Source organism: Coturnix japonica, chromosome Z (genome assembly GCF_054131305.1).
Source record: "Coturnix japonica strain WE chromosome Z, WE-NBRP24, whole genome shotgun sequence".
Lineage (NCBI taxonomy): Eukaryota > Metazoa > Chordata > Aves > Galliformes > Phasianidae > Coturnix > Coturnix japonica.
The window spans coordinates 72600927-72887402 of record NC_140702.1 but is presented as its reverse complement, the minus strand read 5'-3'; the positions used below and the strand labels follow the sequence as shown (position 1 = coordinate 72887402).

Genomic DNA, 286476 nt, shown 5'->3' with positions numbered 1-286476 from the left:
GGATAATGAGAAATTGAAATGTTGGAAATGAAAAGAAACGCTGGTAACTGATAAACCACCGGGAAGACAAGGTGCAGGGAGCTTGGAAATAGGATGCAAATAGGGATTTGCAGTGTATGTAAAGGATCTCATGCTTCAAGGGGAAAAAAGTTTGGAGAGGAATGAGAGATCACTTTGTGTGGCTTGTATGTAGATTTATATGTAGCCAACACAAAGCAGCGCAGCACAGATGTGAAGATGGGCATAATTGTCACAGATTGTGACTGTATATTGTCATTACAATACTAAACATTGTGGAATAGAATCACTGTATTTAAAAATACAAGTTATACCAAACAAGGAAGTACAGTGAGGATAATAAGATTTTAAACAGTCCTGTAAAATTATTTCACTCTTCATTCTGAGCAAAAACATATAAAACAAATGGTTCTTTTCAGTGATTTCCATAAATCTGAATACAGCAGAGCAGGGGAAGGCTGGAAGTAGATGTTTCTACTGTGAAATGTCTGTGGGTTTTTTTTAATGGGCTCCCGCACTGAGGCTGAGCTAATGAAAAATAATGGGAAATCTTGGTGAATTAGACGAGCAAAGCCCTCCAGGCTGCTGTCACAAGGTGAGCTGCCCTTTGCAGAGCTCCATGACTCTGCAACTAAACCGATGTTGTCTCTGGAGCGAGGTCATTTAAAGCTCACTTCAAAATGCCATCATCACTTTGAAGCCACAGTAGGAACATCAGTTTAGCATATCCTACAAGAGAAAGCTCCTGCATGTGGTAGATTGCTTCTCAGAGGCTTTGCAGGAGGATGATCGGGGCTGAATCCTAATACATTAACTGTTCTGGTGCATGCTTTGATTTCATATTAGAGCTGCACAAAACAGGACTGAACTTTGTGATCTGTGGGCTGGATGGGAGAAGAAGTGTCGCGTTCCTTACAGGAGGTGCACCAGGCAGTGAATGGGGATAATGGAATATTCAGCAGAGCAAATGCTCATTTCCTTTTCCTTGTGTTATTCCTCCTCGGGTAGCAGCAATAATCTCTGCTTCTAAAGAGTGTGGTTTTAGAGAGCTCTTCTGAGACTATCAAAACGCTGACCCAGGGTCACACCAACCTCTCAGCATCCCTGCTGCCTCTATTGATGTGCTTAAAGGCTCCTCAGCATTCCTCCCTGCTGACACTCAGCTGGTTGGGTGCTGATGGCCAAAAGCACTGCAAACACCCAAAAGTATGCACTTCAAACCTGCATGTAGTCTGAATTTACAGTTGAAGAAGCTGCTCACCACCACTGAACTGCTGGACTGGGGGAAAAAAATCATCCTTATCTGTGTGTGGTCATTTTGTCTAACAGTGGGACATGATGTGGGACAACGTAATGCTTGGTGAGCATCTCTGCACCCTGCGATTCAGGGACGGCTTTAGGTTCTCACAGTGCTTTGTTCTGTGCCATTATTTCTTGGGACCCTATTTATGTTGTAGAGAGGTAAAGGCTGGGGCTGAGTGTGTTTTCTTGTCTGTGATGTTCATATGGAGACAGCACTGTAGGATATGTAATGTTAAAACGCTGATCCACTCAAAGGTAGTCCACAAGAAGAGGTGGTTTGTCCTGGTGCAGGTGGGCTCTCTCCCACATCAGAAGAGAAATAAAACCAAATTCTTGCTCTGAACAAAGCAGGCTGGGAGGCCACAGGCTGAGCACCTAACCACAGCCTGACCTTCCAAGCTTGTCACCCAGGAACACGCTATCAGCAGTGGTACAAAGGAGCTCCCACTTTGACAAGTCAGTGCTTTCCACCAAGAAGTGGTTTTGTCAGACCGTTTGTGTGGGCTGGAGCGACTGACTTGAGCTGACAGCAAAGAACTGAGGCATATGGGATGTTCAACCTCTTTCCTGAGCTCGTGCAAAAAGATTGTGGCAGGCTCAAGTTGAAACTGCATGCCCTCTAGCAGCAGTTCTTCTTGCTTTTTGTGCTATCCACTAATAAATCTCTTTGGTAGAAGCAAGACAGGGACAGCAGAGTTGCTTCTTCCCTACCTGTTCCCTCTGAAGTCGGTGTGCTCAATGCTGCATGGTACAGGGTGGATCTTAAACATTGCCACTCTGGGGAGTGCTGTGAAAACAGAAGGATAATTGCTAGAAGTTGCCTTATGAGAAGAATCCATCACTGCCCATGACTTGTTTTGCTGCTTTTGACCCTGTGTGTCTTACATCTGAGGGCTGTAACATTTCTTGGTTGTTGGATGCTCACCTGCTCCGTGATGGGTCATGAAAAGGGAAGGAACAAATAGCAGAGAGTTTCCTGTGCCCTGCAGGAGGTGATAACTCCAGGTAATGAAGCGCTGTCTGGTTTGTTTCTCTGCCTAAATCTGATTTTCCTGCTGCTACAAATTCATCAGCTTACGCATCAGTGCCCTGTCTAGTGCCCCTGGCAATTTTAGCCACAAGATTTCCTTAGGCAACTGCGTCCTATGGTGCTTTCTGAGACTATGATACTCTATTGCTAAATAAACAACATAACAGCTGAATACCCCATAGCTGAACAGTCAGCTGCAGCTTGCACTTTGAAGGGTTTGGCTGAGATGTCTCATTGAATGGCTTATGATGGAAGGGACCTTAAAGGCCACCTAGTTCCAACCCCCTCTGTCCATTCACAGGCAGGGAAGAGAATGAGTGACAGCACTTGGAAGTGACAGGGCTGGATAAGAAGATTCTGGGTGCAGTGCTGCATCCTTGGGATGGAGGGGGCAGTGGGACCAGCCTGGGTACATCAGATGGGCTGAGTCTCCATGCCCTTCCTCCCATAGGAGCACTGCTAGGGGTATGACACAGCTCCAGTCTTCTTTACAAAAATTAAACCCCACAGATCCGACTGGAAACAGCCCAGATCCAGCCCACAGTGCAGCATTCATCTCCCCCTTAGCTGCTGTAAGCTGTGTCTGAGTTGATTAGTAACAGACAAGCTGCTTGACTATCACACCTCTGCTAAATTAATGTGTCGAAGTCATATCATTGCCACCCCATTGCTTCCCAGAGATGGCAGCCTGGAAACTCTTCCAAACACTCTGTCTGTGCCTGCATGTTAGATGGGAGGTGTCAGGGGAGCAGGACCATCCATAACTGGGCAGAGACCCCACAGCAGAGATAAGGCATGTGCTGTAACCATACAGGACATCACAATTATGTGTTGCAATGGGAAGAGGAAGCATAACGCATCTGCTGGTCTTGCTTCTAAATGTTTGCTTTTTTTTCCTCTTGGCATATTGCAGTTCGTATCTCTAAAGCTGCTAATTTTGTTCCAGGAAAGCTCCTTCTCTGTGCTGTGCTGCAGTGAGCATGCACTGCTAGATGGAGTCTCAGCTTCAGCAGCCATACATCAGCATTTTGCATGTTCCCAGTGCTAGGAGAAGCATTCGGAATATATATATTTATATATATATATATATCTAGGCAACATCTTGATCTCCGTTTTGCGGATGAACTCAGAGCTATGTATTGAGATTAAAAAAAGCCAAGTAGGTATTTTTGAAAAGATGATGTTACTGTTTTAAATAATTCATGATGAAGGGCTTGCAGAGTAGGGAGCGACATCCACCTATGCTTGAAATGAAGGGTGCTTGACTTCAGCCAGAGCTCTGCCAGGCTGCAATGAGAGCCTTTTTTCAGCATACTGCCAGCCACTGAATCCTTCCTGTCTCTGTGAGATAGAGCACCCCTTCCCATTTAAATCTGTACCTCCACCATGCAATTCTGCAAGATGTGCTAATGCACAAAGCACAGAAGGACCCCCGAGCAGGATGAAGTGCTGCTCTCTGCTGTTGCTGAGCCTCGAATTGCTGAGAGATGGAGAGAGTGGTGGCAAAAATTCAGCATGGCTCAGCACAATCCTGCTTGTGTTCTGCTGATGAAGGAACTAAAACTGGTCCAGCACATGGAGCTGCATGGGGCAGGGATGGGGACTGGTGTGAGTGCAATGTCTACACTGGGAACATATGTTATATGATGACACTGTGTGTCTCAGATTTGAAACACAGCAATATTGGAAGGCTTCTCGAGGCACTGGATGTGGCCAAGGACTTTATCAGGCTTTTTCTTGCTGATCTTCTGTATTTTTGCAGAAACTGCACAAAGTGCCCTTTGTACCACGCTTTTGGGCACTGTTACTGATTGATCTTCATTGCTTTGCTCTCTACCTGTCCCCCTTGATGCTCTGCATGTGTTTCAATATCCTTTTGGCCTCTTCTTAAGAAGCTTAAAGACTAATCCTGCAAGTTGTCCTAACGTCGGCCACTGTGCTTGCCCTTCTGTCGCTCCCTTTATCCCATAGGGCTCTTCTGTCTGGAAAGCTGTGGAAAATTAATCACTAACATAAAATTACATAGTATAGAGAGTGGAGCAAAGCTTCTTGGAAAAAAATGCTGTCTATGATTGAAGATCCCAGTGTACAATGGGTGACTTTTCATGGGAGCCATTTAGTGGCCAAATGGGAGCTGTAAATTGCATCTCTATCCTCGGTTAATGTAAATTAACTCCTTTGTGCTGGCATATTTCTAGCAGGTTGTCAGAGCTCTGTGAACTGAGGAAGAAGAGTTAAAGAGAAATATTAAGGCATTTTTCCCTTGTCTGGGGCGGTTCTCTCCTCCTCCTTCTTGTTATTTAGTATTTATTGCACTTCTATCACAATTGTTCTATTTGTAACGTCAGCTCAATTTTTGCCCTTTTCAGAGAGCATTCATTAAAACATAGCAGGTGATTTTGTCTTCTGCCTGTGCTCTGTCCTGCTTTTCCAGTAAATGGAAAAGGATGGGGTTTTTATTTTCAAGCTGCATGGAGTAACAGGGCGGTCCCCTTCAGGTGTTAGTGCTCATGCAATATGACCAGCCTTTTCTCTTAATACTGGGTGTCACCCACTGGGCTAAGCTGCAAAAATAGCTGTAGGACAGCCCTTGGAGCAGAGGGTTCAGCTCTGAGCTTGGGCAGATGGCTGGCTGCATAACTCATCGATGCTCTGAAAAAGCAAGGATGGTTTGTCATCCTGGGGTCACCTAATGGCCATGTATCAACATCAGAATGTGCACCTTTCTCACACCTTCCTCTCACCCATTTCAGCCTTTGGTGCTGGGTTCAGGAGTTGAGTGATCTCTGCATCTTGCCCTGCACAATGGACACAGAAAATGTTAGAGCTCTGCATCTCTATCCATGGGCATTGCCATAGACAGGGTCTCTGCCTATGTATTTTATGTCTCTCAAGGAGAAGAGGAAAACATTTTGAGGCTCTGCTCAGGATCCAGGAGCAGAGATTCAAGTGTACTTTCAAAACAGCGCAGCATAGCCTGAATTTTTTTGTACTCTTGTGGTTTTTGACTATTTTGTTATTAATATGTCAGGATTTCCTCCTCTCTCCACACAGTCAACAAATATGTGGTCCGAGTTTTCACGGGTGAAGTCAGCGGCAGTGGAACAGATGCAGATGTCTTCATTAATATCTTCGGAGAGAAAGGAGACACAGGTATTCAAATGCAAATCGTTTCCTAAAATACTCTCTTCCTGCTCTGCAGGCCTGCGATCTGCACAACGCACAGCAGCAATCTGGCAAATGCAGAATGATTTGGCTGAGTGAAAAGCGCAGCACATGGCCTTGTGAGCACTGCGGCTCTTCACATCCACATCTCCTGGAAGCTGCTGTGGCTGGGCTGTGTGCATGGCTGTGGTTCCTACCACCAAAAAAAACAAAACAACAACACAACCCAAAAACCCAAACCCTGGGAAAACACAACACCATTATAAACCAGTATGATGGGCACCAGTCTGCTGAGGGACCCTGCATCAATCAGTGTGCTATTGATAAAGCATGCATTGCACAGTGTCGCTGGTTGGAGTAGGCAGGGACCTCTGGGTCTATTTGTTCCTACCCAGAGATGGGGTTTGGGGTCACTTTTCCAGGTCACTTCTGAAGATCTACAAGAAAGAGATTTCACAGCCTCTCTGTGCCTGTGTCCCATCCTTCCTCTGACCCCAGGAGGAGAATATTGCCCTTTTTCATGTAGCACAGCTTGTGAACTTGTAGAGACATTTAGAAATGCAGTTTAACCAAGGTTTGTATTAGCTGGTTTTAAATTATTGGTGGTAGTTTTTTGTTTGGTTATATGCTTTTAATGTAGACTGCATTACAACAGTGGCCCAGGAAATTGAATTCAGTTTTTTTTTTTTTCAAAGTCTTTTAAATTGAATAGTAATAAGAGAGGTGACCAGACCAAACTCTGTCTCACATGATGGAGAAGAACAGGTGGAAACTCCTGGAGACTCAGCTAACAAACATTCTCTCTTCTGTATGTCACATATCCCGTCAAAGACAAGAAGTAATGATGTGATGCCTGACAAGTGTCCTTGAGCAGATTATGAAACCTGGTGGAGAGGGCTCACTCCTGATTCACTCTCCATACAGTTACAAGGAGATCCATCTGATCTCACCAGAGACATCTGAAAGTGGGTGTGTAAATCTCAGACAGTTGTCCAGGCACCCTGTAAAACCTGCACAGAGGGGCAACACATCCCAAAAATGATTCATCCCCTCCCCAGGTGAGTGGGATGCACAGATTTAGCAGAGTGTCTTGGGGCGGACCCAATCCTCACACCGTAGCATGGGAACAGTGCTGGCTGCAATCTGGGTCAGTGCTTTAATTCTTTTCATACAAGGAAGCTCCTATGAGATCTGGAAACGCCAGTACCCACAGTCAGGTCCTAATGTGAAAATAAATCCTTCCTGAGTGATGCAGCAAAAAATCCCATGCCCTGAAATGTATAAATCTGCAGCTAATGGCCAAACCTGTTTTAAACACTGTGGTGGTTAGGAAAAGAAGATACAACAGCCATCTAGATATATATTTCCAAAAACTCTGAATGCTCTACATAGCTGTGACACTAGGGTGAAAATCCTGGTCTTTTGTGTGCTCAATACACGGTGTCTTTTTGTTGGAATAGAAAGCTCTCTGCCTTTGCCTTGCATCCTGGCTGCAGGGAGCAGTTACCTGGAGAGCATTTGATTCACTCCTATGCATTCCTTCAGTTAACAATTGTTATTGTTTTTAATCATTTCAGGAGTGAGGAAACTGGACAACGACAAAGACAACTTTGAAAAGGGAGCAGAGGACAAGTTCACTCTTGATGCTCCAAATTTGGGCAGGTTAAGAAAAATTAATATAGGTCACAATAACAAGGGTGGCTCTGCTGGCTGGTTTCTTGCAAAGGTGGGTTACTCCTCTGATCTTTAACACAAGCCTGCTGTGGGATCAAAATATCTCACTTCTCACCCTCCCAGCAGTGCCATGAAGACACCAGAGCCTAAGAAATCTATATAGAGTCTGTTCACACTGGAAATTTGCAGAGACTTATAGTTTGGGCAAATTAAAGTGATTCTTCTCTGCACAGCAAGAAATATATGCCTGTCACAAAGATCCCTTTCTTCCTTTCCTTCTTTCCTCTATTTGTTAATATCCTGCTCTAAGACTTGAAGGTATGGCAGCTTTTACAGAATACACAAGGAGAAATCAGTGATTTTCCTCTAATCTCTTTCTTCCCCCCTTAATGGAGTAGTTTAACACAGCTGCCTGTAATCCACTGATCTGACCTAGATAAGACCTGGATAACTAGATAACAATTGATGTAACACCAATGCAAATATTAGCACATGCATTTCCTCCATCATGACACTCTGCACTAAAAGTCATTGTGTTGGTTGTCTATTAGAAACATAGAATCTGTGCTCCTTGTAATAGCTTTGGGGAGGGATGCAGAAGAAAGAAAAGAAACCTTCTCACAGCACAGATGTGGTGTGCATGGCATGCTTGTTGATGCTGGTTAGGTAGATTAACCCCCAAAGCCCATAGCAGGGACTGGTTGCAGCCAACACCTTACCTCTGTGTTCTGCCTCAGAATGCTGAGATTTGTGTAATTAAGTAAGAAGCAGGTTGGCCTGTAAGTTCAGATGGAAGAGCTAAACCACCGTCCAGTTATTTCCTACTGCTAATTGATGCTTTGTTTCTAATACTCTCGAAAACCTGGGGACTTTGTCATTCACACTGCTGAATGAACTTACTAAGCAGCACTGGAAGTTCTTCTCATTTTTTCTTGTGTTTTTAATGAAGCATACATTTAGTGCTGATTTTCTAAATATAGGAATAAATACATTGACAGGAAACCAAAGAGGACGAGCTGGTAGAGGGTGAGCTGAGCACTGATGCTTCTCTTGAACCTCAAATGTTTTAGTCTCTAATGTTCCAGCACTGCACTGCTCTCCCATAATGATAATCCCAGCCCTAATATCCAACATGATTTTTTCCTTTCTTGTTTTCTGGCTGAAAATCTTAAATTCTCTTTACTGCATATTCAGAATACATCAGTAACTCTTATGGCAAACTTCAGGAATGGTGGTAAGAAAATATTGCAGCAGGAGCTGCAAGAACCTCCAGGTGGATAACACTGGCTTAATTTGACATTAATTTGACATTAAAAGTGAAGGTTGTTCCCTGGTTTGTTTCAGAAGAATATGTCTCCTGAATAGAGCACAGAGGCAAATTCTTCCAAAATAGAAACTATTCCTACCCCAGGGTTTCTAGGCTGTCTTTGCAAGTGTTTCCATCCTGTAGTAACTGAATGGGATAAGAAAGTATTGCTGGGCCACACAAGCTGATCCAACGGTCTTGATTTGTCCTAAAATTCCTTGCTATTATTTCATAACAAGGCTCTAAAACAGAAAGAAGAAGACAGCCTGTTCCCAGCGCAGAACAAAGGGCTGCCATTCAGCTGATGGAGAAAAGTAGCCAGCAATGGGCTCTGGAGGAAAGGAAGACAGGCCAGCCAGCTGGTCCTGCTAGCAGAGACATCTGCTCTCATACGCTGCGAGAGATGCAGATTGAGTTCAATGGAGGAAAAAATAAAAGAAAAAAGCCTGGTTTTCGCTCACTGATTGTCTGAAATCCTGTCAGTGCTAATTAGGGAGTGGAGAGGGAACTGCCTGAGAGTTGAATATATTGAATATCAGGTGAGAGTGTGTGCATTCAGCTTCTGCGCTTCTGTCACCTCCTTGTCTAACACCTTCACCTCTTCCACATGTACTTCTCAGTGTGCTGTTTCTTTCTCCCAGGTGATCATTGAAGACATCGGTAATAAATGTGTGTACCAGTTCCCAGTTGGACGCTGGTTTGCTTTAGATGAAGACGATGGCAAAATCCAGAGGGACATTCTTGTTGGGGGCACTGAAGCCACAGGTAAAGTTGTGTTGAATCTATGGTGGGAAAAGCAGAGACACAAAGGTCTAGTTGCTACTTCTAGTCCTATTTTCCCTACAAGAGCAAATGCCAGAACTCCTGCAGTGGGCCAGATGTTGGTGGCACACAGTTCTGTGCCTGAACTGTCATCCCATGTCCCACCTGCACATATACCTGGTGAATCCATGCAGGACCTACTCTCTGATCTGTCAGATGTCATGATGGGCAGAGAATGAAAGATTCACCACGTGCTTCTGCGAGTCGTTCACCAGCATTCAGAAAGCAGACAGCTATTCCCACAGCCACTCTGGTGCCTCACAGTGATGCATATTTATTGATGTATAGGGAGAAGTGCATCCTTTTACAGAACAAGTGTTGTGGGTGCAGAATCCCAACTTCAGGGCACAGGCTGGGAAGAACAGCAAGAGAGGTGTATGACATCTTCCAACCAAAATTCATTTACCAGAATCTCCCCTTAATATCTTACCATTCCCGAATGTGCTGTCATGAGTTCAGTTGAACACATTCCACATGCGCTGTAAAAGATACGCAAACACAATTTTTAGTGTAAACTTTAAAGAGAGGGAAGGTTGTTCTGTAAAGAGTGAGCTCTGATGTTTTCACTTAGTCCAAAGGCCCTGTTGACATTTCTGGCTGATGTAAGAAAAGGAGGGACTTAGCTTGAATCCCAGTTGTCTTATACACAGTTCCTAAAACACAAAACACATAGAAAGGTGTCTCCTTCAACAGCATGACAAAGGCCTATGATATGCTTGCCAGGGAGCCTTCTGAGAAGTAAAGCATGTATGAGGAAACATCTTTCCAGTCTTCAAGCACTCCCTGACGTATTGGATATTTGGGACCTTTCAAAATCAAGCAATTTAATTGTCAATTCATTTTTTTTCCCTTTTCTTTACCCAACTGTCATTATATTCCTCCAGGTATTGTGTACAATGTTGCTGTAGTGACGGGAGATATCAGAGGCGCTGGCACAAACTCCAAGATCCATGTAATCCTGCATGGCTCCAAAGGTTTAAAGAACAGCGGGACAATTTTCCTGGAAGGAGGTGAATTTGAGCGTGCCAGGACAGATCTCTTTAATGTGGAGATAGCATCTCTTCTCAGTCCTCTCAGCAGGGTCACCATTGGGCATGATAACTGTGGCGTCAGCTCTGGCTGGTATTGTGAGAAGGTGAGACTACGACGTTGGCAGGCAGCTCAGGCTGCTTCCTATTCATAACCCGACCCCAGTGATAAAAAAGGCTGCCTTTGTTTGGATGACAATATCCCCAGTTTAGCAAGTCAATACTATATATGATGCATGGTAGTAGCTGATTGCCTCAAAGGCACATTAGATGTATAAATCTATCAACTGCTAATTGGGTTGGCTGTCTCTTTGCAGTCAAAAAAACCAAAATAGAGATTATTTTTTGCTTAGCCCCTTCAGATGTTTGCCCAAGGTTCCAGCCAGAAACCTGGTCTTGGATTGCACTGAACATTTCAAAGCTGCTATCTATATCCAAACTTCCCTGAAGTTTTCAGTGCTCTTTGGAGCCCAGAAAAAAGGTGGTTGACCACCTCTGTTACTGGGAGGAGTTATGGCGTTTGCACTACATACACCAGCAGCAGGAGTTAATGGGAGGGAGAGCAGGGAGGCATCAGCCTGCACAGAAGCCGTGAGGAAGTTTAAGTTTTCCTGGTAAACAAAACCAGCCTAGGATGCATTTAAAGGCTTTTTGTACCTTGTATTTTCTATATGGACCAGTGTGGTGGAGGGTCTGTGCTGCAGGCTGACATGACTGCAGCTAAACCGCCTGTTAGTGCTCCTGTTCCCTCTCCCTGGTGCTATTTTGCCTCTTCTTGATGACCCACTTGGTCTTACTTTGGAAAAGAGGGAATAACAAGATGGAAAGGTCTTGGATATGCTGCAGGTTGCTGGAACTGATAAATGCTGGTGCACAAAGCCTGGCTTTGAAAGCAGGACCAAGAATTTCAGGTCTGTTTTTGCATAAGTTGCTTAGGCTGTCAATAACATGGTCTTGTGGTCTGCCAGTAATGGAATATTCAGACTCACCTTGCCAGTCTCTTTTCCAGGTGGTGGTTTACTGCCCATTCACTGGTATTGAACAAACCTTTCCATGTGGGAAATGGCTTGATGAAGATGAAGGAGATGGTCTCATAGAGAGGGAGCTCTATGAAATGGTCTCCCTGCGCCAGAGAAGACTCAAAAGTAGGTCCAAGTGCCCCATAGGTTCCTGAGACACCACCTGCCCCCATCTGACAGTACCCAGCATGGGATATACCCAATGCAACACAGACAGGCTTATAGTCAGGTGGATGCTGAAGTGAATTGAGTCCAGCGTTATTTTCATAGAATCATAATTTTGAGCATTCTGCTTTGGGAAGTTTTAAGAAAAGTAAAAGAAAAGAAGTAAAGCAGCTTCAGAAAAATACTTAAAATGATTTGAAGAAGTGCACTCATTTCCTTACAGGAAGGAACCCATCAACCTCCCTATAGTCACTGGGCTTTGGGTACTGCAGCCACCAACTCACCTTTGCAAATAAGCTAGGCTACTTTCACACTGCTATAGAGGAAAAAGCTACCTGTTCCAGATGGAAACAAAACCTAAATATACTAAAAAGAGAAACCTGTGGGAAAACAGGAAAAAAAAAGCCCAAGCTGGGAATCGTGCAGTCAGTCTTGTTCACGATTCCTGCTAACTTCAACATTTCCACTTTTGGTCATTGAAGAAAAAAACAACTTTCAGTCCTGTCCAGCTGCCAAATGTTCATCTCATGGTATGTGTGTTCTGTTTGAAGCCTTTTCTCTAGAGGGAGGCAAGCACACATGTTTGTGCAGAGCAGCAGCTCTGGAATCAGCATTGCTCTTTCATCCATACGCTGCCCCAGCGCTCAGCCATGATGAGTGGTTTAGCACCAAAGCTGGGTTGCTGCTGCCTCACCTGTGTGCAAGCAAAACATTTTAATTAAGATAATAGACATGATTTAGTCCGGGTGCTTCAGGGTGGGCTCCTGCCTAGACAGCAGTTCATTTAAATAAGCTTTATCTAAATGTTAGTCGGTGTTACAACCACATCACGCCTGCACTCGGTCCATTTAACTGAGGCATCTGCAACCTTTAACCCTCTATTATCAGCTCTGATTGTTATTGACAGACTAATTCCCCTGCTGCCGCAGTGCAGGAGATAGACAGAGAGCATTAGCCCTGAGAAATCGGTGACCTTTAGCTGCCAGATTACAGGAGCGTAAGACTTGGGAGTCAGACAAGACCCACTCTGTCATCTCTCCTCTCTCCCCGTGAGTGCGGGACTGTCCCTTTCTGTGAGCTGATCAATGCTGGGTTCATCTTTGCCTTGGGTATCCATGGTGAAGTCGGTCCCTGAGCAACATCTGCACGTTGCTCCCCAGCAGGAGGAAGCTTTATCAGCATTTAATCCTGGTGCAAACCCCCTCGCCCCTCCCTGCATACATTGCTGCTGCTTCCCCTCAGCAAGAGGTCAAGAGGGCCAAGCCCAGCAGACAGAGAAGTCCCTGCTGTCTCCATTCCCCTTGTCTCTTCCCCAGGAGACCAGGCTGCTCTATCATGAGGTACTCACTAACTTGCCTCTGCCTTATTTTTGCTCAAATAAAGCTTTCTGGTGATTTTCACAGGAGACACTTTGTGAATACTATTCCAATGGGGGTGAGACTTCTTTTTAAAGAAAGTTTGATCTTCCTCTTCATTTTTTTGGGGGGGTGGCAGTCACCTCCCTTTTTACAACCAAATGCTGAGTGGATCAGTAAAAATGTAATTTATATGCACGTCATCATACTTTTATATTCTATTCCGGGCTCTGAAGGTCAATCCATGCTCATGTGGTCTGAGATATACCAAAAGGGTTAGCAACACTTTCATTAGGATTTTTTAATAATTCAGCTGATGTCTGAGTTGGGAAGGATATCTGCTCCTTCTTCTGTAGGTGCAGCAAGGCCTGCAGACATGAAGCATTACCAACACAGATGAGGGGCTCTTAAGAAAATAATGTCAATTCCTCATACATAATACCGTCCTCTGACATGGAAATGAATGTGAAGCTGCTGATGATAATGGTCTTGCAGTTGTAGGTGCTGGAGAAGTATAAAAAAGCTACACAGGTAGAGCACGTCCTTCATCTGCCCTATTAGTAGTGTGTGATACAGAAGAATATGGCCCAGCTGCAAATTGGTCATTTATGTGTTTTCCCATTTTATTTGAAGTTGAAAAATAGAATTATAATTCCAGGTAATCCCATTCCCAGGTGTTATGCTGGAGCTGATTTTCCTTCGCGCCATCCAGCTATCTCTGTAACACAGAGACTGAAAGAATTTATGTTTTTAAACAAAATGCCTTTAAAATTCCTTTTTTTAATCTAAATTTTTTTTTTTTTTAAATGATTCAATTTGTGGTTGGTTTCTGTTTTTGTTTTTGTTTTTGTTTTTGTTTTTTTTTAGAAAATCCCTGGTCTCTGTGGATCTGGACGAGTGACATTAAGAACGCAGGGACAGATGCCACCATCTTCTTCCAGATTTACGGAGACAAAGGAAAGTCAGATGAGATGAAGTTGGACAACAATTCAGACAACTTTGAAGCTGGACAAACTGACAAATTCATGGTATGGATCACTGGACAGTGATAAATTTGGCCAAGTGTAGTTTCTCCGGGCATTGGCTTCAGTCTCATAGAGAAAATCAGCAGCATGCAGTGCATACCTCTATGTTTTTTTCTTTTGATTTGTCTCTCAAGAGATCCTCAGTGGTGTCTTCCGTGCAGATGCTTCATTGACTTATAGAAATGGATAATACTCATTTCCTGTTTTGTTTTGTTTTTATGCTCTATAGATTGAGCTCCCTGATCTGGGCACATTTTATAAGCTTCGGATTTGGCATGAGAAAAGAAATCCTTTTGCTGGCTGGCACCTGGATAAGGTGAGAAGACAGAAATGAAAGGCACAGCTGAAAAACCACATTGGTCAGGGGAACGTGTGCTGTCAGTGCAGGGTTGCTGTGTTCCTCAGCTGATCATTGACTTTGATGAGTTTCAACCCTTTACAAGAGTCGATCATCTCTTTACAAGGGTAGATAATGGCAGGACAAGGGGAAATGGTTTTAAATTGAAGGAGAGAAGATTTAGGTTGGATATCAGAGGGACGTTCTTTACTATGAGAGTGGTGAGGTGCTGGAACAGCTGCCCAGAGAAGCTGTGGATGCCCCTTTCCTGGAGGTGTTCAAAACCAGAGTGGATGGGGCTGTGGCCAGCCTGGTCTGGTATTGAATACGGAGGTTGGTGGCCCTGCATGCAGCAGGGGGATTGGAGCTTCATGATCCTTGAGGTCACTTCCAACTCAAGCCAATTCTACGATTCTGTGGTTCTATGTGCAGTGCTTAAAGGTCCCTCCAATCACAGACTCTTCTGGCTGAGGGTTGAAGGTGTAAATCCTACACAAAAATAGGAATTGAAGGGCAGCCCACTGTAGCCTGTGCAAGAACATGCACAGAGCGATGGATTCATTGCATATTTTTGGAGGAAATTCCTTGTCCCTCCCATCCCACTCAGTAGTTTGATCAGTTTGACCTTCCATCACATTTCCTTTGCTCCACCTGCAGTGATTACTGTGCCATCAGCCCTCATGTAAGTCTGCTAGGGCAGCAAATTCATCTCTAAGCTTCACCACTTCTTCTCTAGCACTTGGAAGACTTTTTCTGCACTTAAGAAAATAAACGCTTTGCTTTGCAGCCATAAATATCTGTGATGATAAATCACAATTTACCACTTAGGGATTTTTCTTCCGTGGCTCTAATGTGCTTTGACAGATTCTACTCTCTTGCATAGTCAGAGAGCTGTGAAAGCATATGCAGCCAACCACAGCAACAGTGTTGAGAGAGCATCAAGTACTGCTGTGTCTTCCATATGGTGGGAGAGGATGTCTGAATGGGGTCTTTATCAAAGGGAAAGTTGCAGTTAGACTTTGGGCCTGTACCATTTTCAGTTAGTGATGAGCAAGAGTGCTTAGACCTTCCACAGACCTGCATTTCTGTGAGTGTTTTTCTACACAGAAATTGTGTGAGTGGAGGCAAGAAGGACCTAATAGTCTGTGTGAGACTCATTCTGGGCCAAGCTGTCTGAGCAAACATGGTGATGATGCCAAAGTCAGCCTCCTGTGGACAGCAAGTCTGACACTTTCAACACTGAGCTGGCTGCACATAAATCCCACCACTCATGCATCCATTTGAGAACCAAGGAACTTCCAGCTGAACATTGAACAATGCTTTCTTGCAGTCCTCACACATTTCATGCTGAAATTACTCCATCTCTGTGTAGCCATTCATTTTCAACAACAGAAAGAACCATACTGATCAGACCAAAAGTCCACCTAGTTCCTGTGTAATATAAATGCATCATTACAGAAAGTAAGGACAAGCATTTATGCTACTTTCCCCTTGTTCTCCCCCATCTTTTGACTATTCCCAGTGGAATGCTTCCTTCCTGAGCAGATCTACGAAATGCAAAGAGTTTAACATTTCTCTTCCATTTATTTGTTCAGACATTTCTTTCTCCCTTTGAACACTGAAGCTTGCCTTCAGCTTTGCTTTACCAGGGTCATCTGATGACTGCTATTTCTTGTAGCAAAGAGAAGGAATCCCCCTGCCTTTTCCATTCTGCCTTTGACTTTAGAGACCTTCATCCTTTCCTCTCTTTACCTGCTCTTCGGTCCTTAAGCATATTCCTACCTTATTTGCTCATTTGGAAGCCACTCCAGAGCTTTGTCCATCCCTGTTTGCTGGTTTTTTGGGTGTTTCCTAGTTGTGCTGCCTACTGGTTCTGGCTTGAGAGAACCAGAAATGCTAGCACTACCCAGGGTTTGCTCTATGAATTTGTACAGTGGTATAACAATATTTTCTGCTCTGTTCTTTGCTATTCTCTCTCCCCCCCCCCACCCCCCAATAATTGCTAATATTTGAATTATTGTTGTCATTTTTCTTTTCTATTGTGTTTTGCTCTCATTCAGTTTATTTTTATTCTTAACTCAATACTAAGTTGGTATTTCCAGTCTGTGACTCGACCTCATGGCTGAAGATTAAAGCCAGGCTCCTGGGTTTGTCATTGCTACAGAAACAGGATCACAATGCTGCAAAGAAGCCCAGAAAAAAGAATAAATAAACGTATTTTACAAGTCATTTATTTATTATTTTTCCCTCTAGTTTGGATAGGGTAAAAGTTAGAACCCAGTCTGGCAGTGGCAAATGGCCGTCATGGCCTACTCAAAAGCTAGAAGATTCCTCCCTACAAAATTAACTCCCCCTGATGATGAATGACACGATGACTGTGCTTTAAAAGGACATGCCTGCTCTGCATCCTGCTGTCCCCAGCTGAAGATATGCATTTCTTTTGTTTGCGCTGGACATGATGTGGCATATGATGAGCAATTACTCTGAGCCACAGTACCCATAAAATCCATCACAAGCTGGCAGAGCAACTGGGGAAAAGAGCAACAAAAAGATGACAAGAGACTGTGATAGCCTGCACTTGTTTTGGAGGGCGCACACTGTAGCACATAGCTCTGGAAGATGATTTCCTTATTAATGCCTGTTATTTTTTTCCTGTGACCCACTCCTGCTTCTTGGACAGAAGCCTGCTGGGAGCTGGTTGCTTTCTGTCTCTAAGCTCTGAACTCATGCAGTGTTTTGGTTTAATGAAGGTAACTCTGCTGAAAACGCTGACAAAAGACAAATACTCGTTCAACTGTGGTCGCTGGCTAGATATAAATGAAGATGACAACGAGGTGGTGCGGGAGCTCCCTGCAGAGGGGTCTCTGGTGACTGAAGTCATGCCAGGTGAGAGCCATGGGTTCAGTGTTTGGGGCCTGAATAGAAAGAAACCCTCTTTGTTGAGGGATGCATGAGCAGAGCAGTGCCATTCAACTAGCTCCTCTTTCTGGCACTTTCTCTCTGCAGCCTTTTCTGTGTACATCATTAGCTGCATCAGGCATCAGAAATCCCAGGCTCTGGCTCTGAGCAGATTTCTCTCTGCTGGGAGGTGGGGGAGCTCTGCCCATCACACTGATCTTTCCAGAGCTATATCTTTTTCCAACTTGCATTCTTCCCAGTCACTCTTCAAACACGAAAAGCCAGGTTTGAAGGGAAGCTCGTATAAATCATGTTTAGTTGGAAAGCATCCTAAAATTTAAGGTTAGAATTTTATTTAGCTATATCCACCTCTCTACCTATCTATTAATTTATTTACTCAGCTATATGTATTGATGTACAGATGCACAGAAGAGTTGTGCAAGAGCATAGGCACCTTTAAGAGCACACAAGAAAACAGCAATTCTTATTGGGCTGATTATGCTCCAACTAGAAGTTTAATTAAGGAAAGTCACAGAACTTTGTGTTGTTCTTCTGAAGTGGTCACTTCTGTTTGACCTTGGGTCACAAGAATTAAATGTGCTTGGAAGGAGAGTTTTGGAAAGCAGAACAGCTCAAGGTGGCCATTGGGTTTTCTTTTATTTCCACTAAATTACACAGTGGGTGTCCACACTCCATAGACCACGATTCCCCTCTTTGCTGAGATTTCCAATAAACTCAGTGATCTGCATGCAGCTGAGCTGCTCCTCAAAAGAGGAAGGGTAATTGTAATTGCAGATGTTATTAAAATGTAAATAAACTTGTTTTTAAAATGTATTTTTAATCAGCATGTAGAGAGGGCTGCTTGAGCTCAAATGCAGGCACTTTCCCATAAGGAGCAATTGTGCTGAGCAGAGCCAAAATGCAGCACTTGTGTACTGGGAGGAAGGGACGGACTTCTAGTCCCACCTGGAGGAATGGATGGAACACCAAAAACCCTCCCAAGTCATCAAGAAGTTAGAATAGTCTAGGGCCGCTGTCTGTCTCCTTTCCATGAATGTAGGTCTATGGGCTGAATTTTCATGCTGAAATTCCATCTGGGAATGTTTTCTTGTATGGCATAGGAGGCATTAGTTGTGGCTTCAGCCTGTGGACATGGCCTTAGAGGCGACAAGGAGAAAAGACATGACCCAGTCAGTCATACTGCAAGAGACCCAAGGAGATTTGGCCAGCTGGGCTTGTCCACCGCTATGCAGTCAACATAAATCACCCATTCCTTATGTGCCAGACCATGTGGCTCTTTTTAACTCTTTCCTTCTGCCATGCTCTTGCATATCAAAACAGAGGTTTTTCCCCAGAGAGGCTGTTACGTGGTCCCTAGGCATGGCAGGAGAACCATGGCCAGATTCCAGTATAGCCCCACATCCCAGACTGTGAGGTTTACCAAAGGAGGGTGTACCTGTGTACCTACATATGGTACTCCTGAGGGATTTTATGGGTTTTCTTAATATTTCAGGGCTTCCTTTTTTTTTTTTTTTTTTTTCCTTTCTTGTTTTCTTAGCAATAAAGTGAAACTGTTAAGAGCCAATGCAGATACAAATCTACCAGTTGGAAGAGTGAATTCTTAAAGATCAATCGCAAGCTTCTGAAATCTTTGTAAACTGAAGTGGCAATTTAATTGTGTTGTTGAAACTGCTTTATTAATTTCTGCCTCCACAGTGATAAAATACCGAGTGACGGTTTGCACGGGGATGGTAAGTGGCAGCGGCACAGATGCCAACGTCTTTGTCTGCCTCATCGGTGACCAGGGGGACACGGGAGACCGCGTCCTCTACAAATGCATAAACAACGTCAATAAGTTTGAAAAAGGCAACGTAAGTTCAAATAGCATCTCCTTAAGATGGGGCTGGAAAGTGCCGATTAAAACTTGTGATGGTTTGTAGGTGTTTACTGAGGGGTTGCAAACTTGGGTGATTTCCCTACTGGTTTGACCAGGAGCAGAAGGAGGGAAAAAAAATCACGGCCAGGTAGTATCAGAACTGGTTGTGTTTCGAGGTCAAGGGCAGTGTTCCATTCCATGGCAATGCTATTTTCATACATAAATGTCCTAGTTTGCTCTTGAGTTGAGTGCTGAGCATTGAAGTTGTGTCTTCAGACTGGGGAAGCCTCCTGGTAATATTTCCATCTTCCAGGAAAGTTGAGCCTGTTCTGAAAGCTGGAAATAATAGTGAAGAGGTCAACCTGAAGCTGAAGTCCTTGCTGCATTAACAAGCAGATAATATGCAGATTTGATTTATGAGGTCAACCTATTTAATAGGTTCCATTATGAGGAATGCTTTGGATGCTGCGGGTTGGATTTAAATAAGTAAAATACGATCAGCAGTTTGAAAATCTGACCACAAAACATTGCAAATTTTCTGTCTTCTGCATCATCATTTGTCTGAAAATCAGGAAAGAAAAAATGAAGATAAAATGAGGTCAGATCTTCAAAACTGACCATTGGATTTAGGCTTCTTAAATATACATTAATGCTTCAAATTTGCCTTTGAGTGTTCAGAATTTCCAGTTCTTCCCTGAGGTCTCTGCGTTTTGTAGACTTGAGAAGAATTTTCATTAGGTTTATCTTGTGCTGGTTAAACCTGTCTGGAGACACATGGCATTTACGCAGTCATAAAGTTCATTCTGCTTCTGATACAAAGGCTTGTGGGCAAAGACATTGCAAACATTGTATTTTTGCCTGTGCATTTGTATAAATACTCACACGGGTCCAAACTGTAAAGGAGAGTCGTTATGTCACATGGGAAAGTCTTATTCTGTCAAAACGTTAGCACAATGAGTCGTGTTTTGATATTGAAGACTTCTGGTGGAGTTTCAGAGGGGCGTTTGGCTCACAGAAGACAAAAGATATTTTAACACGGATGATCAATCTTTTTCCTTACTCCCACTGAGATGAGCTAAAGGGTAACTTGAATGAAGTAAACCAAGGAAGATAGGAAGAATATTTCGGGAAAGCTGTTCAATGTGATTAATAGTATCCAGGCAATATAAAGCAAACTGGAATCTGATAATGAATAAGTGCTCTTTTGGCACGCGGAGCTGGAAGCTGGTGGGTGAGTTGGAAGTTATTTAAAGATTGATCCTGACAAACTTAGAGCTCGTATGTTTAAGAGACTGAATATCTACCATGATTAACTCAAATGCTCTGCTGAGAAGAAACGTGGCTTAGTCAAGGTGGTCTCTGATTTACAACTCCTTAAATCCAATAGCACCTTGATTACCAGTTTAGCTTGAAAAGCTCGCTTGCAGATGCAAATTAACAGCCTGGATAGAAGGTAAAATTTAAAGATGCCTTTAAATTAGATGTTTGCCCTGCTGCAGTTCCTCCCACTTACTTCTCATTAATTTCTATCAGCAATTAATAAGTAAGACAAACATCAGACTGTACTGACTAAAACTAACACAGTGAGCTTTTGATAACTTAAATTCCCATGCAGCAGTTTTGAGTTTGTAGCCAGCACTTACTCATTTATGGATGCCCATCATTAACAATGAAAACTGTGTCTGTATTTTCAGTTGTCTTAATTTTGAGTCCTGAATAATGGAAGCAATGAGGGTTGCGTTTATAATTACTCTTCCACAGTTGAACACCATCATCCTCCTCCATGGCAGTGGTCTAGAGTGACATGCCCAGGCTCTCCCAGAGAGCTCATGAGCAAGAGTTTGAAACAGGATTTCCTGCCTCTGTGAACTCCACAATAATCAGTTTTCTTTTTTTGCACAGTTCAGGAGGGCAAACAGTGACATGGGAGATTTAAAATGCTGGGAGATCATACATTTATGAATCTAATATTCTACTTCTATCACAATATTCCAGCTTTCATTCTTGGTAGATTAATTTGCACTTACTCCTCCATCTTGCAGCATGCTCATGATATTGGTTTGACTGCAGTAATAAACTTGAGTTCCCTATTTGTTTTTAGGGAGAAATACTACCTCACCTGTTTGTTTTTCTTCTCAAAGGCTGATGAATTCTTCGTTGAAGCAGTAACACTGAAGCAGGTGAGGAGGGTGAGGATAGGGCATGATGGCAAAGGAGGAAGCAGTGGCTGGTACCTTGCCAAAGTGATAGTGAGGGAAGAAGGACAGCCAGAAAGCGAGGCTGTGGAATTCCCCTGCTACAGGTACTGGAAACAATGCTTGTGCTTGCTAATCATGCCTCCCGCTAAGCATTTGCCAGACTTTGAAGATCCTAGCTATCATTCCAAGACTGGAATTTTCCAAGCACAGCTTAATCCTTATTTATTTATTTTTGCTAAGCCTGAAAGCAAAGGGTGTGGATTGGGAGGTTTAAGATGCTGTTAGCTCCCCTTAACCAAGTGAGCAGCAATCTGAACTGTGAACTTTTCATCAATTAGCTCAGCATTACTGAAAATTTTCAAAAGGCAAAACACAACCTTCCAGTCCCATATCCAGCATCACTGCAATTTCCTGCTGCAGAAACATGCTCTGCAATCTGCTGCAGATTGTTGGCTGTATAGCATGTGTGGAACAAAGTTCTGTTCCCTCGCATGCACATCCCATCTTTCCAGGAGTGGTGGGATGGGTTTGTTTGTTGTTTTTTTTCATATTGGGAAAATGTAAAATTGTTCTACTAACATCTTGAAAGCTCCTTGAATGAAGGGAAATGCACATCGAGCTTAGAGAGTCATAGAGGAAAGGGTTGTAAGTCAGCCTTATGGATGAGTTATAACTGTATTCTTCTCTTTCTCAGACAACCAAGTGGCCAAAGGAAATGTGTTGTAGTGAGGCTGCCCACGGGTAGCCAGACCTACATCAACATCTGTCCTGGTATTGACTGAGGTCTGCCTCCACATCCTGGTACAAACCAGAGATAACTGGCTGAAAATAAAACAGGGATAGTTCAGGATAGTTCAGTGCACTGTGCAGTTCCACTTGCCTTTGAAGAAAGTCCACCCAGTAGAATGGAAATCCACTGAGCTTCACCTAACAGCAGCAAGTAGCTGTTCTAAAAATCCTTCTCTGGGGGGACATGTGAAATTGTGAAATTCAAACACAATTATTCTTAAATTGCAAACAAGGGTAAAATCACTAAGCTGATTACTTGCCTCTTGCCTCTATAAATCACAAAGAACACCGCTGTAATCTGGGGAGTCAGCGTAATATAAACCAGAACCCAGCCCCAATACTTGGAGTGCTGACCTCATATCCTCCAGGTTAACTAATGTGGTTCAGAAGAAGCAGAGTCCATGGGGTGTTCCTCTCAGGCCAGGGACAAAAAAGGGAGGGAGAAAAAAAAACACAACAAAACCCAAGATCATAACTCCAAAATATATTCACCCCAATATGGGGTGCATTCAGGCTTCAAGTCACAAGTGATGGAATTCCACTCTTCCTGCCTTTCTCACAGTCCCTTTTTCCGAGTGAGATCAGTACCATTCATGTGGCTTCATTTGCTGTCCTTGTGCCAGCATTATCTCTTCCCCTCAGATTGAGAAGGTAACATGACTGATCGCCTCCAAACACAGGGAAAGCTGCTCCCTATCTCTATCTTTGGTGCCCGTGTCTCTTCAGAGACAGGGGCATCATCGCAGTATACGGGTGTCGTCATGGAGTCGAGACATCTGAGGGAGAAGGTGCTCACCCACTGCATCCTCCGTGTGAAGGACAAGTATCTCCATGACCTGCAGCATTTGGAAGTTTCCCTCCAGTCCTGTGGGCCAAGGACAGCTTGTATCCCCACTGCTTTGGCAGATCCTTGGAAGGAACTTCTTGGTTGCTTCTTCAGAGCCAAGGTATTGTAGAGGACTTGGCCAAGAAGAGCAGCCTTCTCTTAGTGAGCCAATGCAGTGAGGTTTGTTAGCCAGTGTAAGCCAGACTCCATCCCAGGGAAGCTTCCATTTCTGCTTGGCTAGTCTGAGGCCAGCCAGTGGACATGCTGATGTTTTCACCGCCCCCATCTCCAAGATGTGATTAACTTCAACTCCTGCAACCTCCTGTTGCTGTGTCCTTTCTGAAAGATACTTCACTCATTTTTGCAGCTTAATTGCTGCTGGAACTCAGCTAAAGGACAAAATACCTTCCAGCAGGAACACATCTCACCTGTGCAGAGATCACCTGATACTCCTTACCTCTGTAAAAACTAAGCTGTACTGGCACGTTGAGAGCAGATCTTATGACAGAGAGCTGGCTAAGCAGTTTCCACTGCATCTGATGCCCATATGACATTCATATACATCTTCATTGCATATAACTCACTGAAATCTCTGTTCTAGTTTTATATATATTCATACACGTGGTTATGCTTTGTCTTTTGATTTGAAAGCTTTTTTTTTACGACTCTATAGGAAGATCTATAACTTAATAGTCACAACAGCTCTTGGAGAAGAACTTTGTCTTAAAGGGAGCCAACAGAGATGAAGAGAAGATAAGTGGATTAATTGTGAATCTGTGTCAGGCTCAAGATGAGCAGCCAGAAATGATGACTCCCAGGCCTGTGCTTTCAAACTCTTAAAGTAGCTGGCTCCAAAGAGAATGGCTTGTAGCTCTTTTTAGAGTCAGTGATATTTAAAACAGTCATTTGATATTTGCATGTATGGAGAAAATACAACTTCTCCAAGTGTTATTTGTGGAATTACTAGTACCTCACTTGGGTGCATTGCAGAATTATTCCTCCTTTGTGACCTCATGAGATTGTAATATTCATGATTGTTGGAGCTGAATCCCAAATCCTCTACAGAAGTCCAAGAATGGACTAGCTGACATTCTCTAAAATAACCTATTTTTCATAATATTTATATCCCAGACCAAAATGAATTTTCGATCAGGTAGTCATGAGTTCATGATAGCATACAGTTTCACATGCTGTAAATTATTACGGTTCTGCTGAATTCTTCAGTAATACTTAGTTGCAATTTTTTCTAAGCATATGGACTGCAATGTCCCATTTCTTTCTCCAGTAAAAAAAGGGCATAATTAATTCCCTAAAGAACAGTGAGCAGACCATGAATAGATGATGCACCAGGAAACCCCTGTGAAAGAACATTTATTCAATCAGATGCCAAAGTGCTCATCATACCAAGGATCCAGAGAAAATTCCTTGAGTTTCACTGAATACGCTACAATATCTAATTTGTACACACCCATATGCGTATGTTGTATTTGAAGACACACACAGATATGCATGTATGTCTGAATTTGTCATACTGAGTGACAGTATTTCATGGGCATGACAGTGATGGGTTGACAGTTGGACCTGATGGTCTTAGTGGTCTTTTCCAGCTTTAAAGATTCTACGATTCTAAGAAGTTGGCTGGATGCACTAATCACTCTGGCTGCACACAGGCTACCATCTGAAGGATTTCAAATGTTATTTGATACCATTCTCATTTTTCTATTGCTTCTTTGACTCTCTGGTCCTCTAGACATTCATGCTAGAGTGCCTTCCATGCAACATTTCTGCCCACTTTGGGTTACTGGACATATAATATCTCTTTAAAACTAAGTTCTTGATACACCCTTGCAGAAGCTGTAGTGGCATGTGAATTAGTTGCTCTGAAGCTGTATAGAAACTAAGCAGACTATGGCAGAATGAAAGAATATTTTGACAGGTCTTTTGTACTAGGAATATGATAGAACTATGCTGAAAAAATCCATTTTCTGTTGCCTGAAGTATTTATAATGTGTCAATCCACTTGAGTTCAGAGGAAGACTGACTATAAACCCCTGGTTGCCGTCTGCTGCTCAGTGATATGCTATTAGAAATACGTTGGAGTAAATTTAGCATATTGCAGCACATGTGCTGAAGAGAAGGAATACAGTAGCATTGTTCATCTGAATATTCCTCTGCCACTACTTAAAGTCACCTTCTTGAGAAAATAATGCTATTCTCATTACTGAAACAGCCTAAAAAGCCACAGCGTTAAGCCAGTTCTGCTGATAATCCTCCATTTCCAGTCCAAAGCAAACTCCTTTCCTTGCCATCAGTAACTGCCAATGTTGGTAGAGGGAAATTATCTATGTAGGGGCACATCCTCCCTTATTGGATGCACTTTTCTTGTCCTTCCTCGCTGCTGACACCATACTGCACACAGAGATCTGTCTCTCATGGAACGTATTTGCATTCTGCCAACTTAGTGGAGAAGGGTGATTCTCCCCTCTCCATCCTTAAAACATCAGCAGTGGTGAAGGTGAAAAAAACCAACAGCATGTACACTGGCAGCAGAAACTGCAGCTTTCAAGGCACAAAGAACAACATCAAGAGAGCAGAATTTTATTCTAGCTTGTGGCTTCTGCTTTCCTGGGAGCCATGATGAATTCATTGATCCTGGGATGACTGAGTTTGGTTTAGTTGGTCCTCCCAGTATAGAGAAGAACCTTGTCTTTTGGGATTATGTGATCCCATAACATTTGGATACGTGTCCAAGGATGTGAATCCTTAGCCAGCAGAAAGAACTACATGACAGAAGGGTATTAAGGACCAGTTCTATCAGGTAAAATGCATCCTCCAACCCCAAACTATCAATTCATGCAATGTCTTCCTCTTTCAGGACTTGATGTCTCAGCATGCTCCTCTTCTGCTCTCCTTGTACTTCATCCTACACAATTTTCTATTCTTCTATCCCTACTGCACCTCTCAACCACCATCAAAGCACAGCACCACAATGAGGACCACTCCTGGTGTTAAATCTTACTGCTGAACCCCCTTAGCTCTTAGCCATTCTCAAGCCATATGCACATGGCCACCTGCTTTGCAGTGTGAAAGGGAAGAATACGGGGTAGGCTGCATACCCGACAACCTGCAAAAGCTTCTAGGGGGGGCTGTGGATATGCATGTCTGTGTGGGGGGTGTGTGCTTCTCTCTTTTGCATGGGGACTTAGCTGCTGCTGCTGCTGCTGCTGCGAGTGGCCATCTCCAGTTTGTGTTTGGACTTCTTTCCTGGTGATGGTTTCTGCATGGTTTCACTGGGTATATTGTTTTCCTCTGTGTGGAGAGGGAGAGGAGGACACTAAAAAGATAACATTCCTTCAGGTGGATGAAATGGAGGTCCATCATCCTGGGTCTTACTGAATACTTGCTTGCCTACTACCAAGCCCTACTGGCCATGACTGAAATCTGTGTTGTTTCTTTACCAATGAGATAGCACAAAAGTGTTTCCTCCAGCTACCAGCATCAGTTGTTCATGTCCCCAGCCCCCAGTTACAAGTGCCACTCACTGCTTTCATTTCATGTTGGTTCATCAGCAGAATCAAAGGTAGAAACCTAACTGGGAAGCTGGCTTCTTTCCGTGGTCTGCTGTCACCCATGTAGCTGTGTGGCCTTCTTTAAAAAGAAGCAGATTCTGAAAACATGTTTTTCTGTCTCTAGTTCTTGGAATTATGACTTTATGCAATTTAAATACTCTGCATGGCCTGCCAGAGCTTGCTCCATTGTTCTTCATTCACCCCCAATGGTTTTAAGCTGTGTTTTTGTTTGCAAAGGATGCTGCTGCCAATAGCTGTGTACCTGGAAACAGAAGGCGTTCTGAGAACTGCTCCTGCTCTCACAGTCTAATATTTGGGGACTGACATCAGTGGGGGAAATCTGACCTTAGGTGGATGCTTTTGGGAATATCTTGTGTGGGTAAAAGTGCTTTTGGAAGTGTGAAAAGTGAGAGACTTCCACCAGAGCTCCTTCTATATGCCATACAATGATTACCATACAGAGTACAGTGCATTTGGGCTGTAATTCCTCCAGGGGCAGCCTTGGAGGTACCAGGTTTGAAATCGGTTCCCCTCCATTTCAGATTTCTTCCATGGGGACTGTGGCTTTCAGATGGTTCTTCTTAACTAGTCTAGTTGGATTGTTAGGTTATTGCTGAGGAAAAGGGAAATCCTGCTTCTGGTACCAGTTACCACCTCATATAACATCCTGAAAATGGGAACAATAAAATTCAGATGCTCCTTGCTGGAGTGAGAAGGGAAGAGAGATGATAGCACAGACTAAGCAAACACTAACAAGAAAGAAAAGACAAAAAAGGTTTCTAGTAGCTGATGTAATAAAGATGGCAATCAAGACAGCTGGTAATGAAGGCTGCAGGTAATTCTGATCAATGAAAGTCACAGCTTTTGAGAGGCAGAGACTGCCCATTTACAGGAATAAGTCATGTCTGCAGAGCTGGTGTTTGCCCAACAGATGGAAAGCACAGAGACACTTACCCGCTGTGCTGAGAGGGACTCTGGTGGTTTCTCTTCTCGGAAATCTATAGGTTAGAAGGTCCAGTCAGGCTCCTGCAGATCTAAGGGAGATCATTTTGACATTTGGAGTTTTACTGTGTATGGAGCCAGACTGGATTAGAAGAGGTCTCATAGGTCCTAATCATTCCAAGATAACTCACTTCTGTTTGTAACCCAGATGGCTTGACAAAAATGAGGATGATGGTCAGATTGTCCGAGAATTAGTGCCTGCTGGAGAGTCACCGTTGCTAAAAAGTGAGTTTAGCCTGGAAAAATAGGACTGGATTGTGCTGTGTGTGCACCTAATTACTTGCTTTACTCAGTAATCCATGTTAGTTCACAGCAAATCTGTGAAATGGGCTTTTTTTTTCCCACTCTTTTACCGGGATGTTTTTACATAGAAGAAAGTTTTTTATTTAAATTGATGAATTAAAGCTATTGAATTAAATTGCAAGTATAAATATATATATATATATGCAGTGAAATCACCCCACTTTCCTGAGCTCATTTTTATTACTTGGCAATTATCTAACAGTGAGTGGAAGGGAAATATTTTTCTGTTTGTTAACCTGACTGCTGCCTCTGTTGTGTGTTGGTGTATATGCAGTTGGACTTGATGATCTCTGAGGTCTTTTCCAACCTGACTAATTCTATGATTCTATATATCTCAGGTGTGACAACTACCTTTACATGTTTATTTTGTACATTAATCTTACTTTAGATGTCAGTTATCACATCAGTGTGAAGACGGGAGATATCCCTGGGGCCAGCTCAGACTCCAAAGTTTTCATCAAACTCTATGGTGAAAAATCTGACACCAGCAAGGAGACTCTCTTGGTCTCTGACAACGACCTAGGCAATTATTTTGAACGTGGCCGAGTGGATGAGTTTACTATAGATACGATGGATATTGGGAAGGTAAGCATTAATCACAGATGTGCTGTGTGCAAGTGGCTGAATTCAGGTTCAATATATAGCAAAGGGTTGTAAGAAGTTCTAACATTAAGAAATATATTCGGTTTAGACTGTTGCATTGGCAGTCTATGTGCTGGTGTGTGAAGTGGCTATTTCAAGTTTATTCAAATATATACAGAAATGACTTGGCTGTAACTAAACTTCATTTTGCTTCTTTTTGATCTCATGTTTTATTGTTTGTTTTGTTTGTTTGTTTGTTTTTTAAGATCAATCGAATACTAATTGGACATGATAATGTGGGTCTCCGGTCTGGATGGTTCCTGGCCAGTGTTCAGATCACAGTTCCAGTCCAGGGAAAGCAGTATATGTTCCCCTGCAATCGATGGCTTGACAAAGACGAGGCTGATGGCAGGGTGGAGGTGGAGGTCTACCCAAGTGAGATTTTGCCCATTGAGAAATGTGAGAGAAGACACATTGAGAAATGCATGCTTTTTTTTTACGTAGATAGGATTAAATTTGTATTAGTAGTGTTGTTGAAGACCAGGAAAGGCATCAAAAAGTTCCTGTCCCAGACATTGCCAGGTGCTCAATCCACAGTTTCTGACCATTTGCATTCCAGTACCAGCGGTCTTTGCCTTTTTCACTGTTACATGCTTTGCTGCCCAAATCCTGCACAAACACATCCTATCCTGCCTGTAGTACCCCACAGTTTAATACACGTGAAACAAATCCCTGCTGTCCATTTGACTCTTAGCAGAAAATCTGCTTTCTTTTAAAACTTGAAACTTGCCTAGAAATCATGAGAAAACATGTTTTTTCCTCTGCTCTGTGAAACTCACCCTCTGTTATTATATACTCGGCATTAGTTAACCACTCAATAGTTAATACTGAAATGGAATTCTCTTTTAAAGCTCTGTCTTGCACCTCCCTGACACTACTTAACACTATAGAAGTGAAAACTAAGAGTAAGGATGGTCACCTCAGCTAAGTGAGCATTTCTTTGTACGAGGTAATTTGATTTTGAACCTGAGCTCTCAGAAGTGTTGTGTCTGAGCTTCTTGGCTGATGTAACTCATTTATTTTTGGACTAGTGATAAACTACGAAGTGTCTGTAGTTACTGGAGATGTGAGAGCTGCAGGCACCAACGCCAAAGTCTTCATGCAGATTTATGGCGAGACTGGCAAAACTGAATTGATCATCTTGGAAAACAGATCGAACAACTTTGAACGGGGAGCCACAGACATCTTCAAGGTATGATGAATACAGTCCTTTCTGCTTCTGTGAGGAGAAAGAAATGACCAGCCAACATTCAAATATCAAAAGAATGATCGGCCCAGTCATCAAGATAATTGGCCTCAACAAAATTGCCAACTCTTTTTGCCTCTTTTGACCCTCACTCGCCTTTCTGTGGGGTTTTGTATCTCATGAAGTGATTTTTTTATTCTCAGGAGCTGATAGCAAATGTTTAATTGAAGGACATAGCCCAGTAGCTCCTTTTGCTTACCTTTACTTTCAAAAGGAGATAGATAATTACATTATACTTCAAAAGATCATGAACTCCTATTTTGTGCTTGAACTGGTGTTATTGTCCCTATTCAGTTGGAATAAAGAAAATAAAGTATAAACAATTTAATCCCTACTTCTAACCACCCATGCCCTTTATAATAGGTATGTTTCTTGATCTGATCCTACAAAGATCTGCTTTGAAAGTTATGCAAATGTACAACTGCCCCACAAATTTCACTACCTGTAGCACTTGCTTGACATGCACTGTACATTCATGACGCCCAAGGTGCTCAGCTTGCTCCACCATCTATTGGTCTGGAAAATATTTAGGTCTATACATCAATGTCCATACCAGATGGAAGGAGTATGAAGACTCATCCGCTGTTATGTGCTAACAGAGCGGGGCTCAGCACCACAATGCCTTGGGGTCTCTCAATTTGCAATCCCACAAAACTGGGTTCCATTTCATCACTAAAGTTAAGCACTTTCTCTACTTCCATAAGCTGCTTGGAACCATATGGACTGGGGTGTTCTTCCCATTGCTACAGCTTAATGGGGTACCTTTATTGCAATCTTTTCCCACAGTTTTGTGATGGGTGTTTTTGAGTTCGGTTCAACTCCTCCTGCTCCAGTTCCTTGTTTATAGTATGGAATTAGTGATGTTAATCAAATTTTATTGAGTTCTTTAGGACTTAAGAAGAAGAACCCCTCATAAACTCCTAATTTCTTAATACTCTGTATAACTTTAAGGTTAAGTTTCTCTGATTTTAAAGGAAATTATGAGGAATAAAGCTAACAACTTCATGAGTAATCGCTATTAGCCAGTATCAGGTGTAGATTAAAGCCATATGTACAGTCTTCTGTTTACATAGCCCTGTTTATGTCCTCCCTTGGATGTTTATTGCTAATCTTTAAAGTTCTGCCCATTTTCTGTGTTGGTTTTTTGTTGTTGTTGTTTTTTTATTTTTTTTTCTTCTGTGAATGCAAGGCAGAAGCAGTTAAGCAATATTCAACAAACCTGTCTCATAATATGAATATTTACAGACAGATGTAGACAAGAATAAGATAGTGTGAGCCAAATGCTGATAGGAAATGTCATCAGTTATAGACAGAGTGTGCAGGATGATTATTGCAAATCTAAGAGTAAAGCAGAAAAAATAAAGAGACACATTCTTTATGCCCAGACAGCTGGATCAGTTTTAGTTTTCTGATAAGCATCTTGCATGCAATTGATTTTGTTTAAATCTACTAGAGAAAAAAAAAATGCCCCTGGACTGAAACTTTATACGCCGAGTCACCAGATTTTAGACTGAAGCAAATGTTTGCAAGTCTTATAACATATACACTGTCTATCAGTAAAAGTAGTCATCAGAAACAGGCCATTGGTTATTGAAGGATTGCATGGAGTAAAAACCTTCAATCCAGCTTCATTAGGTAATAGTACAGACACATAATATGAACCAGCATGATTTTTTATCTGCTGTATTGATGGCAGAGATGGAAATCTTCCTTTTTATGCAGCCTCCTGCTACTGATGTATTGTAGTCGTGAATGGATTGCATCCTCTTGGCAATAAAAAAAAATCTGAGAAGATATTCTTCTCATTTTCCAGATCAGATATAAGTAGAATAGTCCGTGTTCTTCCAGAGTTCAGGCCATCTGAGCACAGTTTATTGCTTATTCACATTGTTGCTATTGCTCCTGGCTTGGTTCACGTCTCATGCCAGTTAGTGAATATTTCTTATTTATTTCAGACACCAAGAAGCCCACGAGCTAGTATGACATTTGACATATTCACTTTTAATGCCAACATGGAAACAATTTTGGTGAAAAGATAAATGAAGTAAAGAGCCCAGTAAATACAAATTCAACTCCTATCTCTGTCATGTTGTTCTGGATGTCTTCAGATTAGTCTGTTCAAGTGAGATTTGGTAACAGGAAGTATGAAAACATACAACAGGAAGGGGAAATTAATGGTAAACTTGTTTTCTAAAGTGACCTTCTCACTTTTCCAGTCAAACATCTGTTTTGGGTGACATTTTTAAGGGTCCATTTTCTGAAACGAAGGTGTCTTATATTCTATTGGGCACTGACTTTTCCTTCTTGGCAGGTAGAGGCTGCAGATGTTGGCAAGATTTATAAGATTCGGATAGGCCACGATGGGACAGGCATTGGGGATGGCTGGTTTCTGGAAAGTGTCACACTGAAGCGCCTTGCCACAAAGATGGATGAGTCTGATGGGAAAAAAAAGAAGAAAAAGAAGAAGTCTGAGGAGGAGGAAGAAGAGGAGACAAAGGTGGAAGAAGAAATGGATGTCTATAACTTTGTGGCACACCGCTGGCTAGCTAAAGATGAAGGGGACAAGGAGCTTGTGGTTGAACTGGTGCCTGATGGAGAATCTGAACTGGAAGGTAAATATCAGGCAGAATGTGCATGTGTGTGGGTAGAGCTGGGAGTTTAGCAGGCCTTGACTGTTTAAACAGCTAATGACAAGGGCCAGAGAAAGGTGGTGCATCTCGTGTTTTAAGACAAGCGCAAATGTTTCGTCATGCTCCAGCCAAGGATCTGATAGTACATATCTATTTCTAGGCTTCTTTCATTTCCCTTTGCAATTTCACTTGCAGAGAATACATACGAAGTCCATGTTCTCACTGGCACTGTGTGGGGATCTGGGACAGATGCTAATGTCTTCCTGAGCATCTATGGCATAGGAAGAGGAGACACGGGTGAGCGCCAGCTGAAAAGGTCCAGTAACCTCAACAAGTTTGAAAAGGGCCAGGTAATGCATGAACTCAACTCACTTAAGCAAGATGAAGGCTGTCAGAGTTCTCTCAGATATCATTCTAGACATACCTTACCATTTCTTCCTTATAAGGCTCTGTAGGTTTCTTCTTTCAGCTTAATGCTCAGATGTATTTTATTTCTGAACAGGATTATTAATGTAAAATAACCTCAAAACACTTTCCAGGGAAAATTAATTTGGATATTAGGCTGGATAGTCTTCTGCGTTGGATCTGCCTTTCTCATCTGCTTCCTGTAAGCATTCTGGTAATAACATTCCCACTGGGAATACCTGAAAACCACAAAATTTATATTGATACTGGAGAGCATTTGTGTGGCAGTTCAAGCACATCGGTATTTAGATTGCAAATACGCTTCCAAATGCTCTACTGGATGACTCAGGGAATAAAAACAATATCACACAGCATGCTATAATTAGGTTATGATCCAATCCAATTAAACAACATCATTGCAGACTATATATTTGCCATAAAAATGCTTGTGAACAAATATCAAGGACATATTATAGCCAGAAATCATTCAAGGAATAATTTGGAGTAACAAAGAATCACAGAGACAATAAGCAGCAGTGGAAAACTTGCAATTAGGAAAAAAAAGGGAAAAAAAAATAAGAGTCTAAGGTTGTTAAATAAGCTGTTAGCTGTGATTTATGAGCTTGGCACGGGTGAAACTGCAACCTGCACACCGTTCTTCATTCAGTGGGAAGAGCTCCAGGCTGCAAATGTAACGTTCTCTACTCCTGGGAGTAGAAACCCAATGTCTACTAACAAGTTAATCACGTTAAGATGTTTAAAGTGTTATGACAACAGGGCCCATCCTGTCACGCTAATTCTGCTAATAAATGAGCCTCATGGTTGTGGCAAATGACAAAAATCTGCAGATTGAAATAAAGCACATGGAGGCACAGGGGGTGGGGTGGGGAGCTAATGTGTTTATGTCCAGTTCCAGATTCAGACTAAGGGAAATGCTAACCCTGCAAGTAATGAGATTTAGGAGAGTTAGACCTGTGTGGATGATGGGATGAAGTAAAGAAGGGAGGGAAGGGCTCTGCAGTTCTGTGGCTGTCTCTGCCTTGTAGAAGTCAAGCATGAGTATTAAAGGGAGACCAAAGCTCTCTTGTGATTTTAATACATCCATCCTAGGAATATAGGGAAACCTAAAAACATCTTACAAGCAAATTACGTTGTCCAAGCTAACGCCTCTCTTTTCCCCATTCTGGAAAAAGAGTTATTTTCCTCTTGCCTCCTGCACAGGTGGATGTGTTCACCATCAAAGCCATTGATCTGGGTGAGCTGAAGAAGCTGCGGATCCGCCATGATAACTCTGGTAGTAGTCCAAGCTGGTTCCTGGAGAGAGTAGAGATTGTTGACCTCAAGGAGAGCACCACGTGAGCAGCCCAGAGCACCCTTTTCATATGGTTGGAAAAGGGGCCATGTTCTCCCAGATAGCTTGGTGAATGTGGAATGTATTTAAGAAACCATAAATACAGGCTTGTTATCGAGAGGGAACTTGTTTATAAGCTGCACAGTGTGTTGGTGGGTGGGACTGTTCATAAGGACCTCAAGATGGGTCCACTCTTTCTAAGTATAAAACGCCTGAGAGGCTCTAGGTTTCCTTGAGTTATTTAAATTCTTCTGGGTGTGAAAAGTAAAAGGATTTGGTCATACAGGGCTGACAGCTCCACCCCAAAACAGCACTTTTCAGTAAGTGCTCAATAGCCAGTTTATGGATTAAGTTTTCACAAACAATGCCAAAGCTCAAGGATGGAAACAGATGTATTGTTCAGCTTTGGGCAACGCTCATGGTATTTTTGTTTGTTTGTTTGCTTGTTTTTGTTTCGTCATAAAGCAGCTTCTGATTTGTGCTTATTTGTGTCGTTAAAGCCTGTGAAGCCCTGTGTAAGTGCTGGGTGCTGCTGTCATTCTTGTAGGTATTACTTCCCATGCCAGCGGTGGTTAGCAGTTGAGGAGGATGACGGTCAAATTGTCAGGGAGCTGGTCCCAGTGGATGAAGCATTTGTAAAGAAAGATTCGGAAAATGATGGCCAGTCTCTTGCAACGCTGGGCCTGGAACAGAAAGGTTGATGTTAGCCTTGTGTTGCTTCCAGTGTGGGGTTGAAAAGGAACCATATTATGAGCAGTGCTATGGGGCAATACCTGTTAACATTCATTGGGCTGTAAGTCGGCCCCAGCTGTGAAGTTTTCAGGAGTGAATGAAGTGTGAAGTACATGCCAGCAGTTAAGAGTGGACTCTCCTCTCTTTTAGGTGGCTTAATAATCTTGTAAGATTAGCCTAAAAAGCCAAGACAGATAATATGTTTAATCATCATCTCTCAGCTGAAATGTAGATTGGTTATTAAAATGTAAAGTGTAAATCTCAGCCAGTTCGCATCATGGAGTGGAATGTTTAAATATTTCTATGTGTAATCAAGCAGAGATTAAATATGATCAGGGAAACGGAAGAGACCTAAATTTGTCATGGTTTCCATCTTGATTCTTATGACTGTTGTCCTACAGAATACCCTAATCTCTAATGCTGTATGATTTTGCACAGAACAGTGATATCCTCTGATGCGGTGAGGTGCTGAGTGCTCAGAACTTCTGCTGGCTTTACTGCCTGCAATAGGTCATTGTCTCCCCCTTAGTTCTCCCTCTGTAAGCTATACAGTACATGAATATTTTCCACAAATTGAGTAATCCTTCAGTTCAGGATCAGCTGGTTGAGCAGCATCTTGGAAACCACGTATCTGTCTACAGCAGAAGCTGCTATTTCAGAAACCTGAAGTAGGTTTTTGTAGCTCATTGAAGGTTATGTGAGACTTACCCGGTTTTTTTATGAGTTTACTGCAGCTGCTAGATGATGGTGCAATAGGAACCCCTCTAATGATGCTATTGAGAAAGGAGTGTCTGTGAACATAACTTCTGATATGCATAAAATGCATTTCTATTATATGGTGATATCAGAATAAAGAGACTTTTTTTTTTCCCAAGAGATTGTAGAGTAGATGATAGAAACATCTCTGAGGAGCCTTAGAGATGTCCAAGAAGCAAACAGGAAACATTTCTTGTCTTTAAGTATGCAGGCAATGTAGTGAATGAGTGGAGGAGTAGAGGGACGTGCAACCAGATAGCCCTGCTCACAGCATATGGCAGGAACTGGAGATTGCAGTATGGTTGTAATCAGTCAAAATATAACTCAAACCAAACACACACATGCAGTGAAAAGTGGAATTCATTCTTATTCAGACTTCACACTTATCTGACAGCTAAATCCACAACATACATTGTGAAAGTGAAAACTGGGGACAAGAAGAATGCTGGAACAGATGCCAACGTCTTCATCACTCTCTATGGAAGTAAAGATGATACGGGTATGGATCCATGTGATGGAAAGAGATAGCACCTCGTTGGTGGATATAACTGTCTGAAAAGACAGGTCGTAGTTTCTTTTTGCTTCCTCAAAACCAACTCCTCAATCCTTTTTAGGACAACTGCATGTTCTTGCTGTCTATGCATACTCAGTGTTCGCTGGGAGCATACCACCAGCTGCTGTAAATCATTGCCAAACTCTGAGACACTGATTTGCACCAGCTGCTGGTCTAAAGGCTTTAATTTCAATTACAGAAAGAACACACTTGCCTGGGACTACATTGCTGAGCAGTGAATGTGGTGAATGATTTGCTTTCCTCAGCAGTGAATCAGAATGCTCCTGAAATCCAACCCTGCTCTGTCTTGTTGAGTGGAACTGAAGTATTTCATAAGCTGATGGGCTGTGTGTGGGGACTGATGTGTGTCAGAGTGGCAGGGAGCTGATAGGTAGGACCCATCTTTCTAGCCATAAACACAGCCCAACAGCGCTGTCCCAGTGGCATTGCCAGCGGATCCCTCAAGAAAGGGGCTTTTTGGGGTGGTGATGTGGACACAGGTTTGGGTTCAGAGGGTGGGAGGACAAAGCTCAGATCTCAAGATGAAAAGCTGTTTTTCACATTTTATTCATTTCCATTGTTCCACTATTGACATTCCCAGAGGATTTGTTTCACATGCTGAACAATGTCCCTTTTGCATTGCCACAACAGGGATAGTCAGCCTGAAGGCCTCAAAGCTTAACAAGAACAAATTTGAGCGTGGGAAGATAGATGAGTTTACAGTCGAGTCTGTTGACATTGGAGACCTGAAAAAAATCAAGATAGGCCATGACAACGCAGGTAAGATAACATGCTTTGTAGTTTAGTATTTCTGCTTGATCTGGCATATTATTGTATGAAATAACCTTCCACCTAGTCCCCAGGTTTACCTTTTGTTGATGAATTCTTCCTGCCACTTCAGCTGTTGCTGTCACTATTTTTCTGTTAATGCTAAAAAAAGAAGTCGAAACAACAACAGAAAACCTGGAAGTGTTTTTTTTTTGTTCCACATGGTACCTGCAGGTATCTCTAATCTATCAATATTTTTGTGGTTGTTTTTTGTTTTTATTTTCCCCCTGTTATCAAGTGCGAGCTGCTTTTCAAACATAGATGGGTCTCCAACACAAACAAGAGAAGCTCTGATAGGATACATGGATTCCTTCCAAGGGATAAATTGCAAACTTCCCTCTTAATTCAAATTGATCCAAGCAATGGAGTAATTAGCACTTTCATAAACGTGTCTTTAACTTGTTGCAATACAGAGATATAAAGTGCGTTGTCTCAAGCCTGGCCAATCACTTGCAGTGATCTTTTATGATCTCTATTCCATTGGCAAAAGAGAGGCAGATTAAATTATCTGAGGCCTGGAAGGTAATGATTCACTTGCTGTTTTCTGTAAAGGATTTGTTATTCCCTGTATCTCTCCAACCACAGGCAATTCAAATGGCTGGTTTCTGGAATGGGTGGAAATCGATGCCCCATCTCTAGGACAGTGCCTCAAGTTTCCTTGTGGCCGTTGGCTGGATAAGTCAGAAGATGATGGAGCCATTGAGAGATTCATCTTCCCTGCAGAACTGCAAACGAAAGAATATATCCCATGTGAGCAAAATGCTATTTCCCCAGTGTATACCCATCATTACAGAAGATAAGATCTCACCAGCTCATGTAGTTGTGTAGTCTATTTCTGACTCAGTTTCCTTCTTTGTAAGTGATTGTAAGTATAACTGCATGGAAGACTGTCAACTGCTTCAATTTCATTTTGACTTCAAACACTATGGTAGATGCTGAAGGTCTTTTTCACTGTGCTGGCTTCCTTCCAGCCTCCATATGCATATATTCTGCAGTCTAGATGTTAAAATCTTCTTTCTTTTCTGAAGATCTAAGCCTCCCCCATTATCTGACAGAGATGTTTCTCATGTCTTTCTCTCCCTAAACTGTCTGAAATGGAAGAATGGACACTCCTTGTTTCCTTTCTCACTTCTATCAGACTTATAGAAGATACTGTAGTCTTTATGTTTGAAGGAATTGGTAGATTCCTTCCTATTGTGAATCATAGAATTGCTCAGCTTGGAAAAAGCCTTAAAGATCATCAAATCCAACCATAACCCAACTATACCACCCAACCCTAACAGCCCTCTTCTAAATCATGTCCCTGAGCACCACATCCAAATGGTTTTTAAACACATCCAGGGATGGTGAGTCAACCACTTCCTTTCTGTGAAGTTGTTTTGTGTTCATATGTAATATGTTCATACAAATTAATATTACCCAGAGACCTTGCATGTGCTTCTCAGCAGTTTTTTTCCACATTATCCCAGTCGATGTGCATTTGGATGCAGATGTTGACTATATAATTCATTAATGTCCCAGCTTATAACAGTCAGAGTTTCTGGAATGACATGCTGTTGAGTATACTGTGTGTAAACCTGATTTTTGTCAGCTGTCCACATCCAGCATTTGAAAACGTGTGGCCAAAAGTCACACCAAAGTGAGCATGAGTTCAGACAGTTTCACCATCTAAACCATTTCTACCACACTATTTTACTACATTCTGGTTCCCTAAATACTAACCTGGCAGTTCCAGTCTGCCAGAGGTGTCTAAAATAACTGTTTTAGATTTGGGTGACTCGTGCCAGAGTGTTTTCTTGAAGAACAAATGATGAAAACATGTCATCAGCAGCCCAATTAAAACCATGCCTGTGGGGATACAGTTTTAAAAGCATAGTGTAAATGGAATGGGAGTCTGACAGCTGAAAGTTGTGCTGCCAGTGACCTTGTTACAGTGCCACTTTGCTGATTCAGTTCTAAGCTGATATTAATATTCAAGCTGCAAGAACAAGCAGCACAGACTTCAGTAGCGAAAGTCATTTCTAATTCATAATGCATAGCATGTGACTTTTGGTCTCCAGGATTATTCCCCCCCCCCCCCCTTATGCACTGGAGAAATGATGCTAGTTTACCTGGAGGAAAGCAGAGCAGATTTCATTGAGTTGGGCAGAAGGAATATTAAGTACCTCCAGGCTGACTCTGTTGAAGAAAACTTCTTCATCTCCGTTCTCCTGAGATCTGTGGTTAGAGAGCCTGATTTTTAATGAATGATTGGCCTCTGATATGCTTAATCAGAGTTACTCCAGCGTTAACTGATATGGTGCCAGGAGTGTCCCCTCTACCTGAGTAGAATTTCTGGATCTGAAATGCAGCACAAAACGCTGCTGTGTAACGAAGAGCAGAGATGACTGAAGCCACTGCAGCATGGGAGGGTGGAGATGACAGCAACTGAAAAGATTGTGGAAAGTGGTGGGCGGTGTATGAAGGAGAGTCTTGGTGGTAGCATCAGGTGTTAAGAGCTGTGTGTGTGGGTAATGAGATGGAGCGCAGATATCGTGCCTGCCTGAAGCAAGGAGGGGTTCCTGTAGCTAACAGCGTGTGGTCACAGCATAGATTCACCCATAGATTTCAGAGAGGATTTAAAGAGTAAGAGAGAGATGGGCTGAGTGTTTGGATGACTGTGAAGAGGAAGGGGACCTGGTGGTGTTGGTTGATGGGAGGCCCAGGGGAGACCTCATTGCTGTCTACAAGTTCCTGAAAGAAGGTTGTGATGAGGAGGGGCTTGGCTTCTTCTGCCAGGCAACAAACAAGACCTGAGGGGATGGCTGCAAGTTGTACCAGAGGAGGTTTAGGTTAGACATAAAGAAAAACTTTTCTCTCAGACTGGCACTGGAATGGCTCCCAGGGATTTGGTGGAGTCACCATCCCTGGTGGTGTTCAAGAGGCGTCTGTGTGAGGAGCTATGAGATGTGGTTTAGTGGTTTGCTGTAGCTATGGTGATGGGAGGACAGTTTGACTAGGTGATTTTGTAGATCCTTTCCAACCTTGTGATTCTATGATTCAGTCTATGGTACAGCTGGACTCAGGACTGAGAAGCTGTGAAGACAGAGAAGGACAAGTGTGGGGTTATTTCTGTAACAGAGTGTTGTGTAGAAACTGAGGGAACAGAGAAAGAAAGTATGTAGAGGCTTGATCCATACTGTCCTGCATTCACCATTCATCTGCTGGAGTTTTGCCTTGTTTCCTAGGTGTTAAGGGCCATATGCTATCAGAGAAAAAAAGTGATACTGTTAGAAAACCAGAGCAGAGCAGAAAGCAAAAGGTTTTATTTATTTTTCCTTCTCATTGACTTTTCTCACTCATTTAGAAGTGAAAGCAACAGGACATTTTCTACAAAGCTATCCTGAATATTTATCTACTTCCTCCAATTGGTTTACCTTCATCCATCTGCCGAGTTGCTCAGAATTTTGTCAGCTCATGGTTTGCTTGAAGACATGAGCTGTTGAAGTAAATCCTTTCTCACCATCTTCATGTAGCCAGTATAAACATACTGGCATTTTCTGATCATATGATTAGTTTCAAAATCTCAGTCAGTTGAGATGAAGGAAGGTCAATTGGCTTTGTAGGAATAAAGGAAATTCCTCTGGATGCTCACAATACTGATCAGCTTCTATGTGAGCAGGAGTGTAATTCCTACCCTGTCCTCTTCAGCTGTTGGATTTTCTAATCCAGATTTTGAAATACTCTTAGGAACAATATTATGCTGTTTGCTAACTTTTTTTTTATTATTATTACTATTTTTGGCCATTTCCTACATTAGTTGTTCCTTATGAGATTACAGTCTACACCAGCGATATCTTTGGAGCTGGCACCGATGCAGATGTCTTCATTGTTCTCTATGGAAGTGATGGGATCTGCACTCAGCAAAAATCCCTGTGCCTCAACAAGAGGGAGCAACGGATGTACTTTGAGAGGAACTCGGTGAACCAGTTCATTGTGGAGGTAAAATGAAATACATTTGCTCTCATCTCAGATTGCCTTGGAGGGATTAGGAAGAGAAAACATAGTGAAGTGGGATTTTTTTATCTTATTGGGAAAGGTACTTGGCTTTTTTACTCTATTCTACAACACACCTACCATGTATTGTAGCATTTCTCATTGAGGTCCAGTTAGTAGCTACTCAAAGTTATCAACACACAGTGTACCTGTGGCCTAGTGCCATATTATAACCTGTAAGGGCTGGTGTAATTTTATCTTGTAGTTGAGGTGTACCAAGACTTGGACACAGAAGCTTGCCTCTCCTTATGAAGTCGAGAGGCAATTTGGAAGGTCAGTGCATAGGTACATGTACATCTTCCACTTCCTAGAACATGACTGGTATCAGTCTCTGAAATGAGGTACTCCATATTGAAGTTCACTTTTCATCCTTTCATGCTCCTGTTTCACCAGAAGGTATTGAAGAAGCTGATCCATAGTCCTCACTGCTTATGTGTGGCTTCATTTGGGTTGGACAGGTTTGCTGCGTGGTTTTCTGAATACCTCAGACTAACTCCTTGAAAGCTCTCATCTACAGTTTCCTGAAGAATTTGCACGTGTGCAAGCAAATAATAAACCAAAGCGTGCAAATCACTCTGTTCATTTACATTGTCAGTATGCAATGATTCCTATTTGTCATATATTCCTATTGCTGAGAAGCTGTGAGAGGCGAAATCACAAGCGTTCTTGCTCTGATCTGCTCTTCCGATATAACTTGATATACTCACCTTCGCTCCCTGGGTACAAAGACAACACTGACCTCATGGAGTGCTTTATAACTTCTGTGTGCTTTGAGTTTTGTTTCTGTAGAATAATTGAAGTCAAATCTTAAAACAAAGCTTTTAAACAAGTTAAAATGATTCCAGATGGTATTGTTGTAATATGGAGTGAATCATAGCATAAATCCCCATTGTGATTCCTTAAATAATATTACTCATTTTGGTGGTCTTTCCACAGAGTTTTTCGAGGCAGGGGTGGCATTAATACATAGGTGTACACCTTAAACTGAATGTTATTTTTATTTCCTTATTCCATAACATTTCTTTTAGGTTTGGTGGATCATGAGATCTCAGTAATTTTCTTCAATGAAACAATGAAAATGCACTTTGTTCTCCAGATTCATAGCATATTATTAACCTGTCCCCAGACTTAGAATCACGGAATCATAGAATAAATGCAACGTAATTATTTTGCAATTTATGCTTTCTGAGCTGATTGCTGATGTCTTTGCTTCAGTGTGAGACAGTTTTGTTAGCTGAGAAGGGAGTGATCTCCAGTGGTGTAAATTGAGAAGTTTGGGGGTTTTTTTAATGTTTCAAAGAACAAAACATTTCAAGTCCCTGTGGAAACCTCAGTGTGTTTTTACTGAGCACAAAAGAGTTCTGCAGCCAGCTTTGTTTCTTCAAAGGCCAACTGCACAAAAGCTTGAACAAAAAAATAAGCAAAGGTGTTGCTTTGGAGCAGATATGTTTTCTCCCACTCAGACTTCTGGAAGAAAGTGGCCTAAAGGTAATATAGGTGTGACAAATTACTCCAGTAATAAAACCAAAACAGCTGCTTCATCAGATAGTGATCCTGTTAACTTTCTCACTATGGCATATGGATTCTGTGCAAGAACAAGGAAGGGAATGTGAAATGCCAGGCTGTTAACACTGTGCTTTGATCTCAAGGCTGTTTTCCCCATGTTATAAGACTGCTCAGCTGTCTAATCACCTAAGCACAGAACTATTCCTATTTCTAAAAGCATACTTTAATTCACAGTAATACAAAGAAGCTTGACTGGAGAAATGAGTTTTAAGTATTGTTTTAAAAGTCATCTGTTGTTCATGCAGTAATCTCTCACACAGTCATAGAATGGCTTGGGTTGCAAGTAACCTCAAGGATCAACACATCTAATTCCCCTGCCACAGGCAGGGCTGCCAGCTGCTAGACTAAACTGCCCAGGACTCATCCAATCTGGCCTTGAACATCTCCAGGGATGTGACATCCACAACCATTCTGGGCAACTTGTTCCAGCACCTCACTCCCTCTGGTTGGTTCCTCTTTCTTACATCTTTCTTTTTCTATTTATTTTTTAATTATTTATTGTTTCAGCTGGAGGATGTTGGTGACATCATTGAAAAGATTCGCATAGGCCATAATGGTGGAGGGCTGAACTCCGGATGGCACTTGGATCGTGTGGCAATTCGGAGACTGCTACCAAATGGGAAGGTAGGCTGGGAATCACATCGTTCTGGAATAGGTTTCTACTGGATGCTGCTTCTGTTTTCCAATGAGGAACCTCAGTACACAAAGTGTGATTAATAGTGAAAAATGACTCCCTGGAGAGCAATGCATGTTAATGAACTCGCTAGAGCTTGGGAATTTGGAGGGCAACAAACATTTATTATCATGTTTTATTCTGCAAGTGTTGGTTATACGACTCTGCAATCATTGTTTTTTGAAAGGGTGCTGCTTCCCTTGTAAATTCTAATTGGGATGGAGGTATTTTCTCCTGGCAGTGGATGAACGGGAAGCAGTGAAGTTACTCCTCATCCTTTTAGGGGGGTTTATCCCCCTAAAGTGTTCATTCCAAAGTATCCCTAAGTGTTGTCCATCTTTAGTGTGAAGGAGCAATCATCCTGCTGGATTTGAAGGCAATGTTACACTGTGCTGCTGCACTGAGAGAGGAGATTCTGAAATCTGGGGGAGGTGATGTGAAAAGGTGTGGAAACCAAAGGAAAGAGAGATACCTAGGCTGCCTCTTTATACAACTGGGACTGACTGAACATGTGTTCAGTGCTGAGTGCTCAGCCATCAACCCAGGAATGGGCTCTGGGGGCTGTGCCATCAATGCAGAGGTTTTAAAGGGCAGACAGTGAGAAGTCTGGGGAAGTGTTGAAACGGAGGAGGAAAACCATGAACACCTCAAAAACCAAGAGATTTACAATTCTGCTGATCTTTTGATTATGGTATGGGGAGGGGGAAAGAAAAAAGAAAAAAGCAGAGCACTGCATGATGCTGCTGATCAGCAGCAGAATATTATGACCTGCCACAGGATAGCAATATGCTGCCAATGCTTCTAAAAGCCGTGCTACCTGATTAGACTGCTAAGATGCATCTAGGTCTATCTGTAATGCTGCAAAAGAAAAATGGGGTCAGTAACTTTTCAGATTAAATTGAAAACACTTGGGTAGGAAAGTAGAATTGTTGTGTGCCAATAAACTGTGTTGGCTTGCCAATTATATCTGATAATTGTATTTTATTTGTTCCAGCTTGGAGAAGGGCACAGCACTGAATTCTAGCACACTATCACACCCTACCTCTATCTTAGGGTCAGGCTCATACTCTGTTTAAACAAATTCTGTTTGTAGCTGAAAGAGGATTTTATCATGGGTAACATGAAACAGTGCACTTAGTGTCACTTAAATATTAATGCAGTCGCTAACAAGGAAACTCCAGTGAAAACTATGACAGTGGCATGGTGATTAACAATAATGATGCAATTAACTCTTGCAGTAACTGTGCATTATGCCCCATTGTACAGGCACTCAAGTCCCTGGATGTCGTATTACCAAACAAGCAGCATTCATATCAATAGCAAGTACTACCAACATTATCAGCTTTAGGGAGAAGTTAAAAGCTTCAGCAAAAGAAGTGACTGAAGTGGGCTCTCCATGGGGAGAGCTTCAGCTCTGAAACACTGCTCTGGAAAGAGCTCTCTTCACAGACCAGTAGGGAGATGGGCGCTGAAATTGCTGTTCATTGGCTCAGCATGCATGAGATGACAGAAGTTGTGTGGCCAGACAGCCCATGCGGAGCTAGGGATGCAGAAGTAATGGTGTGGCCAGATGTTAAGCACTGAATTTAGTTATGCAGCACTTGAAAGTAAATTATTTGAATCATCTTATGTACTGATTTGTTTTGTTTGACATTGTTTTGTACAAGTTATGCTCCAAACTACCTTCTAGACTTAAACACTGCAAATCTGGGGTTAAACAGAAGCATCACATGAAGCAGCAGAATGGAGAAGCTGTGTCGTATTTACAGATTTGGGTTATCTGGGCTCAAAGTATGGTTCTGAGTAAGAAACCCTATGACTTTCTCACACAGGCTTGGAGGCATTCAGCTCCAGCAGTTCAGCTTTTCTGGAACCTGCTCATACCAGGATAGTAGCACTGTTGTGTGGTGCACAACCCATTCCTCCCCTCTTTTATTTTATATTAACTTATTACTATTTAAATATTAAAAAGAGTGAAGAAGTTTCCCTCCTTTGATTTGCTGCTAAAGGAGAGACATGTTGAAGTGGTCTATAGGAAAATGGCTCAACTTCTTCCTTCACTCTACTACTTTAAGCTGAAAATTAACTTTTCTCTGTTCAGACTTGTGGGCTCTGCAAGTTGTGTGATGGCTCATGCCCATTTCTTTATGAAGACATTGCCTGGGGTGCCCAGTACACAAAAATCCTGCTTTCACCATCTTGGAGGCCTTACACCAGTCTGCTCTTGATGAGTAGCCTGGGATTGGTTTCTATTGTTTTTGTTTCTTTGATGATAGAAATCATATTTATTTCCATCAAAGTGAGTCAAAACAAAGGATCAAAAATTAAATCAGTGTTTTTGTCCTCTTATTGCAAGTATGAGAACTGTCTGGAAGCCAGCCTTAGTCACAGAATTACAGGGCAAAATCTTGAGCCATTAACTGAGAAAAAAAAGCCCTACTGACTTCAAAGAGAATGCTGACTGAATAGGGATTGAAGAGGGATTGCAGGGTCTCAATAAAACATGGCTTCAGTGGAGAGGGCGCAGTCCTGATAAGGAGTTTGCAAGATCAAAAACTGGAGCCTGCTGGTAACAGGGGGAATCTACTGGATCATGTACCAACCTCACACAGCCATTGGGAATACTGTGCTCTGCTACAGTGTTCTCTGAGAAGAAGCACGTGCGGTGCTAGGCATCCTCATGCATCTTCTTTATGTGGTCTGAATGACTGGAATAATTTGTCATATAAAAATACACTTCTGAAAGAGTGTTCAGGTGCAGGAATGGGCTGCCCATGGTGGTGGTGGAGTCACTGACCCTGGAGATGTGCAAGTAACATTTAGACCTTGTGTTGAGGGACATGGATTAGTGAGAACTATTGGTGATAGGTGGATAGTTGGACTGGATGATCTTGTATATCTATTCCAGCCTTGATGATTCTATGATTCTACATATATACGTGAATTGAAAGTTCTTGCTTGCACAACAGAGCATTTTCGAAGGAGGAATGTTAACAATTCTTCCCTTTGCACTGACGAGATTCTCTGTCCTGTTTACCTCAGGGTTCAGAAACTATCACATTTCCATGTGAAAGATGGCTTGCAAAGTCTGAAGATGATGGTGAGATTATCCGAGAACTGGTACCTTCTGATATTTTTACTGAAAAGCTCATGAAGGATGGGACACTTAAGCAGATAGAAGAAGAGGTTGAAGACCCATTGGAAGGTAATACGATGGTGGGAGTTAGAAGGGATCTATTTGACTGGGTGGGTGTTTTTGTTGTGTTTTTTTTTAAAGCTTTGGACATGTGGTTCAAGCAGAACTCTGGCACTACCTGTCCACATTTCATTTTCTTCCCATCCTCTGGCATCTGCTATATATGAAGCACTTTTGTTCAATAATACTATTTCTCCAAACAAGTTATCAGGCACTGGAACAGTCAGCCCAGGGAGATGGCTGAGTTATTGTCCCTGGAAGTATTCAAAAAACTTTTAGATACTAAGGGACATGGTTTAGGACATGGCTTCCTTAATTATATTGGTGCTAAGGTGAACAGTTGGACTGGATGATCTTGGAGGTCTGATTAAGAACAGAAGTTTTGTCCCAAACTGCTTTCTGCTTTGTGTACCTCGTTGTCCCAACACTAGCATCTCCTTTTCTCTTACTGAGCTCTTCTGCTCTTGAGAGAAGCTGTGGACCTTCATACATTCTGAGTAGAGGAAATTGAATGCAGCTGCCATCTTTTTTCCTTGTTCTTCCATCTGGTAACATGATGATTCAACAGAGGAAATCATTCCTCTTTCTGTGTCTTTTCTCTGTCTGATTTGCATTTACAGTACACCATTGTCAAGGTGGAATTTGTTTGAACATTAAGTGTTTCTCCAGCTGCCACAGGGGAAGTGAAGAGATGTTTTGTGTGGAGTTTTTAGAAATGCTTTGCATGGAGTGGAACTTTTGCACTGTTCCTTGAGAGGAAAAAGGTGTGCTCTTTTCTCCTGTTATCTCACGTGAGATTTGTTTTTCTGTTGGAGAAAAAAGACAGTTTTACTCTCAGTTTGTAAGCAACCTGCTTGCTAGATGCCTTTATGACATTATTTAACCTACTAACTCACATCACTTTGTCTTGCATTCATTATCTTGTGCTGTCTAACACAGGTGGTTCATTTTCTTCCCCTAAACGCAAAGCCTTAATGCAAGCTTTACAGCCTATAGAACAAGTTGTTTTAATTAAATGTTTCTTTGAGGTGCAAAGGACAAGTACTAGCAGCTAAAGCTAGAACTAAGTCTGGGAAACTCTGTATAAAATAAAAGAATGTGACAGATGGTGTTTATGTCTCTGCATCTCTGAGTCCTCACATATTTGGGGCACTAATGCAGTAGTAATGACAGCAAAGGAAAATCTAATTTATGCTTTTCTGAAGATGGCTTCTTACGTAGTAGACTGTGTTTCAGTCCTGAAGATGTCCAGCAACGTCAAGCAATGAACAAGAGTAGATGTACTGACTGATCAGTCTGTGTGCATTGTGTCCTTCATTACCATTGAGGCAGTCATCTCTCAAACACAAAACTGTAGCTCTGTACAAGAATTAAGGACACAGTGTGAAGAGAAAACATGGAATTGCACCTGGCCCAATGAATTGTCTCACATGACACTCCTGATACATTTCTTAGAGAAACCAATGGAAATAATTTATGTACTAGAAATCAGAACAGGCCCTGTTCTACTGGGGAAGGTGGGAACAGAAAGAAAAGACACAATAGGTATTTTTTAATGCTCTCTTTGAATAAGGAAGAGTATTAACAACCTATGAAGCAAATCTCCATAGCTGAAACTTTGTCCTTCTTTCTTGTCTGTATTGCACTGAGATTTGCAATAAGGCATTCTCTAGAGCTTGCTATGCCACCAGGGTAATTAGAGACTTGCATCGTTCCTAATTGTTTTCCTAGAGAGGATGTTCTCAGTTTGTTTTCCCCATGTAATTTGGAAAAGAGCAGCAAAATAGAAACAGGAGTATTTAACACATTTATTAAAGCACGTTGTTAAAGATTTGATGAAACTTTATTGGATAAGCATTGAGTAAGCTAAAGAGAAAGGATATTTAATACATCTCCAGCTCTTCCTTAATTAAATACTGCCTGTTCTCTTTCTGTTTGGGGAATTTACAGAGATTCATGCCATTAACTCTGGTAGTAATTGCGCATCTGAATCCCTAGGGTTTATTTATGGAAGATGGGAAATTAAGGGCTCACAACACTGAACCACTTGTTCTCAGACTTAGGTCCCTGGAGCCTCACTACCAAAAAAGTGTCAGGTTCCCTCAACTCGAGTTCACATCTGTAGTGCAAAAGTGCTGTGTAAGGTTTGCCAGTCCCAAAGAAAGCATGTAGGGGTGGCTTAACATTCACCTGTTTAGTAGAGGGGTACTTAGTGTTACCAGGGTTGGTGAGCTGGCCATTCTCTGACAAGGTCTTGGTACCAGTGGTGACCTACCAGTGTAGTGTCCATGCTGTGAATATTCCCTGCAGATACTAAGGGTGGCTGGCAGGCATGATGTCCATGCCATCCCTTAGTACCATGGCCATATATATAAACATTGGAGATGGTAAAGCACTGCAGAACACGATAAGCAAGGTCATTCTTAGAAAGCAAGGGGACTTGGTTACAACTATGGATTGGCTTCTCACTAATGCATTTCTTCTACTTGCAGAAATAGAAGCAGTTTACTCAAGTTCCCAAGCTAGCATGTGCCCTTTCTGATGAGCTAGTCACCCGTTCAGCTGTGATCTGTATTTTTCCACGCTACATCCAGTAATAACCATGATGATTCTTCACATTTTCTAACTATGTACTGTGTGATCAAAGCAATATGCAGGCGCTGATTGCAGGGAGAAAAGTCAGCATATTTCAGTCAAGTGATTCCCAACCTTGGGATCACTATCAAATGCCTGGAAGGATAAAGCACATAGGATTTTAACACCTCAGGAGCTGAGGAACAAGCAGAAGGTTTGGAACCATCTTCATAGGCAAATTCAGTGACTATGGTAGACTTTGAGAGTTCATCTGGCCAGAAATCATATCTCCATTTCCTTTTGCAGTTCACACATACAAAATCAGCGTGTTCACTGGAGATATTTATGGTGCTGGAACAGATGCTAATGTTTTCCTAAATATCTTTGGAGATCTGGGGGATACCGGCGAGCGTAAACTCAGCAAATCTGAAACAAACTTCAACAAGTTTGAAAGAGGACAGGTAAAAACACAGTAGATTAATAACACTTGCTGTTTTGCAGTCTTTAACCTACAAAGTGCATGACTGTTCCGCAGGCTGAATTTTCCTATGAGGGATAAATTGATTGATTCAGTTTACCATGTTCATTACCCTTTAAAATACTTCGTATGGATTGTCAGCTGTCTAATACAACTGCTGGGCACTGCAGCAAATGGGTCAATGTTTCTGTGGAGTTGTTGACAGAGATCAGTTTTGAGCTTGACCCTCACAAACTGCCCTGAATTATTAATTGCAGGCTTGAGAGCACACAAAACTTAAGAACTGCCATTTCCCTAGCCTCTATGCAACTAGTTTGTGCATATACACTGTATGTTATAATTTATCTTAGAGCACGATAAATTATTGAATCCTAAATGGGATCTGTCTTTGCCAAAATAACTCGATAAATAGTTTCTGGCAGTTGGGCCACAAATCATATTCACAGCCTCATATGAAGATACTCAGATGTAATGATGGCAAATATTGTCATATCCGGATGGTCTGTATAAATCTAAATGCATTAGGAAAAAAAAAAAGTCTTAGAAATAAAAATCAGGATGTAAAATTCCAGGTATTCAATATTCTAATTGTGACAGTGACATTTCGTGCAGCTGCCCTCATAGCAGAAGGCCTCAAAAATCTCCCCTGTAGAACAGTTCTAAGGCTCCGAAATATCTCTACAGACTTCATAAAGCTTTTAATCAAGCCTGTCTGAATTTAAACACACATTATGCAGTGCAGGCACTGTACTTTTTTTGCTTGGTAGACAATATGTTGAGAGCTCATTAACAGAAGCTTCTGCTGTTGGAAACCCTGCAGGAAGACACGTTTACAATACAGGCTGTGGACCTTGGCATTTTGTACAAGATCAAGATTCGCCACGACAATAGCATGTTCAGTCCTGACTGGTTCCTGGAAAAAGTGGAGATCCTGGATGAGACCACAGAGGAGTCATTTGTGTTCCTCTGTGAACGCTGGCTCTCCAAAAAGAAAGAGGACAAAAAGATAGAGCGTACACTTTATGAACAGGTACGTGTATGGCTCCAAGCTGTGATCCCAAATTGCTCGCTACCAATAAAAATGGAATGGTTGAATATCTGATGGAAGCCCACAATGATGTGATAAGGACCTTTGGTTTTAACTCATCCAAACTGAATTTGTGACTTTCTGACAAGTTCTCAAAGCATGGCCACTCTCAGCCTGGTATCACTAGCTCCATAGTCTGCAGTCTCAACAGAAAGATCAAGGTCAGTAAGTGAAACTATTCAGGTGAGAGTCAAACTGGCTTGCTGATGCACAGTAGTATGTATTTCCCCACTGCTCTCCTTGCTGCACCAACAAAGTAGACAGCTTTTCATGTCCTACTGTTCTAAGTCCTCAAGCAAAAACTTTGGGTCCTTCAACTTGCAGGATGAGCTTTATCACTTCATCCCCTTCCACTGATGGCAAATATCAAAAGTCTTCTTCTACCATTAAAAGTATACCAAATGCCTTTCAGTGAAATGCCCTTTCTGCTTGGGTATTCTCTATTGCTTTATCGGGCAAATATGGCTAATTGGAATTCAAGGCTCATGCACCAATTCAAATTAGCAAACAAGATTAATAGACCTCTCTTGCTTCTATACAGTGAGGCATAATAAAGCAGCTAATTATAAGTCCATTTTATTTAAGGAGTCCACTCTGCAAAATATAGTGACATTTTAATTGAAAGCTACAACTAAAATTATCATCAATGAAATTGCACCAGACTCATCCGGAATGTAGCAGGATGGATGTGAGAAAAGTTACACCATGGATAAGTACTGCCATATGCCTCCTCATAAAACTGCAGCAGACAATGCTATGAATTCTTGTGGTCTTGCCTGCCCTGTTGCTCATATTCCTTCATAATGACGAAAAACTAATGACTTATTCTAAATTATGTGACTTTGTGGTAAGATGGCCATGTTCATTGGAAAGTGACATTGTATACATCTGCAATAACTGCTCTAACACAATTGATATTTCATATCATTCCATTCTGTAGTATTCTCCCTCTCAGTGTCTTTAACCTACGCTAGGTAATTTATTCTGACACCACAGTGTGTGCCCTGATAAGCAAATCTGGCTCTGCTCCATCTGCCTGAATTTTCTCTAGTTACTGCTCACACAAGTAACAGAAAAAAAGAATCACAACACACCATTAAAGTCTATTAGGCCCTTTACATTTTCTTTTGTTATAATACACATCCATAATGATCTGTCGAGGTTACAACAATAAGGTAAATAAATGACCTGCAATGAATTACAAGTCACATTTCTTTGAGCTGTCCTGGGCAAAATGCTACCTGGGGAGCTATGGGGCTTTCTCCTTGTGTTGTTTTTAGAGGTATGTAGGAACAACTGACAACACCATGAACACTGAACCACATTACCCTCCTGTACCTGCCTTTCTAATTAGAGTTACGATGGTGAACGGAGAAGCCTGAGTGAGTCCTCTGTCAGCCTGTCGAGTCTGGATAGCAGTGGAAACCCAAAGGAGAAAAAATCTCGCTTGATCAAGTCAGCAGAAGAAGGATTATGTGAGTGAAGAACATGATTTGCTGAATTCATGCATGTGTTTTTATCTTTCCCTTGTTGGGAAGAAGCATTTGTCCTGGTGAAGAGCAGGGAGAAGCCAGATCAGCAAATGTCAGTTCTCCAAACTGCATGGTGCTTTGGACAGTGTGACCATATAATTCAGTAGATGGTCATTCAAGGATACACTATTTTCTATCTTGGTTGAGGTAAAGTGTTCAGGGGACTTCTATAGGCAACTGCAACCCAAAATCACATCCCTCAGGTGCCTCGAGGTATGTGAGTGCATCCACACCATCAGATGTGGAAAAGGAGATAGTCATCATCTCCATAAGTCCTCCTCAGGTAAAAACAACTCACTGATCTGAAGATTCTTACTCACCCTTCCTCCTCTTCCACCCATGACTTCACTGCAAAAAGTGCTTCAGATACCCTCTGAACAGAGGGGGCTGATGGAGTGATGGGAGCAATTTATCTAAGTTTTGTGTAATTTTGTTTGAAGTATCCTTTAAAGTATGCAAAGGGAGGGCTGGAGGCAAGTCATGTTATCAACAGAAGTGCCTTCCTTGGATTATAAGAGGCTCTTTTCTGCATGATTCCTTAATATAGCTTTTGTTGCTGATATCAGCTCTTTTTTCCTCCTCCTTTATCTCTTCGACCTACTCAAGACGGTGTTTCATGTAGCATATTAGATCTGAATTAACAAAGAAGGCTTTCAATTTCTTGAGGCCTTGTTTGCCACGCTTAAGACATCTTCCACTTCAGAATCAGAGTACTAATGCCTTGTCACTGGGGTGTTTGTGTAATAGGAATTTAAATGTAATTTGTTTTACAGCTCTGAAGTTTTTCTCCTTGCAACACAGAGCTGCATCACAGTGCTGTTGGGTGGGGAGGGGAGTGGGATACAGAGAGCTGAGCAAGAGCTCAGAGTAGTCTCTGCTCTCAGAAAAATGGCTTTCTATAGGAAAGTTAGGGAGAACTTGATATTTCTACAATGAGAATTGTCTTATACCTGGACAAGCCCAGCAGATCAGTGTCAGTCAGCAGAATTCAAGATTTTAGATTTGTTTTAATAAGTAGCTGGGCATCAAATGAGTTGTAGTTACTATGTATTCTCTTATTCCACAACGAGTACATAGTAATGAAACTTGCCTGAAACTTCTATGCTGAACCAAGTACAAAATTACATAGTTTAGCTTTAGAGTTTAAGATTTGATTTCATGTTTTATCATGTGGACCAAGGTAACTCTGGTGAATGATTATTGCATCTCAGCTGATGCTCAGTAGCTTGCTGTGATATTGGGGCTGCACATCCCAAGCCTCCAAGTTGTGAAGCAGAACACTGCACATTTTTAAACCCAACTGTAATCCATGTGTCTTGGGGCAGTTCTTTTGTAATCCCATACTGTGCTCAAACAAAAAAATAAGTGAATCTCGTGTTCCTTCTGATATTACTTCTGTGGTGAGACAATGGATAACATCTGCCATGCTGGCATGCCATTTCATTTCACAAATAATGGGTAAAACATCAGCAGGGAACCTCCCATGAGCAGAGCTGGGATAGTTCCCATTGACCCCATTGTGCAGGGGTGGTCCTTCTGCTCTGAGTCCTGGAGCTTGTCAGCACCTCCGTTCCTGATGCAGTGACAAGGCCTCATTAAGGAAATGCATCTTGAAGGAATGTTGGATAAGATGGGCTGTGTGAGCCAGACAGCCACTTCCTGAGCTGGAAAAAGAGCCAGCTGTTAATTAGTTGATTAGGGAAGTGGTGTTGGGAGTTGCCTGGGAAAGGGAGCGTCAGTTTGAGCAGCCTGATTCTGACTCTCCCATGCTAAAGATGGGTGATTATTACTGAGGTGATGTGAGGATGGAGCTTAGGGAAAAGTCCTGTTGGTGGGGAAACAGCTTGTGCCTAGACTGAGAATCCTGCTTTGTGCGAGAAACTGGCAGGGACAGTGTGCTACATCCCTCACGGTACACAGCCCCTTGCAAGGGGAGTACATTCCCTTGAACAACCTAGGTTCTGCAGAGGAACTTAAAGACATAGGGAGCAAATAGAGAAGGGATGAGGGAGCTGTGATGAGCACCGGGCTCTTCTGTGATGGCTCTGTTCCCCTGGTATTGCGTTTTCTACCTATGAAGTAGTAGGACTGTGGAGACCTAGAGAAAGGAGTCAATGGACAAGGGCAGTAAAAGCATTAGAGACCAGTTTCACAGCTCTTAGAGGAAAGAATAGCCAGTGGTGGGAAGTAGTTACTTCTCATAGTCTTCTAATTTAACATAGGTATTTCCAGTGCTTTGGTTCAAGGATGCAGAATCAGCTGGAAAAGCTGATCCTGCTGTGAAGTTGACAGAGGAATACAGGATGAAAACTGTACAGAAGATGAAACATTTTGGCGCTGATCTAAACAGGACCACTGACATATTCCCATGAAATCTCCAGCCTGTAGTTAAAACCTTTTCTACTCCAGTGGTTGCTTTGTGAAGAATGCATCACAGATTATTATGCTGATGTGCACACTGAAATGTAAATTATACCATAAAAGGGAGAATGAGTTTTGCCTAATCATCAGTTCATTTTGTGCTGGTGCACAGATGCCTCAGACAGGGGGCTGAAGTAGGTACAAATTTGCTTTGCCTGAGCCTGTGCCTTGCCTGGTATTGAGCACATTCTGAATCTGCAGTAAGTTTCTAGTACAACCTCCACCCAAAAATATTCTTAGCTTTCATAAAGCAAAATTAGTCTTAAATCAGAGATAATCTGAAAGCTAACCAAGCTTGAATGAAGGTTTATGAACCCTCATTAAAAACGAAAAGGTGATGATGAGCCAGGCTGAGCTTTGAGTCTGAAGCAATGCAAGTTTCGGAGCTCGGAGCCTTTTCAGAATGGCTTGGAGAGACTTGCACAAATGTTCTGAGAAATCAAACAAGTATTCAGCATCTCATTCTGCACCATCCGCTTGGCCTACCCAAATGAGCTTTTGGAAAGCACTTGAAAAGCAGTCTGGCACTTCCTCCCTTTTAACAGATGAACTGAAATTATTGAAAACAACTAAAAGTGGTGGTGGAGGTGGGGAGAGGGGGGAGAAAGAAGAAAAAAAATAAAAGTCCCAAACCTCGGCATGGAGGTTTTTCCTTTAATCAATATAATTATGCAATGAATAAAATTTTGGGCTGAACCACCCTTAAAAGAAGGAGTTTGGCTGGATTTGCAGATGGATGCTGAAGCCCTGAACTGCCCCTGAGATCACAGATCTCCTTGAATAAAGCAGTAAAGAGAACATCTGAAGTTGTGCTGGGACATTCCAGAGTGATGGTTTACCTTGGAGTCAGTGTAGATTTATTTGCCTTTATTGAGTGGTGTGCGTGAGATCACTGTGGTCTAATGGCCTACTGAAGATTTAGGTGCTTGGATTCATTTTCAGGAAGGTCCCTCGGTGTAAATAAGATTTCATGACTTTTTGCTGTTCTGACACCTATCGGGGGGAAATCTGGATGGTGTTATCACTGTATAACCTCCTTGGAGCCAAGAAGGGCTGTCTGGGGAACGTCACATTGCAACATTCAGTCTGAAATGTGTATGTGAATTGAGTTTTCTCTAACAACTTGTTGCCCCACACAGCATGGTGTTGTACCTATTGTATTCAGTGTGATGTGAACCTCTCCAGCATGCAAAACTGCCTTCTCTGATAGAATGAAATCTCATGTATGCATGCATGTGTGGGATGTTTCTGATGATTAAACCTCAGTTTAATCCTGCAGTAATCCCGTACCACATCACTGTCACGACGGGCACAGAGTACGACTCAAGCACCGACAGCCGAGTCTTCATCATCATCATGGGTCCTCAGAAAGTGCGGACTGAGAGGCTGTGGCTGGATCTCCCCGAAGGAAAAGATGAGTTTGCAGATGGCTCCGTGGAGAAATTCTCTGTCTGGGGCCTGGATGTTGGGGAGATCAAAAAAGTGGAGGTAATTTGTGACCCCAGAGTGGGCACGAGGGCACCTGGGCACACATGGCCAAGGGAACAACAGGTTCCTGTGGCACTTAGTGAAGGAGAGACACTGGGGTCTGAAATGAATGTAGGTGGGAATGTGCTAATGAGATTACATGCAAATCCAGCCCTGAATATAAGTGTCCTTGTGAATAGCAAAACTGAAATCCTCAAGAGGTAGAAGATAATGTTGAAACAGGGGGAAGTTGTAGCATGTCACAGTTTTGTACCACCTCTGGCACTGTTTTTTCTTAGTCAAGCCTTCTTGTTGACAGCTGCACTGCAGGTTCCCAGGATGCAGCCTTCCCTCAGTTTTTTTCTGACTTGATTCCTACAGTACTTCCAGTTGGGTTTCATAAATTGCTTGCAGTGAGAAACACATCTTGTGTAATTTTCCAGCTAAACATGAAAATTGTTTTCAGAGCTTGGAGGACCCAGGCTTGGAGAAGACAATTAATCATTGCTCGTAAGTAACATGCACAAATAGATAGAAGTACAGGAGCCATTCTTTCTGCTGTGGCTCAGGGAGACAGAATTTGCATAGACACTCCATCACTGAGCCAAAATCTTACATGAATCTTATGGACAGTTGCTGTGTATCATTTATGTTTCATATGGCAGTTCCATCTCCTGAACACCTGCTCCTGCCCCTGAGTCCTGAAACACAGAGCAGCATAAGATGTCATGAGGTGTTCATCTCCTGAACACCTGCTCCCTTCCCTTCCCTTCTTTTCTATTCTCTTCTCTTCCCTTCCCTTCCCTTCCCTTCCCTTCCCTTCCCTTCCCTTCCCTTCCCTTCCCTTCCCTTCCCTTCCCTTCCCTTCCCTTCCCTTCCCTTCCCTTCCCTTCCCTTCCCTTCCCTTCCCTTCCCTTCCCTTCCCTTCCCTTCCCTTCCCTTCCCTTCCCTTCCCTTCCCTTCCCTCTCCTTCCCTTCCCTCTCCTTCCCTTCCCTCTCCTTCCCTTCCCTTCCCTCTCCTACCCTTCCCTCTCCTTCCCTTCCCTTCCCTCTCCTACCCTCCCTTTTTTATACCTGAGTTATAATATACATCCCTTTTGGTGTGTCTACTTATTTATTCAAAAAGGAAAGAGTGAAAGAGATACAAAGAGTGAAGTCCCAATTAAAAATCTCTGCAGCAAACACCCCCTTGTAGCAGCTGATTGATTGAAGCAATCCCATTCGTTTTCATTCAGGCAATGGATTCTGGCACTCTGAGAAATGCATGTGCTACTATGAGTTCATTATCAAGACATTTTCTTAATTCACTCCAAGTGCATGGTTATTATGGGCGCTAAAGGCATTTTCTATCTGGCCATCTCTCATTCAAACTTGGAAAGTGAAGCAAGTATAGAAATTCTTCTTTTCTAGACTGCATGCACGTGGAAGCAGCCTTGTCAGCCCAGCTCAGACAGGCAGGAAAAAGCCTACTTAATAACTGTAAGCAGATAGTGAGTAGGGAGGAAGGGGCAGAGAGTAGAAGATAGCAGAGGACACTTGGAAATAGAGGAAAGCAAGGGAAAATAAATAATTTCTCAAGGGTTACAAATGGGAAAGAAGAGAAAACACTGCAAATAAAACACAGAGTTAGTAAAACAAATGATATCACTTTGGGGGTGTATAGCACTCTTATGGACCCTTTCACTGCTAAGCTCCTTGACTCCACCACTCTGCTGTCTTGTTTCTTTTTCATTTTTCCCCTTTAATTTGTTGCTCCCAGGATCGTGGCTGAATGTCACCTGCACCAGGTTCTGTGCCTTCCTTCCTGCAATACCCTGTGCTTGGGAGGGCCCCTGTTCACCCACATCACAGTGATGGCATCTCCATGCCAGTATGCCTTGGTTGCTATGGAGCCAGTCCATATTTTCCACGTAGAAAATTGCAGTGTTCGGGGCCATTGCAGAAAATTGCTAGTTATCTGCATGGGGGAGAGTGAGGAACAATTTATTCTCAGATTTGGCATTTGGCTGCTTCTGGAAGACGGCAAGGGGTTCTGAATATGTTACCATGTGCAAATAGCTTAGCAGGGGGATTTCTTTTCCAGAAGCCCTCTGTATAACCCAGGCAACAGACTAGCAGGATTGTAAGATTTGCAGCACGATGCCACTTTTAGACTGGCATTATTCTCCTCCAGCAAATACGCTATTGTGAAGCAGAAACAGTGGAACACTAACCAATTTGAAAGGGTCCCATTTGTACCTGTCTTGTAAATTTACAGTTATAATATTTACTACTGCTGTACTTTAATAGACGTGCTGACATGAAAATACGCAGTAGGAATTATTGGGTACACACGCTTCACACTGTGTTCTTAAAATCAGTTTTAGTATTTCTTCTTTTGATGAACAAAAGCGTCTTTGTTCCTAGATTGCTGCTGCTGCAGAGAGGTGCGTTTTAAAATGTCCTGCATTGATCTGTACATTTTTAAACCAGTCCTGGTTCAGAGCTGTTCAACCACAGGCACAAAGTGAAGCTAAGGATACAGAAGTGTTGCAAGTCCAGTTCCCCACTGAATATGGGCCTTGTCCTGGAAGATCATGAGGTCTTCCTAATATTCTCCACACCTTTCAAAATTAGCAGGAAACCCCATATTTTGGCACTTTTCCTTTCTGTCTACCTTCATATTATTTCCCCCCTGTTGTGTTTGTGAGCTGCTCAGTGCAAATGGTGCCTTAGTTGTGCTGGTGTGAAGTACCCATCAGTCCCTCAGACACACCAGGAATGAATTACAAAGATTTCCAAAGCAGACCATGGATTTGCCTGCCATGGAAATGCTGCCTCTCCAACTTGTTCAGACATCTCAGCCCAAACAAATTGTCTTGATGTTGATATGTACATCCAAAGTGCGCTGCCGGTGAATGTGGCTTCAGATAACTGATTGCAATGGTATGGCCAGTCTGAATCTTTGCTTGGAACTGTAAGTTGGACTCAGCCATTTATTCTAATTAGACTGTATACAAATTCAGAAAGGAGCTGATGAACTCTAGTGCTCTACTCTATAAATCCAGCCATAAGGATGACTCAGCACTGCATGAATTTGTCCCGGACTTTACAGTGTTATTCTATGGGGCCATGGAAATCTGCCTACATGCATGTTCTCCAAAGTTCCCAAAGTGCAGAATGCCTTGCTCTGTCCCTTCACTGATACCAAGGGAGTTAAGCGTTGCTGTGAAAATCTGGTGCTTAGCAATGTCTTGGAACGATATGCAAGAAGATGGCCGTAATAAAGCCCAAAGAGCAGCAGACTTTAATGGTATCATTAGAACCTTCCTTCCAGCTGAACCATTGATGTCAACCTTCCTCACCACCTCACTGCTCTGCAACAGGTCTGAAGAGGCATTGCACAGATCTCAGAGCTGTGGGTGTGGGGAAGGACCTCCATGCCAGCAGAGAGGGAATGGGAATGTGTTGTATTCCCATTCACCTCACAGTCCTGGAATCTGAGAATTAATGCGTCCATTGTATACTTGAAATTTCCCTGGTGGTTAACTCTAATTTTCTGCAGCTGCATAGACATTAGTATAGTAATAATGTTCCTAATAGCAGTGATAGCTGAGACAGATTAAAAAAAAAAAAAAAAAGATTACTCGTTTTGGGGCAAAAAGGGACATGATATATACATTACTCTATATAAACTTGTTATTAAAAACTGTTTCCTGAGCAACTCTAAATATCACAATATTTTTTTAAATGAAAGCTAAAGACCTTATTTTCCCAGTAATGGTATAAACAACCCATTCACTGAAAATAATGAGCTGTAGGTAGGTCTTTTTATCCAACCTTTCATGTACAGAGAGTTCATTGGAGTGACTGAAGGAATTTCTTACAGCACCTAAGGCAGATAATCACCCCTGTAAGACTGCATGGAAGTAAGGATGAATATCCTGTGTCCTTTAAGAGGGACATATGCAGGTCCTCATGAAGTTCCTGCCACTCTTCTGTGATTTCCTGCTCTTCAGAATGGGATGGTCTGCTCTTAAGCATGGAAGGAGTGGTCTTTGCAAATCAACTAGCTATCGATATAAGCTCCTTCTGTTGGCTCCTCAATGCAAACACAGGGCTTATATAATATGAGGAAATAGAAACAGGCTGATGCGCATACTTAAATTAAGGAGATATGGATTTGTGAGACAAGAATTACTTAATAATACATATCGGTGTTTGCCTAGATGCATTTTCCAGCTTGGCTGTGAAGCTTTGGATTGTCACTTGTAAGTGTTGCTGCAGCAATTGAAGGGTTTGGAAAGATGGAGAAAAGTGTCTTCACAGATCATCAGTGGGTAGTGGACAATGGGACAAAGGTTGTAAGAGTGTGGACATGCTTTTGGGTAGGTCAGTGCACTCCACCTACTTCATAGTCCCTTTGCTTACATCTGGGGACAGCATCATCCCGCCTTTCCTTCATGAGAGGCAGGAGATGACCTGATCTTCCCTTCCCAAATCAGCAACCACACATACCAATGCGTTGCCTATTGAGCAGAAAGGGCACAGATGGTTTGTTTCACAGCTCATCTCTTCCACTGTGGAAGTGGTATGCATGAAAGTGTACACAGACAGTACTCATCAGAGGCCAAAGATAGCAATTCACATCTCTCCTTTAAGAAATTCCCAGTAACCAGCATGTGTTTTCTCTGTGACTCTCATAGGTGGGACACGACGGTGCCACCCCTGAGAGCTGCTGGCTGATGGAAGAGCTCACCATCGTCGTGCCCACCAAAGGTGTCATGTACAATTTTGTCTGTAAATGCTGGCTGGCCAGAGACAAAGGTGATGGTCTTACCTCACGAATCCTCAACATCCTGGATGCGGATTGTGTTAACGTGGGCATCAAGGTAAGAACTTGGCTCATCCTGTACCTTCAACACAGAGCTGAGCTGATATACGTCATGCGCCAGCAGTCCTCATGCTTTGATTTCTGCCTATGGTTTGAGACTTGTATTTGAAGATGGAGGTATTATAATCTCCACATCATGTGCAACACATCCACTTTTCTAACCCAGGGTTGGAAAGCATTAATTTGGTTAGAAAGTAACAATAATTGGAAGTTGTTGAAACATGGAGGTGTTTGTAAGTTTGATCTTTCAAATGAATAACAGATTGAAGTTGAACAAGCAATGTAAAAAGAAATATCCAGTATTTAGGTTCAAATGTATAGAATTTGATGTGAGGTGAGCTGTGCCGTATTTAAACGGGGTACAAATCAGAACACTGAGCTAAGTTGAATTTCAGGGTAAGCTTTATAATAGAAATGCCAGTCTGGATGAATGAGACAATAATACTCTAATTAATGCCTGTATGGCAAATTCAAATTCCTATAGTTATGTTTCTGTGTACAGTGAGGTTACGCTTTTGAAGGACATTAATTTTTCTCTGTGCTGCTCTAGATCCCTAAGCTAAATATTTTCTCCTGAAATAGTTTGTTCCCCTGACACACAAAAGCATGCAAACATTTCTAACAACTGCAAGGAACTTAACAAACCAGAGCAGGTTTCGGTGGTAGAAATCCCCTAAGAGGGGAAATAAACTCCTTCAGATGAATGCTAAGGTTAAAACATAATTGCTTCAAAACTTCACTTTGGTTGTTTAACCTCCTGGATAAAGTTTGAAAACTCCTGTCAGTGATCTGACGATTTGCCTGTAGATTGAGATGGATGCTAATGAGGATTTTTGTTCAGCCTCCCTTGAAAAGCCCGGTGCTGAATATTTATTTTCATAAGCATGCCACAAATAGACACATCTAAATAACATTTTCTTCTGTGATGTTGGGCCAGAAACTTGCTGAAAGGTTTGAGGGAAATCAGGAGAGATGTTTCAGATATGAAATCAGAAGTGCACATCTGACTTTCTGATCAGACTCCTAGTAGAGGGGATTTGGGACTGCTCTCTCATATATAGACACAGTTAGAAATTGAATTACTTTATTTTTCTTCTTCTTTTTATTTTTTATTTTTCCTTTTTTAATAGAGTTCAAAGAAGACTAAAACCTTTATTAGCTTCAGGAAAGCTCATGCTCTTTCTTGACTGTTCTGCAGCCATATGTACCCATTTGAATTTAATTTTCTTCTTGGCTTCATATACCACCTTGTTTTAAATTCAGTATTTGCCTTCCCAAATATAGAGGAAATGTTAGTATCCATCACAGTCATTAAAAACCCCTAATGTACTTGTAAAAGAGTTTTTCTTCTCCCACTTATAGCAAATGAGATGTTCTACTATGATTTAAATGTGTGGATGAATAAAAGATAGACAAGGTGCTGAGGTCTGAGTGAACATAAAAAATAAATTCTTCTGTGATATTATTCCTTTGCATTATTGATTTATGTGGCATCTACAATTCAGGCCAATAAAACATGCATAACAGAACACTGTTTGAAATACATTCTGTTGGGGTTATTTCATTTTATTCTTTCTCCTCTCAAATCCAGAGGTCTTGTTATCACAGGTACAGTCTTGGAAGCATCTAAGTGGCCCAGAAGTCTTAAAGCCACTGACAGCTACTAGGACTTGCATGCTTTTGAAATATTTTATTCTGAATCTTATTATTCACATGTCAGGAGAAAAGAACAAAGTTAGGCTAATAAAGTGAAAATGACACAGAGTTGCTTTCACAGATCAGCGTGCCTTTAAAGCAGGAGATCTGGGAACGCTCTTGGTTGGATGCAGTGCTGTGTGTCTCCTTGGGAAATGGGGGGGCTGCCTTTTTCTGTTGTACCAGGTGCTTAGACCTACAGACTTTAACACTGTTAACTGTGTTGGCTGAAATGCTGCCCCAATGGACACACCAAGCACTTTGCAGTTGATCCCTACCATGTTCCAAGCACATGCTCCTTATGTTGGATTTCCCTCCCTCTTGGAGTGTACGTAGGCTGAGAAAATCTGCTCCCCAAATGCTAGGTTATGCAAAGAGGAAGGTCCTGTACTAAGTTTCATTCTCTTTTACCTGCAAAAACAGTACTATGGAGGGGATCCCAGAAGCCATGTTGTAACCATTTCTTACAGAGAAGCAAAGCCTGGCTAGCCTTTTGCCTAGGGCTTTGCATGGGTCAAGGACAGCTCTTTGAATGAGATCTCATTGTTTGAAACCCTCTACAGATCCTATACGAAGTCACGGTTGTGACTGGAGACATTGAAAGTGGCGGTACCGATGCTGGTATTTTCATGACTGTCTTTGGATCCAATGGGAACACTGAGGAGATGCAGCTGGATAAAAATGGAGATAGGTATGGTAACTTTGTCAGTTTTGTTGCTTAGCAGTGGAGTGATAATATATTCCAGTACCAAGTTAAGAAGTACTTGAAGCTTTGATCATGCTCCTACTGAAACTCATTGATTTCATTGATCTCGAACTCAGGAGTCTTTTAAGAGTTACTGTTATGTATTTAGCAGAGTGGAGAAAAAAAGGTGCTCTGCATACCTGGGGAGATAAACCTGTGGCCATTTGTGGGAGTATTTTTTTAACCAGTTTCTCAGCAGCCTTAAGAGAGAAACACTGCAAGCAGAGAGATGAGTGGTGAAGTCCTTCATCAACCCCAGGAGAAGCTGGGCATGTTTCAGGAAAACCACAGGTGCAATTTCTGTAAAACACATATTTTATGCAGAGTAAGTAACTTAATCTAAGCGTTATGTATTGGCTGTGATGGGAAAGCATTAGTGACTGCATAATTAAGGTGAGACAAACCAGCATGCCTGTGCCTTCCTTGTGAAGGTGCTGACTCTGATCCATTTGCTCCTCCTTTCTTAACTGGCCAGATGCGAGACAGCTTGCATCCTAAAACAGCACGAGGGCTGCCAGACTCTAGGCTATGGGGCTATGGAGCTTCTTGGCTTTGGATCCATGCCACGCTGCTGCAACCACTTCTTTTAGAACCAGAGCTGCCTGTCTGCAGCTGGCATGAAGGGGACACACGATGACATCTGCCTGGGCAGATGTGGCCTTGGTGTGCAGAGAGATGGAAACAGAATATGAGGTGCATGGAGTACCACACTGAGCACTCTGATTTTGCTGAAAAGGTGAAATCTCATGTATTTCTGCAGCATGAACAGATAACAAATGCTATAACCCAAGTTTGACGCCAGCACTTCTGCAAGCCAAAAATCCCACATGCTACCCATCCATTTCCTAAAGCTTTCCTGCTCCTAACACCTCCCTCAGCAAAGAAAGCTTTGGCATGCACAAAGATGAGCATGGCAATAACCAGGCTTTGTTATGCCTAAATTCAATTAGCTGATGACCTCTGAGTTTGATGTTCCCAGCAAAGCACAGTGTCAGGAGCACTGGAGCTTTTGGCTATATGGTTTGAGCACAGCTTGCTGAGGTGATGCTAGATTCTGCCCAGCCTCCAAGCAATGCAGGTTCTCCACTGCAGTGTTGGGTACCACGCATTGTGTAAATGAAGATAAGGCTCAAAGCACGGAGGTGTTTGCTGAGGGGATGTCATAGCAGAGCGGGTGTCTGGGCAGGTGTGTTCATCTAGGCTTGAATCCTTTGTGTGTTTAGCTAGCAACAAGCCTTGTTTGCTCTGAGACCAATGCAGCTCAGGTGCTGCTAATGGAAATTTCAGTGGGAAGCCAGAGCTCATCGTGCTGCTCCCCACACCCAACACACAGGGCACTGCACTGGTTAGCAACATGCCCCAGAACCAGTGACATCCCCTTCCAGGACCCCAGGCAATCCCACGCTCATCTCTCTGCCATTCTTTTAACCCCAGGTGGGAAAACAAACTGTGTATGCTCATTCTTAGAAGCAAAACAGAGTTCACGTTAGGGCCCATCAGCCAAAGCTCTCCTAAGGCTCTGAGGCAGCTGTAGCCCCTCAAAGAGTAGTGCAGTTTTGCTCTTCATGGCCAGGCAAGCAACATTTATGAACTACGTGCCCTATAAAAATATAATATTCATCTATGTGAGTGGAGTGGTTACAGGATATAAGGGTATGAGGATATGAAAACCCAACCAAGGTGTTCCACACAATTGAGATGTTTGTGGCCTGGGATATCTTCTACCAGAATAAGACCTAAAAAAGATTATAGAAACTCTTGATATAAAGAAGAAGGATATGTAAAAAAACAGCAATTACTATGCTAATATTCCCAGGATATTGGTATCTGCTGTTCTGTAGGGAGGTACCGGTGCATCTCGTACCAAATGGGTAAAAGGCATTTCATCTTAACGGGGACCACCCAGTGCCAACTCACTCACAGCAGCTTAGTGCATTATGAAGAGCTGTCTGCCTAACCTGTCACAGATTTAAAGCAATTTTCGCTACATTACTGTTATTGCCAAGACCTCTGGGCAACAGAAATATTTATAAGTGCAGACATGGTAGGAAAGCTTAATGAAATCCCTCAGACAAATGCTTCAGTGTCCTAGAAAAGGCAAGGTGCCAGACAGTTCCTCTTCATACTTTTTTCCTTCACATTTTTTGTATTTTATTTTATTTATTTTATTTTGGAGGGGACTTCATATAAATTTAGGATAGAAAAATGCTCTTAGATCACTTGCTTTGTCCCTTTAGAAATTGTTTTCATCTCATATAACGACTTCTAGGAAGTGACAGGTTGAGTATCAGCCTTATGGAGAGGTTTGTTTTTGTGGCTTTCGAAGCAACAGTGATTGCACTGAAAACTGGTGACAGGACCAAGGGATGACTCAGGTCGGGAGGGTCACACCTTTTTCTGACACAGGAATAGTAATCAGTCCAATCCAGGCACAAAAGCCCATTCTCTTTCTCATGGTGAAAAGGGCTGTCCTGGTATCCAATACCACACAAAGACAAATGACAAAGAGAGGAGCATTTTTAATAGCTAACACAACCTTTAATAACCATGAACTGGGACCAGAACACCCTGTCCAAATGCCTCTGGGAGTGGAGGGGAAGCAGTGCTGGATGAAAACTGAGAGGCTCGAGCCAAAACCTATTGCTAGCATCTGCATCCATGCGGCTCAGATAATGGTGTGAGGATAATCACATTCATGCTGCAGGGTGTAATCTGAGCAGGGGTTGCTAAAAGGATGTTTTTTTCTCTTTGTGCTTTGGCACTGTACAGCAGTAGGTGGCTGAGCACAGTGCCAGGGACCAGATAGCATCATTCTGGCTTATCTGTATTATGGTAGTGCCCACATCTTGCAGAGCTCTCCCCAGATTACTCAGATGATTCAGGTCCCACCCTGTTGCTTGCTCACAAAGAGATTTTATATTTTTTTTTGGAAATGAGGGACCTCAGCACATCTCAACAAGTGGCCATGCTGGTGCTGGACAGATCCCTGCATGTGGCTGCCCTACACCTAGCAAGGGGTGCATTTCCATCCCCATGCTTGCAGCAAGTCTGCCAGAGTATCTGGGACCAAGCTGGCAGATTCATTTATATTCTAAACCAAGTACTACTGAGCCTGAAGCAGCACAGGCACTGGAGCAAGAGTTTCTTCTTGGCACTATCGATGTTACGAGGGAGGTAAGGTAGTGGCAGTCCTGGCCAGTGTGATGTCTTCTTCAGGAAGCATATGTTAGCTGCTTTCCCCCTTTCCCTTCTTTCTGCTGATTGCTATGGATGAGCAGTTCCCACACCTCCTGGTGCCTGTATACAGCAGCCAAGCATAGGATAAGAAGTTTGAAGCAGCATTATAAAAACCCGCCTCAGTTCTCAGCAAAGATGTGGCTGGTTTGCAAACCCAGAATCAGGAGAGGGTGCGGGATGGTCAGTTTGAGCCCCTTTTTAACAGCATTTGTCTTCAGTTACTAAACGTGGGCTGTGGGCTGGCTAGCAATCACGTGGCTGTATTTAGCTGAGCTGCAGTTACTGTCTATCACCACAGCAAACGCAAAGTTATATGATGCATCTTAGCAAAAGAAGATTAAGTACAATTGCTTTGCCTTCCATTAGGGATGGGGTAAGGGCAGGAACATGGGCAGCTGCCGGGGGGAAAGGTGATGTGCAGAAACCTGATTGCTCTGGTTGCAATCAGGATGGTAATGCATGCAGCAGGCTGCCTGGAACTGCTCCAGGTACCTACATACGGGCTTGATTTTCCAGGGGAGGAGGAATCCCTGTCAAATCTGGGCCAGGACAGCTTGCCAAAAACACAGTAGCTGGTGATCACAGGGCAGGAGAGCTCAAGTCCCATAAAACGCACTCGTAAACTTTTAATGAGAGGCTGTTGGCGAAGCATGAGCTGCATGAGGATTGAGGTGCGATGACGTGGTGAGACAGCAGGAAACCTCCTTGGTCTTTCAATCCCTCCAGATTTGAGCGAGGCCAAGAGGACAGCTTCATCATGGAGATCGCCGATATCGCACCCCTGAGGAAGATGAGGATCAGGACAGATGCGAAGGGGACGCGCCCTGACTGGTTCCTGGAGAGGGTAATGTGCTCTGCATCACGCATTGCTATGCATCCTGCTTGTGTTAAGCCTCCCCATGCTTGAGAAAGAGGAGAAAGGCAGAGAGCACTCGTCCAGATAATCCATCCTCTTAAGCAAAGCCTCATTTCCCAGCCTTTCCCTTTATGTATAATGCAGGCAGATTTCTTTCTTTTCCTGCTAGCACAAGGAAAGCGTCATTTTCTTCCTGAGTTTTGAATACAGTGTGTAAAATGGCTCCAACCGCTTCTGTTGATTGTATTTTTCCCTGGTGTCCTATCTTGCTAAAAGGCGCTATGCTTGCCTTAATCTTCCCTACCCAGACACCAGCTCTTTCTGAACAGCACTTTTGTTTGGGCATACAGCGTAGTTTCTTTGCTATGGACCTGATCATTGTATTTCTAAGGTAGAGATAGAGTGGCATGCCAATTCCACACCATCAGATGTCACTGAGGGAGGAGAGAATCTCTGCAGAGCTCATTTAGCACGCTGTTTCTGTAGGAGATATCCTGCTGGATTCCAACAACTTAACTTCTCAAGGAGAACAGAGAAAGATGGCTCAACACACAACCTCAGCTCCTTTATCCTTTCTGCTAGTCCAAAGCTATCCTTCATTTCCCCGTAAATAATGTGTTTCCAAACGCTGATCCCAGGCAGCCCCTAGTTTCCAGTCCAGTGATGAGCCACTGTTCACCTGCCACGGTCTACAAAGCTTCACTCCATTGCCCTGCTGTCTTAAACTTGAGCACCAGCACTTCTAACTTTTTTCACATCAGTTCCTTTGCAGCTTTCCAAAGCATTAGACCTTCAGCATATGTCTTCCAAATAGATGCCACAGACACACAACTTTTCTCCGTGTGCCTGAGGAATAACTCAGTCTTCTCTCTGCTTTGATTTAGTCATCATGGTCAATCCCTCTTCGCCACTTCCCCTATATCTTCCCCTGAGTTTTATAGATTGTAATCGTATAAAATGAACTCATCCAAAGCTTATTCATGCAGACGCATTCCACAGCCATGAATTAGCAATAGCTCAGAGTCAGGTAGTGTTATCCCCATGTTCCTCTCACCACCTTTATCCAGCCATTCTAACACACAACCTGCTGGACTATCCCACCCACAGCAAGGCTGTTCCAGAGATGTGGGCAAAAGGAGCTCCCACGTGGACACAGATGATGGATTTATAGACCTCATGGCTCTACAGAAGCAACAGGTGGACCATAAACGCCACTCCTTGGGAAAAAGATTTTATAGGCTTTGAATGCTGTACTGATAGTTTCTGCTTTTCTTGAAGAAATAGAGGATCTCCTACTGACACGTGTATCCACATCCTAGTGATATGCAGAGAACATTATTTGTTAGTTTTCATTCCCACCTTCCCTGCAAAGGTAAACACAGCATTTGCATTGCACGCAGAGGAGCTCGGATGGGAGTGCTCTGGTGGAGGGGAGGAAGGATTTGTGTTCTCTGATTTGTATTCCAGCCTTGAAAACTTATGTCGCTTGGTGTGACATGAAAACTGATCTGAGCCCATTTCCATTTCTGTCAAAAGTGCATATTAAAGCTGCATAATGAAATACTTGTGGGGGTAGTGCTAAACTCTCAGACAGATGGTTCACAGTTAGTGCTAACTAGCACAATGAAATGAGAAGCTAGATTAAGCTATCAACCCCCTAATTAACCATTTGTTGCTCCATTTATTTACAAAATATTCTCGGTTTTCTTGTTCTATTAAAATAACAATAAACGACCTTTTAAATTCTCTTTAGTCTTTTTGTACGCTGTTTGCTGGCCGTAACTTATGCTGCTTTTGGTTTACCAGAAATGCACGTGCATAAATACCAATTAAAATACATCAGTTATCAATGATGTTTCATACTGCCAAAAGATTTAATTTACGAGAGGGAGCAGTCTTTTCTTTCTTTTTTTTTTTTTTCTTCCTCTCTAGATTACATTGATATTTTATTCAGAATCTCAGTAAAGCAATGTACTTGGAGCCAAAGACTCAAATGACACCAAAAGTGGCAATAAGATTTCAATGCTGGAGCTTAACAGCAAGAGGGAACAAAATGGGGTCAGTGATGTGTTGGGGTAGAGTGAATATTATTGGATATTCTATTATTGATACAGGTAGTTGTATCTGCCTACCCCTGTGCAGCATTTTATAGATGCGGTGTCCCACTTTACAAACAGAAAACCCCTTTGACCAAATGTGGTTGAATTCAAACTAAATGGTTGGATTCTGCAGAGCTGATTCCCTGGGAATTTTAATGCTACTTCATGCTGTCAAAGCCAGGGAGATAAGAAGCTGCCTTAATGAAACTCTAATTGCATTGCATTCAAACAAATAATCCTGGATATGAGACTTTGTCCTTATCCTTTTTCCTTTATATGAAAGAGCTTAAAAGAATTCGAGACAATACTTTATAGCTGAAGCTGATTGTCACTCTTTGCCACAGTGCAAAGTCTTTTAGTTTTAGTTAGAAGACCCTGATATTAAGTGAAACTAATGACACGCAACAAAACCATAACAAAAAGTGAGGCTGAGTCTTTAGAGATGAAATCAAGAATGTACTTGCATTGGCATTAGTAAGGTGTGAATCCCTGGGGAGCTTGTTTGGTACCACAGCTTGGAGAAGGCTGTATAGAGGTAAATCAGATGAATGGACATGTCAGACCTTCCTGTTACAGATGGAGATGTCCCTGTTTATTGCAGCTGGGCTGGACTAGGTGACATTTGATGGTCCCTTCCAATTCAAACCATACTATGATTCCACGATATACAGTGTACTATTAATTTTGAGCTGTCTTGAAGTTCCTGGCAGCTACAATATTTGCTCAGCTACAAAGAAAGTTATCAACATTTTATTGTTTAATACTGCTCCCACTTTTTCTTTTCATTTTTATAGGCATTCATCAGCCCATTTAAAATCCATGAGTAATTAGTGATAATATTTTGCCTTAAAAGCAGGCAGGTTGTCCACAGTGAATTTAGGTATCCTAAAAAATAACTTCTGTGCAGTATGAAGAAGCAGTCTCATTTCTAAGCAGCATCTCAGTCTTCTGAGGAACAGACAGAAAGCAAAATCACCCCCAGCTCAGCTCCTTGAGATTACTTATTTGACCCAAATCACAGCTCAGCATCTGCCTCTTCTCCCAGACTATCTAGGCCTCCTGTAATAGGGATGGTGGTTCTTCTGAGAGAGGCAGAAATACCTTGAATGACATAGAATCACAGAGTGGTTGAGTTGGAAGTGACCTTGAAGCCCATCCATTCCAACTTTCTTCCATAAGCTGGTTTGTAGTACCTGCTTAGCAAATGGGAATGGCCTCAAATTTCATCAGGGATGATTTCAGGTTGGGTGTTAGGAAAAAAATTGTCTCTTAGTGGCCAGGCTCTGGAATGGTCTGCACAGGGAGGTGGTTGACTCAACCTGTACCTGGAGGTGCTCAAGAAGAGTTTATGTGTTGCACTAAGGAATATGGTTTAGTGGAGCATCTTGGTGATAGCTGGGCTGGATGATGATCCTGGAGGTCTTTTCCAACCGATGATTCTATGATATTATGATTCTATGCTCAATCATAGAGAAAACCCCAGATGAGTGTCCTGCCCACAGAATCAGCTACAGCTTCAGCTTCAGCACATCCACTGCCATCTTTGAAATCATTCCTTATAACCTGGAGCAGTATCTTCTTCTTTTGAACTGCTGAAAGGTCCAGCTCAGCTCAGCCGGGATCTACAGAAGGGCATAGACTGGGACACTGCTGTTTGAGGACGGAATTTGAGGGTTTTTTAATAAACATCTTAGGCTAGATTTTTGTTAGGCAGTAACACAAATGGTAGCTTGCAGCCCTTCCTTCCAGCTCTCCCAGTTTAGTTACAAAGCACTCCCAGGTTCTTGCTGTAGGCAAGTGCAACACCCTCTTCTCAGTAGACTGATGCTCTGCTGACACCCGCTTAGAACTGGGAAAAGCTCAAATGTTAAACATGGAAAAGTGAGTATTTTCTTTGCTATTTACTGGAGTAACTCTCTTTCCTGTTCTAAACAGGTTCTTATTCTGTTCTTAACACCACAGCATCTGAGATCCTTCCACTGATAACGAGGCAGTATGAGTAATACCTGTTGCGTGTTGCTTGTTCTGTCACTTTTTCACAGAGGGAAAAACATGTGAAGCCTTAAATTCTGCTGCCCTAATTTGTCTTGTGTGTTTCTTTAGCTTGTTTGCGGTTGGTCTGCATTTTTCTGCTGTGGTTACTGTGGGTTTGCACAGAAGAGATGGGCGAAAGAAAGATAATATGTACTCCAGGAGAACTAAAATGGCTTTTAATAATTCTTTTTTCCTTCTTCCTTTGCATTAATACCACACAGACATCCAGAAAATATCCATCTTTCCTAGAAAACAGCTTTGTCCATGTCAGGAGAGTCCAATCTCAAGATGACCATTTCTCCTGACTGCTCAACATAGCAGATATTGTCTGCAGGGGTGAGCTCAGTTGATCCCCAAAGAACTAATTGTTTCAATCTATGACCAAACTCTACCCATGCTATACCATGCTGCTCACCTCATAATATCTGCCCTCCTTCAAACTGTATCTGATGCTTTTTCCTTGACATTGTCTCTTTGCAGATAGTCATGAGGAACCTGACTAATCAGGAAGTGGCCACATTTACATATGGTGATTGGCTGTCAAAGGTGAAAAATGCCAAGGGAAGTCTTGTTTGTGAGATGCCAGCCATGATAAATGATGAGCAGATGATGGAGGACACAACTTACACTATTCAAGTTAAAACCAGTGATATTGGAGGTATGTCCATGTTGCATATTTTATGATTTTTCTAGTATGAAGCTCAATTTCTAGCAATATCTCACAAATAGTTTGAAATCATGTGAAAAAAGCATAATCTAGCTCTGCTGTGATGCAACACAGACATTTTGGCTATCTGCTCCTCACAGCAGTGTTGTTCTATGGGATCCATTCTCATCTAAGCAGTGGGCATGAAATATTTAGACACAAGGCCTATACTTGACTTCTCACTACTTCCTCTGAGGAAATCTTAACAAGAATCTATTTCCAGACAATGCTGAGGTGGTCAGAAGCCTCATTTTCCTTTTAGGTCAGTTCCATTGATTACATGGAATTGACAAACAGATTAATGTCAACCCAGGAGCTTGTGGGCTCTGGGTTTTTGTTGTCACCATCTGCTTTGTCCAAAGAGGAGAGCAATCATTCACTCTCCTTTTTAAAATGTTTTGAGACCATTTATCTCAAGCAGTGAAATAACAACCCTAAATGCATATAGAAGAGGTAAAGTCTGCATGGCTTCAAGAGCCAGGAAATGGAATTTCTATGTCATTTCTTGGGACCGTTGCCTCCTTTCATGATAACTTCTGTCAGGTTGCTGAGTAAAAGCTACAGCCACATCCACAACTGCCTCGTGCCAGATTGAGGCACATCAAGCATTATCTCACCCTGACTTTGTCTAAAATATTGACCCTATGAGGGAGTTCTGCTCATATCACCTCCTGATCTCTACCTGTCTCTGCTTTCATTTTTACTTTTCAGTTTACCAGTAGTAATTTATGCAGCTTCTGAGGTTTGAACAGAGAATATCAAAATTCTCCTGGCAAAGTGTGTCCGTGCTGCCTCACCATTTTTCATCTATCTATCTGCTCTGCCTGCTGTTCGCCTGAAAAACTTAGTGAAATACTAAAGACAAAAGAGAGATTTGTTTATCTGACTGGCAATCCACCTAATATAATGGCAAGGCTTCCTATGACCTTTTTATGAAATTCAGGCCCATCTCACAAAGGCAATAGAAATGGAAACAAGAGGAGAATGGGAGATGACAGCAACAGGAGACAGTTCTGCCCTTCTCATTGAATGAGAGATGAAGGGTATTAATGATGAAGCATTTTATTTCATTATGAGCAGTGACAACCAGTAGGAAGGAGCAGATTACAGAGAGGTTTCAGGGAGTCTGTTTGTGATTAGATCATACAGAGCACTGACATCATGCTGAACTTTATCCAGTTTATCTAAAGAGGGGGCAAGTCATGAACCATCTCTCCTCTTTCATCTTTGTGTATTCCATGATTACTCCTGGTTGAACCAATTGAGGAAAAAGACCTTTTATCCTTGACGGTTAGTGTAAACATGTTATATCATCTCCTGCCACACTATATATTGCCTAGGGACAGCACTTCTCCACTGTGAATAGAATCAACCATGTTTATTCCTAGGTATAATGGTTTTCTCTTCAAAAGCTTTCAACTTTCCCATCCATCAGAGGCAATGAAAAGAAAGAAAACATGGGGTAGGATTTGTCTCATTTATTTGTCATTCCAAAAATTAACTCCTTCTTGGGTTTGAACTCCTTCAAGGCTAAATTCTGCACGGCCAATTCATGTAGGAGTGATGTCCTAAACAATGAGCTGCAGCATTCTCTGGAGCATCCCTCTCCCTCACTCTTTATCAAGTTCAGACAGGATCTAGACTAGTAATCTAGTCTAGTCAGATTAAATTAGAGAAAATGAATCCCACCAAAACTGTGCAGCAGTCATTTCTTCCCCATCAGACACAGAATAGCAGTCCTGTTTCATTTTTTCCTTAAACAAAAAAGTGGGTTACAATTTGGCTTTTCAGAAGCAATTCAGCTTGGATGTTTGTATAACATTCAGACTTAAGGAGGAGGAAAAGATCCTCCTGCAAGTAGGCAGACTTCCCTCTTTTAAAGTTCAGAGGCCACCAGCTGTAACTCAGTTGGCAGCTCTTGGAATACGTACAAAACAAGGAAGAAGAACTCATTGCATCAGATACATCCCAAGTCAGATGGAGAATCTTTGGTTTAAAGCAAGACCTGGACTTACTTCCCATCTTCTAAGAGAAGTAAAGAACAAGATGATTTTCTTCAAGGTATGACCCACAGACATGGCTGCAATGGATTCAGAACACATGATGGTGCTTTCTGTGATAGAGGAAAAGACTTTTGATTTCAGTCTATGCAGCTTTCCTGTGTTCTATATGCAAGCGTCGTACACATGGTAATGCAATAAGGATTGAGAAAGAATAAACATTGCTTTCACATTTTCCAAGAATTAACGAAGCAGGAGGTTTTTATCTCTGCTGTTAAAAGATTAATTAGTAGGTTGTCAGCTCAGCTACAGCCTACAAACTGCATAATTTAATACAGTTGTTGTCAGTTCCAAGTGCTGTATCCAAGGCTTTGTTAAGACAAAAGAAGGACATTGTTTGGCCTCAGAAGGCTATGACTCAAATCCCCTTCGGTCAAAAATGATGCAGCTGTTCAATCATAAAATTATAGATACTCGTATTGGAAGAGGCCTTAAGCAACTTTCTCTTCAATGGACTACTGCCAGCACTAGGTCAGACTGGCTAGTGTGAATGTTGGATGCTTCCAGTATGGTGTCACCATGACCTCCCCAGGCACCATTTCCAGACCCAAACAATTTTACCAATAAAGGATATTTTTTCCTAATGTCCAGCCATAACCTCCACAGCTCCAGTCTGTGTCTGTAGCTGTCTGGGATGTCTGACATATACATGCCCAGCACACAACCCTGTAATTACTATCATGTGATATGGATATGATGGATGTGGCTCCAGGCTGGATGTGGCTCTGGGTAGCCTGGTCTGGTGGCTGGCAACCCTGTACACAGCAGGGAGGCTGAAATTAGATGATCATTGTGGCCCTTTTCAACTCAGGCTGTTCTATGATTCTATCGCTCCCTGTATGTACTAACAGGTGTCCTTGCTAACCCATGAAAGCTCATCTCCCTTGGCCTCTCCTGATGGCCATATGCTACAGCATCTTTCCATTTTGGCAAACATCTGATGGGCTCTCCCTGTTGTCCCTGCATCCCTCTTGACCTGAAGATTCAAAATGGCATGATGGTTCAAGTAGGGACCCCTCAATGCTGGTCAAGGGGCATAAGATGTTCCCTCCAGCTGCTCATCACACTTCTCTTGACACAGCCCAATATGGGACTTGCACTGAATATTAAGAACTTACTGTCAGATCAAGTTTGTCCTGTTGATGTGCTAACTTCTGGATCCTCTTAAACTTCCCATCCCCTTCACATGCAGAGCTGGTTCTACCCCAGATGCAGAACTTTGCATTTCTCATTACTGAACTTCATGAGATCTCTGCTTGCCCACTGCTGAAGTTTCTCAGAGTCGATCTAGGTTGGAGTTCTGATATTCAGTGTGCTGCTCACTCCCTCAGTCACCAGCATCAGCCCCTGGGCCATTGCACTCATCGCCAGCCTGTGCAGCAGCACTGCCGTCATCCCTTCATTTGTCAGTTTTTCTTACAGTTTCCTGTGTTTAAAAAAAAATAAAAATAAAAACACCCAAAAAAAACCCTAAAACAAAACAGGATGGTCTGGGGAGGGGAGAGAGACCCAAATAGGTGAATTGATTCAGCAGTTTCTGTTCTTTTTCTTTTCCATCTTCTGCTAATTGCCCACAAAAGAAATCTCACGGCATGAGGCCTCCATCAGGTTCTTCCTGGCAGGAAGTTTTTACTAAGAAACAGTTGGTTCTGTGCTTTCTGAGACCTCGCATTAATTGGAAGCCTCCTCCATGTAAGGAAATGGAATTTAGTCTGCTTTGTTCCTCACCTCAGCAGTCTTTAGGGTCATAAAAGGTGCTGCCAGATGAACTGCCTGAATCCCTGATCCTTTCTCTTCCTTCCTAAGTCCTTCCCAGGGAACTGCTAAAAATTAACCCCAGTTTAACATAGGCAATTTTTCACATGGACAATGTAGCTTCACCTATACTCTGAATGACTCTTTTCCTATTTATTTTTTTTTTTCCTTCCCTTTCCTATTTTTCCCCCTTCTTTAAGTATTTTTTCAGTCCTATAAGGAAAGTTGTGATTTTTTCCTCACATATTCATGTAATTATTACGAAGAAGAGACGGCTTTCCCTGAAAGTATTAAGTTCCCCTGACTTTGTCTCTGCACAGTGTTCTGAATGGAGCTATGGCAAATGCCGTCTGTGTGCCCAAAATGGATTTATGACACTGCTGTACAAGGAATGGCTTGGCAAGGCACTTAGGAGTTCTCAAAGCTGGGATATCCAACCAAGGGCAGCAGATGATGAGCTTCTCTGAAAGCTAGCTTTGGGTTTGATGATCTCATTTTTATTTGTCAAAATCCGAGAGCCTTGGTTCTGATAGAGCAATGAATATCTGCCCATGTGGAGACAAGTTTCTCTCTATGAATCTGCTTTCTCATGATGGCATCAAAAAAATAAAATAAAAGGAAATAGGATGATAATTGGTGTTTTTGGTCAAATTTTAAATACTAACTTAGAAGTACATCTTTTTCAAGCACATACATGAGAAGGGATGGGCTGTTGAGTGCCCAACAGTCTTGTGAAGAAAAAAAAAAAGCATTTTTTTCTCCCTTTGATTCAACTTGAGGAATATTTTGAGAAATGGGAACTTAGAAAGAAGGCTTGTGGGACAGGGAGAATGGCTTCAGGATGCCACAGCATTTTGGCTGTTAATCTGTATTTTGCTTTCAAATCCACTAGGAGCAAATATTCATGTTGATAACAGCACAGTGTCCTTACCTTGAATGTAAGTCGAAGTAATCCAGCCATGCTTGTGTTCCAGCCACCCTCAGTGCCTCCATTTATGAGCATTTGGAGGTTGATTCCAGCCCTGTGTGGCAGGATTTCTCATGACAACATGCCTTCCTATCTGTTTCAGGAGCTGGCACTGATGCCAACGTGTCCTTGATTCTGTTTGGAGAGAATGGGGACAGCGGGACCCTTGCTCTGAAGGAGTCCAACAAGTCTAACAAGTTTGAGCGGAACCAGATGGATGAATTCAGCTTCCCTGACATGCTGAGCCTGGGAGATCTCTGCAAAGTGCGAATATGGCACGACAACAAAGGTCAGGGTGGTGAGGTGTGGGGTGCAGAGGGGCAACCATTGGGAGCTCCCTTTGTAGCCATGGGGCAAGTTGAGGACAATTCCCAGTTCCACTGCAGACTGAGTAACCCAAGGGTCATACTGGGACCTTGTGGCCCAACTTGCCTAAACACCCTCCCTTTGTGCAGGAGATTCAGTGGGCTGATGGTTGGATTTGATGATCTTAGTGGCTTTTTCCAGTCTTAATGGTTCTATGAGAGGGAATGGTGGTGATGGGCTGATGGTTGTATTTGATGATCACAGCTGTCTTTTCCAACATTAATGATTCTACGATTCAATGATTCTGTTCCTGTGTGTTGCTGCATGTTCTGCTCTGTCGTGTCCCCAGTTCAGCCAGTGCTGCAGCTTAGACAGTGAAACCCCTCTGAAACACAGGCATACCAGCACAGCAGCTCTACTAATGAAATAGTTTTGTCACAGGCCACTATGGCACCTTTCTAGCAATTTAATCAGCCTGACACCGACACACAGGGTAATGCAGCCTGGCATAGCATGGTGAGCTGTGTAAGATAGAAATGAAGATCTGTGTCTGTCTTTATTAAAATCAATGCATCACACAGAGGGTGTGCAGAGCCCTGCTGAGAGATGCTGACATTTCCCTGCTGCTGGACACCACAGCTGGTTTCATAAGCAGCAGCAGTAGCTCAGTCATTTGTGCTGTTGTTCAGGTCCCAGATAGCATCTTGTAACAAACACACCCACCACACTGCTGTGATGACATCTCTCAGGCCTGCCCGTCTAACTTCTTCAGCTGAAGAGGATGGTTTTGCAGTAACAATGAATGAATTGCTTACGGCTGGCCCTTGCTGCAACCCAGACATGAAGCTTGACAGCTCCCAGAGACCCATGGGCTGGTTTTAACTTGGTGGTCAAAGAGCTGATTTAATCTGAATTCAGCTGCCAAAACACTTGTTCTTTGAATCTGCTGTTCAGATGTTGAGATGGAAAGGGCTATCAGAATACCCACCAGAGTTTTATCTCAGCAAACAAACGTCCCTGCATGTTGCACATGTGGTTTGGATGTCATTCCAAGAGCAGCAAGTAATCAACACAGACTTGCAGATTCCTCTTTAAATATATTATCAGTAAAACTGTATAGAGAGAGCATTCCCCTTAGAAGACCTAGTGGCTCCCCAGGCATTGGTCAAGCAAATGGAACAAAACATGCCCACCAGACCAGAGCTGGTCTTCAGGGCGCAGGCATGAGAATGGACACAGAAGGCAAGAACCAGGTCAGACCAAGGGTCTGCCAAGCCCAGCAGCTGTTTTCAACAGCAGCCATCATTGGGTGCCTAAGGAAGTGAAGGAACTGAGCGAGCGTGTGTAATCCTGCTACATCCTCTGCATCTCACTACACGTAGCTCAAGGCATCTACTGAGCTGGATATCATTTCTGTCTGTTAAGTAACTTGCAGTGAATTTGCTCATTGAAGGGCTTGTTCAAGCTTTTCAGGAGACATTCAGCACCCATGGCATCCCCTGGTTTTGTGTCCGGTGGGTCTGCTCTCTGCTTCATGATGAGCAACTCCCCTTTATCTTGCATCATTGCCTTTCCTTTTTGAACAAGTGATTTTTGTTAGAATGAATACTAGAATGGCTTCATTTGGTAGGGACTGTAAAGATCATTGAGTTCCAGCCCCATCACCACGGGCAGGTGTTCACCTTCTCCATGCCACTGCTGGTTTTATTGATATAGATTGGGGAGAAAGCACCATGCACCTGAACTATAGTAAATGTTATCCGCATACTATTGGTGGTGAAGGAAGGCTACAGAGCTTCCTCTAGACCAAGCAGTAAATTGCTTCAATTCATTTAATTTTGGTTTTGGTGGAATGTGTTGCCAGACAGTCACCACAAGCCAGCTAAAGCAGTAGATCACGCGTCCAGAACCTGAGAAAAATAGTTCATATTCATAAAAAATACACATTGCAACTTCATATTCTCTTCCCTTATTTCTCTCAAATCACTGCTCTCCATTTGTAAAAAGTAGTGCATAGTGTTTTACCAAGCCAAGTTGAATGTAGGTTTATGCCTTGGACAAACAACATGCTAAGGATTCATTCAGCATAATTGTAGTTGCTTTTCTCCTCAATAAGAAGAACAGCTATAGTTTAAGTCATACCACATGCTGTCTTCATTGTTCTTGTGTTAGTCATGTGCAAGGCACATCCTATCTACAGCTTCACGCAATGCAGCATGACAGTTTTTTGGGTGGGTAGAGTATTTATTACTGCTAGGATTCCAGACTATATCTGTTCTTTACGTACATGCTATGCTCTATATGTATTTTTTAATAGATTGGCTTTGTCAGTGGTTAGAAATTCCTGTCTTGTTTATTTTGGATAGAAGTAGTGAGGTCAGGGGCCAAGGGTTGTGTATGGTTCTTATCAGATGCTCGGGGGATTCTGGGTATTAAACAGAGATGTGCTGTTATTTACCATTAGTTTCACATAACAACTTCTACTCATTCCTTACTAATTTTGAACTACATGGTTCTCTGCCAATGCTCTATAGAAAACTCAGCCTCATAGTGGACCGTTCCTTTGCTCCTCACATGCTGAATGCTTGAAACATGGGTGATGTTCTTTTCCTAAATTTCTTGATAATTAGCTTTAATGGCAGCATAAGCCTGGTTTGACTCAGCTATTATCCCACGGGCTGCTTAAGAGAACATCTAACCAATATGTCTTCTTTTTCTTTCAAACATGGAATCGTAGCATCATAACATAACCTGGTCCCAGCAATAAGTGAATGGGATGAGACCCATCTGGGCATAACATACATTCAAAGAACTGGCCCAGTGTGTTGGCTTTGCCATGAAATCCAGCTCAGCACCCAGTCTTGTGAGCAAAGCTCCACTGCAGAGGATTTGCTACCTGTTTGTTTTGTTTATCTTTTCACTGAGATTTGACTGCACCAGGCTGTTCACAGTTGAAGAGACAGTAATTGCAATGGCAAAGACTGTCAGAAGGTCTTTGAAACATAAATGCTGTTTGTCTTCTCTGGAAAAAAAAACAAAAACATGTCAGAATGCTGGCTTTATAGTCCCTCTTTAATGCTTTTAATGTCATCTTCCCCACTAAACCCACCACTTGGCATCTCCATCTGAGAAATAAAACACAAAAGAAGTCCCCATCCAATCCTCTGACTTCAGTAGAGCTGAGGGAGGAGGTCAGTGCTCATTTGCAGTCAGGCAGCTCAGAGACTTTGCAACTGCAGTTTCAGAGACCTTGTTCTTGACTTCCAGATGCTCAGAGCTCACCAGCAATGCCTGGTGACAATGAGCTGATGAAAACCAATCTTAGCTTTGTTTTGCTCCACATCTTTTTATCCTGCCCTGTTCACTTTGAGATACTGATGTTCAATCTAATATACTTAGAATTCCTGAGCAAATGTAATTGCCTCCAGACTCCCCATCTCCTGATCTCAGATAGGCACTATGTATTTTCTCATATCTGCATTCATTTACTTCTACATTTATGCAAGATTGGTATCAGCATGTCTGTAGAAATGCTGGCTTTCTAAATGTATTTATCTTTTTTCTCTCTGATTTAAGGACCAAATCACCATCCTGGGAGAATGACTTAAAGTTTTGCCGTATCTCGATAATGAATTTTTTTACCTATAAAACTTATTATTATTATTAATTATTATTATTTTCTCTTTGAAGCAGGGGGATGTGGGAAATCTGGATCTGGCTCCCTCATCTGCCTGAGCAGATTTCAACCCAGATGATAAACAGTCATTCTAATGTCATTAATTTCAGATTCTTGATTATCCCTGTTGCCATCAGTCAAGAGGAGCCAGAAACAGCCTAATTATGGACAAACCAGACTTCTCTGTGTTATTAGAGAAGCAAAGATGGAAGAAAACAACAGTGTTGTGAAGCCCAACTTCTTTGGCTCAGTAAAGAGCTTCTCCCAGTTATATCAGCTACTACATTGTCTGACTGAGTTTCAAATAGCCTTAATGCCCCAGTGACTCCTTTTGGGTACATCTTCCAAAGGAGGAGGTATCTTATTCACCTTTCTTGAGCTGGATACAGTGCAGGAACATCACTGCATATGTCCATGTTTTTCCTTTTCTTTCTCTGAAGGAACTGCCTTTTCAGGAGCAGAATTTAGGGCCAGCTCAGAAATTGAGTGAGTTTTGCACTCACAGCACACTGCACATCCAGAGATGTGTTTTTGCAATCCACGGACATGATTCCAAGCCTTTGGGGCACTGGTAGAGCACAAGTTATTAAAAGAAAGCTAAATATCTGCTTTTCTGCCCTCTCTAAGGATTGGCTCAGCTATCAGACTTGGAAAGGTCATATTTAAGCCTTCCTTTCAGCGCTTGCCTGCTCATTCATAAATCTGCTGGTCCACGGGGCAGATTTACTGAGTAGTTTCTGCTTTAAGTAAAAAGAAAATGGAAGAGAAACAGATGCGTAAAGCTGCTTGAGGAGAGAAGACTGCACCATCCCTTTACTTTGTTGATGACTCAGTAGAGAGAAAGACAACCCAACACCCTGCCCCTTTCTGCATGGGTTGAAGTCAGACAGGGCGTCATTTTGCACACAGGCTGCAGAACCATTTAGGATGTTAGCAGCTGTGGTGTGGATGCTCAGTCCTTCAGACTGCCATATCCACAATGGCAAGTTCAGAATCCTTTGAGCTGGAAGGGACCTTTAAGGGTTATCTAGTTTCTTCCTTAAGGCGCAATGTCTTAGCACAGAAGTATGCTACAGCCATCACAGTAGAATCAGAAGACACAGCAGAAATCTCACAGCCTAGATTTGACATTAAAACAAACAAAAAAAAGGATATGAGGAAACAAATCTCTCTAAGCAAAAACAAACAAAACTCTACAAGGGAAGGCAGACACTTCAGATACTTCAGATACTTCAGTGTTGACCTTGCCCAGTCATTCGTTGCTTCCCAGTCTCCTGTAACCATTTAACACAGAGTGGAAGGAAGCCACCAGACCAGCCAGCAGATGTAAAAATACCAATACCATAAAATATTTTTGCTACAAGCCTCCCTTGCTTTTCCTGGTGACAAATTATCCCTCACCCTTATTAAAAACTCTTGCATCAAATACACTTCCATAAAACACAAAATATGCTTCACTCACAGGAATATTCTCTGAGAAACCATTATATCTTCACTCTGAGCTGTTAGGAGTTGTTGCGCCGGAGTAGTTTATCAGCAAGATGTGTGCTTGTTTGCTGTTGTTTTAATTTATTGCTGGGTTTGCCCTGATTCAAATCTTGCACTGAACACATTGCGCAGGCAGCTCAGGAGGGAAGCAAGAAATCTGTTTTCTAAAGCTGTCCCAAGCGTTAAGCATTTGCTTCATCAAAGGTTGTGAGAGGTTTTGCATTGCATGTCTGCTCTGATGAGAAATGTTGTGGTGTGAGCTCCCGTGATCCTCAAGGAGAGATGCACAAATGCATCTATTTTTATTCCTGCCGCTGACTTGCTGAATGACCTTGTGCGAATCACATCCCTCTGCCTCATTTTCAATTATGTAAATTAGGGATAAAAATTATTCACCTTCTTAAAGTGTTTTGAGGTGTACCAACGCAAAGCTAAGTGCTGCGACTTCAACACCTCGTAATTAATGCTCCCTTCCTAGCAACCTGGCTCTCCAAACTCCCTTTCTGGGTGACATCTGACATGCTGGGGCATAAGGATGGACAGCCCCCTAACCAGGAAGGGGGTAATAATGCCATAGGAAACAAGGCCAATGAACTGCATTTGTGGTGTTCATTTACTCTGTGTTTCAGAACATGTGAAGAGCAAAAAGAAAACCCACCTGGTTGGGTGGCTGGGCAGCAGCTGTTGGCTGCTGGTCCCTGAACACTCAAAGTAGAGCTTTTCTTTTACTTCTAAGGGAACCTCAATGTCAGTAAGGACAACTGTCATAGAATCATAGGAATTGGAACGGACTCCTGGAGATCATCAAATCCAACCCCCTGCTAAAGCAGGTTCCCCACAGTAGGCTGAGCAGGAAGGAACCCAGGCAGATCTTGTATTTCTCCAGAGAAGGAGACAAGAAGAAGGATGAGAAGAAATGGCCCTAGGTTGTGCCATGGGATGATCAGTTTGTACATTAGGAAGGATTTCTTCTCTAAAGACTGGTAATACACTGGCACTGGCTGCCCTGGGAGGTGGTACAGTCACTGACCCTGGAGGTATTCAAGAATTGTAAAGATGTGACACTTGGAGACATGGTCAGTGGGTATGGTGGGGATGGGTTGGGCTTGGGCCAGGGGATCTTGGGGACCTTTTCCAACCTTCATGTTTCTATTATTACCCTTGATCAATGTGATCAACCACTTCCAAAACGAAACTAAAGATGTGTTGCAAAAAAAAAAAAAAGAGAGAGGGTAGAGCAGAAAATCATTAAATAGAGCTGCAGAGGAGGGAGTTTCTCTTCCATGGGCAGTGTATTCCAGCCTGGATGTGATTAAGGCCCTGGTCTGTCAGCAGGGATTTGATCCCACCAGGTCCTATTTCACAAGGAGTAGCTCATATTCACTACAGCAAGGATATGAATTGGGTTCCTGGGATATTCACTACCACATGGGTCTTTTTCATTCATTTTCTCTCATCCTCAGCAAATGGTTCTGCATGTGTCAGAATAGCTTAATATCATAGGGGTGAATATTGTCTGGGGCAAGTGGAGGCAGTTCCCAAGATAGACAAAGGAGACTTCTGAGGCTGCAAGTTGGAGTTCTCTTTAATTGAACAGATACCTTAATTGTTTGTGTCTACTGCTTCTAAAAGCAATCCCCATGGTGCTCATCAGTGAAGAAAGGCAGGACAAGGAGCTCACAGTCCAAGCTCTCTGTCTAACATCAGTAAAGTGTGAGCCTTCAGCATTGCCTAGGAAAAAGCAAGTTGCACCCATGAAGACTCTGCAGACATACATGAAGGACCCCTGCTCAGCATCACTCAGCTGTCAGGTTGTGCTCTTTAGAAAAGGGAGATAAATAGGACAACTTGCTGCTTTTTTGGATAGGGACACTTGGGGAAAAGAATGCTTTTCCCTGCGTGACACTAAATTATACAACTGCCACAGTCAAGCAAGTAAAACGATTCTGTTTTCCCCAAAGCTCTTCTCCTCCTCTAATTACATCTGAAATGTTTTGCATGCTATTGAAAATGTCACTTCCAACTGCAGACCATTAAGGGGCTGACGCGGCACAGCCGTAGGTTTCATTAGGGCAGGACTGCTGCTAGGGATTTTCATGGCAACTAAGCAGGCCTGGAGTGGAGCTCCTTTTGTTACAAACACTGAACATTTGTTATGGTGATAGTGGATTGTCTGCAGACATACTGAAGACGAAAACCTGCAGAATAAAGTGGGAGCTGCTTAGCTATTTGTTATTTCTTCCTCTCTTCTCAGTAATGGAGTGAGCCTGGTCTGTCCTGAGGTCTCTGCAGAAAAACTCATGATATTTTTGGAAGCATTTTTGCTACTCGCTTGTTCCTGAGCCCTGTAATCCTGGTACTGTTGGCCAAGGTGCCCCAGAGGGATGCAAACAGATCTGTACTGGTTCTTCTGCAAGTGATGGAACCTGGGTGATGGTCTGACTGTGGAACAGCAGGATCCATCATCCAATGCTATCTTGGCACCCAGGGAAAAGACTGATAACATCACTCCAGAGATTCTCCAAATTCTTCATGTTTTGCAATCAATGGCCAAGGATCATCCTTGACAGTGCCCACACTCCTTTCTGGCTTCTCTTCCCCACTTCTTGGCTGATGCCTATCTGTAAGCCATCCAGCATGAGGAACCGAGGCCTTGGGGATTATATTGACATGAGATGTACTTCCCTTTCTTATTGATTTTCAGGTTAGGTTTAGGGTCTCAAAGCTCATTGCCCTACAAATGCTATGCAGGGATAGAAATCCTAAGCTGGACTTCATAACCTGAAAAGAAGTCCTGCAGATTCGTTCTTTTCCTTCCATTGTTGTGCCCATTGGCACACAGAGCTAGATCCACAAATTCCCACATTTAAACTCTGTGCATAACTAGATTTTAAATCTTTTCTAGATCAAAAATACATTAAATATATTTTTCCCAGTCTGAGAGAAGAAAAAAAATAGCACTTTGGTAAGGCAGAATAATTTCTTCAGCTCCGCATAAATCCTTTAATGTTAATATCTGCTTTTAGATAAAGTTTAGTGCTGTGGCACTGAAGGTCATGATGATAAAAGCTGATAAATTCCTCTTTTGCAGGGAACACCAGCTAAGCTGCACTTTATTCTTGTTTTGCCCTCAACCCCAATACATGCTGGAAAGTCAGCCCTACCCCGTCTCTCCACATGATAAAAGTGCAGGTTTTTGCTGTCCTGCTGAGAAGGAGTGGAGAAGCAGAAGGACAGCGTGCAGGTCTTATTCAACCCTCTCCTGATACTGCTGCTTAGCGCTAATCCTGCCCCAGTCAAGTTGTTCACTAATCATCAATGCATTCCATCACAGTCCTCAGCCGCTGATGTCTCTCACTGGAGAATGCTGGGATGTTTTCCTTCTTTCATCCTGAACCGTTTTAACGAAGGTTTTGATGGAAGCAGAGTAGCTTCCTGAATGTGCTGCAGAGACGTTCATTGAACTTAAATGGAAATGAGCCTGCCAAAAAAGATTAACGGCTGGCACCACCAACGTGCTTAGAATGAAATCCCAAACAGCCCCAGAGAGTATCTTAGAGCACAGTGGGAGCCCTGAGCGACTTGATAAGATCTGCCCAGCAGGAATTGAGCTGATGAGGTGTCATGTGTAAGCCTTCCCCCAAATCCTCCCTATCCTTGCTCTGTATGAGAACAGGCTCGGAGGAATCATAGAATCACAGATTCATTAACATTGGAAAGGAGTTCCAAGATCCCCACGTCCAACCCCAGCCCTCCCTACCAAGACTACTGACCATGCCCCCCAATGCCATATCTCCATGGCTCTGGAACACCTCCATAAACAGGGAATCCACCATCTGCTTGGGCAGCCAGTGCCAGTGTCTGACCTTTGTTCTTCTTTGGAGGAAGAAATTGATCCTAATATCCAACCTGAAAATACTGTCTTTGTATATAAGTATCCAGGGGAATAAAGAGAATGGAGCCAAACTCTTCACATCCATGTCCAGTGTTGGGACAAGAGGTCATGGGCACAAAGTGAAGTACAGCATATGGACTAGATGGTCTCCAAATGTGCCTTCCAACATCAATGAGTCTGTCATTCTGTACTGGAGTTTAAGTGGAAAATGATGTCTTTGATTGACGTCTGTGCTTGTTCATTTGGTGATTTCCTACCATGGGGAAGGCTCAGAAAGCCAGAGTACAGGACATGGATATCTCCAAGGCTGGTAGGAAAAAAGCCAGTACAAATGGTGATGCTATGGCATGCCGTAGGGCAGGGTGACTTGTTGACATTGCTCAAAAATGTGCCATCATTACCTTTTAGGTTTAATTAAGATTAATATTTGAAACTAAGGAGGCAGGCAAATGATGGCAAGTGCTTGGAAGAGCAAGAGCTATTTTATGCTTCTGGGATGTAACTAATAATCCAGCAGAGGTGCCTCATCATGAACGTAGCCTTTTGTCTGAGTAATAACAGGACTTGTAAGCAGAACTGTTGTAACCTCCCACGCCCCCAAAGTCAACAAGAGATTCTTCTAATTCAAGAAAGGAAGTGTTCCAAAATGCCCCATTCTGTATTTCCAAGTTGCTTTTCAACTGGAAAAAAAATTAAATAAAGGGAGAACAGAAAATTAAGGGAGGGAGCTGCAACTCCTCCAAAAATCACAAGGCAAAAAATAAGTGATTGTGTGCAGTTATAGCATTAGTGTATTCATGGTGTATTTGTGCTGGTTGCTTGGCAAGAGCAGCATGGGTATTTCCTTGCACGTGCTAGCTGACACGGCCAAAGAAACAAATGATAATGTCAAATGATAAGTTTCAAATCAAAATGTGAAGGGATGAGAGGAGTAGTAGAGACCAGAGAGAAAGACTTTACACCTTGAACTTGTGCCCAACTAGCACTCATGTCTATCTTTTGGCTTTAATGCTTCACATTTCCATTAGATTAGAATAAGAATCAGCAGCAGTTTCTGAACAGCAGCTGTTCCATACGTTGGCCCAAACCCACTGAACTCCAGGAGATTTCAAGCTTCTAGCTTTAGTAAACAGTTCTTCAAGGCCCCTGTATTTGCTGGGAGTTCCGTAAGGCTTTGCTGTTCCTACACTTCATCAGAGCTTCATCTTGTGATGATTCCTCACACAGAGTGCCTTGACTCATGCAAAATGCTGGGCAAGGACAACAGATGGCCCCTTGTCCAGACATCTGGCTAATCCAAGACCATACTCCAATACCTTTTACATCTGATCACAAGCCAGCAAACCCCTCATGAATTAATGCATGAATTAATCAGATTATAATTTTGAGGTAACCAGTGTTGTTTTTGCTGTCAGAGCAACATCATGTACAGAGAACATCATAGCAAGGGATTTCTCACCTCCTTACCCAATGTGAAAATATCCTATTTTTAACTAGTTTTGTTGTTTTATTGAAAAGGAATTGCTCCAGGTTGGCACTTGGAATATATTGATGTGATGGACTCTGCCACAGACAAGACTTTTCGCTTCCAATGTGATCGCTGGCTGGCTAAAGGTGAAGATGATGGGCAGCTCATAAGGGAACTGGCTTGTGCCAATAATGACATCCTGGAACTGAAGGAACGGACTGGTAAGTGTAGAGTTAATCTGGGGCATTGCCGAGGGCGCACAGAGGCCATAGGACCACAAGTCATAGAACCTGCTCCACTGAGGGTTCCTTTGCAATAGCAACTTGTGTTTGTAGGCTCCATAGACAGAATGTTAACTTACTGTTTAGTTCAAAAGTGTAGTGTTGTTTTAAGGCAGAAACAAATTAGGATTAATGGGGAAGAAAAGCATCTCATTCTGGGTTGAAACTGAAGAGGGTCCCATCTGCTGTGCTTCATTCCAGCAATAAGCTATAAGGATACATGGTTATGTTTCTCATTAGAAATAAGGTGGAAAATAAGTTTAAAGCACAGTAATCAACATTGCTCCAACTTCCTCCCAGACCTGTTCTGGGCTGCAAGCTCAGACATCTCAGCTGATGATGACAGCTGAGGTTAACAACCCAGAGACCTGGACAATTCTCTCCTCTGGGTAATCCCCCCACCTCCATGTAATCACGTTGGTGTCTAACTAGTGAGTAATGTTATTTAACCACACTGGTAGTATGCTGCATGCGTCTCAAAACTTCCTACATAGCAGTGCTCTTCTTTAGGACAGTCCTGGGGAGTTAAGAACCACATTTCTTTAGTGTGGTCTCACTCTGCCCCTACAAAATTGCCACCCAGTGATTGCCATCTTGGGTGCTGACATGCCACTGTAACATCTGAGTACATCCTTATGGTATCTGGATACCTCCACCATCCCCATGAGGCTATTCCTTATTGTTAGGAATGGTGGCAAAAAAAAAAAACCAAAACTGAAGGATTTGGGCTGTCCTACAAAAAGAAGTAACACAGTGGGGTCAAAAGCAGTTCCATCTACTCTTACTCGCTGCTCAAGCAGCAGAAGTCTTCTGTATATTCTGTCCCTGAATGAAATCTTAAGCACAAAGATGCCAGAAGTCCCACAGATCCCAGATCTCAGTGTGTTTCCATCCTAGTTCTGCAAATGTTTTCTCGTGTGCTGCAGTAAATACTAGGAAGAGGGTTTTTAACCAGAGTGACAGCCTCATGAAGAGATTTCTTTGGCCACCTGCTCTTTCTTTGCTGCTTAACGTTTGTGTTAATTATACTTCAAAGCCTATGAAATTGTCACAGTAACAAGCAACAGAGAGGATGCAGAAACAAAGGAAAACATCTGGATCATCTTGGAAGGAAAGCTGGGCCGCTCGAAAGAGTTCCTTATGGAGAACTCCTCCAAGAAAAGGAGATTTGCAAGGTAGTGGGACTGGGTGGAGCAGGAGGAAGCTGGAGGTGTCTTAGTTCCTTTTGCAGAGGAATCAGACAGAATGTAAAAGCAGTTGGAGGATAGATGTTGTCAGAGCTGCTTGGATTGTAGTTTAGATGAGCTTTAAGGACTCAATATGCTGCAGGGGGACAGGAGCACATTCCAAGCCACAGACACTGATGATGCTCACTTGATTTTCAGAGAGGGAATGTTTTGTTTTCTTCTTTTTGCATGGCATTGTAGAAGGTGAAATTACAGTTGGTCTGGACTCCAGCATGAACAACTGAGGTTTCATTTGAAACATAACAAAACTGGGGGAGTTTCCTCCTGACACTCAGCTGATGGGTACTACTGTGGATGTGAAGACTCCATCCTCTTAAACATTAGTCACAGTCCCTTCTTGGTGGTAGGTTGGAATAGGGACCAAAGACAAGCAAATTAACAGATATGTAGGGAACGTGACAGGGAGCCAGACAAGCATTTGACAGAGACCTATTGTTCCTCTAAACTATTTCCAAACTGGGTTTCTAAAGCTGGAAGGGTGGCTGAACTAGCAGATTTAAAACAGCTATGGTGGGTAGATGTGTAACAGATACCATATCTGTCAGGAATGAATGAATAAGTGCTGGAGGGGAAATTAGTCATTCTTTAGCTTTATCTATAATGAGGCAAATTGATTTTGTGTGTGGAACAGCTTGAGTTTATCCTGGAAAGTCCTAGTGGCAGTAATTTAAAGTGTCACCCCTAATCAGAGAAAATGCTGAATTTAAATATGGAAATTATACTTTGTGTTGAGTGATTGTAGGGTGAATCAAATGACTTTAAATGAAGGCTTATCTTCTGCCTTCCTTAGCCATGTGCAAATTACTTAATGTCCATATGAGACAGTATTCAAGATATTAACTGACTGCTCCCTGTTTCCTATAGGGGATCAACAGATACATTTCAGTTTTCTTCTAAGAACCTTGGTGATATTGCAGCCATCTGTGTTGGTCACTGTCCAAAGGATGGAAAGAAGTCATCTGCAAAAGCTGATGTCTACTGGCATGTCAAGGAGATTATCATAACAGAGATGGAGCTTTGCAACAAGTGAGTGTCCTCTTGTCTGCAGGGAACCCTTCACAGGTACATGGGGTAGCTGAGCAGCTCTGCAAGCATCCTCCTGAAGCATTTACAACTTCACCCATTGTGGAAAGACTTGCCAGATCTTAATCCTTTTCTGAATGCAAGGGAAAGCAGTTTAGTGTGTAGGTTCATAAATTCCCCCTTCCCGTCTTGACATGTTCTTTCCAAGTTCTCAGCAAGGGCATTTGCACATGCAGATGAGTTCAGGAACAGATTAGCTGGGGTGAGTCTTACAGCTAGGAGAAATCAACATCTCACCTTGTGGGAAGTACTGATATTGACATAAATTTAATGGGTGTGAAGGATGCTCTGCACAGACTGCTCTTAAGGTAAGTCTTGTAAATACAACTCCTAGGAAGAAGGATGAGCGTAAGACAAAATCTGAACCTCTGTCTCGGTTTGGATGATCCTTCTAGGACAGTCTGAAAGCCCATTGGGAAGGCTGCAGTCATCTTCCAAACAACAAACACATGGCTATGCTGGTGTGCATATGGGATGTCCCATACTGGAAGAAAGAACATCTCTCAGCCCTGTGTTTGGAAGGGTGACGCTCTTGACTTAAGGTGCAGGTAGAACAGGAAATATGCAAGAACTGGAGACAACTGGCCATTTGCAAAACAAACTCCTCTTCCACAGTGCTAAAGGATTTTTCTGCTCCATGGTATTTCAATTGCTGCTGAAGAATTTCATTGTATGTGTTTTGTTCCCGCTGAGACAATTGAGTGTTTAAGAAGAAATCCTTGAAGTGACTTTTTGAGATGCTAAGAGTCTCTCCTAGCAAATTAATCAGGCAGCAGAAGAGCCATAATAATATCTGCTGAATGAAAACTAATTCAGCTATAACCTAAAACATATTCTTTCCTCCTGGTGGGGAAAACACCCAGTCAAAGCAAAGGCTAAATTAAAAGTGTTATGGGAGTGGTGTAGCAATCATTTCAAATGATTCTGTTCTTCATTTTTTGTTGTGTTTGGGTTTTCTTTCCTCTATTGTAAGTAGGTCTTAATATGAGCAATAGGTATATATCAAAGATTTTTCTTACAGTCTCAGGGTTAGAAGAGTCATTTCTCCCTGTCCTTCTTGAGGACCCGTATGTTCCTTCATAACTCCAGACCATGAGATATTAAGCAGCCTAGGAAATAAAGATTCAGCATCAGGAAGCCCCTCTACTTGTTCTCGTGCAGCATTTCTTTCCCCGAGCTTGAAATTTTGCTTCCACCAGAATTTCTCATTTACAAAACCTCTTTCCAGGGAATTGAGAGCTTTTGTTTGGCTGAAGAAAATGTCGGAAGTGTTAGAAGTGCTTAAGAAGTGCTGTATAGCAATAACCCTCCCTCTAAGTGCTGATTTTATGAACATGCATTGCAATCCAGCTACGCTCTCCCCAGGAGGACCTGCTGCAGTTTGGCAGAGAAGGGGGAGGGAAAATCTCATTTGGAAATGATCCGCATCATTGGAAATGAAATACATCATTAAAAGTACCTCTGTCTGGGTACCAGGCATGCAGTGATTTACAGATGCTCCCTGCATGTCTCCTCCACACTACAGAGCTGAAGGTTTTTGGCACCTGGCTCCTGTGCTTAGTGCTCTTCTGCATGCTCAGAGTGGGCAGGGCAGTGTAGATAAGGAAAAGGGGATATATAAACATCCTCCTTGCATCTTTCTAGTGCATTTTTTTCCTACTTGTTAAGGCAGCCTTCACTAGTCTGGGTGCTGCTGCAGCAATGAAACCTGCTCTGGGGCCAAAGCTGCACTATTTACTGCACTGTATACTACCATTGCAGTAGGTGCCATTGCATAGGTAGGAAAGGTGACAGGAGCTCCACAGCAGGCTTTGCAATGCAGGGTGTCCATGTCTTGGGAAATACAGGATTTTCAACAGTTGCTGTTTTCAATCTTGCTCTCTCTCTGGAGAGAAAGTCAAGTGCTAGCATATAGGTGGGAAAAGTACTGAAGCAATGTTGATGTTGAGTTGAATCACAGAATCACAAAATGGCCTGGGTTGGAAGGATCATGGAGCTGCAACCCCTCTGCTGCATGCAGGGCTGCTAATCTCCCCATTTAATACCAGACCAGGCTGCCCAGGGCCCCATCTAACCTGACCTTGAACACCTTTAGGGTCAGAGCATCCAGAGCTCCTCTGGGCAGCCTGAGTTGTTTAGTAGCATGCCCGATCCTCTAGAAGGATGTGGCCCATATCACTAACACACCACCGGCTTTCCTCCACAGGTATTTTTTCAAGTGCAATGGGAAAATCCCTCTGCGGTACAAGCGACGGGACTACAAAGTCTTTGAGTGTGCCAAGGTCATCGAGAGCTTTGCCAGCAAAGCCCGCAGCTTGGTGCCAGTCAAATATGAGACCATTGTGGTCACTGGCTTTGAAAAGGGCGCGGGGACGGATGCCAACGTGTTCATCACCATCTTTGGGTTGAATGGGGATTCGGGGAAGCGAGCCCTGAAGCAGAAGTTCAGGAACCTCTTTGAAAGGGGGAAAACCAACAGGTTCTACCTGGAAACATTGGACATGGGGGAGCTGAAAAAGGTCCGGATTGAGCATGACAACAGTGGGCTGGCCCCTGGCTGGCTGGTGGAAAGGGTGGAGATCACCAACTCTGCCACTGGTGTGACCACCATATTTCCCTGTGGGAAGTGGCTGGATGAGAACCGGGGCGATGGGTTAATCTGGAGGGATTTATTCCCCAGGTATTGAAGAAGGTTTTGCTTCCTTTGGCACAAATGTTGTTTGTTTTTTTGTTGTTTGCTTTGTTGTTATTTTTTTTCTCACTGTATGGTTTTATATTGTGTTTTCCTTTTCAAAATGCTGCCTTTTGTATTGAGAGGTTCTCATTGGCAAGATGTGCTTCCTGCGTTTAACATTTTGTAAAAGTCAAACTGTTTTGTCTTTTTTAAGTCATATATAAAACTGTGAATGAAATAAAAGCATTTCTTTTGTATTTACTATTGGAGGCCACAACCAGCTGATCCATACACTACTCCATTGGCAGATGAGATCCCATCCTCTGCTTTCAGCATCTTGCCTTGCTGGGGCTGAAAAAAGCCTGCTGGATTCCACCCTATCACCTTTTGGGGTGAATATTGAGAATTATGGAACGGGGAAAAAATATATAAGAAAATTCAGCAGAGACATTGAGATTTGACCCACTTCTGGCTACTACCCACTATCACTGGGTGATAGGATCTGGTGGATGTTTGCCACCTATGGGCTCTCCCCTATACTGGATACGGCTCATGGGCTGTGTTCAGCAAGGTCCAGAGGCTTCAGCAGCCAGAACATCAGGCCAAGCTCCTATCTGGGAGGTGAAGATCCTGCTGGAGTGATCAACTTTGGTGTTATCATATTCCTGTGTAGGAAATGCAGATAAATAGGTTGACAAAAAAGCTACCTGTCAGTCCTGGCTGGGTATGTTCAACCTAAGAACTGTGCTGAGCTCTGGGCTATGCTGTCCTAGGAAGCACAAGGGGAAATTTGCTGATGTGGCATGAGCAACCCCACTGTCTGTATGGCAAATCATGAAAAAAGCTCTTTTTTTTTTTTTTTTTTCATTTTTTTTCCCCCAAAAGACTTTAAAACTGTCCTTTCTCTGTACAAAATCCTACTCCACCCCAGCTCTGGGAGTCAGCCTGTTGCTACAACAATTAGCACTACAAAAGTAATAAGCAGAGTGGAGTTTTTTCCAGAGGCTGGATTTATATTAAGCTGCTAAAACCAGCACATTCCTGGCCAAATGGAGAGTGGGAGAGGGAAAAGAAAAAAAAGCCAAAATGTCCTAATGCAGAGCTCAGGGCATCTATCTGCTGAACTGGAGCCTCCTGAAGCCATATTTTGTGTTGACTGTCCTGTACCTTCCACCTTATTTTTGAATGAATGTGGGTGAGAAGTGAAAGCAAAGGACAAGGGTGGAAGCTGCAAAACCAGGCTGTCCCACTGTTTTTGTGATCCCCATCATTGGGGTATCACAATAATGTCCCATGATTATGAAAACTTTGATGCTTCCAGGGAGACCAAGGAGTCTTTTGCAGCGTCACATGCTGGGAGGGATGGGCTATTTCTTGCTGCAGGATTTAGACAATTAAACCAAAAATCTCCACGGAATTGCTATGAAACATCTGGTGGCATTCGATTTACCCATAACAACCCCATGTGTGCAAAGGGAGAGTAATTGGAGGCTATGAAGAACCCATCCTACAGCCTCTCCTACCCTGTCATTATGTGCAAGGAGAAGGAGGAGGAGGAGGAGAAGGAGAAGAAGGATAAAGAAGGAGAGGGAGAAGAAGGAGAAGAAGAGGGAAGGGCTGAGGGAGAGGGAGAGAAAAAGGGAGGGAGAGAAAGAGGGAGGGGAGAAAGAGGGAGGAGAAGGATAAGGAAGAGTAAAAGGAGAAGGTAGAAAAGGAGAAGGACAAGGAGAAGGGCAAGGAGGAGAAAGGAGGGGAGGGAGAAGAAGGAGGAAGAAGGAGGGGAAGAAGGAGTGGGAGGAGAAGGAGAAAGAAGGAGGAAGAAGGAGAAGGAAGGACAATAGGAAGAAGTCAAAGGGAAGGAAAGAAGAAGGAAAAAGAAGAAGGATTGAAAGATGAAGAAAGAAGGAGAAGGAGGAGAAAGATTTACTCCTAGTGCTGTACAGCTCTGAGCTGCAACCCATGGGCCATCCAAAGGTTTGTATCCCGTACAAAAACAAATAAGAGGTGATGCAGGGAGAGTTGATGTTCACAGGGAATAGCAATGTCACACCGTGTTCAGTGCTGTTGTCCCTTAAAGGGTGCAGCTCTCTCCCTCCTAGTTGCAGTGCTCAGTGGGGCTGTTATCAGATCACAGAGGTATATTCGTGTTCTGCTGCAGCAGCTTTGAAGCAAAACAGATTGTGATCTCAAGCAACTCTCAGAGCTGTAACCGTTTGGAAGGACATCAGCAAGATCTCAGTGAGCAAGTGTGTTTTCCATGTTTTCTGATAGTATTTGTATCAGCTTCCTGCAAAGGCAGCCTCATTTTGCCTTAATATGGTGTGTCCCTTACACAGACTTTCAGGTTGCTGGGGGTCCAGCAGGTCCCCAGATTTCTCTTATCATCAGCACCTGTCCTCAGGACAAGCTCAGCCCAATCACAGAGGAGCTGTACAGGATGCAGAGTTAGGTGTTGACATGCTTACGTTCCCCAAGGGTGACAAAAGGGTGGAAAATGCCTTCAGCTCCTCCTGCATTAATATAAAAGTGCTTTTTACATATTCTGTTTTCCATTAGGTTTCACTTTTCTTACTGATTCAGGGTTGGAAGAGGCAGAAAAAAGCTCTACCACCATGCACGTGCTAAAGGATTTACCCTAAAGAGGTGGCAGGCATCAACCTGGAGGGGATTTTACATGATGGAAGGGAGTCAGGGTGAGGATGGTAAATAAAGACCACACGAGAGCCCTTCCAGCTCATTTTGTACAGCACGGATTTATAGTTAGCAATGCAGTTCATTTTATTAGTTATAAATAAAGTACAAAAAATCCACCAAAAGTGAATCTAAGCATTTACACAATTTCTAATGTCTTTTCATTTCTTCAATGCACTATTGCTTTAATATTAATAATAAATATTTTTCTAGCTTTCTTCTATAAAATAGTCTATGTAGCAAAATGTTGCACAGCACAACAGAACAGCAGGAGTACAAAAATGTGGGTGATCCTTTCACTGGCTCGGGCCATTAAAGGAGAGGATTTTTGTTTGCTCGCCCCGTGCTTTATGCGTCCCTTTCTCGGTGTCTTTGCGGGGTTGACAACCAACCCCCATCCCCACACCGCCCAAAACCACGGCTCCAGGCTCCAAGGGAGGAGCAGCAAAGGGAAAACGCGAGTCAGAAACCTGGGGTAAGGCAAAGGCAACAAAGCAGAGCAGCACCCTGAAGGGAAAAAAGGAAGCATGAAGGTACGGTCACATTGTGCCTTTCGGCCCCAAAAGAGAATTGCATCCAAAGCCTCTTGGGGTGGAGATGCATCAAACTGTTTCAGCGTGGCTGAGCATCTGCATGGACCCGGAGCAATTATGGCTTAAAGCTTAAAATATTGTCAAGGGTGCTTTAACCTTCCTGCATGGTGCAAGCACTGGATATCTGGGCACCTCTGGGGAAGGGGCAGCAGTGTTAGCAGCAGTGTGGTCATGGATGCGGATGGGGACGTGGACACTTGGACACCTGCACTGGGGATGGAGAGACCAATACAGGAATGGGACATCAGCTGGGAGCTGGTCCCCCTTGGAGTGACCCAATAAGGTCATGGGAGGGTTCTGGTGTAGCCCCAGCTCTACAGTGGATTGACAAGCCTGAAGTTGAGGTTTTCTACCCCAAATAAATAAGGGAACAAAAACAATTGGAAGGCTTTCAAGGTCTTTTGGGGGGAGAGGGGGGCTTCTACTCCAGGCATGTTTTACAGCTGGATTATAGCTGGTGTTTGTGGCCTGGTGTTACAAATGGATCCCAGATCATCCCTACAACCGTCCCATCCCTCTCTACACTATTCTTCCAGCCATATCTGGAAGCAGTGAAGGAGCTGATGTCCCACCATCCCGATGGCACTGCACCACGAGGAGCAGGACCTCCATACCAAAAGAAGACGGGATGCTCGACTTCTATAAACTGCAGAAAAACCCTTGGATTTGTGGTCTGTGAGCTCATCGATTCCCTCTTGCATCCCCCCTCTGGAGCACCCAGCAGGGTGCTGATGGAGATGGTTTGACAGGGCGCAAATAGCCAGAGCAAGCACTAAAAATTAAACAGAACCGCAGCACCGGGGCTCCCTTCCTCATTGTATGAAGCAATTTGCAGAGTCATGCACTGAAGGCATGCATTGCTCCAAGCACAGCCTTGCAGTCGTTATTGCAGGAAGCGTGCAGCAAGAGCGGGAGCATCACCAGTGGCACTGGGACAGGGCAGGAACCGACCGAAACATTTTGGTTTTGGAGAACGCCGTTAATCCCCTTCAATGCACAAGGACGTGAGTGAAAGGATCACCAGAGTTTGATTATGAGTGCAAATAATATTCATATATATGTGCTAAACACAGTCACTATATTGCAGTTTTTCCACTATGTCACAGCATACAGAATCAAAGGTTTGCATTTTTATGGAATGTATCCAAGGTAACAGCACCACAGTAATACAGTTTGTAATCACACACCCTGATTATTATTATTATTATCTTTTTTTTTTTCCTTTTCTATTTTTCTTTTGTTTTCGACAAGATAAGCATTATCCCCGACATCCCATGTTGAATTTCTTTTTAAAGTACCGACGCATGCAAAGCATTCCATTCCCAGAAACAATGCAAAAAAATGAGGTAATAGGAGTAATAATAATAATAATAATAATAAAAACAAAATTAGTATTAATTTCTAAATAAATAAATTATAATTAAAAATGCGAGAAAAAAAAAAACAACTATAAAAATAATTAAATAAGAACCCACGATATCTACAAGTTAGTCATAAATTATGATTGTTAAATATAAGGCATTTAAACTCACAAAACCCTGTAAACTATCAATGTTTTTTTGTTCCTGGAGTGTGTGTTTCTTTTCCAGCTCCTCCTACCGTCGCGTACGCACGATTCCAACCCACACAGGAACCTGCAGGTCCTCACACACCGCGGGATCAGTCACTCACACCTGACCATGGGAGTTTTGGTGCTTCTCTTCACCAATTATTGTGTTGGTTTGGTTGGTTTTTGTTAGGTTTCTTTTTTTTTTTTCTTTTTCTTGGTTTATTGTTTTTTTTGTGTGGTTTTTTGTTTGTTTTTCTCTTGTGTGTGTGGTTTTGTTTTGTGTGTTTGTTTTTTTTTTTCTTTTTTTTTTTGTTTTTTTGTTTTTTTGTTTTTTTTCTGGTTTTTCATCTAAAAACTGTGCTTGTTCATTAGGCAAATAGTAATACTTTCGCATAGGCTTTAAGAAAACACGCGGTTTGGAAGCGCTCCTCCTTTCCTCCCTGCCCAGCCAGGGGCCTTATGGCCCCGTTCCTCCCCTGCTTTGCCCCCAGCTCACACCTAGGTGTGCCAGGCCAGCTTACAGTGCCTTTCAGGAATGACATCTTGCTTTTCTTGTCCATATTATTAGTAGTATCAATGTTATTTTTAATGCTGCTCCAATCTGCTGCTGCTGGAGCCAGCCCCATGCGTATCACTGAACCATGGGGCGGGTTGAGTTAGAAGGGAACCTTAAAAGCCACCTGGTCCTGCAATGAACAGGGACACCCACAACTCCATTAGGTGCTTGAGCCCTGTCCAGCCTGACCTTGGGTGTCTCCATAGTACATCTCTTTGGATGTACCCATGGGTCATTCCTTGCCCCAAGGAGCCCATATCCCATTAAAGAATGGGGGCCTGTGCTCATGCCAGGTGGCAGATATATGTCCCTGTGTCAAATTTGTGTCACCATGACCTTCCCTTTACTTCCTCCTACCTGCACAGGCACAGAAAGAGAGGGAAGAAAGACTCCTTGATCCCCATGTCATCTCCTTCACTTCTCTTTTGGTTGTAGAAATTACAATAGGGAACACTGGAGGAGGGCAGTTTCCACATAGAGTTCACAGGAACTCCACCATCTCCCAAATGGCAGTTTAGGGTCATTTCTACATGAAGAGCATTGCTTGGCTCAGAGAAGCCAGTGCTCAGCTCTGCACATCTGCTTTTCGAATATATAAAATTTCCAATTCATCCCCCTGTCTCCTACACTTATCTCTTTTGCTTTCTCAGTGTGTGTGGGGAGGGGGAAGTGGAGGGGGGTGGAAGAAAAAGAAAAGATATTTTCATTAAAAATAAAAAAGGTTGTGAATGCTGGTTCTCTGGAGGGCTGTCCTCTGGGTCTCTGTGGGTGATGTCTTTGTTTTGGGAGATGGAAGTGTCCCATTCCTTTGGGGAATGCCTCCAATTTTATGCATTATTTTAATGGGCATTGATAAATTAGATTCCATTTTAATGAATTCCATATGAATAAGGAGTGAAATGTCTAACAGTGCTCCAACGCAGAGCTAAACCAAGCTCTCCAAAAAGCAGAAAACCCTCCAGATCCAGCATTCCCTTACTGTGCCCAAACAACCATGGCACTGGCAATTCCTCATGAGCAATGAGTTTCCTCCCACCCCATTATCAGAGCTGCTCGGGGAGATTCAGCCCTGCAGACTAAGAGCTTGAGTGGATTAAAGGGAGCAAAAAAAAAAAAATGGAAAGAAAGGAAAAAAGGCTTCCACCTGTGCTGTACATCTGCTTATTCTCCCTGCGTTGTGTTCTCTCACCAGGGAGGTGAAGCACGGTGTGTGCATGCAATATAGTGGTTCCTCACTTCCTTTCTCCCATAGGAGTATGGGTTGGGATGGGGGATGGGAGTGGGGCAGTTTGGCTGCTGCACTGCCCTGCCAAGTCATAGCTTGAGAAATCTCCCCAGAATCATAGAATCACAGAATGAATCATAGAATCATAAAATCATGGGATATCTTGGGTTGAAAGGGACCTCAAGGATCATCAGGTTCTATCCCCTCTGCCACAAGCAGGGTAATCAGCTGTTAGATTGAGAACTCAATCAGATTGCCCAGTGTCCCATCCTACTTGGCCTTCAACACCCTCAGGGATGGGGCATCCACAACCTCTCTGGGAAAGGGACCCTTAAAGGCCATCAGGTCCCACTCCCTGCAGTGCACAGGGACACCCACAGCTCCATCAGTGCTCAGAGTCCCTTCCAAGATGACCTTGGGTGCCTGTAGGGATGGGGCACCACCACCACTCTATTCAGCCTGTGGCAGGGCATCACCACCCTTATTGTAAGAAACTTCTTCCTTATATCCAGTGTAATCTCTCCTCTTTTAGTTTGAAACCATTTCCCCTTGTCCTATTGCAATGTTTCTGAGAAGCTATACCCTAAATCACAGGAGACGTCCAACCCTGGGGAGACTTGAGCCACAGTGCTCTGAAGCCAACCAGCCTGCAGCTCACCATATCAGTAAGATCATTCACTATGGATAACAGAGACCATGGAGACAGCCCACAGCCTAGCGTGGATTTTAGCATGCTGAGCTACACGAAGAGCAAAGAAACAGCATCCACCTCAACACTGTGCCCCTACAGAAAGCATTCAGCAGCAGCAGAACAGCAGGAACGAAGCCTCACCTTATTGCTTCATTCATTTCATTTCCAATTTGTCTGTTGTTTTTTTGTTTTTTGTTTGTTTTTTTTTTTTCTTATTTTAGTGTATTTTAAGCATCTCTAAATTTGCAACACTGTAAAGGCAAGGAAAGGAAGCACGCATGGCTGAGGCAAAGAGCGCAACCCTTCTGATTGTAAACAGGATTTTGCTTTTTCGCCTCTTCCCCCCAAGGGTGGGAAAGCTTGACCTCTGCATTCCCCTTTTGCAATGTATTAATCAGGCACCAACATAAGGAATCCATGAAAAAATATTTGGTGCAAATTAGGTAACAGCAACATGTCCACCACAAGATGAGTAGGGCATCAAACACAACATTTCTTAAGCTAACATGCTCCAGCTGCCATCCATAGAAATAGCTAAAGGACCCCTATAACATGTTTCTACGTATTCGAGAGGTATATATACAATCCTCATGAAATGCAGGATTGACAGGCCAGACTACCACAACTAGTTCCTTCATGTTCAACACTAAATCTTCTGTAGCATGGGGTCTCTGAGCTCCGGGAATGCCAGCTCCCTTTCACCGGGCCCGTATCCTGCGCATGTGCAATATCTCCTACTGCTAGATATTGTACCAACACCTCCTCCTCTCCCTCTCTAACTTGCCTGCAGACTTTTCCTCTCAATCAAATGGCTCAGAAGGCAAAAAATTTTGCTGCAAGGGTTTATGGCCATACGACCTGATAAGGAAAATGGTGTGTCCAGCCAGTTCTTTCAGCTGTCCGAGCCGAGCTGCGTTTCAATGTCCACCCTGCAGATCGGGCACTTCTTGCTGGTAGCCAGCCACTGGTCCACGCATACTTGATGGAAGAGATGCATGCAGGGTAACCTCCTGTGGGAAGAGAAGCACCATTAGCTTTTTAAAAGTTGCAGAAAAACCTCTGGTTTTATAGTCTATGAGCTCATCGGTTTCCTTCTGCATCCCCCACTAGGAGAACTGTGTTCTCAGAAGGAGTGGTGGTGCAGAGGCACAGGCTTCCCAGGAAGGTGGGAGTGTCCCCATTCCCTGAGACATCCAAGAGCCATGGAGATGTGGCACTTGGGAACATGGTTTAATGCACATGGTCAGGGCACTGGGTTTGTGCTGCATGATTAGTGGTTTTTTGCAACCTGAATGACTCCATGGTTTTGTAATTCTACTCTCCATCATCCATTTGGGACAGTGTGAATGGAAGAAGCCTAAGACATCCAGAAAACAGCATCCAGGATTGGGGAATGCACTAATATAGAGGCATTTGTGCTTCCCAGACCCTACAGCCTCCACCAGCAACATCAGCAGTAGATCAGAGATGATTGTCCTTGGTTATAAATGTCCTAACCTAGAAAACCCCGTGCCCTCCTGACCTGAGTTGCAGCGACCAATTACCCAAAATTGCTCTATCCTGTCCTCAAACCAAATTCCCCTGCACTTGACATCTATTTTATCTTTTATCATATGTTGGTTATCTGCAGAAGCCACACATTGATGTCCATGAATCCCAGGTGGCTTCCTGAGACATGCTTCTCACCTCTCTGACATCTGACCAACAGTGTGGCTTTGGAGCAGGTGATCCACACCCATCAGGTCCTACTGCACAGAACTCCGCCTAACTATGGCCCTTACCAATATCCAATTAAGAAGTGTTTTCTTTCCTAAATCCTAAAATAACCCAAGGGAGTTTGTCAGGACAAGAACAGGGACAGTCTCATGGAAGCACAGTGGTGTTATTAAACCAACACAACTGAGATGTTACTAAGAGACTGTCAAGCAACGGGAAAGGGTCATACCTGACATCTTCTCCATCTTCAAGCATGGACAGACAGATTGTGCATTTCTCATCAGTGTCTGACTCCTCTCCATCCTCTTGCTCAGCTTTACCCTCCTGTGGTCTTCTCTGCAGCAAGAAGAAAGATTTAATTTGGTTATGACTCAATTTTCTTACACTCTGCTAACCCTGCATAGTTGCAACAAGGCAAAAAAAAAAAAGCTTAGGGGAACCAGATAAGCCAAAGTAGTCACTGCCTCCTTTGTCCTCCTTGGGTCAAGGATGGTCCCATAGTCTCCTTTGATGGGGGCTTCTCTTGAAGACCCCAAAATATATAGTCACATCTGCCAGCAAGGGCAACAACTTTGCTGCCGTGCAAGCTCAGTCAATGGCTCAGCCATGCACTTTAAGCTCCTTTATTTCCTTTTTCTCCAGTGCACCCATCCAATTAATAGAATTTTTCTGGATCCACTGGAGATGTGGTCACAGATAAGTGCAGCAAAGAGCTGTCCCACTTCCAGAGTGGACAATGCAATATAACTTCTTGTTCCTGCTCAGCTGGGAATGACAAAAAATGAGATCTCTACCCAAATGAGCAACATTATCATTTTATATTTAGTAGAACCCAAAAATTTGGCATTCTTACAAACAGGAGATCAGCTCCAGCAGAGATGTCCTTTGCAAAGCAAAGGGATAACAACACTTGGCCAACAAAGAGGGGCTGGCAGCCATGCCATGATTTCAGGGCTCTCACCTTCTTGTACTTGTGGGGGAAGGTGAATCTCTCAATGGTGTTCTGGACAGCCCCCCGACTCACACTGCCCAGCCTGTCCTCCAGCTGCAGCAGCTCCTGAAACACAGAACAACAAATAGCAAAGAGGCATCAGTGGAAGAATACAAGGTTCCACCACCCCACTGCCTGCCTGCCAAGGAGCAAGGCTCCATCCTGCCCCGTCCTTGGTGGAAATTTCCATTGAACCCAAATCAGTAATAATTTGATGATAGATCTGAGCTTTGGCTGTTGGGCAATTCACTGCGGGATCAAGGTGCAGAGCTGGAAGCTGGATATCCAACAGTTAAGAAATCAGGGTGAAGTTTGTTTGGCGGGTTGGAAAAATGAATCATCAATCAATCAATCAGTCAATAAAACACAGAACTGGAGTACTTTATTCCCAGACAGGAAGGGAGCCAGACCCAAACATGTGGGTAGACCATCCTTCACCAAATCCACTCAACACCTCTGGCCTCTTGGTTATTATTAATTGCTGCAGGTTTAGTCCCATTCTCATCTGTGACTCCCATGCCAGAAGGCAGAGTCTGATGAGTTTATGCCAGAGCTTGCATGGATTCCCAGGGTTTAAAAATGTAATTATTTTTGTCCCCAAGATACATACTTCATAGCTCTCCCGCACAGCTGATGTATGCCTGCTTGGGTTCAGTCCCTGAAGAGCAAGTAACTGGAGCTGAGGATAAGGGTAATTTCTGATTTCATGAACAACCTGCAAGAAGCAAGGGAGGAAAATAAAGCCACCTGTGCTAGCGCAAAGAAATCCCTCATGTACCTGATTTAATTTTAGTGCTTAAAAAATTGAAAATGAAAGAGCAGACTGACACCTTCCCCAATGGGAATATTTTAATAAGCAAAATTGAGCAGAATAACAACAACGACAACAACAACAAATATTAAATAGATCTCCTTTAAACGATAACAACCAGCATGCATGTCTTCTGAATTAACTCTTTGCTACAGTAATTCCCGCTGCATCCGTGACACTGAAGTTCCAAACTCTCAACATGGATTGGCTTGTAAGGAGACTTAATTTAATGTTTAAGTTGGTGGAATTTTCTTCATCCAGGCTCCAATACTGAAAGCCAGTACTGAAGTCGTAGTGTACAGGTGTCAGGTTCTGACCACAGCAGGATGGAAAAGAACTTAATAAGGATACTTCAAGGATGAGAAGTGCTGCTCAGCTCCAAATGCAGCTCCCTGCCAGGAGAAGAACCTAGAAGTGACCCTTCATGTCAAATCCCACCTCCATTGGTGCAACAGGTCATGAAAAACTCAATGTGTGACGTCAAGGCTGACAGTGATGGCAACTGTGATGAAGGACAGCAAGCACGTGAAGGTGCCAAATACCACCAGTCCTCCTGCCTGCAGGGAGCCCTGGGAACCCACGCTTTACTCCAGTATATCATAATAATATTATTATCAATAACTGCAAAGTCTCACATCCTGCCAAGGCTTATGCAGATCAGCCTGTGAGTGCTCTGCAGGCAACGGACTAACTCTTTCCAGAGCAGCTGAGCTTTTCTTTCCTCTCTCTAATCCAGAGTGCAATGATACAACATTATCCTTTCAGACACTCCCTCCCACGGCCGGAGATAAGTGGGATTCGCAGGAGACAGGTGATAGAAAGATAGCAGCCTTTATTTTGACTGCCTTCTGGCAGACAATGCATAAAACATTTCTCAGTGAAAGCGTTTCACTTACCATCTGTGTTGAGGATGTGCTTCTGGGGAAGTGATGCATCCGAGGTGTAGCTAAGTAATGCTGATAGGGCTGGGGGACTGGGCGGACCTGGAACTGGGCGTGAGTCAGACCTGCATCAACACTGAGGTCCCTGTGGGTGCAAGGATGAAGATACAGTTCTGACTGTCTTCTTTCGCGGTACAGAGCCCAAAGAAAGGTCTCACCTCTCTCCCACCTCAAAGATGGAGGGAGGGACTGATTTTATGCCACTTAGCATTGGTGGTAGATGGGGACAGGGGCTATAGGATGTAGCACGACAGTTTTGGTGGCTTCATCAATCCCCAGTATGAACAGCTCAACCTTGCCAACCAGGTCCACTCTGCATCACCAGCACTGCAGATGATTACACTTTTCCTAGAGTATTTTGCAGAAATACAGAGGAATGGTGGGTACTGCTGGGACACAGCTAAATATTATCCACGATGATCATCTCCCTGGAAGTGTCCCAACCCAAGACATGGCACAGTTTTGGGGGAAGAAGGAGGGTCACATCAAACTTGTCCTCTTGGATCCTCAGAACTCTTGTTGGTGCAAAACAAACTAACAAACAGACTAAAAGGTTTGGGGGAATTTCTGGGTGAGGCACCTGGTCCTTCCAGAAGTCATCCCAGCTCCATCCTGGGATTTCAGATAACCAAGATCCCAGCAAATGCTGCAGCACTGCTCAATCCAGAAAGCAGAGCTGAACCTCAAACCCCATTTCAACACTGCATGGATGGGATGAGAGGATACCTAATGCAGCATCTCCATCTGTAATCCAATTAGCTGGTCCTTTGTCTCTCCAGCCAAAGAATCTCTCAGCAAACAAGTGCTTTGTATGTCATTTACTTGATCATAATTACAAAAGCTGGCACGCTGACAGCCTTTGTCTTCATGTTTTCCAAACCAAAGCTAATTAGGACACTGAGGGCTTCTCATTTCAGCCTGAACTTCTCCTCTCCATGGAGGAGAGTAGCAAGATCCTCGGCTTACTAAGATCAGTCCAATCGTGTCCTGGAGCAGCTGTGAAACTGCTGATGCTCGACACCAGTTAATGGTCATGGAGGGACAGTAAGTGCAGAAACCCTTTAGTCAACTTGGACTGTGTACCAGATAACAACTTCAGGGCACTCATACACCATAATAAGTCACCAACATGGAGTAAAAAGAGGGTTGTTCTTTGCTAGCCGTGTGCTGGCAAAACTCAGAAGAGGATAAATCACTGCAGGAGACTGTCAGGAACAAAGCTGGGGTGGGAATCTACAGGAATGGGCATTTTCCAGCCCCTCCATCACATTTTTGGAGAGTTATCCAAGATTTATCCAAGAGTTATCCAACTCAAGACCATTGAAGATTGGAATGTTCTATTGGAAATGAAGAGACAGTGAGTTCATCCCTGCTGCTGGCATGAGGCATGGCCTTGGCTGTCTCCTCTCAGCCTGCCTATATTCCCTGCCTACAAAGTAGATGCGATAACCCATAGGGTGAGATCAGGGACTGAAGGGGTCTCTGAGAGATGAATGGGTATTATTAACTTGCTTGAGTAATTGCAATGACAATACTTTTGTTGTACAGTGGATTCTTAAAACCACAAATTACTGTTCCTAAGTGATGCTGTGGGCCAAAGCATAATGCTGGTGTTTGAAAATGAATAAGCAGAGCACATTAGCTACAGAAAACCAAAACCAACCATCACCTTCCAGCCTGTGCTACATGTACAGCACCTGGATGCTCTAAAGTGAGCTTCAAGAACTGTAGTATATGGGCTGCCAACAACCAAAAACCAAAGGATAAAGGCAACAGGTTGAATGGTCATCACTAAATGCGTATCAGAAAACAACTGAAGGAAGAAAGTGGGAGTCTATTTCTTTTTCTCCAGAAGGCTTTAACCCAGGGTTGTCTGTCTGAGATAACAAATCACCGACAGCTCCAACTCCCATCTCTGTTTCCCATTGCAGTTCCTACCACCCCCTGCCTCCTAGCAAGTGCTGTCTCTGCTCATGCAGTGGTAACACATTAGATGAAAGTTTCTGTATCTGTCACTGGGCAAAATTGTACATGTGCCCCGAGGGAAAGTGAGTCACCCAAATATATACACACAGTGTATGATTTCTGTCATCCTCACTCCTTAGGTTTATAAAGCTATGGAGCAACACAGGAGGGGAGGAGGGAGGAGGAAGGGATGATTAAACAATGCTTTATCAGATCCTCCTAATGATTATAATTAAGCAGTATGCACAGAAAAAGAGGCAGAAAAAAAAAATGGCTCTATTCAGATGGAATGTGAACTGCTTTGCAACCTTATCTGAACAATGTCCCATTGGTCAAACTCACTGCATCGTGGTGCCAGCAATGGAACACCTGAGAAGAAAATGACGAAGGGATCTGGCCATGTTTTGAGTCATATATTATTATCCTGGAAGGTAATAAAAATCCCTGTGTTATAAGAACTCTCCGTTTGAAGAGCAAAGTGTTCAGATGTTAGGAAATGCCATAATTAAGATTTCCTGTACCATTTTATTTTGGTCTCCTTGTGCTTACACATTACGATTGTCTCTAATTACATGTTCACATGCTATTTTCTCCATTCAATGCAGAGAATGGACTTTGCTCAGCTAACAAGCAGCTATTCAGAAACATGTTTCTATTTTCCTCTTCTTCCAAGTAGGGCCCAGTGTCTTACTGAGAATGCTAATGCTCAAAACTTCCTCTGAAAACAGAGCAATCAATCGTTTCCTTGGCTTTTCCAGAGCATCAGACATTGAGAAGGGAGAATCATCAGTGGTTATTTATCCATGCAGCCCATCCTGGGAGGTGGAGCAGTGCCATTCTGTCTAATTTCAACCATGGAAAAGCTGTGGGTGAGTCACAGAATCACATTTTGAGTTCCTGGTGGGCAACAGAAGACCTCATTCACACAGAGGTGCTGGACTGTGGGAACCAGTCCCTGGGTTGTGATTCCAAGGAGGCTGTGCCCTGAACCAGGAGAAGGTCCTGGAGAAAACAATGTACAGGTGTATTTTGCAACTATGCGTGGAGAAATGTGATCAGTGTAACCAGCCATGCACATAGAGCCTTTAGGATGCATTCATGGCCCTCCCAAGGATGAATTCCCCGATTACTCACTCTTTACATTGGATCTATTGATCTGAACCGTCAACTTTCATGGAAGCACTGAGCCGTGAAGGCATTCTCTAACCCATCCAGCCTCCATAGGGCTTTCTGAGCACCTCATTTAACATACTGAGGAAACAAGGAAGACTTACCAGTCTGTGCCTTCTGCCAAGTACCTGGGCTGGGGTGCCATGGGCTGTGGGGTTTGCAGTTGGTGGCTGAAGTCAAAGCTGGGGTGCAGACGGTGAGGCTGAACAGACATGCGCTCCTGAGCCCGCCTGGGGAGGAGACCAGAAGTGAGTTAGTGATGGTGGGCACTACTGCTCTAAGACCACGTTGATAATAAAAAACCCAAAACACTGGGCTCGTGAATATGCATCTGAAAGAGAAGAGTCTATGTAGAATGATGGGAAGAGGAGTGCAGAAGCACAGCATTTGTCACCATGGACATAATGCAGATCTGCACTCTCACCCCCTTCAGCATCCACAGAAGCTGCAACGTGAGAAGAGGAAACTAAACCTCTTCCTTAGCCATTCTGTGATAGTTGCACTATTTTCTTTTCCCTGCTGTCAGCCTCATAAACAACAGTTACAAGATGAAATGTCTTCCTGGTCTAAGCATTATCCATCATCATAAAGAAGCTGCAGGTTGTCTCATCTCCCTGCACAGTCCATAAAGTCTTGGGGAACCTCATTCATAACAGAATCAGTCAGGAGCAAGAAGTGAAGGCAGAGTTTGCTTCCACCAATATTTCCACAGATGATGGATGTGCCAGGCTGGTACCAGCTCCTCCTGCTTCAGCTCTGCTGAGTTTGCAATGGAAATACATTGAGATCTTTCTAAGGACTTCAGTTTTTTTTCTCACTTTCGAAGGTGCCATCTAGAATCCCACTCATAGGACCTCACATCCCATGTCTGAAAGGTTTCTGAGCCCCTTCTGCTATGCTGGATGCTTTCAGAACCAGGCTGCAAGGCTGGGCAAGAGGCTGCTGCCCTCCACATATCACACTTCTTTTTCTCTGACAGCCCACTGGCTGAGATAACACTGCCAGTAGGCATCAAAGCAACTTCTATCTGGAGCTGAGCTCTGTGGTTTTATTTGGACTGAGCTAATGACTAAGAGATAAATGCTTGTATCATCAATGCCTCAGCCTTGCACATATTTGCTACCCAATTATTAACTAATCATTAAATCCACCTAAACTCCAACTTATGCAAAATAAAATCAGGGTGAGAAGAATCCACAATTTGCAGACAGAAAGGGAAATAAGGACCTTTCTGTCTGTAGCATTCTTTCCAAATGAGGTGTCATTGCAAAGACTCATCCCCTTATTCTTGGTCTATGGGTATGATCCACAAATAGCTTCCATATGTTTCCAAAAAAAGCACTCCTCTCCTACGTGTTATCTGAGCCTCTCTCTCAAGAAACACAGTCAGGATAAGGCCAGGCATCCCTCCCCAACTCTCCTGAGCTACAGTAATCCTCCCTGCAGTCACCAGACCAATACGAACCAAGGCTGCTTTTCTTGATTGAAAGTGCTCCAAATCTATGTCTTCATTCCCTCCCTGCATTGCCTCTCTTCACAGAGCATGGATCCAGAGGAGTGAGCTCGTCAAGTGAAAACCCATCGGGATGAGTGGATGCCATTTCTTACGTGGTTTTGAAGCAGCAGCTATGAGAAGATGGCTTACTCACGCAGTCTGCTGCTTTCTCTGAGATGCAGGATAGGTTCAAAGCAACATCAAGGTGATCACTGTGGGTGATCTTATGAAAAGAACCCAATGTTACTAGGAAGTTCTGCCAGGGTTTTGCTGGAGTGACCCTGACAGCTTCCCAGCATCACAGAAAAGATGTGGATGTTCCATGCCTTGGGTTCTCAAGGCCAGGTTAAATGGGACCCTCGGCAGCTTGGTCTAGTGATGGATCTAGATGTCCTTTAAGGCCCTTTGCAACGCAAAACATTCTGTAAACCTACGATTTCATACACTTCAGACCACATTTGGTAAACATAAGACCCCTTACCTGGGATGGGGCATGAGCCGGCGGTGCTGGGCCTCAAGGAGCTGCTGCTGGAGGAGGTATTGCTGGTGTAGCGCCTGAGGTAGGAAGGATGGTCCAGCCACATCTTGGAAGGGCAGGGCTGGCACTGGGGCCAAGGATTGGTGCAGGGGACCGCTATGCTGGTGTGCGGGGGCCATGTGTGGGGTCAGCCCTGGCTGGGGCTGCACTGCGTGAGGCAGGGTGAAGTCAGCGGAGAGCTGAGGCTGGGGACCCAGGTGGAAGTGTCGGCAGGAGGTAGCATGGGGATGCTGAGACCTTTGAAATGGAGCACCTGGAAGAGAAGAGCATGGCCATCACCGGGGACGGCGAGGTTAAGGGCACCTGGTTGCCCATCCAGAGCTGGAATTGGGCACACAGATGTTTGTCTCCTCTGCCTTTTGGCAGGGGGAGGAAGAACAGGTCAGCTAACCCTGGTTACACAGAAAACAAAAGTTGATTTTGACTTTTTTTCCTCCAAAACACATCAGAATCAAAACATGGGATTGGGTTCAAAGCTGATTTTGGCTTCAAAGCGAATTGTGTACTGATGGGAACTGATTCAGCTTGTTTGGGTTTGTCTGCCTTGATGAGAAGAGGAACAAAAGGCTCAATGTTTCAGAGCAGGAAAAAAAGAAGTGTTGTCTAAAATTTGTTTCTGTCATCGGCTCAGAGAAGTTTCCAAAGGTTGCTGACTTTCCGTGCAACTCAAGGTATTTCTTTGCCTGTCTAAAAAGGCACAGAAATAATCTCTGTCTTCTTCTGATTGCAAGACATGAGAGGGACCCTTCCCACCCCTGAGAGCCATGGCTGTGGTTGTGCTTTTTTTGCTGAGGCCCTTTCCAGCTGGTGGAGATTGGCTGTGGAAAGCACAACATGAGATGCTCTGAGATCAGCCATGAGACTGGTGGGGATGACGGTGAAATGAGGTGTGAAAGATATCCACACTGGAGGCTTTTTGCAAACATCTGGCACTGGCTTTCATCTCCCTAAAGATCTTTGCTTGGATGAGCCTATGGCCCAACCCAGCACGTTCATTTCTATATTCCCGGAATACTGCCAGGCATTGTGGCAAAAATTTGTCTCTTAAACTAAGCAGAGAGGCAGTTCAGCGCTGAAAAATGGGACTTGAGAGAGGCTGTCCTTAATAGATGCCTCCTTGCTGAGGATCAGTCCCAGGACAAGACACCTGCCTTTATATGCTCTCATTTGGACAACTCATCTTCCTAAAAAAACACATAATTGTTGCAATCACTGGAAATGGCTCAAAATTTCAAGTAGTAACAGCACCATGAGACACTGACTGCCATCCCAGATGTGCACATGATGCCTCCCCAAGCTCAAACCCCTTCTGCTACCATCTCCATTCCATCCAGCACCGGAGCTCAGGGAGCCCCAAGCACTTGCTATTCACATCCTTATGGGAGCAGAAGGTGTACAAAGAAAGCCAGATGTCAGAAAAAGAAACGAGAGGATCTAGCAAATCTAGTTTGCAAAACGGTGTATAAGTAATCGTACACAACATCTCTTAAATAAAAAACTAATTCTTTGCAGTGACCCTCTGAGAGAGGCAACAGGTAACAAATGTGTCTGTCACCAGCAACAGAGCTTCTTAAGTTGATAATTTCTCACGTTGTCAGATAAGTGCATGACTCAACTGTCTTATTAATTAAAAGTGGAGGAGGTGCAATCAGACCCAATATTCCTCAGTGACAGAGCTACAAAACTAAGCTCAGGAGATGCCTGGGTGCCCCCAGTACAGCAGGTTACATTTGCTGCCTGAGGGCAGGCTCCAGTTCCCAGGTAAAGGATGAATAATGAAATTTGGACCTGCACTTTGCTGGCATGTTGCTAAAGCTGAGCAATGCCGCAGCCAAAGAGAGGTGACTCCTGTGGTTGCTCACAGAGCAGCTCATGGTGAATGGCTCAACATGTAATGGCCATGGGTCTTCCCAATGGAAAGTAGCTCTTCACAGGGCCTGAAGAAAAGGTTCAAGAGCAGGTTAAAGTGTGAATCCCACTGCTCACTCAAAAAGGACAGCCTGTGTTTTCTTCTATGGTGTCAGGCAAAACTGGCTTAAGACAACACAAGGCAATAGAGCTGAGTAACATTTCCCCCACTTTACTGAGGCAAATTCTGCAGCACATAAAAAAAAACCAAACAAACTAGACTCTCATCCTCTGCGTCTCTCTCTTCTCTTGATGCTTGGTGGCAGCTTACCAAGGATTTTTGGCTTTTTGTTATGTTCTGGAAGACCTCGGTCTGCTTTAACAAAATATCTGTAGGATTTTTAATGCTGGAGCCATCGTGACCCAGAGGACATAGGGTAGGCAGATCATGCTATCAGAGCTTTGACCTGATATTTTTTACTCCCATGCCAGGACAGCTCTGTCAAAGGACTCGGTCATACCCTGACGTCCAGAAAGTTCAAGCCTTGTTTCTGATGTTTGTGTAGGAAGGATTGCATGGCCCATGCATAGCCAATAGAACATAAAAGTCTAACAGTGTTTCTAGGGAGAGATTGGATATTTTTGGGGGGTGGTGAAGTGTTATATGGACAGTTAGGCACTTGTTTTAGGCACCAGTCCATACACTTCACTGTTTTTTAGTAATTATTCTTGTGTGGGCTGGTTCAATGATGAGTCTCTAACACCATATATAAAACACTATCAAGATTTGACCCAGACCAGAGGACTAAATAACCTCCACCAATTTACATAACCCACTATCCTGTGTTGTAGCTGCTCATTTCCCACAGCTAATCCAACTGCTGATGAGGATCTTGATAGCAAGGCTATCAAATGGAGAATATTTCAGCAAATCTGTGCTTATTAGCTGTCATCTAATCATACAGCTGGCATAACCGAGGCAGCTTGCACAACAGACCCAATCCTTGCCAAACATAGAACTGATGGACCCCAGAAAGCTTTGGCAAACCAATAAACCATGAAAAACATAATATCTCATACCCATACTGTCTATTATCAAGTTTACCCTGTCCAGCTCATCATATCTAGCAGCAAAGTGTCTTGTTGGAGACTTTTTTCTACATGTTGATCTTTTATACGCAAGGGCAATGCAATGCACTGTCACCTTCTGACACTGGAGACAGAAGACACTGTTTTATAGACACTGCTTATAAAATGCTTCAAGAAAATGTGATTTGTGAATTTAATATATACATATTTTATATATTTTTTTTTCCATCTGGACATAATGTCTGTGACAACAGAGAACAATCATTGACTCAAAGTCAGTCCAGATACCTCACTCCATGTTTTGTTTCTACTCTCCATGACAATGGCAGGGATGACATTTTCATTTCTCAGCTAAGCTTCAAGGACTTTTCTACATCAAAGATGGTGGAGTCAGAATCTGTTTTTATCAAGTTCCTAACGGCATCCCTATGAGCCTCATTCCCCATTGCCTGCCCTGGAGGTGATTTCAGGAAGACAGTGCTGTTCTGCAAGGCAGAGACCATTTCCTTAACACAATGTGCTCCATTTTGGTCCTCACCCTACATCAGGATTATCCTTCTCTATCTGTATGCTTTGACCTTGTAGGAAGAGGAGTTGGCCAACTCTTGAGAGGGGGGTTTGATGACCTACCCTAAAGTATGATTCATCATCATAGAATCGTATGAATCATATAGAACTGTAGAATCATAGAATGGCTTGGGTTGGAAGGGACCTCAAAGATCCTTTAGTTCCAACCCCTCTGACTCTGGGCAGTGTTGCATCACACTCAAAAAAGGGGATGAATAACATTTGCTTTATTTTCCTCTTCTATTAGTTCCTCGTTCACCTCTGTTGACCATGTGCATCATTTAACAGCTATTTGGGAACAGCTCAATATGAGGACGGTGTTACAGACTACAGTCTGAAATTTAGGAGTGATAAATCTGTTGTTGGAAATTCATCATCTCCTCACAGCTTCTTTCATTCTTCCAAAACTATTTATTTTTTTCCTTAGTTCTTCAGTTATATTTATTGTTTCCAAATGCTATTTGAAGCAGCCTGGGCCTTTCTCCATTGAAGGATACGCTCTGAATTCCTTTAGGTGAAACACTGCAAATGAGGCAGGCTGGTATATATTTTCAGGTTGGTAGGTGACACTGAATCTCAGAAATACACTGATCTGCTACTGGCTACTTCTGTCACCGGGCATCCCTTTGGCATCAGGCAGGATTTGACTGTGCATAAGCACATTTGGATTTACTCAGTGTTTCAACGCTGGGATGAGTGTGCTTATTAAACAATAACCCATCCTGGAGATGGAGCAGGGGATACCACAGGCTTTCTAAAATCAAAACCCCAGAAAGAACAACCATCTCCTCTCCCTCTCCTCATGGCAGGAACACTTTTGGAGCAGTCGGGCTGCTCCTTGGGGAGGCAGGATCAGGCCTGCAGCTAGCTGGAGATGGGCATCTCGAGCAGACAGCTGCAGCCCGGGGAGCGCAGCCACGTTTGCAAGGAAAACAAAATCTGTCTGATGCTGTTAAGCTGCCTGTGATGCTTGTGAATTTTTCCCCCTGGGTAAAGCAACCTGGCCCTGCTCGCTGAGGCATTAGGAGCCGGTGTGTGAGTGTGCATGGGGCTGGAGATGCTGGGGCTATTTATACATCCCCATCCCAGTGTGGTGCGGAGGAGGATGGCAGCTCCTGGCTTCACTCACTGACAAATGGAAGCTCTGCCCTTTGCAATCTGCTGAGCTGGGGGCTGGAGACACACTGTCTCAGCCATTTGGGGCTGATTACAGCCCTTCTCCTGCCCTGGGAAGGCAGATAAAGCCCCCAAACCAGACCAGGCTTAGAATAGCATCACCACACACCAGGCACCTTCTCTAGATGTGCCTATGGGTCTCTATTCAAGTCCCCCCACTGAAAGCGACTCAATTGCACATTAGCATCAGTCCCCATGTTTGAAATATAGAAATACAGATAAAACGGACAGGAAATCATGGGAGCAGCTCTGGGTTCACATAGCCACAGGGGCTCACATCACATTTACAGACAAGCCACAGATTGCCTAGCGCTGTGAGTTCACACCATCCATCACATGTTAGTCCCATGAAATATATATATATATATATGTATATATATATAGGTGCATATATATATGGTGCATATATCCTTATTAAAATGGCTGAATTCACAGCGCATCTGAAGTAATATAATAATAATAATAATAATAATAATAATAATAATAATAATAATAATAATAATAATAATAATAAATTAACTGCCAGACTGATCCCACAGAGCATTCTGCTGCATAAAAATGGAGTGGGCTTGCACAGACGGAGATATCATGTCACCTCCCTGCTGTTGTAGGACAACAAACCACACAGAGAGGAGATCAGGGAAGGGAGGACAGAGGAGGAGGAGGAGGATGAAAGAACTGGAGAAGGATTTATCAGATTGGAAGGAATCCGTCCCATTTTCAGCACCTTCGCCAACAGCTTTGTCATTTCGTTTAGCAAATGGGAAAAGCTGTGCCAAAAATAATAGGCAGCCAGCTCCAACCCAGCTCGGGGTGCAGGCAGCCATCCTACGTGTCTAGTGCTGTGCAGAGAGCTGCAAACCTCAGCACCAGCTCTGGTGAACATTAGGGATAGATAAGTAGAGTCTTGGTCCTCCTAATGGGCTTAGCCAGGGACCGAGTCAGGCTTCAGCCACTGCTGTAGGCAAAAGGATGGTCCATGTGGTTGGTGGAGTATGGTTGGATTCTGTGTGGGAACACTAGGATTTGGGGATTCCTGTGTTGCTTTCCTCCATCTTTTTAGTTGAAAAGGGCTGCAATGGATAAAAGGGAAAGGGGCTGAGAGGAGATGCTCCTCACTGCTGTTTTAATGGGTTGATGATAACTGCCATGCAACAACCCTTATTGCATCCCACCTCTCTGGACCAATGTGCTGGCATAGCAAAGCACAGCTCTTGTCATTGACAGACACTCCTGCATGCACCCACAGCTCCCATCATTGCTCTCCTGAGCTTCCAAGATGACCAGTGCCCCATGGATCACCTCCTGCCCTACATACACCACCTGCAGACCTGGGGTACCCAAAAAAGTCTCCTTCCAGAGACCAGGCTCAGCATTCAGAAAACTGCTGACAGCCAGCATTTCTTAGCACATTTCCACCAAGGACAAAAAGAAGCAGTGAAATGATGCTGAGCAGTGAGACACAGTGAGATGGGTGATGAGATACAGCCTGGGTCCTTCACAGGACACACTTTCCATTATTTCCTTTTCCACAGTCTTTGGTGGTTGGGGGGGGGTGAAAAAGGGTTTTAGGGAAGATGCTGTTTCACAGGAACGTGTTGAATTCAGCGATGTTTTCGGAGGAGAAAGGAAAAACACTTTGGCAGTGTTGCTACACTTTAAGTCATCCTTTTGCTTTTGTACTTCACACTAGGTTTTAATTATAGCTTTATTCTAATGCTTGGCATTTGAGGGTGTATGAATGCTTTACAGATCATCAACCCCCCCCAGAAAAAAAAAAAGAGTCAAAACGTGCTGGAAGAGATTTCTTTCTCCTAAGATCCTGGTTTCACTTCATCACTGCACTTGGGTGCAATGAAAGAAGGGGAGAAGGTGAGCTAAGGGTAGGGGGCTGTAACGTCTCTGTTTTATTTTGGTTATCTGGTTGGTTTGAAAGCCAAATGCAACCTTCACCTTCCTCTGGAGACGGTGTTAATGGGAAGAGCCAATGCTCTGAGCTGCTGGATTTCATTTAGCAGCACCTCAGTGTGGGACCAGCCCATTTTGGTGCTGCCGATGCTGTCTGTCCACATTTTGCATGCATGCATTATTGTTTTCTTTTTGTTTGTTTTCTTCTCTTCTGTGTTTCAAATGGGGCTTCAATTACCAGCTGGGTAATTGAAATGATTTTGCTGCCCGGAGGTGGCTGATCCCATCCCGCATGGCCCCACAGCAAACAGCAGTGATGTGGGGAACATTTCGCTCTGGAACCCAAACATCAGGATGGATGGGAACATTTTCTTATCCAGCCTATTTTTCTTTGATGGCTTCTCCAGCAAATCAGCCCCAGAAACAGAACCCACTGAGAGATCTCATGAGCTCATGTTCTGATCCTACAGCATCCCACCCCCCATTAACCTAGAGGTCTTTGCAAGTCAGAGCATCATAACGTGTGGGTTGGAGGGATTATGCCCATTCCAATTTGAACCACTGCAGCAGTCAGAGCTGTGGTCCCATCCTGATAAAGACAAGAGATACTGAGCTGACCTGAACTCAGGGCCGGGGAAACCTGAGTCCCTGCCCTGCCATGTACTGGCAATTCCCCTTTTTATATCTCCGTGCCTAAGAGCTAAAATCTGAGATCCTGGCAGCCCGCTGCCTTTTAAACCTAACATCCTGAACTTCAGAGGTATGTCTCACTCCAGGAAATGGAACTGTGTTTAAAGAACAAGTAAAACATCAGTTTCTCAAGGCAGAAATAGCTCTTGCTTTACATTTCCGCATGCAGTCCTGGCATGAGTTAGTGCTGCTAAGCCCTGCTGTAATAAGACAGAATGGAAAATTCTACCCAGACAGCAAGAAATACCTGTTTTATGAGGGTAGATGTAGAGTTATCCATCCAGGAAAAAGCATGCTGGGAGCAGCTAGCCCCTTCTGTTGGTGCCAGAAATGGGTGGAGGAGTACCAAGAAGAGAGGGGTGACAAGGGATGGTGTTTTTTTCCCCACAGCTTAAGAATGTAAAATGGGAAAAGAAAAATGTTTGGAGATTCTTCCTTTTTTTTCCCCTATCTTCAGGTAATTTTGGAAGAGCAGTGTATGCTGAAGAAGGGTGGGTTGTTTTTATGTCAGATGTGCACAACCTGCAGTGCCACTTCTCATAGCCCTCTCCTTTTTAATACCACCTCTGTAACAGGATCGATGCCCTTTGCATGGCGCTGTGCTCTTCACCCAGCTGAGATTTCCAGGGGTGATTACAGCACAGGATGTTTCGATCTCTGACACATCAAGCCTGATGCTCAGAAAGAGCCAAAACACAAAACTCCCCAGGCCCTTTAATCGATGTTGGTAACATTTTGAGGAAGGATTGCTGTTTTAATTGCATCCCTGTGACATCTCACTTTTCCAGTTACTGAAGCCCTGCATGTTCTCACCAACCCTGGCTGGGGTTTCCATCACGCATCTGCTGCATTCTCTACCACAGCCAGCTACTTTCTGGTGGCCAAAAAGCCAGGGATGGTCCAAGCCTTCACCCCAAGGCTCTGAGCAGGCTTCAAACATCCGTCTCAGCTGGATTTTCACAGTAGGTCAGCTGCAGATGTCAGAAGGTCCCCAGTGGGATATTATTATCTGAAAACTTCCTTCTCTGTAGGGTTGGGGTGTTTTTTTCTGGGTATATGGGAAAGCTGTGCTGGTGGGGGAAGAAAGTGCTGGGTCAGGATCCTGCAGCATGGCCTGAGGAAGGTTGTGCAGATGTTCAACTAGCAATGCTGCTTCTGCAGGTTCTGACCCCTCCCTGGGGTAAGGATCTACCTACTGACTCCTCAGAGCCATATTATTTTCAACAGGAGGAAGGACTGAAAGTAACCTTTCATGGTTGGAAATTTCCCACACAATAGCGTTCCACCACCTCAGATCTGAGCTTTTGACCCAATACTGTGCCTGGAGACTTCCCATGCTGTGACCACCCCTACATCCCAGCAGACTTAATGTAAGAGGCACCAGGATTTTTCTATCTGGGGGCAAGGCTGGTGGCTCATCCTTACCCCAGAAGGTCCCACTGCCTACATGCAGTCCCCAGGAGGGACAGGAACGTCTTGGAGGTACCTATGGCCATAACAGAGTCTTCCCTTGCTCGTACAAGACACAAGAATAAACCGAGCATAACCCAAGGATGGTAAAAGAGCTTTGCCACCTCAAGAGGTCAGAGAGAGCTAAAATGGGCACCATTGCATAGGATACTGGTTTCAGAATTCCTGCCTGCCCCAGTCTTTATGGCGTGCAGTGGGCTCTTTGTGAGGTGGAGAATGCCCAAGAGAGAAAAAGGAGCTTCCCAGAAGGCAGCAAGGAAAACTGAGTGACCTCACATCCCCTATAAGGGCAGGTTTCCAAGGTCATGGCAGGTAGTTCAACTCCCTGTACCACTTTATTTTAAAGAACTGCCTCCTCCTATTGCATGGCATAGGAACACACTGCCTGCCTGGCACCCCAGCTGACCTCTCGTTATGATTTTAACCATTCCTGACAGTGGTTTTGCTAAGCCTGCTCAGACAGAAACATTCTTCCTCTGTCACGTGGATGTTGTTTTATTACATCCACCTCAGAGACGTACGTGCTGCCATTCAGAGCAACAGCAGGCACAGCAGGGATGGGGGCACACAGCTCACTCCCTTGGAGAAGCCTGTTAGCAGCACCAAGTAGACACTGTTATCTTGTTTTCCAAAGCTTTTGAAAAACAAAACAGGGATTGAGAGTGAATTCAGCTCCGGGGGCCACAGGTGCTGCTCTTACAGCGACGAAGTAATAAAAGGCAGAGTTGTTTGGTCTCATTGCATCTGAGCAGCTTGCTCAGGTTATAGACTCACCCGTAAATTGTGTTTTATAGGGAGGGTTAAGTGTCCCATAAATACTGATAGAGGCGATGAGTGGAGTGGGTGAGCTGTCAGCAGGGAGGAAGGAAGGATGCTGCAGTGTCAGAATATTCCCTGGGCTTTCTGCATCACTGCTGAGCTCCTGTCAGCAGGAAGGACAATTTTTAACTTAATCCAGAGTATCCACTCACGTATTTTTGGGACCAGTCATTACCCACCACATACGAGGTGTTATTTTTCCCACTCAGATGACTATTTTCATGTTTGTAAGGTATCATACAGACTTCTCATGGTTTTAATTGGTGTGACGTTCAGCAGCTCTCTAAAATCCCAGCGTTGGACCTCCAGAGGTGGTAGAAGATCCCATTGCTGGACACCAGAAATTAGACTGGAAGAGAATTGCTGAGCCCAATTAGAACAGCCATCCGTGCCAGCACAAGAGCTATGGAACTTGTGTGATTGATTAGCACTGTGCTATTGGAGAATGTTGGTGACCTCAGTGAGACACTTGAAGCCCTGATGAACTCCTTCCACACGATTCTACACCTCCATTCAACTGATGCTTTCACTCTGATTTTCCCAGCTGAGAATCAATACAGTTCCTGCACTGGCAACATTTAGGCAAGATGAAGCCTTTCAGAGAGCAGGTTTTCAAACCACCACTGGATCTGCTTCTGTACATGGTGGATATCCCAAAATGGCCACGAAGATCCAACCATATTGCAGATCCCAACAGGACTGACTGCTGTCACCTCACTGCAGATCTAGACAAGCAGTTAATACAATATTGGACTGGCTCAATCTTTCCTCCACCCCCAGAAATTCATCTTTGATAATGGCAGTCCATCCATCAGCTGGCAGATGGACAACACTCTGCTTTGCAGCTGCTGATTAAACTGGGATGACGATGCTCGGCAAAATACCAAATTAATTACTCCTGGCCACAAGATCTAGAGATCCCCTTTGGCTTCCAGATTCTAGAATCTCTCTGATTCATTTTCACATCCTTCACCCTTGAATTTGCTGTTTCTGAAGCTGTCTCTCTTTCTGACAAAAGGGGTTTGTGCCATTTTTAAACACCATGAGTTTGAGCACACGACAAGAAGAGCTCAGAGCCTTTACAACTCTTGGCCTTTCAGAGAGGATGGACTAACCCATGGACTTGCAGTGCAGCACACCATCTCCTGCTTGATATTACCATGACCTCTCAGCTTCATGTGCTTAGTAGTAGACAGCACAAAAAATTGCTTGTAAAGTCACAGGTCACTTGTATACAGATCCCTTCCTCTCTGCCTATTGGTGATTCACTGGAGTCCAAAACCACTTTATCCCTTTGGTCAAGGTGTTCTACATCACCCATGTTTGCTTTATGGGTATTCCAACCTGACTGATGTGTTACCATGCCTGCCAAAGAAGAACAGCAGGGGTGATTTCCTATTAGTAGCAGCCAAACTTCATTAGAGCACCGTCAACCCTGGATGTTCAAAAAGCATTTGGGAAGTTGTAGCTCCCTTTAGGTAGCACTGTGCCTGCCCAGAACTTCCTCCTTGCTCCAGAGAGACATCTTTGTCTGCACTTTTCCTGCCAATTAGCTGGGATGCTGAACATATTCTCCAGCTGTGCTTTCTCCTTCAGCAGCCCAGTCTTGGGAGCTCCTTTTGCATGACATCCTTGCAATCAGGAGCATCTCAAATCAGTACAAGCTCCCAAAATCAGCCTGTACTTTCCAATGGGGCACACACAATAACAGAGCACCAGGGATGATGGAAGACAACATTTACACTGAGCACCCAGCTGGATTTTAGCGTGTGACTGTCCCCAAGGCCAGATAGGAACCATAGGAGCACAGTTGCTGCAGATAACACAGTGCTGAGTCAAGCAAGGAGGAGCCCAATGGAGCAATGGGTGCACTGGGCAGGGATTTCAGGACACAGAGCCTGTGCATCTTTGAGAAGAAAAGGAGACCAGGAGAGTGATGGCGATGGCTATGGGACTGAGACATCACAAAATACCCCACCAGTTCAGTGCTATCAGACCACGCCACTCTCCTTCCTGCAGCGCACAGAAGCCTAACAAGAAGTGGAAAAGACAGACTTTTCTAGCCCCACATGTGACCTCTAAGCCCTGAGTATCTGTACTAATTGCTAGATTTAATATATTTTGCTGTCTTCTCAGGGCAAAGGCTTTGCATTGCTGGGTCAGTTTTGTTTCCATTACAGCTTGCTGGCATTCACAGAAGCTTCAAATTAAATATCAGTCACACATTAAGGTCAGGCAGCTCGGTTCCATTAACGAGTGGCAAGATTCAGCCTCTGTGTAATGAATGCTGCCCATGTCTCTTAATGACACCAGCCCAGGAACTGGGCAGCACCAGCAAGCAGCGATTGGCACCCCGCTGACACCTGGACCACACCATTGATTTTAAAAGTCCATTCATCTTCTACAAATCGAGGTTTCGCTTTTCCTGACCTGTGACAAATCAGCATGAGCCTCAACTGAAAGAAAGAGCCAAGAGAGGAAAAGTAAAGGAAAACACAAGACACACGCACACAAAAAGAAAAAGCAAGAAACAGATTTCAGCAACGTTGTTCTGTCTCGATCTCTGTCATTCATCTTGTGAGCAAAGATCAAGGATTTCTAGCCTGCTTCTATATTCCTGCTTGCCACAAAGAGGGCACAGAGGATTTGAGGATGTTTCGAGATCCCCGCTGTTGCTAGGCTCATATATTTTGGGACTGGATAACTCCACCCCAGTCAGTCCCATCAGGTGCCATTCTCCATCTGGCTATCGACACAGGGACCACACTGGGCTCTGCACACAGCTGGGATGCAGCTCATGGGAGCCAGAGGATGCATGGCAAGGAGATGTCACCTCCTCATCCCTTCACAGCATGGCTCCAACCAGCAGATTCTCTCCCTGCTTCTATTACAGAGTGGTGTAACTACTGTCACCCATGGGCAAAGGAGGGTCTGCTATTAAAAAGAAAAAAGTCAGAAAACCCTTTTCCTACTCTTTAGCACAATTAATCCAAACCTGAGGGTGCAGCCAGGGCCAGTTCAAGTGGCACCTTCTTGTACAACCTTAATTAATCAAAGCCCCAGCCGGGACTCGAGGTAAGGATGTTCTTCAACACATAATGCAAAAACAGCTTGGAGGAGAAGCTGACTTACTCTGGGCTGAAGTTAGGACTTGCTCCATTGAAGCAAGGTGAAAATTCTAGCCACTTGTGATACCTCGTGCCTGTTTAATGCCCAGCATTTCAGAGACATTTTGGCCAGGGTGAGGAAGGAGAGGTGCTGGGGAAGGGAACAGGGACTGTGGCACAACAGCATAGAAAGTCTGGGTTGCAGGATTTAAGCTGTCATGCTGTCATTGCCAAAGCATTTGGGATGTTTACAATAGCTCTCTTACTCTGTAAAATTCATTCTTCCTAAAGCAAAACATTTATTCCACTTGAGTACAAATACGAGTTAAATGTAGGGAAATCAGCTTAATAGTGTAGTTATGCCTATTAAAGTGACTGTTAAACTAACATTAAGGCATTTCACATTAATTCCCTCTCAGTGGCCCCCAGATCTGATTTACTTCGACAAATCTCCTGCTATTGAGACGTGGCCACAAGGCTCCATGGCTCTGCATCAGCTGGCACTGCAGAATGTAGGCATCGGACTCAAAAATTCAACATCTATCAGCTATGGGAGGAAAGCAAACCTATTGATCAGAGCAGCTAGATCAGGATGTCATGTTGTTACTGATGGCAGTCGGGTTTTCCCCAGCTCATTATCTTTAAGCAGATATCATGTAAAAGATGCGGACTGAGTCACCCTTCCCACTCTTGCAGTGGGTGGCAAGGGGGGTGACCTTGGGTTAAAACAAAATAATGTTAAGACCATGTGTTAGAGAGAAGTCTACATCACTAAAAAAGAACCGGCGTTCTTGTTTTTCATTCAAAATCTCAGCTTTTTTGTTTCTAGTAACAATTACATTCTGAAGAAAAAGGCATCTGACCGTTGTGGCCATGGAAGTGGATCTTCCTCCCCATGCAATGCCCCTGGTATGAGAGGGAAACTTGTGCAAATTAGAAGCAAAGTGTCCAAAGCTAAGTTTTATGACTGGGAGAAGAAAGATTTCGGGTTTAGCCTATGGGAGATGGGCTGGGGGGGAGACTATTGTTTTTCTATTGTATTCTTAATTGTTGTGCTTTGAGAGAGCTCTCCACCTACACCCTGTCCAGCTATCTCTAGGAGCCATATGCCCTCTGGACTGCTGACCTGAGCAGATATCACCATGGTGCTGTCATCTCCATCCTTGGATATATCCCAGTATTGGTTAGGTAAGATCCTGAGCCACCCTGCTCTTATCATGAGGCTTGGCTGGAGACCTCCAGACATCCCTTCCTATCCAAATCACTCTGCAATTCTATTAGCCAGTGAAAGATGCTCTAGAAAATGCAGAAAGCACTCACAGCAGTAAAACGGGGCAGCCGGATATGTGCCTCTGCATTACAGCTCTGTAAGCACCAACAAGAATCTCCTCTTGCACAGCTGCAGTGGGTGTGTTGTGAATGCACAGAGTACAGGGCAAAGCACTTCAGCATCACAAAGAGTGCAGATTTTACTCGCATAATGGATTAAAAATAGTAGTGGGTGCATAGAAGTGGGCGCGCTGTTTTCATTTATGCCACCAGTTCAGAGCATACCTGAACCTTCATAGAAGGCAGAAATAGATTATAAGCTGTTGTGGTTTTTTTTTTCACAGTGCTCACTGCTGAATCTAAGAGCCTCCTGACTGAGCTGAAGTAATGCTAACCCATGTAATGCACACTGGTTAGCGGTACTGGTAGAAATCAAGTAGAAGAAAGAAAAGCAGCAATTATAAAGATTCAACCCATGTCTGGGGAAAAATACCATCTGTTCGAGACACAAACCCTGTTGACACCACAGAGCTTCCAGTAACAAACAAAAAGGAATTAAAGTTGGGATGTGAACTTTTAAGTTTATGTTAATTAAAGCCTGGCGTCTCTAGGACACCAGCTGAGCTGCACACTGCCTTTCTAAAATCTCCCTTGAGTTGTTTTGGTGTGGTTTTTTTTTTTTAAGAAAGATAGACTACAAAGCACACGATCCAGTTCCTCCGTTTAGAAGAAGTGCTTTGACCAAGCAAATCAAACAGAGCCCCATTAGAAGCCATCAGCTGGTTCAGAAGTCACCCAGGATCTGGCAGATTCACAAGCATCTACTCGGAGATGAGCCTGCAGGATGTTCCCTAGCCTTGAGTACCCTCACACACAAAGCTTGACTTTTGACGTTCTGCAGTGGGAGAGTTATTCTTTTTTAGTGTAACAACACAAGCTGCATGGGTGGAAAACCTCCTCCCAAGGCCCCTTAGTTCAGGCCATTTATTGCTCTGCCTTAATGGAGTGTACGGATTCCTGCTCGCTGTGATTTGGATAGCAGAACAGTGGGGTAACCCCCCACCAGCATTAACCCACAAATGGTTTTAGAACCACAGATGCCCTTGTGTTATGAATGCAGCTTGGGCAGAGATGCTTTTGAGTGCCCCATTTGCTCTGCCCTCGTCAGGCCCCATCTAGAGCACTGTATCCCTGTACAAGGAGGATCTGGAGCTGCTGGAGCTGGCCCAGGGGAGGCCATGAAGATGCTCAAAGGTCTGGAGCACCTCTCTTTTGAAGACAGGCTTGAGGGATCTGGGCTTTTTCAGCTTGGAGAAGGCTCTGGGGAGACCTCATTGACCTTCCAGTACATGAAGGGAACAAATAAACAGGGAGGAGAGTAATGTTTTACACTGCTTGATAGTGTAGGACAAAGGGGAATTGTTTTAAGGAAAAAGAGGGGAGATTTAGGTTAGATACTAGAAAGAAATTCTTTACTATGAGGGTGGTGGGTTCCTGGCACTGGTTGCCAGAGACCTGTGGATGCCCCATCCCCAGAGATGCCCAAGGCCATGGATGGGGCCCTGGGCAGCCTGAGCTGGTAGGTAGCAACCAGCCCACAGCAGGGGCTGGAACTGGATGGACTTTAAAGCCCCTTCCAAGTTAAGGCATTCTATGATTCTACAAAGAACAAAGCACCTTTTCTTTAGCTTTCTAATGTCTGGACCTTGGCAAACAATTTGCACTTTTATGTTACTGTTGTGTTCTAGGCTTTTATCCCCCCCCCTCCCAGCTTTATAAACCACAAATCTCATTATATTTGGTGGCTTTCTCGAAACTCCAGCTCCCTGGTGTGATGTGAAAATGCATGCTTCGTGTGGCAGCACTAGAAACAGACTTGTTCTTTGCATTGGAAAAGGAAAGAAGGGGAAAAAAAAAAAAGAGAAAAGAAATCAACCTGAAGCTGGATCTATCCACTGGCTGGAGAGGAGCCTTTTGGCTGACTCTGCTCTATTGAACTTACCTTCAACAGGCTGTATTCAAAGAGGACTCCCCAGAGTCCTCCTCAGTGGCGTCTGCTCCAAGTGGGGTTAGTTGCTGGGTGCCCTGGTACATCCCTCCTCCACAATACCATCCCCCCCCCTGCCCAGCCCTTGCTAGCAAGAGGGACCCAACTCCAATTTGAGACCCCTTGGCTCTCACAATAGCCTGGATGTTACTTCCCCCACCTAGGAATGTCACTTCCTAACCAAGGAATATTGCTGATGGGTTTCTGTAAAGCATTTCCTTCCCTACTTTTCTTGTTTAATAGCCCTCATTACATCCCTGTTCCCATCGTGACCAGAAAGCTGTGACTGGCTATGCCAGTGCACCAAAACCAGGAGGTGGGGGAGAGAAGAGCCACTAGAAACACTTATTCACAGGTGTTTTATAAGAAAGCATTTGCCAACTCCTCTCTCCTAAAAGCGGTATTTTCCAGGAGCTAAACGACCAACATGCCCATGCTTTAAAGCTGGGTGGTACACCCAGTTACGTGAACAGTCCCATAATTGCATTCCCAGCATCAGTTATTGCAGCACCAATAACAGCTACCCCCAGGGCACAGGATGGAGGCTCATTCTTCAGCCTCTAAAGGCACAACCTCTTCATCCCTTCAGCTCCCATCTTCTGGACACAAAATCCCACTGACAGCAGTGCCTTACCCTCCCCTCCACCAATACACGTATTGGATCTGAGTGCTCAAGCATCTCAGATGTCTGAGATCCAGAGACAGCACCAGCCCTGGGCAAGACTTTGGTCTCTGAGGCAGAGAATGAGTGTGAGGAAGGAGCAGTTTGGAAAAACCCACTGCATCCACGGGGAAAAGTGTAGCACATGTTTTTAAATAACACAGTGAGAGAGGGGAGAAGTGGGGGTGAAGCAGTCAAGAGAGAGAAATACCAACAGCAGCGCAGGCTAGGAGGACTTGTCTGTCGTATGAGAGCTTGAATGTGAGAAGATGTGAGCTTTGATGATGCTGATTTGTCTTCCAGCCTACCTCATCCAGCTCCCTGCACTAATCAATGGCAGTGACCACCACTGGCTCTAAGTCTCTGGGACCAACCTCGTTAACAGCATTTGCAAAAGAGCAGCAGCTGTGTCTGCAGATGGGTTTAAGTCTGTGTCTCCCAGCATGATTCACTTTGCCTCCTTCCCATGGTCCACGTCCCATTTTTCTAAGGTCATAACAGCCTCCTGGCAATATTATCCTCCCCAGACCCAGCACACTTCTGCACCCTACAAAAGAAGAACCTGGATGGCACCAGAGGATTTTAAAGCTCTTTCTGATGATTAAATACGTATGATTCCTGCAAAAGCCAACGTAACGACAGGATTTCACAGTATGGGGGCACAGGGGACTGGGGCAGTCCATCCCAGATCATTTCATGCTTTCCAAGTGAGTAACGAATACTGAACCCATTTCTCTGACATGAGGAAAATTGCAGCGAGATGAAATGGTTCTGTGTGAAAAAGAACGACTGAAAGATTGTGATGCAATGATTTTATTCTCTGCTTCCAGTTGGTGCTGTTTTATTCCTTGCTGTAAGATAGCATTCACTTCTGGGGCTGTGGCCTATTTCATCTCAGTTCAAATGAACCATTTAAAAGCCTTTTTTTTCCCCTCATTTTGCTGAAAAACTCAAAAACAATATGAAGTCAGGAAAATAAGTTTTCAGCCAGTGGACCAGAAAACAATCATCATAATCAAAACCAGATATATCTGTTTTCAAATAGCCCTGGCTCCAAGCAACGCAGAAAAGAGACGCGTGCCCTGGGCTGTCGGGTCACCCTTCATCCCTTGCAGATGGGATGCTGAGGAGCTCTCAACCCACATCCCCCAACCTTCAGCCACCTCCTGTCCACCCAGTCTGACCCATGCTGTCTTTTCCCACCCAAGCCAGATCTACGTGCCTGTAACCAAAATGCCAAATGGTGAATGCCAGTCTGCACCCCCAAAACGGGTTCATTACGACCTCCAGGCTCTTCCCTGAGCTTGGCACACAATATACCATTATCTCCTGTTAATGCAGATGTTTCATTTTTAGGTCAGCGAGGGCTGAGAGGAACAGTCTGTAAGCCTTGAAATGGGGTGATGAGCTGTGGGTCACTGCAAACTCAGCACTTCTTCCACCTAGGATTGTTCTCATAGAATTGCATGCAAAAGACTTGTCCATCAAACAGTCCACCCATCAAATTAATATTTTTCCAATTTGGTGAGAATATGATGGGAGATCATGTCAAGTATTGAGGGAGCTTAATTTCAATTAGCCATTCCAGCAGTAAATCTGAAGCTCTGGGGCTTACCATTGTGGTAACGTGGAACCAGGTTCATTGGCAACATGATGCTTATAGACCAATGATTCATAATACCACATAGTTTGAGGGAAATGTAGAGCCATTCACGACTAAGAAATGGCTCTTGTTTTCTGCTAAATATATAAAATAATCACTCATCCCTTGAGCATCGGATGCAAATTATACATAGTATTAGCCTCATATGCCAACCGCTATAATTCTGGTGCAGAATGAAGCCATTTCCCAAGGCTCCAGAAGTCCTTTAATCTGTCTTTTGACGTCAAATGACAAATTTCTTGCCGGGGATCATTAATGGGATGACTAATGAAAGCTGATAACTGAATTTATAAATGAAATTAAGATATTAATATTAAAGGCCACGCAAGAAGAAAGAGAAGTGTGGATTTAGCAACAACAACAAGAAATGTGGTAATCTGCACGGGATTTACAGCTCTCTTCCTGCCAGGCACTTTAGAGATGTGCTATTTGCTGCCTGGAGAATGTAGAAAGTACCAGACTTGATGGACACCTCTCCTGGATCATTGGCATCCCAGAACCTTCAGACACTGCCTGAGGTTTATAAAGTCTGGGCTCCTTTCCTCCAATTGGACAACAAAATGTCACTCTAGATTGAAAACATGCTGATAAGGATCATTAAACCCATACAATAACTAAGTAACTTTAGACCAGAAGGCAGATAAGGAAGCCCAGAGACACAAATAAGGAGGGCACATTGGTTGGGAAGGCAGTTTCCCAATGGCACCTTCCCTTTGAGAATCCCAACACACAGTGGGTGCCCAGGGCACTGTGTTTTTGGATGCCCTATAGAAACTCATTTATGAAGGTGGAAGAGATCAACAATAATGGCTACAGAGCATCACCTGAGCCCTCTGAGAAAAAACAGCACTGGCTAAAAGCACCATCAAAGCTGATAGTCTCCAAAAATACCACCCTGAGGCATTCCCAGGAGCAATCAGATTCAAAGGAGGCTTTGGCTAGGCTGCAGGGCTCCTGCTCAGTGGGCTTCCTGGACTCTTCAAATCAGTTTCTTCAAAGCAGAGAAGAAAATCCCTGGCTTCAGATAGGTGAAAGAAAGAGAGATGTTTGTCAAAAAAGAAAAACAAAAACCCCCAAAACATCTGAAAATCAAAACAGATGGCCAAGCTCATCAAATCAATGGTGCATCTGCGTGAAAACGTCAGCAGCCCCTTCCAGATAGAGGTCTACTGGTGATGCAGTCATCACGGGGCAGATGCTCCTTGTCAGGGAAGATGCTCTCATCACATGGAAATGATAGATTTTACCTTTTCTTTTGGGGTGTTATATTTCTGTTCAGGGGTACCCAGACCTCCCCACACACCCACGCCTCAAAGAGCCACTTCCAGGAAGGAGGTGGTCAACCTCATCATCTCCTGCTTTTCTTTCAGAGGGGAGATTTCTTCCTGCAGGCATCAGCATTTTGTGCATCCCGCGGCCCCAACCCACCGTGGTGTCCCTCATTTTGGGGGCCATCATGACAGGGCATGAGAAGTTGTATCTCTTCAGTTGTTCGTGGAGGCAGCTAGGTCCTTCTCAGAGATTCAGAAACCTCATATGAACCTCCCTGCTGGCATGTAATCACTTTGAAAGGACGGAGCCCAAAGCCCCAACGTGCCCCTCGGTGCCTCTCCCCATAACTGTGTCTTCACTGCTTCCATCTTTGCTCCTAACCCTGCTTAGCTTATTCACCTGAACCAAAGCAATAACCTTCATTCAGGAGCTACGAGCCGTGAGCATGAAGCTTCCCTGCAGGAATGTTTAAAGGAAAGGAAAGAAAACAATTGTGATTAAGGACACTTACCAAGAGGGTTGCATTGTATGTATAGCCCAGCAGTGCAACCCAGCTACTGCTGAAGATGTGAAATGCAAAGGACCAGCAGGCAGGAAAATGGGTGACAAAAGGTCCTGGAGACTGCAAAACTAAGGAGGAGGAGGAGCAGAAAGGGTTAAGCAAAGGGGGTTCAGGGCAGAAATGAGTCTGATTTCACTGAATCTTGGCTGCTCTGGGGCAAGATAAGACCAACCAACAGATAAACTGGGGTCTCCCATTGGGTCCTGTGTGGACAGCAAGGGGAACTGTCACCCCCTGCCCAGCCACACTGCACACCAACCCAAACTGAACCCAGAAAAGGAGAAAAAGCTTTCTTCAGTGGGTGTAAGTGCAGCTCTCACTGCCCAGAGCTGGCACTGGCAGGTCCCTTCCACCAGCCCCATGCATCTGCTGTGCTTCAAAGCAACTTCAAAGCACTGCTCCTTCCTAAATCACTCCGTTGCCTTAAACTCCTCGTTGTTGCAGGGACGTTAAGCCCAAAAGTGATGTTCTGAAGCTTTTTTAGAGACCACTGTTTAATGGGAGGGAAAGTGATGCTTTATGTGTTGAATTTGTGAGCTGCGAGTTTTGTAAACGTACCCAAAACAGGATGTTACCCAGAGTGACAATGTTTAGTAATAACCACGATTTCCCCAGCTACAAAGCCAACTCTGCCATGAGAGATAACAGATACTGAAGATTAACAAGATACAGTGCGAGATCTTCTGAAGTTCCCCACACCCTTTTATTTCCAGTATCTTCTTATCTCCACTCCCAGTACTGCACCCCTAAAAGACCCATTCCCTCCTTTAAAGAGCTGTTCTCCAGATGAAGGTGGGTCCTAGAAGAGAGGCTGCTCCCCCCTCTGCTGCAGTGGTGTGGCTGTAGGGTCACAAGGGGCTGAAGGGCTACAGGGGGCTGTAGAGCCATGGGGAGCTGTAAGGGTATGTGGGGCTGCAGGGTTATGATGAGCTGTGGGGCCATGAGGGGCTGTGGGGCCATAAGGGGCTGTAGGGCCATGAGGAGCTGTAGGGCCATGAGGGGCTGTAGGGCCATGAGGGGCTGTAGGGTCCTGAGAGGCTATAGGGCCATGAGGGGCTGTAGGGTCCTGAGAGGCTATAGGGCCATGAGGGGCTGTAGGGTCCTGAGAGGCTATAGGGCCATGAGGGGCTGTAGGCTACCAGGTCTCCCCTCAGCCTCATTGCCCTCCCCCAGCAGCCCCCAGGAGGGATTGTGTGAATCCCCCCATCCCACTGTCCCTGCCCTCTTTTGCACTTGGGACACGAACTCATCACTTCTTTAATAACACACCTCCATAGGGTCCTGATGGACTCATGGTCTGGTCCAACACTCGTTAGGCTTTGCTGCTTGCTCCCCCCAACCAACAGGAGTAAGGAAGAACAGAACACCACTGTGATTCATTTCTCCCTTCCATAACCATGATGGAAATGGTGACCACAGCCCAAACCCCCCCTGTGAGACCCCAGCACGAAGACAGATGGGGCTGGGTCCCATTCGACAACACAGCGCTGGAATTCCTGTGTTTAAGACCTTTATATAACCCTTTATATAAACCCATTTCAGAGCCGGTTCTGCCCATGTTTGAGATTATCCTTCTTCCTGTTGGGAGAAAGAGGTCATTCGGAGCAACCATGGGCTGGAAATGACCCCTGTGCCTCCCTGCCCAACAGCATGGGGTTTCTCCCAGGCTTTCTCCACCCGTGGATGCTAAAATGAAGGAGGATGGTTTCCTTTGTACAGGTGCCTTCGTGAGTGTCAAAGGAATTTAAGCCATTAACGTGCGGATGCGTTTGATGGATTATGAGCCATGAAAGCCCGCTGGTTACTGACTAATAATGCTGGGAGGTGGAGTTGGGAAGGAGGGGGGGGTTGGAGGGATGTTTCCTCTCGTAGCAATGTGTTTCTAACAAGACAGGTCAAAAATACGATGTTGGATGATAAATTGCCCAGGATGAATTGCCATTAACCCAGCAGCTTTCTGTATTCTTACATCACCGAGGTATCCTCAGAGTGCACGGGGACCTCAGGGTGAACCCACTGCTCCCATAGGGTTGTGTGGGGAGCTGGGTTGAGTGGTGTTGGGGATTCAGGGTGAGGTTGGGGGGGAGAAGGGTGGAATGGGCAGGGGAAGGGGGGGGGGGTTCATTTTTTGTCACAAAACAATAAAAGTTAAAAAAAAAAAAAAGGTTCATCTCATGTGGGATGGAGGGGGTCGAGTGAAAAATAATTATAATTAAAAATAACAATAATAAATAAAAAGTCACATCATAAAATGATCAGCCCCAACAGGCATGCATTTCTCCCTTCATGCAAAGCGAGAAGCACAGCCTCCCTCCTCCTTAAGGGTGTGTAAGGGATACATGTGTCACACACGGAGCCCAGCGTTGGCCTGGGGCGAAGATGGAGCGAGAACAAAGGGGCCACAGCATACACTACATCCAGGGGAGCAGGGGAGCCCGTTGTTGCTCATACAAGGTGGGGGGGGTGGGGGGACAGGATGGCCAAACAGGCATCGAGATACACGGATAAAAAAGAAAGTATGGAGAAGGAAATTGTCAACGGAACGAAACGAGAACTGAGGGTAAAGCCAGGAGGGAAGGTGGAAAAGGCACGGCCTTGTGAAATGATGCATCTCCTGGAGGGATGCTATGGGAAGCAGGGCGGGCGCACGGGAACACTATTGTATGGCTTTCTAGGGATGGTGGAAAGGGGTTTTCCTTGCTGTTACAGCAGTGGGATGCTCGGAAAGGCTGAGATCTGCCTTAAATAATAGCCATCCCTGTGGCTGCCCTTGGGAACAGAATGCTACCCCCAGCCCCTCTCCTGCAGTCGGGAGCTGTGCCATAGCATCCACACACCACCCTATAGCCAAAAGGGTTTATTTATAGGGCCTTGGGGAACATGGTCTGGTGGGGTGACCACTACTAACTGCCTGCTAACCACAATTATCTGTGGGTGCATCTCTATGCTTTGGTATCTTAAAGCTACCAGCAACTTCCCCCCAAGCCCATGTTCTGACTATGGGGAAAGATGACAGACCTAGGGGCTGCCCATAGGGTAACACAGCCACAGCACGAGGACCTGGGGTGGGTTTATGGCTGTGATCACTGGGGGGATATTTATAGGGTGCCAGTCACTGGGACCAAGCACTGCAGCTCCTGCCTGGCAGCAGATGGTGGGCAGGGCACTCGATGCACATGCTCCTAAAAGAGAAGGTTATGGGGTATCTTAAATTATCTTCCAGGTCCTTTTTACCTCTTGTTAATCAGAGTTAAAAATGACTCTCCCCCCCCTCTCCCCCCTCCCACCCCAAGAGTCATCCCTCTCCTTTCGGTAGCACTCAGGTGAGGAATGTGTAATGCGACTAAAAATAAGCAAGCCATCCCCCCTTCATTAAATATCTCTGATTAAAGAAAGGGAGGGCTGGGATTTATGCACTCTTTTTTTTTTTTGTCATTTAGATTGACAAGAGGATTCTGCATCGGCAAGCTATGGACCGTGCATGGTGTGGGAGCATGTACAGACAGACTGATGCCAATGGGATGGGGGTAGGAGGGGGGATATATAGCTGTATTTATGTTAAAACCCCCATATCTGCACTAGGGGAAGATCCACTCACTCCAACCTCACAATGGGGTGGGGGGGTGGGGGTGGGGGGTGGAAAGCAAGGAAAAAATCTAAACAGCAGGATACGACAATAAATGGGAAAACAGCAATAGAAAAAGCACACTAGGTTAATATAGGAAAACTAGTTTCTTTATTGAGAGATCGTATATTAGTATTAGTGGAATCGTGTGTAACAATGTCATCATGCACACAATACAAAAAGGCAAGGCCCACCATGCTATGGAAGGGCAACAGAACAAAAGCAGCGTACACTGAGCAGATGTATAGGCTACAGCACATTACATTTCAGCAGGGTATGTCTCTACAGAGAGATTTTACATCAGAAACTATAGGTAATGTAAAAAAATACAGACCATGCTTTAGTTTTAGTACAAGAAAAAAGGTGGAGATACACAACCAAAGGATATTCGGTACAAGAAAAAATTACCCACAAAATAAGAACAGGAAGTAAATTCAGCACAGCAGAAAATAATGTTATCCCTGTTTAATGGAAAGCCATTGTGCCGCTCGGGGTGGGGTGGGGGGGCGTGGGGCCCATTGATCGATTCCTTTTTATTTCCCCTTTAATTTTGGGGGTGGGAGGGGGGTAATTTGTCAATTGCGATCAATCTTAGCATCCCCTCTCCCCACTCTTTTTTGGGTATATATTTTTTTTGATGATTTTTTTCTTTTTTTCCCCCAATATATCATTAAGGTCTTTCTCCCCCCCTACCCCCTCCCTACCTTATCCCACCCCCCATCCCCAGCTGCAGCAGAAGGCGCCCACTCGGCAGGGATTTACAGAGCGATGCCCTCAGCTACACGGATGGCACAGACACGGCTGGTACCAGCTACACTACGCGGGGTGGGGAGGGGTGGGGGGCGGAGGAGGTGGGGAGGGGAGGTGAAAAAACAACAAAAAAAAACCAACAAAAAACATAAAAATAAAAGGGGGATTGGTTGGTTGGTTGGTTGGTTGGTTGGGGGGGGGTGGGAATGGAACTACCGAAGCGCAAGCTGGAGCGATACAAGCGGGGTATCCCGGGTGGAAATGAAGGAAGGGGGTGGGGTGGGATGCCCCATATCGGGATGTGCTGTGGGACAGGGGCTCGCTGTGGGCTGCCTATAAACCCCACACGAACACACACACATCTCCCTGTAGCTGCTCGGCCGTGCTGGCTCCCTACCCCCCCCCATATCACCACCACCACCCCCAACAACAACAACAACAACAAACACCGAGCGGGTGGCGGCCCAAGGTAACGCGAACCCGCGCTCAGCGGCGCAACGACGCGGTACCTCTGTTGCGCACGGAGCCGAAGACGGGCAGCACCAGGTATCCGACGTGCACCAGGACCATGCTGCGGCCTTCGTGGGGCGATGGAGGCTCGGCCCGGCCCGGCCCGGTTCGGCTCGGCCCGGCCCGCCTCGCTCCCCGCCGGTCCGTCCGACGCGGCGCCAGCGGCGGCCCGGGCTGCTCCGCGCACACAAAGCACAACGGCGCCAATGGCAGCGCGCCCGCGCGCCCGCGGGGACACGCCCCCTTCTCATTGGACGACGCAATTCCGCGAAACGCCCACATGGCGGAGCGAGCAGCCAATGGGAGGGGGAGGGAGGGAGGGGAGCGCGCGCGCGGGAACGCGGTTGGCGCGGGGGGGGGTTGCGTGCACAGATACATGGCGTGTACATGATCACATGCACACATACATGTCATGTACATGATCACATGCACACATACACGGCATGTACATGATCACATGTACACATACATGGCGTGTACATGATCACATGCACACATACATGGCATGTACATGATCACATGTACACATACATGGCGTGTACATGATCACATGCACACATACATGGCATGTACATGATCACATGTACACATACATGGCGTGTACATGATCACATGCACACATACACACCATGTACATCATCACATGCACACATACACGGCATGTACATGATCACATGCACACATACACACCATGTACACCATCACATGCACACATACACACCATGTACACGATCACATACACACCATGTACATGATCACATGCACACATACACACCATGTATACAATCACATGCACACATACACACCACATACACACCATATACACAATCACATGTACACATACACACCCCCCAGGCTGTGCTGGCAGCACATCAGCACACACTACAAAAGGACAATGGCCCATTGTGTGCACGCCCCAGTTCTGGCATCTGCAGCCTTAAAGCAGAGCCAACCAAGCACGGGGTGCAAACTGCTGGCGAATGGAGAGCTCTCCTTGATGATGGGCACAGACATGGGCATGTGCAGGAGGAAAAAAACAACCACCCAGCAATCATCAATCAAAGCCAAATCATTGCAAAGATTTGGCTTTGTTGTCAAATCCAGGTTTTGTTCAGTCACCGAGGTGAAAACCTGTTGTGTTTTAGTTTGCTTGGGGTTTTTTGTCGTTGCTGTTTGGTTGTTTTTCTCCCCCCAGGACAGCAGGGACCCCAGAGGGTGACAATGGATGCGTTTGTTCCGAGGTGCAGTTGGCCATAGGGGTTGCAGCTGTTGATGAGAGCACTGGGTCACAGTGGAGCATGTGCTGCTTCTCGCCCATGGGGCTGCTGTCCCCACGCCGCCAGGGACTCCACTAATCCCTGCTTAGGTTTATCCGTGTGTTGCATCTGGAGGGCTTCAGCCTCACAGCGGAGGCGTGCGGCGGATTTGTCTGTCTGGATTAGTGCATTTGTGGGGTTTTCACCACCGGGCATCCCTCATTATTTAACCCTTTCCCTGCTGGAACCAGCTGGGAGAACAGGAAGGGTGATTGTGACCCGGGAGTGCTGTGATGTGCAGGCAAAAACACTCCTTTTTTTGCTAAATTTTCACTCCCACCGGGGCCTCCCCCAGCCTCCCTGGTTCCTATGGCTTGGGTTAGCAGCTGAGCTGCAGCTGCCAGGGCTATCAGTGCCTCAACACCATGCACATCCCCTCAGCAATTCAATCCCCCACCTCACACAGATTCTGCTTGCTTTTTGGCATTCAAAGTAGCTCGCAGCCACCCCCAAGGCAGCTTTTGAGGTCCATGGTGATCCCAGCATCACCCGTTTGCAGCTTTGGTTTTCCTTCATGGGAGGACTGCATGCAGTTGTTTCACCTTCTCTGCAAAACGAAGGTGAAATCCTTTGGGATATCAGAGCGAGATCCATCTGTCAACTGAAAAAGCTGATGCACCACCAGCATCCCCACCTGGGCTGCCTTGCAGATCTGCACCAAGGTGGCCAGATGGGAGCTGCCCGCGTGTCCCAGCAGAGACTTGGGATGGGGATATTGGGACTGCTTTGCTTTTCCTCTGCTGGGAAGGCTGCAGCCCGGGATGCATCCGCATCTCTTTCCTATGGTGCCATCTAGCGCTCAGGTTTCCCCAGCGAAAACGTCAGTGGCCAGACTGCATTAAAAACGGCTGCGAAGCACTTTTAACAACATACGTGCAAAGTCCAGGAAAAATTATTACCCTGATTCTTCCTCTCAACAGAGGCATGGAACAAGGAAGCCAGTAGTCCTACAAGATGAGGTTTTAGCAGCCTGATACCACTGCAACATCTCCTGGGTGCTTCCATGGCATGGGAAAGGCCCTCGGTTGTTCTTGAGGAGTGTGGAAGAATCAGTCTTTGTTTGCAGTGGGGGAAGAGGAACTTATCCTCCACCTGCTGAGTCTTGTCCCAGACACGCTGCCTCCTGAATTCGTCCCTCTTTTCATTAGGATTCACTGTGTTTTGTAAGCTGCTCTGTTGTGTCTCAAAATCCCACTCTTCACCTTCCCATTGTTTTCTCTGTAGGGCTGCAACTCAATGTACAGTCTTCATGTCTGTAGGGTGTGATGGGCTTAGAACCCAAGGGGAACTTCATGGGAGGACCCAACCTATGGAACAGTACCAGCAAAACAACCATAACAGCACCAAGGGTGAACTCCCATCGCTGTCTGTCCATCCTGATGTTGGGATGGGATAGGAGATGTGGCACTGAGAGCCCAAGAGAAGACCCAACACGTGAAGAAATGAAAACAATTTGACAGAACACCCCAAATCTGGATGTTGTTTGTTATCTGGGTGTTTTGTCACACAGGGTCCAGGGAGAGCGTGAACAGATGGACCTGAATAGGAAGAGCAGCCACGTGGAAAAGCAATAAGATTACCCCTTTGTGAATCTGTGCTATCCCATGCCAGGCAGGATGAGTGAGAACGCACAGCACAGTGCAAGAGGGACAGACTTCCCATTAGAGTCTTATAAGCATGACCCAACCCAACCAAAACCAGAAAGGAGGTGGGCAGGGTTTGGGGGTTTCCTGGATTATGGGCCAGCCAAAGGCTGTCTGTCACTGTTTGAAGCTGTGGACAAAGCAGATGTGATTGTCAGCTGCACAAGATGGGGTATTTTGTCAGAGCTGCTCAGAGGAAAGAAACCCAATGGGAAAGGCAGAAGCCAGGCTGCAGGTCTGCATTCTTTTGTGCAGTAATGAAAAATGGATTTTGCAGAGAAAACTTCTTCCTTTTTCATCATTTTTTGCCTTATTTGCATCAAAGGCAAATCCTGGAAGCAAACACAGGATTTGTCTGCCACAAGTTTGCATTTTGCTGCTGCTCTGACCTTGCAAAGAGAGGAGTGTTGAAGCTCCATCCCTGCATTGCTCTGGAAACACAGGACGCTGGTACCCACAGCCTACAGACCTAAAGAGGGGAAATACAAACAGTATGTCAGCAAACTGCACTGATGCAAACAGCAGAGGACACAGTCTGCAGACCATCAAGGGAAGGAGAGAACTAATCAGCTCAGTAGAACCTTTGCAGTTCCCTCTTCAAGCTTTTCAGGCTGTAGGATGCTGACGTCCAAAGGCTGTGGGTATCTCCTGGGTGCTGGGGGTGCATCACCTCTCATCCTCCCACACCTGCAGTGCTGTAACCCAATCCTGAAGCTGAAGGGGATTATTTGGGGGGGGTGACACATAGAGCTGCGCACCGATTGAAAACAGGAGGAAGAAATATCCAACGAGACAGCCTTGTTTAAATAATACACTCTATTTTATTTAGTCTTAAAATAGTTTAACCTTTATGCTACAGAGTTGTTTCAAAAAAACAGAAGGTCTCATCTTGCACCAAAAATATATATATTTTATATATATATATATAACACTCTGTTTGCTTAATTATTATTCTTTTTTTTTTCTTTTTAATTTTCTTTTATTTTATTTTTCTTTCAAAGACCATTAAATACTCGATGGAAAATGAGAACTAAACAACGAGTGTCGAGAGTAAAATCTTTTTTTCTTTCTTTTTTTTTCCCTTTTTTTTTTAATTTTTTTTTTTTTAAATTTTTTATTTTTTTAAGCTAGAGTTGCATGTTTTGAACATTTAAATTCTAAGCAATTATTTGTCTTCACTACAAAAGATCCCAGGTTCACACTCGAGCAAGTCAGGAACTGCTGAACCAAGAAGGACGTGAACCAATGCACAGCGAAACGGAGGGGAAAACCCCCATCAGCTCCAGCGGGTTCTGAATCAAGCCCTGGGTGCATTGGTTCTTGGCCATACAATGGCTGAACATTTCACTTTCCTGCTGAGAAGATCAAAACTACCCAGGCACCTTTTGCTCTTATTTTTTAATAAAAAAAAAAAGAATAATTAGGAGAAAAAAAAAAAAAGCAAAATGAGAACACTTCTCTATCTATCCAGTGATTGTGTTTTTTTCAGGCCACTACCCTTCTCAGATCTGATGAGGACAAAAGAAAATACGTAGTGTCTTAAATAGAAGAAAACCTGCATCGGACTACAATATATGGATTGTTGAAACAAAACACAGTGCACAATGGGAGGAAGTCTGGTTAGGAGACAGTTGTTATATTATATATACATGGAAGTCACATAATATACAAACTTTAAGAAAAAAAAACACAATAATAATAATAATAACCAACACACTCAAGATAGTTTGCATTTTTAATGGCAGGACTTCCGATGGGTCCCTGCAGCTTTCATTGCAACTGATCTCTACAAGACATGGTGGAACAGAACTTGCGCTTTGTTGCCAACCACCCTGACACTGATTGGGTTTTGGTGGTCTCTTTCTTTTCTCTCTCTTTTCTTTTTCTCTCTTTCTTTCTTTCTGTTTTTATTTTCTTTTTGGCTTGCAGAGAAAAACCGGTGGGAGCCCAACGAATTTAAGAACAACAAAAAAAAATACAACAAACAAAAAGGAAACGTAACTCCCCGTGATAAAAACTATCCCCTGTTCAGCCGTAAGAGGCAAGAATAAAAGCTCCGAATGGAACCGTGTAAGGGTTTCCATCAGGAACATTCTGAATACAAGGGAGTATTTTAATTGCACAACAGACATTTAAAGTGAATATCATCCTGCCTACGTCTAATCTTTGGTTTTTGCCTGGAGAAAAAGGCTCAAAATGACAGATAAGGGCTAATAATTTATATACGTACTGCCGAAACTGCAGCCTGCTCAAGGTCGCAGCTCTGCTGGTCTCGGTCAGGCAAACAAAGCGTTTCCTGCATTGTACCCTAAAAAGCAACTCCAAAACTAGGATGGCAGACGTGAGCTGCAGGGAAACGGTGCAGATCTGGTTATAAAAAAGACCACAGCTTTATGCTCTGATCCAGCAATACCCTTTTTGGGGCAGAATTTGGAGCACGTGAAGCATAGGTTGGAGAAGACAACAAAGATCCCCAAGTCCAACTCCAACCTACCCACGCCATGCTCACTACCCAAGTCCCCAAGTGCCACGCATATGTGTTTCTTGGGCAGCCCTGAGGACACAGACTCTATCACTTCCCCAGTGGCCCCACAACTTCAGCAGACTGTCAGGGATTAATTGGCGTGCATCTGTTAAAGTGCTGTGCCAGACTGGGGCTTCACACGCTTTCTGAGATGGTCAACGAGGTAAATAAGCAATAGCAGAAATGAAGACTAGGAGCAACTATGTCTCCTTTCCCTACTCCAGGCAAGATTCAGAAATAGGGAAAAAGTCTGTATACGTTTAAAAAGCAGACCGATGTTGGGTCTTTTTATTACTCGTCATGTTCTTGTGCTTTTGCAATGGACAGCTGCTAGACAGCTTCTATTACTGCTGCTCTAAACCGTAACAAGCCGTGGGACATGATCAGTGTGAAACACAGTAGTCAAGTAGACAGAAGAGTCAGCACTGAAAATAGTGTAAACTATTAATTACATTGAAAATAAAAGTCCTTTAACTAGAAGCTGTTCAGTGCATATGTTGTGGGCCTTTTGTATTAAAAACAGTCCCTCCGGCGGGTAACACAACCAAATCAGCTCAGGTAAAAATACTTCTGGCCCAGTTTTTCAAAGTGTTGAATACCTCCAGGTCCACTGAAATCAGTGAGGACAAAGCATTTCTCAAAACTACTGATGCTCACACTGCAAAACACTAACTGCTACCTAATAACTCAATATACTGATAAATTTTAAACGCTCCGTAGTTGGAGGAGGGGATGAGTGGGAGGACACAGCTTTGCACACAGTGATTTCTTCAAACTAACACTCAAATTAGTAAATATGGATGTGTTTCAAATTTGGAGCTACTCAGTTTTAATACTGGGAAGAATCCTCCTTTTAGGAGGCAAAAAAACAAGAAAAAAAGATTTAAGTGATATTGAAATTATACCACATTCTTATGGAAATCTAAAAAGAACAACTTCATGATCTTGAGACTCATAATGCCAGGAATGGGGCTTCTGAAACTGAAGCTATGACTTCTGTGCCACAAAAGGAGGAGAGATGGGGACAGAAATACAGTGACACGGCATTACAGTAGATATTTGCGTCTCGTATCCTCATCCAGAGTCAGGTCTACTACTTCTGGGGGCGAAGACCAATTCTGCTGGGGAGTCACAGGTGTCCATGATTGTGTTTGCTGAGCGTTATGGTACTGTGAGCCCGAGCCATGCTTCCAGGAAGACACACTCTGGATCACACCTTCCCTTGGATGAACATACCTGTAACAAGGCAAAAAGCAAAAAGCATTAAAGCTATGGCTGGATACAGGCACAAGATTCTTAGCTGCAGCGTTTCATCCCTCGTGCGTCTTATTAACTCAGCCCTCCCCAATATTTCACTGGTGTTTTCCCATTTGTAGAGTCCATGCCATCTAAAACAGCCACTGATCTGTATGTTTACCAAGCTGAGACCAGACTTAAGTCATCCTTTGGGAAAAAAGGGGAGAGGGGCTGGATTCTGACACCAGGTGTAAATGCATGGATCTCCAGTATCCTGGGGAGTGCTGTCCCACCATGTGCACTACCATCCATTATTCAGAAGCATTCAGCCGGCAGTTTTACTCAGTGGAATCTTAAAAGGAGACAAAGCGAGGGTCAGAATCAACACCATATTCCAGTAAGGACAAAGAGACAGCATCATGACAACAACACAGCAATGACACTTGATTTTTCTTTGGTCATCTTAGGTAAGGCTCACAGAAATGCTTGGAGATGCTTCCTGCTAATGGCACAGCCCCACTTCAGCACATTTCAGTGGTGATGCACTGGAACAGGCTGCCCATGGAGGCTGTGGATTCCTCGTGCTTTCCATCTGAGCAGACAGCAAAGGCAACACAAATGGATGGGTTGAAAAGGACCACAGGGATCATCCAGTTCCAACCCCCTGCTATGTGCAGGGTCCCCTGCCACCAGACCAGGCTGCCCAGAGCCACATCCAGCCTGGCCTTGAATGCCTGCAGGGATGGGGAATCCACAGCATGACTTGATGTCCTACATGAATGCCAAGGAATAATCTTAATGATGAGAACCAGCACCCATTCATTGGCTGTCTGAAGAACTAGAGATGGCAGACAAAGCTAAACCTTTTCCAAATGACAACCCTGTCAGAAGCTCATCAATACTTCATAACTGCAAGCCTGGACCTGCATGAGAAATAAAATTCTAAATAGGATTTGAACAATCCAAATGTTCAAATATTCAATGGAAACTGTAGGAACTACTCTTTGATCAATGACAGGGTGGTGACACAAAGAAAGGAAATCACAGGAAGGGTGTGATATACATCTTTCTTTGCTGAAATTATCTTGGTCCCTGTCTACTAAACCTGGTTTTAAACAGCAGATCTGCATGTACTTTAACTTCCCATTCTTGTACATGACAAAGGTGAGTGAGGCAAAAGGCAAGAATGTGGGAACCTCAGGCAGAAGTTTGAGCAATGAGAAGGCTGTCACAGTTCTACAAGCTAAGACTAAATCTCTTCTCCCTTACCACCTTAATATTTCATTTTTTTTTCCTATATCCAGCAGTGCTGGACTGCATCTACGCTATCTGTGCAACCTCCTATGCAGGAAATTGGGTCCTGCACAACTTGCTTCTTCCTCTCCTCAAGAAAAGCAGAAGGAATTAAGGAGAAAAGTTCCTTCTCCCACACGTCCCTTTTCTGTTGTTTTTGTTCATACTGCCTTAAGCCAAGCAAAGGCTTAATCTAAAGACTAAGGGAGACATCAAAAAATGCCTACACAGCTTTGACTGTTAACTACCAGCCTGGAGAGAAACCTCTGGCTTTCTTACTCTGATCTAGTTGGAGGCTTTGACTTAACCTGTATCTTAAGGAGCTGATTTTTAGGTTATCTTATCACATCAGCCACTGAAAGGCTGACGGCAGTTTTACTTCTACAATGACTGATTCTTTAAACAAGTTTAAAACTGTTTACATGCTTTAAGTGAGTATTTTAGAATGAAACAAGAACCGACATCATTATTTTGGTTTATGTACTGGAATATTCACAGCATGTAACTAAAACTGAACTTCTAATACAGTTTCCTGGTGTCTATAAACTTGGTATATCTCAGTACTTGATATTTTAATATTTCACATGTTTAGCCCGTTAATATTTGGTATAAAATATCAAGCTTAATCTAAATGCATATGACATTGATAACAGTTCTATAGAAAACCACATTCTGATGTCACCATGACGAGGACAGCAGGAAAAAAACAAGTGTAATGCTCCCTACCTTTGGGGCATCAGCCACAGGTGGATAACTAGAGAAGAGGAAGTTTGCAATTCTTGGCAACAGAATCAGATATTCTGATGCAACTAATGAAATATTAAAACCGAACAAAGGAAGTTAAAGGAATTCATACCTGGCATTCTCCTGAACTCCAACAATCTCTACTTCGCTGTCAGAAGAAGTGATGCTGATTTCTTCATTGATCTTGGTGTTACCAGGAGTGGGTTTGCCACTTGCAAGGAAGCCTTGCTCCAAATGACCTATAGATGTGACAAATGCAAACACACACAATACTTAACAGCTTGCATGACTCAGAAATGAGCTGGAAAGGGGCTTTCTCAAGCTAACCCAAAAAAAGATTGGAATACCACGATCAGAAAAGCTCTCAAAGTTCTACTGATGGTGCTGTCACACAGATGTGAATGAGGCATACTGTTGTGTCAGGAACACTTCTCAGCTCTAGGTGTAATCAGGCTTTCCAGCTGCTGTTTTAAATCAGTGCTAAGAGCTAGACTGCACCTAAGCCTCTGAATTACAGCAAGATGACAATCAGTAAATCAAACCCAGTGATACTATGGCAAACTACACCTACAGGATGGATGGAAACATCACAGACACCAGGAAAACAGAAATACGGCATCTCAAACCGAGAGATGACAGTCAATGGGAAAACAAGAAAACAAAACCACTGATTTCTGGCCACACTGCTTCACATCTGTTCCATTATTATTATTATGACAAATACTTGAAAGCAATCCTTTTTTTATCATGACAGCTCTTCAATAGCTATCCAACTCATCAGTCTGTGTTTATAAAGGGCTTTACTGTCACCCTTTAGCACTAACCTGGCAGAAGCTGGGCAGCCTGGAAGGAGCTGAGACCGCCAACTGCTTTGGAACAACTCACATATTGGATTACGTGGGGGAAGAAGCATTTGTAGGGCATGACATTTTGAATTTAGCTGATTATATTATGTTATATATTATATTGTATGTGCTAAAGGGAGGAAAGCTTTCTAGTGGCTGCTTGAAATACCCAGAAAAATTGGAGGAGAAGCAGAGGGACAAAGTGAGCACCCTATTCCTTCTTTTAGAAAATGAAGGCCGCTGGTGGACAGGGTTGGGAAAGAGGCATTGGTGTTGGTCTGCTATATGTTAACTGCTAGGACTGATGCATGCCATTCTGCAACCTCTGCCCAGAGCAGAAAGCAAAGCAGCCTTTAAATGTGTCCCCAGAGACATTACCAAGAGCCCCCAAAGGCTGGGTTATTGCCGCAGCTTTAAGTTCAGACAATAAAGTAATTAGCAGTGGAGAAACCGCGATTAGCAGAGTCAATATTACAACATGTAGCCAAGTGCAAATCAGGATTAGAGCACGCAGGCAGATTTACAGCCTCTGGTCATACAAATTTCATGCCTAATAACATGCCTACACTTTTAATATCCTTGCAAGAACGTTAAGATGACGCACAAAGGAGACGTTTTGTTTGCTCTGCAACATCAACTTGCAAAACAACCCAAAATATTTGCCCGTGCACAAAGATGCAATAGTGTGCCCTGGTAAGATTCTTCACATAGATTAAACTTATGTTGCTATTTTCCCACGGGAACTCATCACTTAATACCTCCTAAGCTAGATACTGGCTGGAGTTTAATTTGGGAAGGAGATGTAAGATGTGAAAACTCCGTATTCCAAACGTGCAGTCCTAGGTATGGTATAAGGAAAGGCCGGTCCTGACAGACATACAGTCAGCAGTGAACTGAGGTACAAGGCTCTGGGGCAAAGCGTATGCAGGAAGAAAAAAGATTCGTCCCTATGGATGGTTTCCCAGCACCAGGAATGAATTTGCCTGGACATGTCCCCATTGGCTCAAGGATAAAGGGTTTTCCTGAAGGGATCCATTTAGCCGGTAACCTCATCCTTGCAGAAGTTTGTGCCCTTGGATATATGAGGAAGGATGACAGATTCCTACCCACATCACAGCTTCGTACTCGTAAAGAGGAAAATGGAATGCTGCTTGGTAAGAAATCTTCACTTTTTATTTCCTTACATTCCTTTCTTTCTGATGAAGTACCAAACAGTCGGTGCTATGTATTAGGCTTCAATAAGAATGCAGCAAAGGTAACACAGCAGTGGTCCTTTGTATTCCAGAAGAGAACCTCTCCACTAGGTGATAATGGAACACCTCTTTCAAAATGTGCTACGCATTTGTATTTGTTTAAGCTTTATGGATGCTGAAAAGCAGCTCAGAGCTACACAGAGGCGTGCAGTATAGCCTGTGTTTAAAACACAGAGTGAAACACAAAGCTCTGCTCCACCATGAGCAAGCCTCCATGCCCTAGCATTAAGTGAAAACCTTAACGGTGTACCAAAAATGAATGGCAAGGAAGGCATTATGTTATAAGGCATTCGGGGCAATGGGGTGAAGTCAACAGAAAACATCCCCACGAGTGCTCTGCTTACACAGCTCTCACCCAGACCTTGGAGCACCTCATCTTACTGCATAGCTCCTGTGTGCCAAGTGGATCTGAGCAACATTATGAGGTCCAGGAGCTTCTTTACAGCCTTCCACTCTATTCCTGCTCTTGCCTTCTTGTAGGAGGATTCAGCCCACTGATATGAAGCCCGATTACGAGCATCACCTCTGCATTCTTTGTCTTTGTCTGAAACTGGAATGTCCAATTTTCTGGAGTATGTTAAAAATGCAGATGGCATGAGGGAAAAAAAATGAATGCTTGTATTTTGCAGAGTGAAAAAGACAAGAGAGACCCCAAAAAAAGATATATAGAGACAATTACAATAATTAAAATGAGATGATGATTGGTTTACTAGCTGGCAGCTATCTGGGTCATCATAATCAACTATTCAGTAGTGAGAGTAGCTCACTTTCATTAGGGAGCACGAAAACACTCCCACGACCACCAGAACAAGAAAACAAACAAACAGAACAAACCAGACTTAACTAATTAGAGGGGGAAAAGAAAATTATCAAGAAACCCAGTGTCAGAAACTCTGTCAGTCTTTATCGGTTGTTGGTTGGAGTAAATGTCAGGCACTTTCAATAAGCACCTATACTGTTTTATTGCATGGGTAAGGTGCTTTTAAAGCTGTATAGATCACAAAAACATTGAAAGGATGGGAGGTGGACACACTGAGTGAGAAGCAGGAATGAACACCAGAGGAAGGGAGCTCAAACCAACCTGCATCAGCACCCATCTCATCCAGCAGCTCTCTGTTTCCCCAGGCAGATCCCAGGTCTTGGTTTCCCAAGGAATTATTGTGCTCTTGCACCACAGCAGCCGCCAACAGATTGTCCACATTTACCACTTCAGGGTCTGAGTTTGTGTCTGATATATCATAATGAGCTACAACAGGAGGTCCATCTGCAAAGGGAGAGAAAGGCAGCTGCTGTCAGACATCAGCATACAGAAAAAGACACCTTTAGAAGTACAAATAAGTTAAAAATTAAAGCAATCCCCTAACGAGGCTCTTAAAGAAATGTAATCAGTATCAATTTCTGAACTTCAGATAATGAACAGCCTGATTACAGAGTCATTTTAACCTTTGCATATAGACAGAAAACACAAAGATGAGGCAGTGGTATCTGTATTATCTTTTACATTAGCACATAAACATCTCCGTATCTGACAGCGTCACATTTACAATCCCAAAAGGAGAGAACCTTCATTTTAAAATAAACGCTGTATTACAGGCCATCAAATTTGTCAAACCATCTGATTAAGGAATTTTACAAGTAATCTCAGTCTAAGGCTTACATTATTGTAGGGCTGACTGAATAAAACTAACTTTCTAATAGGAGTGATCCAATTGCAATAACACTAATTTAACACTTCCTTACAAAGCATCAACCCACCAGGGACAGGGGAATTTTTCTCCAGTGTTTTGGGCTTTGTCTTCCAAAATGAAGGCTAGCAAGAAGCAGATCTATGGTGTGCAGTGATAAATATGCTTTCTCCTAACTACCATATGTGCTTTTGGCTGCCAAAGAGAAGGGGAGGAGAGAGAGAAAGGGAACTGCTTGCATGATTAGTGGAAGCCATAAGGGTGATTTGTATAAAAGCAGTGTATCTTATAACTGCTTTCAATAGATGTTAATGGTAGTTATAAATAACGTTTTCTTCTTGAATTTCTTAAGTCCCTAATATTTGAATAATAAACGATAGCAACTGAATAAGCATTAACAAAAATGAACTGATCTTTTATATGGTATCTTCGCTGTGTAATTTTATTACGATGGCACAAGTGGTGATCAAGTGAATCTGAGTTCCTGGGCAAACCTCATGCTCTTACAGGGGCAGACAAGGACATTTATGCAAGTATTTGCACACAGCATAGTGGGGATGTGGAGTTAGTCAGGCTGGCCTCAATATGTGTATTCAAGTTCCTTGTGTTGTCAGTGCCTAGGAGCTGCAAATAGCCTTGGGCTTGTGAGAGAAGAACACCCCTATGGAGGTGCTCAAGGGCAGGCTGGATGTCTTTGTGGGCAACCTGATCTAGTGGCTGGCAACCAGCCCATGGCAGGAGACTGGAGCTCAATCATCTCTGAGGTCCCCTCCAACCTAAGCCATTCTATGATCCTGAAGTCAATTACTGAGGGGTAACAAAAAGGTGAGTTTGGTCCCTTTTATTACAGTGGTGTATTTTCTTTTTGAGGCTTGAAAATCCCCCATCATTGGAATGCAGACTAGGAAAGGAAGAGGCTCAGGAAAAAAAAAAAGTCGAATTCAAGATAAATGAAGGAGGAAAGAGAGGCTGGATGAATATCCTAATGCTGAAAGGATGCACTTAATTCAGACACTTTGCCTCAGCTAATTACTACAGTTTATCAATTGAGAGTGGGTGACAGTGGCTGGAGTTCTTGTTCCTCAAATGGCAAAATGAAAACTTTGTTTGGGCTCAGCCTTCAGCCACAGAAATCAGCATGAAATGCAGAAATGTTCTGGGCCAAAGCACTGCACTTAGCGCAGCTCCACAGGAGCGCTGGCAGTTGCATGCCTGGGGGGAGCTCTTCATTATTACATGATACGCACACAGTGTCACCCCAATGGGACACTAAATATGTGCTGAGCAGGACAGGACCTTCAGCCCTCCTCTGGACCCTCCCCAGCAGCTCTCTTTCCTTTACTGGGGGCTCCAGACCTGGACTCAGGGAGGGACAATCACCTCCCTGTCCCTGCTGGCCACCCCTCTTCTGCTGGAGCCCAGGATACCATTTGCTTTCCAAGCAGTAGGAGCACACTGTTGGCTCATGTTCAGTTTTTCATCTCTCAGGACCCCCAGGTCCTTCTCTGCAGGGCTCCTCTCAAGGACTGCTCCTTCTAGTCTGTATATATGCCTGGGATTCCTCCAGCCCAATTGCACTTTGCTGTGTTGAAAGGGAAGACTGGTCTGATTTAGAAGGAGCAAATGTCTACTGCTGAATACAGAAAGAATGCAACGAACTGTAAGATTCAAATCTAGGTATCTGAAGAGCTGTTTCTAGTAAGGCTTTCCTAAGTAACTTCTTCCCTGAAATGTAATTCAACACAATATTCTAAGAAAAGCCAATTGTCATTAGCAACACACTGCATGGAAGGGGTGGCCACATTGCTTAAGTTGTATGGCTTCAGTTTTGCAACGAGGTGTAAAGAAATTCTCAACAAAACAAAACCCCCAAAAAATCAGACCAGACCTGCCTCCAAAATAACGACTCTGTAAAACATTACATTACAAACTTAAAACAGACCCGAAAAATAAATAAATCAAATCAAATCAAATAAATGAGTAGTTAAATGCCAATGTATCAAAGACCAATCTGTTCGCAACGTGAAACGCTGATGATTGTGACTGGAAAAGAAATCCTGATAAATCAGCTGAAAGGTAATCTTTTGCTTTGGAAAAGGCAATGACAAAACGATGGCTTTCCAAGCTCAGAATTGAGCTGGCTGATTTTCAGCAAGTTATTTATGCAAGAGGATGGCTGAATTGCAGGCAGAAGTTACAACTGGACCGAGTCACGAGTGGGATGTTTCCTTTCAGTCTTATCATCAGAGTTCAGCGTGAACATGTATAATATGATCCATAAAAATAAACGGTCGAGTGCAGAAGATACGAGGGTCAAGTACAATATTGACTATTTGACCATTCTGGAAGCGGGTTATCTAAAATTTCAAGACCTGTGTACTGCTCCTTTGAGTCTTTGTTTCTCTCACTTCTTTCCAATACCTCCGAAAACAGAAGAGGGATTTGATTTAGATAGACGAGTCTGCACAAGTACAGTTATATTTGGACAAAAGGCACCAATAGTCTCAAGTCAAAATTGTACCACTCCTACATGTATAATCATGCAAAAATGTATAATAAATGTATATACATGCAGAGTGATATTCTCATCACCTACCCATAGAAATAACTTGTGCGAAAGTCTTCATCAGTAGGAAATACAAGCATAAACTTGTTATCTGTAGCTCCACTCTTGTATCTTCCACACTTCCAAAGAGCACACCTTATAACTTAGCTTAAATTTAGTATACATCAAACAGACAAAAATATTTTCAATATAATTTACATCCTGTAATTATATTTGTCAGCGTTACGAGCCACCAATTTAAAGCTCTGCAAACAAGCAAGCTGCCTATTTACAATGCAACCAAGCAAAGAACCGTCTGTGCTTCTCTCAGCCTTGCCTTTCAAAAGCAGATTTGGAGTTAAAGGACCCTGGTGCCAGGGTTACCCATACCTACCACCAGCGAATGGCCACGGTAAATGCAGCAAACCCCAGGAAATTCAACACTCATAGGAAGAAATAAGCAATAAATGCTTTGTTGTGTCACCGAGATGGGAACTGCAGCAAAGGCATGTCAAAAAAAAAAATAATAATAATCCTATAAAATACCCCCAATCCCAAAAGCCTGCTTCCTTTTGCATGCCACAGGGACAGGACAGAAGGGGTTAAGTTAGGAAACACTTTGCTGGCCAACTACACCGTACTCTGATGATGTGATGCAAAGCAACGGCGTGGTGCCAAGGAATAAGGGCGAATGGCTTCAGCTGGGAAATGAGAACTGAAAAAATGCCTTCAGGTTGAAAAGGTAAAAAGATCCATGCTTTTTATCAGTTTGTCTTCAAAGAGCTGCTCTTCGTCATAACCAGTTGTTAAAAGATAGAAAATACAAGGGCAAAAAAACCAAAACCACGATGGAATCACAGCTGAATGCAGCAGGATTAGGGAGTTTGCTCCTCAGTAATTTAAATGGAGTCTTTAGCAAGAGGACCTAAGGTTGATGGAAAATGTACATTTCGCTGGTGATAGGCTGAAATTCACTACTAAAGCACAAAACGCTCGACAAAGAAAAGGGCTGAAAGTTAATAAGTACCAGCAGCAAAATACGGCTGTTGACATTTACTGTGAATAGGAGGAGGGAAAGACTGTGAGGATTTATTATTTCTTTTTTTAGAGGTCATTGCAGGGACAATGCTTCTGAGTGTCCAATTCTGCCTTAACTTACAGAGCTTGTCAAAACTATAAGCAGCGATGCCATATGAAGCACTGTTAACTTTGTGCTGCAATAACTGATTATAGGTGCGGGGCAGTTTATTGTAGGAAACAAAGGGCATCAGAACCTGAAATAAGGAATTCAGCCTCTGAAAGCCATTCTGGCTCTTCAGCTGTCTTAGATCTGGGCACGGAACCCTCAGCTCACTGCTGGATGGAGGGACTCGGGGGGTTCTCAGATGGGAACGGATGATGAAGGCTGATGGTCTGAACTTCACCATCATCTGCCTCCCACCCCAGCACCGGAGCTGAGGCTTCAGCATGGTACCCAACCAACCTCTGCAATGCTGAAGCTCAGCAAGATGACTGCCAGCCCTTGGGATGGGATTTACAGTGCTGAAGCCTCCAGAGGACAATCCCAATGGAAATCGCTCCAAAATTAATAGCCTAATTGTGGTGACTAGAATTGCCTTCTGGAGTCAGCAAGTGAAGCCTTGTTTAGGCGTGAACACCACCACAAGGCTTCCCAATGTGCAGAAGACGTACTGTAATAACCACAGTAATAATTACAGTCCTTTATACTTAACAAAGCTTTCCATTGCTGAGCTCGGAGGGTTCTGAGGTGGCTGTTCACCTCGTTTTCCCAATAGGGGAACCAAGGCATGCAGAGATGTGCTCAGGGCTAACAGGGAGGGGAGCTCAGTGCTGCTGAAAACAACGCTCCCCTCCAATCACTGGACTAATTTTAACTGGAAGATTATTGAGCTTAAAAACAGTGCTTGGGGATGCCTTCTAGCAACATGCTAAAGCTAAAAAGGCAGCATCAAGGAACCCAGGTAAGTGTGCAAGCCCAAAGAGCAAGGGCTGCTTCTTAATTAAGCTGAGCTGGCTTTTATATTAAAAAAAAAGAGAATACTGAGACATTTTAAAAGAACAAAAGATCTCCCAAACACCATCATTTACACCTCACATGGATTTAAGAGAATTACATTCGCTTGGAGATTATGCAAAACAAAGAACGGACCTTAATAAGCATGCATAAATCAAAAGCTCCAATTATCACTGCAGAAAGCAAGGCAATGAGATTTTGCATGCCAGCAGCTCCGATCAAGAGGATTTCACTGTAAGTGAAAACGGTTTGGCAGCAGACACATCCATAAGCTTCACCTGAACAGAATGACTTCAACATTAAGACTACAGGGCTAAAGGAAATGCTGCTTTTGTTCCAGGTAGATGCTGCAAACCTGGTCTTACTTAAGACATGACCCAACAGTACAGCCAGAGCACTTGCAGTTCAATGGCATAAACCAGCTGCCTCTACTGCAGTCCCCAGAGGAAGATGGGGGCAGGAGACCTTTGCTTCCTTTACGTTGTTTAGCAACATGAAACGCTTCATTGCTATTTAGGTTTATTTATTTATTCCAGGTTACAGGAGTTACATTTCAAAATGTACAGGGTTAGGCGAAGGATACATGGTCACTACGGTTAAAAAGAAAAACAACAGTAGTGTAACAACATTCTCCCTAAAATCATAAGGTGAGCAACAACAAAAAAAAGGATCAATGAATCAGTTTCTTTCACAGTTTCCTTCATTTCACACAGTAAACTACAGAACAGTGAAGTTAAAACAACATGATCAAGTGTCTGTTCTCAGACTGGATTGCTTATAATGCATCACACCAGAAGAGATCTCAAACGCAAGTCTTGCTGACCAACATTCACATTCTCTCAGGCTTTTTGATGAGCAGATGGAAAATAGCTTGGATTCGTCTCACCAAACTGCACAGAGGGACACTGAGTTATTCTCACTGTGCGTTCAAAGGCATGTGGCTGATGGCCGAGAATATCAGCAGTGTGTGCTTCACATGGAGACAGAGCTCGTTTTCACTGGTGCTGCTTAATGAGCACCTAATTGTGGAAGGAGATGTATCACTCAGAGCCCTTCCACTGCGACAGCACTCACACCAAGCTCCTGCAATGCTATGAGAGCAGAATACCCCTGTGTGAATGCAATTTACAGCCACACAGGGCAGGTGAGCAGATGCACCTCTTCAGAAAACATCACTATTTGGAATCATAATCCTTAGAGCTGGAAGTCTGGGGAGCACACACTGCATCCTCTCACAGCAGGGCTCAATACAGCACTTGATCCAGGCTCACTGCTGCCTGGCTAGCCTGAGATTTAACACAGCTCTCAAAATCACTTCTAATTTAATAAGCTTGTTTTCCATGTGCCTTCATTGCGCTGATCCAACACCGTGAGACTATTAAAATCTGTCAGAAAGACCTGTTTCCAGCTTTGTGTTTTTGCAAAGCACCGTCCATCCTCATCAACAAGCCTGAGGATTTCACTTCTACAAGTCGTTCGAGTGCTCCCAATGGAGACCTCCATCATTACAGGGATCCCACCTTGCACCTCCCATCGGGCAGGGGGTCCCTTAAAGCAGCCTGCATCCAAAAAGCTGCTCAGCTAGTTCAGCTTTTCATGAGGTGAAATGCTAGCCCCATTGAAACGGATAGAAGTTTTCCATTGGTTTTAATGGGGATAGGATTTAACTCTCGACTCCTTTGGTGACAATTACAGTATGAGAAACAGGAAGAAACAAAATACATCAACGAGAAACATCTGTCACAACATAAATATGCTTCAGTTTGCAAAGTAACCACCAGGTATAACCCCAGTTTGTTGGAGTCAAGATTGGTCCTCCGCTCCTGAGTTTAGCAGCTCCAATAAAGCAACCCAACAACCCTGCAACAGCACTACAGGACACCATGAAGTTAAATACAGGTGTGTACCTCTACCTGGATCATTCTGCCCTCACACCAAAGAACAGTCTGCCCAAAGGTCTAAGCTGTTGGGTTGCTGGGTGGTTGTTGTTTTTTTTCCCCCACTTTTTGCAATAGAAATACTGACTTGGAATTTTTATGTATTTATTTTTAATGCTGTGCGCTGCTTTAAAAAAAGAAAACAAAAAACATGTATTTATTTCCTAATTAAGCCCTGAAAATTCAGCATAATTCGAAGTTAAAAATGGTCATCCAGGAATCTGAATGGGCCACTGGAGCTCTGCCTGTCTGCACCAGCTGATCCAGCCTGATGCATTTGCTCTTTCCAAGCCATAAAATTGCAAGTAATAAATTTAAGAAGCAATAACAAAAATGTTTCTTCGCTCCATTCTGATGTATAAAATGTAGGAAAAATATAAAAATTCCAAATCTGATTCCCCACCTCCGAGCAAAACTCCTACTCATTTCTGCTTGCTAAACTCAGTGGTTTTGGAGCAACGTGTTGAGATGTGAACATACACGGACATTCAAATCCTATCTCCAAGTGGGAGTGAGAGATTATTTCCTTAAAGGTGGACTCCTTCAATGAAGCACTTGAATGGATGAGATCAAAACTGACGTTAAAATTTCAGCTAAAGAGGTTCTAACTCCCTGAAAGTTTCTAGTGAAAGCCCTTTGAAAATAAGCCTAAAATGGAAACCACGACAAACCAACCGCAGTCACGTACTACAGCAAGAACACTTCCAGTTCTCCAGAACAAAAATAATAACAACAAAAATCTGAAGTTACCTATCAGGAGCCCTGAAAGCTGCTGGCTCAAAGAGATGCCCAACCTGACACACACACAGAGTCATCACAGCACTAGCACTGCTGCCTGCAGGGCACTGCATTATGGTGCTCCAAAGACTTTGGATGCTCCTGCCAGGTCAGACCATAGGATGCCTGAGCAGACAACGGGGATCTCATCTCTACAACAGAGCAGGTATTCCCTCACACACCCTAACTTGTGCTCTGTAGGGAGTCAGGACAGCTGAAGGCTCTGATGTATGTGGTTTCCATTTTTAAAAGAAAGAAAGAAAAAAAACACAACACACTAAACAAGATATTGAAGGTTGGCAGAGATTTCACTGGCTACATCCCCAAAGTTAATCTCCATTTATGAGATCAGTACATAAAAGCCAGTTTACATCTGAGCGAAAAAAATAAGTTCAAGCAGATCCCCTTACGAAATTTGTTTGGAAATACTTAATTTCTCCACATATACTATTTTTATTTATCAAAAAAAGGTTAGCGGCATGCTTACAGAGACACCGAGTCAAAGCTATGCCTGCGCGTGGAAAGAAAGCAGTCACTGCAAAAAGCTGCTTCTGCATGCATGGGAAGGCTTGTAAAGTTGTCATGCTTTGAAATATGCTGCTCTTATCATTGTCATAAAGGTATACATAGCAAATCTATGAACAGAAGGACTTTTAATTATTATTATTATTATTATTTTTTCATAGCAGTAAATTCTCTTCCCTGAAAGGATCTCGATTTTAAACAAGTGTATTAAATGGCAATTAACATAAATTAACCCACGTGAGGCTTACCTACAGGTCAGTTAAAAACGCAGACCATTTCAGATGAGGGAGTTTTCTCCTAAGGTTGTATCAAAATCTTTGTATCAAAATTATGCACCAAGGTCATCTGCAAGGAATTTATTCCAGTCCTTAAAAGTCACCTCCTGCACAGTCCTCCAGGCAGGTCCTCTGAGAGTAACACAGCTCTCTAAGCTCTCTTTTAATGAAGGCATCATGTATTAATTAAAAAATGGAAGAAAATAACAACCTTGAAGCACCCATGACTGTGTTAACGCTGAGAGTAAAAAGCATTTATTGGTTTTCCTTTATGGGATTGATCCCAAACCTACAAACACCTGCCTACTTCAGGAAGGAAGAAATGAAGAACAGTGGAAGACACGGTGCTAAACTCCAACAAAAAGAAAAGGAACTGCACTAAAATAATTTAAGAAATAAACTATCAGCGGTGACTGATGTATAAGAACCAAAGTAATGGAGCCCAGAGAGACTTACAGTGTTCTCTTCACTTAAACTATGCCTATGCAAAGACCTTCCGTTTCCTTTATCACAATTTCTATGTTATTTGCATTAGAATTGTTTAACAAGTTCTAACTGATGAGGAATACACATTTTTGGTAGGTATGGAGAAGTTACTTCACGTGAAGGAAGGCCTTGCTGGAGAGGTGAACAACAATCCCTGTGTGTAGCGATAGCAGTAAGAATTAAATAGAGGTTTCTAATATATATTTTAAATTAATTCTACTTTAAACATCACAGTTTTGAGCCTGCCTATTCAGGATAACTATCAGTACAAAAAAAAAAATAATCCACACGATTGCAAATTATCGTATTATTTAAATGAAACTAAATGCCCTGGCATTCCCAGTCACAGGTAAATAACCATCTCAGTGGCATTCCAACATGGATCAGAAGCTTTGGCTCTGACTCAGAACAGCAAACCACGCTTTTGGACCAGCACAGTGCTTACTGACCTGTCTGTCACACCTTTGCTTTAACCCCTGTGCAAAGAACCAACCCATCCACCACTGGCTGCTTACCTCAGGACTGACACCGCTATTTGTATTGCAGCATGAAGGATGCAGATTGCTCATATATACATAAGGAAGCAACAGTGCTTTGTGTGCAGGGGTCATGCGTGCACACACACGTACTCTGGGTGTGATTCATCTCGCCTAACTCTAGCCCAAAGTTATCTTATCTGCTTGGGAGCTGAGATAACTCATGGAAGAGGAAGGTGCTGCCAGGGGATATCCTCTGCAGGTGCTTCTCTCTTCCTAGAGATCCACAGAACTAGCAAAGCAGATACCTAAACTTAAGAGATGGTTTCCACCCAAACTGACCACACACATATGTATACATGTGCATATTTTTTGCACATGCTGTAAAAGACAGCTGCTTCCATAAATATGCCATATGCAACACAGCAGTGACATTAATAAAAACTCCGGACAGAAATGATCTACTGAACGGGAGACAAAATGTCAGTTGTTCACATTGGTTATAGATAGCTGGATCTTTAGGGTAAGCTTATTTATTACTTCTGCCTGAAAAAGGAAGAAGAAAAAGCAATGTGTGCCGTATTCAAGCTGCAGAACTTGGGAGTGAGCACAGAGTTAAGGAAATGTTACGGGTCTGTATCTAAGTCTGGTCCTCTAGGGTACACCTTTAAATGTAAAACTTACTTCCTTATTATAAATGTTTTAACATGCAAGAAGAGCATTTGCATGAACAGTCTAAACGCTCCTATCGTAACAAACGCAGCTCTATGGCTTTCGGAGTATTTAAACGAGGATTCTAACTTATATCTTCCCAAGTCAGGAGATGAAAGCCTACAGCATTTCCCCACCCCCCCCCCCATTCCCTTTACAGGTGTCTGTGCTGGCACATGCACATAGGTATGCTGTGTTTTGTTCTCTGTTTTTTGTTGGTTTTTTTTTTCCTGTTTTTTTTTCTGTTTTTTTTGTTGTTGTTGTATTTTTTTTTTAATTTAAACTACATATATATTCTCTATAAATTAAAACAACGTTGCCATGGTGATAAAAAAACAAAACAAATAAATATGAAAAGCAAACCTTGTTTTTAGCATAATCCAAAGTAACATCGAGATTGCAAAGATACGAGATGTATATATATGTATATATATATATATATAATTATTATTATTTTTGAGTTTATGATTGATTCAAATCAGGCTCTGCAATATTCCCATTCTCTGGAAAGATAGGTGGAAAATTGTTATTAAAAGTCGCTGGAAACTCTAGCGTAGCATCGACATTCTGATAGCCCACATAAGCGTTAAACGACTGCTGAGGAAGTACTTGGCTATCAGGCATCTGTATGAAAGCCCCTGACTGTGTGGTAGGGGGGACTCTTTGGCCAACTAGTTGCATTTTAGGTTCCCTGGGCTCCAGTTGCTGCTTGCTTTCTTCATCCGTGTCAAGACGGGTTAGCTTTTCTATCCACATGCGAAATTTCTCCTCTGTCTGCCTCTGCATTTCGGCAAAGCAGTTCATGGCCTCTTCCAGGACATTGCCTATGCAGTTCCTATCCCACACGGTGCCCCTGTCAAGCAATCCTGGAATTTCCCTGGTCGCTCCTCCAGATCCCCCAGCACGACTGAAGCCAGCTTTAAAGACATTGAGGCCATTTGATGAGACATCATTAAGTAAGAACATCATATTGTTTATTAAGGCATGTTAGGAAAACAAACTTTTCTAATTGCATCCCTTGGATATTAACACAGGGGAGGAATTAGCAAACATCAAATTAACCAGCATTCTTCATGTCAAAATAAATAACATTTTGCACTCACTGAGGTTATAATAAATTTTGGCTTCAAAAAATCACTCTCATTCTAGAATTCTCAGATGATCCTGTCACAAAGATCTTGTTTGTTTTATGAACCAAATTGGCCCAATTCCCTTGCAATTTCAATTTAGATTTTGACTGAAGGCACCCAAAACATCATACAACATCAAGAGGTTTGCTTCTGTTAAGCTTCAATCCAACAGACTGCTGTTTTAGCTGATAAATCTGAATAGCTGCATGTATTTTACTCAGGTACTCGAGCCCTTTTGTAAAGGGCTGATAATAAATACACACCAAACTGCACACAGTAACAGAGATAAAGGCCAACACGGTGGCTGCAGAGCCTGAAGTAAGCCCAAACCTTACCGCTCTTGTTTTAATTAATAAATACTCAACACCAAAGAGAACACACAACAGAAACACACACATAGGCACACGGATACATGAATACTGTGCTGACACATGAGATGGAAGCAACTTTTGTCGACTCTGAGAGGAAAAACACAGCTACAGGAATAATGATGTGGATGCCAACAAGCCTTACACACCAACCAAAGTGTGCCCTTCATCTTGAGAATTACCAGCTGGCCATGCAGTTTCTCACATAACTTCAAGTCATTGCAAAACAAAACAAAAAAAAAACCAAAAAAAACACAAAACAAACAGCTTGGGCAAAGATAGAAGGAAGCTGTTCTCCTTCCACCCAGCCAAAATGTGACTGAAATGACTTTGGGATTACCAGGAGGAACTTTAGCAGCAAGAAGACAAAGCCATCCTTATTATCCTACTCTACACGTCAACTAAAAATCATACAGACACCACTACCTTTACTAGTTCACTTGGGAAACCTCTAGGAAGCAACAAACCCCAGGACAGCTGGGCTCTGGATCTGTATGAGAGACAACAAACAATGCCTGCATGCTATCCTGGCATACAAACACTGCCTATGGTAATTCCAGAATGAGACAAACATCACATCCAACTACACAAAGCAGCTATCTAAACCAATGATTTAGTATGTTAACAAGAAACCTGTGGGATCCTCTCATTTAAAATTAGTAGGAAACATGCCAAGAATGAGAGAACTCATTGCTCAACCTTAGCAAAGATTACTAATAAAAGCATAAGGCACTAACTCTCCACTGGGACTCCACTGTGCATATGAAATTACACTACCACCCATCAATACATTCTTTTCAAAGCTATTTAAATGAGGTATACACAAGTCTTTGAGTAACAAAGCCCAGGATTATTCTCTTTTTATTTTCAAGCCATAGCTATGCTTGAGGGCCAGAGACTTTCTATTTAAGACCCTACTTCAAAAGTCTCCTCTCACCTGTTTACCTGCCAGATAAGCTGGAAATTCAGCATTTCGGTCCTCTGCTCAAAAACAAATTGCCTCATAGTAATTACCTTCCATCTCTATGATGGCATTTAATTGAAAAGATGTAAGCAAGTAAAATAGAACCTTCTTTGCTAAAATGCAGCAGCAATGGCTCCCTAAAAAAGAAAAAGTCCACATACTCCTGATGTTGAACACCCAGTGTGGTTCTATTCATTCTGCAGTCAGCAATCTTATCCCAAGACAAAACAACTAAACAAGAGCCTTTCTGCCTCTCACAGGTGTAAGAGCAGACACCTTTTAGTAACATGAAGCAAGTTTTAACTGCAGTTTAAATAAAAACTACTATCGATAGTGGTACATGATATAAAATAAGCCAGGCTTCTAGAGTTAAGAATGAATTGGCACAGTCAAAGCTGACAAAACTGTTTTGTAAACTAAAGGGCCTATGTATTGAAAGATATATTACCCTGCAATATAGTTTCTTGTTTTAAAGGCATCACAGTATATCCACAATTAGCAGTGGCAGCAAAGCAATCTGCTTCAAATGCTCCCTTTGCTGCTCTACTTATAACAGGCTCTACTCACTTATTTGCTCGTTATCCTTAGAGCTAAAAAAAATTAAGTCTAAAAGTGCATTTCTATTTATTATATAAAAGAGCTAACATTTATCAAACTGGTCCCATTGCTAAGTGTAAGCTTGTAGTCCTACAGTTTTAGAAGCTATGCCAAGTCAGTATCACCTGCAGAAAAGTACCTAGGAAATTCCCAGTGCTGTCTCTTCATAGGATCTATTGGTAGTAACCCAAATAATCACCAACTCCGAAATTACTTTATTTAAGGGATCAGACAGCGTAACAGCTAAGAAAATACACAGCACCTCCATTCTAGTCAGCAATAGTGTGGACCATGTGTAGCCATTATGCTACCTTGCCCTTCCAAAGGAGCATCTCACTGCAAATCTCTGATTTTCCCCTATTAAACCATTGCTTGCAGCTCCAATAAAACTCACCCCTTGGCAGATGCTCCACTCAAAGGTCTGTGTAGGAGGAAGTAAACTGGCTCACACACACTGTGCTCTTCCCTTTAGATTTGCTGCATTGTTTGTTCGGTTTATTTTTTTTTTTTTTTTGCTATTCCTTATTAAACCACATTCCTTATTAAGACAACAATTTCCCAGTAGCATTTATGAAGTTCTGATCAAGCCTGTATTTTCAGGTTGAATATATATATATATGTGTATATATATATGTATATATATTGCATGGTGCCAAGTTAAGAATAACACATCGCACTGCGCTCAGTTCCTACTGCATTATCAATCAGATTTCAACTCTACCTTTCAGTCTTTGTGAAGAAAAACGAGCCAGAGCATTTTAATGGAGCTCAGCAAAGGACTGACGCCATTGCACAGCTACATAGTTCACAATTTGGGCACATGCACAACGAAACAAAGCTAATAATGCTACATCTGTTCTTGGCACCATTGTGCATCTAACTGAACGTTTTCCTTACCTCGCTCTTCTATCCTAATGTATTTCAGAATCAGTCATACAGAATCAGTCATGGGGAAAAAAAGTGATTGCACTGTTATGATGGAAGTGCTGATGGACAAGAAAAAATTATTGCACTCCTGAATTTAGTAGTTCAAATTTCAGACCTTAGACAAGTGAACTGTTTTCTGTCCTAAGTTTCAGCAGAAGGTTAAGGGTTAGAACACATATAGCCTACACATAGCCTCTGTTATGAAATATTAATTCATATTAAATGAACTATTGATAAAAGTTCTAGAGCATCTCTGTTGGTGAAGCTATTTTCCAGACAACAGACAGGTTTGAAAATCAGTTCCAATAATAATCCACACTGAGGCTGGAACAAACAGTACTGCTGAGGCATCCAAATACAATAAGGCAATGGGAAACACAAACTCCTCTGCATCGAGGGGTACAGACTCCTTCAAAAATAAATGAAAGTGCTTTTTCTTGCTTATGTCCTGACAGACGCACTGCGGCTCTTGACTATGAAATTCAAGTGTGAAGTTAAAAATGAAGTCTATTACTTTTTGACTTTGTGCAGAGGATACCCATGGCTGAATTTCCAGGAAAGCTTACCCTGCAGTATTTTCTAATTGTTAATTCCTAACTTTTGAGGCTGTTTACAGCCCAGCGCTAAGCGCATTAAAAACGCTTTCTGTTCAGGAAAGTAACTTTAGCTAAGCTCACCGTAAGCCCAACAAGAGGGACTGCAGGAGGCACATGGGCCTGACACTGCAACGGAGCACAGGGAGTCCCTGCCAGGCTCACAGCTCCCCTGCGTCTGTGAAGACCACGCTTTATTAACCCAAAAGAGCACAGAATGCATTTTTGGCTACCTTTGTCCTTATCTCTATAGAGCATGTTTTTCTCTTGTACTAACAGCCAGTTTCCTACAAACCAAAGATGTTTCTGTCTAAAGGAAAACCACAATCTGCCAGGCACGCATTGTGCCTAATTCAAGGGTTTTAATGTCATAATGTAATTTATTATTACATGGGTGATAGGAGCTATGAACTAATAATAAAGGTCACTGTTCTCCAGGCTGGCTTTTGCACATCCACATACTGCAACGGAGGCAAAAAAATAAATAAGTAAATAAAATTCAGGCCTTGCTTTAATAATCATTAAATTTACAAGTTTTCTATATATTACACTGGGATCATTTCACTACGCTCAAATGCTGGAGCCCAGTGGCACAGAAAAGCACTCAAGAGTGGTTTCAAACCTCAGCAATGCAAGTCAGAAATCTAAGCAGATCTGAAAAATACCAAGTGGGAACTTTCTGGGTCATAAGACTTTATAAAAAAATAAAAGTATATACCCTGGGGGATTTGGTGAGGGCTTGTTTGGGAGGGGAGGGGTTGACCCATCTCAAATCTCAATGGAAGTTTTCTTCCATGGGTTTTATATTAAGTCTTAATTGCCCTCTAAAGTGTAAACATGGCTAAAAAAAAAGAAAAAAAGAAAAAAAAAGAAAAAAGGCACAGAGCTATGAAAACTAGAAGTCTTACCAACTACTAAATTGGCAAAAATAATTTTAGAGCATCTATTAAAAGTTTACTACACGTTACAAGAAGAATATGCCTTTCCCAGACTTTCCAATAATAAACATTAACTTCCTTTGTGCAACCTGCTTCCTAGCAATATGTGGGAGAAAGGCCAGTTCTCATGGCAGCAAAATTGTTCACTGTCATCAAGCCAGTTAGAACAGAGACCATTATGTGCAAAATCTGATGCAGATATTTTAAATAGGAAATCTAGTAAACATTAGTTCAGAAAATGGAAACCAGCTATTGCAGTTTTCCTTTAAGTTTCCTTGCCCTACGGATATTTAAACTTATCTCAGAAATAAAAAATCTTCTAGCACAAGAGGCAAAAAGTCATGTAATTCAGTAAAAATCTGCAAGCAAAAAAACTTTATTCTCATGTAATTTTATTTCTGATTGTTACGTGACGATGGTTCTATGGTATGGTATTCTCTAAGAGCCATATACAAAATCCTGTCCATGGCACTTGGGCTAATAAGACAAAAGACTCAGCAGACAAGAAACTTTAAGAAGTCATCCTTCTAATAAAACCATAAGAATCTCCCTGTAATTTGCCACCTCCAATCACTCAGCATGGATGTGTCAGAAAATTAAGAACACAGATATTATAGATTCTTATCACACAGGAAAATGGTAACAGCTTTGTCTGAAATGCTGCAAATTTATAACTGGAAACAGCTTGGGCCTCTGTGTAAACAAATTCATATTTATGTCCTAAAATAGGTGACCAGCTGCAATCTGCAAGAATTTGCAATAAGGCTAAGTACATTTGTCATGCACTGAAACGGAGAGCTGAAAGCACAGCGTAAGTGCAACAGTGAGTGGGGCCTTACTGTAACACAGGGCAAGAGGTACGCTATATTGTTCCCAACACAGCTGTCAATCTGTGGTCTTAGTACATTAAAGCAAAGCTGGCCACTTATCTTAAGAATGAAATTATTAGATTATCACCTTTTAATGGGATTTAACAGCGCTGATAGGAATTCATATAGGCTTACAAAGGAAAAGATCTGAAAATTCCAGAATTCAAAGACAGTCCTTCCTCCAATTTACCACTTCTAAAATTTATTGGTGTGCAAAAGTGCACTAAAACCTCAGAACGGATTTTAAAATTTGCCCACATCTTGTTAATGCACTGCAGTCCTCAAATTTACACAGAGCTGCAGTTCTCCTGCGTTTTCTCAAGTGTCACTCATCTAACTTAGCATGACAGCTGAGAAACGATGCCAGATGCGTTACAGTTCAGTTTAAAAAACATCCTCTACCTGGTATCTCTGCAGTGATTGTCTTGCTGCTCCCTGAAACCTCTTCGCCACCATCTGATGAGCTCGTGCTCGAGTCACACGTCAGGTCACTATCACTGGTACTGCTGTCCTGCAGCAGGTTGTACTTCTTGCGAGCAGCTGCCTCCCGTTTCTGCCTTAACAGCCGGATTCTTTCTTTGTGCTTTTGGCTTCGGTGACCTTTTGTCTTGGTAACTCGACCATTCTGCTTATCAACAGACTGTCGGTTTTTCTTGGCAGCCATTGTTGAAGTTTCACTTTCGGACCTGGATCGCCTAGATTTTCTCGCAACTGGAGCCCTAGAGACCCCAGAAGGGTCTTCTTCCACAGCAGCTTCAGCTTGACAGGGCTCATTCTCTTCAGTGGAAGACAACGTATCTGAGTCAGCCAAATGCCCACTGGAAGAAGGAGAAAGCGTGCAATGATTAGAAGAGTCACTCTCATAAACTTGACCACCCGCTGGCTTATCGCTCTCTGTAGATGCTAGCTGGGACTCCGAGGAGTCTCGTCTCAGTTCCATCAGTAAGCACGGCATCGAAGAGAGCACTGCAGAGTCTGATGCAGTGGGCGCACCATCTTTCTGAGTATGCGTCTCCAGTTCTGTAGGTCCATCTTCATCGGGAGTTGCTTCCTGCTTCTCAGAAGCCTTTGGTGGAACTTCTGAATCCAAAAGTTCTTCGGCTTTTCCCACCGCCTCCATCTTCATTTCAGAGCACCAGGGTCCTCTTGGTCTCAAAGCATGGAGCACACAGCCTGGAAGACGGAGTCAGCTAGTTATGGTTTTCAGCAACGCAGCAGCCTGCACAAGAACAGAACGGTAAGAATAATTGACCCAAGCAACTCACTCAGTCCAAACGTTCACAGTATTATCTAATAAAATGGTTGCTTTCAGTTACAGGGAACATGACTCAATGCCACATTGGTTTTCTCTATTTACTTTCTCCTTGTGAACTCATCCTGTTACACCAATCTATTTTGTTTCCACATTTGTGAAAGATAGGGTTGGAATCCCATTAAATGTGGCTCATCTCACTGGAACACCAAAAGCAGATCAGAAAATGACAGAAAGCGTTTCTAACCATTTTCTTTATAAAACTTAAACCAATGCATTCTAAGCAACATATGCTAACTTCACTTCTTCACCAAGAACGTTAAACATTCTAATAAAGAATTTTAGCACTTATGAACAAAGCCAGAGTGAAAATTCCCAGACTTGGTAGCCATCTGCCTGAACAGACCAGAACACAGGTCTGTTTCCATATCGATGAGAAATCTACTTGCAGTTGATCAGGACTTCAAACTTTAAAATGTTTAAAATGTTTTTATGTTAATTGACAAATTTACAGTACCAACATGGCATAAGCAAAATCCAGACGTTTTGACTCGAAGCCACATTGCCAAACATTACAGAGCAAGACTACAAAGTGATACCATATTCACAGGGACGTGGAATTCACAACACTTCAGGCAATGCCTATAGAAGCCTGGGTGATATAATAAAGATATCTTCTCAGCAGAGAGTAATGCTGGTAAGCCATGTGTAAAGCTTATTAGGAGCATTTAAAACGCCACTCGGGTGCTCCTCGAAAGGCTGCCATAAAAGCCCTGGCTGTATGAAAGCCTACAAGCTGGCCTAGACTCTCCCCTAAATCTGCCAGGAAAGCAGCATCAAATAGCCTGGGTTGTGAGCAAGAAAAAGTATCCACCCACACCACGATCCTACATTTACTTTATATTTTAACAAACTGCTTTTCTTCAGCACAAGCATGAAAATCAAGCGACCGATCTGACTGATAACTTGCACATTATAAACTAAGAAGAACCTACAGCACCCTCAGGGAATTTTATATATATATTTTTAAAGCAATACAGTATTTATCATTTTATCTTAATTTTTCACACTCTGCCTCCGACCCAAATCCTCATTTGTAATTCAGTGCAGGATGAAGTGAAGGAGGATCTTTCAATTACCACATTCACTTGCAGATGAATTGTATGGAACAAATTGCTCATGGATTTAGAGCAGTGAAAAATAAACGTATGTCACTTAAAAAAAAAAAAAAAAAAAAGCAGACATACATAAGGAACATAAGGAAAAGCAGTATTAAGCTTTAATCTGCTGTTTTGAAAAACACATTTAGGTGGAAAAGGGTGACTAGTACTGCAGTAGCCTGAGATGGTTACCTAAAGGGAACCTACAAACAGGGCAGGAGTTAACTCTTTGAAAGGGTAGATAATGGCAGGAACAAGGGGAAATGGTTTCAAGTTGAAGAAGGGAAGATTTAGGTTGGATATCAGGGGAAGTTCTTTACTGTGAGAGTGGTGAGGTGCTGGAACAGCTGCACAGAGAGGCTGTGGATGCCCCGTCCATCCCTGGAGGTGTTCAAGGGCAGGTTGGATGGGGCCCTGGGCAGCCTGGGCTGGTATTAAATGTGGAGGTTGGTGGCCCTGCATGCAGCAGGGGGGTTGGAGCTTCATGGTCCTTGAGTTCCCTTCCAACCCCGGCCATTCTGTGATGTTGTGGATGGCCTTTGAGAGATTTTTCTACCCCATCTATCCTCCTTCAGTTTCCCAATCCATCCCAGCTGCCTGTAACTGCATGCTGCTTATCTGTAGCACAGAGGAAGACTTAGAAAGGTTCTGTCAAAAGCTCTCTACTCTGCCATTTGCCCCATCTCACTTAGAAACTTCATTTTTAAAAGAATATTAAAATAGAACTTGTGTTTCCTTCAGGCTAATGAATGAAATGATGCAAGAGAAACATGAAGACATTTATGGGAAACACCAGTTTAGTTAGTAACAGACAATACAAGAAAGACCGGGATGACAACTCCAGATCTACTGAGTACAAGAAAAAAGAAAAAAAGAAAGAAAAAAAAAGGGAAAAAAAAAAATAGTAGAAATACTTTTCCATCAAGATTAAAAAAAAAAAAAAGAAGAAGAAAAATATACAGGAAAGTATATATAGAGGAAAATGTCTCCTATAGCTGCACTGAGTAAAATTATCTGGAAAGCAACTTAATAAAAAGAATTTATGGAGATGCTACTTTAAATCAATTTTATTAGGTAATAAATATCATAGGAGCTCATTCATTTTCTTGGTCACAGCACACTATCAACAAACCCACATGATGAATTCACATGCTCCAAGGGAATCACACCCCAAAACTGTAATAAAAGCAGTATTTCTACATATTCCATCCAAAAATCCACCTTATCAAATAATTTTCCTATTTTAAAAGGAAGCACACTTGATGTCTAAATGGCTTGCCAAGAATTATACTCAGTGGGGTGTGTAGTATATATATGCCAGTGCAACTCCTGGCTTTTCCTGTGGTATTATGCTCTGAAAAACACCTTTCCCAAGAATTTTAAATCTGGTTTCTGTTTATGCAAGGAAAAATATGGTTGCTCAAATACATAAAGAGAGAATAACCAGATGGCCAAAAGAAATGCATTTTGAAGTCCAGGCTAGGAACCACAGAACTGCTTTTGTACCATCTATCCTTTTAGCACAGAAGATGGAGCTCTACACAAAGCTAAAGGGCAGCCAAAATGAACTACAGATTCATTTTTCAAGGGCATCTTATTTGGGAACATCATTTACCCCGGAGTTCCCAAAGGGAAAATAAGAATATCAGTACTTGACTTTCCATCTTGCTTATCAGCCAGGAAAAGAAAAAACCAAACAAGTCTCATCTATGTGTTCTGACCTTGATAAAAACAGAATTATGAAAATAACCTTTTTTATTATTATTAAGTAGTATCTTATTTTGACAACTCAAACCATGCCAAAATCTCTTCCAACTCATGTTGTGAAAGCATCCAATCTAGCTGTAGAAGTCCTCGTTCATCACAGGGGGATCTGGGCTAGAGATGGCCTTTGAATGTCCTTTCTAACTCAAACAATTCTGTGAAGAACACACACACACACAAAAAAAAAACCAACCCAAGCTCTAACAAACCAAGTTCTGACATTCATTGAATCACAGAAATTTTCTGTACAAGGAGCTGGTCCAAAGGTGCAGAGGTGTCTACTCCAACCTCATGGTCCCACTCAGGACTGATCAGCTCAGGCTGGCCATAGCCTCGTCCTGTCAGATTTTAAGCATACTCACAGACAACAAAGTTATCCCAGCCTCTCTCCTCACACATCACTACGCTACAGCTCCTAGGGATAGGGTTTCTGTTAGCACACTTCTCCAGCCTGTTGCAGTCCCTCTGAGTAAGCAGCCTACCCTCCAACACAGCAACCCCTCCAGTGTGCCACTATTGCAAGAGCAATGCATACCCACTGCTCACAAAGCCACAGATCTCAGCCCAGAAGACACCAGGCTGCTGCTCACACAAGAGTTGCCATTCACAAATTAATGACAGATGTTTTTTGACCACCTCACCTGCCTGTGAACAGCATTCAGGAGAACCTGCATTGTGATTTTCCTCACACTGATACGATGCTGACCAGATCTTCCTCCGAGCCCTTGAGACAATGTCTGCCTTTCTCCAGCCATTAGGAATCCCTCCTAGATACCAGGAGGTTTCACAGGTGGTAGAGATATGAGTGACAACCATCAGCTTCCTCTGTGGCTCCAGCTGCCATGGACTCAGTAAGTCCTACCAGCTTATGTGATATTTGCAGTAATTCTAACATTAGTACATATATAAAAAAAGAATTCCATATTTACCTCAAGGGAAGAGGGTCTGTCATGACTCAAACAGACTATGCTGCAGGAAAGAATGCAGACAGTGGGGGTAATAACATAGCCATGCCAAGGAAAGCAACATATCAAAGAAAGAAAACTGACTTAGTTCTGACTGAGAAATACATGGAACATAAAGAGGAATACCAAAAAAGTCCTGCTCCTTTTTGCCTCTCTTTTTGCTAGTAATGGCATTAAAAAAAGGTGATCTCGAGGTAGAATTAGGGAAAGACCAGTTTCTTTCTGAAATAATATAGTACTGAAAAAATAATTAAAGCTGCGATGCTTACAGACACAGATGGATACTTAATTAGACACTGCTCAGAAATGTCATTCTCCTTTTTTTGATGCACAGATACTGATAAAAAAAAAAAACCAATGCCATAAGAACTTCTGTGCTAGATTTTACTTTTTAACCATACAAATAAAGTACCAGCATGCAGAAACCTTTAAATATCCATCCACAGCTTCACATGGGAGATACTTTTAAACCATACACCCATTTGTAAAAAGAACATAATCTGCACACTTAGAAAATTGTACTTCTGTGAAGAAAGCCAGAAGGATTCTAAAGGTGAGCTCAGCAGACAGCCCACCCAATCTAACAGCTCGATGCCACCAGTCCAGACCCTTTTTTTTTTACCCCCTACTCAAAATTGAGCAGTCCTGTTCCCTCCATTGCACCAAAGCTGGCTTGCTCTTTCTTGGGTAATTTCACTTTGCTATGCCAGACAAAAACAAAACCAGAGAACAAAAAAATGTTCTGCCACAGCTGGCAATAAGATCAGGGAATGGAGAGCAAGGAACAAATTAGCCCTTCAGATAAAAACAAACCTGATGGAAAGCTACCTGCTGCTTGCTCCCATCACACCTTGAGCTCAAACTACACACAGGAGGGGCTACTGAAGAGTTTCTTTCACAGCTCTGTTTCATCTGAGAAGAGATTTTTGAAGACAAAAATGGATTAAAGAGCAGAAAATGAAATTTAAACATATAGTTTAATGACTAGCTCCTGAATAACAATAATTCTAAGAACATTTGTAACGTTTGTGCCATTAAAAAACACTAACACACACAGTTTTATCAAGGATGGCATGCATGCTCTTCATCAGTCAATAACTGGACACATACACATCCTTCATGAGATCTGTGCTTGTTTTGTTCTCAGAAAAATAAATGTTTTATAGAATTGCCATGACAGTAGGAAATGAGTTCCATGCAAGAACACGTAAAGGCCTGACGCAGTTAATAAACATCTCAATAGTTTCACTTTAATTGCACCTGGCCTTTTAGGTGCTATTGAACTGATGCATGATAAAGAACACCCAGCACACACCAAGTGCAAATCATCTCTCACCTTCAGCAGCTGTGGGTATGACACATTCTTACTTCAGAAGAACTGAGTTTCTTACAGCAGCTTTCTCTAAAAAGCCAGTCTACTTTACTGCTGGCACGTTTCACAGAGCCCAGACTGAAAGGAACCTCAAAACACCACCTGGTCCAGCCCTTTATGGAAAAGGAACCTAGATGAGCTTAACTACCACCACACACTGAAGACCACTTTTCCTTGATTACGACCACGTCAGTTCTACACTTTTTGGATTAAAATATATCCAGCAAAACTTTGTCCTTTGATACCATTTTAGCACTGACAGGAAAAGAAAACTGGAACACACCTCCTCACACCATAAGTCATTCATTACAAGTTACGATTTGAAAAATGAGAAACTACCTATGTTTTCACCTAAAATAATACAAAATGTGGTCTGTGACTACACAAAGAAGATGAGCTGCAGTGCTGCACAGGAGTTACTTGTTTAGAATACCGAGGTCCATCCAGAGGACATATCTCTTACAGCTTCAATGTCACAGATACAAGTGTCCTCACTGAAATCTGAATGTTTTTCTATTTATATGGAACTGAAGAATACAGTGACTCAGATTCACATAAACAATTATTTCCATCACCTGTGGATTATCTCATGTTTACCAAAAACAATTGAGCACGGATGGAATAAGAGGTAAAAGAGCCATGGACAAATGCGTACTACTTAGTCCTATACAATCTTATAAAATAGCAAAAACTGAAGCAAGCACTTGATGGACTCTGTGTCTAAGGGAAAGGGAGAGAGGAAGGACAGATGAAGCACAAGACCTGGATACCGAGGAGTTGGCCATAACACTCAGGTCCACCTCATAATACATGAAGGGAAACTTCTGGCAAACACCAGATTCTCTGGCAGAGAACCACATGATTCTGAAGATGTGGAGTTCTACTGACCCACTGCTTCTCAGTATTTGCTTACAACCTTTTGAGGTATACCCATGTGTTTAACGTGCCTTCTTTTGCAGCCCAGCTTGCTTCCTTGCCATTAAAACTAATCAAATAATTAGACTGCTATAAAAAAAACAACAAAAAACCTAATTTGCATCATGACAAAGGAGGAAGTACCGGTGCTTTCCGGTCTTCCCAAGTGCTGTCTTTTGTATTCCTTCTCCTCCCGTGGGATACCGTACATTCTTACAGGATGTCTTGGATTTTAAGTGTCACACATACCTCTGCACTCAACTAAAGTGCAAGCAGCACTCGATCTGACTGTAGCCGGCTGACTCAGCTCTGTGCGGATGCGTGCATGATGCTCTAGAGCAGATTTCTCATAACACTAAGCCACCCCCACATGGATACTGTGTAATTTATATAGTGTTCCTTTGAAAATGCTGCCCTGAAGCTGACTCACCAGCACACAATTCTACCTAAGGCACATTTCTGGGAGTGGAGTTGGCTCTTTATCAGATGATTCACAAATCAGGCCTGGTAGCAATCCTAAAGAATAAGACCCTTCGCAATAGACATGCTAAGAGAATTGAGGTGTGAAACAAAAGAAGAAAGGATTAAGCTAATGCTCTGTTTCAACTGGTTTTGCATAAACAAAACAAGGTTAAAAATAGGCTGCTCCTACTGAGAGCTCAGCAGGCTGGATATACAAATTATACAAGACAGAAGAGAAACTACAAGTATATGTATTAAAGCTAAGGTTTCTGAAGCATCCTTAGCAACCCTGAAAAGCAACGTTTTTTTTTCCATCATTAAAAAGAAAAAAAGTTTTTACATTTAAATACAGGTCTACACATTGTAATTTTAATGCTCACGATCTGCCTCTTCCAAACAAAATGCAGAGTTAGTTTACTAGCTGACACACAGGCTTCCAGAAACACACACCAGCTGCACTGGAATCCCACAGAATCACAGTCCTTGTGAAAATAAATTAATTAGCACGCAGCCAAAGGCACACAGGTTGCATTTAATCTTCTAAAATATCACTTCTGTCTCAGAGTGAAACTGTTTTTCTCAAGCACGCAGTGCTTTTAAGTCCTCAGTACTCTCTACTGCATTAGTCACCAGAGGCATATTTTTACAAACCTGCTCCTAAAAATTTAGCAGATTAATTTGTGAATTATTGTGACCCTTTCAACAAAACTAGTTGAAGAAATCAATGCTGGGCTGGCTGGCTGTGCTTCATTTCTTGCACAGGACAAACCTATACTATGGATAGCCATACAGATGCACCATCTCCTCCTAAGATTTGTAGTTTAACAAAACCCCATTTTACCTACCTACTTCTGTTACTCAAGATAAATGCATGCTGTGCTTCCTCCACTGATTCATGCCGTTTTACATAAACAGACTAAAATAGTCTGTTAAACAGATCAACCAGAAACGTTGGTCTATTGTTCTACTGTGGTCAATACAGTAATGCTCCCAGAAATATCACATATTAAGTTGCTTAGGAACAACAGTAACACTTAAATTAATCCTGATCTTCAGAGTGGAGATTTGCTTTCTATTCTGGACATTTTACTGTAATATTCTGAAAGTGACCACGCACTTCGTTATCTGCTAATAGCTTCAAACAGATCGGGACAACACCAGTACTAGTCATCTCACTGATGTCTGCAGCAAAATCAAAGCAGATCCAGCCCAGACAGGCACAAACGAACACTCTGTTCCTTACTGCTCCTACTGCTTGGAAAACTGGAAGCAGCAATGAGTGCTGTGGGGTCACAGGTTGCAGTTCCATGAGTCCTTCAATCCCTCTGGCTGTCTGCTGCCACTGTGATGAGGCAGAACTGCCCACTGCTGGTCCTTCTGTAAACCTGCTCCCTAGAAGGAAGCTCTGCACTTTACAGCACACTGAGGCCTGAGAAGTGCAGCTCAGGAGAGCAACGTGAGCAGCTGAGCACAACAGACAGCAGTGACAGGCCTAGAATGAGGAGAGCACTATACCAGTCACTAGGCCTTGCAACTCATAACCTGTCAGTTCTTGACATCAAGAGCAGAGATACTCTTAATAGAGAAGCGCTGTTTTGCTATTATTTGCAACTTTTCCTCTCTTGGAACAGGACTGCCTGCCTACCTTATGCTAGATCTGCACCTCTGCACCACCTCATACTGCTTCTCTAGCTGATGTTGGTGTTCCCTTTGTCTGTTGCATCTCATAATAAAGTTATCCAGACCAAAAATAAAGTCACCAAACTAGAAACTGCATGGGTTTATGACAGCCATTTGTTTTTAACAAAGCTGAGTTAGCAAAGAGATATTAAGCAAGCTTACAGTTCATCTGCAAGTACTTCACAGACAGCCCGTTTTACAAGCTGGCACAGAAGAAATAAACAAATCAGCTTTGGGGTATTTTATAGCTTCAAAAACCGTCATTCAGTAGCAGTTTTGCTTTAGGCAAAAACACAGTATCTTCCTGTCATATCTAGCAGCAACATAAACATTTTATGGTCTGGCCAACTGAAGAAGAGAAATAAGGCGACAGACCAAAGTTCTACACACAGTCTAGAAAGCCAAAACCAGAACCTCAGATCATTTTGACAATCACAAGCTACTAATGCTCACTAGTTACTTAACTATTCAGCTAGTTGTACAAGATCTTAACACTGAACATGAAATTGTAACAGAAATACTAGTGAAAAAAAATAGCCTTAAATACCCTAATGGTAAATGCATGTTGCCTTCAAATTATGAACTTTCAGCATCAGTAACCATCAGCTGCTGCTGGGCTGTTCCTGACACCAAAGCTTTCATCATTTTTTTGACCAATAAGAAGGCATAACATTTGATGCTGTTGTCTAGCAGATGTCTAATGCAGTCTTTACATGCCTAGTGTGCTCCACTGACAGCAGTGCTCATGACACTGGTCTGTCATACCCTTAGTAATCAGTAAGCAGCAGATGCAGCTCCAGTGCAAACAACCTGCTGGCTTCTCACTTGAGAAAGCTCACCTGTGCTACTGGACCATACTCAAGACCACATGCAGAATGACAGCCAACCTTTTAGTCTGTGTCTTTACAAAACCCCAACATACCACAACTATCTGAGGCTTCCTAAGAAGCTGTTCCAATAAAACAGTAGAAAAGGAATCCTCACAGGACATAGCAACCACAGATGTCTGTGGACACAGGCAGAGTTAGTGTCAGACTGTGGCACGACCTGCTATGAAAGGAGAAAAAAAATCATGGTAAGGAGAAAGGACAGTGCAGGCAAGGGTTAATTCAGAACAAGCTTTTGACAAACAGCAGATGAAGAAGTTGCTGCAAGGTACACAAAGGTTCATTCTAGAAAATGATCAAAAGTTAGTCTGGGTATTTCTAAAACACAACTAACTGTGCCAAAAGCCAGTTCCTAGTGCATTATAAATGATGTCTTTAACACTGTTGTCACTATCAGATACTTCTTACGTTTAGTCCTAGTCAGCATACCTCAAGAAATTTGACCCTTGGTTAGAAGGAGTGACAGAAAGACCAGGAAACATACAGAAGGCTTTGCATATATTTGACTTCAAGAGTTAAACCTAAGAGAACACCAAGTTACCTATTAAAACAAGAGTAAAAAAAAATGAACAGCCCTAGGTGGTAGTTACTGTTGGTACTGTGCAGGTATTAACAGAAAAATCCCCACGTACCCTTAATTAAAAGCCCTATGCACCCTAAAATGATTTGTTGCATTACTGTTCTTTTACAAACAGCTGGCAGAGCCTTCTTAGAAGAGAATCATTACCAGTAGAAGATATGTAAATGATATATATGTACAAATTTCCTAGCAAAAGGAGAGGTAGAAGGAATAAAGGCCATTAAGTCTGGAGCATTATGTCCAACAAAGTCTTATTGCTGGAGCTTTACGAATTCCACAAGAACAGTGAAATTCACTACAGATCTTAAAAAGCAGAAAAAGCACTATCTTGTGACACAAAGAATCAAGTGTCTGTTATCAAACTACCTATTAAACTGTGTGAGATCTATAGCTGCACAATCCCCCAGGAACTGAAAACCATGGCATGATACTCTTTAGAGCTCTTAGGTTTGCAGTGTTCAACAAGTTCAAGATTTTCTCCTGTGACAGCAGGCTGAAATAAGCAGTACATAAACCATGGCCTGGGATCCAAATGCTGTAAATTACTTTTGAGATCACTTATTAATACCAGTAACTGGAATCATGCAAAGTAAAACTTCACTTCAGTGGCTTTTCAAAAGTAATGCTTATGTCTGTTTTAGCTCCTCACAGTCCCTACACAGCGTTAATCAAAAGACATTACAAGCTCTGTGAAAACCACAGCACAAACTGTATTTATCAGCCATTGAGCTTATGAGTACAGACCCATTCTTTCCCACAATGATAACTGTATTTTCAAAAGACATCTTGTTGAACAAAATGAGGCCTCAGGCTATCAGCATTTCTTCATGCTTATGTCCTTAACAGAATTTTTCCTAAAAAACAAAAACTATACTCTTAGCTTACATTGTATTGCAATCAGAGTATGTGGAGTTAACCGACAACATCCTGACCTTCTCATCACTTCTTCCCCAAAACTCTGCTTGTGCCAGCAGACTTAGATCCCCCTCCACAGCAAGAGCTGGCATACCCAGAGAAGAAGTGGGAAAGTAAACTGAGGGCTCAGTAGATTGCCAGCTGATTAGAAAGACACAGAACTAGAGCACAGTACACACTATCCTAACCTTATCTGGCTGTCACGTTAAGATCCTTCTTTTCACTTCATTGAGTTAGACAGTACTATTTGGAGTATACAGTGCCAGCCAGTACCATGAAAATGTAAGGCTCTCAATGAAAAATGAATTACTGATATGGTGGAAGCTACATCATTTCACAGACAACTGATATGACAAAGACTGGCATTTAGTTATGCTGAGCTTTGCTTCCTCCAAAATAGTCTTGAAAGACTAATGACCAAGCACAAGGAAACAAGATGTTACCCAGAAGAAAAGCAGCAAGAACACAGTCCAGCCACAGTCAGTCTCCGCCTGCTTACAAAAGCTGAAAAGCATTCTGCAAGACAAAGTCACACTGTGAAGTCAGGTAAAATCCAAGTGCATAGAAGCAAAACTACAGGCTTGAGTCTTAAATACTTGCAGTTAATTGAAGTGACCACCTGCTCTTATGACCTAAAAGCTCTCAGATTGAGTACTAACAGCTTTTAGCTGTGTTTTTGGAGATGACTATCACAAGTAGGAAGCCTGTTCAGTATTTTTTCTAATTAATTTTTTCCCTGAATATTCAAGTGACAGATTAACTGGTAAAACTGATAAAAAACTAAATACCTTCTTAAAAGTGGTTACTATGTTGGACCACAGCAAATCTAAAGCTGACTCACCACACGACCACGGGCACGTTACTTGACCTCTCTGTGCTTTCAGTAATGCATCTGCAATGGTGTAACAGCAACACCTCAGTGCTGAGCTGCATCTCATTTCAGTCCTGAATGAGTAATCAGCACGTGCCTGAGCTGCAGAAACAAAGTCACATCCATGGAGAAATTGCTATACTGCACCGACTCTACTCATGTTGGTCAGATCTGTGAGGAGGGAACACAAACAAGCGTGAACAAGCAATCAACCACAAATTTAATTTCTAACTCATAACAATAACTGAGTGCCACTGCATCAGTCGCTCCAGTCTAGTTCAGAGATGGACTTATGATAAAGCAGCTGCAGAGGCTAATACTTATGCTATGCCTACATTTTTATTTATACCCTTCAGGTTTCCTTTATGCTCAGAATTGCCCATTTGTAGAAGTTATACAGAAGCAAATGCAGCAATTTTTGTTGCAGTATATTCCAGTGTCATAGCAGCTCAGCTGTGTTAAGGGCATGAGCATTCATTACCTGCTGAGCTTCAATTTGTGCAGTGAAAAACTGAGACAGACACAGTCTCCTTACTGTCCTGCATACAAGGAAGGAAGAAAACAACACAGCAGAATGTACAGCACAAGAGCTCTTTTCCAGCACTAAGCCAGTCCCTTCCTCACACTGCTGTTTCACTTTTGGTTCCCCACTGCTACCCAAGCGTGTTCAGGTCAGCAAAAACTTATCAAGTTTCAGAACTTCTTTCCAGGAGTGTCTGTCCTGAGGTGCTGGTTATGTGCTTGCAACTACGCTGCTTAAACCTTTCACTCCAATCTGGTAAACACGTTATTAAGTTTTCTGCTGAGTTTCTGTCAATGCTTACAGTTTCCTAAGTCATTCACTGAAATGCACATAAACTGACCACTGATCCAGTTCTGTCTTAAAGTACCATCAACATACAAACAGAGATGTTAAATAAAGTGTCACTTGAAACAATCTATTCATTTGAAAAGCTCTCAGACTTGAATATTTTTAGTGGTAACAGTCTGGCCAGACTGTAATCAGAAGTCCTTATTTCAGCTGCGATGGAGTATTTTTTCGCCCTTCACAGTGTCTGATATGATGATATGTTTTGACTCTGGGAGAAAACCAAAGCCGATAACACATGGATGTTTTAGCTAGAATGAGCAGCATGGGCTGCTGGTTCTCAGGGACTGTTTGGACATCAGTCTGCAGGTGGTGAGCAACTGCTTTCTGTATCACCTATTGTGCCAACATATTTATTGCTGCTATTTCTTTCTTTTCTGTCTTTGTAAATAAAACTCATAGGCTGAGCTTTTTCGTGTGTGTGGCTTTTTCCACCCCCCCCCAATTCTCTCCCTCTTTGCAATGGGAAAGAGGGTGAGATGAGCACAAGGCTGTGCAGTGCTCAGCTGCTTGCCAGGTTAAACCACAACAGCAGGCAGCTCCAAATGCTCATGCAGTCAGGAGCCACTTACTTCAGCAGAGTGTACAGAAGCTCTCACCTCACTAACAGATGTTTAAGTGAAAAGTGCTAAAAGTCCCTTTTATCAGTTAGAGCAAAGCTTGGTTTGCACGTGTGGTTACCAATGCATGTATGCCAATCTCAACTGCCTTGCAGTCATCTTTAGATTCCTTCCCCTTTTCCCAATACCCAGTTTAATGCCTCCATTCATTTCCCAACTTGTTTGTGCCCTTCAGGTTTCACCAAGCAGGTAGCCTTTGTGCACTTATCAAGTGCAAACACAGAGGGCCAGGCTGTACTGAGACATGTATCATGTTCCTGAATGTGCAAGACCACAGTCTTTTCCTCTTCCTGATTTCTCAGGGATTTCTCATCGTAACTTTTTGTGATGCCTATATGCTAGCCAACCAGCAATTAGTTTCAAAAGCAAACAGAAACAGTCAACACATTGTAATTAAAAATATAAGTGCTTAAAAGTGAGTCAGAAGTGTTATCCTCATAGTTGAGCACAAATACTATCTGTTCACACACTACGTTCCCTCAGCCCTACAGTCCCCCTTCTAGTCAACCAAACAAAACACGACTTCCTACTGGTACCTCAGAAAGCAGCACTGATGAGTAGCCACATAACCACCCTCACCAGAGCTTCTTTTACCAACACACCAAGCTCCTCTAGATCACTGGGCATGTGAAATATTCAGAGGACTGCTGAAGAACCATTGCTCATAGGTGGATGAGCTCACAGCACTTCATCTCGCTGCTTTAGTACTGTGTGTTTACCTGTGATCTGAGCTCCACATAAACTCACTGTTCTCCTTGCAGGCTGCTACAAACTTGTTCACTCCACAGAGGCAGTGTTTCCCTGCAGAGGCTGCACGGCTGGGACTGCCTGACTTCTAACACAGAAAGAGCAATTGCAGATATTAATTGAGGCAGGATGAACAGAGCACCATACCCTGTTTTAAGCACATTGCAATGGGACAAGCATGAAATTATGGACAGATTTAAGCAACACAAAGCACTTCAGAACAAACATTTAGATTTAAAAGTTTTCCTGCTGTTTTAGGGCAAGAAATAACTCTGTTTGCACTTTATAGCCTTTCCTAGAAGACTAGAAATACACTAGCACATGCCAAGGAGTGGAGCTACTAACTGGTTGTATGCTTAACAAATACCTGAAAAGACTTACAACCTATTTGGAGGGGTGGTTGTTCAAAAGGAAGACTTATTTTTTAAGAGTTCATTACTTAAAAGATGATTAAGGATTCAGAGATATACTGTCCATTCATTTATTAAAAGCCAGAATTACAACCAGTAAAAGCAAGAAACCAGGACTTACACGTACGTGCAGCACCTCCACATGCAAGCTGTTACAACCCCTGCAAATGCAGTGAGGTACTTTATGTGTATATAAGTATACTAAGTAAGGTATGGGAGTAGTTACAAACAGGACATCGTTTAACTCGGTTGCTGCAGTTACGGCTACACAACACTACTGACAGACACCAACAAAAGCAGCTCAGAGCCAAAATTAACAAACCAAGACATGATCAAAGCTTGATCCTATTCAACCACGGTGGGGGGGCTCTCACAACCACCTACACTCTCCTAACTAAAAGAAGGACCAACACCATCCAACAAGCAGCCATTCAATATCTGCCTGATAATCCCAGCGCAAGGTAAGTTACTGAGCAGATATAGCCTAGAAATGACCAATCTGTGCCGTTCTGCTTATTCAAACAGCAGCAGGTAGCACAGCCGAGCTTCTCCTTGCTCAGAGCCACATCCGCAGCCCGTTAAACGCTACAACAACGGAGTGAACAAGAACACGGGCGAGGTGAGCAACGAGACACACTTGAACTTTTCCGCACGTAACCTCCCGCAGCACTCACAGCAACCAAAGCCGCACAAAACAACCCTGAGAGCAAACACCAGCTCAGCCCCGCGTATCAAAGTAACCCCCCCCCAACCCACAGCCGGGCCGGGAGGCCCAGCTCTCCACAGCTCTGTGCCGGGAGGCTGAGCAGAGCAAAGCCTGTGCCACCTCAGGGTGAGGAGAACCAGATCGGGACCCACCGCCGGGTAACGGTAACGGCTCCTCCGTGGCCATAAGGCCCGGCCTCGGAGCATCGGGCGAGCCCGGGCCCAGTCGGTTGGACTCACCTGGATAACGAAGGTCCCTCCTGGCCTCCCCGCCGGGGGGAAGCAGCTGGAGCATGGACGGCCGGAAGGAGCCGGGTCCGCACCGCGCCCCCGACGACAGACAAAATGCCAGCGGAGGCCGCTAAGCGACGTCACTTCCACCGCCGGAGCAGACGAGAGACGAGCAGAGCGGCCGTGCTCCACAGCGCCCCCATGCGGCGGGATGACCGTCCGTCCGTCCGTCCGTCTGTCTGTCTGTCTGTCTGTCCGTCCATCCGTCCATCGGGATGGAGCCCAAAGCCCGGCCGCCCTCGCTGTTGCTGGCACAGCAACGTGGTTGGAGCAGGTGATTTCTGAGCTCCCTTCTCCGTTAATTCCCCCCCACACACACACCCCCCTCCCGAACCCATCCTGAAAACTGTGTTTTTGTATATCTAAGGAGAATCAGTAGCACCCAGGGTCGGGTTGGGTGGGTTCTGGGTGCTGATGGAGATGTGGGTGTCCCTGTGCACTGCACAGAGGGCCTTTAAGGGTCCCTTCCATCTCAGGCTGCTCTGTGATCAAGCCATGAGATCTGCTTAGCCTCCCAGGCACATCCAGTGTTAGTGGTGCAGGTAGCAGAGAGCATGAGCTCCAGGCTCTGCAACACAGAGATACCTCCAATCTCTGAACCCATGCCCAGCCACCAACATAAAAACAACCTCCAGAACCCAACAGTGTTCTGGCAAAGTCCAGAACCTCCCTCTAAAGGGAAGGATGCGCTTCAGAGGCACGACTCTATAACACCCACATGTTGTTGCACACGTGTCAGGACACCAAAGCAAGGAACAAGCAGTGCAGATTTGGATGGCGTACAAAAGAGGCATAACAAGGCAGGCGAGGGTGGTGAGCATCTGCCTGGTGTTTGCAAGGGGAGTGATAGATGGAAAAGAGCTCAAAGTGCTGCAGCTGAAGGAATCAGCAGCCTGGAGGCATTACAAAAGGGAAGAAGAAGGGAAAAAAAAGAGATAGAGATTCAGGATGTAGTAGGTGCAATGTAATTAGTAAACTAAGCAGAGACACATTAGTGATCTGTAAATATTTGAATGAAGGGAGAAGACTGGTGACACAGTAAGGATTCTAATGGGGGTAAAATTAAGACAGGGCATGTTTAAGCTGAGAAACTGAGTGGAAAGCTTTTGAATAGAGAACCGTAGGCTGGAAAATTGTCTCCCTAAGGAAAGTGGTGAAAGCTTTATTGCCTGAGACTTTAGATGCCAGATTTAGGAGAAACACCAGGGGGAAGATTCTGAATTTACAGTGAAAATGGGCTGAAAGATTAGGAGAGGAAGAAGAAAACTGTGTTAGTGATGTCTCCAGGAATGTAAGGAGTACAGACTGGCTCTGCCTTATCACTCTCAGACTGTTGAGACTTCTGAGTCTCTGTGGAACACCTCTAGAAGTGATCGCAGGGGAAGCACAGGAGGTTCTTTAGCTACAGAAGAGCCTGGAGGCGCAGGCTGAGCTTCCAGGGGACAGTGACATTGCCTTTGCAGCACTTGTGCTTCCCCAAAGACAATAGGAGGAAATTAGCTCAGTGCTTGCTTGAGACATGACAGTGTCTAGAAAACAGTGGGAGTGACCCTGAGCAGTGCTCCCACGTCAAAGTAAAAGCTGGCTGCAAGGCAGCTGTTGCAAGTAAATGTTTCCAGGTTTTTTTCCCCCCTTATTGGGTTGTGCAGCATCCGCAAGCAAGTCTGGATGACATCCCTTCCTTCTGTTGTTTCAGTGCACCACTCAGCTTGGTACCATCGGTAAATTGCTGAGGATACACTCAGTCCTATCATCTATGTCACTGATAAAGATGTTGAAGAGCACCAGAACCCTGCAGGATACCACTTCTCACTGCCTCCACCCAGACACAGAGCCACTGACCACAACAGTCTGGCTGCAAATGTCCAACTAGTTCCTTATCCACCAAATAGTACACCCTTCAATCCCATATCTCTTCAATTTAGAGATAAGGATGTGATGTGAAACCTTGTCACAGGCCTCACACAAGTCCAGGTGGGCAACATCAGCTGCCCTTCCTTTGTCCGCCAGTGCACGCTGAACTGGGACCATGGGAAACGCATCCAGTGTACCAGCAAAGCAGTGGCAATGCCCCACGGATCCCCAAGGAGCTCCCAGAGAAGGAAGAAAGAGAAACATTTCTTTTGCTGCTGGATTTGCCAGGCAATATTGGCTAATTAAGCAACAGTGCCTTGCAGCTTAATTAGAATTAAGGGCACAATCAGCATGGGGTTAGAGGAAGCATTTGTGAGGTTAGTTCATGGTTTTGGAATCAGTTTTGTTGTGGGCTTTTTGTTGTCATTTTTGTTGGCTTTATTTCTACTGGAGATTACGTGGTTGAGTAAGGACAGTGTAATGCTGAATTACTTCAAGGCAGATGGAGGCAGTGCTGTGTCCTACCACGTCGGTGGTGCTCAGCTCAGAGAGAAGGAACTGCAGGTTTGACTTTAAACACACACTTACTGGTAAAGCCTCAGCTTACTCACTTGGGATTTATTTTGATTTTTATTTATTATTACATATATATATATATATATCCTTCTTTTTTCAAGAGGAATGTTTCTGAATTGGAGGAAGAGGAATCCTCCCAGCCTGGCTCAGAATTGAAAACAGAAATGTTTTTAAAGCCACTTGAAGTTACTGACCACAACTGCCTACTCAGAGACAAAGCTGAAGGATTTCCTGCAGTGTGTGAGGCTGTGCAGACCAGGATTACCATTGTTTCAGAGCTGCCCTGTTGTTTAAGAACTCAAAGAGCTCAGAAGTAAAAGATCTTTTCCAGTCCTACTTGGTACTGCATATGATTTAACAAACAAACAAACAAACAAACAAAACCCCGCTTCCTAAAGCAATTGTCACTTTGCATATTAGCATGATAAGAACAGTGTATCACTTTGGGATTTCTTACCCACTTACAGAAGTGCATGCTTGAAGCTGGCCACTGTTTTCATGCTCAGCACTTAGTTTTAAATCCTTTTTCTATAGATGGAATTTGGATCCTCTTATTTCCAAGGGGAAGCAATTGATCAGGCTGTGATGAAGCGTGCACATCCTGTGTGGTTGAGCACTGAAACAGAGAGCAATGAACTGATCTGTCCTGCCTGTGCGGCATCTCACAGCATGAGTGGTGGCTGTGGGAACATCATGAGAAGCTTTGAGCAAGCACAGGCATGTGCAGGTGTTAATACACAGCATCTCCAAAAATAAGGCTCAGAGCAGAGCAGCTGATGTAATCTGAAATCAGGTTGAAGAAGCAAAAGCGTCCGCAGGCCATTGTGTCATTCCCAGTTGGGTAATTATTTCATAATATACAACAGAAGAGAGGTCCAGCTGGCAGCCTCCCTCCCAGCTGTGTGCAGCTCCTCAGCACCCGCTGTGACCTCCGTGGAAACACTCAGCATCTGTCAGGGCAGAGGGCAAAGCCCAGAATCAAACATTTACTCAGCCAAGTGCTCAGACTGGTGTGCTCCTGTCTGGGCAGGACCTTTGTGTTGTGTTCCAGAGCTGACATCCAATCCCCACTTTGGAAATGCTGCACTGCCTTGAGATACCAACAGCGAGGAGGGATGTCTGGTTGTGCTGCAAGGCATCCTGCCCATGCAAATGTGTAACTGAAGGGCTGAGTAGCCTTACTGACAGCCCATTTGCTGCATAAATCTCATTTATTTGACTTTCCCTGCTCCCATCTAAAGCCAAACTGCAGGACCTGACAACCAGCCCTATTCATACTGCATGTGCTGCAGATGGTTCAACTGTGGCACACAGCTTGCATGCTGTTGGTGGGTATTTTTTCAGCTTACACTCCCAGCCCTATGAAGAAATAGACAGCCATCTTTGGACACCTCTGCAGTCCAAGACTGGCCCTGCTGATGTCTCTTGGGCTCTTTGCTGATGGACAAATGAGTTACAGACAGGACCCACCACCTGCATTGTACTTGCAGAGGTGTGGACCTCCACAGCCTGATTTCAAAACTGGTGAGGTATTGCATGGCCAAGTAGTGCTGAGGGAGTGCCACTGCCACAGGAAGTCTACCCAAGCCTTGAGTCATCATAATACAATACAAAGACCTCAGACAGTGTTAGCTGAGTAAGTCCTGAGGCTTTCATAGACAAACAGGGCTGGCAGCATCCTCAAGCAGTCATCTGTCTTCCTATCTCAAAGCATAATCAACTCTCCTTAGCATTATAAACGCTTAGGCAAAGCATTTCTGATCTTCTCTTAAAAGCCTCAAGTGATTAAGGTTCCTTAATTGTCAGGTCACAACCTCCAGTGCCTTACAATGGCTTTCTTGTTAAACAGTTCTCTAACATCTGCCCTTATGTGTTCTGATGCCTCACAAAGACTACATACTTTTTTCCCCATCCCCAAAACCTTATTGGTTACTGTAGTTAGTTAATTTTCCTTCTGAGGAAAACAGAAACCCCAGATTCTCAGGCAGCTGATGCTGTGACAGTTCAACCCGGCTCTTTACTTGTGTGAGCAGTGGAATTCAGTGTGTGAAACCAGTAGTGTAACCCCTATGAAGGAAATAAGTTAACTCCTATGAAGGAAACAGTTAACACACTCCACCTGAAAAGCAAAGCCCCAAATAAGGAGGGATCCTAAAGCTCTGAGTCAAAAATTTCCCGCTCACATCTGACCTAAATCTGCCCTCCGTAGTTTAAAGTCATTTCTCTGTCCCACTGCTGTCACTCTGGTATCAGCTGGGATGAAATATTCGCACCACATGGGGGGGGGGGGGAAATAAATAAATAAAAATAAGAAGTTTGAGAAGAAAAAAAGAATTTTATTGGAAAAAAAATAGGTGACATTTACAAATGCGCTGCTACATGAACCACTGAAGAGAAGAGCATGTTTGCTGAAAGGTCACAGGCGTGCCATCCAACCATGATAAGAGTAAGGCAGAAGGCTGCAGAATATACCAAGCCCAAAATGTTTTATTAGTGCAAATAAATAGACAAGAAGGAAATCTGCTATTCAGGCCACTTCAGATGAACTAGAGTCTTTCCAGTTCCAGGAAATCATCAGTCATCTCTTCAATACGCATTGAGACCTTTTCCTCCAGGGCATTCTGGCAGGAGAGAAAACCAACAGCGCTTAGTGACTGCAAAGCAGTTTTTATATATATTTCTTACATCCACAGCAATCAAATCTTAAGATATTATTAGCACCGATTAACCCAAGCATCGGACTAGTCACCTATGGAGAAATTTGGATATTTGGTGCAAATGAAGCACTAAATATGCTCAGTGGCCTTTACACTGTGCCCTAATAGGATATCAGGCATCTTCAAGTTGAATTACAGAATGCATGCACCCAACAACAGCCTGGCATGCTGGTAAGGTGAGCTTGCACTACAAAAACAGAGGAAGTATCTGAGCAGTCTGAGCAGTCCCATCTGAAAATGTACAGGGTATTTAAAAATGTGATTAGAGATCACCTTTGAATGTCTTACCATTTGTGCTGTGTCTAAGAGCAAGTAAATACTAACACAAGGAAACAAAGATGGCTTTTATGCTCAAATATGGACCAGCTCACTCTGGAAAGCTTCATACAGACCTTCCAAACATTGCTAGATTAAAAATTTCCCCAACAATGCCTGCAGATTACACATGCATTTATGAAATGAGCATTATGTTCTATAGGGAGAAGTCCCTGTTGCAGTCTATGAGGCAGCTGTTCAATAAAACATGGGCCTTACTACACTTTTGAGAATTCAGGAGCAGTACAAGTTTTGGAACTAAAAAGCTGTAACACAGTTGAGTGAATAAACATTCTGACAGATGAAACAGACAAAAAGCCAGAGAGATATATATCCAATCTCCATCATGTCCAACTGCCTCAGCACCGTTAGGTATCATTCCTCCAACAGTTCCTCCTAACAATATGCGCTGCTTCTGCCTTACCAGAGTAAAATTTCCCTCTAGAGATCATTAAGACTACAAACCGAGGTTGATAAATCCACAAGCAATTAATGCATATAAACTGTCTTAGTATGACAGCACCCATTTAAATATTTGTGAAAGATAAAATCTCTTACCAGTTCTCGTTTTGCTTCTTCAATCTTCACTCGTGCAAGGGGAAGACTCTAATGAGAGAAAATGGCATGAAAATCAATATTTCAACTTGAATTACAGAGTTCCTGCATCATTGCAAGACTCTAATTATACGCCACAGGGGAATTCAAGGATAATGAAATCAGTTTTGTGTATGCTTTTCACATACGAAAGGTACTGACATTAAAAGGCTATTACAAGCTTTGTTTGAACAATCAGATATTTTTCAAAAGTCTGGTATGGCCTAATATCTTAAAAATTATCCACTTTTCCATATTAGCCAATCAACAAATTAGTTTTTAAACACATCCAGGAATGAATTTTCATGAGCACAATGTGCTTTTAGCACAAACCATCCTTCATTCTGTCTGCACCAGAATCAGGGCATGAAGGCTCTCCCTGTCTCCTCCAACAGGGAGATGGGGGAAGGAGGAATTGGGAAACCTAATGCAATTTGAACATCCTGTTTTGCTTGAGATGAGGCAGCTGCTTCTTTGACTAAGATGAATTTAAAGGAGAAGCAGTCATACCCTCCTGCCTTCATTCTTTTCCTCATATTAAGATGTGTTGAGGGGCAAGATCTCTATGGAAGGGTAGAAGAGGTAAAGAGAGAAGGGTGGTCCAGCAGGCAGGTACCTTAGTTCACAACAGAAATGATGCAGTTCATCACAATTTTTTGTGCAACTTTCATTAAGGTCCTTTGTTTCTCTGTACCCCTGTGCTCCATTTAGAAACACTGGAACAAGCCTTTTTCACCTGTCAGAGTCTAGCCATTAACACACGCTCTGGGGTTGTCAGACAAGGAGGTAACAGGAGCAGCATTAGGTAATTCAAAACTGTGACTATTTTGCTTACTGTTCTATTTACTAAACCCAAAACCCATTCCACTATTTGCTCCGCTTTTTACCAAGCCTTGCTGGAATGTCAGAGCCAGTCCTTAATAAAAGTAAAGGCAATTTTCCCAAGGAGATAAAAAATATTTGAGTTTAGCTGTCCAATGCAATTCAGATAGCATGGTACAGATATCACACAAAGCCAAGGCCTTTCTGCACCCCCCGAGACTAAGGCTCTGTTTGCCCATGATTTCTTTAAGCCACTATGAAGTTGTTTAGATAATTGCTCTCAACTGAAAGTCTGTAACACTGGTTCTTCTTATCTGAAGTGGATAAAATCCTTTTTACAAAAGGTGCTTTCCAGAGCAGCCTGATTGTAACTCCTGGCATGGTGACCAGCAGCAGAAAAAGCCAGAATTTAAAGTGATGAACAGAAGGACAAGGTCTCTCAAAACAGCAATTCAATCATTTAAAAGAGACTGTACGCTTTTTTTTGTGTGTGTTGTTTTTTGTTTTCCAAAAGGGCTGAATACCCAGGACTCTCAGAAAGAAACCAAAGATGATGATGGAGCAGAGCACAGTGTTCATACAAGATGCACTACATGTTTAGGGGACAAAGTCTAATTTGCATTTAGGTGTTTCTTCCTAAATTTATACCCTAATATGTTATATATACTTACAAAATTCTGTTAAACTTGATAATTATATTTTCTAATTTCCAGCTAATTTACCTTGATGCTGAATTCAACCAGCCAATCTGTTGAGGTCATATTCCTACACATTTTGTTAGAACAAAGTTTATCTGGCAAGCATACAATTATTTTTTGGCTTTGCTTAATCAATAAATAGCCTTCTGTTGAAATAAAGTCTTTAGTTAACACTGTTGACAAATACTTAGCAAGCCTTCTAGCCACTCAAATATATTAAGAGCTCCCTTCATATTGTGAAGTCTGTTAAAATTAATTTGATTGCAAATATAAAAGAACCATGGAAAAAATAATTACAGTAGGCAGATTAAAATAGCACTCAAGTTTCTTCTTCACTTGCACTGTTTCTTCCTGCACTTCAGCCAGTTTCTGTGAATAGAGCAAAGTAGATTATATACTATAGTCTTCCTTGCATTTCATTGATTTACACCACTCCTACATTTGCAATTACCTACAGCAATTTGGAATGCAGAGATGTTGGTTACAGCTCTTGTGATCTTTCTCAAAACATACAGAAAACTAAAGACCAACCATTCACTCAGCGTTGAGTCACTTAAACTCAGTGCAAGTTTTACACTGAGGTATTTTCTTTTGCTTTCTGTAAGCACACAGTATTGTTTCTAACAGCAAAACCACCTGATCTCACCTCCCTGAAAGGAGAGGAGGTTTCAAAGGAAGCCCCACCAGGCAAATGACTTTCAGAGTTAACATGACTGCAGGTCACATAGAAAACAGAGCCAAGAAAGTAGATGCATTCTCCTGCTTATGACTTATTTGTGAAAACACAGTTTTGCACATGCCCCAGTAAAAGGAAACCCCCTACACTTGTACTGCTTTGGTCATCCTGTTAACTAAAGGAGGTAGTTTCTCCTGGAGGCTGAAAGTTTATCACATTACAAAGCACTTAACTCTTTTCAAATATTCAATATGAAGTAAAAATAATTTAAAAAAGCATTTAGAATAGGAAGTCATTCATGCTGCCTATTTGAACTGAGTTCTTGGCAAAACTCGTAGTAACACCAGCAAGTCAAATATGCCCTTTTACTCAAGTTGTAGAAGATGACAGAGGTAAAATAAAGTCTAGAAAGTTCCCTATGCCACTTTGTACATAGAATTCCAACTCAAATGACTTTTGGTTAGTACTATTCTCAAACGCTGAGCAATGTCAACATTGCCACCTACTGCTGCATTTGAGAATGACGCTCTTAAAAAAAATAAAAATCAGGGAACCTACTTTCATTGCTCAGGTTAATAGGCAGAAAAAGCAATGAGGAAGCATTCAAGTTCCCATTACAGTAATAGCAAATAATGTTAAAGAGTGTTGAGCACAAAACACAAACATGTTACAGGTGTACAAATACATCAGCACAAAGCAGGAGAATAGCTTGCAACTCCAGAAGCATTTTTTCTTTTAACAGGTTGGGCTTATGATTTAGCCCAAAAAGCTGTGTCTAAAGTCACACGAAAAAGGCACACAGTGGTTCAGGATCTAGGATTCAGTCAACCTCCTCATCTTGTTCAGAAGCATTAGAGGGAAGGTTTACTTTGCACAAACTAGAAGCAATCACCCAGATCACTTTATCTAGTAACTGCAACGCATAGGCAGCTATGCAATGAAATATATTCCACAGAATATCCACTCTGTCTAGAAAGAACATGGATCATTGTAGAAACCTCCATCCTGTACCTACCTGAGACAGCTTCATTAATGGCTCATGCATCAATGATTCTTGCAACCCGATGGCAATAAGCTTCTCCTACAAACAGAAAAAGAGCTCATACAAAACTGATCACAAAATGTAACAGAGAGGAGAAAGATTTTGCCATTTTGAGTGAAACAGGCAGACAAGAACACAATTTAGTGAGATTACAAATATGTGCCATTTGAATCATAGCTCTAGATGTTACATTAAATCAGTTGCTACTAAAATTTATACCATGAATAACTAACTAATCTTTACAGAAAATTAGTGGGAGAAAAGCACATGGCAAGGTTAGGAAGAGGATTCTCAGTAAAATGTCTCAACACTAATGCAGTGTTTTCTATCTGGTATTTGTCAAGATATTGAAAAGCATCCAGGTGAGGTATTGGAACAGGTTTCCCAGTTAGGTGGTGGAGTCACTGTCCCTGGAGGTGCTCAGGAGAAGAGGAGATGCTGCACTGAGTGACACAGTCTAGAGAGGTCATAGGCACTGGCTGATGGTTAGACTAGATGATCTCAGTGGTCTTTCCAACCTTAATGATTTGATGATAAATAAGGCATTCATGTATCCATTGTCATACAGGAAAGGTACAACTTCTGCCTTCAACATTTAATCATTTATTAATCTCAAAAAAAGTCTCAATTTCAACGCAGTTTACCTCAGTGAAGCATATGCATAACTTGTCTGTATACCCTTACACTATGGTACATCACAATAGGCATAAAGTAGTCTGAGCTATTAACGTTTTCAGTTACAGAAGGAAAAGTATCCTCGCGTTTACCATAGGATGTTCTGGAGAAGGGGCATGAAAATAGCAGGAACAAATGAAGTCTGGTAATTTGTCCTACTAGACCAGAAACCCTAAGTCCAGGAGATTAAGAGGCTCCAGGAATGCCCTTAACTACAGTTTTGGACCCAACCACGACTGTTGCAACCTGTGACAGCATTATGTTAGATAATTCTTTCTACCTACCTCAGCAGACTTAATCCTAATACTGATATCTTCAGACTTGTGTTTCAGGAACTGCAGGTTCTGAAGTCGGAAATGGGCTTTGGCTTCTTCTACCTCAAGATCTTTCTCTGCTTTTTTAAGATCCCTTGAATAGAAAAGAAGCAAACACTCACATACCAGTACACACATACCACTTGGTCACCTATGCTCAAGCCGAACTTCTTAACACAACCAACTCCAAAAGGAGAAAATGAAGAAAACGTTCACACCTCGCTGTGAGATTCCCCAGAGGAAATGTCCAGGGAAATATCCATCCACCTTCAGACTCAAAATGGCCACACTCATACTTAATGCTCTCTAGAGGCTCCTCCTAACTCTTGCAGTTTTGTGATTTGCCTTCAACCTCAGCAGAAAGCAACGGGTGGAAGATGACAGCCTGCATCTGAAAATTGCTTGTAAACTCTTTCTAGTTTAAAACAGATATAACTGTATCCCAAAACATCACAAAGATCCACAGTATCGCTCACATATTTTCCCTTTTTTCATCCATTACTTACATCCGTAGCTGATTTTCCAGCGCCAGTGTAGCAGTCAGTTTGTTCCTAACTTCAAGCAAGTTCAGTTCCAATTCTTTGTTTGTTGTTTCTGCTGCAAGCAGTTCAAAACTCCTGTCACTGATGGCAGAGAATAAGCTGTCGAAAAGAGTGGGAAGGAACAACTCAGAATTAGTATTGTTGTTGTTTCCCCTCCCCTTACCACAAAGCACTTGTTTTTCCTCGGGTTATGATATATCTGGTAACCTGCAAGTATTTAAGAAGGAAAAAAAAAAAGTTATATCTCTGAAGATATTTGCTTTCTATAAGTAACAAAATTTTATTTGGAAGGGAAAACAGTCCAGCAACCTAAGCACTGGGAAAGGCTAAACAAGACCTGGCATTCTGGAAAATGAAACAACCAGGCCTAGAATAATTGCATGCTCCACTCACAGCTTGCCAGGCTGCCTATGAGAGAAACTCTATTTAGTCCTTGTGCCCTTCTGGTACACAACCAGAAGTGTCTCAGTCACTTACTCTTCCCAACAGTTCATAATTGCTTACTCCTCTAGCTCAGGAAAGAGCAGTAAGAGCAAAGCTCCAAAACATGATTAAACACACACACACACACACAAAAAAAAAAAAAAAAAAAAAGCACTGGATTTTAAGGCAGATTTTGCCTTCTCCTTACAGACAATGCTCAGTGCACCTCTGTTGTTAAAGTCAGACAGAGATTCCCAGTGTGGAAACTCACTTTCAAATGGCTGAATTGGAAAAAAAAAAAAACAACAAAAACAAACAACAACAACAACAACAACAACAAAAAACAAACAAACAGGGAAACAGCACAAATCATCAATTCTGCTGCACAGTGGGATAAATTACCTGGCAAGAGAAGTGTCCTTTGTGTCAAGTATCATTGCAGTGTCTACCAGAGTTTTAAGGTGAGCACTGCCTTCTTCGGACAGCACGGATGGTGAAAGATCGAAGGTTTCTGTGAGAAAGCTCTGCAGATATTCAGCTTAAAAACAAACAGAACCAAAAAAAGATTTATTTTTAATACTGCTGTTCCTTCAGGTTCTTAGTGAGTCTATCCAAAGCTACAACCCAGTTCTAGCCTAGAAATACTGTTTATGTCTCCAACATTAGGGAAAGAGCCATCACGCTTGTCATATCAAAACCCTATTAGCAAAGGCATTTCCTTGTATCATGGCAGCCCCATTTGCAGAAGAGCTTGCATCCATGCCCATCTGTCAGTATTCACATTCTCTAACAGCCTAAATCAACTGTCTAGTGTCCATCGTTATTAATTTGATGGCAAGTCACTAGAAGAGCTGAAGAAAAAAACGTCAAGTAGGGTATTATAAAACCAGCCTTTTCACAGAAAAGTGCAATTCCTTCCTGAACAAAGCCAATGAACAGACCAACCTTTAGCATCTGTTAAAAACATATTATGGTTCCCTGTGTGTTTTTGAACCGAGTGAGTGGCACATGATTAGACTCACACTCCAAGCAGCATAAGCAAAACTTAACCACTTCACAGCCGCTTCAAACTTCTCAAGTGCTTTCCTGGACAGGGGATTAATATTAGCTCCGACTCTTAAATCAGTTGTAAGGCTGCTCCTCTATCTATCCTGCCAATATCTGAACGCTATGCCTTTTTTAATATTGTTGATCTTCACAGAATCACAGAATGACCCGGGTTGGAAGGGACCTCAAGGATCATGTAGTTCCAACCCCCCTGCCTAGCAGGGCCACCAAACTTACACCTTTACTAGATCAGGTTGCCCAGGGCCCCGTCCAACCTGGTCTTGAACACCTCCAAGGACGGGGCATCCACAACCTCCCTGGGCAGCCTGTTCCAGGGCCTAACCACTCTCCTAGTAAAGAACTTCCCCCTAAAATCCAACCTAAATCTTCCCTCTTTTAACTTAAAACCATTTCCTCTAGTCCTGCTATTGTCAGCCCTTTCCAAGAGTTTACTCCCCTCCTGGGTGTAAGTTCCCTTCAGGTACTGAAAGGCTGTTCTTGTTCACCTTTTAACAAAGTCTACGAGACCACTATGAAAAATCCTCCAAAGAAGCTAAAAACTGGAGTCTTCAACTCACCTTCTGCATCATATTTTGCTGCCCTTTCCTTCATGTCCTCTATCAGAACAGAAGCATCTCTCTCTCTTTCCTCACTGTACTCAGCAAGCGTGTACAAGAGATCAAAGGTCTCACTGTTCTTTTCAAACGGCGGCAGGGACTGACTTCCAAATATCTCTTTTAGCCACGACATAACCTGCCGGAGGAAATAAAATAAAGGACGAGCCGAGTGAAAAGACAGAAAGCAGCAGATAGACGTCAGTAAAGCAATGAGCTGTGTGTGAGAAACCACCCCAACGACATCAGACAAAGCACAAGTGTAAATAAACAGGGGAGGCAGCATCCTTCATCTCTGCTTCGGGTGCTCGGTGTAGCTGATAACACCGTTTCTTTTTCTTATCGCATCTCCCCCCCATCCCCACCCTTACCCGATGAACCTTCTCCACTGAAGACACAACGAAAGGCTCCGGCCTTGAGCCTCCCGCCGCCATCCCGGCCTTCCCCGCGCTCAAGGCCTACTGGGAGCTGTAGTCCTCACTTATCACGTTATATTTCCGTATGGAACCACCCCTCTATCCGCCCCCCATCCCCCTTCAGACGCCCCTCCCCTCACAAGGAGGCTGGTTGTGCCAGCTCTGCTCTTCGTACCGAGCACTCCGTCCATTGGCGGGGCGCTGAGGGAAGATCCCACCTCCCTGAGGGGTGGAGCGAGGCGCCGCCATTTTCTATTGAGGTCGCTCCCTCAGTCGTTCGGCCGCCTCTTCCCTCCTGCATCGCTGTGTTCGCTGCTGCCTCCTCCGCCATGCTGTCTGCCCGCGTGGCCGCCGTCCTCGCCCGCTCCCTGCCGCGGCAGGCCGGCTTGGTGAGCGCTTCTCCTTCGCTTTCCAACCGGGGGTGGGAAAGGAGAGGCGAGCTGCCGCCATCTTGGGGCCGCGGTGACATTGAGGGGCCGCGGCCTACTGAGCGCGGGGCTCACGATGAGGGGCTGCTGTGGGGTTTGGGGTGTGTGTGTGTAGGGGGGTGAGATATCCTTATCTCAAGATAAGGGATTAAGGGATATCCTTAGCTGAGGGGTGGGGTACGGGGCGTCGTGTCCTTTGAAGGTGAAAGCCGCCCCTTGAGGCCCCATGTCGCTGGGCCTGCAGTGAGCGGAGTATTGGGATCAATCCTCATTCGGTGTGTGAAGGTGAATGCAAAACCTCCCCCCCTTGGCTGGGGGGTTGAGAGAAACTGTATTAATGCTGCACTGCATTGCACTGCACTGCAGATTGACTGTAACCCTTTCTAACCCTTTAAGGCATCTGTTATTTCACTGCAGATTGGCTGTAACCTTTCCCAGCATCTCTTATTGCAGCTTTTTTGTGTATCTGTGTGCATGCGGCCTATCTTGCGGTAACCTCAGTTAGGCTGTCCTTGAAAAGGTCAGCCCTCGCTGGGTCTTTCTAAAGAGGGATGCGCCCACGTATTCGTGTTCCTGACCTTGTGAGAGCATCCCCCCTGTTAAAAAGAGGTGTTGCCTGGGAGCTGCCAGAATACTGCAGTGGTGACACAGCGCTGCATAGGAAAAAGCATCTGATAATTTAGAGCAGGCTCCTTTGCTGTCAGTCCCTGCAGGAAAAAAAAAAAAAAAAGAAAGGGCTGGATTGGATGTTGTAACTGCAGCTTTTTGGTGCCGCAGCAAAATGACTCAAAATGGGGACAGGATAGATATGTAAGCCTTACTAAAAAAAATAATATAATCTCCCTTCAAAGCATTGTGCGTGATCAAGGAAACTTCACTGTTACTGAAAAAAAAATTGCTTATTTTAGGTTTCCAGAAACGCCCTTGGTGCAGCATTTGTTGCTTCCAGAAACATCCATGCCTCCAAAATGGGCTTTCAGAAAACTGGTAAGTCTGATGAAGGATCTATGAAGAACGGTCTGTATTATAAGAATATTGTCTGGTAGTTCAGTGTATGAGGTGTGTGTCTGCTGATTAATCCATCAGGATGTTTGTGAACTGCATTGGAAAGCAAAATACCACTTATGGGGTCCCATCCAGGAGGTGTCACTTTAATAGTTGTTTCGAGATATGCCCAAACCAAAAGAATGATTGCATGTTAACTTAAATTCCCTGCTAAATTTCACCTCAGTCTTTGAGTTCTGCAGAATTGTCTGGAGAGAGAAAGGGAAAAAAAAAAAAATATACTTCAAATTCCATTTACTTCTCTGCTTGGTAGGAATATTAAGGAATGGATGTCTTTCTCAGGCTTGCTTGAATTTGACCTTGTGTCCTTGATTATAACTCTCTTGGCTGACAGCATCTCAATGAGGCTGCAGCGCTGCATAGCAGTGTTTGCTTGTGACCCACCTGACACTGCTTAGACTGACTGAGGATACTGTGAAGAAATAATTTTCACAGTGTTCCTTGGGGCATCCTAGCTGAGGAAATAAGCTGAGGCTTGCTACCAGATTTGGGAAGATGGAGAATACCCTTTAAACAGCTTATTTGGAACAATTTGCTTCTTAAATGTATTAAGTGCCTTTAAAATACATTAGGTTTTTGGGTTATTAATGATCTGGCAGTGTTCTGATGTGTCCAGTTCTCTGCCTGTAGAACTAGCATGTCTTCTTTTTTTTAGCTCTGCCTGACCTATTCAATCTGATGACCTTCCAGGGAGAATAATTGCCAAGACTGTAGGGCATTCTGAAGGAAACTGATGACTAAACTGAATGTCTATCCCTATTTTGATTGCAGCTGGTTCAGTTAAGTTGAAGCTGCTTGTATTTGCTGACTGCATAGAAGCTGTTTCTTGTGTCATGCATTGTATTTAAGGGAAAGCATTACTTCCCATGTTTTATAACACAAAAAAGAATGTGTTAACTTGTGAGCACAGGGCAAGCTTACTGAATTCATACTGGGCATTAATTCACTGAATCTGGTTTGAAATATCTTCTAGGCACTGCTGAGGTATCCTCTATTCTTGAGGAACGTATTTTGGGAGCTGACACCTCTGCTGAACTTGAGGAGACTGGCCGTGTACTCTCAATTGGTGATGGTATTGCCCGTGTGTATGGCCTAAGAAATGTCCAAGCAGAAGAAATGGTTGAGTTTTCTTCTGGGCTGAAGGTTAGCTTTCACTAAAGCAAGTTATTTATTGTAGAAGGAGAAAGATGGCTTTTGTAAGAAGAGTCTGATACTGTTTTTGGAATGACCCAGTTCTTTTTATAATGCTGTAATTTGCCTTATGCAGGTAGTCCTGTTCTTTTCTCTTGTTGAATTCCTAGGCAAGATAAATTTATTTCAACCCTGATAATCCTTTCACTTTTCCTTAGTAGGAGTGATGAGTGCTATAGGTGCAATTAAAAACATGATAAATTTAAGATTCATGCAGGTTTTGTTGCCAGTATGGAAGGATATGCATGCATCATATGTAAGCAGAACATTGGTGATTGTTCTAAATTAGATGGAGATCACCAGTGATCCATGTTAATTGCATCAATACTAAACTGTTAGGAGTTCAGCATAGATCTTGGTATCGTTCTTCTCATGATATCATGGTTGTTGATTATCCTAGGGAATGTCCTTGAACTTGGAGCCCGACAACGTTGGTGTTGTCGTGTTTGGTAATGACAGACTGATCAAGGAAGGGGATGTTGTGAAGAGGACTGGTGCCATTGTGGATGTTCCAGTTGGGGAAGAGCTGCTGGGCCGTGTTGTGGATGCCTTGGGCAATCCAATTGATGGGAAGGTAAGTGTAACTATGTCTAACAAGGCTAAATCTTAAGCTTACTTCTGTGTACAGAGATAGCAGTGTGTTTTTTTCCCCCTCCCCCCTCTTTTTTAAGGGTCCTATTACATCAAAGACACGTAGAAGAGTTGGCTTAAAGGCCCCTGGCATCATTCCCAGAATTTCTGTGCGGGAGCCTATGCAGACTGGTATTAAGGCTGTGGACAGCTTGGTGCCCATTGGTCGTGGCCAGCGTGAGCTGATCATTGGTGACAGGCAGACAGGGTGAGTTAAATGCTCAAACTAAAAATGTTTCCATAAACAGAGACTTGTGTTCACCTTTGTACACATATGTGTTCTGCACATAACGGAACTGGGAGAAAAATGGGCAGCTTAGTTTAACCTAACTCTGTGTTATGCAGGAAAACTTCAATTGCCATTGACACAATAATCAACCAAAAACGATTTAATGATGGAACAGATGAGAAAAAGAAGCTGTACTGTATCTATGTTGCCATTGGCCAGAAGAGATCTACTGTTGCTCAGCTGGTGAAGAGGCTCACTGATGCAGGTAACAGGTTTTTTTCTGATGCTTGAGCTTGGCTAATAGTGACATCTTATTGTTGCACTAAATACTACTGTGAACTCTTCCAATTAAAAATACAGATGGAATTCTTTTGTTACTAGATCAGAGAGAACTACTTACTTTTGTGGACAGGGAATCTTTCCAGTGGCTGGAGGAGGGAGTAGGTGGCCTTCTTTTCCCTACAGTGCATTAGAAAACTAGCATGTCAAGCCCTCCAAACTGTTGAATTGCCTCTAAAGGTTACCCTTTGTTTTCTTTTATCAGAGTTTAGGAATTTATTATTGACAGTTAGGCAGGCCTGATTTATAAGCTGTGTCCCACAAGTATTGATGAACTTAACATTTGTTTCGTATGTATGCAAGTCAGTGCGAATGGCAGTTTAGTGAGGAGTCTTTTGTGCCCTAACAGAGATTACTTGATAACTTCCTTTCAGAAACAGTAACGTTTTCTGACTAAAGTGGCTGCATGTGTAACATATATACATATGATTGCAAATGTAGCTCAGAAGAAATTAAGTAACTTATCTCTGGCCTGTTGGTCGGACAGAGTCATGGTTAGGAAGAATATTTCAGTAACCATGAAACATTGTATTACCTCCTCGCAAGAGCTAAAAAATCAGACTCGTTGGGCTCTGAGAGGTATCTAGAGCTTAACTGTGTCTTGAAGTTTAAACCGTACTTCCAAGTGAGGAAGAAGTCTGCAAGTGCTAGATAGTAGCTGCCATAAATTTACTCCTGAAACTTCCTGATTTACTCAGGCTGATATGTAGGTATGTTTTTCAGTGAAGCAGTGTGGTGATGCTGTCTGGCTTTGCTTCAGCAACTAGTACTTTGCACATTGCATTTGTTGGTTATTGGCATGATAACGTAACAAACTTATGGTTCTCTCTCTCACATTCTCTTCAGATGCCATGAAGTACACAATTGTGGTGTCTGCAACAGCATCTGATGCTGCACCCCTTCAGTATCTGGCTCCTTATTCAGGCTGCTCCATGGGGGAATACTTCAGAGACAATGGAAAACATGCATTGATCATCTATGATGACTTGTCCAAACAGGTCAGGAATCAAAGTTTGCAGATGTCATAGTCTAGCATTGGTGCTTAGAGCAGTGTGAACTCCCTAGGCTTGGAAATTCAAAATTTTAAGTGAGCTACTGAAATTTGAGAGATTTCTCTTTGTTACTGTGCAGGCTGTTGCCTACCGTCAGATGTCTCTGCTGCTGCGTCGTCCCCCTGGCCGTGAAGCCTACCCAGGTGATGTGTTCTACCTGCACTCTCGCCTGCTGGAGAGAGCAGCCAAAATGAACGATTCCTTTGGAGGAGGCTCTCTGACTGCTCTGCCTGTCATTGAAACTCAGGCTGGTGATGTGTCCGCTTACATTCCAACCAATGTCATCTCCATCACTGATGGACAGGTAGGACTTGCTCTTTGTATACCAGTACTTCCATGTAGCTCACTGGCAGATCTTAAGGGTTGTTTATAGGCTTCTGAACAAGCTAGTAAGACAGTTTTCTCCTGCAGATCTTCTTGGAAACTGAGCTGTTCTACAAAGGTATCCGCCCAGCCATCAACGTTGGTCTGTCTGTATCCCGTGTAGGTTCTGCAGCTCAGACCAGGGCAATGAAGCAGGTGAGCATGAAACTGCTGTTCGTTATCGCATCAGAGATGAGTAGCCTGGAAAATGTGCTACCCATTTCATTCTTTCATAAAGAATTATGAATACAAAGGGAATTAAGCTTAGGGTTCCTAGAAATTATGAAGTAAGAACAACCTTATGGGATTGCCTTGACATTTCCATTGCCTGCAGGCAGGGAGCAGGAGGTTGAGAGTGAGGGGAAGACTGTCTGCACAGAGGTTTTGTCTGATAAATTCATTGTGCTGAGCTAGTTAGAGAAAATACTCTCTCCCACTTTTTAATCCCAGTGCAGGTTAGAAAGGCCACATCTGGAGTACTTTGTCCAGTCCTGGTCTCTCCAGATTAAAGAAAAAGTAGAGATTTCCTGGAATGAGTCCAGTAGAGGCTGAAAAAGATTATTAAGGTCCTGGAGCATCTCCTCTGTGAGGAAAGGCAGAAGGATGTGTTCAACTGCTCAGTCTGGAGATGAGAAAGCTGAGAGAGAGGGTCTTTCCAAGGTTTATAAATACCTGAAGTGGAGGAGTCAGGTCGGTGGGTGTGAACTCTGGTGCTGAGCAGCAACAGAACAAGGGGAAGTGGACTGAAGCTGGAACACAGGAAGTTCTATAGTAATGCAAGGAAGAACTTCTGCAGAGTGAGAGAGTACTAGCAAAGGCTGCCCAGTGTGCTGGTGGAGTCGTCTTCTCTTGAGGTATTCAAGACCCAGTAGGTAGCCTTCCTGTGTGACCTGCTGCAGGAACCTGATTCGGGGGGTGGGGGGGTTTGGACTCAATGATCTCTGTAGGTTCCTTCCAACTCCTACAGTTCTGTGTGTGAAAGGTAGAAAATCAGCTACCAGTCTTTCAGGGAGGCATAAAATGTTAAAAGGTCAAACAGTGTGGGACTTCTAGGAGTACAGACAGTAAGCTGAACAGACAACTTGTGACAGCTGCCTTCTGAAGATAACCTACTGACTACTAGGTTCAGTGGCTGGAATTCATTGTGACCTGTTTCTTGTAGGTGGCAGGTACCATGAAGCTGGAGCTGGCTCAGTACCGTGAAGTGGCTGCCTTTGCTCAGTTTGGGTCTGATTTGGATGCTGCCACACAACAGCTGCTGAACCGTGGTGTGCGTCTGACAGAGCTCCTGAAACAAGGACAGTATGGTCAGTGTCCAGGGTGCAACGTGTCTGCATTTCCCATTTACCTCTTATGTTGGTCTGTAGCAGCAGTAAGACGTTCTCTGGACATTGCAAATGAAAGCCTGGGCTGTGTTGCATGCAGCACAGAGAAAGCCTCTATGTAATGTTGATGTATTGTGGTAGAAATATTGCTGATGGTATGAATGTTTTCTTTCATGCAGTTCCCATGGCTATTGAGGAACAGGTTGCGGTTATCTATGCTGGTGTAAGAGGTCACCTGGACAAGCTGGAGCCCAGCAAAATCACTAAATTTGAGAGTGCTTTCCTGGCTCATGTACTGAGCCAGCACCAGGCCCTCCTCTCCACCATCAGGTATGATTTGTTATCTTATTTCATCCCAAGAGTACTGATATGAGAGAGCACAGATAGCAATCACTGAACCATGAAGTGAATGTATCCTAGAACACTAGGCCTTCTATGCTGCCTCTGACTGGAGGTTAAATCAGCTTGTCTTCTGTCCAGAGCTCAGCATTTTGCATGCAGCTTCCAGATTAGAAACCCTGCTGGTGCTTTAAGTGAACATACTTCTGTGTCTGTCCTGTAAGCTGATACTGAAATTGCTTTGTGCAGTCTGTTACCAGCAGCTCTTAGTGCTGTAGATTAGGTGCTGCTTACTGCCTGTTACTCAGCTGACTGTGGGGATTGTCCTGCTCTGTGAGCTGGTTCTGGCTTGCTTTGTCCCGAGTTGGATCATGTGCGTTCTCTCTCTGCAGCATAACTGCTGTACTACCCAGCTCAGCAAGGCTCTGCTTTGAGAGTATTTGCTGACAAAATTTAGTCCTTAAACTTCTGTAGAAGGGATGGTAGTAGATTTTATTTTATTTTTTTTTTTCCCTCCTTGGAAATAAATGCGTTGTCAATTCCTATGTCACTTTAGTTTTAACAAAACTCCTTTTTTGACAGGACTGAAGGGAAGATCTCCGACCAGACAGAAGCTAAACTGAAGGAAATAGTCACAAATTTCCTGTCTACTTTTGAGGCATAAACTCTCTATTTGGACCGACCAGGCTGGTTTTGTTGTTATGTGCTCTGACTCCATCAAAGACCTAAACGTATGTGCAACTTGAATGTACAGATCTCACTGAGAATAAAAGTTTCCATGTAAAAAGGCTTGGATATGCTGTTTTCAATTACTGCTTTTTCTTGGCTGGCTACTTTAACAGTGCACTAGAGGAAAGTTACACTTCTCTGGATGCACTGTTGCTCAAGAAACCCTGAAAAATCAGGGGAGTTTTAATTGTTGAGTAGATGAAACTCCCTGTATAAAAGCTACCTGTAGGATTATGTGGCTGACTGCAGTTTTCCATTGTGACACCCGTGGTTTGCTCGTGTAGCTGTCCTCCTTTTCACCAGGTAACTTCCAGAGAGAAGCGTGAAGTCGTGCTCCTCCTCCTGGTGCCTGGCTTTCATAAGATGTGTTCTTTCAAAATCACATTCCTTGTATCTTAGGACAGCTGCACATTTAGAGAATCAGATCTGGTCCTCTGGCTCACACCAGTTCTGAGAAGCTTATTTGGTCACTTTGTGGTTTGGGTTGGGTTTATATACCCAAACATCTTCCATTCCTGACTTACAGGAGTTGATAGGAGGCGTGAGATCCCAGCGTTGCAATGTGTAGCTGGGGGGTGTAGAATCTCGGTTCCACCCCTAGGCTGACTTGCAGCTCAGCTCCCCAGCAGAGCAATGGGGTTTTGTGGCCGCAGGGTGGTGCTGCGAGGCACGGGAATCGTTTGGGTTGTGACGGAGGTTCCTGACAAGCATTGCGGGCTTTGGGCCCTCTTCTGGTGGAAGTATGCATTCCACTTTTTCCAGCGGCCCTGCAGAAACGCTGATCCCACGTTCAGGCAGTGTTGTAGCTGTGATGTGTGGCTGCTGCAGCGCTGATGGTGACAGCTGTGCTGCCCTGAGTGCTCTGACCATTGCTACTCTGTCCTGCCGTCTTTATATTACAACCTCATTTGGGTTTACCTGCCTGTCTCCAAGTGCTCTCTTCCAGTGCTATCAGATCAGTTGGGAACCGTGCACCTGGAAGGAAGGAAAGAGAGAATTTGTTTTAGGATGTGGATTTTAGTGTGCTCGCAAGAAACCAGACTGCACCACAGCTGATGTGTTGTCAGATTGCTAAAGCCTGAATTCAGAGCCTGGACCTGAAACATGGACCTTACACATCTGAAACAGATAGATGTGTTACTGGGGCAGAAAGTGGACACACGAGCACTAACAGAAAAAGCTTTGCTATAAATCTCAGCTCCGCTGCGTGTGCACAGCAGGGCCCTCGGGTCACAAGTCAGTGGATTTAAGTAAGTGGAAAATGCTTTTTTTTTTTTTTCTTGCTCTCTTTTTTTTTAACCTCACAGGACTATCTCAGTTGTCCCTGTGTCAGAGCAGAGGCAGCGCGTTACCGCTGTCGGTGTGAATCAGGCTTTCCTGTCCCTGCGGCCACAGCGGGGTGGGAGGGTGCTGGGTGGGGCAACGCTGGGAGCAGTGGCGGTGCTGGCAGCAGGAGCAGCATGAGGGAGGCTTGGTTCCGGGACCACTTCTGGGTGAGTTGGGGTCTAAGGGGAACAAGAGCGTGACCCAGGGGACGCAGCAGGACACCTTGTACCCCAGGGGGTCCATCTTGTCCTCACACTGTCTCAAGCCCCAAGAGGAAGCTGAGCAATCAGTGGTGGCAGACCTAAAGCCTGCTGCCTGGTTGTGGGCATCCTCTGGCTGGTGCTGGTCATCTGCTTGCATCTAAAAGCCATGCAGTGCTGTGGCTTTGCAACCTGCCCTGTGCGGCTGAAGTAGCACCCCATGAGCTGATTATGCAGGGATGAAGGTATTTGGTGCTGGCTGGATCCAAGGTTTGATATTAATAACTGACTGCTTGTGAGCTATTTGGGAATGCTGCTGTCAACAAGTGTCCTCTGGTGAGCTGCTTTTTGTTTGGGAGCTGATCTTCTGTCTCGCTGCTGATGAACTGCAGAGGAAGAGTCATAGCTTGGGGGAAGCTGCAGCTTATTCTTTTGAGTCTGAACTGTGCTTTTGGGCATGCAGAAGTGCCAAACGTGCTTATCTGCTGCAGAGTATTGTGGTTGTTTGGTTCCCCTTGGTGTTCCACCTTTCACTGGGGTATGAGAAATTAGGAAACGGGTGCCAAAGTCTGGGCTTTTGGGACTGTGCCTATCAGAACAGCATATGAGGGTGATGCCCAGGGAGCAGCTCCTATGTGCTGAGTTTAGGGTAGGTGTGGGGTGCTGGGGATGTGTGCGTGGTGATTTTAGCCAACACCATGAACAAGGATAGCTAGTGCAGAGCCACCAGCATGCATATCAAACTGCATGGGAAATTAAAGCCAGCTTTGCATATGGCTGCTGTTTCTCAGCCACTTGTCACCAGGAAACTTCCAGGATGTCCCTTTTACTTTGCACATGTACAGCACGGGGAGGGCAGCCAGGGTGGATGTGGTGGAAATGCTGCCCCAGTGCCTGTCTGATGCTCTGTGTCAGGGAAAATCATCACCATGCCAAGGTGAAATGCTTACAGCCTATAAGCACCACAGCAGGGTCTACATTGCCTGAAAGAAAGAAGGAAAGGGTGAGAAATGGACAGAAAAAAACAAATTTGGCCAGGTGCAGGGCTGCTGATAAAAGTTCCGTTTGCTGTAATGCAAAGAGAGAATGCAAACTTCCTCCTGCCATTTTTTCTCTGATGCTTGAGGCAAAAAGGGAAGAGGAAGGAGAATGCTGCTTTGCCAAAGCGAAGGATTACACAGGGCTCGGAACAGCTGGGTGGGAAAGGGTGGGTTTGGGCAGGGCTGTAGCTGCCCCAGGATGCAGTGCAGGGTGGAGGTGCTGCAGAAGGAGAGGGTTCAGTGCTCCAGCTGATGGAACACCATGCCATGTGTATGAAGAAATGCTACGTGTGGTTAGCTACATGATTTAGGCTATAATTTTGCTTCTGGGGTGACAAAACTAAATGTAGTCGCCCCATTTGCTCTTGAACCTTTTCTTCTGTTCCCTTCTTTACTTTTCTGCTCACCCTGTTTGGTCTCAGCATAAGGTGCTAAATTCCCTTCTAGGGCTTGGCACCCCAAGAGCTGCTGTGCTCTGCCCTCAAATGCTCCTGCTTGCACCATGCTTTGTCGTGCCCATGCTTGCTGCAGCCTGCTACAAAAGTAAAAACATGCCAGAAATGCTCTTTGTTTCCTCTTGCCCTGTCTGCAGTGATCTCTGAGAGTTGAGCAAGTACGGCACTGTTTTCATCTGTGTTTCTTTTGGGTTTTTTATCTTGTGGCCTACTGTTCTTCTTGCATTGTACAAGCTCCCTTCTTTCATTCTGATGCTTTACATGAGAAGCGCCCAGTTCTCCCCAAGCCTCTTATAGCAACTTGTTACGGGCAACTCATCAGCAAGAGCTGGGTATCATGAGAGAACCTGGCTCTCATAGAAAGACATGGGGAAAAATAGAAACTTGGCCAAACTTTGCCTCTAGATATGTATCTGTGCAGGTTGCCAGGCCACAGGGGAAACTTCTGCTCCCTACAGAGATCCTCACAGAGGTTTTTCTTGACCTCAGCAACCTCTGTAGGACCTTAAGCAACTTTGAGACCACTGGCTATGAGCAGGAATAGCATGTCCATGTATCGTTTGATGTTTCTAAACACAGAAATAGACATCCGGCTTCTGCAGTGCTTCTCAGAGCAGATGTGGCTGAGTATTTCAAGCAGTGGTCCACGAGCAGCTCTTTTTCTCATACCTTTGTACACATATGGTTTGTGTCTGGAGTCTGGGGATTGATCTGAAGCATCTGAGAATATGTGAGCAAAATCTCATACGCTGTATCTTCACAGTGGCCTGAAACACCACAGTTTTTAGAAGAAAAGTGGCACTTTTCCACCCGTGCTGCAGTGTGAATCTCACACCCATGCTGCAGTGTGAGTCTCAAATTTCTCACTGTGTGAAGCCTTGTGTTATTTCTCCTTCTTGAGAGCCTTGGGAGTACAGTACGAACCTAAAAGGGCAGGAATGGGGATTTCCACTCCTCCGAAGCGCTGTGGACTTGGGAAGCATCAGCTGCTGCTTTGTCACCTTGAAATCATCTGTTCACAGTTTCCATGGGCTGTCCTCTAAATAGCACATCTGCTGTTAGTGCTGTGGGAGAAGGGCTTTGGGGACCTTGTACTTTGCAGACCCAACACTGGATGTGGACTCTGGTTTGGTGTACCCAAGCAGATCTCTCCCCATTAAACCCATGTGGTGCCTTCCTCCCAATGCATTTACTCCAGACATAGAATCACAGAATACTTGGGTTGGAAGGGATCTTAAAGCCCGTCCAGTTCCAAACCCCTGCCATGGGCTGTCTGCTCCTCCAGCTCAGGCTCCCAGGGCCCATCCATGGCCTTAGGCACCTCTAGATACTAACAGCTCTGGGTAGCAGTGCCAGGGCTTCACAGCCCACTCAGAAATGAATTTCTTTCCAATATCCAATCTCTATCTGCCCTCTTTTAGTTTGAAACTGTTCCTCTTTGCCCTATCACTATCTGTGTTAAAAAATCAGTCTCCCTCCTGTTTAACAGCTTGCTTTCAAATACTGGATGGCTGTAATGAGGTCTCCTCAGAACCTTCTCTTCTTCAAGCTGAACAAGCCCAGCTCCCTCAGTCTTTCCTCAAAATGAAGTGTTCCAGCCCTTTAATCATCTTAATGGCCCTTAAATGAACGGCTCCATATTTTACTTGTACTAGGGGACTAAGCACTGGATGCAGTACTCCAGATGGGGCCTTACTAGGGCAGAGCATAGGGGGCATCCTCTTTCCTGCCCTCTGCCATCCCTCTGTTGATGCAGCCCAGGACATTATTGGCCTTCCAGGTTGCAAACTCATGTCCTGCTTCTTGTACACCAGGACCCCCAAGTCTTTCTCTGCAGGGTTGTTCTCAGTGAGTTCTTCTCTGAGTCTGTAGGTACATCTGGGTTTGCCCCAAGCCAACGCCCTGCACTTGGCCTTGTTGAATCTCATGAGACTCATGTGGGCCCACTTCTCCAGCCTGCCCAGGTCCCTTTGATGAACCTCTTCTCTCGCATAACCTCGTGCCTTATTACTGCTAAAAACTGGAAGGAGTCAGTGGGCATGAGAGTGAGGACTTTCAGGGTTGTTTGGTAAATGCTTGGTTCTACCCTGGCCTTCTTCCCTTTCCTCTTTCACTGTTCTCACCCTCCCAAGGTCAGCCATGGTGGTTCTCTGTGTTCTTTCCATGCTGAAGTCTGCCCAAAGGCTGCTGCATACAACCCTGCCCAGCCCAGCTCCATCACAACCCCATTGCAACCCTTTCTGTGTCTATATTATTTCCTTTGAAATGGGGTAGGAAGCCAAGTTAGGATGTTCCTGAGTTTTGCAACTATCATGTAGAGCCATTTCAGTGCAAGCGTGCTTCCTTCTTTTGCAGATCCGATTAGCAAAGAGGTGACCTAAATTGAGAACCAGTTGTGTGTTTTCAGAAATAAGCTCGTCACGGGGGGAGGTTTATGCTCAGTAGGGAAACAGAAAGTGTTTGGAGATCTCAGAAGGTCCCTGCTCCCCCTCTCTCATGTGTGGAGCAAGACTGGCCTGGGATTCCTGGGGATTTCCTGCTGCCCCACTCTACCACAGCTCTGCTTTATCTCTTGATTTTTGCCACTGATTTTAAGTCCCTGACTGCTTAAGGAAGTCCACAATGATGAAATCCCACATTTACCACAAAGATCAGCCCTGTTCCTCCTCAGTTCTTGCTCTGGGTGCAAATTCCTGAAAAATCCCTCTCTCTGCTGTCAGCATTTTCACAACCAGCTATCTGCTTGCTGTCATATAGGCTTGGAACACTTTCTGCATCTCTCTACCCTGCCCTTATTCCTCTTCAAGCTTCATAATAACTATTAGCAGCTTTTGCTTCCTTTCTCACAGCTTTGTATCTGCTCTTGCCATTGCTTCCTTTCTGCAGCCTGTTTCCCTGTTCCTTCACGTGACTTTTCACACAGCTTTTTACGGAAGGTGGCACATATACACCTGCTTTAATAACCATTACATTAAAATCTGTGTGATTTGAGAAGAAAACACCAGTTCCTCAGAAGCCTATGGGAAGCCTATAGAGGCACTGGGGCTGGGACTTCTGGGTTTTGTGGTGATGGGTGGCAGGCTGAGGACCTCTCATGGCCCTATTCGACGTATTAAAAGCCATAGAGAAGCAGCTGGAAAGGACTTGATGCTTAGGGAAGTGGTCTCTCAGTGGTGTTTTGGACTGATGTGAGCAGGTGTCAGTTGCTTATCACAAGGTCACAGAGAAAGCTTATTGCAGCAGTGCTGCTTGGATGCACCCACATGCTGTGAGCAGCGAGGGAAGCCTGTAGCTCACTGATGATGAGTACTTTATTTTGGGGGTTTAAGGTCCCTTCCAACCCAAGCTATTTCATGCTTCTGTCAAACTGTGATCACCGTTCTCATCACAGAATCATAGAATGACTTGGGTTGGAAGGGACCTTAAGGATCCGTATGAATCCCATTCTTGTGTTTTCAGAGCACGGATCTGACGAGCACAGTTGGCTATGACAGCATCATCCAACATCTGAACGATGGCAGGAAGAACTGCAAAGAGTTTGAAGACTTTCTGAAGGAAAGGTACGGAGCTGTGTCTGACAGTGGGTTTGTTTGGACCTGGAAAATGAGGCAGTGGCACTACTTCTATTTCTTGTATTCCCATTTTGGTTTCCATCATGCTTAACTGTCCACTGTCATAAAGCACCTTTGATTTTTCACTCAGAAGGAACTTGCTTTTTTAACGTTGTCCTTTCCCTGCACAGCTGGTCCTGTGGAATCTAGTCTACACCTGGGTCTTCTCAATTGGGCGGCAGTGATGGCATTATTCACAAAGCCCAGAAGCATACTAGTAAGGGCATCATCCAAATGCCTCTTGAACACTGACAGGAATAGGGCATCTCTCCAGGAAAACTGTTCCTGTGTTTGCCCACCCTCAGAGAATTGTGGAATAAACGAAACAGCTTTCTGAAATGTTTGTTTCTCTAACACAAATGCACATGTCTATGTTGTTGATTTCTGTAGATGTAGATTCATTAGACACTTCAAAGTGCAGCTTCTTCTCCTCTGCCTCCCCACCACATTTATCCAAGGCTATTTTGTCCCAAGTCTTGTATTCACAGGTTTGCTTTCTCCAAGTTGTCAATATCAAAATTACATTAACATAGGATTGTTCTACAACAGTCTTGATATTTAGCCTACTTGTCTCATTTGGTTGGCCTTGAAGTGATCAGGCAGTTGATCTTTGTAGGTCTCTCGGCTCCCTTCTATTCTACTTCATTCTGTTCCATCCAATTCTATCCTATCCCATCCCCTCCTCCAGGAGACCGTTTAAAGTAAAGCTTGTTTCCTTGTTTACTTTCTAAATTAAAGCTTATTTCTAACCACTGGTCATGGACAGCAAGGTCATCTTGTCCAGATTGGGATATCTGTTTGACCATGCAAGTCTAGCCCTGAATGACTGTACAGAATTCAAAGCAAATTCTTAGACAGCAGCACATGGGTTTTCTTGCTTTTCCCTCTCTTTTTCAAGAGGCGAGGGCAGTGCAACCTCCCAGAGATATTTATACATGTTATTACCACAAGGTCTGGCCTCTTCAGATGTTGTCTTTAAGGACCGGAGGCAGGCAGGAGAGCACATCCATTAGCTTTGAAAAGTGCTGCACAAGTTTTGAACAGCTGAAACATCCCAGCTGAACTTCAGGCAAGTGTAGGGAAGCTGAATGTCTATGAGATGCCTGTTTCATTCTGTCACGTTTGGCTGAAGTCAGCCAATAAATACTTTGGAGGGATGGGCTGACAGACACTGATGATCAAGGAGGTAAATGTCCATGCTGTCACTTTGATGTGACAGCCTGGGATGTTCTGCACACTCACTGTTCCCTTATTTGTGCTCTTCATGAAACTCTTGCAAGCAAGTTTCAGTTTCTGACATGAGATTTTCCTCTCATTTCTCTCTTTCTTCAACAGAGCAGTTATAGAAGAAAAATATGGCAAAGAGCTCATTAACTTGTCAAAGAAGAAGCCTTGTGGGCAGACGGAGCTGAAGTAAGTTCAGAATCCAGTGCTTTTTGCTTCTGTAGGTGTCTGTAATTGGAACCATGAATGAGGAAGAGGGAGAAGGAAGAGGGCAGAGAGGAAGAAAATAGTGTTTAGATGTCACTGGGACACTACCAGACATTCAGAAATCAGTCTTGTGAATGAATAGTCAGTTGGCCTTTGCCTTTGCCAGTAACCAAGTTGGAATTCACCATCTTCCCACCAGCTGTAGGCTAACCAAAGTGTCATGGGCACACAGTCAAGAAGCAGGCTGGTGACTGGCCAAGGGTCATGAGGCCTTGGGTTTGCTCCTCGCCCTTTCTGTGGCCAGAAGGAAGTCAACGTACTTCCTCAAGTCAAACCACGTGAATATTCAAGTCCAGTGCTTTGTCACCCTACATGGATATTGTGGCTGCTGTGGTTGGTTTAATGAGTGTCCCTTGGCATTTTCTGCTTGATATTTTGGTTTGGTATTCCTTGACCAGCACTTGTTTGCAGTTTTATATTGGGCTGCCAATTTTTTTTTCCTTCTGAAATCTTCATGACTTTGTTTTAACAGGTAGAAAAGTTCCCCACATTTCCAAGCACTCACCCCATGCAACACGTAGAAAATATCCACATGTTCTGAATGACATGTTTTGGAGTTTGTTAATAAAGTTTGTTTTGAAACCCAAAATTTAGTAGCATCCAGTGTTCAGGACAAAGTTGTAAAGTCAAACTGAGTGAATTGTGTTATATTCACTGATAAAGGAAAACCTGGAAGTGTGAAGAGAGTAGATAAACCTGTTTGGGGATGTTTTCTCTGCTCTTGAGTGAGGGACTTGCTCTCCAGTTCAGAAGTGCTCTGCTGTCACCACTGAATCCTGCACTTCCATCCAGTAGTGAACTCTTCTAATGCTCTGCCTGTGTTTTTTTTTCAGTACCCTGAAGAGATCCCTGGATGCTTTCAAGCAACGTAAGTAATTCTTCTTTTTCATGCGATGGGACACTCAGCAGTGCTGAAGCCTTCATGTTATTGCTTAGGAAGAAAAAGAGGAACCTCCAAAACTGTGTGATATGGGATATGGGATCCTTTTGTTCCAGCTCAGCTCAGAGCATGGAGTTTGGAATGGAGTTTTCCAAGGCATGAGTGTCAGAAATCAGTCCTCTACCAGCTGAGGCATTAATAGCTCTGAGCCTGGAACAGCTTTAGGTGTTGAACCATGAGCTACAGCTTGTCTTACATTCAAATGAGCTGCTTTTCTTGCTGGATGGACATTTCATGGTATGGCTGCTCTCCTTCTGCTGGACCAGTTCAGTGTGGCCTTCAGCGTGAGCCAGAGATTTACTTAGCAGTAACTCTTCTGTGCTCCAAGGTGCTTCTCTGCAAGCCTGGGGCAACATTTCCTTCTGACTGATGCTGTAGAGTGTGATGTGCTGAAACATGCATGAATTAATCTGGATGAGGAGGAAAAGCAACTGTGCTCATCTTAATCACTTTTCTTAGCATGAGACTTCCTAAATGAAGTGCAAGTCCCAGCATGACTGTGGAACACTTTCTGCGTAGGCAGACTGTGCTTGGAAGCTGCTTTGAAAGCACTGCTGCAGCTGCAAGGAAATTCACAAGGAGGGACTGTGGGTCACTGAGTCAGTTTGATCTCACCTAGAAAAGCTGGCCTGAACAACAGAGTGTTTTTATGCATACACACACAAACACAAATATGTCATTTTTTCCCCCCCCTTTGCAGAGATAGATAATGTGGGACAAGGTCACATCCAGCTGGCACAAACTCTTCGGGAGGAAGCAAAGAAAATGGAGGATTTCAGGGAAAAGCAAAAGCTTCATCGAAAAAAGGTCAGGCACTGCTCTGCCACCTTCATTGCAGGCCATTGTCTCACCTGCTGTTTCACGGACCCTTTTGTGTCCTTGTGCCTATGAGGGTGAAAACGTTCTGAGCTCCTTCCTACATGTTGTAATGATGCTGTAACTCTGCAGCAACCCCTGACTTCCTTCTTCTCACCAGTGTCCTTCAGGGTTCTTTGAGGGACAGAGATAGAAAGCATTCCTCCATTGATGCCAGCCTCAACTAGGAATGTTTTTAAGATGTTCAGATAGCGTTGTATGATCTACACAGTGTCTGGTAAAATCTGCAAGCTCTTTAACTTCTTTATGGCTTGAGATTCCCTTGACTGGAAAACAGGAAAAGCTGTCTGAACCAGAGGCTGATCAGGACTTAGCAGAGGTGGGTGAGCTTGCCCGTTCTATCTTGTGGAGATGATGCAGTACTAACATTGTTAGTAATCCTTTTTACATCTTCTCAGCATACACAATGGAACCTTAGATACGAGTGTATAGAAAGATGAATGTCCTGGATGGGTTCTGTGAACTCTGAAGAGTTGCAGCTGGGTTGGAGCTAGATGATCTTTAAGACTCCTCCCAACCCAAGCCCTTTTATGATTCTAAGATACTGGAGTGCCTAATTCCAGGCAGAGGAAGGTCCTTACGGCCATTATTGTGATCCCATCGTATGGTCCATGACTCTTTCTTAACCCATGCTGACTCTGGCTCTCTTGTCTTCACAGATAGAGCTCATAATGGAGGCAATTCACAAGAACAGGAATTTGCAGTACAAGAAGACCATGGAGGTAATGCAAGTGTTCTGCTGTCTCTTGCCTGCATGTGGGTTAATGCTGCTAAAATACACATGCATGCAACCATATTTGCATCCCATTTGCTTGCTGACACATTCCTGCTCTATATGGTGTCACTCCTAGGCCAAGCGGCTCTATGAGCAGCGCTGCAGGGATAAGGATGAAGCAGAGCAGGCTGTGCACCGCAATGCAAACCTGGTCACACAGAAGCAGCAGGAGAAGGTAAGGAGGGTGGGTGGCTGTGCAGCATGGAAAAAGAGTCTCTCTTCTCACAGGTATCCTGCCCCAAGTCCTGAGAGAACTCAGTTCTGGGGTTTGGGTGGCATGAATGGGCTGCTGACCTTCCCTGGTGGAGCTACTCTGCTGTGGGTGATCCACCAGGGCTCTCCTATACCTTTCTTCTCTCCCCCATCTTTGGCAGCTCTTTCTGAAGCTGGCTCAGACAAAATCAGCTCTGGAAGATTCAGGTGAGCATGGAGATATAGCATACTGGTTTTGGAGGGGGGAGGGGCATCATATGGGGTGGGAGGTGGGGGCTGGAAGCTGAGCCATAGATCCTCAGAAACTTTTCCAGAGATCCAAGAGGCAACACCTGTCTTGGAGTAGCCCATATGGCCCCAAATGCCCTCAGTCTTGCTGTGGGGCTTTGCATCCCACTGAATTGCTCACCATGCTCTCTGTGCCCCCCAGCCATTTTTGGCCAGACAAGGTACCTTCCAGCAAAATACATAGATATTTTAACCAATATTAACAAGCTGACCATTTGATTTCCCTTACAGACAGGAGCTACCAGCAGAGCATTACTTCACTTGAGAAGATCCGGGAAGAATGGCAGAAAGAGCACATCAAGGCTTGCGAGGTAAATGCCAAAGAATTGTTTCACAGTGCACTGTGGTCCTTGAATCACCTCAGGACATGTGAACAATAAGACTCAGAGGACACCATCCTCAATTGCACTCATGGCTGTATTGGCATGGGAGACACCAACCTGTCCTTGTCTTTGCAGTTCTTTGAGGCTCAGGAGTGCGAGCGCATCAGCTACTTCCGCAACGCCATCTGGCTTCATGTCAACCAGCTCTCCCAGAGCTGTGTCCAGAATGATGAGGTGAGTCCTTCTTTCTCTTTTGGATCTCCTTTTGAATATTAGCTGCCCACCTGGGTTCTCTTTTCCCATCTTTTTGTCAGGCTGTAGTAAAAGCAATGATGTCCTGAGCACAAGATTTTCTGATATTTGCAGTTGGAAAAACAGAGAGAAAGAAGAACCGTGAATGAAACTGTATCCTCAGCTCTCTGCCATCAACATCATACAAAAGCACTCACTGCTTTCTCTGGTTAAAGAAAACTGTGGTTGAAAACAGTGAGGCAAATGAAAGGCAGGGGGAGGTGACCTTGACAAACATTACACAGGATCAAGTCTCACTCCGTATGAGACAACTGACTGACTGAGTAAACACCTTTTGGTTTCTGACCTGATGTATAGAAATGCTTCTCGTTTTCTTTCTACAGAAATATGAGGAAATCCGCAAGAGCTTAGAAATGTGCAGCATTGAGAAGGACATTGAGTTCTTTGTAAATTTACGCAAAACTGGAAGCTCAGCCCCAGGTAAGAGCTCAGTGCATCCTCCCAAAGTAGCACTGGTTTGCTTCTATTCCTCATCTTGCTGCTGTCCTCATCAGTATCAGTTTGGATGCAAAAACCACTGATTTTGTAATATCTTCCTCTCATAATCTGGCATGCAGCACCAGCCCCTGGGGATAATCTCCTCTTTTTGGACCACTGAAGTTCCAATCAAACATTAAATACCAGTCAAACATCTTCCCAGAGATGGGGGGGAAGGGCAGCTGAATGCCTTTGTTGGCAAGTAACAAATTAAAGGTCTGCACTTTGTTGTTGTTACCTTTTCATAGCTCCTATTGTTTATGAAAACTACTACAATACTCAGAGGAATGTGACTCCTGTGAGAAGTCCAGCTTCTGTACCTATATCAAGGTAAGGCACATAAAATGAGCAGTCAAAATTGCTCTTGCGAATTATGCAATTATGGTCAGTTGGAAGCTTTGGCAGTATTGCAGGAAAATGTTCTCCTTGCTGTGTAGTCCATCACTCTCTACAACAGGAAATACTCAGTTGTGCTGCCTGTTACATCATGCTCAGACCCCCTATAGTTCATCCCCAACATAACTCATCCAACTGCTTTTTACCCCCAGTTGTCTTTTGAGATCATCTCTCCCTTCTAATGGTCTCATGGCTGGGAATCTTATCCTGAAAGTACTTTTTTCTTGTGCCAAGCCCATTCCAGAATCCTGTGGGTTGAGGTTATTGGCAGCTGAAAAGAAAGGTAGCCAGGGGAGTATTGAGGTCAGGGTGGAGGAAGCTTTTGCCATGGGGAAGATGAGGATTTGGGGCTAAAGTCTTTTGCCAAGGATGAATATTCCCTCTGGCTGTCACGTCAGGAGAGAAGTCATGCACAATTATACCTTCTTGATGTCTCAGCCTGGGTGGAGGCATGTGAAAAGGCAAGCCCTGGGGCTCACCTGTGAATGGTTTGCCATTCACAGAGTGCATGTTTTCCTCTCCTGCGCTAGGCTGTTGTTGGTGAGCTCGCCATGACATGCTTTGGTACCAGTTATCCAGAAAGCCCAGTACGGCCAAAGCTCTGCCCTCCCATGAGCTCTGGGAGGGTAATTTGGGAGCTGCAAAACCAGAGCAGCTGGGCTGGTGCCCTTGGATATGAGGGGATCCCATAGTCACTCAAATCCTCAGCTCTGTGTTTTTTTTTTGTGCAGGAGGGGGCCTCTACCCACCCCGACCAGTGGGCCAGGTGAGTTCCTTGGTTTAGGTGGCTTCTGACCCTACAGAGTATCTCTTTAATTTTGCTTTTCCCCATAGAATCATGAACTTGATCTTTCTAAAGGGCTTGCTTGCGGTCCAGCTCCTGCTACAAGTCCAGTCTCTGTGGAAAGATGGTGGGATGTTTGCTACTGACTTTGGATACAATGATTAATCTAGAAGTTCCGATCAGAACTCTCTGTATGGGAATTCATGAAGACTCAGAGTGCTTAAGCTTGGAGTCTCAGCAGTCTCTGCACTTTAGGCCCTTCTCTGTTTAAATAGCATGAGTTATATCGCTTCCAGGCCGCTCCAGGGATGGGGTTCTGCAGCAAGACTCAGAATAAGCATGTTCTGTTTTGGCATTTTGGCAAATCAGCTGATCTCTCTGAGCCCCATTCATTCCTTGCTCCCATCCCTTTAACACAGTTGGCTAGTGCATGGTGGTTTTGCCCTGCATAAAGTCTCTTAAGACATTTTTTGTGCTTTCTGTTTTAGGTGATCCTGATTATGCCACAATCGATGGCTACAGCTTGATACACCACTAATAGCCACCGTAAGTATTGAAGAAAGGGATTAATAATAGACACAGCTACAAAATAAGAATGGTGGAAAAAGAAAAGCCACCACTTAGGGGGATGATACTTGGAGGTGGTTATTGGGAAGGGACAGTCATGTCAGCCCTCTTGTCCTTGTCTGAGCTGAATCTGTGACTGAGACTCTGTTGATCCTGTTCTGTAGGTTCTTCAGGCAGAAGACACTGTTGGTCTGGCCAGCACAGCAGAATTGGTGTTTTCAGTTATTCCCAGCTTCTCCATTTCAAGAAAATATTTGAAGACTCTGATAATTATTTGTACACGCAGAAAGTATCTACTAAAAATCTTTTCCTTTGGTCAGAAAACTCCTTGGACAGATATCCTGTCTTCACACTCAGGAAGTGCTTGTAAGCAGCAAAGCCTCCTTCATGGTTCCTACAGGTTGCTGCTGCAGTAGCAGCATGTTGCTTCATGGCAACTATCTACTCCATAACACACTGCACAATTTCTTTATGGGGATTTTTCAGCCTACAGGGTACAATAAAGGCTGTTAGGCTGAATACTGATGTCCAAGAAATTTGGATGGCTTCTTCAGACTCAGGGTTGTGGGGATGGAATGCTGTTTCTGCATTAGATATCGAAAAAGGCAACTGATCTGAAGGAGAAGATAATGTATTTGTGTTTTGTAACTTGTCCTTAGAAACCTTGATAATTCTGTGATTCTGTGAAATAGTTGATGTAAAAAGTAGAAGTACTGTGTATGTTAGTAGCATAGTTTACAAACATAGAGGTTGAATTATGTGATTAATGCTTTCTTGCCAAACTGCAATAGTTTTTAAATGTTGCAATAGTATGGGTATAGTATCAAGGACTAGAAAGCATATTGTAAGGCAGTTCTGTCTGGATAAGAGACCCTCAGCTAAAGAAGAACAGAGTTAACAAACATCAGAGAAGCCAAGGCCTATACACAAGGCTGGATTGCCTCGCTTTGTGGGTAGGTTGGGATGCAGAAGGAAGACATCAAGATACTCCCCTCTATCGTCCTTCCAGGCTTATCTCTATCCAAAGACAAGCAGAAATAATGTCCAAGTGTTGAGTGGGCCAACGCCATAAGTTAAATAATCAGCAATACATGCTTAGCTATTAAGTGTTTAGCCAGTATCCATATGTTTAGCTGAGCGTCGGGAAGATTGTGAACCTCGAGTACTCAGCTAATGAGGGACAGGGGAAAGAAAGAGATAAGCATTGAGTAATAGAGCATGAGAGATGTAATGCTGCTTTCTATGTGTGCTCCTGCTCGCAGGACGCCATTGCAACTGCAAATAAAAGCTGCTTTATCTCAGATACCGTCCTGGTAGTTTATTTGGATACTTCCAATGGTGTTTGGGTTTGAATGGTGCTGTGTGGGGATGAGTTTCTTCCATCATGGGGCATTCTATGACAACTAATACAGGGGATCCTGAACCCTGGTAGGGAGACTAATAAAAGAACTAAGTTGAGCAGCGCGCCCGTCCTCTACCCTTTTTGTCCCTCTGACCCTTCCGTACCTTTTCTAGCATCTGATTGGCCAAACGCGCTGTCTCTCTGAACCATCCGTACCTTCCCTAGCAGTTGATTGGCCCCGCGCCTCAGGGGGGCGGGGCTAAGCCTGCTCTCTTCCTGTTGTGCCCAGAGCCGCTGTGGTGGCGGCGGTGTCATGGCGGAGGCGGTGAGGGCCCCGCGCAGGGGCCGCCCCAAGGGCAAGGCCAAGGTAGGGGCTGTTTATTCTTATAATGTTTCTAAACTCTGGATTTTCTCTAAAACATGAGGGGGAAGTTGATAGTGAAGGGCGTAAGCAAGGTTTTTGCCTGATGCTGTGTGGTGTTATGGGCCAGCTGGGACCTGTAGTGTGGGTGTTGGTAGGCCCACATTGCTCCCTATGGTGGTTGGGCTTTAAAACACTCAGAAATAGAGGCCGTCATTACAAGGCTGTGTATTCATGTGTATTCATGTGTATTCAGTGTCCCTTTGTTGCTGCAGGTGTGGGTGTAGCTGTGGTGCTGCTTTGGTTCTGTGATTCCTGGGCTGGAATTCAAGGAAATGTTTGAAATGTTTTCCATTGAATGATATTTCCCTTGTGTCAGAACAGTCAGCGTGTCATAGTTTCTGTTTTGATTCAGCTCAGGTGGTCAGAGTGGATGCCCCGTCCTTGGAGGTGTTCAAGACCAGGTTGGACGGGGCCCTGGGCAACCTGAACTAGTAAATGTGTATGTTCGGTGGCCCTGCCAGGCAGGGGGGTTGGAACTACATGATCCTTGAGGTCCCTTCCAACCCGGGTGATTCTGTGATTCTGTGTCAGGTTTGAAGGTTGCTGTGTGGAGGAATCATTCTTCCAGGAAGGCTGTGAATCACAGCTCATTAAAGACACATACATTGGTGGCAGCTTTGCCCTTTGCCATCCCTTCTAGCTGTAATTAACTGCTAAGTAATTCCTGGGTGATGTGTGGTGAAGTGTCATGTGTAAGAATCCGGAGTGCTTCAGCATTGCACGTGACACGTTCCTGATGTTTGTTTTTGCTGTTGTTACACTCAGCAACACAAGTTTTGAGGACTCATCTCAAATGCTGTGTCCGGGTCTGGGGCATCCAGCACAAGAGGGATGTGGTGATGTTGGAATGGGTGCAGAGGAGATCCACAAGGATGCTCAGAGGGCTACAGAACCTCTGCTATGAAGACAGGCTGAGGGAGCTGGGGGTGTTCAGTCTGGAAAAGGGAAGGCTCCATAGGGACCTTTAGTACTTACAGGAAGCTTATAAATAGGAGGAGACTCACTTGTAGCAAGTCTGGTTGTGACAGGATGAGAGAAATGGTTTTAAACTGAGAGGGGAGATTTAGGATGTCAGTAGGGAATTCTTTACTAAGAGGGTGGTGAGGCCCTGGCAGTGCTGCCCAGAGAAGTGTGTCTGCCCAGTCCCTGGAGGTACTACTCCAAGACAGGCTGGGGCAGGAACTGGATTTAAGATCTCTTTCACTCCAAGCCATTCTGTGATTTTCAAAGCATCATAGAACACATGAGGAGTGTTTGAAGATGCAGCCTGAGGCCAAATCATATCAAGGATGGTTTCATTCCTGTGCCTCAGTAAGGGTCATAAGCTTTTGAAAAACAGCTGACCTTTGAATTTCCTTCCAGTTGAAGCTGTTTTCTGATAAAAGAAGCCAGAATGTGTGCAAGCTGGGAAAAAGGATGGTTTAGCTGAGGAGCTGCTGGTAGATGTCAGTGAGCATCCCAGTGAGTAGCACTGAGTTATTGCACAGGTGATTCCTGAAAAATAATAGGTTTCCTTCTGGCATGAGGTGTCGTTCACTGAAAATAGTGCCGTTTTTAACTTAAAGGGTAAACCCTCAGAGGCAGACTGAAATCTCAGATTTCATGATTTACTTTTATCTTGGTGCAGGACCTGATTTCTCTCATCCTTTTTCAGATGAAAAACCCATTAACGTTATGGCATTTTTTTTTTGCCTTGGAATGAAATAACTGAAAGGCACGTCATAAATATTACAAGGTTTTATTTATTATTATTTTTTGGTCTAACAGTAGCATTAGAGTGTCAGAAGTATTTTGTGATCAGGAGTGTTTGCAGGTTTTAACATAACAGGAAATGCACTGAAAGCAAATCTACCCTATTAGCTATTTTGTGAAGAAGCTTTGAGCATATGGTTCAATTCAAAGTAGGCTTGAGATTGCAATTTGGAAGGGCCTTGCCTTCTCATAAGGCAAAATCTTGTCAGCTGCTGAGAGAAAGTTTGTGTGATGTTGTAAGTTTGCAAAGCTGTCATCTCTTCTTCGATCTTGAAGGGGCATTGGTCCGTGATACCTCTTTTCAATGGGTATTATGTCAGGGGTGGTATTAGGTATAATTAAAAGATGTGTTCTAGATCTTTCTTTGTTCCAAAATTACTTCTTGAAAGTAATTTTCTGACCATGAAGTAACTCTGTAAAACTTGAGGTCAATTTGTTTTTGTTACACAGATTATTTATGAATTGGTGGAACATCTCGTTCTAGGATGTCTGTGGCTTTTCATGTGGAAATATTGAAATGTCTCTCAGGAGCTGACCAAGAGAACAGACACTGATGCACAATATTTGAAGGGTAGTTAAAGACTGAGGATCTGTGCGGTGCATTTCCTTTTACCTTATTATTTTGAAAATTAACCTCTTAAGATGCTTATAGAGTTGTGGTGTTGACTAATGGTGTTTTTTTTATGTGATGGTGGGGTGTAGGATGTGAGGAAGGGGGATTTGATAGTTAATAATGCTATTAATTTGTTTCTAGGAGAAGAAGAAAAGAAGTAACGAGGACTCCCAGATACGAGAGCCTGATGATGTTTTCCTCCCTCCTGTGGCAGAAGTGTCTTCTCAGGCCACTAAAGTGCAAGTGGAGCAACCAGGAGAATTCACAGAAATTAAGCTCAGTGATGAAGCAGAGCATGGAAAAGCTGTGACCGATGCATGTGACATCTCCCTCAGTAATTTAAGTTTAACAAGCCAAGGCTCTTTGACAGCGGTTGTAGAGCCTTCAGCAGATGGAGAAGAGAGTGAAGCTGGTCCTTCACGTGAGGAGTGTGGAGGGGATGTTGAGAAAAGTGAAAAAAGCAAGGTGGACAAACCTCCCAGCCTTGTGGAGGTGGTTGCTAGTGGATCAGGAAACACTGATGTGATGGGCAGTTCCTGTCATTCCAGTGCAGCTGTGACTCAGGCAGTAGTGGGCATTGCAAGGGGCAAAGAAACTGAAAGTGTACAAGATGGTAAAAGTCCTCTTATCCGTTTCTCAGAGAAGCCTCCTCTGAGTCCTTCGCAGCCCTGTGAGAAGTCCAAGGCACGTGTTCATTGTTTGAGGTTGAAATCAGTTTATCCAGACTTGTCGACAGAGTTGGCCTACGAGAGCCCAACCATAATGGCAGTCAAACCATTGTTGCACAATGAAAGGCTTTATCCAGAGCTGCCAACTGAACCCGAACTCGTGCCTTTTACCAGAGAACAGCTGAAAATCTTTGAACCCTGTTCATGGCTTGAGAATGTTGACTCCTACACAGAGGAATTTGAAAGTGTTGCTCATCAAGACAGGCACGAATTTTATGAACTGCTCCTGAATTACATGCGCTGTCGGAAGCAGCTTTTGCTGGCAGAGGCAGAGCTGCAGGCTATGACAACAGACTGCCAAAATATTAAGGGGAGGTTATGGACTTTTAAAGAAGAACAGAAGACTGTGCAGGTGCTGTTATGGTGCTACTTTTCAGGCATAACTATTTGGTTGTGATTCTGAACATTTGCTCACTGTTCTGAAATACGTTTTTGACTTTGCTTTTTTTTTTTTTCCCACTAAACCCAACTTTGGATTTCACAGTATCATCCTGCTGAGTTTAGGACAGTTTGTTGTTTGATTACAAAATCCAAGTGTGGGGTAGTAGGATCTGCTTTGTTAATCTTTATTGGGGTGAGGCATGTGTGTAAGCTGTGTACATCAAGTTCTTCCTTTATTGTTGGGTTAAGTTTGTGCCACAGTACTTGCAGAAAATGGAAAATGTATGTGGTAAGATAGGGCTGTCTGTGGAATGTCAGACTGGTCACAGTGATGGTTTCCCATCTGGCTTGCTGCCTGTAGTGATAGTTTTCACTGACATCATTCCTGGTTGTGTCCCATTCTCAGAGGTGCTTATGTTGAGGAGTTGGAGTCATGCAGCCTTGCATGTGACCCTGTTACTGGGAGCACAGGGCGTGTGACTTACATCCACCTTCAGAAACAGTTGCTCCAAGTGTGTATCTGTGGTTACAGTCACCGCTGTGGTGCTCTTGTAGCTTTGTAGCGCTGCTGCTTTCAATCTAGTGGGATCTGAGGAACTTAGTGCAGACATCAGAGGAATGTTCCCTCTAAACACATTCAGTGTAGTTCATTTTTGGAGCTTTATGGTGTGGGAGTGAGTGCCAGCACATCATCAAAATTGCTGCAAGGTGTTTAATACCAATGTATGTGGTGGTTCTCACTATTCCTGTATGCCCATCTAAAGCTAGTGCCTCTGCTGTGCACTTCCTCAGAGTGCTGAGTGCTGGGCAAATTGGAATCTTTTTGTTACTTGAGACGTAACTGACCTGTATCACTGAATCTCACTGGATTCTCAGCTTTGTGCTGTTAAGCTCCTACATGGAGAGCAGTTTTGGCTTCAGTCTTAATCCCTTTGGTGCATTTTATGGTTGGCTAAGCCTGCTGCCTGCTTGATTCTCTCCTGCTTCACAATTTATTGCATGTCCAGAATAGTTGTTTTCTGAGTACCAATTTAAAATTCATACTCAAATAATCTAAAAGAAATACAAGACCAAACTTCCAAAGGGCATGATCTGAAAGTGTGTTTTCTGGTTGCATAAAAGAATAGTGGAAGAATCATGTGTTGTGACTTTCTTTAGCTGAAGAACTGGAAATAGGGAGAAGGCTGTTATCTTCTAATTCTAGTTTGGGAAAATCATTGCAGTTCATTTCAGAAACCTTAAACTTATTACAGGCAATTACTGTAAATACTGAGTTATGAGAGTTTTAAAAAAAGGTCTTACTTGCTCTGGTATATATGTTCCAATTTAAAATACCAGATTTAAACGCTTACAGGAATGTTTAAACTGCTGATCATGCGCACTCACTGGGTGTAAGAGTTTGTTTGTCATTGTCAGTGATACAGACAGGTCACTTCATGCCTATTTCTGTATTTCAGTTGTTGAGGGCTTATAAGAATTGTTTTTTATGAAGTCCAGGATATACATTTCATTGTTCAGTAGATCTGAAAAATATGTAGAATGTTCCCAAATGTTTGTCCACCTGTAAGCTTTGAAATCTGCTGAGGGGAGAGTCATGTCTGGGTCACTTTCTGTAAGCACGTTTGACTGAATGACAGAATCACTTACGTGAAATAACTGCTCTATTTTCAGGGTGTCTGTGCAGATCAGTGCAAAGTGACTGGTCACCATCGCTACCAGACAGTCGAGATGAATGGAAGCGTGTTGGGAGAATTGAAAAAGCTGTTTGAAGCCAAAGCAGAGCACGTGCATCAGACGCTGGCATTGCACTCCTACACGTCAGTGCTGTCTCGGTTACAGGTGGAGTCCTATGTGTACAGGTTGCTCAACAGTTCCTCCCTGCTGAGATCAGTGGCTCTTCACCAGCAAGAGCAAGGTGTGTTCCTATTGTGCTGCTGTGTTATTGAGGGTGCCCAGCACCTTGTTCACCTGAAGTTTTTTAGAGTCTTGTTGATGGGATTTGTGTACTGGGGTGTAGCTACCCTGATATTAAAACCTGTCAGTTTTTATGGAGGGATTGGTGGAACACTTTTCTCATGGAAAAGCTCTAGTTTGGTTAACCTGTTGTCCTGGGGAATGGAAGATGATTGCAGGATTCCCATCTGTCTAGGCTGTATACTGCCATGGATTACTCTAGAGAAACAGCAGGTGAGATGGGACACCTGGAGCTCATTCTGTTGTTATCAAACGTGCCATATAATAATACAGTCCATTCTTCAAACTGATGATGTACAATTTTAAAAACTACCTGCTTTACTGCTTTTGGAAAACTATTTGAAATCATGCAGCTCTAACATTTGAAAATCATTTTAGTTTCATCCTCTACATATTTGGGTTTCTGCCTAATCATACTTTGGCTAAAGTATGGTTCTCTCTGATACTTATCCTTTTATGACATCCTTACTTCATCCTCCCCATCCTGGTTGGTTTATATGCATAGTAAGTGGAGGTGCTTATAAAATTTACGTTGAGGGAAGGCCTATAATGAGAGTAAACAGAGTATTCTTGTAATTAGCCTTCAGTGCTTAATTATAAGATTAAACTTTGCTACGTAAGTGTTCTTCGTCAGTTTTAACAAGCAGCTGTGTTGAAATACCTTGGTGTCTATAGTTACAGAGAGGAGGTTTTCTATATAGCCACAGAACAACTATGTACTCTACCATTCTGAAAGCTGTTGATAAATGTTCTGTAATTCTTTTTTTTTTCTTCCTTTCTTTGATTTGCAGTTTCAAAACAGTCTGAAAATCTTTCTGCAGACTTGAGCCACTTGAAGGAGTGTATCAGCGTTCTCTTCAGTTTCACTCGCAGAGTGATTGAAGATCCTCAGTTTCAGAGTGACCTTCTCGTGTGGCTGCAGAGACTGGTGAGGGAGTAAGCAGGGATAGAGCTTTTAGATCCAGTGCATGGGATGAATTACAGAGTTGTTTTTCCTACTGACTCATAAGCAAGTAGTTTTTTGGGCTTCTGCTCTTTTGTGAGCAGAATGTCTTATTGAATGAGAGCGAGTTCCCTGTTGTGATGAAGTCAGTGAAGATCAACTGTAGTAATGAGGGCTGGCACATGAGCAGACAACACTGTGCACATTGGAATTAAGTTTATTTTTTGTAGTGCACATGGAGTATTAATGCTTTCACTTATTTTGTAATTTGGATCAGCATTTTTGAGAAATTTCTGTTCTTGCTTATTTTTAAAGTGGCTTTTAATATAGTTATAATTAATTTTCTGTGCTATAAAGAATGATTGCCATTGTGGCTTATGAACCAAGCAAACAGGCTTTTAAATAACGTTCCACTATAAGTCACTCTGGAAACAGACTAAGTGGAAAATGTGAGAGTAGAAAGAACAATACTGCATTTTCCTACTTAGCAAGACTATAAAGGAACGAACCTTGAAATTATTTACATCAGTGCAATATTTTTTTTCTTTAGGTTTCAGTATTGCAACGAATTGGCTGTCCTGGTGACCATCTCTTCCTTTTCAACCACATCTTGCGTTGTCCAGCTGGGATTGGTGAATGGGCTGTTCCATTCATTCAGGTGTGAATGTTTAATTCTTTGGTTTTGGAAGGCTAGAATAGGTGAGGTGAGGTTAGAAGCACTTCTATGTGTGAGTTAGAAGGGCTGAGAAAGATCAGATTTTACAGCCTGTCCATTGAAACTTGTGTTTCCCTGGAAAGGTTATTAGCTTGGTAATTTTGAGGACAAGGAGGAGGATTCACTTTGTTTGGTTTAAAGGGAGCACACACATCCACAGGCATTGGAACTCTGTTTCAGAGAGGGAAAGATGTTGGAAATCTGGCTGTATGAAAAGGTCCCAATTGTGCTAACAGAGAAAAGGCAAACAATGAAGTAAAAGGGTAATTGGAGGTAGCACTGTAAGTTCCCCCTTGCTCAACTCCTAGCTTCCCCTTTGGTGCCAAGATGTATATTGGAGGGGAAGAGAGTTGTTCTTTTGTGGTCCTCTTGGTGTATTTTGTTCTTATTTTAATTCCTTTCTGTGAGTACTTCACAGTAGTACCCAGTATTGTGTCATAGCAGCACTGCCTCCTGGATGCTGGAATTGTCTTTTATGAGTAGTTTTCAGTCTGAACTAGAAGCTAATGGAAAATGTGGAACTCAGAATACAAACCTTGCACTTAAGACTGATTTATCCCACTGTTTTACTTGGACTGTAACTTAAATTTACTTAGGTTTCTTCCTTTATTACATTTAATTGCAGATCAAAGTCTTGGATAACCCGTCGGGGGTCTTTCATTTCATGCAATCTCTTGCCTTGCTTATGTCTCCTGTTAAGTAAGTATGAAAACAACATTTTATTAACTTATGCTGATTTAGGAGTAGAAAACATTGTGGTAGAAAATCTAGTTGTCCGCAGCCCTGAAAGTGCACAAGTGAGAGATTCACAGCTAAAGATTTTTACTCATTCACCTTGAAATACAGCTGTGGCAGTACATTTTCCTTCTGCACAAGATGTGGTTAAGGCTCGCTTTTAACTGCGAAATAACCATGATGGCTGGTTTAGTGGTTTTTATTTTCAACTGTGAATTCTGAAATGGGGTTTTTGCCTTGCATGATGTCCTGTTCAGAATGCTGTTTCTGCAAGGGACAACCTTGAATAAGTGTTTGCTACATTGTTGTAAATGCTGGTTGTGTTTCTTAATTTGTTTTTCATGGTTTTTTAAATCTGGATGGACTACATTCTGCTTGGAGGGGCTAGCTAATTAAACCAGTCATTAGTGAAAGCTCCTGTTACATGCTTTAGATAAAATGTGTTACTTACTTTGATTCCCCAGCTCAGATCTTAATGCCAGAGGAGCAGTGTGTGCTGGCTTTTAGGGTTTTGTCTGATCTGGAGTTGACTGAGACTTCTGCTTGTTATAGAACATTGTTTTAAAAGGTCTTGTTTTACCTTTCTAGTCTAGAACTTTTTAGGGAAACAAGTGTGTCCTGAGAAATTTGTGTTGCTGGTGGGTTGTTAGGAGGCCCTTCAGGAAAAACTGATGCAAGATGTTTGGAGTGGCTCTCTTAACTGTTCATATAGGAACATGGAAACTTTTAATTTTAGAGGTCTGACATTTGCCTGGTACAGCAGCTGTGTATCAGGAGCCAGTTGAGATTTTAAACCCAATTTAGGATAGGCTACTAATGTTGTGAAATTCGTAATTGTGAAACTGGTATGTTTGTATTATCAGCACAGGGATTCAGAGAGGTCAGGAGTTTTGTTGCTGTGTGCTCAGGGTTCTGATACAGCATTCCTACTTAAAAGGAAGTTAGGTGTTACCATTTTAACTTCTTATATTGTCTTTCTGTATGTTTGTTTGACTTGCTGGTATATATTTGAAGAGCTGAAGATTTATGTGGCAGAGAATTTTAAGCTAGTGTCCCAGACTCACAGAGGTATAATGTGGAACTGGAGCTGTCTTGATATGAAGCAATTCTTTCCTGGAAGTTCTTTGGTTGTGGTAGCTCGATGTACTAATGTTGGCATGGTGTCAGCTAATGCAGCCTTGAAAGCTGTACAGTGGAGCTGACCTGCACGATCTTGTAGGACATCAGGTTTGACATACTTGTTAATTTCTTGTTGTTTAATTTGTTTTGATTGTCTTCTCAGATGTGGGTAAGGCCCTGAAGGCAGCTAAGCCTCATACAGCTACTCATTTCCCCTGTGGTTATAACGGTAAAAAGTAATAGTGCAAAAACTTGTGGGTTAAGGTAAAGACAAATTAATTGGTGAAACAGAAGTTGTGCAGTGCATGCAAACAAAACAAAATAAGGAATTGATTTGATACATCCCTGTTGGCAGGTAGGCGTAGAGCCATTTCCAGAAAAGCAGGACTCGTTGTACATAATGTTTATTTGGAAGACAAATGCCATAATTCAGAGCACCCCGCCTTCCTCCTTCTTTTCTTTAGCATTTACAGCTGAGACATGGCACTGTAAGGTGAGGGATATCCTGTTGGCCTGTCTTGGTCAGCTGTTCTGTCTGTGTCTCCTCTGGAGCACTTCAAGTTGTCAGGGTAGCATAGGAAGCAGAAAAGGCACTGTGAGCATTGCTCTGCAACAACTAAAACATCAGTGTGTTACCAATGCTGTTCATCGCTGTTCCAAAGCACAGCACCATAGAGGCTGCTGTGAAGAAAATCAACTCTGTCCCAGTCAAAGCCAATACAGTCTCGTAAGGAAAAGATAAAGAAATTCAGAGGTTTTAATTTTTTAATTTCCCTAAACTTGATTTTTATTTAAATCAGAAATCGGGTGGACTTCATGTGCCATATGAAACCGAATGAAAGGAAAAGTTCCTCTTCCTCTGGGAAAGAATCTGGAAACTGGACACTGGTAGATGAAGGAGGAGAAGAGGTACAGCAAATGACTTTTTTTTTTCTTCCCCTTTTTTCTGTTTTTATGCAGCCTTACTGTATTGATCTTGTGAACTGGAGTAAGAAAGACCAACTGTTGTTTAGTGGCATCATGTGAACTTTAGTTGTTTTTTATTCTCCTTTTGCCTCTGTGGTGTAATAATAGATAGTCGTGGTAGAAAATAGAGTTTCTAGAAATGAGTAACAAGGATGGAGATAAATTTAAGGGGGCTGTTGCATGGAAATAGCGCATTTGAATTCTGCTTCTCCTCATAAGCCACATTTCTGAAAAAAACATTTCTTGTGCTGTTTCCTAATTGATGAGTACAAGAACTCAGGAATTGTGGAGCTTTTATAAGTGAGAGGAAGAGTTTAGTTATACTTTGTTTTGTTCCTTCAAGTAAACTGGAATTGATACAAATTGTGTAGGCAGTTTATTGTATTTTCTGTTGAAAAGCAAATAAAACTGAGTTTTATCTGTAGGATGAGGATCCTGATACAAGCTGGATTCTGCTTTTGGAAGATGACCTGATTGTTCTGTTGTCACAGTTTCCATTTCATGAACTTTTTCAGCACTTCCTTGGGTTTAAGTCTGCAGGTAAAACAGCTGTTTTTCTTATGGTAATTGTGTTAATGACTACAAAAGCCGAGAATACTGCTGCGTTTTTGGAGTCTCTGATCTGAAGTTGTCTTTGATCTGAAGTTGTAATGAACACATGCAAGTACTCACAGACTAAATAGATAAGATGGAAATCTGTGATGTTTATATGAGATAACTTAAAATGTTGCAGCAGCTCTAGGAAGCAAAACACTGGAGTCCCTTAGTGTTATCTTACAAGGATTTATCCTCATAGATGTGCTTTCAGAAATAATTTTTCCTTCTTGCTTATAAGCTGTAACATGCTGTGACTATTTTCCTATTATTATTCGTGTTCAATCTGTGGACAATTACACGGAGCAATTGCTTGTTAGAGATCTTAAAAGCTGCACAGGCTGTTTGTACTTTCATACTTAACAGTATTTGTTATCTCTTTCTTAAAGGAAACATAAATTTCAATGTCTATCTGACAGACAGCGAAGATGCTTTTTGTTGCTTTGAGTGCTTCTGAAAGAAAGAATCCAGAAGTCATGTGTGTTTTTTTGATACTTGTCCTATCTTGGTCTTAGGTACTTATTTTCCTGAAAAAACAACTTCTCAAGAGATGATGAAGATTTTTGCCTTTGCAAACTCCTTGGTGGAACTTCTGTCTGTGGGGTTAGAAACATTTAACAGAGCACGATACCGACAGTTTGTGAAGCGGATTGGTCAGCTGATCAAGTAAGGGAGTATCTTCTCTGTAGTAGAGTTTAATCCTTTTCATGCATTCTGGTGTAAAAATTAGATTTTCTTCATGAATAAGCTAGCCAAGAGCTGGTTTTGGCTTGTTTTTGTTCTGAGAGTTAGTTGGTTTGGGGTTAGCTTATCTGTTATCTGATGTCCCTGAGTCCTTTACCTGAAAGCTACCTGTGAAGCAAAGAGCTGCAGTGTCTAAATACTGTAGCTGCAGAAGAGAGCCAGGTGAACTGTGAAACACCAGCAAAGTTTATTTAATCTTCCTTTCTTACATACTGTGCTTCTGCTTACTTGCAGTTATAATCTATAATTGTTTCAGTTTTACTTTGGTGTTTCTTAAAATAGATAAATTGCACCTTGAAAATGTTCTTGCAAATGTAACTGGAAGCTAAACATTGCTCTTGATTTTTTTTTTTAAGCCCTTAGCATTCACTCGCCTTCAATGAGTCTGTTTTTAATGGGGATACACTTAAATTATGTGGTGTAATTAATCTTTTATGGTTTTGTTGCCTACTCTACCATTGTAGAGCTTGAAAGATCATATGCAAATTAATTTGATATAACAGAATATTATGCATTGTTTGCTTGCAAAACTGAGGAAGCATAGCACAGTAATTTTAGGTTCACTGTCTCCAAAACAGGGAATTAAAGGAATGCACTATTCATATGGCAGTCTCTGGAAAACAGAGAATAGGGTGTTAAATATCTCTTGTAACTAAACCAGAGTCTGACTGCATGTCTGTGTTTTTGATGGTGATGATGTGCTTAGTGAGACATCTACAACTTTGTTCTGCTGCATAGGATGACGCTTTGTCATGTGAGTGACCACTGGGCCCAGTACATCAGTGGCAATAAACAATATGGATCGACAGGACATCCATACTCCATGGACAAGTTACAGCTGGAGTTTGATGAGCTGTTTTTCAGAGCTGTTTTACATGTTCTGAAGGCAAAAAGGTAAGCTGTCCTGTGTGGCTGATACTGGCCTCAATTTGGAGTATCATTTTGAAGGTGTGAGATATTTGAAACTCAGAATTGCAGTAATTTTAGATACTTCATGGTTTAAACGAGACTGTAATATGCAGGATTTTTCAGTACATTGGTAGCATTAAGATGGGGAAGAATTACACCTTGAATTCTAGTATCTGGCAGGAGCTCTGGGTACTTGTTCAGTTCACAAATAGGTTAACTCAAAATTAGAGGTACCAAAACACATCTTCATGTTCCTGATTCTGTCCTAACTGTATGGTAGGGGTGTGGGCATATGGCTTTTATTTATTTTTTATTTTTAAAGTGTTGAAATTTATCAGGGTGAAACTCTTTCTGTTTGCTTCTTCACATCTAACAGGCTGGGAGTCTGGCTCTTCATGTCTGAGATGCCTTACGGGACATTATCCAGTAACATGCTCTGGAAGCTCTTCTTTGTCATGCACTGTGCAGAGAGTGAGAACCTGGAAAAGCTCTGCTCTACTTTACAGCCTGCTGACTGCAAACAGAGACTTGAAGGTAGAATTTCTTCTCTCAGAACCATTTCTAACAGATTCAGCTGCAGCTACATGAGCAAGAGGCTTAATTCTTTGAAGGTTCCACTGTTAAATATACCCTCTGCAACATGACTGGTCCAGTGTCCTCAGAATTGTCTTGGGTAGTTTACAGGAATTAGTTTTCTCTCTCTCCTAGCTGCTTCAGAGATGCAAGAGTGCCATGCGGCAGGTACATCTTATGTGTTCTCATGTCAAGTTCCACCTTGACCCTCAGCAGCTTTGGCAGTATGATTTAGATCCCAAAACACTGAATTTTTTTCCGCTTATGCGCTTTTATGAGCTGTTTTTTGTCTGTTAGAATTGGAATCATAGGGGTTGGAAGTGACAGGCTCCTTCTGATAGGCTGAGCAGGAAAGGTCAAGTCTTTGGCTGTTGCTAGCTGTATAAATATTCCTTCATCTTTTCCTAAACTTGGTAGTATTTGTTTCAACAGTGTGTGTTGTTGGATATTTACTTGCCTTCCACGTCTACTGATGCTGTGCTTTTTTTTTCCTATATAGTTCTTCTTTCTCTTTTCCCTTAATTTTCATCCCTTATTGATCTTCTGAGCCATCATGAAGGCCTCAGCTATAGCATAGTTGTGTAGAAGCCGTGTAGAATCCTGCTGATGCAGGATATTTATATCCTCTTCTTTCTTCTCAGTTGGTTGTGTCAGCACACTGATGTCTAGGCAGTGAACATCAGCAGTTGTTAGTGGAATCCATCTAATCTTCTCAAATATTATTATTTTTCCTGACACCAGTACAGTGCTGACTTATTTCCCTTAATTCATACCCTAATACACCATGGCAGAGACATTCCCTAGGGAGTGTACCCCATTGATACTGGTGGGGATGTCATTGGTCTACTGTGAGGAGATGAGGTGGAGGCTCTGATTTCCTTTCTCCTCATCTATATTCACTCCCAGGATACAGCTCAGTGGGAGTCTGTGAGCTCAGCAGTGCGTGGAGCCCAGGTACAGTGCAGAGGAAGGTTTTCCTTAAACACGAACCTGCAGAGAATACACTGTCCTCATGTACTCAGCAGCTCTTTGCTTTCCATTTTTGGTCTCGGTTCATGAATTTACCAGGCTGTTTCTCTCCTATCCAGTTTGTTTCCAGCTTCCTGCCCTCTTGTTTTGCTGGTCTGTGCCTGATGAAGTGTGTAAATCACAGCGTTAATGTGACAGTTGCTGTCACGGGTTCATTTCTTGCTTTCATGTTCTGCCCCTTTCCCTTGTGGCTTACTCTGCTGTGCCTTTAGATGCTGTAATGACCAAGTATTTTCTTGTTCTTGAATAAGGAGATGAGTGGGTGGGTTGTAAGTTTTATGTCTGTTGTATCTGTCAAGACTGCAGTTTGTACTACAGCATGGGAAAACCAGCTTGTTGTTCATTAAGTGTTTTTTTTTTTTTCCTTTTTCTTTCTGTTTGCCTGCATTTCACTCTTGTACTTAAAGAAGAACTTCAATTCTTTGCTTTCAGATGTATTTTCCAAACAAGTATATTCACTAATTTTTGTCATATTGAGTTTCAGAAGCAGAAATTGATCTTTCTCTGTAACTCTTTAGTACCTCCTAAGCCCAGTGCTAGATGTTTTTGTTTGTAATCAGCATAGAATGATCTCTCTAATTTAATTGCTACTTGAGATCGTGGTGTGTGCAATTAGCAGAATCTCTTGACTTGATCTAAATCTCCCTGCTCAGCTTGGGTGGGCTCAGTTTTAGCCTTTTATTGAATGTGACACTGGTTGGAAATGGAATGCTTCCATGTAATTTGGGCTTCATCTGCTGAACCGATTGCTGCAATGTATCGTGGAAGCTGAAAACATGAGAATATTTTTACAAGACAAAGATTCAAGCAGTTCTTCCTGTGGGTGAGCTTTTCTTGAAGCAATTTTAGCTTTCACTCTGGATGACTGGTGTATTTTCTGAATCACACGGGCTCACTACATACTTCTGTGTTCCTTTCACTTTTCAACTTCTTATTTCTGAAGAGAGGGTCGTGACTTGCAGACCTCTATTAGTGGTAATTTCTTTGTAACTGATTCTTTCTCTGGGGTCAAACTGTGTAGAAGTATTGATTATGTATGTCCTAAAACACACCACCATGTGACTTTTCTAGACCCACAGCACCTTGAAAGTTTTGAAAAGTATCTCCAGTCCATGAACGGCTCAGAAGAAATTTGTCTGCTCACCACATTTGCTCAGATGGCACAAACCAAACGGGCTGATGTTGATGAGGATTTTATCAAAATTGTTGTTCTGGAGATATATGAGGTGAGAAAATATTACTGGTCCATTCATTCTTTGTAACTGTGGGAACTGTGTCTATTTAAACATGAATGATTTGGTTCTGTGTTTTCACAAAGGTGGTATATTGCAGAATCAGTGAAGGTCAGCCATAACAAGTAACTTCTTTTTCCTCATCTTCTCAGGTGTCGTATGTTAGTCTTGCAACAAGAGAGACGTTTTCAAAAGTTGGTCGAGAGCTCCTGGGAGCAATTGCCAGCATCCATACACAGATTATTTCTGTGCTGTTGGATCGAGTTAGAGAGACCATTGAGAAAGTTGGAATGGTGAGTGAGAACCGCTGTCATTTAAAGCAAGCACCCAGTTGTAAGTCATACAAACCATGTACGGATACAGCTCAGTATGAATGGGTCATACTAAAGACCTGTCTGCGGTTTTATTTTTCTATTGTACCACTGTTGAAGGTTGTTAGTACAGGTTGTTTTTCCATACTAAACACTGAATTACCTTTCATTTTCTGTTCTCAAAGGTTTCTTTGTATCTGTTTAAAGAACTGCCTTTGTACCTGTGGAAACCTTCTTCATCTGAAATAGCACTGATTCGAGACTGGTTACTGAATTACAGTCTAACCACTGTGGAGAATAAACTAGCCTGTATTATCTTGGAAGGTCTGAACTGGGGATTTTGTGAGCAGGTATGTATTAAAGCCAGGAGGCTTGAATTTGTTTGGGTTTCCAGAGGTTATATACTAAGTTATATACTGTTGATGCCATAGCTGTACATTTGAAGGCATGGGAAGGTAAATTCACAGTGACTTTCTAGCTGTTTGCTTGAGGATTTGCTTGTGTTGGTTTCCTTTAGCACTGTAGCTGAAATTGAAAGAGACTGAAGCAGGTTTTTTTTTTTGCCTTCGGTAAGGGAAATTGCTGACAAAACAGCTGACAGGGTACTTCTTGTAAGTCACTTGATAAATATATCCATGACAGCAGACAATAGAGGGATCCCCCAGCTGGTGTTTATGAGGGTGGTATGACTGCAGTTTTCAGGATTGTATGCAGAAATGTTTTTCACAATGCAAGAATACTCTTGATTGAAATGAAGAGGTTTCAGAGCCTTGGTATTTTTTTTAAATGATGGGGGAACATTGCATAGATTAGCTCTAAAAGCTTAATCTGTCTAGGATTCAATCCAAGCTGAGTGTACTTTTTTTAAAGAGAAACAGGAATAGAGTAGGAAAAATCCTGTAGCTTATGTTCAGTGATTCTTTTTGGCATTGTAATGACTGTACAAAATTCTTCCCTTTGCTGTGTTAACAACTTTAGTACTTGGAGACAAAGGTTGCTTTACTTTTTCTCCCCATTTTTGACCAAAAGTGAGAACAAGTGAATGGGAGGGAAAATTTAACTGGGAGGTCTTTGCAATAGTTGTTACATCGGATGTGGGAGGAAAAATACTTCTTAGAAGCTGTAGACACCTTTTAAATGAAGCAGAATTCTGGTGTGATTCTGTATTCTGTATTTAGAAGGATGCTCTCCATCTGGATCCAGCCGTTCATTCTGAAGTTGCATTGATGGTCCTTGAAGCGTACCTGAAATACCTCTCCCAGAAACCATACTCTGGATTGCTTTCTGAAAGCATAAAGCAGGTATTCCTTCTTCAAATCTACAAGGGAAAAAGGTACTGCTAGTGACAGATAAGAAGAACTACACATAAAGACTATTTTGTTTCTTATCCTCCTTTCAAGAGCTACACTATCATGATATTATCATCATAATATCCCAAATCTGAATATTCATGCAGTCACAGTGCTGTCTGAAAAATAGTGCTGTTTTTTCTAGTGGAATGTCTATATGAGAAAACAAGTGTTTTTAATTTGTCCCCTTGTAGGTTTGCGTTGTTATCTAGCCTATAGTTGCAGTGTCATGGTCTGCTCTTCCTAAGCAACATCTGCTTATGCAGAGTTGGGCAGCGCTTACTTATTGAAAGGGTATTGAATGCAACTGGTAGACATAAGAGGCATCCTTCCAGTGTCTCCAGTTCTTAATTTTACTTTATTTGAAGACTGGAGTGTTAATCTCTTTTAGGAGCTGTTTTAGTAGTGGTCAGTGCTGTGTTCCCTGGACACCCTACAAACACTTTAATGTTGATTTTTACAGCACACTGATGACTGAGGAAGGTATGGCTCCAAGTTACAGAAGGGAAATGGAAGGTTAGAAAGATCAAAGTTAAAAATGCCTTTTTTGGATGTTCAAGTAAAGATGCTTGCATATATTTATTCACAGCTCTTAGTTTTGTGTTGTTGCTTTGTCTCAGTATTTCCTATACAGTGTTTCCTCCTTTCCTGCACTCCTGTGCTTTTTCTTTTTTTCCCCCAGGTCTCTTTTTTTTCTCCCACACTTTGGCACTTCCGTATTTTCTGTGTTCTTTTCTGCCTTCTTTCTCTGCTATACTTAAACATATTTTGTTGTCTTGTGCCATCTAGATGAATTCTCTTCCCCAACCTGCTACAACCTGGGTTGCTACTGGTATTGTTGGGTCTGTACTAGCTGGAGCTTGAGGAACATTTCTGTTTATATCCCCACTAAAAATGGAAGAAATGTCTTCATTGACCCATAAATCTGAAATTTACACTGATCTGTTAGACATTGTACACTATTTTTCCTAAGGATCAGGTGAAATTTGAAATCTTTTGATCTAGGCAGACTGTTCGTTATAACAGGCACATATATGTTGCGCGAAGACTTTGCCCATCCATGCTGTAGTTTCCTCTTACAGAGAAGTTTATAAGTCTTTAGACTTTGTTGACAGGTGGTAATTTTTATATGTATTTATTTATAAAAATGCCAAACACCTTCAAAGATGTGTGGTGTTTGTTTTTTCCATTTTTTTTTTGAGTAAAAATATTTAACCCCAAACTGTTATTTAGTAGGGGAAACTTCAGCACAACAATGTGGTTTGATAGCTTTTAACAAAAGAGATGGGTGAAGGGAGAGAGGAGATGGAAATCAAGGTCATAGAAACACAGATTTGAAGCTAAATTAATTGATGGTGCTACAAGGCAAGTCTGGAAAAGAATTACTGTTGTACTGATCCAGTGTCATTCGTGGTATTTTGATGGAATAAGCTCATCGAAGCTGACTTGAGTCCTTCCTGACTGCTGCCATATGTGATATGGTATGGATGTGCTTCCCCTAATTGCTGTTACTTCTGCTTTGTTTCAGGTCTCTTACCTAGCTAGCATTGTTCGTTATGGAGAAACACCAGAGAGTTCCTTCAACCAGTGGGCATGGGGCTTGATTTTGAGGTTAAAGCTTCACAGAAATGACCGTGGCATACAGTGTGGCTGGCCTGCAGTTCCTGTATCTGACAGTGTGCTTGACATGACAGAATCGATCACGCTTCACCCCCTCCTGAAGGCTGTTAAAGCAGGCACACCTATTGGCTGTTACCTCGCACTGGCAATGACCACACTAGGTCACAGGTAAGTGTGTTTTCTGGGCTTGCTTTAAATGGATGACCCAGAACCTGAGTGCCCTGCTCACCCTAATGGTGAGTGTCTCGCTCCAATTTAGGAGTGAGGCAAAGGTTCTTTTAATAATGTTATGCCCGGCGTGAGATTAAGAAGAAGAGCATTCAAATGTTGATCCGACCAGTTTATTGGAAATAATAGACAATTGAGGGGATGGGGAAGGGAGAGTGATGAATGCCAAAATTAGGGTGATGGGGAAGGGAAAGTAGGCGATAGAAAAAGGTAGAAAAGAGCAAGAATTACGTTAAAGCGGGGAATAGTCACCTCCTGAATGCAGCAGCGTCCCGTGCAGCAACGGAGTAGCAGGCTGCAAACAGCAGATCGGTGAATCGCAGAAAAGACGGTCAGAGTACCGTGGTCTCTAGAAGCAGAGTCTCGGGCAGCGAGGTCCCTCGGAGCAGAGTCTCGAGCAGCAATCCCAGAAGAAAAAATAGGCAGCAGTAGGACAACGGTGGAGGGATCTGAGATCGGATACCTAGATGCCCCACTAAGGTTCTTCAGCATGCAGCCATCTTCTTCAGCATGCAGGCGCTCGCGTAGAGAGGCATCTGGTGTCAGAAAACCTCTCCCCCAAAATTCGGGGTTTGTCCGTGCCCTTTTTATCCTTCTTTCCAGCCTTCCAGAGATTTCGGGACGGCTCGTGACTTCCTTGTGACTTCCTCAGAGCTGTCAATCTTCCTTGAGATGGGCCAACAGGAAAGACCACTTAAGGGCCATTGATCAGTATCTTATCTCCCTTTCGTAGCTCCCGGACTTGTCCATCTCCTGTGTGTCTCAGACAAAGGCAGTCCTAGAACCTTGGCCAGGACTTGCCTGAACTTGTCCATTTCAGCAAACTTTGAGACAGTAATGTAAAAAGCATGGCTTCTTACACCACCCCGTGACTCAAAGTTTGCTTAAAAAATGGACCACTGCTGATCCAGGATGGTGAGAAAAAGATAGCAAGCATGAGGGTAAAGGAAGGTGAGGGTGGGGAATTAAAATGTTTAATACAATCATTACGAAAGATTTCTTGATGTGCTCCACTTCTCCATCACTTGAGGAGGTTACAAAATACATGGACAATACAACACATTGGATAAGTTCAATGAAACATGGTATCATACACAAAACAAACATGAAAGTTGCGACAACACACAATAGATAAAATAAGATGCATTTTACCCACAGTACACCTGGAAGACAGAGAAAAAGGTCAAGGTCTGGACTTTTCCAAGTTTGGACAGGAACACGTATACCATCAGCAATTAGTTTAACTTTACCATTATAAATCTTTAGACAACAGGTGGAATCTGTCCTGGTATAAAAAATAAACAAGTAAAACAATAGGGATATTTGTGTCAGGAGAACTTTCCACTTGAGCATTTCCAAAACAGTTCAATTGCTGAGAGATATATACTAGTCTGGCAAGTCTAAGAACTGTTATAGTCACAACATAGTGTAGGATACCCCAGAATTTAAATCGTAGGGAGTAATCCCAGAAACATACACATATCTTATCAAAAACTCAGACACTTTCCAACAACCGTGTTTTGGATGGAACTCCTGGACTGATGAGACACTGGAAAGCATCAGTGCAAAGGGTTTTATGATAAATTTCACTTTAGTGACCACATCTAATAGATATTAGATAGGTCCCATTGCTCATTTCCCCAAAAGAGGTGAAATATGGGGTTAAAAGGAATGATTACCACTGTGCAAAGAGTACAAGAAAGCCAGGATAACCTGAAAAAAAAAAAACAACTTGGAACCCAATTGTGAAGTTTAAACAGATCCAAAGACTGATACCAATCACAACTCATAAGTACAGCAAACAAAACATAATACTATTGCAACCAAAATATGAAATAAAGAGGTATATCAGTATTCTAGCATGATCACATCTTCCAATTTTTCTGTCACAAAACACAAATGGTTAAAATCAGCTACAAGCCATTCTGTTCCGTGAAGGTCCTGCGGGGATCTTCTGTAAAAGAAAACAAGACAACTCGCCCTTTGGGGGCTTTGTTAATACAATTATCTTCTCCTTTTAGTCGTGAGCCTCCTACCAAACATCCATCCTTCACCCCCCCCCCCACCTCCCTCTCATCTGGGGGAGGGGGCGAAAGTATCAACTTTCCTTGGGCTTTTGTTCTGGCCACAAGTTAATTAATTTCTCTAGCCTGACTGTGGGTAATCCATTCATCAAATCTCGTGGAACGCCCTTTTGCCAGCCCAGTGTCCAGAGACGATTACGTTTATGATCAATATTTCTCCTACCTGTTCTTACTGGCAATGAGACCCTTCCAGTTCCACAGAGTTTTGGGCTAGGTGGCCTAGGAGCAAGGGTGGTTGCTGCGAGCCTTACCTCCCTTGGCTCAGATTTACTGGAAGAAGCCACAGGCCCATATTTCCTTTCATAATTAATCAACTCTTGGGCAACCTCCCCCCATGTCCATACCTTATACCCTGATTGCAAATGGCCTGAGGTGCCAGTTCTTTCTAATTCTGTGGCAGAAAAGGGAATTTCTTTAACATTCATTTGAGGATCCAGGTCCTCTCCATTATCAAAGGTATATTCTGTTTTTATTAGAGGGCGCAGAGGGGCTATTGGGGTTTCAAACTTATCAAAATTTTCTTTCGTTTCTTTCAGTTCTTCCTGAGGATACAGTTTTTCTTGTGGTGCACCATGAATATCAGTGTCACCCGTATCTTTATATGTTAAAATTTCCTTAAAAGCCATTTGTAACAAGGCCGAATTATGTCTCTCTCTTTCCAATTGTACTTCTAGATTTCCAATTTGGTTTTGCAAGGCTTTCACGAGTTCTTGGGTTGTTTTAACTGTTTCTTGTAATGACTGTATAGTCTGGTTTTCCGCCTCAAACTGCTGGTCTCGGAACTCTACGGCTGCTTTTAAAGCAGCACCGAGTACCGCACAAATAAATGATTTGCCTTTCCCGGCTCGGGTACGAGCCCCATGTTGTAAAACGCAAATGCGGTCAGAAACAGCCTGCAAATTATACCAATTTTCACGTGCCCAGTCCATCCCTAATGACGATGGCCGAGACCCGTGCTTTTCAAGGATATCAAACAACATATTTTCACCTTCCATATCAGATGTAATTTTACTCACAACCAAAAAATCTACAGGCAACGAAATCTACGCTGAGGGAGGAGGCGATTCCTTATCTCCTCAGAGAGGCAAACACTTAACAAAACGAACAACTGCTCAAAACACTCCTTTACACAAAAGACCAAATGACTCAATCAACACTTCCAAAGAAAGTGTAAACACCTCAATCGGTCCTGGCTATTCTGGCAAGCCACAACGAAAAACTTCAACCTCCAAGCAAAAAAAAAAAGTTAGAAATAACTTCTAAGTTTCTCAAAAGTAATAAACTTCTTGGAGAAGCACACACCACTTCCACAAGAGACTCACACACAAAACTTTTAAAACCAAAGGTACGTCACAAGATACTTAAAACCACCACAAAAATAGTCTTCCCAGGGAGGCACACACGTGTAAAACAAAGCAAACAGTACAAAATTAATTCACTCGTCCCCGAGAGGTATACACGTAAGAAAGAAAGTTTCAGAATGTGGAGCGGTCTTCCTGGAGAGGTGCACACGTCAAATTAAGTTATCACAATCGCTCCTTGCAACTCCAGGAGAAACAGACAGAAAAGTTTTAGAGAAACTGGAAGGATAACACTCTCACGACGGGTAATCCTGCCGACTACGCCAATAAAAATGTCTCGCTCCAATTTAGGAGTGAGGCAAAGGTTCTTTTAATAATGTTATGCCCGGCGTGAGATTAAGAAGAAGAGCATTCAAATGTTGATCCGACCAGTTTATTGGAAATAATAGACAATTGAGGGGATGGGGAAGGGAGAGTGATGAATGCCAAAATTAGGGTGATGGGGAAGGGAAAGTAGGCGATAGAAAAAGGTAGAAAAGAGCAAGAATTACGTTAAAGCGGGGAATAGTCACCTCCTGAATGCAGCAGCGTCCCGTGCAGCAACGGAGTAGCAGGCTGCAAACAGCAGATCGGTGAATCGCAGAAAAGACGGTCAGAGTACCGTGGTCTCTAGAAGCAGAGTCTCGGGCAGCGAGGTCCCTCGGAGCAGAGTCTCGAGCAGCAATCCCAGAAGAAAAAATAGGCAGCAGTAGGACAACGGTGGAGGGATCTGAGATCGGATACCTAGATGCCCCACTAAGGTTCTTCAGCATGCAGCCATCTTCTTCAGCATGCAGGCGCTCGCGTAGAGAGGCATCTGGTGTCAGAAAACCTCTCCCCCAAAATTCGGGGTTTGTCCGTGCCCTTTTTATCCTTCTTTCCAGCCTTCCAGAGATTTCGGGACGGCTCGTGACTTCCTTGTGACTTCCTCAGAGCTGTCAATCTTCCTTGAGATGGGCCAACAGGAAAGACCACTTAAGGGCCATTGATCAGTATCTTATCTCCCTTTCGTAGCTCCCGGACTTGTCCATCTCCTGTGTGTCTCAGACAAAGGCAGTCCTAGAACCTTGGCCAGGACTTGCCTGAACTTGTCCATTTCAGCAAACTTTGAGACAGTAATGTAAAAAGCATGGCTTCTTACAGTGAGCTAAGAACTCCTATCTTAGCTGGGATATGATAAATGACTTCTGATGCAAGGGATTGAGCAGTCCTTAAGGATAAACAGTTTTAAACAATAGAGCTACCTTTATTTTCCAAAAACTTTCCCAAAAAATGCCTTTTCCAAAACATTAGGATCAAAACAGTGATGGGAACTAATTTGGAAACTGAGGCATTATTTCTGGCCATTATGATCATATTATTACAGGACAACTCTTCCAGTGTCTTCCTAGCTGAGCTGTTACAAGAGCATTCAAAAATTAATAAGAAGAAAACCACTCAAGCTGATAATAATCATTACAAGAACTTTATAACCTTTCAAATCTCCTATCTGAGTAAGTGCTGGTATTTCTCAGACAAAAGTACGAAGTCCATAATGTTACCAGGCAGAGGAAATAAAGAGCTTTGACATTTGCTAGTAGCTTAATACTTGATTTAATAGAATCATAGAATATCCTAAATTGGAAATTGCCCACAGGGATCACAGCGTCTGGTCTGTGTCCCCACACAGAACCACCCAAAATCCAAACCCGTTGTCCATATGCTCCTTAAGTTCTTGCCATGACCTCTGCCTGGAATAGCCTGTCTGAGCCATGTCTGCCACCCTCTGGTGAGGAACTCTTTCCTAACAGCCAGCCTGACCTTGTCCTGTTGCAACCCCATGCCCTCCCTCATGTGCTGTTGCTGTCACCAGAGGGCAGAGCTCAACACTGCTGCTATGCAGGCTGCAGAATCTGGCACTTGTGCTTGCTTTGTAGGGTTAGTGATCATCCAGACCTCTAATTTATCAAGGTCTTTCTGCAAGGCCTCTCTACTCTCCAGGGAATCAATAACTCCTCCCAGAATTTAGTTTCATCTGCAAACTTAGTATGCATTTTAGTCCTGCATCCAAGTAATTTATTGAAGCAGTAAAAGTAACTGGCCCCAAAGCTGAGCAGTGAGGAGCCCCCTATTTTTGTGGCTATAGACTAGACATAAGATGAACATTTTCCATCTTGTCTGAGCATGCAATTCTTTTTTCCCCCTATCAAAATCTGATGCAGAGCAGTGTGCCTTGAAGCTCAGTAGTTAGTTTTCTGGACAACAGGGGCAGAGTTCATCAGAGCTAGCTGTAACTGCACTACAAACTGTAGGGTTTATATAGGGAGTGCAGAAAAAAGTCCAGAGGATCGTCAATCCTAAGGCAATGTCAAGGCAGGCAATACAAAACTCCTTCTGTAGATATTGCCATTGCCTCGAGGGAGATTGGTTGACAAGAACCCTGAGCTTTATTGTTTCAGACTTTGTGAGGGTTCCCATCTTCATTGATATATAGGTGCGTGTGTATGTATATGTGTATATATACAGTTAAGTCCCCCAAAAGATAGGAAATTTTTATTGTCTTTCAGCTATTGAATAACTTCTCCAGCTGAGGAAAAAAACCTCTGGGTTTAGTTCTTTGGGAGGCCAAAGATTGTGTAAATATATGAATGTCTGTATGTCTGATATCACAAAAAAAGAACAACATTCCACTTTTTTTTTCAGTAGTTTACATGTTCTTCCTCTTGTTGTTGTTCTGTTTTTACAGCATTGAGAAGTTCTGTGCTGAAGGGATTCCTCTTTTGGGTGTACTTGTCCAGTCTAGATACCTGAGAACAGTAGTCCACGTCCTGGATAAAGTTTTACCCATATTTTATTCTTGCCAATATTATCTCCTGAAGAATGAACAGTAAGTACAATGTATTCCTAACATGTTTATTGCTTAAGAACAGTGAAAGTTAATCTTAAATGTATTACTCATTCTGGGTTTTGTGTTTAGTGAGAATCTGGCATGTCAGGCAAGAATACATGCTTTATTTGTCAAAATACTTTTTGGCTTGTGGTTCAGAGGGCAGCTGTGGAAATGTCCCCTTTGAATATCATGTGCAAATACCACTAAATGTTGCTTTGCCATGGAAGGGAGCTGCAAAGAGCTGTACTGACAGGAGCCCTTGGCTTTAGGTGATTGGGAAAGATATGCAGTTGATATTATCTGTGTTCTTATCAGTAAGTTGAGCAACGAATGGGAATGTTCCCAAGTGATGGGCCTCAGCTCTTTGTCCTGGTAAATTAGTAATGTGGTCACTCATGTGATTTTGGTTTGGGTCACATGGCAGCCTCTTGGACAAATCCTGGGCTGGACTTGTGTGCTGAGGTGGGTCAAGAACCATTCCCAAAAGGCAGCCTTGCTGTGGTCCACCTCCTTTGGAGGGCAGAAGAGTTAACTGCAGGTGCAAAGTTTGTTCTGCTGCTTGGTTTTAGTACCAAACAGTGGTCTTGAAATGTGTTTAACTGAATAGATTGCATGAGTCTCTTTCAAAGAGTTAGAGCTGTTCTGTAGAAGTTTCTGCTACTGGAATACTTGTTGCTTCCAGGAAGTGTTGCCTTTTCTAAAAAGCTGAATAGAAAATACAAGCTACTTCTTGCTGTCTGCACAGCTGTACACTTGCAGTTTCCAGTTTGGCCACGTTTCAGGACGTATGCTGTGTCACTCACTGTTCAGTTCTCAGATTTTGGAAGCATTCTATGACTTCAGATGCTTTCAGTTCTGGCAAAGCAGCCTGGATCTACAGTCTGCTTTGAGCTGCTTGTACTGTGCAAACGATGTGGTTAAAATGGAGCAGTTAACTTCGCAGCGTTGTTATAAAGCAAAATCCCAGTAAGTGGGTGTCACTAGTGCTGTGGAAATTTTGTGCTCAAGTTTTAAACTCTCTAGAAGCAGTTCTTCTGTTTCTCATGCTGTATAATTCATTCTAGAGTTAATTAATGGAATTTAATTTGTTGGTATTCTTAGGTTTTTATCTCATGTCCAACTGTTCCTTCAGCTGGATAGTGGAGTCCCTCAAGGCATGACCCAGCAGGTCACACATAAGGTAACACAGCACTTGACAGGAGCGAGCTATGGAGAAAATGTTAAACTGCTCAGTAGTATGATACAGGTAAGAAGATTTAAAAAAACAAAATGAAAGTAGCAGGAGAAATGCCTATAAAATGTGTGTCTGTATATATGTGTGTACGTTTATGTTTTATATAAATATATATATATGTTTAAGTTAACATTTAAAGTTACAAAGGTACCACATGTGTCAGTTCTGCATTCATAGAATGTTCTTTATTGAGCTTGAAATGTTGGCTTTGGTTTCCTGAGGTATTTTGCTTGAAGCTTCCCTAATTTTGGCAATTTGCTGGACAGTTCAACAATATGTGCCTGACAGACTTCTTGGAAGATGGATTTCCTATTATCAGAACTCCTTCTGAAAAGGGAAAGTGACAAAAATTGCTACTGTTTTGCTTGAGACAGTTGAAGAATAGGGAAGGTACGCAAATGTTTGGAAGTTTTGCTTTTGACCATTAATTTATAACCACAGTATGACAGAACGTTTCTGTGCTCAGAAACAGCAGTCAAGAACCAAAGCCCACTGTCATCTGAAAGTAAGGGCTAAGAGATGATTGTCTACTCTGGGAGATCCTTTTGCAGGAACAGCAGGCAACACTTCAGGCACAGGTGCTGTTTATGTCTGCAGGTTGTATGGGATCCTGCTTATTGTGGACTTCGTTTTTGCTAATCCCCTCAGATGCATTGATCTCTAAGATGCAGAATCTCTTTCAGAGGTTGGAGATGACTAAGAGATATATTTTTGCATAGGTATAGAGAGCATTGCTGTGTGTTAAGGACAGACCCATAGCCTCATGTGAGCTGAGCAGTTCTTCAGCAGATCCTTATGCTTCAATTCAAGCTGAAAGAAAGCTCTTGAATAATTCTGCCCTTGAATTTGACAGACTCACATCTTCCGAAGCAGCCAGCCAAATGGAGTGGGGCCAACTGCAGTATTGGAGTTCTGGGTTCAGGTCCTCATCAGCCAGCAGCTGTGGCACAGGGACCAGGCAACACTCTACTTACTGGATCACCTATGTAAAGCTGCTTTTCAGTACAGCCAGGAAGACTGCATACAAAAGCTGCTTTACCAACAGCACAAGGTATGTGGGTGTTGTGTTTTCCCGTGGCTGTTGGATAAGTCTGATTTTGATATGAATCTGTTCTCCTGAAGGGCAACAAGAACAGTTGCAGTAATGAGTGACAGACATTTAATTCGGTTCTGAATAGCTCAAGATGAGTGGAATAACTGATAACTGATAATTAAAACCTACCTGAAATTCAGATTTCATTTAGAGGAGTTCCACCATAGTGTTTTAGTTTGTGTTCTTTGCATTTCATATGTTAAACAGTATCTTTAGAGCAACAGTAGAGCATCCTCTCTTGAGAAAAAACCAGTATCACTATAAAACAATCTTTTGACTGATGAGAAATAAGGCACAAGTATGGGATTCAGTGGTAACTGGCTGAACTGTGGTTGGGAAGTAATTCTATGAGTCAGAGATGAATCTCAGGAAAAGCAGCATGAAGCTGTAAATTATCTATCAGGCCTCTTAGGGGAAAAAATGTTTTGTGTTTCCTTGCAGAATGCTTTAGGTTATCATTGTGACAAAGGTCTGCTGTCTTCTCTTGTTAGCTGGATTGTGGCAGGCAATGTGACTCCCTCCTTTGTTGAGGGCAATGCCAACTCCTCTCAGGTAAGTGGCATGATGGTGTTACATAAACAGCCCTGGGAAAAGCATCACACAGGTGTTTGTTTTTTCCTGCTTCTGTGGGTTTTTGTAGATCTTCTATTTATTTTTTATTTTTTTTTATCCCTACCTCTCTTTCTACACATATTCTTATGATAAAATCCTAATTTAGCTGAACAAAGTGTTGCAGACTTATGATACCAATGAGAGCAGGAGCATTTTTCCACAGAGGAATTTTGTTGCATCTATGTCCACGAATGCACAAATAGGATTAATTTGTTAAGGCTAATACAAATCTTTAGTTGCTTTTTGATATATTTTAGTGGGAGAAAGTGTGTAAAGGCTGACTCTTCTACTAGATTCATGCATTTCTGATTAATATTTTTCCTTCTGCTCAAGCATGAAGGAAAACAAAGTAAAGCCTTACAGTAGCTCAGCTGGAGATGGAGTGTTCAAAATTAGACACTGTACAGAAAGGGTATGTGCCTGTAAATAAGGAGGAAACTGCTCTTCAGTTTCCTTTTCTTGATGTGGCACTACTTCTGCAGGTATTTAATGAGAATCTGGAAAAGAAATAGAAGAGCAAGCTTTTTCTGGTCCTTCTCTCACAACTTTGCTATCAGTATGTCCACTGTTGCTGTGTTGTACAGGTCTGGTTTTCGTGGATGGTGTTAAATGTTGAGTCCATATTTGAAGAAGACTCACAGCTTCGCAGGGTTGTGGAAGGAGAATTAATCATTAATGATTTGTCTCCTGATCAAGCTTTGAAGGTGAGAGGGCTGTTCATTCTCTACTCACAGGGGAACTGCTATGAAGTGTTCTTCTCCGTCGTGTGGCTTTTATCTCTTTCACTTCTTTTTTTTCTGGACAAAAGTGTAACTAATACCTTTCCTGCTTGGCTTTCCAGGGGGGAAACGTATCTAATGGAAGCTTTCCTTTGTGTTTTGAGTTGAATATGTAAAGACTACCGTATAAATCTGTTTTTAATATGCAATCATTTACTGAAAACTTCATTCAGTAACTAGTGCAATTATTTGATATCCTGGGTCATCTGAATGCCTTTCAGTCTTTGCGGCATTCATTCTGTACCGCTGAGATGGGTGTTCTTATGTTACAGGTGGGAATATGTCTGTCAGAAAGCATGTTTTAGATCTGAATTTCATTAAAAAAAGTGAATGCCATGTTTCTCCCTGCTGCTGCTTTGTTCTCTGACACCACCAGTCTTATTGAAGCTTAACGTCTGCCTATGTGAGTGTGAGCTGTGATTAGCACTAGAGGCCCTTACTTTGGCTTTTCATTAAGTAGTGTTCCCACTCATGCATTAGTTTTTTCACAAGCATCAGTGGCAGCAGCGTTGTTCTCTGAGAGCTATGATACATGATGTATGGGTGTATCACAAATATACATATGAATGTATTCAGTCTTTTCTCCTTGTAATTGCTGAGTTTTCATGCTGCGCTGATCTGCTGGGATAAGCTGTTATAACCTGCTATCAGGAACTGCACCAGGGCACTTGTCTGAAAATGTTCTCTTGCAGAAAGCCCAGACCCAGCTGAAGCTGCCTGTTGTACCTTCACTTCAGAGGCTCATGATTTATCGCTGGGCCCACCAGGCCCTTGCTACCCCTGCTGATCACCCTCTCATGCCACTGATCTGGCAGAAATTCTTCCTGCTTTACCTTCACAGACCGGGACCACAGTATGGGTGAGTCTGATCTTAAAGGCTGTGACAAAATAGTGAGCACTAAGATTCTTGCACTGTGTTAAATGCCTCACTAATATGGGAGTGGTGGTTACCAAGAAACTTCTCCAGAGTCAGTTTGTTTGCATATTTGGTACTTGTTACAGGACTTTTCTTTATTCATTTTCAGATTACCTGTTGATGGCTGTATTGGAAGACGATTTTTCCAGAGTGCAGCCCACATTAACTTATTAAATGAAATGAAGCAGCGCTTAACAGAGGTGGCAGACTTCCACCACGCTGCCAGCAAAGCACTGAAAGTGGAGAGTCCTGTAAAGAACAGTGACAAACCACCAGAGAAGGCGAGCTGCTTGCCAGATTACCTGACTTCACCAGATCTGCATAAGGAGCTCGTCAGGTAAAGAAGGCCTGCTCTGTTCAGTCTCATTCAAGACAGCTGCCAGAGCTACTAGCTGCTGTGCTACTGGAGCAGTGTTAGCCATGGGAGATGAGAAAGGTTGCAGCTCTTGGCTGACCCAGAGTACCTAATCACTTGTTATATACCTAGCTGTGGTGGTATCACTGTTGATACAAGGTGTTTTGTTGAGGAGGGTTGATCCTACTAATAAAAGCACAATTGATAGAGTTGTCACTCTCCTTAAGGGAGAATTTTGTTTTTTAATTAGTGCTGTTCCTCTTCTGTTAAAATGCTTTTTGTTTAGGCATATCTGCTACTTAGGTACATCACTGACTATCAATCTAAGAGCTGTCTTTGTGTATATATACATTTGACATAGTTTGGGCCCCAGCTTCCACCTGGATACAGCAGGGAATTCACTGGGAACTTCAGCACATGATTCAGTTAGCTCAGTTTACCAACATAGAGGTGAGCTGTGATTGTGTTACATGCTAGCCTGAGAGTGGTACTTCTGCTTGTTCAAAACCTTAGTGAAAGCATCTCCCCACTTTTGGGTATGCTAAGGAGATGTTCAGGTACTGCAACTCAGCTGATGAACGCTCATCATTGTAAGGAATGGCAAGTTGGCTGTTTCTAGAAGCCATGTATCTCAGTGAAACCAGAAGCAAATACAGAAGTCCATGTTTCTGTTGCACAGACTTGTAGTTTGAGAGGCTGCCTTAAGAAATATTTGCAGTGCTACGGTGTCTGAATTTTCCTAGAAACAACAGTTGGAAGAGATAACTTGGAAGGAGTCCCTTGCTGAGGGGTCTTGGGCATGCAGCATCTGAGCTGCTGATAAGTGTTTCTCCCCAGCAATCAATATGTACTGTACAAACAATCAAGGGAGCTTATAAATCTTTCTCAGTCATAGGTGAAAAATAATCCAGAGATGTTCACTGGCTATAACTTGATTAATATTTTGTCAGCCTTTCATTTCAAAGGATTTCCCTGCTCCATCATAAATCCAAAGCATTCTACAGCCAAATAAATCTTATGCTCAGAAAGTTTAATGGCCTTCTAGACAGAAGAGAAAATATGGTCTGAATTAATCAGGGCTGACTTTTGAACTTCCATTTTCTCATCAGTGACACTGATTTGTTTGTGATATTTAATACTGTAGTACAAAGGTGTGGTGATGTCCAGTTATAATTATATGCTGTGTGTATTGATTTTATTTTTTTTCATTTTTTTTTTTTTTTGTTTCACTTTTCAGGCTTTGTAATGTTTTTATTTTGTGGTTGGAAGAAGAGAGCTTTCAGAAAGGAGACACGTACATTCCTTCCTTACCAAAGCAGTATGATGCACACAGACTTGCTAAAATCATGCAGAATCAACAGGTGATGTACCAAAGACATTGGTGGGATGGGATCCAAAATTTGCTTCATTTGCTAAAGTCCTCCAATGAAGTGAGAGATATACTCTGGTCTTCAGTACTCCTTTATCATGTATGGTATCTTTAGGAAAAAGGTCGGAACTGTAAAAATCCTCTGCTGTCCTAAGCTGCCTTCCTTTATATTTAAGCCAGGCTCATGTATAGATTATTTTTTAGCATGTCTTAGTGAGAATTCAGTCCTTATTTTTCTTACTGTTCTGCAGTTTTTTCAGTGTTGTTACTCTAGAGAAATATCTGGATCTTTAAATTGAATGTACAAATGTGCTTATATTGGTAATCCATAAAATACCAGGTTATTATTTGAGCTAGGGAAAAAGAAATACATGCTGTTAAACCTCTGTAATTATTGAAATTTAAATGCCTGCAAGAGGAAGATTTTGGATGGTAATTTCCTTGTGCCTGCTGTATTCTCATTCCTCTAGTGTTTGTCAGGTTTCTCCTCTATTTTTCAGTGAATTGTAAGTATTCATATTAAATGATTTTTTCATCACTTTAGATATTTTTTTAATGTAGTTTTCCTATAAATTTGAAATAGCGGAGTCCAGTTTCATTTGTGTCAGCATCCTAGCTAATGCGGTGGATGCACAACATATGGTAATTACCAGAATTATGGTGATTTAAATTAATTGTTCTCTCCCTTTAGGATCTGTGGATGGAGTATGTCAATATTGAACTGATACATCACGAGTTTCAGGAAGCTGTAAACCTTTGGATGCGGGCTCAGATTGAATCACACACACCAGCTGCTGTTTCTGCAGGACAAACAGATTTCACCAACCCTTTTTCAGGTAAGATATAAGAATATTGTGGGTAAAACTAGGACAGAAAGGGCTACTATTATGGGTTAACTCACTCAAAAAAGCATCTTCCTGACAGGCTGGATCTTCAGAAAGTGTAGGTAAAAGACAGCTGCAAGCAAAGTCAAAAACCACTGTAACTAATCCCAGAAAGTTTGTTTCTGATATTTTTATTAGCCATATACTTGCTGTTTACTTGGGATTTTAATGCAGCAAAAGCATTGTTTTAGCACAAAAAGAGATAATTATGGTAGGTGTATTAAGGATATGGTGAGATAGGATTTTTGTGGGGCTGGTTAAAAAGGGGAAGGAGGAAGTAGAAAGAAACTGGAATATCAAAGTGAATTGGTATTATTTGGGTAACCTGAGTGGGAATGAGCAGAAGAGAACTGACCTGGAAAGAGAGCGTGCTTTGGGAAGGAATTGGAGCTGACAAAACTAGAGACAGGGGTGAACTGTAGGGAGAGGAAGGTGACTTTGTCTTAGAAGGAGCAATGAGCCTCTGTCAGAGGAGGAGAATAGATGGTGGTGGTAAGAAGAAAACTGAAGAATGTGTAGGTAGGAGTGGCTAAGGGTAAACAAGGGAAGCTGTGGCTTCTTGAATCCTCATGGTATTATCCTCATGAGATAATAATTTTGTTTGATTTATTCTAAAGTTTTCTTATTGACCAAATGATTTCTGTGTTTTCTTCTAGCCAAAGAAAGGATATTGAATAATTTGAAGAAGTTTGATTTGCCCAAGCCTCCTCTTTCACTCCAGCCCATGAAAGCTCCTGTGCCAGTTATTTCCTCTGCCAGTCTGATAAATCAGAAAGAAGCAATTCAGCTCACACACACCGACCTTAAAGTCTTGCAGGGTCATGCCAAGTAAGACTTTGCTGTTTTCCTTCTGCCTTCCTACTTTCCAACAGTGTCTTCGTGTCTCTTTTACAGCAGTCTGACTGGTGGTGTTAGCGCAAGGCTGACAGTATTTAGCTTCTGCCTATTTACCAGGGTTTTCTGCACAAGTCTTATCTAATGACTGAGATTACATCAGCTGACATCTGACAGCTGCGTATTTTTTTCTCATTCATTGTACTTCTTAATTAAATCTTCCCTTTAGCCTAGGCTTAATGAAAATTAGTTAACCGTTTTGCACTGGTTTAGTGGTGATAATCTGAAGCACTGAGATGCTAGAGACTTCATTTCTGAGAGCTTTTAGGTCTGTGAATGAAAGGGAGGAAACTTTGTTTATTAATGTTCCTACTAAGAGAATTCAATGTATTTCAGGCACACCTGATGGTTCATAGCCATTCCCACATGCTGTAATTATTTAATAATATTATTTAGAGTAAGTTTAAAAAAGAAAATCCTCATTAAGCTTAAGAAAGGATGTTTCTTAATGATTCCAGCAGCAATGTCAGGTGGGTTCCTTTCTCTTGACTGAATATCCCACAGTCCAGGTTTGTTTTTCCCTTTTTTTATCTGACATAAAACTGCATCTCTTACAGCAGGTGATGTACTTAATTTCCCATCTGGTCATTGAGAATTATTAAAATACATTTCTTATACAGGCTTAAATAGTATTGCTCTTCTTATGAAGCATTTTCTTTTAGAATTTTGAAGATCTATCACTATGGAGTTATTAACACTCATTTTCTAAGCTTTCATTTTCTGTTATAAACAAGTCATGAGTTTTTGTATTGAATTGAATCCTCCGCTCTTCCTTTTAAATTCTTAGCATTACTATTCTTGCTAAAGATTTCAGTAACCTCATTAACAAATGCTTTTCAGAACTGCAGCTCTTTGGGAATCCCAACATGTTGCTCTGAACAGTGAAATACTGGACACCATACCCAAGCTGTATGTTAATCGGGAGGAGCAGATCACCCTCCACCTGGAGTGCCGGGGAGCATCAAGTAAAGGCTGCCAGGGAGCAGCTCATGTAACAGTCCAGGTTAGCAATAGGGCATCCTTTCTGTTTTGGGACTGGTGGAAGTGACAAATGGAGGTGAAATGTTTGAATGGTTACAAGAATGGATTTATTTGGTGTGGTGCTGCCATATGTCTGTTAAAATAAGAAAATATCAAGGAAAATCTAACGTGAAGCTTGAATTATGTAGTATGTAATTCTGTGAAGGTGATGCAGATCAACAGAAGAGCAAATTATTGCATAAAGTTTTGTATTACTCACAGAGTCTGTGTTAAATTGCTTCCCAGTGTGTGAATGTAAGAATATACTCACAGATAAGAATGAAGGTATCAGAATGTTCATAGGAATTAATCTATATTGCTTGCTAAGTGAATGTCTTGATCTCACCTAAGTTTCCTTTTCCGTGACTTTTGTCAAAGACATGGATTATATTAGTGTGTCATAACTAAAGAGTGTGACAAAGAGGTAGAATGCAGTAAGTCTTATCAGACTCACAGGAGAAAGCCTTCTACAGTCAGAGTTCTCTTACTAGGCTCTGCTTCGTTTTTTTAGTTGCCACATTAATTATCTTTTCCAAAAATCCTTTATTCTGAAATGAATGTCTCTTTCTGTCATTTAGTTTGAGGGGAAACACAAAAACGAAGCAGTGAGCCAGCAGCTTCATGCTCTGCGAAAAGAAGTGAGACAGCTGCAAGCAGAAGCTATGAAGCCACCTTCTGTGGGTGTTGTGGAAGCAGCAGTGCACGTAGAAAACTTTATAACGTAAGTTGCTCAGGCACAGTTTTAGATAGCAACGTCAAACCTGTTTGCTTGCTTTTTATAATGTATGTCAATGTAGATCTGCAGCATTGGTGGAGCCCTGAGACCTGTATGTTTATGACAGACCTCTAAAGGAATAAGCCTGTGCTAATTGCTTATCACTCAACCATAACATGTCATACAATATGTTCTCTACCTCAACTTATTATATCTTGCATTAGAATACCCTTTTTAGCTGTGCAAGAGCAGGCTGAGTGATGGCAGTGCTGCTATGTTAAGCTTTAAAATATGGCAAAATTACCCAGAGGAGTGGAGTTTCCCTCCTGAAGATCTTCATAAGCCACCTGTTTGTGGGCCTGGATTCCCTGCTGGGGCAGATGGGACTGAGGGCACAGAGGTCCTTGCACAACTGGACCATTCAGTGGTCCTGTGAGACCACACTTAATCATCATGTAAACCAGAAACAGTTATCTTAACGCGATGTGTTGATGCAAGAAACCTTTCCGTAGTAACGTAGATTTCTTTCCATGTGCAAATTGAATTGGCTTTTATTTATTTATTTATTTTGCAGGACCTTAATAAATATCTACAAAGTGCAGCCTATGCCTGCAATTAAGAAAGTTGGAATTAGTTTGTTTTTTATCATGGTGGAGTATGTGTGTGATGAAACTCAACGCAACCCTCCCACAAGGCAGTTCTTCACTTCCTGCATAGAGATCCTAGGCCAGGTGAGTGTATACTCTAGTACTGTATGCTTAACACTTACCCCTGTTGCCTGCTGATATAGAGTGTCTAAAACCTTCAGAAGCCTACAAATTAACTTCTAAGCTTATATCCCTTTTGTCACTCAGCAAGTTGTGTAATGTACATCATATATTGGACAATTCAGGCCTGCACGCATGCAAAATGAAAGCTGTTTCTCTGAGATGCTTGCTCAGCACTATAAGATGCTCCCTGTTAATTACATGCTACACTAATTAAGTGCTGAAGCAGTCTAGGTTTTCATGGGGATGCTTGAAGTTTGGTACAGAACAAAAGAGTGACTTGGCATGTGTTTCTCTGTTATAGATCGTTTGCTAGCTGACACAAATCTGTGTTTAGTCTTTTGTCGTCTAAAGCCTTGCAGTGTTCTTTGTGCAGTGAGTTGGCAAGAAGTTTGCTGCTTCTTTGTGGTAATGTTTGCAATGGCATTGCATTACATAGATGCTCTGTGAAAAAGCACTAGCCTCTGCTGTGTGTCCAGATATTTATTTTGATCTCTTAGATACAGTGTTTTTTTCTCATGCCCAACTGTACATTAGAAGTTGAGGTGCAGAACAGCTTTCTATAGCCACAGTTAATCTTTACTGGTGTCAAATAGGGCTGCTGAAATCTGGATTCACTTTGTTTAATTTATCAAAAAAATTGGACTTCTGAGTACTTTTATGCAGTTTGTGCAGTCACAAGTGCTGTTCTTCAGCGTGCTGGGAACCAGTGTTTATTTTACAGTTACCTTTGGTGGAAGAGCAGTATTTACTTGAAGCTGCTCTCATACAGTCAGCTTTTTTTTTTTTTTTTTTAGGTAGCACAGTTGTGCTTATCTCAAGAAAGGGTTGTAAGTGTTGTTGGTTTTTTTTGTTCTGAGTAGATTCATATTGGACCATTTTTCTCATCATTCCTTAGGTGTTCATCAGTGGGACCAAGTCAGAGTGCAGACGTCTCCTCCAGACAATCCTGCACAACCGAAGGCTCTGTACGCTTCTTTCCCCATACTTCACTCCTGTTGCTTCTCCTGATGAGTTTGTGGCTTTATATGAAAAAGTTGTGACCTTTCTGAGCGAGGACAACAGCGATGTTGTCTTCATGCTGTTGACAAAGGTAAAATCCTGACACGAATGTTGGATCTGTTTTGTGGGTTGCTTATGTAGATCTTCTTAAAGCTATGGAAGAGAGAGAGAAACCTTGTACTTCAAAATAACTGTGACAGCTTTTGTATGTTGCTCATGATAAGTGCTCTTTGTTATATTGAAACTAAAGAGAGACTGGAGGCAAGTCTAGATGGGGATGTTGAACTACCCCTTTCATAGCCCGGATAATGTAAGTGTGTGCTTCCAATGGCTTCCACTTCGGAACGCTCTTACTCATGAGATGAAATCAAAGCAGGCTCTTTGTGATATCTTCTGCTTGATACCTCTGAGGAGGTGTTCATTCGAATTGCCAGTGAATCCCATCTGTCCTTAAAACAAACGAACAAACAAAAAAAGCCAAAAAAGCAGACAAACAGAAATCTTTCTTCTCATTACATTACACAGAGAATCACAGAATTATCAAGGTTGGAAATGACCTAGAAGATCATCCAGTCCAACCATTACCAATACTTCCCAGCTAAATCATATCCCTCAGCAAGGAGGGATATGATTTAGGAACCCTACAGCTGTGGCTGTCAGCTGGTCTGGTTTGGGCATGACTGAGCTTTCCTTGGTGGTATAAATCACCATTGACTCTGCTGACCCAGTTGGAAACAGATTGCCTGGGGGCTACAAAAGCTTTGAATCTCCATATGAAAACTTAGGGACTGCAAGGACTAGTCCAGCATAGTGCATTTAAGTGTTTGTTTGACAGCTGTACTGAAGCATGTGTGTTTCTATAAACTGGAGACCCTCCTGATAAGAGTCTGTGTAAATTCAGTATCTCTAATATGCTGAGTTGTAACCTTTATAGAGAATGACCTTGGTTTTAGGATGGGGGTTAATAAAATGAAAGTTTCTCAGGTTTTCCTTAAGTAGGTAAAACCTAGGGAGGCTTTTCACCCTGAAGTTTCTCCCTTTTCCTGGAGGTGCTGTGGCCATGAAAGCTTCTACTTACAAATGCTTCCTGTCCTTTGTTCTAGTTTGACCTTACGCAGTGGTTAAATGTCACTAAGCCGCCTCTATCTGAGCGTACCAGGCTTCTGGAATCTATTCACTTGGCTCTCAATGCATGTGGCCTTGAACCTGAAGAAGATATTCTGATGCCGTTTAATATCTTCTGCAATCACTGGACTAACCTCCTCCAGTATCAGTTCCCTGATCACTATAGTGATTTTCTAAGATTGTTTGTACAAAGTGAGTATCTGAATTGATGTGTGCTAAGCTTTTTATACTCTTCTGGCTTATTTACAAAGAGAGAAGAGGAGAATAATGAGAGTAGTGATATGCCCAGCCAGTCCCCAGGGCTGGCCATCCTGGTCAGCTCTCCACTATTTTCCCTTCTTTGTCATATGATGTTATACAGTGTAGAAGACCCCTTTGGCCAGTTTAGGTCAGTGTGTTCCAGTTTTGCCCCCTCCCAGCTCCTTGGGCCTTCCACCCCCTTAGCTGGCAGGACAGTACAAGAAGCTAGAAACTGAGATGTCCTTGGCTTTGTGCAGCGCTGCCCAGTGACAGCTAAAACATCCATGTGTTATCAGCTTTGGTTTTTTCCTAACACCAAAAAATAACAGTGTACAAGACACCATGAAGGGGATAAAAAACACGTGTCCCAGCTGAAACCAGAATGCTTTCTGTTTCCCCCAGGCTCCTCAGAGCAGCTTCTAAGCCCTGACTGTTGGAAGGCAGCACTTAAAGCTTTGGGATGTGGTTCAGTGGTGGCTGAACAGGGGAGCTTCAAGAAAAGCGATTGCACTGAAAGTCCTGTATTGCGAGATGCTGGAGAAGTCCTTCTGTCTGCAGAGCAGGTGGGTAGCTTGCAAGTTGTGTATACTGTGTTCTGCAGCTGAATGGGTGTCCCAACAGTCCTAACACTACTGTGCAGTCTGTCTTCAGTTGATTAGTGTTTGTTCTCTTTACAGGTTAGAGAGACAATAGAATGGCTTTCCACCTCTTTCAGCAAGCTTCGTCTAGCCTCAGTGGACTTCAGAACCTTCGGTCTCTTTTCAAAATGGAGTCCTTATGTGCCTGAAGTGAACACATTTTTGGAGTATCTTATTAAACGGCTTATTGAAACTGAAGTTGTCAGTTTAGCCCAAGAGCCTGTTGGCAGCAACAGAGTTTTAGCTGGTAAGATGTCTTAAGAGCACATGACTTGAAGCTGAGTGCTTGTTCTTAATTTCTTCTATTAAAGGCCGTTTAGTTTTCTTTGTATTTGTGTAATGATGACAGTATTGAAATACTAACAAGCTCTTCAGGGAGCCAGCTGGGACTTCCTTTGTTCTTATAAGCCTGCTTGAAGGAGGATTCTTCTTTAAATTTCCTGATCCAAAGTCTGCTTTCAGGTTATTTTATGGAGTGAGTCCTTTTTAAAGAAAACAGTGATTTTTTTGCACTGAGCACAAGTTTGGACAAAGGGGGGAATACTTGATGTCATCATGATATGTGGTTTTTAAATTGGACAAAACTGTGTATGCATCTTCCATTTTTGTATATAGGTAAACATTTTGTGAGTTGTTGTTGTGTCTGCAATCTGAAAGTTATGTTAAAGTAAACAATAACGACAAGATCTAAACAGTACAAGATGCTTATGGTTGTTGTTAAAATCATCATAATATTGATGAATGTTACTAATAAGCCTTGTGCATCCAGTTTTTGATCACAGAGAACTGATTTAACATCGTAATAAGGAGAGAACATTTTCTCCAGGTTTGGAGAAGTAATTTGTTCATGGTTGCTGATTTGAGGAATAAACGTCTTTACTTTGTGTTTTCTAGCATTGCAGTCCCTGTATTCAATTACTGCTGGACTGTTTAAGCCATGGATACTGGTCTTAGACAAGGAAGATGCAAGGTATGTATTGCATTAGCAAAAATTTGTTTCATTATGAAAAAGGAGATCATTAGCCCTGTGAGAATGTCTTTTACTACTGTGATTTTTGTGTGTGTGTGTTATGACTTTCTGCTTAAATAGCTGTTGCATAACAATTAACAATATGACACATGCAAGTATTTAATGAATTGCATAAGGAAACTGTACAGTGCTTACACTGGATAATTGCTTTTGGTATGAGAAATAGAAACAGAGATGAGAAAAATAGGGGTGGGATGCAGCTAGTTCTGAAAGCACACTCAAATTTCATTTTAAAATTCATTTGTTTAGTAACAACAAAACAAAAACTAACAAATGCGAACTCATGTGCTGGTGCTGTTTAAAGGAACCTTAGGTGAGATGAGTCCTATGATTATCTGCTGGCTTGTTAGACCTTTGTTTTCACACACTTATTTTTAGTGGTAGGTACCTCAAATTGACTTTATTCCAGAACCACAGGCTTTTTAAGCTCTGAGCGTGTTTCCTGTATTTCACTTGAGTGTTGACTGTGGGTATGCACTATCATCTGGGAGTTCCTACATTTTGCTCTTTAATTACTGTAGGAAATATCAAACAAATAATTTCTATGTATTTGATGGTGTCATGGATCTTCAGTGGGGTGTTATTTTATTTAATTTATTTCTGCTTTCAGTAACCAGCCCTGCTACCCTTGGTTGGAGAGTGATACTCCTGCAGCATCCAGCATGGTCTGTTTGTTTACAGATTGCATCAAGCTTTTGCATGAGAGCTTTAAAGGTATGTGAAGGTCCATGTTGTTAGAAGGCAGGGGCACTTTCTCATTAATTGAGATGTGGGATGTAAAGGAATTTTGTTTGTTTGTTAAAGGAAGGGAAGACTCCCTTCCAGGTCTGAGTTTCCCATACAACATAATAAGCAGAAGTATGTTATGCTAACAAGTGATGTATCTCAGCAGCTGACCTTGGGGATAATTTAATCTCTAGGTCTGATCATTTTGAGCTGGTATTTGTATTTGTGTGTTGTTTCTAATGCATAATGGGGCATAGGAATGAAATATATATATATATATATATATATATATATTTTCACAAATACCTCTTAACTGCTTTTAATGATGATCTGGATTCAAACCTAGCTTGTATAAATAAATATGTGAAAACAACATCATGCATTTTTAAGGCTCCAGATTTGTTAGAGTAAAATGAAATAAAATAATGTAACTAATGCAGGGAACACCGGCGTCACAAAAACAGTGAACTTTCATTGCTGTCCAGTGTTTGCTCAAGAGAACATGAAGTCATAAGTTGCCTAACGTTAAGGTAAAAAAAAACTAAACTAACAGTGGGGAAAGAAAGAAAAAGGAAAACAAAAGTGCAGTATTTAAAGCTTAATTTTTATTTAATGCATGTGCTTTGGTGAATCTTGTACTTGTGGTTTTTCATCTTCAAAACTGGATTTTCCTCTGTAACCATGCTTCCCTCGATTCTTATCCTGCTGCTAATTCTGTTATTTCCTTTGGATTTAGATAAGCTGCTGCCAGGCCACCATGGTGCTCTCTGGTTGCATCTGATGCATTACTGTGGATGTTGCACAGCTCCCAAAATGCCAGAGTTTATTCTCTACACTTTCCATACTGAATTCAGGAGACTTCCATGGAAGGAAATGCATCCAGACCAGATGCTTATGGAAGAGTTCTTTAAAGTGAGTAGGTGGCATCAGTTGAAATAAAGCCATGATTACTGTTGCCCTTAGAAATAGCTGCAGAGCTAAAGAATGTCCTGTAAGAAGGAAGCTTTTCAAGTTCGTTTATTTATGAATTACTCCAAAAGTAAATCACAGATACTCGTTTTTTGTTTCATGGTTGTTCCCAAATGTACATGGGCGGTGCTGCCTCATCCATCAATTTCAATATGACATTCTGTGCTTGCTCTCAAACTTGATCTTTGGCATCTCCCAAATGATCTATCAAAGGCAGGAGAACAGTTCCTGTGTAGGATTTAAAGCGTCCCGATAGTCTGTGGACAAAGGCACCTAAAACATCTAATCCCAGTAACGCCACCTTCACTTTTGCCTTACATGGTTTTATATGCCTTTTTTATTTTTTTTGCCTTCCTTTCTCCTTCACAGGTGGAAAGAGGAAGCCCCAAGAGTTGTTTCTTATTCCTGGGTTATGTTTTATGTGAAATAAACTGGGTCAGCGTCCTTTCTGATGCTTGGAATCCCAACCCGCATCCTCAGACTCACAACATGATTGTCTGTTTGCTGTATATGATGGTCCTGTTGGCAAAGGAGGAGCAGCTTATAGACAAAGAGGTACTTTTTGAAAAGGTTTATTCCTGTCCCTCTTTGAAGAGGGATCCTTTGGTGACAAGGAAACAGGCTGTGACTTCTTCCTCTCTTGCAGAATGATGAGCTCTGAAGTGTTTCATAAGATGCTATGAGCAGAATGCTTGTTATAGCACTAACAGAATCCTTCTGTGAGGCGTTCTGTGTGTGAGCAGTGTGAAAGAGGAAGTACTGCTGTTTGTTTTGAGAGGGTTCTGTGGGAGCTGTGATCCAGTAGTGGTGTAAGGAATAAACAAATAAACACAGACTGTTTTCTCTGGTTACAGAATGACTCTCTGAGTTTTGGTGTCTTTTAAGAATCAGCAATGACAATTAAAATACCCTAAACTAAATCAAACCAAAACAAAAACCCCTGTTGTTAAGTAAAGCTACTATGAAGCTGTCTCTTGCTATAGTTAAGTGTGGAATGCTGCATAGTTCGTGTTTCTTACGTTAATCCTCATTAATTCAAATATCTTTTCTCTTTTTCCTACTTTGGGAGAGCCTTAAGTGTGTGCTCATAGGAAGCAGAGGTAGCTGTAGGAAGGATATGTGCATATGCACATGTGTAATATATTGCATTAATGTGCAATGCTATATATATATATATAAAGTGAAGCTTTTTATGAAAGTGAGTGGAAATGGGTGTCTGAATCATAGCAGACTGATGCTGGCAGTCTGCTGGAGTAAGTGCAGGAGGGGCTTTGAATGTGTGGCATTCATACTTGCAACACCTGCAGTGCTGTGAAGTCTTTTTAAGTGCAGTGTCTGATGCTGACCTTACCAGTTTTTGTGGCAGGATCAGGTAGCTGTGTGTTTAACTGGGGGCTTAAAGCTGTTCCCGCTGATACAGACTTTCAGCTTTAATCACTGAAGACTATAAGCCAAAAAAAAAAAGTGATATCATGGCATTGCAACTGTCATGAAGATCAGATGCATCTTTAAGAAGCTTGTCACTGCTTCTGGTGAAGTACTGAGAAGAGATTACTTTGTCTTTTGAATCTTAGTATATCACCAATACTTTAACTGTTTATGATTTCATTCCAGTACTTGAGTTGTCAGAATAAGAAAGAGAAACAACTGGTATTGGGATGAACTTTCCAAACCCTGCTTTTGCTAAGCACTGTATGTAGATTAATCTGGCACTATACAGTTTGATTCAGTGCACTCTTTCTGGGAGACTCTTCCAGAAGGTAAATCTTCAAGGGGTTCCATTTCATACCTGCTGGACTTTTCCCGCTTGTGGTATTTCCCTGTTACCACCCTGGGGCATTTCATGCTGTTATGTCAAGATATCACCAGCAGTTGATAAAGAAACTTATGTCTTTTAAATCTTTAGGAATCACCACTCATAAATCTTCTCGGACAGACTAGCTCCCTTCCTTGGCAACTTGTTGGCATTTCATCTTATCAAAGCATCATCAGCTATTGCAACAGTCACTACCCTCCCTCTGTTATCCTTGCTAAGGATGCTGCATCTGAATTGATAGTGAAGCTCCTGAAAATCTCAGCAGGGTTTGGAACATCTTCAGATAGTCACATACACCTTGTAAGTGGTTTTATGTTGTCTGTAAGCTGTTCTTCTCATTTACAGCTTTCTCCTTCTGTGTGTTAAATGTAGAGTGTGGAAAGATTTCCAGGTGTGATTGTTTTATTTATTTATTTTTTTTTCTAATTCGTTTTAATTTTGATTAGCAGGATGCAACACTGAAGTGCCAAGCGTACATCCGCCAGATGGTTCAATTCCTCAGCACCTTGGAACAAAGTGGGAAGATCACTCTTGCAGTTTTAGAGCAGGAAATGTCCAAGTTGCTGGATGATGTAGTTGTCTTTAATCCTCCAGGTTTGTATCGAAGTAGCGCAAATTACTTTAAAAGTAAGATCCTTCATTCCAGCACGTTGGTCTCTCTATGGGCAGGGTGTGTTGCTCTCATGTATGTGTACTTTTCCTTGTTAAAACACCTGACACTGATTGAAAATTCGTTTGTAACAATGTTGGCTTTAACATAAAATACAGATTATTCTACTCTTAGACTTCTTTAAGCACTGAGAACAGGAAAGGTTTGTAGTTGGAGGGTGATGTTACCAGTGGCCCATAGTAACACGTTCAGGCAGTGACAGGAGATGGTTGCAGAAAGATTTTCTGAGGTTGAATGCGGTGATAAGCAGGAAGTCTAGGATCTTGGAAAATGCATTGAGGGCCTGCGGTATTTCAGGGCTTATCATTTTTGAACTGAATAATCTAAAATTCCAGTTATTTCATTCTGATTTGTGCTTTAAAGTATGTTTTAATACGCAGGCTTACTTGGAGGTGATAAACGTGCTTTACCATTCCATTTATTTTCACCTTAGGCGTGATAAAAGGCTAAATGGATGATTTGCTCTGATGTACTCTTGTATGCAGACTTATCAACTGTTTCAGTTTAATATATTAGGAACTGCCTTATCAAGGGAAGAAGCTGCAAGGAATCATGGAATGGTCTGGGTTGGGAGGGAGCTCAAGGATCATGAATCTCCAACCCCCCTACTGTATGCAGGGCCACCAACCTCCACATTTAATACCAGCCCAGGCTGCCCAGGGCCCCATCCAACCTGGCCTTGAACCTTCAGGGATGGATGGGGCATCCACAGCCTCTCTGGGCAGCTGTTCCAGCACCTCAGCACTCTCTTGGTAATAAGAATGAGTGTCTTTTTGTGGAATAAGTGTTTTTGTGGCTTTATGGGTACAAACAAGGCAATGAGGAGTTTAATGATTGCATCTTTTCTCAGTATCTACAGAGAGGTATTCAGTGATGATGCTAAGTTCAGGTTGTTTAGTTTCTGGTGTCTGTTTACTGCAATGATTCTTGAATTTGTCTTCCAGATATGGATCTGCAGACACGTCACCTGGCCCTCAGCAGTCTCTTTACAGAAACGCTGATGATGTTGAACACTTCCAGTGTTACAACAGCTGAGTCACTTCGGGGGAGCTTACGAAAGTGGATTGACAGTAAAGTGCATGGATTGCTAGCAATGCCCCTTCTGACAGCAGCATGTCAGAGCCTGGCCTCCGTGCGACACATGGCGGAGACAACAGAAGCCTGTATCACCTCTTACTTCAATAAAGGCAGGAGATCTCTTGTTACGCTGCTTAAGTAAAAAATGTTGATTGGTCTTCAGGGGGTGATTAAACATGAGTCAAATAGAATCCTAGTAGCTTAATGCTAGTACCTGGGGTGTACTGATTGATGCTCGGCTGAACATGAGCCGACAGTGTTCCCCGGGTGGCCAAGAAGGCCAACGACATCCTGGCTTGCATCAAAAACAGTGTTACTAGCAGGAACAGGGAGGTAATTGTCCCCCTGTACTCGGCATTGGTGCGGCCACACCTTGAGTACTGTGTTCAGTTTTGCGCCCCTCACTGCAAGAAAGACATTGAGGACCTGGAACGTGTTCAGAGGAGGGCTACAAAGCTGGTGAGGGGTCTGGAGCACAGGCCTTATGAGGAGAGGCTGAGGGAGCTGGGATTGTTCAGTCTGGAGAAGAGGAGGCTCAGGGGAAACCTTATTGCTCTCTATAACTTCCTGAAGGGGGGTTGTAGTGAGCTGGGTGTTGGCCTCTTGTCTCGTGTAATTAGTGATAGAACTAGAGGGAATGGTTTTAAGCTGTGCTAGGGTAGATTCAGTCTGAACATTAGGAAATATTACTTCTCAGAAAGGGTAGTCAGGCATTGGAATGCACTGCCCAGGGAGGTGGTAGAGTCACTGACAATGGGAGTGTTCAAGAAACGTCTGGATGTTGTGTTGATGAATATGATTTAGCTGGGAAGTATTGGTAATGGTTGGACTAGATGATTTTGTAGGTCTTTTCCAACCTTGATAATTCTGTGATTCTGTGAGTGCTGCCTCATTCTGGAGCTGCATTTTAATCTGGTTTTCATAATCAGGGCTCTGTTCTTTCTCTTTATGACATTTTTAATATTCTATAATTTAAAGGAGCACAATGAGGTGGCTTCAGTTTGTAGGTTGTACCAACTGCTGCTTGCTTGTGTTTCCATCTTCTTTATAGTTCTTCCTCACCATCAGGATTTGGGCTGGGGTCCTATACTCGCCTCCCTCCAAGTTCCTGAGCTAACCATGGAAGAATTCCTGCAGGAGTGTTTGTCCTTAGGAAGCTACTTGACCCTCTATGTCTACCTGCTGCAATGCCTGAACACTGACCAAACTCTTACCAATGAAATGAAGATCCTAATCACCATCAGCAAGTGGCTGGAGCAAGTGTATCCAAGGTATGGAGCTCAGGGCTTCTGTCTATACCCTTTTAAACATGGCTGTGGTTGTATAGTCAGTGTAATCAATCAGGCTGCTGATGGAAATGGCCAGTCTTTCCATACCTTCTGTTAGTCTGCTCGTCCCCTGGTGCCAACACTAGTACTTTCTGTGGTGGAACAGAAGAAGGAATTTTACATTAACATTTCTTGTTTGGTTTGGTTTAGTTTCCCCTTGAAGAAGCTTGATTTCACTGGTAGCCTTGTGCTGAATTCAAATGATTTCAAGCAAATAACTCTGAGTTCCACTTTCCTGGATGTCCACTAGGTGGGATGAATTATACGTTAAATATTCAGCTGAACACTCAAAGCTTGATGTGGACCAGATCTGAGCTCTGTGAAGTTAGTGTTGCTATAAAACAACTTAATAGGTAATTGGGTTCAGGCAGGAGGGAATGGATGGCTTGTAATAGCTTTGGGTTTAAAGCGATGGTACTTTGTATTTAAAGCATGTAAGAACTGGCTTTACTGTTACTTACTATTGCTGCTGAAATTACCAGAAATTAGCCAACATATTGATAATTATTTTGCTGTGAAAGAGCACTGTAGGAAAATGCACATTCCTCTGTTTCTTGAAATTAAAAGAATACTTTGGCTCTTGTAGGTTACCATGTAGTTGCACTGTTTTTATTGCTAAAGTGGAAAGAAGATAGATAGCAAAGCACCTTTACGTTGCAAATTAACACTTGTTCTTAACATCAAAGCTGAGGGTGTCTGGGATGGGAAGTAACTGGGTGGAGTCATTTGATGATAACTCTGATGCAGAAAACTCGTGCCTGTGCTATATGTGGAAACTCTGAGCTTGTTAGTTTAAGCTGCAGTCTCAGTCTGTGTAGGGGAAGATTAAAAATACCAGAGGGGAAACTTGACTTTGTGCTTTGCTCAACAAAAGTTTCCTTTTTGAGAAGAATCTAAATTGTTGGGTAAGCAACAGCTATTTCTTCCTAAGGTTTGTTTTGGTTTTGTTTTGGTTTTTTGCTGGTAAGTAAAGGAGAGAAGCTTCCCTAAAAAAAATTTTAGGCAGATTTAAATCCATTTCAGGTTGCAGTATCTTTATTCTGAGATTTAAAGCCTACAAGGAAGCCTTGTTTATTGTTCTTTTGCAAGCGATGGAAACCTGCGAGCTGATATTGGCATCAAGTTTGTAACAATAGCAGTTATATCAATGTAACTGGGATAATATGGCTATACTAGCTTAATATATTAAGATTAGCATTTACCATTTGAATTCTCCATGGTCCTCATGAGGAGAGACACAAACTTCTTAACCAGTGCTCCTGCCTTTTTAAAAATCTTTTGTTTTGTTTTATTTTTTTATATCTTGCTTATAGCTCAGCAAAGGAAGAGGCGAAGCTGTTCCTTTGGTGGCACAAAGCTATGCAGTTATCCTTAATTCAGATAGAGCAAGATGATGCCATTGTGATGGAGTCTGTCATTCGGACACTGCTGTCCATCCAGGGCAGGCAGAGTCAGCTGGCTGAGGAGAGACTCACTTCTGGAATACTTGGAGCTATTGGGCTGGGCAGGAGGTCTCCTTTGTCACCCAGGTAGGAATTGAAGCTGCAGTGAATTAAATGATGCATGATCCATAAAAAGAAGCTGCAGAATGGATCAAGACAGCACAGGGCAATCTCAAAAGATGTTCTGAATCCCAACTGCCCCCATATCTCTGAAAACTGTCAGAAAAACTGTTTAGACAGAAAAAACTGTCATGAGTGTTTGACACTCATGAAGTGACATTCATGAAGAAGTGCGTATGAGCTTCTTGTTCAAGTCTGTAGTGCAAAAATAAAGGAAGTGCAGCTGTGATTCTGGCTTAATGTTAATTTCTAGTGGAGCTGTGGTTGACATCACAAGAATTTTGTATGACCACATGCACATTGCCTTTTCTGTATGGGCCTTGAGCTGCTGGAAAATACTAAGAGAAAAATCAAACATCTCCCTAATTAATATTCAGTTTGTTTTATAAAACATGCTGAGTTTGGTTGTTACTTACTAAAATGAAGTTCAGCATGGAAAAAAGACCAGTAAAAAATATATGAACGTTTGTGGAACACCAATTCAGGGCAGTACTTTGATCAATGTGAAGTTTTTAGGAACCTCTGAGATGCATCCCTATGCTGAAATCTTAATCCTGTTCAACTCATCTTTTAGTTTGGGTGATGGGGATGTCTCAAAGCCCAACAAAGGGAGGAGTATGTCAGATGTGACATCAAGGCTGCAGCACAGCTTGGGGCAGATGTAACCTCTCATTTGCGTGGTAGCTTGTGTGTATGATGTAATGTACATGTGACAATGATATTCTTTCCTTAATGCATTACAAATGATCTTCTGAAGCTGTTAAGTGTGTTCCTCATGCAAACGATCTCTCATGGGGTAGAACTTATCTGCTGTTGAGGACTTCACAATTGACACCACTTTCTCTCCCTGCTCTCTTTCCATCTGCAAGGTTTCGGCTGGTTGCCCGCAGTTTGTCTGCCTTCCTCCTGGTGCAGATTCCTGCAGAGGGTCAAGTCCGCCTGAAAGCAGGCTCAGAACCAAGGCTGACACAGAAGGCCCAGCAGGTAGCGTGTGCCAGTCTTTGGCTTCTTGAATTGTCCTCTTCCTGTGCTACAGAGACAATGTCAACTTGGAAATTGTAGTGTTATTAATGGGAGCAAAATGATACCTTGATGAAAGTCAACTATTCCTGTCAGGCTATTCTTATTGAAATCTTCAAGCATGTTACGTTTTTTGTTTTGGTAGTAAGTAAGCAATCATTGCAAGCCTTGGTAGAATGCTTTTTGTGCTTGTCTTGGGATGGCAACAACTTGCAAAATAAGGTGGATTGAAATAGTACACCTGACTGTATTTTATGAGTGTTCTGTTCAAAACATACTAGGCTCTTTAGTAGGTAATGATCTTCCAGTGGAGTCTTTCTCGTGATGTCTCATGAACTGGTTTGTTGTGGGCCAAAATGCACACAGCTAACGTAATTTTTTTCCTTGTGTCTGTAGGCACTGAGTGCTCTTGAATCAATGGCATCGAACAAACAGTATGTGGATTTTCAAGAGCAGATCTCCCAGGCTTCTCTGTTCATCAAGCATCCTGAACATTGTCTTCGAGATGGCAATAACCTTTTGGCTCTCCTTATAAACACCCTGTACCCAGAAGTGCATTATTTGGACTGCATACGGTAGCAGCACTGAGCTCACAAAACAATCATGCAGTGTTGATTATTCTGGTTTACATTTAAAAGTTGTTCCTGCACAAGTAATTTTTACCTTAAAGAGTTCTGGTTGAAGTAAGTCAGAAGTGTGAGTGGGAGCTGCACACAGGCAAATTTCATGCTCTCTAGGGTTTCTTTTTCCTTTAAAGCTCTTAGGATATTTAGGCCTGTGTAACTGTTTAGTTTTTATCAACTGAAAACAGTTGGAATATGTTCCTGTGCAAGGTGCACATGTAAGGGGATAAATGTACAGACCATTAGACTGCAAAGCCCGTTCTTGTTTCTTGTAGCATCTTACATTTCTGTTGCTTTGTGCCTTTTTCATTTTCCTGTGTGTCATCATTTGAGCCAGTGCAAAGTGAGTATGTGTGTGGGGGGGAGGGGTGTGTATTATACAGTTTTCGACTCTCTTAGTGGAGTACCTCTAAAGCTTATGTGAGTGTGTGTGTGTGCAGGGAGATTTGTCCCTGCATTTCAACAGGTGGTATTTTAAAGTTTGACTCTTTTGATATTCCACAGAACTCCGTAGTTTAAAGGCATGCCTGCAATCTTCTCCCGTGTCTGTAAACACAAACTGAAAACTGAACTAAAGAACTTTGCTTTCTCCTACTTCCTGAATATTACTGAGTCTGCCTCCATACTGGTTGGTTAAACAAAAGAGATTTCTGGCCACGTTGTTTCTAAGTCAGGTGATGTGTACAGACTGATTTTTCTGCATCCTCGGTGTCCAGGAGGGAAGAAGTTATGTTCTTGCTGGATGATATTCCTTAATTCTGAAAATCTAGATATTTAGGAGATTTATTAAGTGGACACCACTGAAGTTTGTTCTTCCTAGCTGAGCATGACATGGAAGGACTTCAGATGACACTGTGAAAAGCTATTTAGCTTGTTTTAAATCACTTTGTTAAAACTGTATAAACTATGAGCCTGTAAATCTATTGTTTTGCTGAATGATCACTGTTATTCTTGCTTTGTCTGATGTTGCACCTTCTGTCCAGTGGAAGCAGAAAGTGAGTTTCCCTGCTTGCTCGTGTGACGTTGGCCTTCCCATGGCTGATCTATTTGAGGTTGCCCAAGGTCCTACATTATCAATCCGTGCACCTCTACAAAGGAAGTGAAAAACAGTGAAAGCATCTTCTCTTTCTGCATTAAGTGTGCCTTTGTGTTCAGAACATGTAACCATGTTTAAGCATTTGTTCAGGTCACTTGGGGATAATAGATGTTTAATAATGGATTATTTTGCAGTCTTGCTCTTAGCTGTGATTTTGGTGCTGGAGGGCAAACCACCTTTTTCTTCTCGACAAATCTGGCTAATTGTGCCAGCTGTGTCATCAGATCCAGGTGTGGTTTTAGGCTCACAGGTAGAGCAAATAACTGTATGTGTATATATATGTACACCTCTCTGTATATTAACCAGGTAAGGGTGCAGCATGGTTTCTGACATCTCCTTTGGGAAACTGATGCCTGGAAGAATACGTGCTGCTGCTTTTTGAACCCCTGCAATGAGTTAAAAGCACTGGTTTATTAGTTTCAGCATTACTGATCAGTTGCATTAAAAATAAAAACACATAAAAATGTGAAGAATGGAGAGAGATATTTGACATATGTATTTGACATGCACTTTTGAAAGAAGGTATTGTTTCAGCTGTCGAGTTTTTACAGATGTGTTTATAATATCCTATGTCTGAAAAAAAAAAAAAGACAAAAAAAAACAACAAACAACTGTGCAAAATAAAAAAGAAAAATGGGTAATTTGTGACAAATGCTGTGGTATTTTCAACTTGCTGGAAGAGACGGCATCTGAGTTTAAAGTATGATGGGGGAATGCCATGCAGGTGCTTAGTTGATGGAGGTTTGGAGGGTCTTGTCTTTTGATGTCATGTGCTTAACATGAATGTGACACAACTGTCTGGTTTAGTGACCAGACCCCATGAGAAAGCTCATCCATATAACGACAGAAATAATGCTTCTATGGTGTAGCAAAAGTTCACGGAGCCTTGTGATGGTTGTAGGTTTGTACACAGGTTCAGTTCTTTCAGCTGACCCAGACCATGCGATCTGGCATTTGTTCCAAGCAGGAGGAAGCAGGCATTGCAGAGGGAAATGGGCAAAAACTCTACCTTTGGTGCCTGTCCTTGACTGCAGCTGCTGTGATACACATTTGCTGGCTGTAGTCAGTGTGTGAGATGCAGATAACATGCAACAGGGCATGCTTTCTGCATAGTAGGTTGTGTGGAGCATGACATTGGATGGCTCCTATTTGCAAGCAGGACCATAGGCTTGATGGTAGTTGAAGCAGAAAGTTTGTGCTCCTGGCCTGGGATGCTCATTACTATAAGTGTCTTTGCTTTAAAGTCCTGTGTTAAGTCTCATCAGAGATGGAAAACACGCTCCTACAAGGCTTGTTTGACCCATGCATCAGTCAACAGCAGTCCTATGTTCAATGGGGGAAAGGCACCCTAAGATGATCCAGCTTTGTACAGAGCAGATGGGGGTTCAGACCATGCAAGCAGATGTGGGTGGGACAGCCCAGCTCCTCAGCTGCATCGTGCTGCAGGTTGTTCTGTCGGCAGGCTGTGGCTGCTGCCGCATCTACGGTCAAAGTTCTCATAGGTGGAGTCCTGAGGCTGTGACCTGGGGGTGGAAAACGGGAAGCTTTCATTGATGTGTTGACAAATACAGTCTATGGCACAGTGTTGTTTAGATACACACGTGGTGCTATACGTATCCTGCTGAGATGAATCTATTTCTAGGATAAGGTGAGGGAGAGAGACCCCAGATAGCTTGTGCTGGAAGGGAGCAAATCCAAGCACATACTGTCCTCAGATACACTTTCTGTCTGTCTAACCTAAGGATTGTCTTATGTTTTTACCCATCTGTCACCAGTTTGGCTCACAGAGCTCTCAGGAGTCTCCAGGAGTGGAGTTGCTTTGGGTATTGGGAGATGCTGGTGATGCTGTGGGAGGATGGACTATTTGGTATCTCCATTTTTCCATGCTTGGCAGAACACATCAGTTCTGGCACAAGCTCTGCTTCTGCCCAACCAGAAACTGGAGATCTTATGCTACTTTAGTGTGATATCCTAACACTAAATTTCTGGTCATCCCTTGCTTCTGCTGCATCTGTGTCTCTCCAAGTTCCTTGTCCTTAAGGGCTGTTCTCAGTTGCCTCCCAAGCTTTGGTTCTTTGCTCGACCGTCAGCCCAACCCTGTCCTCATCCCAAGAGCCTGTTATGAGGCCAGAGGTTGTAGCCAAGACAGAGGACAAATTGCGTTCCTCTCCTTGCCATCTCTACCCTCCTGCTGGATGATGTGAGTAGAAGGTGGGATACTCTTACCAGGCCAGGCTGGATGGAGCAGTGGAAGAACCTGTTAAATGAAAGTAGATACACAAGTTAACAGGGTGATCTGGGAAGCCAGGACTGACTGAGAGCCATAGGGCAACATGCACTAACTGATAACTGATACTCTGCTGAATGGTTCATTGGTGCCAGGAATCATCTCTGGCCTGAGCTGTTGGAGCCCCACATACAGCAGGGGCTTGTCTGATTCTTATCTGCAGCATCACATTGTGGGTTACCAGTCTGATGTTGGAAATAGAGATACATACCTCTGGGGAACAGGGTCAAGCACAGTATCACCAGCAAAACAAGGACCTTAATTCCCAAAGGCACAAAAATTAGGATCAGGAAAAAGGAGCTGTTGGGTGCTTTGAATTTATAGAAGTAGACCGTCCCCTCTGCTCTCCCGTGGCTGTTGACAGCCGTGCAGGTGTATTTGCCATCGTGTGTCAGGTACTGGAGCTCCTTGGTGACACGGTGGTTCATGTTAGTGACCGAGGTGAGGTTGCTGGAGTGGGGACTGGTCCAAGTCAGGGCAGGTGCTGGTTCACCCTCAGCAGTGCAGCTGGCTTTGAAGGTGTGATCCCCGTTGGAGCTGACTGTGATGTTAATGATCCTGGGGGAAGCTGTGGGGGAAATTACAGGAAAAGATGGGGAATACATCAGGTTTCAGTGATGGGTGACTTGGAAGGGACCCTTAGAGGCCCTCAGGTCCCACTCTGTGCAGTGCACAGGGACATCCACAGTTCCATCAGTGCTCACAGCCTATCCAGCCTGACCTTGGGGGTCTGCAGGATGGGGCACCACCACCTCTCCCCTGTGCCAGGGGTCCATAATGAGAACAAACTGTGTTGTGTATCTGTGTGTTTTGGTGAACAAACTGACCTCTAAAGCCTTATTTAACTCCTGTCCTTTGTACTACAGGGCTCCGTTCCCAAAGCAGGGAGCAGTGGGGGAACCAGGCTTATGCAGTACCTGCATTCTGCTCCTCTCGTTGTTGTTGTTGCCCTGTCAGACTAGGCTCTCTGTGGGAGATTTCAGATATATCCCTTCCTTGCAGTGTGCACATCACTTCAGACTGGATGCCCACAGTGAGTATTCCCTGCCAAAATGATACAAATCCTACTCAGGGCTGACCAGACCTGGAAAAGCCAATGTTTCAGAAGAACAAACATCTCAGATCCCCTTCTGTCATCATCTCATCACTTTGGGGTGGCTTTGCTTCCCTGGTAACTTTATGCTGTCTTACCAGTCAAATGCAGCTTTATCCCGTTCCTGCTTTCATACTTGTCGTGGATGTCCCCAGATAACTCCACACGGCAGAAGTACCTCTCGCTGTCACTCCAGGTCAGGTTATCAATCCTGATGGAAAGGTCCTTGTGCCGGGGGTTGCCAAAGAGTTTGTATTTGTTTTTATAGCTGATGGCAGTCTTGCAGAGCTCGCTGGCACTCTGGCTGGTGCACTTAAACACTACAGTGCCATTGTATGGCTCCTTGATCCTCCAAATAGCAGTGAGGGTACGGTCAAAGGTTTTGTAAGGGTGTGTGAAGGTGCAAGGCAGAACAACCATCTTTCCGAGTTCACCCGTGACATCAGATGGGACGTGAATGGACCAGCTATTGCACTGCACACCTAGAAGCAACAGCAGACAAGGTTGTGTGTCTATATACATATATAAATAAATATATATATTTAATATACTTAGAGGTCTGGTGGCTTCGAGCACAAATCCAGTCAAATGCAGGTCCTCTGTGTTTGAGTGCATGCACACAGGAGGCTGCAAAGCAAGCAGCTCCCTGTTTATAGAGCAGGTTGACAACACGTGGCCTCCAGCTGCTTGTATCTTCTCATACAGGCCTTGTCCTGGACTCACAGGAGGGGAAGTTCTGGGTTTTCCAGCCAGGATGTCACGAACAGTTGGAATTTGGGCACCATAAATCCTTGTCATACTTAATGGTCACAGTAAATCCAAGCCACTGCCACCAGACCCAGTCTCATCAGTTCTGTCTGGTGATGAAAACAGCTTTCACCTGAATACATGTTCTCCAGCCTTGAAATATATCAGGAAAACTCAGTGTCTCATCCATTTCCCTTCTCCAGCAACCAATAACACCAACAAATAGCACTTGTAGGCAGCTCTTGCTATACAGATACCCATATCTATCAACTGTATTTCTGTTCGCAACAGCTGCAGCACCAGACTGTGGCTTCAGGAATGCCTCTGGCTAATTTCCTGCCTTCTATAACTTACACAGCGCTTCGTTAAATCAGGAGGCTTCACCTCCGTGGTTGAGAATAATTGGAGAAAAATGTAAATAATTTGCCTCCTGTAAATAAATCGCTGACTTCGCTGTGATCTGTGGGCATGCATCTGTCAGGTCGATCAAGTAAAGGCTAAGTTAAGATGGGTGCTTGTGTTTATGTCTTCTGTCCGTAATATTTTACAAATATCCCAGTGGCTGTGCAGGCAGTGTTAAAGTTATTGCGTGCTGCACAGCTGACAAAAGCCAAGGTAGGACTGTTTCTCTTCCATTAAGTTATTTAGCTGCAATTTATCCCAAGCCAGTATTTTAATTACTGAGAGTTGTGGTGCCTTTTGTCACTCTCTATAATGATATGATTGCTTTTAGCAGCCTGGATTATCTACTTTATAAGGCTATATGGCCATAGGAACTCCATGCTCTAAGCACAGTGCCCCACTGACAAAAACAAAGAACTCCAAGTACATCTACTAGATGTCAATGGAAAGGATTTGAGGTAATGATAACCAAATCAAGAGCTGGAGCCCACCACAGCCATTAAACTTGCTCCAGGAAACAGCCTGACAGTATATTTAACCAAATCCTGTTGACTTTAATACAACCTAAGTATATACTTGATGTTAACTGTGGGCTAAGGTGTACAGTGGAGCTGGAGCAAATTGTGTGCATTGCATATCAGCTCTGAGGGACATTAAACAGTATGAGATGGGGCTTCTGAGTGGTGAGAAAGATGAATGTTCCGCATGAGTTATAAAAGCAGAGGAAAAAGGAAAAAAAAAACCCAAAAAAAACCCAAAACCCTGATCAGATGGAACTGTAGCAAGCTCGGAACTCACCCTTCTTGAAGATGGAAAGGACGAACAGAAGAAACAGACTGTACTCTCTCATGCTGGTTGAGGTTCTCCACGGGGGTGTATCAGTAAACCAGAACTGCCTCTGCTACATCTGCACTGCTGATCTTGTCATCACAAAAGATTTTTTCCAGGGATGGAAGAAGCTGTGGTTTTCCTCTCCTTGGAGGGAATGAGTTGTCCAGCTGAACTGGCTCTGGTTTTATTAATAGTTTTGTGGTCAGTCATGTGCAAAATCCTCCCAGGCTGAGGGAGCTGGACCATGGATGGGGCTCTGGGCAGTGTCATCTACTGGGGCCACCCATCCCATGGCAGGATGGAGCTGGGAGGGCTTTAAGGTGCCTTCCATCCCAGTCATTCCAAACCAGGATGCTGCTGCTGAAGTAGGAGCTGTGGAATAGGATTAGAAAGATATCCTTTGTAGGACAGACCAAAAACCCATCATGCCTGGTAGTGTCAGCCTGAGAGGGAGCAGGGGCAGGTAGTTATGGGAAAGCAATCAAAACAAGTATGGATTGTGTAACAGCTCTTCTACGATTCCGAAGTGCTCCCCTCCCATTTAGTCACCATGCAATGCTAAATTTAACCTGGGAGCACATATTCCCCATCAGGTCTTAACCTGAGATTTGCTGCCCCCCGTTCCCAACATAGGAAGGTGTGATGTCTGATTGACCCTTATCTCGGCAGCTGGGCCACTGTAGGGCCCTTCTTCCCTCATCTCCCATCTCAGCACCGGCTCCTGCAGCAGGCAGAAGTGGGTGAGCGGCCGCTGGAGGGCTCCCGGAGCCCAGGGAAGAAGATGCTGCTGGGCTCCCAGGGGCTGCGCTTCCTTCCCCACGGCACTCCGCTCCCGAACTCTTTACACCGCTTTACACACAACCTCATGTTCCCATCTTAACTCCTTGCACAAATTGCTTCCAGAGCTGGGACGCGGAGATGAGATGATTTGTCAAAATTAGTGTGCTATTTGATTTTATCTGTTTGCGAGGTGAGCTTTTTGGTGCTGTCTCACAGCCCTTGGCGCAGAGGGTCTCAGTGGACTGAAGCAAAAGATTAAAGGGAAATCCGTGCTCAAAATGTGGTGGTTTTTTTTTTGACTAAGTGGTTTTAAAATAGAGACACCAGAAACACCTTTATCTTCTCTCTCACTCTTTTCAGCAGGCAAATTTCATTGGGTTCTGTCATACACATGGTCTTTATTAAAACCTCTGATGATGCAGTGTGTGCAAGCAAGAAACCATCTCTACTATCCGACCTCTTATTTCCACTAAGCCAAGGGGTGGGTTTATAAATGTTTATAAATACCTAAAGAGAGATGGGAGACAAATGGTTGAGGCCAGGCTCTTCTTGGTGGCAACAGGACAAGGAGCAGTGGCCTAAAACTTGAACATAGGAAATTCCATAATAACACATAGAAAACTTCTTTATGATAGGAGCTAGGAGCACTGGCTTACAACTCCATCTATCAGAGCAGAATTTTGCTCTTGTATCTTGCTTAACTGCCATGGTGTACACAAAGCCACCTTGATTTTCAGGGCATGGTTGAGGCTGAGTATAATCCTAGTCTTCTTCTGTAGGTGCCATATGATTCAAAATCTGTTATCTACAACCTTTTCTTCCAGTTCTGTGGAGTAGCTAGGAGGTGAGACTGGGGACCCAGAGGACTTTTCCTTCCTTCTGGTTTCTACTGGCAGAACCAGGAAGAAGTTGTGCCACACTGACCTTCTTGGAGCTGTTATGGGTTCTGCCATGCATCCATTTCATCTTCAAACCAACAGCAATGTTCCTAGAGTGCAAAGAAAGAGCAAGGGGAGGTAGGGATGGAAGGCATCAAGCCATGAGCTGTTCCTGTAGGTAACACTGATCCTGCTTCTTGGCACCAAGTGAACATGGTCATCACTACGTCAAGCTTCTACTGATCCAATTTGAAAGTCTTGCAGGTTCACTCACTTGCCTGTGGTTTTTGCTGAGCCTGTTACAAATGCTCCTGACCTGAGAAATTCTCCTGCTTGCCATATCGTCACTGTTACATCTTGGGCTGTTCCACTGCCAAAACTGTGGCAGTGAATTGATGAGCAGCTATGGGCTGCTGGCACGCCCCTGTCACCTCTGCTAAAATGTCAGCTAAAGAAAGTCAGGTGTGCATTTGGATACCTCTCACCTAGCAGGCAATTACTTCAGGAAAAACAGCTTCTATGTGAGTGTGGACAGAACTTAATGGATGGAAGGAGAAATAGCATCTCACTGTTAAGATGTCTGTTGAATTCTACATGTTCACATATCGAGATGGAGAACATCTCATCTCTCAGACCAATGTGTTTCTTCCCGCTCAGCTGGCTGTTTAAAGCTCCATGCTCTGAGCATCAAGAACTGGGTTTGGAATGGATGTATTCAGGCAGGGACATGGTTTATTCAACCTCACCCATACCAACAGGACAAGAATTATACAAAAGAATGAGCCTGAGGCTATGTGAGCACCAACAAACACCTTCTGCAGGCAGCAATAGAGCTCAGGATGATGCAAGCTTTTATTACGTGGTTCTATGATTCTACAGACTTGCAGATGTTAAAGTGGGATTGCCTCATCTCAGCATTGGCCCATCATGGTATTACCTGCATTATTTTCAACAATTTTTTCCTGAACTTAGTTCCAAAACCTGAACCTGACATAGCATCAGATTACTATGGATGGTAGAAAGGAGTGAGGGAGGGCATGGTGCCCATGAGCCCTCCCAGGAAAACCTGGTAGGAAAGGTGAGATATGGACGTGAGTTCAAGCTGCTGATGTAATAAATGAGGCACTCTGATGAGCTGCACCCAGAAGCAATGTTCTTTGACAGCCTTGACCTGTTGTCCTGGGGGTGTCTTCTGGACTGGACAGGCAGGAGAATTGGGCCCATGTGAACCTAATAAACCTCTCCTGCAGGGAGACCTCACTGTGGCCTTACAGTACTTGAAGGGAGTGTATAAACAGGAGGGAGAACATTACATTACATCTGATTACAAGGGTGGACAGTGATAGGACAAGGGGGAATGGTTTTAAACTGAGACAGGGGAGGTTTAGATTGGATCTTAGGAGAAAGTTTTTCACACAGAGTGTGGTGACGCACTGGAACAGGTTGCCCAAGGAGGCTGTGGATGCCCCATCCCTGCAGGCATTCAAGGCCAGGCTGGATGTGGCTCTGGGCAGCCTGGGCTGGTGGATGGCAACCCTGCACATAGCAGGGGGTTGAAACCAGATGATCACTGTGGTCCTTTTCAACCCAGGCCATTCTATGATTCTACGTTTCATTGCAGTTAAATCTGAAGGTGAGTAAAAGGCAGAGGCACATGTATTTTAAAGGCATTGTAGACACTTCTTGCCTGACAGGAGCACTGCAAACACACTGCAGTTCATGACCTGCATGAAGGTGGCCTTTACTTGAATCACGAAATCACAGAATCTTAGCATCATAGCACCACATGATCACAGCATAATACCGTGGCTTGGGTTGCAAGGTCCCTTAGAGTCCATCCAGTTCCAACCTCTTTGCCATGGGTAGAGTTGCCACTTGAGAGCTCAGGTTTCCTGGGCCTCCATCCAACCAAGACCAGCACCTTCCTAGCTGATACTGGAATAAAGTGAGATGGACGTAGCAACTCCACTTGCCCTGATGGTGTGACCTGTCCCAGAAGAAGAAATCATTTTCGCTATGTATATCAGAGTTTTCCTAGATGACAAGATAAAGATGAGATTGTGTTGCGGCTTTATTTGGAGTTATTGTTCTAGAGTTCAGCTTGCTGAGAGGTTCTGGTATTTTAATTGGTGCAGACAACGTAGTTAAATAGAACATAACAGTAAAATGTTACTGCCTGTGTGTTTATTCTTTGTCTTCACCTCAGGAAACATTTCTGGTAGCAAATGGAACATATAGCTGCAACAGAGGGCAAACAGTTTGCAGCATTTCTCCAGCGCACTTCCTGCCTTCAGATGAAGATTCTTACTGATACCTGTATTGGTTGGTGTCCAAGGCTGATGATTTTTCTTTCTGTGCTGTTTATATGGAGATCTGCCTGGTGGGAAGGTCCCAGCAATGGAGCACCAACAAGAGGCATGTGAGCTGTAGCGTATATAAAAATTTGCTCTTTCTTCTTTCGATCTTGATACCAGAGAAGTGTTCCCAAAGGCCAGCGCTAACACTTTAGGGACAATGTAACCTTTACTTAATTGCTCAATTGCCATAACCTTGCATGGTGCTTTAGACACCAAGTGAGATAAGGTTCCTGCCCAGGGGAGCTCGCACTCATTTAGCGCGATGCATTACGGCATTGACTCCTGGGATGAAGATCAGAGGCTGATAACAGGGAGAAGTGCTTTGAAGAGTTCATTGTTCTCATCAGTTCTCACCACAGTGGGGTTGAAGCAAACAATGGATCAATTTGCATCACTTCATACACCTTTCTCGCAAGCAGCTGTACAAGTGGCTGTTGACTCACCAGTAGGACTTTGCTGGAAGCTTGGTGCTCCTGTCAAGGCAAGAATAGAAAGCAAGGTTGCACCAGGGGAGGTAACATGGAGCACAGTGGAGAAGCTGAGAAACCACAGTTGGAAAGTGAGGTGAAAAAGAGGAAACTTGGGGCTGGGCCGAAGTCTGGGTGGCCCTTCTACCAGGTGGACCTTTCCATTAAGGCAATTCTCTATTCTCTGATCCTGAACCCTACTTCTGTTGCTTGAATTTAGGCCATGGTCCTTCCTTGCCTTAAAGTTATTGACTTAACCCCATGGTTAATATGAAGGGGAAGAACAGTCATATGCCTTCTCTGAGGTGCCGTTATTCAGTCACCTGTCAAGCTTCATTATATTGAATAATGAGGCCTTTGGCCCTATTTCTGTTTGAGTATGTAAGTAAGTGATTCTCAGGTACCATTTGAATGCTTTTGGATGGGTTCCCAGGAGAATTTACATCCCGGAAAGCTTTGTGACATACGTGAAGGCACCTGTCTTCTCCAGCTCTGGTGTAGTTACTTCTCACATCACCAGGAGACATTTGTCAAAGTGTTTTTGAAGAGCACGTGTGTGAAGGCAGAGAAGTTTGGGTGGATTTTGTCCATTGCTTGCTTCATGTAGAAGCACGGGTTTCTGCAAGCCTTACAACTAGCCATCATTCTTTGAAAGGACAATGGAATAAATGAGCTTGCAGAACTTGCCAGTGCGATTATCAGTTACAGGCAAATGGCTCCCTCTGACCTCCTTAGCTTTATTACGCAAATCTACAACACACGAGTTAGCGGCCTCCTCTGGGAGCAGGATTGTTGTAAGGACAATGTGCCTCCTGCACAACATTCTTGCTGACATTCCTCTTCTGGTATTATAGACTTCAAACCCCCTTGGCTTGCTATGTGCTTCAAGCTTGAAGGACGGATTGGATTTGCATGATTGGTCTATGTGAGTCCTGTGAATTCCTGCTTGTTTGCAGAATGGCCACCCTGGGAGGCAACAGTGCTTACAGCTGCAATTTTCAGCTATGCTGGACAGGAGGTGATGGGTAGTGTGACTTGCTGTGAAGGATCATTCCATGAGATCCTAGCAGAGTTCAGGCTGGAGCTATGAAGGCTAAAACCCTCCTCTACCACCTGTTGCTCTTGACCCTTGCTCGTGCATGACAAAAGTTTGCTGAAGATGAAGCCACTTCAGCTTCCAGGAGGCATAAACAAAGGAAAGGGCTTTTCTTTTTGAATTTTCATACATAAAAAGCAAATCTAAAAGCTTACAATAATCAGTGGAGGTGGTCTGGATGTCTCATTTCTCAAGTACACTGATGTAGCTTATTTCCATGTGTCCCAGCCCCATCTTGCATCTCAGTCCATGTGCAAACAATACTTTCCCTTTTTTGCTCTGTTCCTGTTATTCTGCTCTTAGCCCTCTGCACAAATTCCAGTTCTTGGCTTCTATCATTTGGTATGTTGATGAACATTTGATATTCTGAAGCTAATCAAGTTCTCTCTTTGTATTGTATCAGCTTTCGTATTTCGCTTAATAAAATAATAATAGTAATAAAAGGTTTATATACATGGCAGATTCATTCAAAAGCTGTATCATTCTTGTTTGGCTGAATGCAATCTCTACGCTTTAATGTAGAATTCCCACACTGTGTTGGATGGGCCAGGCTGCTGCAGTGCTGCATGGATGCTCTCTTTCATGAATCCTGTTTTGTCTACTCCAGGGAAACTAATGTACTCAAACAGTATCTTCCACATCATGTGAATGAACAGTCATCGGACAATGTGTAATCTGTCTGCATGAGTATCTCTGTAATAGTTCTCTCACCCTCCTGGTCCTCTGGTACCTGGAAGGAGAAAGTCTCTGGTCATACATCTTTCACTATTCAGATATGAAAAGTTAATCCTTTAGGTGTTTCAGGAGAGAAATGAATGGTATGTACTTTCCACTGAGCTGCAGAGTGTAGCAAGGTTTGAGTGAATGCCAGAATGGGTCCTGCTCATGGACAGAGAGGTGGACACTGCTGAGCAGGAGCATGGGTATGAGAAATGCCATATAGTAAGCTCTGTGAGCAGAGCTGGTGTTTTGGCAATGCTGTGTCACAGAGACATGGCTGTCAAAGACTCACAGTGCCCAAGGATAATCAGGGTATTGAGAAGTCAACCTGCACTATCAATACAAGCTGAGAGACATAAGGATGGAGCACAGCCCTGATAAAAAATGACCCAAGGGTATTGGTGGATGGGAAGCTGGACATGAGCTAGCAATGTGCCCTCACTGCCCAAAAAGAAAGCTGTGCCCTGGGCTGGATCCAAAGCAGCTTGGCCAGCAGGGCCAGACATGGTGTGGTACAAGATGCACTCTTGTACATCAGAAGCATTAGCAGTTTTCCTCTTGTTTTGATGAGGAACAATAATGAAGTGATGAAGAATGAAGGGGTAAAAGGTTTAGTAATATAGAGAAAATGTCCCAGAAGCTGATTGGAAAGCAAATACTATGTGTTCAGAGGGAAGAAAAGCCAAAAGAGGTAAAATAAGGAAGGAAAAGGAATAAGGTTGTCTCTGTTTGGAAGACCAAGGTTAAAGCAGCTGTCCTCTGTGATAGGAGGGAGCAAGAGCAGAAAGTGAAACGGAATGCAAAATGTGTGAAAATAGCAGAAGTTATGAGGAGATGGAGCTCATAGAAATGGTGGATTGAAGAGAAGATGGTTTAGAACTGGGAGTGCTCAATGAACATTGCATAGCAATTCCAGGTATAGAAAACTTTTGCATTTTCTTGCCTTGTAGATGACAGAAGCTCCCAAGAAAATCTTGGAAATATGATTACTCAAAACTCAAATGCTCAGGTTTACACTTAACAGATATTGTTTTTAATGCATATGTGTTACTCATACTAAGTAGATTTACCACTGTATTTATACACCACTTTTTCCTTGTTTGTAAATAACTTAATTCCTCTCTGAATCTAGTGGGCTGCCAATACAAACCCATCCGCCATACCTTTGTGTGAACAGTAGATTTTTGTGTCTAAATCAGTGTTTTAGAGGTGGAGAAAGTAGCAAGAAAAATGTGCTTCTCTTTCCAAACTTTTGCAAAGCTAACATTTGGTTGTGAGAAGATTCATGTCAGGAGAGCCAGATATCACACAGCATAGCTGTATTTATCATCACTAAGAAGAACTCATCAACCTGTTTTATCCATACTAAAAGATATTCTGCACTGGGACTTTTTAGGGATATGGTTAGTAGGCTTGGTGGAGTTGGGTTGATGGTTGGACTTGGTAATCTTACCTTCTTCTCTAGTCAAGAGGGTGGTAGGATGTCCCAAGTTAGCTAGCTATTTCATTCCTGAAACCCTTATTGCCCTGCCTTGAATCTCTGTCTTGCCATGAATAGTATGAAGTGTCTGTCGCCAGAGTCCAAATTCTGTCCCTGAACTCAAGTGGGATGTACCTTGGCCTTAGTGGGACAGCATTCAGTGAGCGTAGAACATCAGGAGCTGAGTATCACCGGAGCAAAGAGAAATCTAAAAGAGAGAATAGTCAAGGCAAGTTGAAAAGGAAATTGATATGTCTTCCACCAAGAACAGAATGTCCAATAACTGCCTGGTTAGAGGCACCAATATGTTGGATTTTTTTTTTTGCAGGACATTCAAGTCATGTTCCCAACCTGATTATTTTCAGGAATAAGTCCTACATCCCTGTGTGCAGATGCATTCAGATACAGAGATAATCAGGCTGTTAAATTTGTAGCTCACAGGTGTTCTGGACCATCTCCTCACCTTACTGAAACCCAGGGATGTATCTCCCCTTCCCTGCTCCTTTTCCTAGATGTATAATCGTGCTCTATACATTTGGCTGCAGTCTGTAGGGCATTTAATGGACATCACAACATCTGCAATACAAATGCAGAACATCTCTAACAGGGTAGAAATCCTATGCTGTGTAGGAGAGTGAATTCCAGGAGGGTTTGCAGGAGGGGAACAGGGAAGTTGTCTTTATTCTAATCAGTCTGCAATTTCCCTTTCTATTTCTTAGGAGCTGCATTCAAGTTTTGTTATATCTTTAAATATCCTGCTCTTTCTCTGTCTCATAAGCAGCTAATATGGAAATGGGAGTTAGTACGAGATTACTATAGCATGGCCACTGTAACAGGGAAGAAAGAACAAAAATTAATGGGAGAGATTCCCATTTTCCTTCATTTAATTTGTTTCAGAATGAAAAGCAACCCACTGTTAGGAGCTTTTCTATAGATCTGAAGTTGTGCTGTCTCAGGCATTGCCTTGTCTATGCATACTCAGTACAGTGTGATGCAATGAATGCTGCCTTCACTTGTCACAAGTGCTGAGTGCAGCCATGCAGTCTGGAGGGCTGCTTCTTGGTAGAGTATCGTATCCTCTCCCACCAAAATTATATCCTCGGCTGTGTTTTGTAGCTCCTTTGTGGCTGAAGCACTGGGACAATTTGCAACAGCTGCTGGAAAATTCCGCTTGAAAGAATTCCTTCCTTTCCTTCCCAGAGCACGATGCCAGGGGCACACTTTTCCTGGTATTATTTTTTTAATTATGCTAACGAACAAATCTGGTCCTTTACCTCCCACTGATCTCAGCCTTATCCGATTAGACTGATGAGCAATCCAAGAATGTTTAATCTAAAGTGTGAGCGTGGGGAGCTGTACTTTGACAGCATTCCAAGACCAGGTTTCCCATCTATTTCCAATCTATACATTATGGTGGTAAGCACAAGAAAGGAAAGCAGAGGTATTTGTAGAATGTGTTTGTATTTAAACTCCGAGATTTGCAATCACATGCACATGTGGTTTTATTTTACTCAAAAACATAATCTCATTAACCTCACTGGGCCTAAAAGGGGAAAAAATTTCTCCCATGCTGCAAGTGCAACTGAGCTGTTTTCCTACACAGCGCTTTTGTTTGATTGCAGGGCTGATTTAGTTGCTCACTTGTATGCCTTGGAATGTGTGGTGAGAAATTCTGATGAGTGATACCAATCTCTTGGTGCTTTGGGCCAGCCTTCAAGCTGCTCCATGCTATACCTGGAAATATTGATATTATTGTGTGCATGGTTTCATCCGGCTTTGTGCTGGATCTTCTTGCCCCGATATCTGAGGCTCTTGCTGTAGAAAAGCAACGTGAGCGCCTCTGACACACGTTTGTTCTTTCAGCTTTCCCTGCTGAGTGAAAAGCATGTGGTGTTCTCACTGCTTTGTTGATGCCCATGGGTGATATCCACAAGCAGCAGCCTGAAGAGTTGCTCATATTCCCTCTTCCTTTGTATTTCTGCTCCTCTTTCTTCCCCTAGGTGAACACTTCTGGAAGAGGGCAGGGCTTCAAATGAAAACTTCAGATTTGTTTTACTTTGCATTGAAGTGCTACGGGAAGTTGGTCAGGAAGCTCAACCCCAAGTAAACAATTTTAGCCTTTTGAGCTCATTTGCAAGGGAAACAAATATCTGGACGCACTGGCTGGTTTGGGGCTTGATGAGAAGATGTGAGAGATCCATGCTACCAACTGAGGTGTGTGTGAGTGCATTTAGGGGGTGCTGGTGTGAAAGATTGGAGCTGTTTAAGGGGTTTAAGTTCCCTTCCAACTCAAGCTATTCTCTGATTTTATTATTCTATTATTTCAACTCCTCTTTGAGCAATTTTCATTTGTAAGCATGGGACACTGCTTTGATCCATCTGCTCCTCTGAGAATAAGCAGAGTGAAGGTCTTGAAGACATCAGAGTCCTTTCAATTTGAGGGTTATCCCTCCCTAATTCAAAACCTCCAGTAACATGAACTGGTAACAAAAAATGGTCCTTCCCAGATGAAAGCATTATTTTTATAACAAAACAAGGAGAAAGCAGCAGAGGGATGTTCATTTGTGTCTGACAATTCATAGCAGACATTGCAATAGTTACACTCTGAGAGGGGGGAAATATCTAAGCAGAGCCTTCCTGCTTCCTTGTGGCTGGCATTGTTCTTAGCAGGTGAGTTCTTCCTAGCTGTAGCCAAACTCTGTATGAATTATATCCTTCATGCTAAATATCAAGATTCAAAAGATTAGCTAATGATCAGTACAAGCATTATTTGTACTGGTTATACTTCCTGTACAGCATGGTAAAAACTGAAACTAAGCAAAACCTACAGCAATCACAAAGGTTTCAGGTTGCCCAGAGGAGCTGTAGGTTCCCCATCCCTGGAGGTGCCTAAGGTTGGGCTGGAGGGAGACCTGGGCAGTCTGATCTGGTGCAGGGCAACCAGCCCACTGTAGGGGTGTGCCAGGGAGGGGTGAGGGGGGGTGGGGTGCAATGTCCTTTCCAACCTCAGCCATTCAGTGACACAGTGATTCTATGATTTGATAATGGGGACTGCATAGAGTTAGACACTTAAAAGGCTGGTTTTGGTCCTGACTCTGCAATGAACTCTTGGGTTTGATCTCAAGGTCACTTGTGCTGAATGTTTCTTCCTCCCATTTCAGCATATTCAAGGCTATAAACTCTTCACTGCTGCATTTGGGGGCTCCTCTGACATGAAGCTGCTGCCCAGGATCCTATGATAGCTCCACTGAAATATTAATTCACCATTTTCCTCCCCAGATCTTCAATAGTAAGCCATGTGCAAGTCTGCTGAGTAGGAGTGAGTGGCTGCAACCAGACCAATGGGCAGCTGAACCCCAACAGAGAATTCTGGGGGCAGAATAGATGGGAATGCCGAAAGGTGGAGACTGGGGTGACTGTTTGGTGCAGGACTGCAAGGATTGGAGAGATTTATGACTATCAGACACAGAAGAGCTGACAGTGGTGTAGGAGATGGCAGTGAGACTGTTAATTTGAGTGTGACTTTGGGGTGAACTCTGATTCCCAAGGAGGTGCCCTTGTTTTGAACTGGCTTATTTTTATACATGCAATGCAATTTCTTTGTTGTTACTGGAAGTAATTAAGGAAAAAGCCCCAGAACTCCAGCCTAGCAGACATGCTTTTTAGGATTCAGAAATCTCCTTTATTGCACATGTCAAAAACAATGCAAATAGCGCGCTAGAGAAATCTGTGAACTTTGAGTAGCATTTATTTGATGTAGATCAACAGCAAACAGAACTGTTCTGATAATGACATAAATTAGATTATTATTATTATTATTATTTTTTTTGCAAAGACTGCAATAAATGATAATGGTAGAAGCATGATATGCATATTCTGACTGTTATACATGACACATTACCAAATAACTTACTTTACACGGGGTAATGAGGGGGCTGAATTCTCTGGGTAGAGCAGAATGAAGAATTAATGCTGAGTGATGTGCAAAGTCTTTCTAATGGCTGAGACGTGGCCTTCATCTTCCGTTGTTTTTCTGTTCTGTGCATATGGTTTCTTTACAGTACTGCTGAAATGGCTCTGTTGCTCAGCAACAGCAAGCTGAAATAGCACCAGTCAGAGAAAATCTGCTGATTTACACTGGTCATAAAGTGTGCCTTCTTGCCAGAGTGCAGATTTTGACAGAAGAGTGAAAGCCAGCCCTTGCCTTTGACCTCTCATATTCGTGGTACCAGTTGGGGAAATGTCAGTCCAGACAAGGAAAACTAACCTTTACCCTGAGTGTTTGACAGATGGAGTGGTGCATCCTATGGGCAGAACAGGACCTACTCTGACAGCAGTCTGGAGAGTCAGTGGCTTCTCTAGGAGTGAATCCTGATCTTCTGGGCTCAAGGAGGGCTTCAGCCCTGGCTGCAGGTCTGCAGACACAACACTGTGCCTTTGGACTGGTCTTAGACAGGAGCAAGGCTTGGCTCTTGTTCATACTGAATGTTACTATTGCAGACAAATGCCATAAGTGTAATGAACAGAAGTTAGAAGTTTCCTAAATATCTACACCCGATTACATAATTTTACTTCCCTACTTTTCTTAGCTATTTATGTGATTTAAAAGAGAGTTTCACTTTGGAAACACAGAATCATAGGGTCTGGAAGGGATAGAGTCCAACTCCCCTCACTAATGCAGGTTCCCTGGAGTTGATTGCACAGGGAAGTGTCAAGGTGGGTTTTGAATATCTCTGGAGAATGAGATATAAGCTCTCTGGAAGAGCACAGAGACAATAGAGAACTCAAATAAATTAGTGTTTGTTTTAGAAAATAACTCCACACAGCATTATGTGGACATTTACCAATTAAAATACAGTAAATAACACATTTTACTAGTGATCTCTGGAGTGTCACTCATACAGAAAAACTGTCAAATACATGAAAAATGCAAAGGTTCATCAGAAAATGCTGCCAACAGTTAATCCCAAATACTTTTCACTTGAGTCTTTTTGGTGTTCATATAAAGATAGTTTCTTTTCCCAACCTCAAAAGTCAGTAGTAATATGAACTGTAAGATACAGATACAGGAGTGATGTTATGATCAGTGGTTAGCGACCCTGTCTGTGCCAAGGGAGTTGGAACTTTAAGGTCCCTTCCAACCCAAACCATTCTATGACTCTATGACTGAAGTGTGTAGGCTAATGCCAACTGAATGACCTGAGCATGGAGGAAAACATTTGTGGCGAGGATGTCAGAATCTGGCCTGTATTCCCTAATTGGTATCTTTGCTACCAATTATTGCTACAGGTTTATGTTCAGCACTAGCTGTGCATCTCTTGGAGGCCTGATTAACCAGTCCCATTGTGAATGATCTGGTGTGCTGGTAAAAGTTATTATGTTGGGTAACACCCATTGCCTTTTACCAGTGCCTTACATCAAGAAGAGGTAAAACTGAATGCTCTTAGACATATTCCCCCGATTGCCTTGCATGCTATCACTGCTTGAACTTGATTACATCAATGCAGAGGCTGAGAAAATCAGCTCAAGTTAGCTTACGGTTGGGCTGAACAGAGCCATTTCATTTTTCATAGAGCACTTGCTTTGCTGCTATCCCCAAATTTACTAACCCATGACCAACTAAGTGATATGCTGATATAAATGTAAAATCATTATACTTATTGTTATAGAAAAATGATGTTTTTACTGGCATTCACATTCTTGGCCTTGAATTTTCTGTGCAACAGGGTATCACTGAAACAACTTCTTCGTGTTAATCTAGTGTGAACTAGAACATCTCAAAGCTGGGGCTTATGGGCAACCCCCTCTTTCCCATTATTTTGACTTTTACCACAAGACTTGCAAGTATTAGCAATGCTGCTTTGCAATTCATTTGTGTCCATCGTGTGTGTGATGATTATTAATTCACACCTTTCTCCACTAGGCTTGAAGATTCTCCAGGAAGATTGCTTCATCGCCTATTTCCTACTT

General features: G+C 43.1%; 8 protein-coding genes across 25 annotated transcripts in view; 4 read left to right on the top strand and 4 right to left on the bottom strand.

Moving 5' to 3' along the window:
• LOXHD1 (lipoxygenase homology PLAT domains 1) overlaps positions 1-93267 on the top strand; it is a 121597-nt gene extending 28330 nt beyond the window's left edge. Inside the window, exons 5-41 of the mRNA XM_085528198.1 lie at positions 5405-5503; positions 7093-7241; positions 9137-9260; positions 10202-10452; positions 11355-11490; positions 13752-13912; positions 14139-14225; positions 16997-17132; positions 18861-19015; positions 21162-21322; positions 27553-27629; positions 28096-28292; positions 28556-28748; positions 29381-29541; positions 31907-32207; positions 32421-32575; positions 33852-33985; positions 34529-34677; positions 35864-35968; positions 36674-36802; positions 37436-37600; positions 40650-40831; positions 42959-43075; positions 46167-46329; positions 49201-49355; positions 50193-50402; positions 51814-51934; positions 55692-55900; positions 60565-60750; positions 63011-63138; positions 67156-67273; positions 71899-72076; positions 77010-77195; positions 87790-87960; positions 89057-89195; positions 90132-90293; positions 92557-93267. Coding sequence (XP_085384324.1) covers positions 5405-5503; positions 7093-7241; positions 9137-9260; positions 10202-10452; positions 11355-11490; positions 13752-13912; positions 14139-14225; positions 16997-17132; positions 18861-19015; positions 21162-21322; positions 27553-27629; positions 28096-28292; positions 28556-28748; positions 29381-29541; positions 31907-32207; positions 32421-32575; positions 33852-33985; positions 34529-34677; positions 35864-35968; positions 36674-36802; positions 37436-37600; positions 40650-40831; positions 42959-43075; positions 46167-46329; positions 49201-49355; positions 50193-50402; positions 51814-51934; positions 55692-55900; positions 60565-60750; positions 63011-63138; positions 67156-67273; positions 71899-72076; positions 77010-77195; positions 87790-87960; positions 89057-89195; positions 90132-90293; positions 92557-93037 — 6131 coding nt within the window. The 3' untranslated portion in view covers positions 93038-93267. The remainder of the gene's footprint in view (positions 1-5404; positions 5504-7092; positions 7242-9136; positions 9261-10201; positions 10453-11354; positions 11491-13751; positions 13913-14138; positions 14226-16996; positions 17133-18860; positions 19016-21161; positions 21323-27552; positions 27630-28095; positions 28293-28555; positions 28749-29380; positions 29542-31906; positions 32208-32420; positions 32576-33851; positions 33986-34528; positions 34678-35863; positions 35969-36673; positions 36803-37435; positions 37601-40649; positions 40832-42958; positions 43076-46166; positions 46330-49200; positions 49356-50192; positions 50403-51813; positions 51935-55691; positions 55901-60564; positions 60751-63010; positions 63139-67155; positions 67274-71898; positions 72077-77009; positions 77196-87789; positions 87961-89056; positions 89196-90131; positions 90294-92556) is intronic.
• Positions 93268-100650: 7383 nt separating this feature from the next.
• Positions 100651-135437, bottom strand: ARK2C (arkadia (RNF111) C-terminal like ring finger ubiquitin ligase 2C). Its single transcript, XM_015848228.3, has 8 exons — positions 134989-135437; positions 109900-110209; positions 108028-108153; positions 104744-104873; positions 103647-103751; positions 103007-103102; positions 102275-102381; positions 100651-101339 (listed from the first exon to the last, which is right to left on the bottom strand). Exons 1-8 carry the CDS (start codon positions 135407-135409, stop codon positions 101222-101224), a joined length of 1413 nt encoding a protein of 470 aa, XP_015703714.2. The 5' UTR covers positions 135410-135437; the 3' UTR covers positions 100651-101221.
• Positions 135438-138749: 3312 nt separating this feature from the next.
• ARK2N (arkadia (RNF111) N-terminal like PKA signaling regulator 2N) lies at positions 138750-180204 on the bottom strand. Of its 10 annotated transcripts, XM_085528193.1 has the most exons (8): positions 180095-180204; positions 178712-178827; positions 176475-176675; positions 176077-176149; positions 164084-164900; positions 146925-147107; positions 143858-143984; positions 138750-141708 (listed from the first exon to the last, which is right to left on the bottom strand). In XM_085528193.1, the coding sequence occupies exons 5-8, from the start codon at positions 164805-164807 to the stop codon at positions 141519-141521; spliced, it is 1224 nt and encodes a 407-aa protein (XP_085384319.1). In that variant the 5' UTR covers positions 164808-164900; positions 176077-176149; positions 176475-176675; positions 178712-178827; positions 180095-180204; the 3' UTR covers positions 138750-141518. The 10 variants fall into 10 exon arrangements, with proteins under 10 accessions (XP_085384319.1, XP_085384320.1, XP_015703677.2 ...); XM_085528194.1 differs by lacking the exon at positions 176077-176149 and having other exon boundaries at positions 176422-176675; XM_015848191.3 differs by lacking the exon at positions 176077-176149.
• A 4686-nt stretch (positions 180205-184890) lies between these two features.
• Positions 184891-193507, bottom strand: HAUS1 (HAUS augmin like complex subunit 1). Of its 2 annotated transcripts, XM_015848202.3 has the most exons (9): positions 193426-193507; positions 193019-193193; positions 191796-191931; positions 190935-191069; positions 190399-190522; positions 189413-189478; positions 188019-188090; positions 186166-186213; positions 184891-185196 (listed from the first exon to the last, which is right to left on the bottom strand). In XM_015848202.3, the coding sequence occupies exons 1-9, from the start codon at positions 193486-193488 to the stop codon at positions 185122-185124; spliced, it is 894 nt and encodes a 297-aa protein (XP_015703688.2). In that variant the 5' UTR covers positions 193489-193507; the 3' UTR covers positions 184891-185121. The 2 variants fall into 2 exon arrangements, with proteins under 2 accessions (XP_015703688.2, XP_085384318.1); XM_085528192.1 differs by lacking the exon at positions 188019-188090.
• Positions 193508-193701: 194 nt separating this feature from the next.
• On the top strand, positions 193702-201218 carry ATP5F1A (ATP synthase F1 subunit alpha). The gene is made up of 12 exons (XM_015848201.3): positions 193702-193859; positions 194807-194885; positions 195937-196106; positions 196555-196728; positions 196826-196992; positions 197130-197278; positions 198199-198350; positions 198484-198708; positions 198816-198923; positions 199930-200074; positions 200272-200422; positions 201014-201218. Exons 1-12 carry the CDS (start codon positions 193800-193802, stop codon positions 201093-201095), a joined length of 1662 nt encoding a protein of 553 aa, XP_015703687.1. The 5' UTR covers positions 193702-193799; the 3' UTR covers positions 201096-201218.
• Positions 201219-202287: 1069 nt separating this feature from the next.
• PSTPIP2 (proline-serine-threonine phosphatase interacting protein 2) lies at positions 202288-216537 on the top strand. 2 transcript variants are annotated; one of them, XM_085528191.1, is made up of 15 exons: positions 202288-202410; positions 207641-207741; positions 209128-209205; positions 210117-210151; positions 210924-211030; positions 211759-211821; positions 211951-212049; positions 212249-212294; positions 212607-212686; positions 212834-212932; positions 213334-213430; positions 213736-213817; positions 214615-214649; positions 215156-215213; positions 215399-216537. In XM_085528191.1, the coding sequence occupies exons 5-14, from the start codon at positions 210989-210991 to the stop codon at positions 215203-215205; spliced, it is 693 nt and encodes a 230-aa protein (XP_085384317.1). In that variant the 5' UTR covers positions 202288-202410; positions 207641-207741; positions 209128-209205; positions 210117-210151; positions 210924-210988; the 3' UTR covers positions 215206-215213; positions 215399-216537. The 2 variants fall into 2 exon arrangements, with proteins under 2 accessions (XP_085384317.1, XP_015703723.1); XM_015848237.3 differs by lacking the exon at positions 202288-202410 and adding an exon at positions 202532-202653.
• A 326-nt stretch (positions 216538-216863) lies between these two features.
• Positions 216864-268009, top strand: EPG5 (ectopic P-granules 5 autophagy tethering factor). Of its 7 annotated transcripts, none has more exons than XM_015848199.3 (44): positions 216864-216943; positions 219507-220445; positions 222146-222389; positions 223240-223376; positions 223942-224049; positions 224732-224805; positions 226761-226869; positions 227352-227466; positions 228036-228186; positions 229003-229158; positions 229550-229707; positions 231847-232001; positions 232160-232300; positions 232504-232668; positions 233500-233619; positions 235196-235455; positions 241665-241805; positions 242910-243054; positions 243896-244093; positions 244577-244687; positions 245332-245451; positions 246219-246385; positions 246552-246779; positions 248035-248158; positions 248858-249002; positions 249707-249878; positions 250785-250947; positions 251543-251685; positions 252254-252410; positions 253345-253539; positions 254552-254765; positions 255216-255376; positions 255491-255698; positions 256346-256421; positions 257092-257195; positions 257944-258119; positions 258546-258731; positions 260083-260292; positions 260442-260586; positions 261607-261849; positions 262791-263010; positions 264381-264596; positions 265499-265613; positions 266046-268009. In XM_015848199.3, exons 1-44 carry the CDS (start codon positions 216890-216892, stop codon positions 266226-266228), a joined length of 7752 nt encoding a protein of 2583 aa, XP_015703685.2. In that variant the 5' UTR covers positions 216864-216889; the 3' UTR covers positions 266229-268009. The 7 variants fall into 7 exon arrangements, 6 of the variants coding, with proteins under 6 accessions (XP_015703685.2, XP_015703684.2, XP_085384315.1 ...); XM_015848198.3 differs by having other exon boundaries at positions 260439-260586; XM_085528189.1 differs by having other exon boundaries at positions 233497-233619; positions 244627-244687; positions 260439-260586.
• On the bottom strand, positions 267742-272887 carry SIGLEC15 (sialic acid binding Ig like lectin 15). The gene is made up of 5 exons (XM_015848200.3): positions 272696-272887; positions 270847-271230; positions 269867-270223; positions 269595-269625; positions 267742-268891 (listed from the first exon to the last, which is right to left on the bottom strand). The coding sequence occupies exons 1-5, from the start codon at positions 272745-272747 to the stop codon at positions 268795-268797; spliced, it is 921 nt and encodes a 306-aa protein (XP_015703686.2). The 5' UTR covers positions 272748-272887; the 3' UTR covers positions 267742-268794.
• Between the last annotated feature and the right edge of the window lie 13589 nt (positions 272888-286476).

Excerpts from the sequence above, each read along its gene's own strand:
- ATP5F1A (XM_015848201.3), top strand. The coding sequence starts at position 193,800 with ATGCTGTCTGCCCGCGTGGCCGCCGTCCTCGCCCGCTCCCTGCCGCGG. Across the intron at positions 193,860-194,806 it reads TGCCGCGGCAGGCCGGCTTG|GTTTCCAGAAACGCCCTTGG; the intron begins GTGAGCGCTTCT and ends TGCTTATTTTAG. Across the intron at positions 197,279-198,198 it reads GAAGAGGCTCACTGATGCAG|ATGCCATGAAGTACACAATT; the intron begins GTAACAGGTTTT and ends CATTCTCTTCAG.
- PSTPIP2 (XM_015848237.3), top strand. The coding sequence starts at position 202,621 with ATGAGGGAGGCTTGGTTCCGGGACCACTTCTGG. Across the intron at positions 212,933-213,333 it reads GCTGTGTCCAGAATGATGAG|AAATATGAGGAAATCCGCAA; the intron begins GTGAGTCCTTCT and ends TTCTTTCTACAG. Across the intron at positions 213,818-214,614 it reads GCTTCTGTACCTATATCAAG|GAGGGGGCCTCTACCCACCC; the intron begins GTAAGGCACATA and ends TTTTTTGTGCAG.
- ARK2N (XM_085528194.1), bottom strand. The coding sequence starts at position 164,807 with ATGAAGATGGAGGCGGTGGGAAAAGCCGAAGAACTTTTGGATTCAGAA. Across the intron at positions 143,985-146,924 it reads TGAGATGGGTGCTGATGCAG|GTCATTTGGAGCAAGGCTTC; the intron begins GTTGGTTTGAGC and ends TCACATCTATAG. Across the intron at positions 141,709-143,857 it reads GGAGTTCAGGAGAATGCCAG|GTATGTTCATCCAAGGGAAG; the intron begins GTATGAATTCCT and ends GCCTTGTTACAG.
- SIGLEC15 (XM_015848200.3), bottom strand. The coding sequence starts at position 272,747 with ATGAGAGAGTACAGTCTGTTTCTTCTGTTCGTCCTTTCCATCTTCAAG. Across the intron at positions 271,231-272,695 it reads CCTTTCCATCTTCAAGAAGG|GTGTGCAGTGCAATAGCTGG; the intron begins GTGAGTTCCGAG and ends TGTTGCTTCTAG. Across the intron at positions 268,892-269,594 it reads GCTCCATCCAGCCTGGCCTG|GTCACAGCCTCAGGACTCCA; the intron begins GTAAGAGTATCC and ends TTCCACCCCCAG.
- ARK2C (XM_015848228.3), bottom strand. The coding sequence starts at position 135,409 with ATGTACATGACATGTATGTGTGCATGTGATCATGTACACGCCATGTAT. Across the intron at positions 103,752-104,743 it reads GCACATCCTCAACACAGATG|GTTGTTCATGAAATCAGAAA; the intron begins GTAAGTGAAACG and ends TGCTTCTTGCAG. Across the intron at positions 103,103-103,646 it reads CTGTGCGGGAGAGCTATGAA|GAGCTGCTGCAGCTGGAGGA; the intron begins GTATGTATCTTG and ends TCTGTGTTTCAG.
- HAUS1 (XM_015848202.3), bottom strand. The coding sequence starts at position 193,488 with ATGGCGGCGGGAGGCTCAAGGCCGGAGCCTTTCGTTGTGTCTTCAGTG. Across the intron at positions 193,194-193,425 it reads CAGTGGAGAAGGTTCATCGG|GTTATGTCGTGGCTAAAAGA; the intron begins GTAAGGGTGGGG and ends TTCCTCCGGCAG. Across the intron at positions 190,523-190,934 it reads CTGGAAAATCAGCTACGGAT|GGATCTTAAAAAAGCAGAGA; the intron begins GTAAGTAATGGA and ends TTTCTATTCAAG.
- EPG5 (XM_015848195.3), top strand. The coding sequence starts at position 216,890 with ATGGCGGAGGCGGTGAGGGCCCCGCGCAGGGGCCGCCCCAAGGGCAAG. Across the intron at positions 220,446-222,145 it reads AAGAACAGAAGACTGTGCAG|GGTGTCTGTGCAGATCAGTG; the intron begins GTGCTGTTATGG and ends CTCTATTTTCAG. Across the intron at positions 246,386-246,551 it reads AGACCGGGACCACAGTATGG|ATTACCTGTTGATGGCTGTA; the intron begins GTGAGTCTGATC and ends ATTCATTTTCAG.